General features: G+C 45.3%; 10 protein-coding genes and 1 long non-coding RNA gene across 35 annotated transcripts; 4 read left to right on the top strand and 7 right to left on the bottom strand.

Moving 5' to 3' along the window:
- Window positions 1-1,656: 1,656 nt before the first annotated feature.
- On the bottom strand, window positions 1,657-7,757 carry PSMC3 (proteasome 26S subunit, ATPase 3). The gene is made up of 12 exons (XM_058688940.1): window positions 7,477-7,757; window positions 7,137-7,220; window positions 6,435-6,560; window positions 5,804-5,908; window positions 5,628-5,690; window positions 5,225-5,362; window positions 4,516-4,659; window positions 4,246-4,394; window positions 3,335-3,431; window positions 2,971-3,116; window positions 2,023-2,104; window positions 1,657-1,843 (listed from the first exon to the last, which is right to left on the bottom strand). The coding sequence occupies exons 1-12, from the start codon at window positions 7,549-7,551 to the stop codon at window positions 1,733-1,735; spliced, it is 1,320 nt and encodes a 439-aa protein (XP_058544923.1). The 5' UTR covers window positions 7,552-7,757; the 3' UTR covers window positions 1,657-1,732.
- Window positions 7,758-9,137: 1,380 nt separating this feature from the next.
- Window positions 9,138-19,754, bottom strand: RAPSN (receptor associated protein of the synapse). 3 transcript variants are annotated; one of them, XM_058688942.1, is made up of 8 exons: window positions 19,355-19,754; window positions 18,509-18,832; window positions 12,711-12,869; window positions 12,101-12,199; window positions 11,902-12,024; window positions 11,342-11,395; window positions 9,904-10,103; window positions 9,138-9,448 (listed from the first exon to the last, which is right to left on the bottom strand). In XM_058688942.1, the coding sequence occupies exons 1-8, from the start codon at window positions 19,544-19,546 to the stop codon at window positions 9,376-9,378; spliced, it is 1,224 nt and encodes a 407-aa protein (XP_058544925.1). In that variant the 5' UTR covers window positions 19,547-19,754; the 3' UTR covers window positions 9,138-9,375. The 3 variants fall into 3 exon arrangements, with proteins under 3 accessions (XP_058544925.1, XP_058544924.1, XP_058544926.1); XM_058688941.1 differs by having other exon boundaries at window positions 18,509-18,847; window positions 19,355-19,753; XM_058688943.1 differs by lacking the exon at window positions 11,342-11,395 and having other exon boundaries at window positions 18,509-18,847.
- Window positions 19,755-33,509: 13,755 nt separating this feature from the next.
- CELF1 (CUGBP Elav-like family member 1) lies at window positions 33,510-109,233 on the bottom strand. 16 transcript variants are annotated; one of them, XM_058688949.1, is made up of 16 exons: window positions 109,075-109,233; window positions 70,349-70,384; window positions 65,299-65,450; window positions 61,568-61,654; window positions 55,665-55,852; window positions 53,636-53,718; window positions 53,211-53,259; window positions 49,561-49,695; window positions 48,941-49,020; window positions 48,457-48,618; window positions 45,934-46,009; window positions 44,305-44,433; window positions 43,859-43,969; window positions 43,009-43,194; window positions 40,463-40,606; window positions 33,510-40,071 (listed from the first exon to the last, which is right to left on the bottom strand). In XM_058688949.1, the coding sequence occupies exons 3-16, from the start codon at window positions 65,367-65,369 to the stop codon at window positions 39,944-39,946; spliced, it is 1,629 nt and encodes a 542-aa protein (XP_058544932.1). In that variant the 5' UTR covers window positions 65,370-65,450; window positions 70,349-70,384; window positions 109,075-109,233; the 3' UTR covers window positions 33,510-39,943. The 16 variants fall into 16 exon arrangements, with proteins under 16 accessions (XP_058544932.1, XP_058544939.1, XP_058544931.1 ...); XM_058688956.1 differs by lacking the exons at window positions 61,568-61,654; window positions 65,299-65,450 and adding an exon at window positions 66,726-66,797 and having other exon boundaries at window positions 109,075-109,231; XM_058688948.1 differs by lacking the exon at window positions 109,075-109,233 and having other exon boundaries at window positions 45,934-45,997; window positions 49,561-49,692; window positions 70,349-70,366.
- Window positions 102,341-106,963, bottom strand: LOC131487825 (uncharacterized). Its single transcript, XR_009249983.1, has 2 exons — window positions 104,203-106,963; window positions 102,341-103,959 (listed from the first exon to the last, which is right to left on the bottom strand). It is a non-coding gene; the product is annotated as an uncharacterized LOC131487825 (long non-coding RNA).
- Window positions 109,234-126,988: 17,755 nt separating the features above from the next.
- PTPMT1 (protein tyrosine phosphatase mitochondrial 1) lies at window positions 126,989-137,156 on the top strand. Its single transcript, XM_058688964.1, has 4 exons — window positions 126,989-127,598; window positions 127,699-127,779; window positions 135,061-135,252; window positions 136,817-137,156. The coding sequence occupies exons 1-4, from the start codon at window positions 127,209-127,211 to the stop codon at window positions 136,973-136,975; spliced, it is 822 nt and encodes a 273-aa protein (XP_058544947.1). The 5' UTR covers window positions 126,989-127,208; the 3' UTR covers window positions 136,976-137,156.
- Window positions 137,157-137,505: 349 nt separating this feature from the next.
- Window positions 137,506-142,923, bottom strand: KBTBD4 (kelch repeat and BTB domain containing 4). Of its 2 annotated transcripts, none has more exons than XM_058688961.1 (4): window positions 142,810-142,923; window positions 141,269-141,886; window positions 139,551-139,657; window positions 137,506-139,103 (listed from the first exon to the last, which is right to left on the bottom strand). In XM_058688961.1, exons 1-4 carry the CDS (start codon window positions 142,826-142,828, stop codon window positions 138,243-138,245), a joined length of 1,605 nt encoding a protein of 534 aa, XP_058544944.1. In that variant the 5' UTR covers window positions 142,829-142,923; the 3' UTR covers window positions 137,506-138,242. The 2 variants fall into 2 exon arrangements, with proteins under 2 accessions (XP_058544944.1, XP_058544945.1); XM_058688962.1 differs by lacking the exon at window positions 142,810-142,923 and adding an exon at window positions 142,348-142,530.
- On the top strand, window positions 142,923-148,030 carry NDUFS3 (NADH:ubiquinone oxidoreductase core subunit S3). Its single transcript, XM_058688966.1, has 7 exons — window positions 142,923-143,039; window positions 143,140-143,205; window positions 144,316-144,413; window positions 144,625-144,774; window positions 145,613-145,738; window positions 145,871-145,990; window positions 147,785-148,030. The coding sequence occupies exons 1-7, from the start codon at window positions 142,970-142,972 to the stop codon at window positions 147,950-147,952; spliced, it is 798 nt and encodes a 265-aa protein (XP_058544949.1). The 5' UTR covers window positions 142,923-142,969; the 3' UTR covers window positions 147,953-148,030.
- Window positions 148,031-148,951: 921 nt separating this feature from the next.
- FAM180B (family with sequence similarity 180 member B) lies at window positions 148,952-151,369 on the top strand. The gene is made up of 3 exons (XM_058688965.1): window positions 148,952-149,326; window positions 150,162-150,232; window positions 150,448-151,369. The coding sequence occupies exons 1-3, from the start codon at window positions 149,059-149,061 to the stop codon at window positions 150,841-150,843; spliced, it is 735 nt and encodes a 244-aa protein (XP_058544948.1). The 5' UTR covers window positions 148,952-149,058; the 3' UTR covers window positions 150,844-151,369.
- Window positions 151,370-151,836: 467 nt separating this feature from the next.
- On the bottom strand, window positions 151,837-156,015 carry C1QTNF4 (C1q and TNF related 4). Its single transcript, XM_058688963.1, has 2 exons — window positions 155,902-156,015; window positions 151,837-152,968 (listed from the first exon to the last, which is right to left on the bottom strand). The coding sequence occupies exon 2, from the start codon at window positions 152,961-152,963 to the stop codon at window positions 151,983-151,985; it is 981 nt and encodes a 326-aa protein (XP_058544946.1). The 5' UTR covers window positions 152,964-152,968; window positions 155,902-156,015; the 3' UTR covers window positions 151,837-151,982.
- Window positions 156,016-175,065: 19,050 nt separating this feature from the next.
- Window positions 175,066-194,629, bottom strand: MTCH2 (mitochondrial carrier 2). Of its 2 annotated transcripts, XM_058688984.1 has the most exons (13): window positions 194,439-194,628; window positions 192,036-192,120; window positions 191,773-191,879; window positions 186,238-186,264; window positions 185,751-185,813; window positions 183,591-183,648; window positions 183,265-183,316; window positions 182,734-182,793; window positions 180,281-180,374; window positions 179,191-179,238; window positions 178,463-178,530; window positions 177,103-177,178; window positions 175,066-175,271 (listed from the first exon to the last, which is right to left on the bottom strand). In XM_058688984.1, the coding sequence occupies exons 1-13, from the start codon at window positions 194,523-194,525 to the stop codon at window positions 175,185-175,187; spliced, it is 912 nt and encodes a 303-aa protein (XP_058544967.1). In that variant the 5' UTR covers window positions 194,526-194,628; the 3' UTR covers window positions 175,066-175,184. The 2 variants fall into 2 exon arrangements, with proteins under 2 accessions (XP_058544967.1, XP_058544968.1); XM_058688985.1 differs by lacking the exon at window positions 186,238-186,264 and having other exon boundaries at window positions 194,439-194,629.
- A 59-nt stretch (window positions 194,630-194,688) lies between these two features.
- On the top strand, window positions 194,689-203,170 carry LOC131487834 (uncharacterized). 6 transcript variants are annotated; one of them, XR_009249985.1, is made up of 3 exons: window positions 194,689-194,887; window positions 196,569-196,752; window positions 200,187-203,170. XR_009249985.1 is itself a non-coding variant. In XM_058688981.1 (3 exons), exons 1-3 carry the CDS (start codon window positions 196,254-196,256, stop codon window positions 200,898-200,900), a joined length of 909 nt encoding a protein of 302 aa, XP_058544964.1. In that variant the 5' UTR covers window positions 194,902-196,253; the 3' UTR covers window positions 200,901-203,170. The 6 variants fall into 6 exon arrangements, 4 of the variants coding, with proteins under 4 accessions (XP_058544964.1, XP_058544966.1, XP_058544962.1 ...); XR_009249986.1 differs by lacking the exon at window positions 194,689-194,887 and adding an exon at window positions 194,902-195,290; XM_058688981.1 differs by lacking the exon at window positions 194,689-194,887 and having other exon boundaries at window positions 194,902-196,752; window positions 200,187-200,263; window positions 200,568-203,170.
- Window positions 203,171-209,623: the final 6,453 nt, after the last annotated feature.

A 209,623-nucleotide genomic window follows, 5' to 3' on the forward strand; every position in this document is an offset into this window, starting at 1 on the left:
TGACCAGCCCCCGTCCTCTCCTCGGCAGCACTGGGGCTCCTACCTGCGGGTGGCAGGTGCACATTCAATCACTGCACTCAGCCTGCCCAGACAGGCAGCTGGGCCTCATTTATTTTTTTTATTTTTTTTAATGTTTTTTATTTATTTTTGGGACAGAGAGAGACAGAGCATGAACGGGGGAGGGGCAGAGAGAGAGGGAGACACAGAATCGGAAACAGGCTCCAGGCTCCGAGCCATCAGCCCAGAGCCTGACGTGGGGCTCGAACTCACGGACCGCGAGATCGTGACCTGGCTGAAGTCGGACGCTTAACCGACTGCGCCACCCAGGCGCCCCAGCTGGGCCTCATTTATAGATGAAGAAGCAGGTGGGGTGGGAGGGGGTTCCTGTGGGTTCACTACAGTGCCACAGGGTGAATGCCGTGACTGGCTAGAAGGGACAGAGAGTGCAGAAGCCAAGTGGCCAAATCCAGGACAGGGGACAGAAACCAGAAGCTCTCAGAGGCTGTACTGGGAGCACCTCAGGCCGGAGGCAGAAGTCAAGGGGATTGCCACCAGGAGCATCAGCACTCTAGAAGGCAGTGTGGAAGCCTTGGGATGCCAGGGTGAGGAAGCTAGCAGGAAGCCAAGCCCTTCAGATAGGCCAGCTCAGTCAGTAGCCCACTGTGGTAGGCCTCCCCCAACCCCCACCAGGGGAGAGTACAGGGAAAAGGTGCATGTAGGGGCTTTTGCTAGAGGGCAAGAGCTGACAAGAGTTCCGAGGGGCTCTTATTCGGAAAGGCATTCTGGGGCCCAGCAAAACTGCTAAGAGCAGAGAGGAAAGAAGGGCTTTGCTGTCCTGGGTTCCAATCCCAGCTATGCTACCACCTAAGAGCAACCCTGGCCCAGGTGTGTAAACACATCTATGAAAGGAGACTATCCCATTGGTGGATGCTAAGATAACTGCATCAAACCATGCACAAGACCTGCTCGGCACGGGACCCAGAACAAGCCCTCAGCGAACCACACCAAGCCAGCTACGATGTGGTGGAGCTGGAAGGTGAGTGAACAGGAGAGGACCAACGAGATCCTAAAGGAAACAGGACAGGGGCCTGATGGGGAGTGGGGCTGACGGCAGAACTGAGGACTGGGGGAGAACACACCAGAACCAGAGGTTAGGCCTAGAAGGACTCTCACTGCTCTTGCTCAAGGTTCATTTTTCAGCAAGAGAAAAATGGGCCAAAAGAGCTAATGGGAACATGTGGAGGAACAGGAGGCTCAGGGGCCAGGAAGCAGGGGAGGACTTTCAAGGAGAAACACCTAGAGCCTGGCTTTACCTGGGAGTAGGGATGAGAGCACCAAAATGTAAAAAATCTAAAAGGGGAAAGGCTGGCTTCTGTCAGGACCTTTGTCCTGGAGCTGCAAGGCACCAACCTCTAGAGCTGACAGGGGCCAGGGAATGGGAACAGGATCTGGAGGGACACAGTGGGGGGTGGGGGGGCCAGAAGACCCCACGCAGCAGGTGTAGCACGAGGCTATCCTTCCCGGAGGGCCTTGCCTCACAACTGGTGTGAGGCCCACGGCGGTCTCGGGTTTCCAGGCAGCAGCACGTGGGGAAGGAGCCTCGAGCACACGCTCCACCGTTCCACCCAGAGCCCGGGAAGGGAAAACAGACAGGTGCCCGGGACCTGAAGCCTTCCTTTATTATGAACTGTAACGAGCGTGAGACCAGGGAGCAGGTGCGGCAGGCATCCCCCTAGGCGTAGTACTGCAGGTTGGCTTTCTTCTTGGCCTGCACTTCCAGGATGCCCTCCATGTAGTCCTCATGGGTGAGCTCTGTGGCGCCCCTGCGCAGCGCGATCATGCCCTGCACCCAGGACACACAGGCTCTAAGGGTGCCTTCCCACACCCCTGGCCCGGCTCTGAGAGGCCTCAGCCCTCTGAGCCTCTTCCCCGCAGCGGTCTCCACCAGTCAAATGCCCCATCCTGTTCAGGGAAGGGGGCAAGAAGGCTCAAAGTAACCCACTCCCGCACCCCAGCACTCACCGCCTCCACACACACAGCCTTGCACTGGGCCCCATTGAAGTCATCCGTACAGCGGGCCAGCTCCTCATAGTTCACGTCAGGACTGGGTGTGGGGGTGGAGGAGAGATTCCACAGGACTGAATTACTTATGGCGAGGGGTGGGAGATGTCCTCCCACACTCCCCATCAGGCAGCAAGGCCCACTCGCCTGGTGACGTCGACAAGTCCCTTCCCCAATATGCCTTGTTCTCCTCTCAGTACAAGATACAGGAGGAAAGAGGGTAGGTCAAAGCAGAGACCAGGTTATTTCTGGGGGTCTAGCTTTCTAGAAATCTGAGATTTCTCAGTCCCTGAGATTCCAGGGACTGATTCAGCCTGCGGCAGGGGAGCAAGAGGTTGTAGAGACAAAGGATGGTCATCTCCCTCTCTTTCCAGTAGCATCAGCCCTGCATCAGCACAGCCATTTTTTAGTCTCAGGTGCCAGGAAGTGAATGGCAGGAAGTGAATGGCAGTGCCATTACCCCCAAGTACGAGAGAGGAAAACTCAGGCTTAGACAGATTGTAGCACCTACTAGAGGTCACACAGATCTAAATCCAAGTCCATCTGGCCCCTGGCTGAATTCCCTTGAGCTACTCTGTGCTGTGCTCAAGCTATTCTGAGCTGTGCTCGTCTGCTGGGACAGGAGAGTCAAGGAAACGGGAGGGCCTCAAGCCTGTGCACCTTCAGATCATGGGGGAGGAGGAGGCAGGGTGACTGTAAGGAGCAGAGCACCCAGAATCAGGGCCTGGACCCCAGCAAGATTCTATCTCAGGCTTCCGGGGAGAAATGGAAGCCAGCACGTGGAATAGTTGTGTGTGAACAGGGAGGGGAGAAGGGGCGGGTAGAGACCTGGGCACACTGTACGAAGGCCACAGAGACCGCTCTGTTGTTCCCCTCAGGTCTCAGCACCTTGCTCATGCCCTTGCTCACCTGACGTTCATCTTGCGAGAGTGGATCTGCATGATTCTGGCCCGGGCCTCCTCGTTGGGCATCGGGAATTCAATCTTTCGGTCCAGACGGCCTGAGCGGAGAAGTGCGGGGTCCAAGATGTCCACCCTGTTGGTGGCTGCAATTACCTAAGCAAGAGGAGAAGCATCAACTTGAACTGAGGAAGATGGGGCTCCCAGACAGACAACACTCAAGGCCATGACAGGCAGAGAGATAGCCCAGGGTCCAGATCACACATCAAGTGTGTTAAATCTCAATTCTAACTCTAGCTGCACTAGCTATGTGACTGCGAAGGTCCCCTGCCCTCTAAACCCTGTTTTCTTCCATCCATGATGACAATACCCACCTTTACTTGAGTGTTGGGCTGGAACCCGTCCAGTTGGTTCAGAAGCTCCAACATTGTCCTCTGTACCTCCCGGTCTCCAGCCTTCTCACTGTCAAAGCTGGGGCACACAAGAGGCCCGAGACACTGGTGAGGCCACAACTCGAGGAGAGCCTTCCCTTCCTCCACCCACTGGAAGCCTAACCCAACCATCCAGGACAGAGAAAGGTCTCACTCAACTGGGGGCCCCCAGCCCAGGACTGGTATAAGGAAGGTGTCAGACACTGGAGAGGCTCCTAGGATCAGCCAGGCTGAGAATAAACAGTGAGCGAAACTAGCCACTGCCTGGGCTATCCACCAATGAATGTGCCACTGCAAACTGGGCTTATAGCTCAGAAATACGGGATCCAGACTTGGAGCATAAGGGAAAACCCAGGCAGGCATCCTTGAGGAAGTATCCCTCAGGCTGAAAACACACCAGGGGAAAAGTACATTCCACAGAGGGAACAGTAAGTGCAAAATCTCTCTCAGCACAGAGCTGGAGCAGGCCTATAAACCCGAAGGATGCTGTGAAGAGGTGGGGGCGGAGGCAGGTCCAGGATGAGGTGGAGAGGAGCAGGGACAGCCACACAGGGGACTGGTTAAGTCCAGCATTTATCCCAAGGAGCAATGCAGGGCCCATGGAGGATTTTAAGTAGGATGTTTGTGTGAGGGATGGGGTACATGGGAGTGAAGCAAGCAGGTATGAAAGGACCATGCTGGCAGCCGTGAGGAGAATAGATAGTCAGGAGAAAAGCAGCAGGGAAGCCAGTTAGAAGAGAATTCAGGAAGCAAAACCACGAGAGGAGAGCTGCCACTGCTCCAGGGGAAGAATGGGACAGCAGGGGAAACAGGATTTAGAACAATCTCCTTGGAGGCACTCAGCATCCCCCTACCGCTTAGTGCCGATGGCATCCAGCTCATCAATGAAGATAATGGATGGAGCTTTCTCCTTAGCCAGGGCAAAGGCATCGCGGACCAGCTTGGCACCATCCCCAATGAACATCTGCACCAGCTGTGGGCCAGCCAGCTTCAGGAAGGTAGCCTGATGAGGCGGCACGGTGATCCATATCAGGCCAAAGACACCAAGAGAGGTCCCTCTTGAGTCCCTTTGGTAACGCTTTGGCTTCTGCCCCTTTCTTCCTCATCCCTCCCAAAGCACTCACCTTGGTCTGTGCAGCACAGGCCCGGGCCAGCAGGGTCTTCCCCGTACCTGGAGGTCCATACATCAACACCCCTTTTGGAGGCTGGATCCCCAAGTTCTCAAACTTCTCCTTGTGGTTCATTGGCAGGACAATGGCCTCCACCAGCTGCCAGGAAGAAGTCCTGGGTGAGGAGAGTGAAGCCCTGAGGGCTCCGAGCCTAACACTTAATGACTTCAACCCCAATCTGCAACCCTCCTACTCCTCCTATTCAGAGACATTGCTCTCTTCTTCCCTGCATCAAAAGGATGCAGAATCAGGGTGCCTGGGTGGCTCAGCTCAGTGGCCAACTCTTGAGATCAGGTCATGATCTCATGGTTTGTGAGTTCAAGTTTTTATATATATATAAATTAACTTAAAAAAATAGATGCAGAATGCTCACTCCCACCAGGGCTGGCTATGGTCGCTCCAGAAATAGCAGGATATGGTAGAAAGGCACTGGGACAAGAACCAGGAGCCTGAGTTCCAGTCCTGGCTCTGGCCCTAACCTTCCTGTGGCCCTCAACAAGTCATTTAATCTCTCTGGACCTCAGCCTCCTAAACTGTCATAGGGCACCCTCTTACCACCGTAGGATGGAAGATAGGAGGCACACTGGCACTAAGTGCTCTGATCAATGAATCAGAAAAACAAAAGGCTGGCGAGGCTACTAGTGGCAGCCGGTGCCTCCCTCACCTCCTGAATCTGCTTGTCCAGGCCCCCAATGTCACTGTATTGTTCTGTGGGCCTCTCATCCACCTCCATGGCTTTCACCCGTGAGTCATACTCTGTAGGCAGGGTCTCCAGGATCAGATACGAGTCTTTGTTCACACCCTAGGGACAGAGCACAAAGCCTTCAGATTTGTCCCAGCTCAAGGCCTAACTAACTGGCTGGGTGATAGGTGTCTGTAGAGTGAAAAGAAAAAACAGGACTAGGAAAGACAAGAACCGAAGAGCAGGCAGATAAAGCTCGGACTCTCTGGGCTGTTCTGCTGAGATTTAGGGCCAACACTGAACTGGGCCTGGGGCAGAGGCTCAGCTAGCCAGTGGGAGAAACCTCACTGGAAAAGCCCTGCCTGGGCTCAGGGACACCACTCACCACCAAGTCTCCAGGCTTTAGCTTTTCAGCATCCACCAACCCAATCACAGGCAGGAAGTATGTCTGTATGAAAAATTCCAGGTGCAGTCTGTTACTGCCCTCAAGAACACTCCCTAGTCCTGTCCCACATCCACTCCTCACCCTCCTCAGTTCTCCTAGCATTGAGCTGGCCTCACCTGTCGGGTAGAGGTTTTGATCACTGCACATTTACCCTTCCTCTGGGAATCCAGGTCAATATTGGCACCATCCTCCTCCTGGTCATTGGGATCAACATCTAGAAGCTAGGAAGGGAAAAAACTCAGGTCAAGAGGTCCTGCTCAGCCCTTGAACTCCCCAAAGCCCCGTGCTTCTGGGGCCAAGACAATCCACCCCACTCCTGAGACTAGCCGCAAGCCCAGCAAAGGTGTGGCTGATAAGCCAGGGGACTGGTAAGATCTGTTTAGGTTCTGCTTCTCTGCACACAGCTCTCTACCCCCTAGTAAAGAGGATACATGTGAGGCTTCTGAAGCCTTTTCAGGTTATATATATATATCATATATTATATCATATATATATCATATATCATACATATATCATATATATATCACATACACACACACACACACACACACGTGTGTGTGTGTGTGTGTGTGTGTGTGTGTAGAGCCCCGGAAGTGCACACTAGGGAGGGGGCCTCACGAGGTACAGCTCTAACATGCAAGTTAGGCCTCAAAACTTTCACCCACTTTTTCTCCAACGGCACCATCACAGGCTGCCTGCCTCCAAGCCCCGCTAACCCTTTCTCTTCCCCTCCACATACACACACACCTCGATGACGTTGGAGACAAGGTACGGCAGGGTCTTGTTCACTTTGATTTTCTCACTGTTCTCTTTGATCTTGTCCTTCATGGCCTGGAGTTCGTGGGTCACTCTCAATACTTCACTCTTCATGATCTGGGATGAGGGCAAGTGGAAGCAAAATGTTCAGCTGTGGCTCAGCTTATCCCTAGAACCCTGTAACTGGTGAAGCCCAGGCTGCCCAAGGGGACCTCCCGCACCCATTCAGTCAGCTCTAAGGCTCTCTGAAAGGTGAACCTGACTGTGTCCACATCCAGCAGAGGTCAAAACAGGCCAGTGTGGAAACTTCCTGAGGCAGTTGTAGCAGAGGAAAAAGAGCAGGGCCCTGAATCAAGCAAATACAGGTTTTAGCTTTTGCTGCTAATTAAGGGCTGGGTATTTCACCACAACAGAAACCTGTTTCCTCATCTGTAAACTGGGGACTTCCTAAGAGAAAGATTCTCAAGAGGAATAAAGACCTCGTTGGAAAGAGCATTCTGATGATTCCTCCTGTCAGACCTGCCCTCCCACCACCCTGACCCTCTTCGACTCCCTTCTAAGGCTTAGTTCTTCTTTCTTGATCCGCGGGCCCGAAGTCCTCCCGGCAAGGCCGATAACAAAGTGAAAGAAGCTGCTGGGATCTCTAGGGTCTGCCCTGCGGGGGCCTCGCTGCCCCTGGGGCTGTGAGCCCACCTTGATCTCACTGTCCAGCAGCCGTGTGCGCTGGATAATCTCTTCTGTGGACATCTTGAGCACCTCCTCCCCGATTCCATCTTGCTGTTAAAAAAAAAAAAAATTTTTTTTTTTTTTAAACTCAGGGCAAGGATTCCGCGTCCTCCGAGCCCACTCACAGCTTCAGCTTCCCAGCCCAGAAAACCAGAATGAAGGAGTCGAGACCCTGGCCCACATCCCAAGCGGCCCTGACCCCAGGACCAGGCTAGATCTTGACTCCCCCAGCCACTTCCTACCCTCCCGCCAAGGGCGTCTTCCCGCCGGCCCCAGCTCCGGGAGCCCCAACCCTCCCAGCGCGCACCTCAGCTTCATCCCACACGGTAGCCATCTTCTCCTGCCGAGTCACTGGACTCTCCAGTTCCGGCAGCAGATTCATGTTCTGAAAGGAGAAGACCGAAGATCGGACTGGACAGGAACTGCGGCGAGAGATTAATACTTTCTTTCTGAAGGCCTGCTTCTGACTAGTGGCGGGCCTCTCTCCCCAAGTCCTGACTCTTAACCGAATTAGCTCCGTCCTCCACGGCCAGAGCGAATCTGCTACTCCGATTCAAAAGACAAAACCCGGGCCGCAGGACGCGCCCCTCACTCCCCCTACTGCTCCAGGAACGTTACCGCCCTCGTCCTGTTTAAACCAGGAGCGAGAGGTGGGTGCGCTATTGGTCGGCGCGGGCAATGGGCGGGGCCTGGATATAAAACCGGAAGGGGAGGGAGCAATGAAAGGAGCCTGCAGGGTGTCTGGGAAATGTAGTGTTAATCTGGCCGGTAATTGAAAGGGCACGTTCGAAGGGGTGACTTGACCTCAGAATCTGGCGCAGCTAGGAATTAGGGGATTCGCGCGATGGCTCTGCCTCGCAAACCATAGACAACATAGGCTAGCCGTGTGCAACGAGCCAAAAAAAGGGCATAACCAGGGTCACCTGAGAGAATCATTAATCAGTTTTTTTTAAATTTTTTTTTTTCAATGTTTTTTATTTATTTTTGGGACAGAGAGAGACAGAGCATGAACGGGGGAGGGGCAGAGAGAGAGGGAGACACAGAATCGGAAACAGGCTCCAGGCTCCGAGCCATCAGCCCGGAGCCCGACGCGGGGCTCGAACTCACGGACCGCGAGATCGTGACCTGGCTGAAGTCGGACGCTTAACCGACTGCGCCACCCAGGCGCCCCTCATTAATCAGTTTTAAAGAGAAATCGCTGCTGCTTTTCTGAGCAGGTGCCACAGAACTGCCCACGTGGAAAGAGCTCAATTGACAACAGTCTCCACAATTAAAAACATTATGACTCAACGTCTGTAATCGTTTCTTGTCATTTCAAGGAGTAGGGCAGACCTCTGGATCTTATGAGACCCATTTGTTGTAGCTGGGTCCCTTGCTGTGGAGGATCTCTGCTTATTACCATGAGGTGAGACCCAGGGCACCGCTAAAATGTACTTCATGTAAGCGTATATTTTAAGTCAAACCATCACAAGTAACCCTATACAGTGAGAATCTGTGTAATGGTTTTCTTGGAAGCAGTTGAAGGCAGAAATTTCTTTAAATAACAGCATTTGCAGCTGCTTGCTCAGGCTGGCAAGCCACCTCTGCAAATAACAGCATTTCTTCCATCCTCTCAACAGCTCTGCCCCGTGGACAGATTGGCTTATTGTTCTCAACTTTATTTTGTTAAGTAAGCTCTATGTGGGCCCTGAACTCACAACCGGGAGATCAAGAGTTGCTGGCTCCATCGACTGAGCCAGCCAGGCACCCCTATCATTCTCCACTTTAGATAAATGTGTGGACGATCACAGAGGCTACGTGACTTGCTCAAGGTTGTTTGGTGAGTCAGTGTCAGCACAGGGGCTGCTGACCCCAAATCCACACTTGTCAGAGTTGCCTGACAGGAGTCAAGAAGACCAGTTGGAGAAGAAGAAGCTGTCCTGTCTGTGCTGGCCACAGCACACCCACAAAGAGTCAGAATCGCTGGGGTCAAGTACAAACAGTTTATTTTTCTATAAAGAGCAAAGTACAAAGAGTCAGGGAGGGCAGCTGAGCCTGGACGAGCAACAGTGGGCAGGCCCTGGGGCCTGACTGAGGTTGGAGGAGGCCCCGGCGGCTGCCCCAGGAGTAAAGAGGGTCCAAGGCATGGCCAGTCAGGGGACCCCCGCACGGTGGTGGAGAAGGAGCATGGGGAAGTGAGGCAGAAGCCCGAGACTGCTGGTGGGACTCACACAAAGCCAGGCTTCACGGATGAGCGGCGGCAGTTAGGGCAGCTGCGTGTCCCATTGTTCTGCAGGCACCTGGGGATGCGAAGGGCTCTGTCCACTCACTGAACCCATGCTTCCATCCTGGGCCTGGGCTCTCTCTCCTCCCCTCCCCTCTGTAGGATCTGGGAAGGTGTCTAGGCAGAGGGTAGGGCCCCCTGGATCCTGCTTGCTCCTGGCACTCTGTCCTGAGCCTTCCAGAAGGCCAGGAGTCAGGAGATCGGCATGGAGGCCGGTACCTGTGTAGCCCTGGGTGTCTGAATCTCATGGCCTTTGAGAGGCCTCTCTGAATTCTCTTTGGGGAGGATAATGGCCACCTCAAAGGGCTGCTGGGAGGATTCACTGAGTTAATACAGGGGAAGCACTTAGAACAGGCTTGGAATGCAGAAAGCACTATGTTCAGTGTCACTATCGTGGTTAGGCCAGCTGGGGCCCTAGCGTACCCCAAAGGGACCCTGGGTGCCCCCTGCCCACCGGCCAGGAGCCCTCACCTGAGATGGAAGATGTGGGAGCAGGGCAGGGCCTGCAGCCGGCTGTTCCTCTCGCCTATGGACTCGCCGCACAGGCCGCAGTAGAGCTCAGTCTCCTCCACGCACTCATGGAAGCGCACTACGTGCGCACGCAGCTCCCTCTGCAGCCCCTTGCTGCGATAGATGCTCTCGCTCAGGCAGTGCAGCTTGAGTTGGCTCAGCTGGGGCCGGCAGGGACGGGAGGGTGGGTGTAGGGGACAAGACCAAGTCACTACTGGAGAGCCTCCCTCCTTGTCCAGCCCCAGAGGCTGTCCCCGAGGGACCACCAGGCAGTCAGGACCCACAGGGTCCGGTCCTGGCTGCGTTCTGGCCTTCCTGATGGGCCTAGGAAAAAACGTCTTGCCCTCCCTGGGCCTTTGTTTCCCCTCATGCAGAATGAGCAGGTGGATGAAATAGGTGGTCCTCACCCCTAGAACTAGCTGGGAATCCAATGTTTTTGAAGCATTTTATTGACAAAATCTGCTGCAAGGACTCTGTAATAATTGATTTGCTGTCCTGTTTTTGTTAATTAAATATATACACCACCTCATCAGCATTTCTGGCCAACCTGAGATATGTGGGTAAAACTGGGTATAATCTAGCCAAAACCAAAGATATTTGGCATTTTAGTTGGGATGTACACCGGATCCCAGAGGATTTCACATCTTCTAGAAGACTTGAAGAAACACTGAGTCTATTTTCAACATTTAAAGGTTTGGATACAATTATTAAATTTGAGAGGCCACATGCACTATGGAAGGAACATGGGCTTTGGAGTTAAGACAAACCAGGTCCCAGGGCACCTGGGGGCTCAGTCAGTTGAGCGTCCGACTTCTGCTCAGGTCATGATCTCACGATTCGTGAGTTCAAGCTTCACACTGTGCTGATAGCACAGAGCCCACTTCAGATCATCTGTCCCCTTCTCTCTCTGCCCCTCCCCCGCTCGTGCCCTCTCAAAATACAGAAAACATTAAAACAAACAAACAAACAAACAAAAAAAACTGACCAGGTCCCAAGTGTGGGACCTGGAGCACCTCTCTGAGCCTCACTTTCCTCAGCTGTAAAATGGGGCTTGCAGTACCCACCTTGCAGGGAGACAGTGATGACTGGGATCAATACCCAGAAGAACCTGTGTGTGCCCAGTTCTCAGTGGATGGGGGGCCCACTGTTAGGGGTTTTAATGCCCATCAAGCTCTGAGGACTTCTGATCTCCTCTGAGCTATGGAATTCTTGCCCTGCCCTCTAAAGTGCTCTCTGTGTGGAAAAGAAACAGCCAGGGTCTGGGAACAGGTCGGGGCAACTCCTGGAGATCCAGAAGGGCTCAGGGCATGTGTGGGCTCTCAGGACAGCCCTCCCCACACACCCAAGATCCCACCTTGGGCTCTTGACTCCAGACCCAGAAGACAGAATCAGGTCTGACCTTGTTCCCCACTTCCTCGGCCAGGTCCTGGGCTTTCTCGATGGCATCCAGAGCCTGGAAGACACGGGGCCAGGGCCGCAGGCAGAGCTGTCTGACAGAGGCCGTGGCTCACAGGAAAGGGAGGGCTAGGGAGGGGTGGGCCTGGGGAGGGAGCTGGGCAGCTGCCCTGTGTGTGCATGTAGCAGAAGGAGGCTGGAGCACAGTCACAGAGCTCTATGGGCAAGTCACCTGCTGCCTCAGTTTACTCAGATACAGAATAGGAAGAACATTTCTGTCTCTTTGGGTGTCGTGAAATCATGAAAGCAGTTAAAGCATCCTGAATTCAAACCCAGTTCTGGCCCTTTGCTAGCTGTGGGTCTGGGCACCTCATGGGCCTTCTCTGAGTCGGGAAAATGACTTGGAATGTACCCCCCTCATGGGATTCGGGTGAGGCTGACGTCAGACAAAGTGTCCGAAAGAGTCCTGCCCAGAACCAGCCCCACAGATTTCTGGGTGACCCACCGGCTCCAAATAGGAGCAGTGGGGAAAGCCGGGAACGGTAGGAAGGAGATTGACCTCACCTTGTCCAGTGCCTTCCTGGCTATCCAGCATTTGGCCACACCCAGCAGCACCTGCACCTGCCCCAGGCGGTTTCCAATCTCAGTCATGATGCTCATGGCGGAGTCGTACCTGGGGAAGGCTGTCTGCACAGCCAGGTGGAGGGTGGAGTCGGACTGGGCCAGGCCTACAACCCCTCCCTCCGCTCTCCAGTGACCTCACCTCCAGGTCCCCACGGCTCCGGTGGATGTCAGCAAAGCAGAGCAGGCAGAGTGCCTGTAGTGGCCGGTCCCCATGCTGCAGTGCAATCTTCATAGACTCCTGTGAGGGAGGCTGGTCACTCAGGCCTGCTCATCTGCCCACCACTGGGGTGTCATCGCTCAGTGGGCCCCGCTGACAAGGGTGGCCAGGGATCGCCAACATCCTCAGAGCCCAGTACACCTAGCACCGTGCTGAGGCCCCGCGCTGAACCACGGAAGCCTCGCGACACCCAGGGGAGTGGACACTGAGGTTTAGAGAGCAGAAGTGATTTGATCAAGGCCACCCGGCTAGCAAGTGGCAATGCTAGGATTTGAACCCAGGTCAGTGGACCTCCAGAGACTGGCTCTCTTCCTACTTAAAGTGTCCCACAGAGGGTGTGTATGGGGTGGGCAGAGGGAAGGGCCTGGAAGGGAGTGAGGTTTGGGGATGGTGGAATAAACGCATCCTTCAGGGGCTCTTACAGAAGCAAGGCCAAGGGCAGATCTTGGGGCCCTCAGTGGGCTGATGTGGAAGGAGGACACCCTGGCCCACACCACCACCCTCCACCTGCCACCCTTCCCTCCTGCCCCACCTCACAACACTCCATGGCGCTACCCAGGTGGCCCAGCAGGCGATATGCCACGGCCATGTGGTACTGGCTCATGGCCCGGTACTTGAGGCTCCAGCCTTTGCCGTAGTCGTTAACGAGCTCTGCGGCCTTGCAGGGGAAGAACAGGGCTTTCTCGTAGTCCTGCGGGGGACACAGAGAGGAGGTGGGACAAGATGGGACACACCGAATGGCAGGAGCTGCCTCTAAGTCAAGGGCTCCAGGGTCTGGCTTCTCCAGGAATCAGGGGTACCCACAGGCCCCACTGGCGTTCAGTCATTCCTTTGAGAATCCAGGGATAGAGTGATCCCGGCAGGGGGAACAGCCGGTGCAAATGTGTGGGCTCCGTGAACTTTCATCTGGTTTGCTGACGGATCCCAAGAGCCTAGCACAGTTCTTGGCACTTAGTAGACACATCATGACTATTGTTGAGTGAAGGAATGAATGAGAAGGTACTCATTCTCCTCACTGGGTCCCAGTGGGGCCCCTTAGCTTCAGAGACACGTGGCAGGGAGAGTACCAGACACCCCACCCCTAGCATCTGCCCCCTGGTACCCAGAGCAGGTGCTCACCGAAAGCTCAGTGACCGATTGCCAGCGCAGTCTGCTCCGAAGAACAGACCACTGAGGCAAAGAAATCACTCCCTTGTCCTTTCTTGCTCCTCCAACCTCCAAATCAGGAGGTGATGCCAATGTCCTCAGGGAAAACAGAAGAAAGTCAAAAAGGACTCTCCCCTCTCCACCTTCTCCACCTAATCCGCGAGATCGACCACTCTCTGCCTCCCTCCTGCCACCGTGGAGGAGGGTTCCTGGCTCCCACAGATGTTAGTCCCTCCATGGAGCTCTGGAACAAATCCCCCGTCTCTTTCAACTCGATCATGCCCATCGGTGTACAAACGCATTCTGGTGTTTCTTACCTCATTAGAGAAAATAAATCAAAATCAAACAACCTTCTTTTGACCTCATGTCCCCCTTCAGCTACAGCCCCATTGCTCTGTTCTTTCTCATAGAAAATCTGTGTGATCTCTCGCTTAATATCTAACAAGCATCTCCCAGTTAATATGACTGAAAGAGAATTCTCGATAACCCCAATAAAAACCAGTTCCTCACAAAATTTGTTACATACTTTTTAGTTTTATTTAGTTAAGTAATCTTTATGCAACATGGGTCTGGAACTCAGGACCCCAAGGTCAAGAGTCACATGCTCCACCAACTGAGCCAGCCAAGTGCCCCTTGTTAGATACTTTTTAATGTGAAGCCATGTAAATGTTTTACAGCTTCAAATTTTTTTTATTTTTTTTTAAATCCTAAATAAAAGGGGGCAACTGGGTGGTTCAGTCAGTTGGCGTTGGACTCCTGATTTCGACTCAGGTCATGATCCTAGGATCGTGGGTTTGAGCCCCACATCGGGTTCTGTGCTTAACGTGGAGCCTGCTTAAGATTTCCTCTCTCTCTCCCTCTACCCCTCTCCCTCACTCACATTCTCTCTCTTAAAAAAAAAAGAAAGAAAAGGAAAAAGAAAATTTAAATAAATGACCCTAATTACGTATCATCATACTAATATTCTAATTAATTATAATGTTTAATTATACTATTATTATAATGATACTGCAATATAATATTAAATATAATTCTATAATATATTATTACATTATAATGTATTATATTAACATAACCACACAGAAAAAATTATTTCAGATGACCTTGGTATATATGTAGTTGGACCGTTCATCCACAGTAGAATATATGATAAAGACAAAAGAATAGCAAAGGAATCTTTTATTTATTTTTTAATTCTTTTAATGTTTTTATTTATTTTTGAGACAGAGAGAGACAGAGCATGAACGGGGGAGGGTCAGAGAGAGAGGAGACACAGAATCTAAAACAGGCCTCAGGCTCCCAGCTGTCAGCAGAGTCCGACATGGGGCTCAAACTCATGGACCGCGAAAACATGACCTGAACTGAAGTCGGACGCTTAACCGACTGAGCCACCCAGGCGCCCCAAACAGCAAAGAAATCTTAAACATCTTTCAGTTGTCTTTTTCTTTTAAGTAATATTGGTATTGTCTTTTGAAAGTACTTTGTGTATTTTGTATGTTAAAATACGTAATTATGTTGCTAAAAGTCAACACTTTCAGCCTAAGAGAAAAGAAAATCAAGATTAAAATAAATTACGGAAAATCCTGAAACATTAGATTTGAATTGCAAATATTAGCATAAACTTCAGTTGTCTTGGCAACTAAAAAGATTTAGAAGCCATGACAACCCAGTTGCAATGAGCACCTTGAGAACCCACGTTTGGTCTTTAATACAATTTCCCACTAAAAACAGCCCAGAGAAATGGCTAATTCCAGGTCTGGGGCAGCAAATATACAAAATGAGCCTGAGACAGCTTATTCTTCCAGAAAACAAGAACACTTTCAGTGTTTAAATGAAGTCTTGCCAAAAGGACACAGGAGCCATAGTGAAGGAATTCTGGTAACTAAAGTTAAGATAATTTGACCCTTGTAGGGGCACCTGGGTGGCTCAGTCGGTTAAGCGTCCGACTTCAGCTCAGGTCATGATCTCACAGTCCGTGAGTTCGAGCCCCGCGTCGGGCTCTGTGCTGACAGCTCGGAGCCTGGAGCCTGCTTCGGATTCTGTGTCCCCCTCCCCTCAGCTTCTCCCCTCAGCTCCTCCCCTGCTCACACTCTGTCTCTCTCTGTCTCAAAAAAAAAAAAAAAAAAAAAAAAAAAAAAGTTAAAAAAAAAAGATAATTTGACCATTGCAAAGAACAATACTGAAATTAACTGAAGACTATTGAATATTTTTTAAAATCCAGGATTTTATAATGATACTCCAAAAGAAGAAAGCAAAACAAATAAGTGATCTGATCCTTGAAGGCAGCTATGACAACAATTCCTTATTATGAAAGTGGTAATGAAAGGAAAGAGGAATGTACTTATTCCACCTTTCCTGTAGGAACTGTGTTTTGGAGGAGCCAATTAGCCCCACGCGAAGGGGGAGAGTTCGTCCTTCCCAAGAAATCCGGGCAGCAATTATAGAAGGAATGGTAAGAGCTTGGAAATCGCCATTTCATTGCAGTTGAAATAAGAGAAGTGATTCAGACAACAAACATCACTAGATGCTAAAACCGTTATGGGAAATGTTACTGCAGAACTGAATATTCACAGGGAGCCACAGTGTCAACACCCCAAGCTCACCTGCTGGTCACGAAAAGAGAAATGCGACCCCTCAAACAGAAGGATCAGGCTGTCGCCCCCTCTATCGGATTTGATACAACACGAGGTGAGCAGCAGGGCTTACACAGTCTTCTTACCAAAAACGTGTGACCTGACTCTTCCCAAGTCATTAAGTTCCAGTTCCCAGGGGGCAAAGGAGAGAAAAAAACCAAGTCAAAGGACTCCTTGCGGAAGCAATGGGACAGTGAGATGAAACGTGTTACAGGGCAATGGGTGCCTTCTTCGATAAAAATTATAAAGGGGCACCTGGGTGGCTCAGTCGGTTAAACATCTGACTTCAGCTCAGGTCATGATCTCCCGGATTGTGGGTTCGTGCCCTGCATCGTGCTCTGTGCTGACAGCTTGGAACCTGCTTCTCTCTCTCTCTCTCTCTCTCTGCCCCTCCCTCCCCACTCTGTCTCAAAAATAAATAAAACTTTTTTAAACATTTTAAATCATAGACAATAAAGGGGAGACATTTTCTGTTGGAAAAGACTTAAGGGACGTAATTCCTGCTGCACATGTGCCTTTTACTTGTGTTCCAATTTATAGAAGCTGAGGGTAAAGGCGTGTTTTCAGCATAAGCAGAGAAATTTATAATTGTGATTATGTAAGAAAGTGTCCTTATATAAGAAAATGTCTTTTTTTTTTTCTTTCAGGGATACATACTGAACTACTTTGGGGTAAAATACCACGATATCTCTAATTTCATATCATAACACTTCAGTTAAAATATGTAAGTCAACTATGGCAAAATATTAATAATTGTTAAATCTAAGTGGGTATATGCAGATTCATGATAGTATTCTATTTTCCTATATGGTTACTTTTCTTTGTAATAAAAAAGGTTTTAAGACACCTCGTCCCTCTCCCATCCTATCAAATCTCACTGAATGGATTCTTCAAAAAAATTTTTTTAAGTTTATTTATTTTGAGAGAGAGAGAGCGTGAGTATAAGCCAGGGAGGGGCAGAGAGAAGGAGAGACAGAATCCCAAGCAGGCCCCTAGCCATCAGTGTAGAGCCCCATGTGGGGCTCTAACCACTAACCCACAAGATCATGACCTGATCTGAGATCAAGAGTCTGATGCTTAACCCACTGCGCCACCCAGGTGGCCCTGAATGGATTCTTCATACACCTAGTTGCTGAAAACAAAATCCTCGGTGTTGTCCTGGCTGACTCTCATCTCCTCACACCCCACCTCCAGTTCATCAGCATTTACACACCCAGTTACCCCCAGATTTATTAAGCATCTACTGTATGCCAGGCATCAACGCCCCCCTCCCCCCGCCCCTGTGGGCCAAGAGCAGCCTGGATGCCTTGGGGTCCCAGGAGAACCAACACTGGACCAGAAAGAAGCCTGTGGTCACTGCCCCCATCAGTTCATTCGCAATCTGCCTTCTCCCCTCCCCACTCCTTACCTCTTGGACCTCACCACCTCCTACCTCCTTCTCACACACCTGCTGCCATCATGCTGGCCTCCATCAGCCCTGGAACATGCCAGCTATTTCCCTTTCCTGCCCTGCCCAGAGCAGGGTTTTGCTTTAGCTGTTGTCTCCTTTTTCATGCTTTTGCCAGATTTCTGCATGGCTCACCCTCTCGTCTGCTTCCAATCACCAGGCTGATGCCACCTCTATGAAGCCTTCCAATCACCCTATTTGAAGCTGCAACACTCCATCCTTGGCGCTTCCCACCCCCTTTTCCTTCTTTCCTTTCTCCTGAGCACTTTCTTCTACCCCTTCTTCTTCTTCTCCTCCTCCTCCTCCCCCTCCTCCTCTCCTCCTCCTCCTCCTCCTCCTCCTCCTCCTCCTCCTCCTCCTCCTCCTCCTCCTTCTTCTTCTTCTTCTTCTTCTTCTTCTTCTTCTTCTTCTTCTTCTTCTTCTTCATGTTTACATATTCATTTTGAGAGAGAGAAATAGAGAGAGAGAGAGAATCCCTAGCAGCCTCTGCACTGTCGGCACGGAGTCTACGTGGGGCTCCAGCCCACAAACTGAGAGATAAGACCTGAGCCAAAATCAAGGTTCGGATGCTTAACTGACTGAGCCACCCAGGCGCCCCTCTCCTAAGCACTTTCTAGCATGCTGTATGATTGACTTACTGATGGTGTTTATTTGTCATTTTCTAGAATGCAACCTTTACAAGGCCAGAGGCTTTGTTGTTGTTTTCCCTGCTTACATCCCAAGCCAACAGAGCCCGGCAATACATATTTGATGAATGAATTCTTACAACCATGCTGGAGGGTGGGCCCTATTCTCCCTCATTTTATAGCTGCACCTACCAAGGTTCAGAGAGGAAAGGTGCTGTGTCCAAGATCACACAGCAAAACACACGGCAGTGCGGCTTCCTGGCCTGTCCTCACACAGGAGCCTCCCATTTCCCAGGAAGGCAGACAGACCAAGGTTTGAATTCTGTCTCTGCCCTTCCTGGTGAGTCTTTACCATCCCTCTCAGACTCTCCTACGTGGGAGGACTCAGAGAGGTCCTGAATGGGGAGCGGGGCTTGTGCGAGGGTGTCAGGGGACCGGAGCCCTCTGCCGCCCTCCCTCCCCCTGGGCCCAGGCCCACCTTGACCTGGGCATAGAAGCTGCCCAGGCTGCAGCAGACACGGCACTCGAGCATGGCATCATCGTTGTTGTGGGCATAGCGCAGAGCCTTCTCGAAGCTCTCCAGGGCCTTCTGGAAGAGGCTGAGGCCCAGAAAGGCATTGCCCATGCTCAGGCTGACCTGGCCTCCGAGCTGGGCGCCTGCCCTGGTGCCAGGCAGGCCAAGGCAGGTCTTGCAATAGGAGACGGTCTTGTGAAACTCACACAGCTTCTCGTTGCTGCGCGCCAGGTTCAGGTAGCTCTCCAGAAGGAGGTCAGCATCCTCCAGCTCCCGAGCGGTGTCGATCTGCACCACAGCGAACTGCCAGGAGGGTGGGGGCAGGTGTCTTCCACTTGGACTCTGAGCCTCCGACCCAAACCTCCTCCCTGCCTCGCAGCCGAGGCCTAGGACCCAGCCCCCCGCTCGGACCCAGCCCGGCCTCAGACGAGTTCTCTGCTCCCCAGCCATAGGCGAGAAGTGTCAGCCCTGAAACCAAACTCAGATCCATAGCTTTCACCTTTCGGCCCGAGGCTACATGGGCCTCCCACTCCTGGCCCCAAACCTGGATCTCCACGTCCCCTGGGGTTCTGACTCAGAATCCAAAAGGGAAGTCTGGAGCCTTCTCAGACCTGGCCAGGAGATCCCCGAACTCTGAAGCTAAGAAGTTCGGTCTCCGTTTCAGACACCCAAATTCAAGGCCACAGGGCCCTAGATGGGACTCAGAGCCCCCCACGGGGCCGTGCTGCTAGCCCACGGGACGCGGGGGAGTCTGAGGAGGCGGGAGGGTCGGGAGCCGGGGGGGGGGGGGGGGGAGCCAGCCAGGCCCACCTTCAGCATCTCCTTGTAGCGGCCCATCTCCGAGTGCGCCGTGACCAGGCAGCCCAGCACGCGGAAGCGCCCCACGAGGTCCGCGCTCTTCTCCAGCACCTTCATCCACACGTGCAGCGCCTTCTCTGTCTGGTTGGACTGGTACAACTGGAGCCCCTTCTCGATCTGCTGCTTCGTCTGGTCCTGCCCCATCCTTCCAGAGCCCTGCCCGGCACACGGAGAGATCCTGGTGGCTGCGGGCTTCTAGGCACTCATGGCGGGGACCACGGTGCCAGCTGCCCACGGAGCCACGGGCAGGAAAGCAGCACCAGGCAGGAGGCGAGCAGGGCCTGGATGGAGAGCAGGCGCCACCCTGGGAACAAAGCTGGTGCGGCCCCTGATCGCAGCTGTCCCTGCCAGTTGGGGCCACGTGGCCGCTGAGGAATGTCAGCCACAATGTCATGCGGGCCTCTGCTGCACCCACCCCAAGCTGGGAGCTGGCTGCCCAGGGATGCAGGCACCCTGCTCCCTGGGCAGCCCCGTGGGTGTCTCTTCGGCACCTCTGAAACTGGCCCCAACTCGCCTGGCAGGACAGGCCCTCCCCGGAGGCTGGCCAAGGAGCTGCCTCCAGAGGTGGGCTGAGGAAGCAGGGATGAGTGAGGCGGTTGACCAGCCCCGAGCCCTGCCCCTCCCCATCGCAACCTTCCCCCTAGACCCACCGTCCCCCAGGATTTGTTTCTGTGATTCGCCGGGCACTGCACCGAGGCCTCTTACACACGCACATGCCCACACCGTCCCCAACACCCAGTGCTTAATCACAGTATGACCCGAGCCTTGTGATTCACCCCTGCGCCTCAGCTTCCTCGTGTCAAATGAGGATAATAATAGGCTAATAAACCCTAACTCACAGGGTTGTTAGGAGGCAGCATAGGGTAGTGGGGAATAGCGTGGACTCTGGAGTCAGGCTGATTCTGCCATTTATTAGCTGTGTGGGCCGTGTGACTTTGGGCAAGAGTACTGTTACCTACCTCGGTGGATTGTTAGAACTCAGTGTTGAAGAAGCTGTAGAAAAGCAAGAGGTCATCCCAAGCTGTGTCCACCTGCTCCATGGCGCACTACCCACCAGGGACAGGAGTTGACCCTTGAACATTTTTTTTTTTTTTATTAAAAAAAATTTTTTTTAACATTTATTTATTTTTGGGACAGAGAGAGACAGAGCATGAACGGGGGAGGGTCAGAGAGAGAGGGAGACACAGAATCTGAAACAGGCTCCAGGCTCTGAGCAGTCAGCACAGAGCCCGACGCAGGGCTCGAACTCACATACCGTGAGATCGTGACCTGAGCCGAAGTCGGACGCTTAACCGACTGAGCCACCCAGGCGCCCCGACCTTTGAACATTTAAAAAGTGTCCCAATTCCAATCCCCTTCCCAGTTTGGAAAGGTTCCTAATAATGTGCTTTAGTGCCAGACACTGTGGAGAAGGGCAACATCTTTTCTAAAATTTATTTTATTTTTTATTTTGAGAGAGAGAGAGCATGCAAGGGGGGAGAGGGGCAGAGGGAGAAAGAGAGAGAGAGAGAGAGAGAGAGAGAGAGAGAGAGAGAGAGAGAGAGAGAGAATCTTAAGCAGACTCCATGCTCAGCACAGAGCCTGATGTGGGGTTCGATCCCACGACCCTGGGATCATGACCTGAGAGGAAACCAAGAGTCAGACACTCAACCGAGCCACCCAAGCCACCTGCCCTTTTTTTTTAGATTAAAAAAATTTTTAATATAAGTTTAATGTTCTTTCTTAATTTTTTAAAATTTATTTTTGAGAGACAGAACGCGAGTTGGGGAGGGGCAGAGAGAGAGGGAGACACAGAATCCGAAACAGGCTCCAGGCTCTGAGCTGTCAGCACAGAGCCCGATGCGGGGCTCAAACCCATGAACCGCGAGATCATGACCTGAGCTGAAGTTGGACGCTTAACTGACTGAGCCACCCAGGCGCCCCTAAAAATTTTTGAATATAAGTTTACTTAAAGAAGTAGGTTCTCAGAGAGAGAGAGAGAGAGAGAGAGAGAGTACAAGCAGTAGAGGGAGAGAGAGAATCCCAAGCAGGCTCTGTGCCCAGTGTGGGGCCTGACACAGGGCTTGACCTGAGGACCCTGAGATCATGACCCAAGCTGAAACCAAGAGCCACCCTGGCACCTTATGTAGAGCTGTCTTATATAGACATCTATTTGGAGAGCAGAACGTCTTAAATAGAGAGCAGATGCTTGAAATATTGGGGGTCCTAGTATTGAGACACTCTAGGTGACAGGGCCCTGCCAATCCCACCAGCTTGTCTCCCCTGATTTTTCTCGTTCTTCTCTGCACACCAGGCTCTTTCTTGTCCCAGGGCAAAAATCTTTCTTTCAGGATGAACAGAGTTTTTAGTATATTCACAAATTTGTGCATTGATCACCATTAATTCCAGAATATTTTTACCACATCAAAAAGAAGCCCCATACTGATGAGAAGTCACTCTATCCCCCCCATTATGGCTGAATTGGTGCCCTCCCTGATCCATATGTTGAAGACTTACCCCTAGATGGGATGCACTTAGAGACACCATCTTTTTTTTTTCAAATTTTTTTTTAATGTTTATTAAGTTTGGAGTGAGAGAGTGTGAGTGGGGGAGGAGCAGAGACAGAGGGAGACACAGAATCTGAAGCAGGCTCCGGGCTCTGAGCTGTCAGCACAGAGCTCAATGTGGGGCTCGAACTCACAAACCGTGAGATCATGACCTGAGCTGAAGTCGGACACTTACCAACTGAGCCACCCAGGCGCCCCATAGACACCATCTTTAAAGAGGTAAAATGAAGTCATTAGGGAGGGCCCTAACCTAATATGACTAGTGTCATAAGAGAGAGATCAGGACACAGACACACACTGTAAGACCAAGTGAGGACATAGACAAAAGACAGCCATCTTACAAGTCAAGGAGAGAGGCCTCAGGAGGAACCCACCCTTTCAACACTTGATCTCTGACTTCTGGCTTCTAGAACTTTCAGAAAATAAATTCCTACTGTTTAAGCCACTCAGTCTATGGTACTTTGTTATGGCAGCCCGAGCAAATTAATACACCCCACAACCACTATCTACTGTCTTTTTAAAAAATTATTTTTATTATTTTTTAATTTTTAAAGTCTATTTAGTTTTGAGAGAGAGAGAGAGAGAGAGAGAGAGAGAACACAAGCAGGGGAGGGGCAGGGAGAGGGAGAGAGAGAATCCCAAGCAGGCTCCACACTGTGAGAGTAGAGCCCGATGCAGGGCTTGAACCCATGAACTGTGAGATCATGGCCTCAGCCAAAACCAAGAGTCAGATGCTTAACTGACAGAGCCACCCAGGCACCCCCACTATCTACTTTCTATGGAATTGTCTATTCTGGACATTTCATGTAAATGCAATCATAAAACAAGCCGCCTTTTGTGACTGGCTTCTTTCACAGAGCATCATGTTTTCAAGGTTCATCCATACTGTACTTTATTCCTTTTTACAGCTGAATAGTATCCATTGGATAGACATACCATTTTATTTAACCATTCATTAGTTGATGGATATTTGGGGGTTGTTGCACTTTTGGGCTGTAAAGAATAACCATGCTATGAACATTCATGGACAAATCTTCTCATTTTCTATTTAAAATTTTTTAAACTTTATTTATTTATTCTGAGAGACACAGTAAGTGGGAGGAGGAGTAGAGAGAAAATCCCAAGCAGGATCCACACTGTCAGCACAGAGCCCAATGCAGGGCTTGAACTCATGAATCATGAGACCATGACCTGACCTGAAATCAAAAGTCAGACAGTTGGGCACCTGGGTGGCTCAGTCGGTGAAGTGTCTGACTTCAGCCTAGGTCGTGGTCTCACCGTTCCCGAGTTTGAGCCCCATGTCGGGCTCTGTGCTGACAGCTCAGAGCCTGTTTCAGATTCTGTGTCTCCCTCTCTCTCTGCCTCTCCCCAACTCGCTCTCTGTCTCTATCTCTCAAAAATAAATAAACATTAAAAAAAAAAAAAAAGGGTTGGACGCTCAACTGACTGAGCCACCAACATACTCCCATGTTTTCCTTTTTTGTGGTGTTCAACTTCTGAGGAATTGCCAACCCGTTTGCCCCAGGGCCTTTGTACCTCTTGATTCCTTTCTTCCTCCTTACCGCAATATTCTGCCTAGTTACATTCTAGTTAGGGTGAATCAGCTTATTATGCTCTTGTGGAGAATCACATTCCATTCTGACACAAGACTTACCTCTATAATTTTATATTCATCAATAAGGTTATTTGCTTAACATCTGTTTCCCTACTCACATGTGTGGGCATGTCTCTGTCTCATCCACCGCTATCTCCAGGGCCAGGCCAGGCATGGCCACTCAATGAACATGCTGAATGAATGAATGGGAAAAGGGGGAGGAACAAAAGTCTAATTGTGAAATTCAAAGCAACCGCTGCAGGCTTCACAGCCAATCTGCCATGTCCTGCCTCATCCTGGGGAAACCGAGGTGTGGGCAGAGCTGGCTTCCTCTTTACTGTGAGGCACGTGGGTCCAGAGAGGGGCAATCTGGAGCAGGAGGGCTCACAGCCAGTTCAGGAGTCCATGCCCTAGGGTCACAGCGCAGCAGAGGGTGGAGAGGATGTAGGGAAAAGACCCATGGGGCCAGGCAAGGTCAGGGGCACTCCCCAGGGGGAAGTGCTCTTGAATCCCCACCACGGAACCTGGGAAAGGGGGAGAGAGGAAGTTTCGGTGGCCGGCCAGGGAGCCATTCGCACAGGAGTGTTGGCTGGGATCTTCCTCTCATCTGGGAAGGTGGGTCCTTGGTGAAAGTTAACCTCCAGAGGGGAAGGAAACTGGGCCCACAGGGAAAGTGAAAGACCTAGCAGATTCACTCCCGCTCAAAAGTCTAGACCTGAATTCATCTTGGTCTTTGGCAGGAAGGACATGGGCAGCCTACATCTGCCCCAAAGGAGTCTGGGTAACTTTTGGGTCCCTGGGAACTCACATGATCTCAGAACTTGAAAACTGGGCAGGAGAAAGTTTCCCTCTGTCCCCCAGTCAGCCCTTTACGGACTACTGCACAGTTATGTCAAGGTCATGCTCCTTTAGGGCAAAGGCTGTGGTTTGTCTTTGTACCCCTAGCACCTGCACAGCCCCTGGCAAAGTGAGACCAACGGAAGAACGACAACTAAAATTTCCTGAGCTAAACATTTCCTTCAGTTTACAGATGAGGAAACTGAGGCACCGAGAGGTAATTTGACCTGCCCAAGACCACACGGCTAGAGACAGAGCAGGGACTGGATCTGAGCAGTGTGACCCCAGCGGTCCCTCTTTTTTTAAAAAATTTTTTTTTAACGTTTTATTTATTTTTGAGACAGAGAGAGACAGAGCATGAACGGGGGAGGGGCAGAGAGAGAGAGAGACACAGAATCGGAAGCAGGCTCCAGGCTCTGAGCCATCAGCCCACAGCCCGACGCGGGGCTCGAACTCACGGACCGCGAGATCATGACCTGAGCCAAAGTCAGACGCTTAATCGACTGAGCCACCCAGGCGCCCCCCAGCGGTCCCTCTCTTAACCATGATACTGTCTCAGGAAGGAGGAGGGAGAGGGAGAAAAGTAAAGGGGAATTGGACACCCGTCTTCAGAAATCACAACAGAACAGAGGCTCTGGTCAGGGTGGCCAGAAGAAATGTATACAAAGGCGGCTCAGGAGAGGGTCAAGAGTCAAGCCTTGCTCACCAATGAACGGCAGTGAAGGCAGACAAATGGCCCCTGGAAGTCAAAAGGACAGATTGAAATGGTCCTTTCGGGGCCACTTAACCTCCCAGGGTGGTGTGGCACGGGGGCACGGAGGCTTCTACCAAGTGCCTTCTGTGTCAGGTACAAGCTACGTGCCTCACATGCTAGACCCCTGCTTTATAATCAAAAGTAGATGGGGTGCCTGGGTGGCTCGGTCGGTTGAGCGTCGGACTTTGGCTCAGGTCATGATCTCACGCTCCGTGAGTTCGAGCCCCACGTCGGGCTCTGTGCTGACAGCTCAGAGCCTGGAGCCTGCTTCCGATTCTGTGTCTCCCTCTCTCTCTGCCCCTCCCCTGTTCATGCTCTGTCTCTCTCTGCCTCAAAAATAAATAAACGTTAAAAAAAAAAATTATAATCAAAAGTAGAATCAGGGGTGCCTGGGTGGCTCAGTCAGTTAAGCTTCTGACTTCGGCTCAGGTCAGGATCTCACAGCTCTTGAGTTCAAGCCCCAGTCGGGCTCTGTATTGACAGCTCAGAGCCTGGAGACTGCTTCAGATTGTGTCTCCCTCTCTCTCTCTGTCCCTCCCACTCTCACACTCTGTCTCTGTCTCTCAAAAATAAATAAACATTAAAAAAAAATAGAATATTAAGTTTGGGGCTGAAGCAGGGGTCTCAATGTGGCATGCAAAGGCTGGAGACCTCTGAGTCGGTTGGCTACATTTGTTACCTCGGAGATTTTATATAAAACTCGGCATTTTCTGCTTCTCCTGGAGACAGGAGCTCAGACACCCTAGGTCCTGGTATTCTGCAGGTCAACCAGTCAGGTAGGCAGACCAGGAATGTCTCTTTCACCCACAGCCCCCACCTCGCTCCCACTGTTTTTGCCTTGACACTGAGGCCGGGTGTCTTCTGTCATCTTAGGTCGGCCTCCGTTCACTCACTTGCATTGCCTGCCTGGCCCCTGCTGCAGAAGCATGACAAATGTAACCAGAGGGGACAGTCTCAGGCCCCCTCTGCCGGGATTTGTGGGATCCTTGGGCAGTTTGTTCCTCTCGACACATTCATTTTCCTGGTTGTAAATTGGGGTATCATCTCTCTGGTAGTTTCTATGAAAACGAGTCATTGAACTAACACCCCTATAACGGGCCCACTGAACCTTCCTGGAATTGGCTTTTACTGTTTGTAAGAGTGGAAAAACTAGAAATAATCTATGTCCAGTAGGAAAGTGGTGAAGAAACCGTGAAATGCTCTGTAGCCTCTAAAACTGAAAGCTGTAGATGGTGGATGGAAGGGTGCCCGTGACATAGTAAACGAAAAAGTGCACGCTGCAGAACATTCTGTACATTATGACACGATCTCATTTTTATTGACGAAAATTATATATGTACATATTTTTTGTATATAGAGAGAAAATTTCTGGAAGCACACTTACCCCATCTGTTTAACAGTTATCAATGGGCTGTGGGATGGGGAAACGCTCACTTCTAACTTTTATATACTTAGGGTTTTTAGCAAGTTGAGCAAGTGTTTGCCAGGGGCGGCCCTGTGCCAATCTTTCATCTTCCCAGCTCTGCTGGGTGGGTGTCTTCACTTCCATTTGGCACATGAGGAATGTGAGGCTGAGACAATCAAGTCACTTACTTGCCCAAGGTCCCAGGACTAGTGGTCCGACCAGATTAAAAGATTCCTGAACAAATCTTTTCCCACCATACTCTAAAGCTTCTTCTATATAACTATTTAATTAAAAAAAAAAAAAAAAAACTAGAACCCTAAAATGATTTAAAAAAATTTTTTAACATTTATTTCCGAGAGACAGAGAGAGACAAAGCATGAGGCGAGGAGGGGCAGAGCGAGAGGGAGACACAGAATCCAAAGCAGTCTCCAGGCTCCGAGCTGTCAGCACAGAGCCCGATGAGGGGCTCGAACTCACGAACCTCGAGATTTGACCTGAGCCAAAGTCAGTCATTTAACTGACTGAGCCACCCAGGCGCCCCTGAAATGATTTTTTAAAAAGGTCATTGTGGGGGCACCTGGGTGGCTCAGTCAGTTGAGTGTCCAACTTTGGCTCAAGTCATGATCTTGCGGTTTGAGAGTTGGAGCCCCCCAGTGGGCTCACTGCTGTCAACGCAGAGCCTGCTTTGGATCCTCTGTCACCTTTCTCTGCCCGTCCCCCGCTCGTGCTCTCCCCAAAATAAATAAACATTTTTTAAAAATTAAAAAAAACTGAAAAGGTCATTGCGTCAGGCTCTGGGCACATTCAAGGATGACTGGGTTGGGGACAGTCTCAAGGCTAGAGGACCGCAGGTAGGTTCCCCTCTCTCGGAGTTCCCAGACTGCCGCGGGGGCTCTCCAGCAGCACAGGGCCAAGCAGGTGCTGGCACCAACTTCCTTGTGGGACAGGGCCTCTGGGGGCTGCCTTGGGAGTTGTATTAGCAGGGTCCCTGTAAAATGGCTCTAAGGGACTTGGCTGTCATTTGTTTCAAGGCCACTGAGGCCCTACGTTGAACCCAGGTACTGGCTGGGAGCGATGTATAAACAAGGTATGAAAGGAAAGGATCCCCTTTCTTCTGGAGTGGGTGGAAATTTCGAAATCAATCTCTAATGTAATTGGGGGCAGGGGGAGGACATCAAGAAGCTCTTGACCAAAATCAACTATCACCTTTTGGTATCTGTTCATCTATTCATTACATGTTTCCTGCATTACCTCTTACCTGCTAGCCCTTGGGGCTCCAAGGAGCCACTGAGCCATCCAGGTGCCCCTTGAGGTGGAACTTAAACAACGGTCCACCATAGACCCTCCCAAAGGAATATGCTCTACAGGGAGTTCGAAGTCAGGTTGACCTGGGTTAAAAACCTAACTTTCCTACTTAGAGCTATGTGACAATTGTAGCTTCTCTGTGCCTCAGTCTCCACCTTCCTATGCTGCCAGGTGCTGGGTGGAGGAGAACAGATACAATCCATAAATGGGAATTATTTTGTCATCTTTTTAAGATTTTTTTTTTAACGTTTATTCATTTTTGAAAGAGACAGAGAGAGTGTGTGTGCATGGTGGAGGGGCAGAGAGAGAGGGAGACACAGACTCCGAAGCGGGCTCCAGGCTCTGAGCTGTCAGTGCAGAGCCTGACGCGGGGCTCGAACCCGTTAACTGTGAGATCACGACCTGAGCAAAAGTTGGATGCTTAACCGACTGAGCCACTCAGGCACCTTGGGAGTTGTTCTGTCTTCTTAAAGGTAAAGTAATGCTGGGGCACCGGGTGGCTCAGTTGGTGAAGCGTCTGACTCCTGATTTCGACTCAGGTCACGATCTCAGTTTGTGAGTTTGAGCCCAGTGTGCTGATAATGCAGAGCCTGCTTGGCATTCTTTTCCCCTCCGTTCCGTACCCATTCCTGGTTCAAGCTCACACTATTCTCTTTCTCTTCTCTCTCTCTCTCTCTCTCTCTCTCTCTCTCTCTCTCTCTCTCTCTCTATATATATATATATATATATATATATATACATATATATATATATAAAGAAATGCAAAGTAACACCTAGAACAGTCCTGACCACTGTAACTAACTGCCGTGATGGAGATGTTCTAGGTCCCTCCACTGTCCAATGCAGGGGTCACTGGTCACATGTAGCTTCAGGGTGAAAGTGAGGAATGAAATTTATTTTAAACAGCTACCGTGGCTAGTGAGTAATCGAACTGGACAGTGTAGACAGGCCCAGAAGACAGCCAGATTCAGGGGGAGGCAGATGTACGGCAGGTAACAAGAGGAGCCAGGAGAGATGGAAGCGACAGGGGCTACAAACACGTGGCTGGACTGTGTGGAGAGCTCAGAAGGACCAGGAATGGCAGGAGCAGGTGGCTCCTAATGCTGAGTTGCTTTCAAGCAGGGGGAGGAAAGAACAGGCCTCGGGAGGTAGCCCAAGCGAAAGCCAGACACAGAAGGCACATATTCTATGACTGCGTTTATAGGACACATCTAGAATAAGCAAATCTATAGCGCAGAAAGATTAGTGGTTGTCAGGGACTGGGGACAAGGAGGAGGTGAGAAGGGGAGTGACTGCTAATGAGTATGGGGTTTCTTTTTGGGGTGGATGAACATGTTCTAAAATTAGGCTGTGGTGATGGTTGCACAACACTGAAATCCAAAGACCTGTCCGCGCTAAGTGGGTGGATTGTAGACTATGAGATTTCTATCTCCATCAAGCTATTTAAAAATACCAAAACCTCAGGAGGCCTCAGGTCAGTGGGACCGCCCCCCCCCCCGACTTGGGGGTGGAGGGGGTGTTGGTGGGGATGCAGGCACGGCTCAAGTCCTGGAGCCTCAACTGCAGGAGCATCAGGATGGCTCTTCTCAGTTGAACTGTGTTCCATTTCCCCTCCCAAGACTCTGACTTTGATTTAAAAAGCAAGAGCCATCCCTAGAGCTGAAGCCTTTACCGGGGAAGAGAAAGTCAATGTATGCAGAAGAAATTAAACACCAGATGGTGGGGGTTGGAAAGGACTCCTGAGAGAGAAGGAAAATATTTCAGAGAGGCAGAAGGTGCAAGAAAAAACCCTCTCTGATCCCTCCTGGAAGGGCAATGCCATCAGACATTAGTATGACATTCCCAGAGGTAAAGTCACAAACCTGGTCTCATTTCCTTCCTAATGCCTTTCTTCATCAGGGACTGAGACACTCAGGTGAGCACACTAGGTGAAGGACCTGGGAGCCTTAGGGCAGTGTGCTGGCTGAGAAAGCTGGTGCAGAGGCTGCCTCTGTGGGGAGCTGGGAACCAGGAGTGTGGCAACACCTAGGTCCGAGGATCCTATTAAAAAATAAAAGGTGTCTGCGTGTGAGTTTTAAAAAGGAATACAGTTTTAATTAAGATACAGCTATATGATTATAGAGGTGCACAAGCCTCAATATTACCTATTTATTTAAAGTTTATCGAGAAAGGGGCGGGGGGGGGGGTGGAGGCGCAGAGAGAGAGGGACAGAGAATCTTAAGCAGGCTCTGTACTGTCAGCGTGGAGCCCAACACAGAGTTCGATCCCATGAACCGTGCGTCATGACCTGAGCTGTAACCAAGAATTGGACACTTAACTGACTGAGCCACCCAGGCATCTCAAGCCTGAATATTCTTTTAAAGGTTAAAAATAGTACTTTTGGGGGCACCTGGGTAGCTCAGTCGGTTAAGCGTCCAACTTCAGCTCAGATCGTGATCTCAGCGTTTGTGAGTTTGGGCCCCGCATCAAGCTCTCTGCTGTCAGGGCAGAGCTCATTTTGGATCCTCCGTCTCCCTCTCTCTCTGCCCCTCCCCCGCTCACACTCTCACTCTAAAATAAACATTAAAAAAACGTTGAGGGGGGGGCGCCTGGGTGGCGCAGTCGGTTAAGCGTCCGACTTCAGCCAGGTCACGATCTCGCGGTCCGTGAGTTCGAGCCCCGCATCAGGCTCTGGGCTGATGGCTCGGAGCCTGGAGCCTGTTTCCGATTCTGTGTCTCCCTCTCTCTGACCCTCCCCCGTTCATGCTCTGTCTCTCTCTGTCCCAAAAATAAATAAAAAAAAAAAAAAAAAAAAAAAAACAAAAAACGTTGAGGGGCACCTGGGTGGCTGTTATGCGTCCAACTTGGGCTCAGGTCAGTGGGTTCCAGCCCCACAGTGGGCTTTCTGCCTTCAACACAGAGCCGGCTTCAGATCCTCTGTCCCAGTTTGTCTCCCTCTGCCCCTCCCCCACTCACATGTGTGCTCACACGCACTCTCTTTCAAAAAGGAATAAACATTTTAAAAAAAAGGTAAACAAAACTACCTTTGGCATATTCTGTTTTGTACATTTTCAAGAGAAACAATAGCCTAAGGACAATGTTAAATTGAAAGATGTTAAGTTGTACTTCACGTTCTATTTTTATATCAGGTTCTATCTCAGGAGAACAAGAGTCCTAAGGCAAAGATTTGAAAAGACAAGATCTGCCACCTTGATCTTGAGTGACAGAAAAATTTGAGCTAGATGGGAGAGAACTTCAGGTTCAATCACCCTCTCATTACAGAGGAAACCAGTTGGGAAGAGAGTCCTCAAAGGAAGCGCCTCTCTCTTGGCCCCATTTTCCAATGTGTGAAACGCCCTCTGTGAGAAGACACCTTACGGGCATACTGGTTATGTAGTTTAATGTGTATTTAAACACATAATATAGGGGCGCCTGGGTGGCTCAGTCGGTTAAGCGGCCGACTTCGGCTCAGGTCATGATCTTGCGGTCTGTGAGTTCGAGCCCCGCGTCGGGCTCTGTGCTGACCGCTCAGAGCCTGGAGCCTGTTTCGGATTCTGTGTCCCCCTCTCTCTGACCCTCCCCCGTTCATGCTCTGTCTCAAAAATAAATAAACGTTAAAAAAAATAAAAAAAAAAAAAAATAAACACATAATGTACATTAAAAACAGAATTAAAATATCAAACTTACACCAGGTGGTGATGGTTGTACAGGACTGTAAATGTACTGAATGCCACTGGATTATCTACTTATGAGTGGTTTAAGAACATCTGGTGTTATATATGTATATTTCATCACAACGAAACAAAACATTAGGTAGAGAACAGTTGCGGCAGGACTGGTGCAGAAAGTGCCCCAGTCCTCCAAGGAAGTGGTGCCTTGTCAAGCGTGCGGACCATCTATCTGGGAGCAGTGAGTTATTAGCAAATCCCTTCTACACCAAGATAGCTGCTCTAAGGGTGGGGGTGGGTGGGGGCCAGGTTGCAACGGTTCACCACCTGAGGGAACCACAAGAGTTGTAGGCCCCCCAGGTGCCCTCCACTGGAGTCTAGGGGGCAGCGTGCAAGCATGTGTGAGGAGAAGGCACAGCTTAACTAAGGCACATTTATTTGCTCTTCTGGAGTTATTTCTCCTCAGCAGTGGTTTAGAGAAAGGGTTCGGGAGGTGGGCAGACCTGGCTTGGTTCTCAGTGCACACCACCTTCTGGGAGACAACACAGTATCTTTTTACTGAAGCTTTTTTAATGTTCATTTTTGAGAGAAAGAGCAGACATGTGCACACAAGTGGGGAAGGGGCAGAGAGAGAGAGAGGGAGACAAAGGATCCTAAGCAGGCTCCACACTGACAGCAGAGAGCCTGATGTGGGGCTCGAACTCGCAAACTGTGAGATCGTGACCTGAGCTGAAGTCAAGACACTCAGGAGGCCTGAACCAATGTCTTTGAACCCCAGTTGACTCACCTACAAAACGAGAATGGGAACAGTAGCTCCCTCCCAGGGATGTTATAAAGATTGGAACATATAACATGTATCAAGAGTTTCCCATGGCACTTGGATTGTGGTAAACAGTCAATGAAGTTAGCTAGGATAATTACGGCAGAGTAATACAAAGTTTTCGCTTTTAAACTTATTTTTAATGAACACAAACGAGGAGAAAGCACTATTCCCAAATTTATTTGCGTTCACAACTCTTACTTCATCAAACATTTCATGGGCTAGTACTCAGTGTTAACTCCCACTGAGAAATGCTCCTCCAGATACACCTCACAGAGACTCTGATGAGGTTGGGGCCTGGCCCACCCACAGCCCCTGTGCTGGCTGCAGGCCTCTAGCCTCCCAGTCCAATGCTGAGCCTGCAGCCCTTGGATGTCTCAGGAGGCCCAGCTGTAGAGTCTCAGAGAGTGATCTAGAATTAGTAGCAAACTCAAGGAATCCTAGAGATGCCCTTCTGTGACCTTGTTCCGAGGTCAGAATGAAGGGGACAGGAGCTGAATCACTTTGTGGTGGAGCATTAAAGGCCCAGACAGTACGGGTCTCCTGTTCTGGGACTCGGTGCTGGTTGGCTGCCTCCCTGGTGCGCAGGAACTCCACAGCCCAGAGAGGGGATCTGCACTCATTGGTCTAGCCAATTCTGCAGCGTGGCAGCCGCTACTAGAAATGGAAGCAGCACAAAAAATGAAGATTTACACAAAAGTTTGAAGATGTTCCTGAGAGCTTGTTGGGAGGCTCTAGCAGGGGAGCACAGCTACCCGCATACCCTTGACCGAAGAACGGTCCTCCTCTATTGGGGAAGGCCGTCCTCTTCAATAGAGTGCGCAGCTTCGGGAGGGACGCACATGGAACGGTGAGGGAGGAAGGGGACACCCGCCTAGCCAGCCAGATCAGCCGCATCAACCCTGGCGATCAACGGGGTGACAGACGTCGCAGCCAGATCGCCCTCACATCCATGAAGATGCTCCTGTATCAGCAGGAATGTTGCGGAAGAATACAGAATAATGGAGAAGGTAGTTTTCTGGGGAGAAGTTATGTTCTTTCAGGAGCCTTTGGTGAGTTCAGTTCCATGAAACAGGCACATCAAAACAAAACCTTATCGGGGTACCCACCCATTCTTCAGGAACGTCACCATCCCCACCAGCCCCAAGGACCCCACTGACCACCCCAACAATCAATAATAACTCTGAAGACAACGTCAATTCTTCTCAAACAGTTTAATAGCAAATAAACAAAGGAAGGTACCACACTTGGCAGATACAAAATGACTTTTTGTCCGTGTGTCTGTGCAATTAAAACAGATTTAGGTTCCCCGTTGGGACAAAAGGAAAAACACACAAAAAAAGGAAGGAGATTCCTTTTAAACACATACTCCCTTGCTCCAAACTTGTAACAATTTTTTTTTTTCTTTTTTAATCCACTACACAAACTCTGTGATCAGGTCAGAAAAGCGACAAAGGCTCTTCTTGCCCCCCCTTTTTTTTTTTTAAACCATTAAAGTAAAATCCATAATTTTCTACATAGTACAACACAAGTTCACACAGAAAAGACATTTTCTTTTGCAAATCAAAACAGGAAAGAAAGGAAAGCTCAAACAAGGTAAAGGAAAAGCATTTCTACGGCTGAATCACGACTTTGAGTTGATTGAATCCCGTTGTTGCTGCAGAACAGACTGTGCGTTTGGTCATAGTGGCAATTTTTTTTCTCTTCACATTGTGAAATCACTTTACATTGTTTTCTAGTAGAAAAGGCAAAAAACTGTACAAAACCCCTAGTGTTAAATACAACGTTTGTACCAATAAAAAACTCACACAGGTTTGTCTCCAAAATGTAAAGTTTCTTTTTTTTTTTTCTTTTTAAATTATTCACAAAAAGCAGCTGGAAATCAGAAAGGCAGCTGCCGCTCCAGGGTCTCAAATCCATTAAAACCACCACAGAACAATTAAAACAATCAGAGAGAGAAAAGGAAAAGGAAACAACGTCCAACGTTTGGCATTTGGTTTTATCCACAGGTTTTCCCAGAGCTCCTCTTGGAATTGAAAGCAAAATGTATTGGCAAACACGGATTCTGAATACACAGGAAGGGGAGCCTCGGCGCCTTCTGCCAACAGAGGCGGCTCTGTGCAGTCAGACTGTGGGGTGCACGGCAGTCTCGCTCAGGCTGGGGTTCCTGGCCTCTTTCCATCCAATCACCCCTTCCAGGAAATTAAGCAGCCTACCATACACTGGGCCTCCATTTGGCCGCCCTCTCCTCCTAGTAAGAGTGGCCTCAAGCATAATACTAGGCAACCCGCCGGGTCCCACAGAAGAAACTCTGCCAGGACCCCTTCCTTCATCAACCCCTGCATGGATGACGCTAACAGTGCTTCTACCTTCCCCACCCCCCTCCCCCCCGTCCCTCGGCTACCCCTCTTCACCATTCCCTGGACAATCCTACTTCCCAGCTCTCCCACCCGCCAGCAGCTTAGGTCTGGGTGGAATCTATCACAAACTCCTCCCTCTGCAACCTCTTACCTCCACAGATCCATCCCGTGACCTCTAGTCTCCTCTGGCCTCTCCCTCCGCCATTCACATTCTTACTCAAGTCCCTAAGACCCTGAGGCTGGATGGTGCCACAAGAGAGGAGAGCAAGTTCCCCTCAGGGAACCAAGGAACTGGCTTGCCTGGCACCCAGGGACAGTAGCTATTTGGCTCTTCACCCAATTAAAACAAAAACAAAAACAAAAACAAAAACAACAAATCCCTGCCCTCACCCCCACCCCACTAAGCTAAGCAAGAGCAGAGCTGTGGTGAAGAGCCAGTGTGGGGTAGTTGGTGCCCAGGGCTGTAAACAGTGTGAAGACTGTAGTATTGTGCTTGTCACCTAGGAAAAGCGCTGGCAGGTATATTGCCACTTAGTGCATGGATGACCTCCTCCGAGTGGTTAAGAGCACCCTCCTTCTTCGGGGCTGAGGGACACTCACTACCCCTAATGCGCTGAACCTCTTGCCCACCCGCGGCCACCTTCTGGGTTCTATCTCTGCTCCTCGTGCCTGTCCAGGCCCCCTTCCCACCCATCTCTGAGCAGAGCAGCCAGCTTCCGCCCTCCCCCCCGCCCCCCCAATGCTGAGGCCTGGAGGCCACATGAGGTGACAGTCTAAGTGCACAGGCAAACGCTCTAAGGGCAATAGAGGAGAAAGTTGCCACTTCAAAATAAAACAATACAATCTTGAAAAAAATAATCAACCCCACAACAATTTAAAACAGCTTCTTTGAAACCCTTTTAAATCGGTCAGTTTTTGCACAAACTATAGAAAACAGAGAGGTGAAGGCGATATATACGAAGGTGTGAAGAAACAGCAGGAAACATGCAAAACTTGTTTTTTCTGGGCATAATCTTAGTAGGAAAGGAAAAAATTCAAAACAAAAAAAACACAAAAACAATACAAAAACAAAAAAAAAAATCAAAGCATCACATTTTGCTGTGGAGACTGTAGGAACAAGCATGGAGGCGGGCACAGCGGGGCTGAGGGGAAGGGGCCAGAGGGATTTGAAGGCTCCCTGCAGGGTCACTACAGGGAAGAACCACAAAAGAAAAAGAAAAAGGGCTGGCTGGGGCCCAAATTGCAGCCTGCGGTCAAAAAGGAAAGGGGTTCAGGTGTTTTCTGCAGTTGAGAACTCAGAAAAACAAAAAGAACACATGCGGTCTCCTCAAGCCCCACAAACTATATCAGCAAAATGTGCTCAGGAGCCTCAAAGGTTTTAGTGACATCTTTTATTTCATTGTTTACTTCAAAGTTGTCTTTAAAACTAAGCACACAGAGAAACAAAGCCTAGAAACGGACTGGCTGTGTGTTCACAGAAATACAAACACCACGCGGTATGTGCTAGTAGGGCTGCTCTGAAGACAGTTACAAAGAATTGGAATCACAAAATCAAGTGGTTATCTTATGAAGTTCTAGAAAAATAGATTTTTTTATATTCAAATGCAAGTTTAAATATTTCCCCTTCAGCAGTCGTTCTAGCAAAACCAATTTGGCAGCACAAAAGAAAAAAAAAGGAAAAGAAAAAAAGAAATAACAAAGAAAGAAACAAACATAATAAAAATACACGTCAGCATCAAAGGTCAACACAAGGTCAAAGGTGAGAGTTCAAGCATCAGAGAAGCTGAAGAGACAGGGATTTGGACGATGTACTTGACGCCACATCGACATGCTTTAGGCACAACGATGAACAAACGGCAGGAATCTAGAAAAAAAAACAAACCAGAAAGAGGGAGACCCACTGAGTTACACAGAGCAATACATCCAAACAGAGAGAGAGAGAAAAGGAACACTCACTGTGTACAGCCCTGAAATGAGGAGGCGGGCGGGCGGGGCGGGGGCTGGGTAATGACAGGGAACTTTTGCACATGCTAACAATGGACACAGGGAAAAGTCAAAAAGGACATGGAGGACACCAAGAAAACATCCAACTGCCAGAGACAGAAGGGAACCTAAGGCTTGGATTTCCCGAGGCGCCCCAACTCGTCCCAGGAAGAAGGTAAGGTCTCTCTGGTGGAGCAGAGGTGCAGCCTCCCCACTCCTCAAACCCAGGAGAAAACAGAAGACCATGGCTGGGGTGGGGGAACTCTCTAGGGGAGAGGGCCAGGATTTCTCCTCAATTCTACAGGGATGGCCTTTCGTTTCCAGAAATCCAAGCTTTTAGTTTCCACACAGGCCCTGGCCACTCATGTGGGACCCAGGAGACAGTGTCTGGCTGCATTCAAGGCAAATCAATTTCATGATAAAACCCAAGTAAGAAACAAAACTATAGCAGAAAACACATTTATGTAAGTGAAACCCCCACACAACAGAAAAGGATTGCTTAAGACTCGACTGCTAGTCTCCACTCTCCGAGCTGAACCCTTCCACACCGTGAGACTTATAGGGGAGCAGCTTCTTCACAAACCATCTTTGGCCTGGGGAGAGAACTGTGCTCAAGGGCAGTGCTACTGTGCTCACTCGCTGGGCAGGAGAGAAGAGAACAGAGAGAAGTGCCTGGTCTCACCAGCTGGCCGTGTGGCAGCCCAGGGCCCTGCTGCGGCACATGCTCCTTTTAGAAAAGAGAACTCACAAGTAGGTATGAAACCTCTGGGTCTGCTATCAAAGGTGGGCTGACTGCACCTTTGCCTTTCATATTATTCAAAAAGGCATTTCAGAAGGTCCCGGAGCCCAGGACAAATCCATGGACAAATAATTGTGAAATGGGGGAGGAGGGGGATGGGAGAGAAAGTAGGGAGGGAGTGGAGTTCTGGGCTTTGGAAAACCCCATAATGGCCAAGGAGGAAGACAGAACAGAAGGTCAGCTATCACAGCACCGGCAGCACCCTGGGGAGCACAGCTCTCTCCTCCGCCAATTCACAGCATTAACTCCTTCCCCTCTGGCAGATTATTAGCTGGGCTGCAAACGGGCCACAGAGAGTCAGTAGTTTCAATCATACACAGCACCCTGTGTGTACAACAATCACATTCTGGATTCTACAAAATCCTGGCCTTTTCCAGAGATATAATTTAGGTAATAAATATTCTCCACCCCGGAGCTGTATAAAACTTCTATAAAAATAGAAACGACATTCTTGGTTCCAGCCGGTTGGGATTCAGAACAGCGCCTCCCCAACCTAGCATTTTTTTCTTTTTTTCTTTTTTCTTTTTTATTTTTATTTTTTGCATTTATTTAAAAAATCCCATCATGACCCTGGAAGCCTTTGGAACAGTTTTATCCTTGAAACACAGGACACATTTCTCCCAGTGCACGGAATTCAAGTTTACGTGGTTCAGCTTAAGAAGTATGTTTCACGTTTCTTAGAGGACAACAGACCCAAGTTATCACTATGAGAAGGGAACAGCTGTCCCTGCTTCAATGGGATAATCCAACACCACCAAACTATCTGTACAACAGCAAGACGGTCAATCCCTGTCTGTGACCCAAAGGGACAGCATGACAAGGAGAGAGTCCCCATCTGACTTAATACCAAGGCAACCCCTTTAATCTCATCTCTGCTGTTAGGGGTCAGGACCGATGTTTGTGAGGCTTAAGATCCCAGGGACCCTGTCCCTGGCCTTGGCTAAGAGTCATATCCCAACAGGGCTACCTCTGCCCAGGTGCACATTCCCAACAGCGCGTCCTTTCTGGCTCTCCAGCCCCACAGCATTTCTTGGAGCAGAGGAAGGGCCCAAAGGCTGTGTGGGTCACAGGCAAGAGCCGCAGTGATGCCTGTGGGAGGCAGCAGGGAGCTAACTGTAAGCATGAGGACAAAAATGAACATGGTAATACTGAGGTAAATGAACACTAAATCCATATGGAGGCTGTAAACGTCCTGTTGTCTCCTCTGTCCCCAAGAGCAGAAGGGGCTGGAGTGGTTAGAAGAGGGGCCTGTCTTGGGGGGGCGGCAGAGGGAGGGCGGGAATACCACATCTGGGATCCCTCAACCACAGAGGCAAGCAAAGATTTCTCATCCTTTTATGGATAAGTGCTGGCCGCTGACAAATGCAGCACTCTGGCTTAAAGGTGCCTTCTGATTCAGGTACACCAAGAAGAAGGCTCCCCCCCCCCCCCGCCAATTCAATGGCTTTTGATCACTCTGCTCAGGAGAGGTGCCCCCTTCAAGCTAGATACTGTAAGTTCTTCTTAGATCTACCCTCATGAGAAAACTGTGGCTTGGGATGGAAGTGACACTCTGCTGTGGTCAACTACAAGGAAGGAAACCAGACAGTGTCTTGCCTAGAGACCTTGTTTAAAGGGACCTATTAGAAATGGGCCGTGGTCTAACAATGTGGTGTTGAAATAAACTAAAAACGATCTTTTTGACTGGCTGCTTCCCCTTAACAGCCATCAGCCAGCCGGAGCCAATCCAACACCATTGGGTGGCTGGAAAAGCCGGTAATGGGTGATGTCTCCCTGCATGTTGCCTATGTCAAGCTAATTTAACAAATGCTTTATTTCCACAGAACTGTCTTCCCCTTCTTGGGAAAGAGCAGCAGAAATTCTGCACAAGAATCTGAAAAACAGGTGGCAAGAACTCAGTAACTCCCCAGAAGATAGCTATGGAGGCACTTCAGCCTCCGGCTCCTGGGGCCATTGGGTGTGGGTCACTGTCCTCACCTCCAAAGCCAGCCTCGCCTCTGCCCTCCCCGCCCCCCGCCCCCAAGACTCTTGGGCACCAGTTCTCATTTCACCCACTCTCGCACTCAGGGAGATTCTGGGGTCAATTTTTGGTTTCACTCAGTCCTCTCTTGGGGTAGTGTGGGGAAAGGTCTGATCTTTTTTAATGCTTCTCCATTCCCCCTCCTCCCCCCAGGGCGGTTTGATGTTGGTCCTTCTCAACACACACTGGTTACAAACACAGCAAACTTTAAATAAAGAAAAAAACTCAGGATATGGCACCTAAACTCCAAAGTAAAACACTGGAAACCAAAGCACAAACTCGTCCTCTGTACGAAGCGAAACTCCCACAGAAGGCAGTAGCCGAGTCTTCGGGGCAAGCTGTGCCTGCGAGAGTGGCAGGGATCAGGGTCCAGGGCTGTCAACACACAGCCTTAGGGCTTCGAATCATTAAGGGTGCTCCTCCCCCACTTACCAGAAGACCCTCTCACTCCAGTCTCAGAGGGGAGCACGCTCAGTAGGGCTTGCTGTCATTCTTCGAACGTTTGAGCTGCACTTTAAGCCGCTTCATTCCAATCTGAAAGCCGTTCATGGACTGGATGGCAGCTTGAGCCGAAACAGGATTGTCGTAACTTACAAAACCTGTGTATCCAAGCAGAAACCTGGGTGAGGGACATGATGAGCCAAGAGATATCTTATGAGCATAGTCTCAAATCCCAAATTTCTCAGCAGGGACAAGAATTCTGGAAATTGTATCACATGAAACAAATTAGATTCCCGACAGTACCACTTGACTTCTACATGGCACTTTTAAGTTTTCTGACCAACTATTTCCATACATTATTTTTACTTCCGGAGCAACAGTATGGGTAGAAATCCATCATCCATAAACAGCAATAAAAAAATTGATCTGCCCAAGGTTGAGTTAAATGGTAACCCAATTCAAACCCTGCTCTTCCTGCTTTCAGACCCTTTTTGTTCTCAGTGGTAAAGGCACTTAACCCTCCCGACACCAAAAGAGAATCCAACATACCAAAACACTTGCTCAGGTTTGTCTGCTTGTCTATGAAAACCTTGGCAGACACGACATTCCCAAAGGGCATAAACATCTGCAGCAGGTCCTGATCTCCAAACTCCTGGGGCAGGTGGTAGATGAACAGGTTGGCTCCCTCTGGACCTTCAAAATACCCAGTGATCGAAAAGGCATCAGTGTTGGGGCCCCTGGGTGGCTCAGTTGGCTGAGGGTCCGACTCTTGGTTTTTGCTCAGGTCATGATCCCAGGGTCATGGGATCCGCTATCAGCACAGAGCCTGCCTGGGAATCTCTCTCTCCCTTTCTCTGCCCCTCTCCCACTCTTACTCGCATTCCCTCTTTCTCAAAAATACACATTTAGAAGGAAAAAAAAAAAAAAAAAAAAAAAAGGCCTTCGGTATCAGTGTCAAACTTACCCCCCACTGCTTCTCATTTCTACCTGCATTAAAACAGTCTGTGTCCCAACACACAAATTCATTTGGAGAACTACAGATTCTCCAAATACGAAACAGGAACTAAAGGGCAATCACTGAAACAGACTCCTTCCCACTAAGGGGTGTCAGGATTTGACCTTGTGGGAGGAGCAAGTGCTGAGACAATAAACTAGGCAGACTTGCGTGTGGTGCAATAAAACTGGAGACTAAAGGCTTGTACAGAAACACACAAAAAGAAGTAGAGAGAGATTATAAACATAACAGGTTTCCAAACTGTGCTAGAAAGTATCGGGACAGCAAAGAGAGATTGGCAGTTGTGAGGCAGGAGGTGGGGGCCGGGAATGACTAAGGGACATGAGGGAACTGCGGGGGTGGGGGGAGCAACGGAAACATTCTCCATCTGTAAAGGTGGTTACGTGACTGTATGCATTCATCAAAGCTCACAGAGCTGTATGCTCCCCAAAGGGTGAATTTTACCACATGTATAGTATACCTCAATAAAAAGAAATTACATTTTAAAAAGTGCCTATGATTGGAGCACCTGGGTAGCTCAGTCAGTTAGGCATCTGACTTCCATTCCGGTCACGATCTCACGGTTCATGAGTTGGAGCCCCGCATCAGGCTCTCAGCTGTCAGCACAGTGTCCACTTCGGATTCTCTGTCCCCCTCTTTGTCCGCCCTTTTCCCACGTGTGCACACTACGTGTGCACACTCTCTCTCCCTCTTAGGTGTCCAACTTTGGCTCAGGTCATGATCTCACGGCTTGTGGGTTTGAGCCTGCGTCGGGCTCTGTGCTGACAGCTCAGAGTCTGAAGCCTGCTTCAGATTCTGTATTTCTAATTTCTCTCTCTGTGCCACCCCTCTGCTCATGTTCTGTCTCTTTCTCTCTCAAAAACATAAAAAATAATTTTAAAAAAATTAACATTTAAAAAGAAAAAAGAAAAAAGGGATCTATGATTAACTCTGAGCTCAAAACCAGAATGTGCTTTCTTCTTCCAACCATTTACACTCAATGACTTTCTAACCAAAGGCAACTTATTATAACCGCAGTCCAGCCATTCTCCAGCCACCCAGCCTCCCTGCTGTCACCAAACACATTACAGAACACTACTGCATCAGGGCCTTTGCACTGATGACACAGAGGTGTTCCTCTGCCCGCATTACCCTTCTTCCTCTAGATGTATGCACTGCTAGCTTCCTTACTTCCTCAGGTCTCTGATTAAACAGCAAGTGAGAGACCTTCTCTGACCATTCTATACAAAATGCTGTGCCTCTGGTGCTCCCCATCCCTCTTTCCCATTCATCAGTCTTCAGAGCACCATATGGAACACCTCATGCTTTTCCTGCTTTATACTGTCCATCTCCACAGTTCTTCCAGTTCCCCCACTACCATATCCTAGGTACAGAAGCATCTTGATTCAGAGCAGGTGAGGATGCACCGTACCAGGAGTCCTTGCTGCCATGGCGAGAGAGGCTATGTGTCTTTTCCCCACATCAGTGCTTAAACCTTGCCAGCTTTGGGCTGCAGAAATCCAGTCAAGTATGAGCACAGAGGTGTCAGCAGGACTTTCTATTGATACAAACCACCTTCACGCCTCTTTCTGCCTAGAAAAGTCTCTCCTGAATTTAATCCCATTTATGTCACAGCACACACTTCCCAATCCATCAACCCACGGGCCATAATTTTCTGTCCCATCACCTTCAGTGCCTCGTTAATTAGGAAAAGCACAGATCAGAAAAGGAGGAAAATGCCAAGTAAGAGAGCTTAAAAGGGACACCTTGACAGAAGATATCCTCTGATAAATTTATAATCCACAAAGATGACTTCCTAACAAAGACAGATTGTCAAAATACTGTCACACGGTAAGGTCAGTATGCTTCTTCATCTAAAACCTGCAGCCAGATTACAGGAGGGCAAACACAGGTTCTCATGTGAGCCACATCCAGAGAACAGTCCCAAAGCAGAGCACACTTTACAGAACTTCTCAGTCTACCCTTGACACTGCCAAAGAAAAGCACTGATCTGACCACCTAAACGATCCTCCTGGCCTTTGCCCTGCCTTCAGCTCCGCCTGCAGGGAGAGCGACCCCCTTGTCGTCCTTCCGCACTCACCTTCCTTCTGGCTTCCAGCAGCACCGATACTCTGCTGTGTCAACAGGTTCTGGTTGTACAGAGTAGGGAGTGCCGCAGCAGCATATTGCTGGATTCCCGAGTAGGCCTGCGTCAGGGCCTCCATGGTGCTCCCGGTGCCGTTGGAAAGGCCACTGCTGCCCAGGCCACCATTTAAAGCAGCCATCCCTTGGTTGTGGGGAAGAGCAGGATTAACATATTGGGAAGACTTGACTGACGCCAAACACAACTCCAAGGTCTTCCCTTTTATCTCTCTCTCAGCTTCTCCCTGACTGGTCAGGTCTCAGGACACTCACCAGGCCTTACTGCCAATGGGAACATTAAAAAATGCCACATGCAGGTGTGGCTCTCCCCATTACATTCTTCCTACCTGTGTAAGACATGACAACACTTACACATGACCTGCTCCGCTCCATTTTCTCTCTGGCTTTCTGCTACTTTCTCACAAAGCTGGAATGCGGCAAAATAAGCATCCCATATTTGGAGGCTAAAAGGAGTGTGTGTGGTTTACGACAAGATGTGGGTAAACCCTATCATCAAAATAGTAGCGAATTCTATGTGCCTGACACTGTACTAAGCCATGAGCTCAGCATTTTACCTATGTTTTCATTTATTTCACAGCCCTCAAAGTATTCTATTCCCACTTCACAGCTGAGAAAATGACCTTAGAAAGGGGGTATAAGGAGCAGAGGTGGGATTTAACTCAGGTCTGACTTGAAATCCCATGATTATTCCTAACTTCACCGGGCCACCTTGTTCATTCCACTGGGGACCCTAAAATGTGCTACCTGAACAAAGAATGGCCTGATGGCATCCAGGGGCTGTCTCTCACCTGCCAAAGAGCTGACGTTGAGGCCTGCCGTTGCTCCAGCTAATGTCTGCAGGGCTCCAAGGGAGGCGATGGGGTTGACAGAGCTGCTGCTGCTGGAGCTCGGTGAGGACCCTGTGACCAGAAACCCAAGTGTTAAACTTGAGCCAACACGTGCTCCTCATGTCAACAGGAACCAAAGCACAAGAGTAATACTACTCAAGTATTCTCTTCATAAAGAGGTTTTCAGTTACTGATTCTGGTAACTGTCACTGTGGGACACAGAGTCAAATGACAGTTACAACAAACTCAAAACTGTGAGATTTCTCTTAAGTCACAAGATGACATTTGAAAATTAACTGTTCATAATCTTGACCCCTTTGGAAAGGGATGTTAACCACTCTCCAGAATGACAGACCCCTCTCTTGGGATTCTGCGCAAGGCACACTGGGTTCCAGTGACACGCTTACCTGAACTGGTGAGTACGCTGAGGGGGCTGCTGGATGTAGTGAGAGCATTGGTACCACTTGGTGTGTTCTGAGCTGCACTAGCTGCAGCAGCTAGGGCAGCCAAATTCTGTAACTGCATTGCATTTAACCCTGCAACATCCAAAGCAAGAGATCAGCCAGCAGATAAAGGTTCCTCGTAACCACTCCAGCAATGACCGCACACACTGGCGAAGGCTGGTCCCAAAAGGACCTCTTCTAGATAAACCTTACAAGTAATACTACAAGGCTCCAAAAAAGATTCAGATATCACTCGATTCATTAAGAAACTTGACATCATTTCCTCAGAGAAGAGATATCTAATCCAACAGCATGACACCCCAAGTGAACATTCACAACAGGGACCGGCAATTAGGAAACCAGGAGAGGGTTAGGTCTGTGGTCTACCATCACACCAGGTGTCCAAGAGAACAACAAATGACAAAACCTATGTCACAGAGCAGGACTGCATCTGAGCCCCTCGCTCCCACTTTATGGGGGATTTGCTCTTTCCAGCGGAGGTGGACAGGCAGAAAATGCAGCAGGATTCAGGTGGCCAAAGGAAGAATGACAGGAGGGGAATACATGTGAGAACAGCAATAGGAGAAAGACTAAGGGAAAACCACCACTTTAATAGCAGATTCCTCATCAGAAAGAAGAGAGAGAAAAACAATGCGGGGCGGGGGGGGGGGGGGGCGCCTCCAAGTAGAATCCAAGCAACAGTTAAAAGGAACAAGAAATCTGAACTGCACTGACAGTGTGTTGCAAACCATTTATTGGACCATGGAAAAGCAGATGGGAAGTGGTTTGCGGGGAGAGTTAGGAAGAATAAAAAACGAAACTACAACACAGATTTCCAAAAACTTAGCAACTTTCGAAAAACGTACCAAACTCCAGGTCCCTAAGACAAAGTGAACCACTATCAAAATTTCTCACACACTAAAATGCAGTTCATCTAAGACTACCCCTTTCTCCAATACACTTGCTGGGCCTTCACCCACTGCAGAAGGGTTAGGGGCAGAGGCTCTGGGACTGCTCCACTCCCTACCTCCACTAACTTGTCTGATGGCCCTACTTTTGTCTGTGGAGCCCCATTTTGTCATCAACTCAGATATTTGTCAATTAAGTTTTCTATGCATGTTAACAGCAACAAAAGGTAATTCACCTAAGAAGTTAACATGTATAAGACACAGAGGTAAATTAACTGCCTAGATTTCAGCAGTTTCTGGGTAAGTCATTTGCACGGATTTCTTCTTATCCACTAGAAAAGTCACGTTATTGTGGAAATAAAGAGTTCCTGCAATCTTCTCCTTATCAGAACGGCCTCAGATAGCCCACACATGCTAACACCTCTTTTTCCATCTTCCTCCTCAATAGAGACTTAAAGGGGTGGGAGTATCAGACAACCCCAAAGCAATCTTGCATCAGCAACTAACAGAGCCACCTTCTAGAGACAAGGTGGTTGAGTTCTGGGATGTGCATCTTGCGTTGGGTTTATGTTATGAGTGGGAAAACATTTGTTTTCTGTACAAACGGTGCAAAACTCTCAGACTGTTGTTAGCTGGGTCTGGTGGCCTGGTGGCTGCTGCTCCTCCACAGCAGCGTAACACTTACCTCCCATTGGGTGGAGGCTGCTCAGGGTGTTGAGGTTCCCAGAGGAGGCAGTCTGCTGAAGGAGCTGCAAATAAAGCTAGACATTACACCAAAAAACAGAACAAGAGTGAGAGTGAGGGCTGGTTCTGCATCTGGGATAACTCTACAGCACAGCAAAGCGAGAGTGCAGAGGCCCCCAGAGAGAAGAGAGTTGAAGACAAGAACCCAAGCCAACACAACAGAAACATGAGGCTTATGACAGCACAGGACAATACAACACAGCTAAAGCCCTGGCCCAGAAGATATTTACAGTCACTGAGTGCTGACCAAGCTCAAGTCCCTGGGCAACAGAACGCAGCACAGCAGAGGACAGAAGTCGAGCAGAGAACCAAGTTCAGCTATGCAATCCACTGCAATGAGAGTCTGCAGATGGAGGACTGCCACGTCTAGTTCCTCGCTCCTGAGTTCTTAGTTCACTCCGCACACATCTTATTTTGCAGACTGTTCCCATCTAGGCACCCAATTTCTACTTCACACTACTATTATTTTAAATATCAAATCTAAACCATTTCAGAGTATTTCTTGGAGTCATTCTTTAGTGGCCACAACGGAACACGAAAAGACCAATCTTTTGATGCTATATATCCATACAGACCCGTTTATCTCCTCCCCCACAAAACTGGTCTTCACTGTTACGGATGACCAAATGACTGACGAACGGACTGATCGTGATCAGTTCAGCGTATATTCTTTCAATTGCTGCCCCCTAACAAATACAACAAGAGGTTGTCCATGAGCTTATGGATCTCCATGATCTTACTATCTTTGCAAACAGCAACCTTTGACTAACAAACCGGCTGAAAACCTTTGCTCCATTCAAAGCCAATCACTTTTCCTCATGTACAACTGGTATCCTCGTTTCTGAATCCTTTATTCAACCTGTTGCCCATTTCCATGAACACCCGATCTGGTTCCTCAGTCATCATGAATCCCTTTAGTCCATATAGGTTTTAGGTTCTCAAACCTCCAGATATAGAATGAGAAAATGTACATACACACAATTTTTATCAGCTTCTCAATGGGGTCCACACCCCACAAAGATTAAGAACCACTGCTCTAGTCTAAACAGACTAGAGGTTCAAGTCCACCTATTCCAGAAAGAACCTCATAATTACTATTAATGTACTATCATTTATATACCCACATGTCCTCATTTTTGTCTTCTTAAATACCCTGGGCAATGTGCTCAACCCCAACTGGTGGGCTGTGCACTCTATACTTGGCACCTTCATTTCCTCCCTAAATGAGAACAGTTCTGAGGGCAGGGATCATGTCTAACTGAAACAAAAAGACCGCAGCTCTCAACAAATACCATCATGTGCTGCTGGATGCGGTGATGGCAATAAAAAGGAGACTCTACCCTAAGAAAGAGCTCCAAAACTCTCTAAGAAAGGCGAATGCATATAATGGAGATCATTTTAAACGCATTATCATTTTGGCAGAAGACTAAAATAAAATCTCCCTGAATTTCCTGAACTTACAAGCAATGTTCTAGCACTAAGAAACAACTTAATCTGATGAGATATACCAACCATCTATACTTTTTGACTTCAGAGAAATGCTAGCTGGAAAACTGGGATTTCTTCTAACATTTTAGAAATATGAAGACCAGGAGGCAGCAAATGAGCCAAAACTCAATACTGGGAGACAGAAATCATTGCCTTTGTTTCTGTATAGGACAACGTTTTAAAGGAGTAGAGTAAAAGTATATAATTATTCTTATGTGTATATTTTTGGGACTATCCATACGAATCTATTGGTTTCACCACTGATTTTCCTTCATTGACAGCTTCACAGATGAGATAGTTTTCAGTATTTCGTACTGCTATTCTTTTAAGATTTTAAAGCAGTGATAATCCCCTGTAACATATTTGTAGATCTAGTAAATCTAAACACCAAATTAGAGCCTTTGGACTACGTAAGTCAAACTCAAGAACAAGATGGAAAGAGTTAAAGGCCATCTGTCTATAATGTAGCGAACTCAAATATACACCTGTAATACTCATTTAATGATGTCTGTGCCAGTATCTTGCTCTCTCAGTCAGTGGAAAGAAACATTTACCATACTCTTCAGGAAAGACTCAATAAGCATTTAATTATGTTCTCTACATCTGGGAGAAAGAAATATGGAGATATTTGGTAGTTAAGATTCTCTTAGGATTTTCTTTTTAAAAAAATGAAGTGACGGGGACACTGGAGATATTTCTAAATCTTTGCATCAGGAAATCAGGATTTCACTTTAATAGTAATGGAAGTCTCAAATTATAACCAAAGTTGTGTTTATAAGACAGAGAGAGAGACAGAGAGAGAGACAGAGAGATACACTAACATAACTTGAAAGAATATCGCATTGCCTAAAGTTTTATGTAAAATTTTGATATGTTAAAGTCGTAAATGCCATTGTGTCTATTAGCTAGGGATGGCACAAGAAGAAAACAGCTGGGAGCTTGCACAGTCTGCAGAAAGCAAACCACAGAGACTCACTGCTAAATACTGGGGTCCAAGAGTATTTAGACCAGCAAGGTTTCCCCACACAGATGCTGCGCTGATTTGCTGCATCTGCTGCTGGAGCTGCTGGGCCATTCTCTTCTGTTCTTTGTCCTTCTGCGTATCAGCAAATTTTACCACCATGGGAGATGAGCAGCCCTATGAAGACACCAAAGCCAAAGGGTGAAAGTCCTCCTTCTACACGAAGGAAAAATCCTCCTTTGTAGTGACACACAAGATGCATTCTAATTTCATCCACTGCCACATGACTCTCTTCCTGACAGACACAAATGGCAAAAAGACAAATTTAAAAGGGCAACTTCTAATATGTTAATTTTTTAAAAAGCAATCATTTTTTTCACTTTAAGATGCTTAGCCTGCTTAACCTTTAGCGCAGTCAGATGCTGCAGAACTTTAATGGCCAACTGTCCTAGCACTCTCAGGCTAAGGAACTTTTCCCTTTCATTCATCTGCTCCCTACCTCCATGGTCTGTGCTTGGTGCATTGCCTTGATAGCCGTCTGTGCCATGGCTCTTGTTGTAAAAGTCACAAACGCACAACCTGGTAAGAGAAGTGTCAATAGCTTCATTCATTCATTTGCTTATTAAATATCCGATTGACATTTACTGAGCACCTGCTATGTGCCAAGTACTATGCTAGCAATAATAGTCAAGGTTCCTGCCTTCAGGGGTTAGAGATCTAGTAAAGGAGACAGATACATTGTAGCAGTGACTAAGTGCTTCAGTGAAAAAGTAGGGAAGCACAACAAGAAAGAAAGTGCTTGATAAAGGGATAAAGGAGAGAGAAATCCTAATCCTCTAGTTTCTCTGGATAAGAAAGTGTTTCCATTAAGGACCTGTCCAAGCACAAAAAGAGAAAATTTTAATACATGACACTGAAGTGCAGAATGTAGACTCCTTAGGGGGATGGGACAATTCTAAAGGAATCAGTTGGTAGACGGAACCTACATTTACAATATCAAGCCCAGCCACTCCATCATCACAGGGTCATGTTAGCTAGTGATCCCTGGTTTCCACTGGTCTAACTAAAAGAGACTCTAAATTTAAGACCAGTATCTTTAAAGGCTAAAAATGTACCCACCTCGGCTCAGGCCATCAGGTCCCCGTAATATCCGGCATTCTTCAATCTGTCCAAATGAAGAGAACATGACTCGGATGTCATTTTCAGTGCACTTCTTGGAAATCATACCAATAAACAGCTTCCTGTCTTCCACTGCTAAGAGAGTAAAACACAAAAGGCTTGAACATCATTACTACAAGAGGTAGTATGGCATAGGCCCTGGAGTCAGACCATCTATGTTTGGATCCTGGCTCTATGCCTTTATATCATATTACTTGGAATCTAAGATACACATTTTTTCATCATTTAGCAACTCATAATCAACTGAACCTTAAAATTGGAAACATTTAGATAAAATATAGTAATTTGCGAGCCTGTGAAGGTTACTTAACCATTCTGTGCCTGTCACTTCTGATTAAGAGGGATAACCGTGTTTTCTCTTAAAGGTAGCTGTAGGTATTAAATGCAAAGCACTCAGCATCTTGCCTAGCACTTAGTGATGTTTGCTCTTACTAGCAATTCTACTACACCAAAGAAGGACAAGTTTTTCACATTTAATTGATATGACAAGAGAAACAGAACACACCTTTTGGTGAGTGTAAATGTCCACTTTCCTTTTCTGATTATTCTCTTGAGGACTAAGTTCTCCTTCCTACTTGTCCATCTCCCCTTCCCCCACTCTTGTCGTAAGAAATTATATTCATCAAAGACATTCCAGTTTACTCTAAAATGTTCTTGTACTATTTACGTATCAACTCTCTCCATCTCATTTATTTACCATATTTATTTTAAAGAAAAAAAAAAACCAGACAATTTAGATGACAGATTACTTAGTGCACTGGACTACAATCTTACACCATACACAAAAATTAACTCAAAATGGATCAGACTTAAACGTATGACCTGAAACCATAAAACTCTGAGAAGAAAACATAGGCAGTAAGCTCCATAAAACCAATCTTAAAGATGATTTTTTGGATCTGACTGCCAAAACAAAGGCAACAAAAACAGAAATAAACAAGTGGGACTACATCAAACTAAAAAGCTTCTACAGAGCAAAGAAAATCATCAACAAAATGCAAAGGCAACCTACTGAATGGGAAAAATATTTGCAAATCATATATTTGATAAAGGGTTAATATCCAATATATAAATAACACCTACAACTCAGGAACAACAAAACACAGCACCCAGTTAAAAAAATGGGCAGAGGATCCGAACAGGTATTTTTCCAAAGAAGACATGCAGCAGATGGCCATCAGGTACATGAAAAGATGCTCAACATCACCAATCATCAACAAAATGCCAATCAAAGCAACAATGAAGTATCCCCTCCCACTTGTTAGAACGGCTATAATCAAAAAGACAAGAAATAACAGGAGTTGGTGAGGATGTGGAAAAGAGAGCCCTTGGTGCACTGCTGGTGGGAATGTAAACTGACTGCAGCCAATGTAAAAACCAACATGGTTCCTCAAAAATTTAAAAACACAGCTACCATATAAGCCAGTAATTCCACTTCTGGGTATTTATCTGAAGAAAACAAAAACACAAACTCAGAAAGCTGCATACTCCGGGCACCTGGCTGGCTAAGTCGGTGGAGCATGCGACTCTTGATCTTGGCATTGTGAGTTTCAGCCCTACAATGGGTGTAGAGATTATTTAAAAATAAAGCCTAATGGGCCGCCTGGGTGACTTGGTTAAGCGTCCGACTTCAGCTCAGGTCATGATCTCGCGGTTCATGAATTCAAGCCCCGTGTCGAGCTCTGTGCTGACAGCTCAGAGCCTGGAACCTGCTTCAGAATCTGACTCCCTCCTCTCTGCCCCTCCCCACTCATGCTCTGAAAATACACGTTAAAAAAAATTTTTTTAATAAATAAATAAATAAATAAATAAAGCCTAAAAAGAAAAATAGCTGCACACCCATGTTCACTGCAGCATTATTTATAATAGTCAAGACATGGAAACAACCTAAATGTCTATCAACAGATGAACAGATAAAGAAAATGTGGGATACACATACACACACACACACACACACACACACACACACACACACGCCCTGGATATTATTCAGCCATAAAAAAGAATGGAATCTTGCCATTTGTGGCGGCATGGATGGACCTTGAAGACTTTACGTTAAGTGAAATAAGTCAAACAGAGAAAGATACTGTATGATCTCACTTACATAAAATCTTAAAAACAAACAAAAAACTCCCTAAGTTCATAGATACAAAAAGCAAATTGGTGGTTGGAGGTTGGGCGTAAGGGAGTGGGCAAAAAAGGTAAAAAGGATCCACAGGTGGGGCACCTGGGTGGCTCAGTCAGTCAAGTGTCCAACTTCGGCTAGGGTCACAATCTCCTGGTTCATGGGTTCAAGCCCAGCGTTGGGCTCTGTGCTGACAGCAGGCAGCCTGGAGCCTGCTTCAGATTCTGTGTCTCCTTCTCTCTCTCTGACCCTCCCCCTCTCAGTTTCTCTGTCTCTCTCAAAAATAAATAACAAGACTTGAAAAAAAATTTTAAAGGATCAAAAGGTACAAACTTCCCATTATAAAATAATTTAGCCTGGTGACTACAGTTAATAGTAATGTAATGCACATTTGAAAGCTGCTTAGAAAGCAGACCTTAAAAATTCTCATCAAAACCTTTTAATTTTCTTTTTTTTAAATTTACATCCAAATTAGTTAGCATATAGTGCAACAATGATTTCAGTAGATTCCTTAGTGCCCTTTACCCATTTAGCCCATCCCCCCTCCCACAACCCTTCCAGCAACCCTCTGTTTGTTCTCCATATTTAAGAGTCTCTTATGTTTTGTCCCCCTCCCCGTTTTTATATTATTTTTGCTTCCCTTCCCTTATGTTCATCTGTCTTGTCTCTTAAAGTCCTCATGAGTGAAGTCATATATTTGTCTTTCTCTAATTTCACTTAGCATAATACCCTCCAGTTCCATCCACGTAGTTGCAAATGGCCAAGATTTCATTCTTTTTGATTGCCAAAGAATACTCCACTATATGTTTGTGTGTGTGTGTGTGTGTGTGTGTGTGTGTGTGTGTGTATGTATGTATGTACAACAAGCACATGACAGAAATTAGATACAAAATCCCAAATCCTGGGGTGCCTCGGTTATATATATATATATATATATATATACACACACACACACATACATATATATATACACTGCATCCATTGATGGACATTTGGCTCTTTCCATACTTTGACTATTATTGATAATGCTGCTATAAACATGGGGGTGCATGTGCCCCTTTGAAACAGCATACCTGTATCCCTTGGATAAATACCTAGTGGTGCAATTGTTGGGTTGTAGGGTAGTTCTAGTTTTAGTTTTTTGAGGAACCTCCATACTGTTTTCCAGAGTGGCTGCACCAGCTTGTATTCCCACATCAAAACTTTTTTTGTTACTATGTATGGTGACAGATACTAACTAGACTTACTATGGGTGATCATTTCTAATATATACAAATACTGAATCATTATGTTGCACACCTGAAACGAATGTTTTATGTCACTTAGACTTCAATAATGGTAATAATAATAATAATGATAATAATAATAAAAAGATTACTTAAAGCAAACACAACCAGATACCATCAGAATGAACACTAAACTGGCAGAAATCTTCTAAGGAGAAGGCTTTTACACACTTGCTTACCATTGTTCTTCTCACTGTCGGCAGGTTTCATCTGTATAGGATGATGCATCTAAAAAGGAAAACACACAGATACTATCACTGTACACACTGAAGGCATTCAGAAAGATAAGTGAGGACTCTAAAGGAAATACCAAAACCAGAGCCTTAAGAGTTCTCTCTATACTCACGTCTGCCTCAAGATCATTTTTTCCCAAAGTATCAAAATAGAGTATGAATCAAGAGGTTAAAATTCTTTTGGTTAAGAGAGAACTACATGACCTTCAGCCTATGTTCTTTGAAATATTCCCTTTATGTCCTCCTTTACATCAATTTCTGTGGCAGTTACTTTTTCCCCAAGATGGCTTTCAGTGTGGGCCTGACACCTATAAGTATGTTCCATGTGTTAAAACCACCACAGTTCCACTTCCTAGTAGGAGCTTTCTTACCCCTGGTAGGACCTTCATGTTGTGAAGAGCATTCTGCGCCTCTAATGCAGCTTTACGGGTGTAAAATGTAACAAAACAGCACCCTGCAATAAACAAGATTTCACAAAATCAAACCAGTCCTTTGAAAGCAGGTAATTCCTAGAGTACTCCCTCCTCCACAGACATACTGGAACTTCAAAGAGAAGACTGGGTATATTAAAATTAGCATCCCTCCCCCCAAAGAGAGAAAGGGGGGGAGGGAAAGAAGCAGAAAAAAACCCTACACTACTTTCTATTCATTTTCTATATTGTTATAGTCTTCTAGTTCTACTAAAATTCTTTAGCTGCTCCTATAAACTTCTCTGGGAAAGATAACTTCCCTTGTAAAGGTCACAGTACCATGCCATTCGACGTACCCTACTTGGAGCACCGGGGAGTGTGCTGGGCAAGACACTCAGAACAAATAAAAAAGGGGCCTTGCACTCACAGCTTGTAGTCTACCAGGAACTCATTCTTTCTCAGAATAAATCAATCCTTATAGTCAATTTCTACCATACGCCTCGAACATAATAACCATTTATTAAATTATAAAATGACTAAAGAGCAAGAAACTCTTAATACCTTTTTTGGACCCTTGGTCCTCATCAAATATAATTAAGATTCTAACAGCACATGGCACTAAGGAGATTTGTAGATTTTGTGATTTGTATCTTTATTAGGGATAGGAGGGGAGAGGTGTGTCTTATAAATATGGGCTCATCGTCCCATGAGATACCATATAGATTCCTTTCAAAATCACCCTGCAATTAAGATTTTAAAGTACTGCATGTTCTACTGCCAGTCGTTAATATAAAGGAACTATAATACTTTATATTTTTGGTTAACTATACACATGGAGAAAATAATTTATCTGCTTCTTGATCCTCTGCTCTTAAGCTGGCTTCAAACCTAACAATCCTGCTTGCTCACATCTGCACTGTAGAACAGCTTCCACAGAAAATTATTCTAACATCGGTCATTTGGAAAAGAATATTGTATGTGCATGTATAGGGCAAAGCTAATGCCTCTTCTACCATTGCTCCCATAAAGCTTCTACTCTGCTAGGTATTTCTGGAAGCAACGCAGTCTTTCTTCCATTCATTTGTAGGCTACAACAAACAGGTTACCTAAAAACAGGTCCTTCCTGGTTGCTAGGCCTTCCTATGAAGACTCTGCAACACTAACAGAAATTCATAGGTACAGTGTAGATAGTGCCTTCCTTTCTGCTTACTCTAGCCAAAACACCAAAGAAAACCTTATGTAGTTAGTTTACTTCAACTTTATTTTTGCCATCGCATCCCTAAGATCAAGAGACATTCACATTTAAAAAAAGAGAGGGGCGCCTGGGTGGCTCAGTTGGCTAAGCATCTGACTTCGGCTCAGGTCACGATCTAGCAGTTCACTGAATTCGAACCCCACATTGGGCTCTGCACTGACAATGCAAAGCCTGCTTCAGGTCCTGTCTCCCTCTCTGCCCCTCCCCTGCTCTGTCTCTCTCAAAAATAAACGTTAAAAGAGAGAGAGTGAGACAAAGATAGACTCTCACATGAGTTTGTCTCTTAAATTTAGAGCTCTCACAAAGGACCATCTATGATCCATCTATGATCCAATTATCCTCATGATATCAACTTAACTTTTTATTTTTAAGCCATTAAATGCGTTTGGGCTGGAAGATGTAACTATTCTAAAAGGAAAGCCCCTCTGGATGTGACCACAGGAACATTCCGGCAATGAGAGACAGCAAGCACATGACAGAAATTAGATATAAAATCCCAAGTCCTGGGGTGCCTGGGTGGCTCGGTCAGTTAAGCATCTGACTCTTGATTTCGGCTCAGGTCATGATCTCACAGTTTGTGGGATCAAGCCCTGTGTCAGACTCTGAACCGACAGCATGGAGCCTGCTTGGGATTCTCTCTCTCTCTGCCCTTCCCCTGCACATGCTCTCTCTCTCAAAATAAATAAAATTAAATAAACAACAACAACAAACAAAACACCAACCCAAAGCCCTTACCTTTGCTCTGAGGAGGGTTTTGGCTCCTATCCCTTAGGACATTGATTTCATAGACAGCACCATACTGTTCAAAGAGTTCCCTCAAGTCCTTCTCAGACCAGGTTCTTGGAACCTGGCCCACAAACATCTTGATAGCATCAAGATCTGGTTGGTCTGGGTGGTCCAGGGTGCCGTTCATTTTCTTTGAGCTGCATAAAACAAAATATAGCTTCTATTATGCATTCATGGTGCTTTCCAAGGGGATGTTCCTTTTCTTTAAAGATCTCAACTACTTCCTAAAAAAGTCGGGAGAAAGAATTCTACTTCTTTTCACTACAGTCATTCAATTTACCAGAGTTCTCTGGTCTTCCCCTTAGCCATGGCCATGCTTTCCATTAGATCCAAAATGAAGTCACCATTCTGATTAGGGCATTCTGGGTTTTAACGAAGTAATCAAATGTCACTCAATCCTTGTCTAGCCTGAGAATTCTTGTAAGAACCTAAGAGGCAAACTTCCTAAAGCAAGTTTTAGTGGTTTTGAAGCACAGTTAACAAAACTTTTAAAAATGTGCATAAAAATCACAATGGACTGTTGATTAGTGGGTAAGATGCAGGACTCCCCACGTATACAATGACAGGTGACAAGTCTTCTTTCAGCAGATGTTAGAACAAAGCACTTGATTTCCAAGGCCTAAGCTAAGAACAGAACAGAAAGAATGTCAGCCTTTGAATGTTGCTGTCTCAGTCCTCGTCCCAGTGCTCTTAAGTCATGCCTCCATGACCAAAACAAAGGTTCGCCTTTTAAACTTTCACAAATGATTGTTATATAGACGATGACAACACCATCCTAGGGTTTTTTGTTTCTGAGTTATCCAACTTACTACTAGTTCTCTAAGACTGTACCAGTTAATTCCCTTACCAAGTGAACCATTACAACATCCACAAACTCTCACAATCCTATCACATCAAACTTGTAACACTCCTGCTTTAATACCTTCATTTTAACCCTCCCACTGCCAAGAACCTAGAGGGATTCCTGGACTACAAATGTTTCCACTCAGAATGAATCAAAGTCCTTCTGGACCACTGTAGCTCAAGATTGTATCTTAGCATTTATCACAACCATTAACACCTTAAGTTCCAAACAGCCAGCATGGCTAACTTTTCTGTTAGTGCATGCTTAATCCAGAAATCACTTCATCATATTCAAATTTGCCACGTCCTCGGGGCGCCTGGGTGGTTCTATCGGTTAAGCGTCTGACTTCAGCTCAGGTCATGATCTCTCAGTTTTGTGAGTTCGAGCCCCACGTCGGGCTCTGTGCTGACAGCTCAGAGCCTGGAGCCTGCTTCCGATTCTGTGTCCGCCTGTCTCTTGGACCCTCCCTTGCTCATGCTCTGTCTCTGTCTCTCAATAATAAATAAATGTTTAAAAAAAAACAAACAACAAATTTGCCACGTCCTAATATCAACCCTAAATAAAACGCTAGTTTTCTTTAAAGGAAAAACAACAGTTTTTCTACCAGTGCTATCATCTGAACAATATTTGAAGATACTTGAGAATGCTGGATCTATGAAGGTGGTTTAACCTTTGTATTTTAATTCCTACATTTCTTATAACTGAACACCCACAGGAACTATTTACATATTGCCTTGGCTGAATCTAGTACTACATATCAAAAGCTGTAAGGCAAATGGCATATAGACCAACTCTTGTTACTATGTCTGGAAAGGTTTCCCCATGTTCTTTCAGGTAAATTTAGTCTGTTTCGTCAGGACTCAAACAGTACTGAATTTCCCCCTTCGTTATAGTATTTACCACCTTTCAGCATAATCTGCCTATATCTAGCTCTCCCAATTAGACTGAGAGTTCCTTGAAGGCAGAAACTGTTTTGTTTGTTATTCATTCTTACAGTCACACCTGGTATAGCACCTGGTTCAAAGTAAGTCCTCAGATGTGTGGGATGGGAGGAATTTCTTGTTCTCAACAATTCCCCTTTTAATTTAAGCAACTAATCCTGATAAAAATGAACACTGTGCACAAAGAGGGCTCACAAAGAGCAGCTGTTATCCCTGTGATTATTTGTCACCAGATCAATCTACCCCAAGTGTTTTGAAATGCATTATTTTATTGGTTTTCCTTTAGTTTGGAATTACTAAATTCAGGTTGTTGTAAAAATATAATGGGGCTCAGTCGGTTAAGCATCTGACTTTGGCTCAGGTCATGATCTTGCAGTTCATGGGTTCGAGCCCCATGTCCGGCTCTGTACCGACAGCTTAGAGCCTGGAGCCTGCTTTAGATTCTGTATCTTCCTCTCTCCCTAGCTCACACTCTGTCTCTCTCAAAAATAAACATATATATATTTATACAGATGAAACGTAGTCGCTTTTAGAAGGTAATCCCAATGTTCTAACAAACCACGCTATGATAAAAAAAAAAACAACCCAAAACTCTATGACTAATGAAACAATGGCTGTCGCTCCCAACAAACTGCTTCTAACAAGTTTAATTACCAGTTTTAATATCATTTTATTAAAATGTTGCTGGTCTTTAGTATTTCCATCCTAGGGAGGGTTAAAGGGTTAACACAGAACCCCCAAATGGTGCTCAGAATATGTTTTGATAAGAATGTTGACACTACTTTTGAAAAGAGGCAGGGGTTTATTGATTTGTAATTATATTGGAGGCAAACACTCTGTCCGTTCCTTCTGTATTTGTGTGCCATTTCTAAATTTTCTACATCACTGTTTAGTGCAAAAGAATCATCAATAATCAACATATATGAATTACGGTTTATTTAGAAGTTCAGTGGAGGGGGCGCCTAGGTGGCTCAATCGGTTAAGCGTCCGACTTCGGCTCAGGTCACGATCTCGCGGTCCATGAGTTCCAGCCCCGCGTCAGGCTCTGGGCTGATGGCTCAGAGCCTGGAGCCTGTTTCCGATTCTGTGTCTCCCTCTCTCTCTGCCCCTCCCCCGTTCATGCTCTGTCTCTGTCTCAAAAATAAATAAACGTTAAAAAAAAAAAAAAAGTTCAGTGGAGACTCAGCATTCTAGATGAATACGCTCCCTTTCTCTCTTTACTTTCCAAATCCTTCTCCATTTCTTCACATCCACCTACTCCATGAACCACCCTTTCCCTCCATATATACCAATTCATTAGCCAGAAGAATCTTCTGGACCAGTGCTATTCAAAGTGCCAAGGACCAAGGGAAATCTTCAAATTTAACCCTTTAGAAACTCCCTCCCCCAGACCCCCATTTGGAGAGAGACAGCAAGCAGGGAAGGGGCAGAGAGGAAAGAAAGAATCCCAAGCAGGTCCCTCACTGTCAGTGCAGAGCACGATGCAGGGCTCGAACTCATGGACTGTGAGATCATGACCTGAGCTGAAGTCAAGAGTCGGCCACTTAACCCACTGAGCCACCCAGGTGCCCCACCCTTTAGAAACTTTTATAGAAACTGAACTAGGTAACTTTATATATATTCAATCTAATAATAATTAAAAGATACAAAATGCAAGCTTATACCTTATTATCTTGTCTTCCTACTTGACTGTTTTTATTGTATTTTAGAAGTCAGGTCGTGACAGGCTTAGGACATGATTCTTCACCAGTCTGAGAAGAACTTCTAGAGCACAGCAAATTACCAGGCCATGTTGAAGATGCTGTGGACATCATGTATCCGGAATGTTGCACTGACTTATTCTTTCCTCTAATAAATCCTGGGCACTTATACAGTTATACAGGCCAGACACTATGTGAAATGTGGTATATATTGGTGAATAAGGAAAACATCATTATAAACTTTTATTGTGTCAGAGGAAATGAACAACAATGTTCTTCCATCCTCAATCTTCCTCACATATTTCCAGCATGCATGTTGTCCTTAGAAGTAACCACTGCACAAAAAAGTCACCTGGGAACAAGACTCTCAGTGTGATATGCCAAGGACCCCACGTCATCAAGGTGTGGCATTTACTCTACATATCACTAAAAACACTCTCAAATGTGTGCCTTACCTCCCCATTGATGGAGAGCTCCTCAGAGTCAGTGATCATGAATTACTGATATTTATTATGCCTACTCAAGAACCAATGAATTCAGCAGCCCCCTGGAGAAGTACCTATACTATCCCTGTCATTCTTAAGAAGCAAGTCTATGGAAATTCTTATTCTCTGTGAAATTACTGACCTGGGAGCAGGGTGGGAGAAAGGAAAAGCAGGGAATGAGGGAAGCAAGGAAGGAAGAAGAGAGATAAGGAGGCAGCAAGTGTTTTAGGGGAGAGGCATGGCACCAACCACCTTTTTTTACATTTCTGCTTCTAGCAGCAACTAGCAAATCATTAAAAATGAGAAAATGTGAAAAATCAGGACCAGAGGCTGCCTTGTCTACCTGGATTCTTGATGGAACATGCTATAGGAAAGTAAAAAAGAGAACCATTTTGGAAGAGAAACAGGAGAGACAAAACTAAGAGCTTCATTTTCAAAGCACACATTTGTTCCGAATTCTTAAACCCTCTCTTCTTTCTCTTATCTCCCTCTCAAAACTTCCTGGCCCCAGGCCCAGCTCAGGGGGGCAGAGTTAATGTCTTGTCCCACTTTTTCCCCATCCCCTGGCTCCACCTAACTATACCAGTGGGGTGAACCTTAACCCAACAAACTGATCTACCGGGTAGCCAGAAATCTAAGACCTATGCTTAAAACAGAAAGGCCTGGCCAATCAAGCTCCTTACGGCTTGGCTTTACCGAGCAAGACAACAGCCACTGGCCACATGTGGTTACTGCATAGGATAAGGAGAGGCAGAGAACATTTTTATCATCACAGAAAGCTCTATGGCACAGAACACTGCTCTACAGAACCTGGAACTGGTTAACAGAAACAGGCAGTGATGAAGTCAGAATTCGGGAAGTGCAAGCAGAGACCGCCTAAGGTGACAAGGTAAAAGGGCAGTGGCAAGAGATAAGAGAGGTCATGCTACAACATCGACATCGATGAAGCCTGAAAACATGATGCCAAGTGAAAGAAGCCAATCACAAAAGGCTACACATTGTGTGATTCCATTTATATGAAATTTCCAGGATAGACCAATCTATAAAGACAGAAAGGTTAGCAGTTGCCTAGGAATGGGAACTGGGGGTGCAGGAGGATGACTGCTAAAGGGTACCAGATTTCTTCTTGGGGTGATCAAAGTGTTCTGGAATTAGACAGCGGAGGCAGCTGTGCAACTTTGTGGACACAGTAAAAATCACTGAATTATGCATTTAAAAGGATAAATTTTATGGTATGTGAATTATATCTTAATTTGAGAGACAGAGATGGAGCAAGAAAACGGGATGGAAGGGAGAATGGCAAGGCAAAGCCATGCTGCAATCAAGCAGCAGCACGTGCAGCGAGGACAAGAGAACGTGTGTCCTGGGTCAGAAAGAAAGGATTTTCTAAGTCTTCCAGAAAGTTCCTAATTACATTACAGTCCAGCCCATGTGTGCCCTTACAAAAAAACCCTTTCACATATGCTAGCTCCAGTGGGTATCTGTTCTTTGCAGCCAAACAGGCTGGCAAATACTACCTTTACATCTGCTCAAAAATCAATTCCTTGGGTGGGAACAAAATGAGTAAAGGAGATTAATAAATACAGATCTCCAGTTAATTAAGTCATGGGGATGTAATGTACAGCATGGGAATATAATAAATAAAACTATTAACTTTGCAGGTGACAATAGACTTACTGTCATGACCATTTCACAACGTATACAAATGTCAAATCACTGTGCTGCATACCTGAAACTAATATAATACTGTATGTCAACTATACCTCAATAAATTAATAATTTCCAAAACCTTTCATTACTCATTTTTTTCCACTCAACCCTTCTCATTACCTGTTGGCCTCCATTTGTTCATTATACAAACAGAAAAATTTTGGATACTTACCAATCCCCAAGAGGCATAAATATTTGTTGCTTCCCAATCTTCAGCCACCACCCACCCCTACCAGGTCCCTCTGGCTCAGATACTGTGCTGTGGAAAACCGGCACAGAAGAACATCAGAATAAAAAGGACCCAGAAACACTGGCCTGAGTTACTTACCAACTGTTCTCTAGTGAGACAAAATTGCACGTATTCTGGAAGGAAGGAATTTCTTTTTGGATAAAGGGAGATCTTCCTGTTAGTTGGGATGTTAGGTATTAGAAAAAGCTCGTAATAAAGGTTAAGTCACCTTTCAACAACTAAACAGGCTAACGATGCTTGTGAAGGTTTTCAGCCTTCTTCCCTGAGAAATGGAGATAACACCTAGAGACCTTATTTCAGTAATTATCTTTAATTATTAAAAACAAACAAATCTCACAGGGCTTATCATTCATTCAACTGTATTTCCTAACCTCCTACTATGTGCCAGATACTACACACTCGAGGGGCTATAGAAGGGGACTGAGCAGTACCTGTCCTGAAGGTGATGGCACCAAACAAGTGGAAGAACACAACTATAAGGACCTACAAATATTTTCATGGATGCTTAAAAGTTCTGTGGGGGAAAAAAAAAATGGGTATGATGGTTTTATTGTATTTGGAGGGGGAGGGCAGGGACTTAAGCTGAATGGACAAAGGCGCTGGAAACAGTGCTGTATAGAATGGAGTGATGTGAAAATGGTAAGAATTCAGAAAAAAGAGAAGAAGGTAAGATAACATTAGGTAAAAAAAGGACTTGAGAAACTTAGGGGAGAGTACACATTTTAGAAGATTAGAAAAAAAGAGAGAAAACATTAGAAAATCACTGAGAATAAACAGATACATTGGAAAGATGCCCTGAAGGGCTTTTCTTGTGATACTAATAGGCTTGGACTTTATTCCAAGATTCTTTTTTTAAGGTTTATTTATTTTTGAAGGAGAGAGACAGAGTGAGAGCAGGGGAGGGGCAGAGAGAGAGGGAGACACAGAATCTGAAGCAGGCTCCAGGCTCTGAGCTGTCAGCACGGAGCACAACGTGGAGCCTGAACTCACAAACTGTGAGATCATGACCCGAGCTGAAGTCGGATGCTTAACCAACTGAGCCACCCAGGCCCCGCTATTACAAGATTTTTAAACAAGGAAGTGATCGGATTGATCTTTTAAAGACAACCGACAATACAGAGGATGAAATAAAAGTGGGGAAATAAAGAGATTTTTGCACAAACTAGCTTCTAAGATTAGGGCCCAGTCTCAGGCAATGCTGAAAAATTTGGGGGCAGAACCCACTAGAAATTGGAGATAACCTAATGAAAAAGATGAGGAAAAGAAGTTACTGATCCCTCTTAGGTTCTAGTACAGTCATTTTGGGAAAGTGTTTTTGCACGGGGAAGTTCAGGGGACATTTGGGGGGAAAATACAGAGATGTGAGAATCAGAAAAGCAATCGGTACCCCCTCAAGCCAAGGGAAAGCTAAAAGGGACTGAGCTACAACTCCTAGAGAACACCCATCTCCTAGGGTATAAGCAATGTAAGAGAAACCAGGGAAGCTGAAGAGTAGTCACAGCAGAATCAAGGACACTGTTAAAAGTAAGAATAGGAACTACAGTTCAGGTCCCCAGCCCTTCCACAGCTCCTCCAGCCATTCTTCTCTTTTGCAGGAAATTTTGAAATAGATATACATTGCTAGATCACATTACTGGGCAAAATCACTTGAGAGAGAAAACTACTGATGTCAAGTCTCCTGCTAAAGAGTACGAATTAAAAGAAGGGCTGAGAACCCAACAAAAATGTGGCAAACACACCATTCTCACGAACTTTCTTCTTCCCAAATCTGTGTTTTGGTATATGGTGCCCATGAGAATGGGCCCAAACACTTGCAATAATGAAAGAAGTCGATGGGTACCTGCTCAATGACACCTGAGGCAGCCTGGTCTAGGGGGCAAAAATAAAAAGATTATCATTAAACTTGATTTGAGGTCCAAAGCCGACACCAATTGTCCTCAGGCAAGTCAGTTACAGCCTCTCAACTGTTTCTCATCTGTAAACAGAGGCAATAGCCTGTGCCCAATTAACCTCCCAAAGCTTTTGAGAAGATGGAAGACTAAAACAAAGGCAAACATACTTGGGAAAACATGCTCCAACCGCGTGCTCCCTGATCACCTCTGACAGAATGACCTGTATCAGTCCATTAGCTCTCAAACTTCAGTGTGCATGAAAACCACATGGGGCATTGCTAAAATACAGATTCTGGGACCTTATTCTAACATCAGAATATCTGGGAATGGGTCCAGGAATCAGCATTTTCATGTTCTAGGTGACTTCCATGCAGTGTTCTGTGATCCAGACTTCAAGGGATACTGAATTAGTTTAACCTCTTGAAATATGAGAGAACAGGCTGAGGAAAAATACTGTATCTAAGGACTGAACAAAGGCGGTGGCAAAACAGAGAGAAACTGTTACAATGAATGATAATTTGAGCCACAAAGTCCTAGTTCTAGGGACATATATCTGGTATGTGGGAGTATTTTGGTAATATATATTAAGTCTTTATGATGGCATTGATTTCACCTGTTATCTACAGCTATAACAAAATTTTAGCAGTAAAGAGCTTGCATAAAAAGACAAACCTAAATTACCATTATTTTGGACACTACAGAGAAGGCATAACATCCATATCAAATGAGTGAGCCAGGTAACTTTGAGGTCCCCCAAACTATTCCACAGAGAACTGTTCAAAATCTGCTATCATCCACACCTGCTACAGATAATCCCAAGGTAGATGGATTTCCAACGGAGGGCTATACTGAAGGACTTAGACTACTGCCTGTTATCTAGGGAATATTCTACCATTTAATATTCTTGGCTTTGAATAACCTAAGGCTCATCCGCTTGAGGTTTCAAGATACTTTGAAACCTAGTTTAATTAACTGAAAACAAGAGTTAGAAATGTGTTCTTCACAAAGTTCAGAATTCAGGTTCCCTGAAGCTACAACTCAGGACCAGGTTAGTATTTTAGCTGTGTACAATAATAATGTCACTTACTGAACAGTATTTTAAACTGATTATAGATTTCTTGTTCCCATGTTGAAAATTTGGGCAAATTGCCAATCAAAATTGATACAGTTTTGCTGGGGAGGGGAGGGGAAGAGCACACATCTGACATCCCTGAAATCATGTGTTGTGTTGCATTTTCAGTTTGACTAGGAAAAAATCAGGGCCCAGGGATACAGTTTAGATGCCAATACAGCATTCTGCATACATTCCTAAATACACTCTAGTAACCTGTCTCCACTGTGACATGAGTCTAAGAATTTGATGTAAATAAATAACGTCCCAAAAGATTGTTTGAAATTGCATACCCAACACAAAGCAGTAAAGCTAAGGTTTAAAAAAAAAAAAAAAATGCGTTGGAATCTATCACATGGGGAAACACTACAGCTTGCTTGAAGGGACTGGAGCCAGCACATTTGAGTTGATGTTGCTGCTCATATATCAAATGTACCCTTTTGTACAGAACTTAGCTACAGCCCCAAGGAAATCAGTAGTAAGGAGACAGAATCAGAGTACAATAGAAAATAATAATACTGTGGACTTTGGCTTCCTCACCGAATTTTTTTCTTCCCTCTTTTAGGGAAAGGGACCAGTTTTACCAAATAACAAAGAAAACAGCCCAGTTCCTCTGCTTATGATAAAAATTAGACAACAAAAATACTTACACAGGACTGGAATTCAAAGAGCAATGATCCACCATCATTTCTGGAAGGAAATCCAACTTAAACGCAGCCATCACCTCACTCTCCCCTTCAGAAGCCAATGATATTAACTTGCTGCACTTGTCTGATCCACAAATACACACAGCTTTAGCTTCCTGGGCCCCACAAAAAACACAAAGTGGAAACAGGAGCTCAGGGAAACCAGCAATAAGTGCCACAGAAACAGGCAGGACTGGGGAGGGGAAAGGGAGTACTGGATTAAAAGGGGGATGTGAGCATGTGAAGGGAGGCTCAGCCCGGCACACAATGAAAGTGCTGATGCGCCAGGCTGGGTTTGTGTGATTTTCCCTGGCGAAGCAGTACTAAGTGCACTGTCAGATAAATAGAGTGTCAGATCCATGAAGATAGCAGTGGCTAACAGAGCAGAAGTAACACTAACTTGTTTCACATCTTCAAACTCCTTTCTGCAAATCAGGTTTTGAGGGGCCCCAAGGCCTGAAACTACCTGAAGCAAAAAAAGAAAAGAAAAAAGAAAAGAAAAGAAAAGAACGGAAAGGAAGGAAGAAAGAAAAAAAAGCTCACCTCATGTGGTCTGAAAATGTTTTTGGAAGGGAAAACTAGGCTGTTGGCCTTGGTTTAAACTTAGTTTTCCATGTGCCAAAGGCAGCAATGAGCACAGTGCTGGGTCCACACTAACCTCAGAATAGTCACATAAGTAGTGGTTCAGACCATCGGAAGCAGGCCAGAGGCAAGCTGGCTAAAGAAGTGGTCACCAAAAACTTAAACTGTTCACATACTACCACTTGCACTGGACCAACCTTGATTTCTTAATGGTGTGGAGAGCAGAGTGGTTACCTAATGGTTCCTCATCAGAATGAAGGACTTTTTAAAAATTCCTGCTTCAGTGATCCTCATTAGGTGGCACAGGGAAAATTTCTTTACCCTGAATCTTATTTTGCCAGAAAATTTAAAAAGTAAAAATGAAAATGGGATAGTAATATTCTGCCTTTTGATAGAGTACTAGGAAATCATGTCTTTTCTGTTGTTTGACCTTTCCAGAGAAACAAAAAACCAAAAACCATCAGAGTGATGATGAAAAAGAACAGGGACCCACCAGGAACAAACACTCAAATGTAAGGGAAGGACGGAGGAATGTAATCTTAGTCTCTTCTCCGTCCTCCTTTAAACTGATGTTAAAACCAAGATTAATAAACGCACACATAAAAATTCTATTATGGGTGAGCAGTGGAAACGGATATACTTAGCAGTCGAGGCAGATGTGGTGCTCCCGTTCTCAATTTAGCTTCCCATCCTCCAGACAACAAGTGGTGGCATTTCAATATTTAGGCAGTGACTCTAAAACTATGTCTCTGAAGGCTCCCAAGCTGCACAGGCCTTCTTTCCCATTTTTATCATTAGCATTGCCTTACCTCAAAGATTTCACTTCACTCAAGCTCAGTTCACAACACAGGGAATTTTGAAAAAAGGAAGTTATGTTCAGCCTGTAAAGAGGTAAACAAATGAACTCCTAAACGTATAGCGTTACTTAAAAACAAAAATAATGAAAGGCAACATGTCACTGTATGGGCCTAAATGTTCTAGCCTGGCTAACAGTGCCTGACCCCTATCTGCATCCAACCAAGGAACTGTGTCTTCTGTTCGAACATGCAAACATAACCATCCAAAAGTTAGAACTAGAATAGCAGCTAACTGCTTTTGTATTTTGTCAGAGACCCTGGCTCCTGTAGAGACACGAGCGGCAGGAGCTGTCTTCCATCCTGCTAAAGGAAGAAGCCAACCCAGACTGCAGTGAGAGGAGACTGCAACTGGCACATGGCACACGGGCTGCCAGGCGCTGACTGCCGGACAGGCAGGAGACAGTAACCCTAGCTGGGACTGGTTAAGTTACTGGTTAGGTTTGTCCTAGTTTCTCCTATGCACACTGGAGCTGATCACATGCTTCTTCCTACAGAAAGCTATCAGGACCAATAAGTAACTTTGTGAGGTCAGTCAACAACCCAAATTGGGTTCTTTTTAGTTCAAGGATTCTTTTAAAAAGGAAATCAACAAATTTTAAGATAATCTCACTGGTTACTGTTATGCTTTTATTATTCACTAAAAATATTACCTAATTCAATTTCTATTTTAATCAGAATCACATGCATAACAAGAGAGCATTTAATGTGGAAGAGTTTACTGAGCAGCCAGGCACTGCTCAGCATACTGTAAAGATGTGCCCTCCTTAAGTAATTTTTGTCAAGCCAAAGCTTGAAAATCACCGGTTTAGAGTAACATTTTAAAATCCATTTTATGATGTATAAGGCAAGGCTTCTTTAAGAACTTAAAAGATGGAAATATTATTACATGAAGGAGGACACTTCTCTTTAGGCAGGTCACAAGAGTCATCTCAGTATAATAAAATTCAACATGCTTGCGGGAAAAGAAAGCACAGAAATTAATCATAAGTCACAATTTTAGAAAAGGATTACAAAGTTAAATGATGATAAAAACAATTATTCAAATACAAAAATGCAGGTGTCAAGGGGAAATTAAAAAGAATTAGCAGTTATTCACAGAAAACTGCCTGTAAGTTGTTTTTAAATTTCTGATTCAGAAACACATTCCAAGCTTTTCCCCCAAAGGATGCATTAGAAATAAAGAGATGGCAGAACGGTTATAACCAATGGTCTGCTACAAGAGGTAACTTTCCCTCAGTCCCTTTTTACCGTGTGTCCTCTCATTATGAGTTTATACACTCAAGGTTTCCTCTTCTTTCCCTTGTGGTCTTAGTTTTCTTTGCTTTGAATATTCTCTACTTCTTTTCTAAGGGCAACAATTCAAAGCCCAATGATGTTAGGGTAGGGGCAATCAGCCTGCCATAACATTAAGAACCAAAATCATTAAAACTGATCAGTAGATAAGGGAAACCCTTTAAAGAACAGCACAGCCTGCATTTAGGACATTGGAGTGGAATAAACACTTTAAAAACTGGACTAGAAGTGCCAGAAATCACAGCAGTCGTTTCGTCAAAAGAGTGAAAGAGCAAAGAAAAGCATAGTTGAGCAAAAAGGCTCAGGTGGCACATGCGAACGTCAGGCTGTCTATCTTGACTGACATAACCAGGGAGGAGTTCAATGACAAGTGAAGGGATTTTATACTTCTAGCTCAATAATCTAAATGTGTTTTGAAGGGCAAAAATGTGAAGTCTGGTTATATGAGCACAGAGGAAATTAGAGCTTACTGCCAAATTATAAAAGAGAACCTATGTCATTAAAAATCACCATCAGTGTATATGAGAAAAGTGTAATAATCTACGAAAAAGTCATAACCTCAGACAGTTAAGTGGACTGGATATTTCCCCCCAAAGCTTCTGGTAGTTAGAGGATAGAAGGGTTGTAGAAAAGAAGTAAGCAACTGATACCACTTGAAAATAACCAACCACACTTAGAATTTTTAGCTTAAAACCTTTATGGGCTTGAATTTCACTTCAAAAATTGAATACTTCTAATACGATCAATTGGGAGCCTCCCAGAGCATCCAATCCAGTACTTTGCATAGGCAAAAATATACTGCTCTGCCCCTCCCCTGTGTGCACTCTCTTTCCCAAAAATAAACATTTAAAAATATTTTTTTTAATTAACATAAAAGGGGAGCCTGGGTGGCTCAGTCAGTTAAGTGGCCGACCTCACTTTGGCTCAAGTCATGATCTCACAGTTCATGGGTTCGAGCCCCTTGTCCAGCTCTGTGCTGACAGCTCAGAGCCTGGAGCCTGCTTCAGATTCTGTGTCTCCCTCTCTCTCTGCCCCTCCCCTGCTCTCGCTCTGGCTCTCTATCTCTCAAAAACAGATAAACATTTAAAAAAAAATTTTTTTTTTTTAATTATACTGACCAATTTATGTAATCATCTACTTGACATCTCACTTTGTGGGAGCTTTTTTGTAAAAATGTGGCAGTTAAGTATAATTTTTTTTAAATGTTTTTTGATAGGCAGCTCTTCCTGCCCATGGGTCCTGTCCCTGTGCTTTAATAAAATCACCTTTTTGCACAAAAGCCCAAAACCTCTGAGTTTCCAATAAAAGTCTAGACAATGAAAAAATTTCTGACCTTGGGATGGGGGAGTTTAAATGTTGTAAAACATTTTTTTTCTATATCAAATCTATAATCACTGTAAGGCAAAAAGCACCAAGTTTAGTCATTGTTGTATGCAAATTGGTTTGATATTAAAATGATCATTTATGGTATACTGAGAGGATACAAGGCTGACGGGGGGAAAACGAACACTTTTGAAATCTAAAAACTTTACTATTTCCTCTCTCTATCCTTAATCACTACTGCCTCCTCCCCCAATCAGTGTCAAAGATAATGACTAGCAGAAAGATCCTCTTCTGTGCTTAGTTTTGTTGGCAAAAGTATAAACTCAAAGCCTCCCTTGGAGTTTCTGAAACTAACCCTGACCTAATAAAACTGTCCTGTCAAATTGTGACCACCCTTCAAATCAGGTCGTATTTTCAGATCCCAAATTGGTTCTGGAATTTAGTGTAATTCTTAGTTTGTAACAATATACTATGTAACTTTAAACTTTATTTCAGCTCCAGTGGTGATTAAAAAATCAGTATGTTGAACAAATTCTGATTCCAGGTGGGTAGTATTTGTGTGGAATCCACTAAGTTCTGTCCTCATCCTTATTCTGGTTTACTCAGGGTCTTCCAGTTTGAACTGGAATGGGGAAAGAAAGTTAGCCGGGTAGCTGCTGTGTGTACAAACACACACACACACACACACACACACACACACACACGCGCGCACGCGCGCAACTAGGCAACAGCTAGTTCAAGTGGGAGATAAGCCTGCTTTGGGAAACAGCTAAGGAGAAAGTTGAGAAAGAGAAAGAAAATATTTCTAGCTTCCTAGGAATAGGAAATTACACCCCATAATATAGGAAAAAAGCCATCACCTTTCTGAATGCAACGTTTTCAAATCTGCACAACAGGCCTCATGCAAGAAGGTTAAAGAGATGACCATAGAGCACACTCATCCAGCAGTTAGCCCATACCTGTGGCTTTACACCTCTCTGGACTATGTCTTCACTCTAAAAAACCAAGGAAAGAAAAATAAGTGGACCATGCCTACACTTCTCATAATACCAGAAATGTAGTTTCTTTCCAAAGAAATGCCCCCCTTTGTCACCATGGCTGAGGATTTAAAAAAAAAAAGAAAAAGGGGGGGGCACCTGGGTGGCTCAGTCAGTTGGGCATCCGACTTCAGCTCAAGTCACGATCTCGCGATTCGCGAGTTTGAGCCCCGTGTCAGTCTCTGTGCTGACGGCTCGGAGCCTGCTTCAGATTCTGTGTCTCCCTCTCTCTCTGCCTTTCCCCTGTTCATATACTGTGTGTCTCTCTCTCTCTCAAAAATAAAATAATTTTAAAAATTAAAAGAAAAAAGATAAAACAACTCCTTCTCCCTCTCCCATTGTTAAAGTACACAATACCTTAAAATATAAATTGCACTTAACATCTCAAAGTTAATTTTAAAACACCATCAATTTAAAAGATGGGAAAGTAAAAGTACTAAAAGACTTAATACAGGTTTGTCCCTAAATATCACAACAAATAGCAAAACAATGACCAGAACTTATGAGGCTGAATTTCAGTACATTTAGGTCACAAAAAATCTCATTTTTAGCATCTGCTTTTGGATGAGAAACTATGAGAGAGCTAAAGGCTATATAATTCTTTTAGCAATTAAGGGTCATGTTATTAATGTGGAGAGACCACGCTATTTCCCCAAAGCAACCTTCCTGAATAGGCAGGTACCAGGCATAAAACTCTTCAAAGGCAACAAAGTTCCTGTCTGTATAAATGCATCTCAGTGGCCCTAGGGCGGTGGTGAACCACTGAAACCAAAAAAAATCAGAAGATGGGGAAGTTAATTGAAGCTAAAAGCAAACAGACGAACCACAAAACCGATTTGATTTATTTTTAAACATTATCGAACAATCTTGCAAGTAAAGCTGATTGATTCTATAAAGCTGCCCAAATTCCTACAAACTTTCATGTCCACCCCTGCCGGCTATACTTCTGTCTGGCCCTGGGTAAAGACAGAGAACTGCCAAAAGTCATCAAGGATGAAGTCTACTTTGGAAAGTAAGAATTCTGAAAGACAAAGTGAAAACCAGAACTATGAGACACTGCACTCTACCTACCCTTCCTAAAGACAAAGAGGTTCCTGGTCCAAATAGGTGCTTAAGTACTTAATTTGACTTTTCATATGGATCTAATTGGTTTCCAATTTTGCTAATGAAGTAGTGATGCCTCCAATCATTTTAAGGCAAAATCCGGATTAACAAAAAAACTTCTAAAAGCATTTTACTTGGACCTGCCTACATCATCAAAAATTATTAAGAGGAAAGGAACTTACAATACCTCACTTAATCCTGTATCATTATCATCATTTAAGGTGGGGACTACTCTAAGGATTTAGATGCTAAAATAATCTGCACAAGGGATTCTAACCCCAATGTGACCAGTATCTACAAGGTACAAACTTTTACTGAGACAGTGTGTCTTGAGAAGGCTCTGGAATAGCAGTTACTACCTTGGATGGTAGAGAACAGGTTGAAGTCCTACTTGTTCATTTTATTCTAGAAGAGGTAAAGGGCAAAGAAAAGACCAGAGAGTCACGTTTCCCAAAATGTCATATGAAACGTGCACGAACAGTTGAGAAACACTGCTGTTGTGTGAAGCTGTTAGACCAGACTCAGGCTGCATCCTAGCTGGGGAATCTCCAGAAGCAGAGAGCAAAAGAGAGGCCTGAGATTATTACAAAGGGCCAATGTATAAAAGAGTGAGAGACACACGTCTAGGTCCCAGAAAACAAAGCAGCCCTAAAAGGGTTAAGGAACACCCTAATTGCCTAGCCAAGAGAAAAAAGAAAAAAGAAAAAAAAAATTCTTTAAAGAAACAAACACATTAGTAGATATTAATCACCCTACTCCTAAGTCATCAAAGACTTCTTAAAGGAAAACTCAAACACCCAAAAAAGGATCAGCACTCTCTTCCTCCACACAGATCCTTGTCACTTGAAGAAAGACGGTGGGAAGCTTAATACACAAGAAGGTATATTCTTTAAAAGCTTTGCCTTCCCAGTTTTGCTTTTCCTACATATTGTTGCCTTGTCTGTCAGAAAACAAATGCTTTGGGGAGAGAGGAAAGCTGAATGGAACCTAAAAGCGTTAGGTTTGTTTTTCACATCTTTCATTTCTGTGGGGAACCAAACAAAATGCCTAAGCTCTGTGAGGAAGCCTGGACTGCATTTGTCCTGTACCTCCTTGGAGCTCCACAGAAGTCTGTTTAAGATAATCTCCACCTTTCTCAATCACCATAAGGGGAGGTATAAAGGCAGTTCCAAAGAGAGGTGAAAAAGAGTTAAGGGGGGAAAGGAACACCAATGGCAGGGTGGTGGGTGGTGGTGCACAAGGCAACAGAGGAAAGAAGGATGAAGAGCAAGCTAGCTTTGAGGAAAACAAGTCGTATTCACCTACTTGTGACATGTTAACATGTTCAAAACATGACTTCCTATGAAATTTTAAAACTGCACTTAGCAAGTCAGTGGTACAGGGAACTCTAAAAGGCAAACTACCTACCGCACAATTTCCCCAAGGAAGGATAAAATTATATTTGGTTTTGGAATATATCTTGGAATTCATACGATCTTGCCATGTTTTAAAGATGCAGTCACTGGGGCACCTAGCTGGCTCAGTCAGGACAGCATGGGACTCTTGATCTCGGGGTTGTGAGTTTGAGCCCCACGCTGGGTGTAGAGATTAATTAAACAAACAAACAAGCAAGCAAGCAAATAAAAAGATCCAAGAATGAACGAACACCATTACCTCTCTGGACTGATATAAAAGCACTCAGATCTCCTACATGCCTTCCTTAGGACAGGCAAGATCACGAACCCTTTTTTTTCTTTCTCAGAATTTTCTGTTGGCCTATAGAGCCTGTATGTTTAGTAAGTGACAAAACAGTGTCCTTCCCAGAAGGATGGCCACTGCCTCACTCACCATCAGCAACTCTTACAAGTATGCACAGAATAACAAACTCTAGATACAGGGGCTGGCAGCAGGCACAGTAATGCTCAATGACCTACATACGAAATGAACTCATGACCTTGGCCTCATTAGTATAACTCACCAACTCAACAATTGTTAGTAAATGCCCTTGATACCTTGAAAACTTTTTTCATAAAAGGCTGGGAACTAATGAAGAACTGAACAACTATTCAGATTAGAGACTTCCAAATGTTTTTAAAGGCATAAGTGTTTCTCCCCTAAACATAAAAGTGAAGCTATTCAGGTTGTAGACAGAGGTGGGTACGGTAGGCCCCACCTTTTGCCTTTCCTGTCCTCACGGTAACCCCAAATCTCCTGGAAAATATGAAAAAAGGCCTGGATAATTCAATATAATAGATAATTCACCAATTTTATTATCCAGTTTTGAGATGAATAGTTTTTTGAACAGATTTTTCTAGCTTTAGAATCTAAAAGATTACCAGAAATCAAGGAGCTTCCAATGCCATCAATGGTAATAAATATGTGCATCCTTGGGTTGACAAAATATAGTATTTAAGATTTGCAAACCTTGGGGCACCTGGCTGGCTCAGTCAGTAGAGCATGCAACTCTTGATCTCAGGGTCGTGACTTGGCACAGAGCTTACTTTAAAAAAAAAAAAAACCAAAAAAACAAAAAAAAAAAAACTGGGGGGGGGGCAGTAGAAGTAACTGTGAACCTCATTACCTAGAAGTAGTGAGAAATGTCCAGACATTTTATAAACTGGCAATGATTTTTTTTTTATTTTAAATGTTTTTATTTATTTTTACAAGAGAGAGAGTGAGTGAGAGGGGAAGGGTCAGAGAGAGAGAGGGAGACGGGATCTGAAGCAGGCTCCACGCTGACAGTAGAGAGCCTGATGCGGAGCTCGAAGTCACGAATCATGAGATCATGACCAAAGTCGGATGCTTAACTGACTGAGCCACCCAGGCACCCCTAAAGTAGCAATAATTTTAAGAGGTAACATTTTTTTGAGCCCTTACTGTATGCCATACAGTGTTTTGGGTGCTTTATATTTAATCCTCATACCCAGTCTATCTCCATTTACAGATGAGAAGACACACAAAGAAATGAAATAACTCTCAAGACCATGAGAATCCAGGCAATGAAGAAGTTGAAATATAAAGTCAGGCAGTTGGACCCCTGGGTGAAAGGCTGACTCAAGTTAAAATTGTCCACAATGAAGGGGCGCCTGGGTGGCGCAGTCGGTTAAGCGTCCGACTTCAGCCAGGTCACGATCTCGCGGTCCGTGAGTTCGAGCCCCGCGTCAGGCTCTGGGCTGATGGCTCGGAGCCTGGAGCCTGTTTCCGATTCTGTGTCTCCCTCTCTCTCTGCCCCTCCCCCGTTCATGCTCTGTCTCTCTCTGTCCCAAAAATAAATAAAAAACGTTGAAAAAAAAAATTTATAAAAAAAAAAAAAAAATTGTCCACAATGAAGATCATGCACACAGGCCACGGAAAAGACCTTAAATGAGGAGGACTATAAAGTTGAGTCTGACCATTTTTTAATGGCAAATCTTCTAAGTAGGTAAATATCCAAAATCTCAACTGTCACAAGAGAAATACAATTAAGTGAAAACTTCCTGCTGTTAATCAGCAGATGTGGGCAAGTTCATCAACATCTTGATGTGTCAGCTTCCTCACCTGTAAAATAAGAGGACTTAACTACATACCCCCATAGGAACCAAATGGATGCCCAGAATACAACCAAGCTACTGTACACACTTCTAACTGAAGAGGAAAGAGACCATAGGAATTACTAAGGAAAACTGAGCTCTTTTTAAAAATGTCTGTTACCTTTTAGACTGCTTTGCAATACTCTTGCTTCTTTCTTTTTCCTATTATATGGGTGGTTCAATAAAAAGTTTGGGTTTAGTGCACCAGTAAACTGCACATCTGTCTCACCCTCGTATCCTACAAAGTCAAGTAACCAGATAAAAAGATGAACTGAGAAACTTTCCTGGCTAGCCCACCTCATCATGATGCAAAACTCCACCAGGGACTGGTGCTAGAACCCAGTAGAGTTTGCCTGGTACTCCAATCTACCTGAATTCCTTAGGAACCTGTCGCAGGGAACAGTTGCCACCAGACTGTAATCCAGGATCCTGGACACCACAACTAACAGTAGATAGAATCTAACGTTAAATGAAATAAAATGTGTGAAAGCACGCAGCAACAAATAGGTGGCCCAAGACTGAATGCAGAGAAACCATTAACTGTATCTCTCATATGTAACCTGTAGGTGGTTAGGTGGATTAAATAGGTACGCTGAGGGGCGCCTGGGTGGCGCAGTCGGTTAAGCGTCCGACTTCAGCCAGGTCACGATCTCGCGGCCCGTGAGTTCGAGCCCCGCGTCGGGCTCTGAGCCGATGGCTCGGAGCCTGGAGCCTGTTTCCGATTCTGTGTCTCCCTCTCTCTCTGCCCCTCCCCTGTTCATGCTCTGTCTCTCTCTGTCCCAAAAATAAATAAAAAAACGTTGAAAAAAAAAAAAATTTTTAAATAGGTACGCTGAAGCGCACAATAAATTCCCTGCTAGCCCCTCATCCCCAGAGTATCACCTTCTATTGTAATAAACGTCTCTATGTTGAACAGTCCAGGCCCTGCACTACATCAGGCTTAGTTCTGACTTGTCTAGATTAGTAGGGATAAAACTTAACACTTTCTCTGTGGGATCTAGAAAAATCATTTTCCCCCTTGTAAACACTTGCTCTGTGGCTACCATTTCCATGATTTAGGCTTAAGTTTGGGGCTTCTGACTCTTTAGTGACTGAATCATCTATGTGTATTCCTTTTTCCTGATCCTGGTAGAGAAATTTATAAACAGATCTCAATCTCATCTCCTTCTCCACTGGCCAGTATGTGCTCTTTAGTGGTAACAATTTTTTCCAGCTTTAAAAAACTGTGGTCAAAAACACATAAAAGTTACCCTCTCAACCGGTTTTCAGGTGTACAGATGAGTATGTTAATATTATTGTGCAACATGGAAACAATTTTTTTTTTAACTTTCCTTTTTCATCAAGATTCTTAATCTGGGGCCCTCACATCTCTTCAAAATCCACGTATGGGCTATGGGGAAAGGTAGGTCTATGAACACTACCCTATGATATTTTTTTGTTAAACTGCATAAAAACAGACACAGGAGGCTCCCTGAAGAGAGAATCCACAGCTCTCCTCAGATGTCTAAGGGGCTCATGATTGTTAGAATATTCCCCTCTGACTCTCCTTGCTGCAAGGTGACAAAAAAGTTTGTCAAAGCCCAGATCTGATGTCATCTGCGTGATCCTGAATGCGTCACTTTTTTCTGGTCCTCAGTTTCCCGATCTGCAAAACTATATGACAGCACTAGATTAATCCAGATTATCACTAAATCATCTAAAAACAGAATTCTGGGGCACCTGGCTGGCTCAGTCAGTGGTCATGTGACTTGATCACAGGGTTGTGACTTCAAGGCTCACAATGGGTACAGAGGTTGCTTAAAGAATAAAATCTTTAAAAATAAAGTAAAATAAGGGGTCCCTGGGTGGCTCAGTGAGTTAAGCGTCCGACTTCGGCTCAGGTCATGATCTCACTGTTGTGTGAGTTTGAGCCCCACATCCAGCTCTGTGCTAGCAGCTCAGACAGAGCCTGGAACCTGCTTTGGATTGTGTGTCTCCCTCTCTGCCCCTCCACTCCTCATGCGCGCGCGCTCTCTCTCTCTCTCTCTCAAAAATAAACATTAAAAAATTTAATTAAAAAAAAAAGTAAAATAAAAACATAATTCTATTTTCTCCAAACTGATTTTACAAAGTAATCCAAATTCTAGTTTAGTCCCTACCACATGTGGGATACACCTGAGAAAAATTATGTGTAAACCTCATTTCTAAATTTTTGCTAATAAAATATTTCTTTTTTTTTTTTTTACGTTATTTTATTTTATTTTAGAGAGAGACAGAGTGCAAGCGGGGGAGGGGCAGAAGGGGGGGAGACAGAATCTGAAGCAGGCTCCAGGCTCTGAGCTGTCAGTGCAAGCCTGACGTGGGGCTTGAACTCACGAACTGCCGACCGACTGAGCCAGCCAAGTGCCCCAATGAAACAGATTTCGAATGCTACTAATTTGAGAACAAGTCATGAGTACTTCCTTTTCTATTTATATCCTCAGGATACCTGGAATAAAGATGACACATATCAGACCTTCAACTGTTGAAATGAATTCCCTGGTTTATCTGCTCTAATTTATAAATTTTTCACTAACATTTTTTTTTAAGTTTATTTACTTGAGACAGAGAATGAGTGAGAATCCCAAGCAGGATCCATGGTCAGACAGTGAGATGGACGCAGGGCTTGATCTTACGATGCTGAGATCACGACCTGAACCGAAATGAAGTCAGATGCTCAAACGACTGAGCCACCCAGCCACCCTTCCCCACTAACATTTTCTTCAACTGAGATATCTACACAGAAATATTTCAACTTTTTAGTAAGAAAACTGTCTTTTTGGGGGTGCCTGGGTGGCTCAGTCGGTTAAGCATCTGACTCTTTGTTTCGGCTCAGGCCATGATCTCACAGTTCTTGAGTTCGAGCCCCACATCAGGCTCTGCGCTGACAGCATGGAGCCTGCTTTGGATTCTCTGTCTCCCTCTCTCTCTGCCCCTCCCTCATGTGCTCGCTCTCTCTCAAAAACAAACATTTAAAAAGAAAATAAGAAGAGGAAAAAGAAAACTGTCTTTTTTTCCCCATTAAATTGTGGTATTTGGGTAAAAACGATATTGTGAGCAGTTCCTCCCTTTTTATAGAATATTTATTAAGTATTTATTCCCCCTTCATTTTTCTATTTCCTCAATTAAAATTTTTACCTATTTATTCACGTTTACATAAAACCACATTCTGGTTCATTCCCTACCAGGGTTTTTTCTATGCATACATACTCCAATACTTACAATTATTGTCAAATTACAGATCAGACTGTATATACTATTGTTTAATGTACTTTTTTCACTTAACAATTACAAACATTTTCTTGTGAACAACCCATATTTAAGAATCAAGAGTCAGAATTGGCCTGAAGACAGACTTTTGCCAATACCATCCTTACCTTTATTTCACAACCAATAAATATAAAACCTGTTTCATAAGGCCAACATAAGTATTAAATCTTCTGAAACTGCTACAAAAAATAAGTAGCACATTAAGGTTAACTGGGGGTGGGTGAGTCTGGTTCTTTGTTCTTCCTTTCCTTAATCTGCCCTCTCATCTCCTGTTTAGTAATCTTTCCAGATGACTATATACATATCAAAACAAGGCATAGCATTTTGGAGGTGGTCAAATGAGACACATAGGGAATGCAAAATACATTTTTAAAAATCTCTGTTCCTACGTGGTCTCAAAATGCCTACACACTCAAAGTAATTCTCAAATTCCCATTAAGAATTCCCCCTCTCTGTGTTGATAGCTCGGAGCCTGGAGCCTGCTCCGGATTCCATGTCTCCCCCTCTCTCTGTCCCTCCCATGCTCATGCTCTATCTCTCTCTGTCTCTCAATAATAAACGTTAAAAAAAAAAAAATTTTTTTTAAATTAAAAAAAAAAAAAAAAGAATTCCCCTTCTCTTCCCCATACAGCTCTCCACTGGGGGCTGGAGTGGGGTGTAGGAATCTCATTCTGTCTTTTCCTCCTCCTGTTTCCCTGGCAGCACTGTCAGTCCTGGGCAACAAATTGCTGGATGTAGCAGTAGCAATTTACATATGGTAGCCAAGCTAACATGCAGCTTTCTTTGGGCAGAATTGCTAACTCTTCTATGTATCTTTCTAGTTTGAACCCAACGTTCCAGGCATATCAATGTTAAATATTTGCCTACTGGCCTCTATCTTCAGACACACAGAACCATGTACACAGAAGTCAGAGGAAGCAAAAATTCCCCATTGTGCGGAGAAGTAGGGGCTCTACAGACAAAGACGGGGCCAAGCTATAATCCAGCAGCTAATCCAAATCCAAGGGTTCAGTCATTCCACTTTCCCATAATATTCATGTATCACTTGCTCAAATTTGGCATGTTCTAAGACCACCAGTTCCGCCTTAGTTTCCCTGCCCTGCCATAAGGCCAAATCTGTCTCATCTAGTGAGTCACTACTGCTCCTCTCTCCAAATGCATTTTGATTTCAGCCCACTTGTGCAGCTCATCAGGGCTGCACCATATGTTAGTACCATGTAGGCAGAATGTGACTAATTTTTTTCTAAAACACTGTCAGAGTTACTTTTAAAATTACCTTATAATCTTGATGTCTCTTAAGACTCATTTCTATAATACATAACCTTCTGGAAATGACTATACACTTATTTTTCTGGGTGTTCAAAGGAGATTCTTCAGCATTTTCACTCCCATTTTTCAGACAAGGTAACTAAAGTGAAAAGAACGGATTAAGTGACCCACGTTCCACCACCAGCCAGTAAGGCTTGTACTTTCTAGTCATAGCACTCCACTTGTAAAATAAAGACAGTTATTAAAATGTGTTTTTTGGAGGGGTGGGGGATTCAAAATATTACTTTCTTTTAATTGTCTGAGGTGATTATTAAACCTTAGCTATAACAACTACTTGCAACTAATTCTGATGACTAAATGGTTTCATGATCCATCTGAGTGGGGGTTTTTTTTATAAAGGTTTACTTATTTATTTTTGAGAGAGAGAGCGCACACACGTCCGCAGGGGAGGGGCAGAGAGAGGGAGAGACAAAGAATCACAAGCAGGCTCTGCACCAACTCACCATGAGATCATGACCTGAGCAGAAACCAAAAGTCAGACATCCAACCAACTGAGCCACCCAGGAGCCCCTCGAGTTGTGTTATGAGAGGACTGAATGAGCCACAGGACCATAAATGTTTTTCTAATTGGTAGAAATTAGAAAATAGTAGAAATTGCCTACTCTGGGCAATCTGCCTCTTCAACAATAATGGCTGCTGGGTTTGATAACTAAGCTTATCTTGAGGTTTCTTAAATTTTCCATTTCAGGTCACGTTATGTTCATTCAAGTAACTCTTTGGGGTGGTAGTTTAAGATCTTTTTTAAAGTTTATTTATTTATTTTTGAGAAAGACGGCGTGTGCATGGGGCAGAGAGAGGGCGAAAACAGAGAATCCCAAGCAGGCTCAGCACTGTGAGCGCAAAGCCCTACGCGAGGCTCGAACTCAAACCGTGAGATCATGACCTCAACCAAAATCAAGAGCTGGACACTTAACCAACTGAGCCACCTAGGCGCCCTAACATTAAGATCTTTCTGTCCACCAGTAACATTCTTCAGTGGATAATATCACTTGTAAAACATAAAATAGGTTCTCAAGAGTATCTTCCCAATATTGAAAACTGCATATGCCCTTTGAATCCAGCAATTCCAGTTCTAGAAATATAGCCTTCAAATATACTTTTACCTGGTGTACACCAAGTATGCAAAGGGGCATTAATGAGAATACTGTTTATAACACCAAAAACTGGAAGTATACAGGCCCATCAGTTGGGTGCTACTTAAATAAATTATAGTACAGCAATGTGACAGAACACTACAACTATTAAAGAAACTAAGGCAGTTCCAATATACTACACTAAGAACTTATCAAGAAAATATATTACACAAGGTTTATATATGAACAACATGGCTCTGAAAGGATAAAGAAGAAACTGTTAACAAGGCTGCAGAGGTGAATACTGGCTGAATTGTTCAAAAATGGATATGTTAGGGGCGCCTGGGTGGCGCAGTCGGTTAAGCGTCCGACTTCAGCCAGGTCACGATCTCGCGGTCCGTGAGTTCGAGCCCCGCGTCAGGCTCTGGGCTGATGGCTCGGAGCCTGGAGCCTGTTTCCGATTCTGTGTCTCCCTCTCTCTCTGCCCCTCCCCCGTTCATGCTCTGTCTCTCTCTGTCCCAAAAATAAATAAAAAACGTTGAAAAAAAAAATGGATATGTTACCTATCTAAAGGAAAAATTTTCTTAATGTTTATTTATTGAGAGTGCTCGCAATGCACGCGCGCGCGCGCACACACACACACACACACACACACACACGGGAGGGGCAAAGACAGAGGGAAACAGAATCTTAAGCAGGCCCTGTGCTGTCAGCCTAGAGCCCAACACAGGGCTCAATCCCATGAACCAAACCATGAGATCTCGACCTGAGCTGAAATCAAGAGTCGGATTCTCAAACAAGAGCCCCCCCAGGCGCCTATACAGAAAAAAAATTTTTTTTTAATTTTTTTAAACGTTTGTTTTTGGGGGGGGGGGGGGGGAGTGGAGGGCAGAGAGAGATAAGGAGACACCAAATCTGAAGCAGGCTCCAGGCCCTGAGCTGTCAGCACAGAGCCTGATGCGGGGCTCGAACTCACAAATTGTGAGATCATGACCTGAGCTAAAGTTGGGCACTTAACCACCCAGGCACCCCCAGAAAAAATTTTTTAAGAAAACTCTTGAAACTATGAGAGACAAAGTGAAGAAAAATCCCAACTCATGATCTATTCCAAAACGAGCAGTTTGTTTTGCATTTGTTCCTGCTTTGCCTGAAACTTTTGTGTGGAAACAGCCATTGTCCAGGTGAAGCAGCACAGCTACCACATGTGAGTTGAGTAATTACCATTACACCATCTGAAATAATCCCAGCAACTCAACTGATGTTCATGTAGCTTGGACTGCAAATCTTATGGCTGGCCTATTTACAAAGTTTGGAGCTATTTTCAATCACTCAGCTGTATATCTATGTGTACATTTTCTTCAATCAACCTTTCCTGCCAGGCAGAGTGCAACATTAGCTGGCTTCCAGTAAGGAAGGCAAGGGACAGGGTGAGATAATATGTCAAAACAAGTTCTATAAATACAGCTTTTGGCCTAGTATCTCAAAAAGGAATCAAAACAGCTTCAAGCTTAAATAGAAAAATCCTATAGTCCTGCAGTATCTTACTTGTAGGCTCTAGAGAACAGAAGAGGCCAGGGATCTGGAATCTTGTTTCTCACACCGTATCTTGTCTCTCTCCCTAACCTCTGAGGGAAGTTATGATCGAATTGCAGGTATCATTCCAAAGTCAGCCTCTCCCCTTATCTTACCCCCACACTACCCAACACATCAGTATCATTTCACTGAGCTCGCTCCACTTCTTAGGCAGACATGCCCAATACACAGGACATACAACAGCGCCTAGCATCTAACTTCTACCATCTCCAAAACCCTTGACCAAGCAGCCAAGAACCCTGCCTGTACCATCTGCCCCAACCTCACCCCAAACACATGGGCACTGAAGCAGGATGCTGCCATATGGTCTTGTCTCAGGAAGTTTATCTTGTTTTGTTGAATAGCAGGAAACTTTATTCAATCTTTCTGTTCTTAATATCATAATCCTACAAAACCAGAAACAACTTTTCTGCGGAGATGCTTCCTGAAATAGGTTATATGCCAAAAAGTACAAAACTTACACCTTTGCTTCAGCCAATCAGGGAGTATGTTTGGCATAGCTAGATTCATCCCAAAGAATACACAGTCCTAGGGTAAATTCTCAATACGTTCTTAATGTTGTCACTTTTGTAAAAAGTGACTTCAATTATCATGTTTTCATCACTCTTGAACTGTGTTCTAAAGTGTTTCTCACATTTAAATACCCATTCATATGATCTCCTTCGCCTCCTTCAAATCACTACTTAAACAAACAAACCCACCACACCACTCTTTCATAAAATTAAACTTTGTAAACTTGTTTACAAAAACAAGCTCTCTTTAAAATGGGAGCTCTATCAATCAAAAACGCATGTAGGAAACATCCACTATATACCCAGAACTAGAGAGGTAACAAAAAAAGCCTAATCCCTATCCTTAATGAGTTTATAATCTTGTTCAGAAGACATGACTTACACACAAAAAAAGAACAAGAAACAAAAAGCATAGAACAGCATACATCCAAGGGAAAGCATATATGGCAAGGGAAAAAATCTGCCATCAATTTGAGAGAGACTAAAACATCTATCTCAGGACAGCTGATTCCTAATTTCCCTGTCTAAATCAAATTTATGTGCTATTTAATCACACTGTCTAGGATAGAGTAACATTTTTACTACCTTCCACTAAAATTACCCAGCCTACCAATAATTCTCACATCATCATTCCTTTTGAACAAACCTCCCTATTTTCCTATTACACTCACAAATCAGTTAATGGATGAGGCAAAACTTGCCAGGCCCCCACCTCCCACTTTCCCATCCTCACCATGAGGAGGCATCTCCTGATGATGTTTAGTACAGGGAACAAGAGTTAAAGAAACTAAAGTTAATTCTGCTTCTGATATCTTCAGTAAACAGGCACTAGCAGAGATAAACTAGTAATTCTGGGGATACTCCATGAACTTGCTATCTGCCTTACAGCTCTTTATCATCAATAAGTGAATTATTGACAGTGAGCTGCAAAATCAAAGCCATAATCATGTTCATAAGGAAATTCGAAAATTAAACTGAGTTAGACTGATTCATAATCCAATAATCCCATATAATATTCTATATGTTAACAAAATTAATAGACAAGTATTTACTGTAAACCTTGTAACGTGTCCTACACTCAGACACTGTAGTCACCCCACCACTTTCTAATCCCAGTTTTGCTGCTTGCTAGCCAGTTACCTTGGGACAAATTGTTTAACTTCTTTACACCTGTTTCCTCACCTGGGAAATGGCTATAGTAACAGTATCTATCTTACAGGGTGCTTGTTAGAATTAGAGAATTTATATACATAAAGCATTCAGAACAATCCCTGGCACACACAGAGTGCTCAATAAACGTCTGCTATCATTATTATTCCAGGCACTAGGGTTGGTGCCTATGGTGAGAAAGGAGAAGTCCCCAAAAGTTTTACTCTTTGACAAGATGATTTTATCTCTTCAAATTGGGAGTGCCTAAGATTCTACAGAAATAGGTCTTATTAAAAGGGGTGGGGGGATAGATAAGAAGGCAATGACTAGCTGACTGATCTTCAACTTCCAACTGGGCCTGTGAGCATCCAGTATAAGTGTAACCTCCATTAGGAAATACTGAACCACTTGTTCTAAGAGCATTTATTTATTTATTTGTAAACACTTATTTATTACCCCCATCATACCAAAAAACATTTTGTGGAAACTTTCAAAATGCATACAATGAAAAAAATAAATAAAATGAGATCAGGGAAATTATATATATATATATATATATTTTTTTTTTTTTTTTTTAAATATCAAAAACAAAGGGAAAGCTGGAATCGTGATGTGCTAGCCCGTGTCCTTTACTGAGGTTGGGCTGTAAAATCAAAGAGCTGCCACTGATTTTAATCTCCAATGACAGCCCCTACAGAGGGTGTATAGTGATTCATACTATAAATGAGAAAACATTAGTAGGATGGTAAAATGAGATGGGCACTAAGAGTTGCCAAGAAGGGGAGGGTGAATCCAATTTAAAGCCACTCAACAGAATTTCAGAAACTCATTAAGTATGCAGGACCCACAAAAGACAGCTCCAGGTCCCAAACTCTAAACAAACACATATACCCAAAGCCAACAATGGACAAATCACTGAACTGATTCCTCAGTGATTCAAAGCCAGAATACATCAGCAAATGGTCACACATATTCTGCAACCATACCACAGAGCCACAGGAAGAAGTTGCCTCAGTGAACTGTGTTTCTCCAGCATTTAAAGTCCTTTTCTCTCTTCATTGTCCACAGTAACAAGTATATGCAGAGAACAGTCTCATCCTTACTCAGCTGACAAGTTCTATTCCCAACTCTGCATGCTTATGACTCATGGGGGGAGGGGGGAAGGGAGTAAAAGCAAAATGTAAAACAAAGAAACAAAACTTGAATTTAGACTTAAACTGATCAAGAGTGAGGAATTCACTTCTGCCTAATTAGAATATCTCAAACAAACCAAGAAAACAATCCTTTAAAAATAGCATAACAAACCCAATACTCTTTGGAAATAGCCTGAAATCTGTCTACATGTCACATCCTCTACACTTCCTTAAATAGACATGACACCAAAAAACATTACAAGCCCTCTGTAAAGCCAAACTTTACAAAGCACTCTGAATCAGTGCAACATAGCATAGGACGCTGTAAAGCCCAAAACAACAGGGCATTTCCCACAGCTCCTTTCCCAGCAAAGGGCCAAGAGACTGAGCTCTTACTACACCCTCTTTCAAAAAGATGTGTACAAAATCATTTCTTAAGGAGGTGGTCGTGTCTCAGTCTTTTCTACTCAAATTTTGTATCAGGAAATTTGCATGCCAGACAAGGAATTCATTTCCACCTCTAAGAACTGATCTTTGAAACTGGTAAAAAACAAAGGGGGAAAAACACTATTACTTTAAAAAGATAAGTTTCTAAAAGAACCCAAAGACCATTTCTGACACTGTATTTACCAGTTTGGCCTTCCTCTCGGAAAACAAATTTTCTTCAATAATACAAATCTTGTCTCCTTGCCCCATCCCCAAGACTCTGAAACATTCTCTACCATTTATAAATGACAAAACAGAAAAGACAAACGGATCACCTCTTTCACTTGAAAACCTCAGTCCTCCACAGTAATGTACACAGACAGACAGATGGACGCACGTAAGAACACAAACTGCGAGCCCTGCTCAGGCCTGAGCCAATATGGGCGCACAGGGCAGCCACGCCGCCTAGCTAGTGGGCTGCTCCTGCTGCTGCTGTACAAATATAGAAAGCTGAAAGTGGAACAGCAGCTTCAGCAGAATAGATTCTGCTCCGTGCTCAGAGAGGGAGGAGCAGGGACCTGCACAGCTTTACCCATACATGGTTGCTGAAAGGGGGCCATCAGTGAAAACCCAATTATCTCACACACATGCATTCTGTTCACATGCTCCAGACAAAAACCAGAAACACACAGGCTGGTGCTTGAAGAAAGGTTTGAGATTCTATTTCAGTCAAGGAACTTCCCAATAATCTCAGTCACTTACACCAAGAATCCCCCAGCCATGGGAAATAGAAAAGACAGTGTGAAAACTTTACTAGGTCAGAGTCTTACCAGATCAGCAGTAGCTGTGAGGCTTAATTTATCATTTAAATTATGGAATTTAACACAGTAAAAAAGGTTATTTCCATTTGTGTGAATGATCCCAACCTTCACTGCTCCTGTGCTATTTCCAGAATCAAGATCTCATTCCAGCTCTCAGGTTATGTTTTGGGGTCTCTCCTTTTTTTGGGGGACAGGGGGTGTTACAAGTTAAAATAAATTCTGATGGTGATTTTAAAAATATAATTTCCCAGGATGCTGGCTTATGTAATCAGAAGCCATATTTTATATTCCAAAAATTACTCTGCTTGGAACAATTCATTCAGATTCATTCAATGTGAAGTGTATGAAAAGCTCAATTTCTGGCCAGAGTGAACTCTCACAGGATAAAAAACGCATGGTTGACTGGTTGAAATGATCCCATACGTTAACTCCTAATCAATCAACCAAGTATTTACCATGCACTGTCTAGATTCAGTATTACAGGGGATGCAGCACAAACATAAACTGTACTATCAATGACTCCAATACTTAAACTCTAGTTCTTAGGTAAGATTAATACATGAGGTAATTGGGGCACCTGGGTGGCGCAGTCGGTTAAGCGTCCGACTTCAGCCAGGTCACGATCTCGCGGTCCGTGAGTTCGAGCCCCGCGTCAGGCTCTGGGCCGATGGCTCAGAGCCTGGAGCCTGCTTCCGATTCTGTGTCTCCCTCTCTCTCTGCCCCTCCCCCGTTCATGCTCTGTCTCTCTCTGTCCCAAAAATAAATAAAAAACGTTGAAAAAAAAAAAATTAAAAAAAAAATACATGAGGTAATAAAGGTTGATAGCATCTGACTAGTGCTAAACTGTGGAGTAGCAACTATAAACACTATACAAATTAAGAGAAAGACTGAAGACAGACACACCTAGATCTTCTCCCACAGGTCCCACCTACTAGCACTCAAAGGGCATTATCTTTAAATGTAAGTCTACAATATTTGAACTAGGTGATTTCTAAGGTCCCTCCATTTCTGAAATTCTTTAAGTCTGTAATTTAAAAATATAAAGTTAAGGGGCGCCTGGCTGGCTCCGTTGGTTAAGGCTCCGGCTCTCGATTTCAGCTCAAGTCATGATCTCATGGTTTGTGGGATCGAGCCCTGGGTTGGGTTCTATGCTGACAGCACAGAGCTTGCTTGGGATTCTCCCCCTCTCTGCCGCTCTCCTGCGCACACATGCGCATGTGGGTTCTCTCTCTCCCAAAATAAGTAAACTTTAAAAAAAGTGAAAAGAAATGTATAGTTTTTTGCCAACTTCAGAGAAAATATATTCTAAAAAAAAAGAAAAATAAATTCAGACCATAACTCAGCATCCACTCTAACATCTCTCACAACACACTTTCAGGAACATACCTCAGAAATCCCTGCCTAGCCTTTTGAGGAAATTTTACACCACCATTAAAAGGATGGGAAAAAAGAGGTGCCTGGGTGGCTCAGTCAGTTAAGCATCTAACTTCAGCTCAGGTCATCATCTCATGATTCGTGGGTTCAAGCCCCGTGTCAGGCTCTTTGCTGACAGCTCAGAGCCTGGAGACTGCTTCAGATTCTGTGTCTCCCTCTCTCTCTGCTCCTCCCCCCACTTGCGCTCTCTTTCTCTCCCTCAAAAATAAACATTTAAAAAAAATTTTTAAATAAACAAAAGGGGGGAGAAAACACAAAACACCTGCCACAGGAAAACAGTATGGTGGAGACTAGAAATGTTGGTGCTGACACATTCTGAGATTTTTTATTACAAAACACTACCAGTCATCCAACCATGAAGGAGAATTCCAGAGAACAGAGCCCTGACCAGTTCCTTCCCATCACTGAATTGTCTGGTATGTATGTGCGCATTAGCCTAAGCTTATGGGGCATAAATAAACAAATACGCTAGGTAGCTTCCCCCACCCTCCAGCAACACACTGTCCTTGAAACTAAAGAAACTCTTCAAATTCTTAAGACATAATAACATATCCACCATAATTACTTGCTCCAATATATTTTATTAGGAAATTAACGTTTTGGAATTTTGAATTCTCTTTGCCCATTGTATGTAATACAGTAATGATGAGCAAAGAATGCTAAATGACAGCAAACTTGATCTTGCAAACTTGATCTCTCAATCCCACTACCTAGATCTCCTAGTGCAAGGCAGAGCCTTGTCCACACCGTCTAATATACTGACAAAGAAAACACAGGATTCCAGCAGTAGAGGCACCTTCATGTCCGACAAAACACAGATATGCAAATGTTCAACATTTTATTAAAAACCTGTTAATTGTATATAGTGGCTTATATATTTAGTTTTTCTGAGCAGCTTGTTATAGCAACTTTGATTTCCCAAAGAGTAACTGGTTATGGATTAATATGCTATTTTTTGGGTAAGACCACAGCTTTAATGATCTATTACAGACTTTACCAAGGTTCCTCTTGTGAAGGCAACTAAGTAAAAATAAAGAACACAATTCAAAGGACCACAACTATATATACCAAGCAGTGATTAAAAGTACCACCTCAAAATCAAAATGGCTATAAACAGCTACAGTATGGCCTTGGGCTGGTCATTTCTTTCTCATTTCCCGTTTCCTCAAAAATGGGACTGGACCAGAACAGGAGTCCCTATCTACGGTCCACAGACCTACAGAATTCCATAAACTCCCTTATGTTATGTGTAAATTTTACACATATATGCAAAATGCATTCATACACAGCTGACCCTTGAACATGGGTGTGACCATGCACGGGTCCACTTACTTGCAACTTTTTTTGATAAATACAGTACAGTACTTTAAATGTACTTTCTCTTCCTTATGATGTTCTTAACATTTTCTTTAGTTTATTAAGAATTCAGTATATGATACATGTAACATACAAAATGTGTTGACTGTTTTATCAGTAAAGCTTCCTGGTCAACAGTAGGCTATTAGTAAAGTTTGGGGGGCATCAAAAGTTATAAGTGGATTTTCTACTAATCTCCACACTGTTCAACTATACTTATTTATTTCTATTTATAGGAAAATAGGTCCATAACTTTTACCAGATTTACAAAGGGGGGTCCATGATCCAAAATAGATTTAGATTAAGACTAAACAATATACAGTTTGTTCTCCATTCTAACACCCTTTTATCTCCTCTTGTACTTCCTGGTCCAAAAAGGGAGTCCTCATGACTAAACCCAGTCAAGAATAAACAAGTTATCATGGCCAAGAAATTACTCAAAATAACATATTCCAGGGCGCCTGGGTGGCTCAGTTGGCTAAGTGACCCTTGATATTCGGCTCAGGTCGTGATTTCACAGTTCATGGAATTGAGACCCATGCTGGGATCTGCACCGACAGGGGAGATACTTCTTGGGATTCTCTCTCCCTCTCTGCCCTCCCCATCTGACCCCCGTGCTCTCTCTCAAAATAAATAAACTTAAAAAAAAAAAAAAAAGGTCTAGAGGTGCCTGGGTGGCTCAGTCAGTTAAGCATCGAACTCTTGATTTTGGCTCAGATCATGAACTCACGGTTCCTGAGTTCAAGCCCTGCACGGGGCTCTGCACTGACAGTGCGGAGTCTGCTTGAGATTCTCTCTCTACCCCTCTCCGTTGCTCATGCTCTCTCAAAATAAATAAATTTAAAAAAAAAAGTCTAAGATAAAATGTATTCCAAATAAAACTGAACCTGAATTGTTTTTAGATGATAGGCTAACATTACAATGCTTAAAAGAAAAAAAAAAAAAAGTTTCCAAGCAAATTTTAGCACTATAGCTCATCTCAGGAGGCTTACGTGAAAACAGAACTCTTTAGGTGTGTTAGGGATATCCCATATAGTTCCTCTCTTACCAGGTGCACTTTTTTTTTAAAAAGTAAAGCTTCCAGTTTCCCACTTCTTATTTTTTTTAATGTTTATTATTTTTGAGAGACAGAGAAAAAGTGAGCACATGCAGGGGAGGGGCAGAGAGCAAAAGGGAGACAGAGGATCAGAAGCAGGCTCCACACTGACAGCAGAGAGCCCCACGCAGGGCTCAAACCCACAAACTCTGAAATCATAACCTAAGCCAAAGACAGAGGCTTAGTCGACTGAGCCACCCAGCACTCCCCAATTTCCTACTTCTAATTCTATCCCTATAGCAAAGAAATAGGAGGTAGGTAGAGAGAAAAAACTACAACATGGAAGACTGATGTGAAGAATAGTCAAAGAAGCAAGAGGCAATATATGAGAATGGCCACTGCCTAATACTATATACCTATACTGTAAAAAGTATATCAGACAAAAGAAAAAACTAGCCTCTCTCTAAGACAATAAAAGTATGTGTTTGTTACTGAACAATTTAAGCCTAAAATTTTTAGGTTCTCATGGCAACCTAAGTGATCACACTGCACATACTGTATATAAAGCACATATTTAGAGAGTTAACTAGTAAACTCAAAATGTGACATATGTGCAATGTGGGCGACAACATTATTCTGGGAACTTTAACTTTAAAATCTTCCAACTTTTATTCTGCAGCCCCAAAGATGATATAATAGAGTCAACTATGCAGAAGGCACAAGCTCAAGGAAGAGGTACAAAGAACATAAATAGAAGCAAAGAGATAAAAGACAAGAAAATTCAGGCTATCGGAAAAAGTTTCTGAACATGACTCTCCCCTACTGTGAATCAACCTGTAAAGGGAGGCTTAAAAAACAAGACTGCTAGTGAGGACATATATCAAGATAGCATTTGGGACACTCTTTCATGTGGGCCCAGACAAAAGAGGACATGGTCACAGACCAGACAGACCGCTTGGTAAATGTGGCACTGACTGAAAGGTCCCCTGGAGAGACTGGGGTTTTCTTTCTCTCTCTTTTCTAGGAGCTCACGGAGTATGGCTGTTTAGAATTAAGAAGTAATTATCAGAGCCAAAATGATGGCTGTGGGGCATGGGAACTGGGGGAGAGGGACCAGACTTTAAGAAGAGGGTAGGGGGGAAACGACAATCTTTTGTGTCACATCATGTCTCATTTTGGTTCCCGAGAACCAAATAAAGCTGTAACATCCAGTTTTCTCATCTATTAAATGACCTGTGAGGGTTACCTCCATCTATCTGCCAACAGAAACTTCATTATGACCCATGCATTTGTTTTGAAAGACTTGAAGATGTCGTGAATGACTTGAAAGTCATGAATGCTACTTTAAAACCACATTTCCATGCCACTTGTTAAGTCTAAAATTACTCCCACTTTTCGATCAGAAAACCGGTAAGCAGTTTAGGAAAGGTACACCAAAAAATATATCAGGGCAGTTATTTTTCTAACTCTCTCAAAGCTAAGAACTTCTAGAACAAGATACTGAATTTACATTACTGGTTCAATGATTAAAAATTACATTACTACATGAAAAAGAATGGCTACAAAAATAAGTTATTTCATTACTGTCATGAGACTAGGCCTCGAGAAGCAAGAAAAATGCAGGAAAATGGCACAGCATTTGGAGTGTAGACTGGCAGTCCAACCATGTCCTACCACATAATAGCTCGATGCCTCAAATAAGTTACCCTCCTCACTAAGGTTCCTAACACCTCAAGTTGCCTTGTCTACCAAATGTAAGCATGCACCATTTCTCTCTTCTTCCACCCCACTCCTGTATCTGTCTGTCTCTCCCTCCTCCCTTCCCCCATCAATGTGAGGTCTAACAGTTTCTTTCATTACACTATAATTTGGCATATTTTCTAGTCAAAAACTTTGCACAATGACTTTTACACAAAAATTCACTGGTCAAATTGAGAGCCAGAACAACTAAGTAATAAATGTTTTACAGTGAAAAGGAAAAGGGCACTGGGGATAAAACTAGGATTAGAGATTTCTTTCAGAGTCAGGCCACACCTGCTAATGACTAAAATATATGATTACCTTAATTACCTTGGCTGCACAACAAGTGCTGGTGGTCATGAAACTCCAGAATATTAAAAACTCAGCCACATTTTCATTATAGCATTCTCTACTGTGTTGAAGTCAAGACAGCAAAAGACTGCCAACAGCATTTTCACTTTAATTTTCTGGTAAGACAAAAAGGAAAATTAATCTTGGAGCCAAATTCTCCATTTTTAGGTATGGTAAATTCTTCGAGGAAAAAATATCTGTGTTATGAAAAACTGAAAACATTTCTGTATATCTTAGAAAATATGCATATGTGCTTTTCTTAAAAGGTATAAAAAAATCTCAAGCTAATAATCTTTTTTGGGAGGGATGTGCAAAAGGGGACAGGGACAGGACCCATGGGCAGGAAGAGCTGCCTAATAATCTTTTTTTTTTTTTTTTTTTTTAAGTAAGCTCTGCACCCAACATGGTGCTTGAACTCGTGACCCCGAGATCAAGAGTCACATGCTCCACCAAATGAGCCAGCCAGGCACCCCTCAAGCTAAAATCTTAACTGTTTACCTACTACTACCTTTTAAGCAATTGTGAAAGAAGAAAGATAAAATAAAAGCTGAAGCGCTTTCTGACAGAGGCATTTGATGACTGGCATACTAAGCAACAGGGCATCCAAAAAACAAACCAAGTAAGTCATTTTTTGGTATATATAATTAGTAATTGCCTAAATAGGGGCACCTGGGTGGACTTTTGATATTGGGTCAGATTATTATTTTACATAAATGAACCTACTCTATACAAAAGTATTCATAAATGCACCACAAAAAATATTAAACATCTTGCCTATGTGGGTTTGATTTTGTTTTTAAAACTTTGAGGCCTCTTTGATACTCCAGCTTATAATCAATTTCATCTTATTAATAAGCACATTATAAAGTATTTAAACTGAATATAACATTTATCATCTTTTCCCTCCCACCATTAAAGGGCCAGATTGTTCCAAATATGGCATTACCTTTTCAAAGTTCTAGGGTTTAGGTAAGACATAATTCTTTTAAAGAATTCTCTCTTGTCATGACTGACAAGCATGACTTAAATGGAGATAAAGAGGCTAATGAAAAACATGTGAGTCTGATGGTCAACTGCTATTTTATTAGAGGAGAAAAACAAAGCATACCACTTTAAAATGGGAAATCCACATACAACGATCTCTTTGAACTCAGGCAGTGGAGCTCCTGCTAACTAGATAGATAACCCCCACCTGAGGGAAGAGGCAGAGGCCACCTGCCCAAGATGCTGCAGAAGGGACTCCTTTGCTAGGTAGAAAGTTTCTCCGCATAACCTCTAAGGTCCTTCCCTAACTTCAGAAACTTGCAACTTCATTTATGAAAAACAGAGGCATGGTAAATGCAAGGTATGAGTGGAGACAGAACAGTATGCTGAAAAATTAGAAAGCCTGGGCTGGAATCCTGTTTCCGCTTCTATGTGAACCAAAGTAAAGCACTTCAACTTCTCTCGTTTGCAAAATGAAAGGATTAGAGAAGAAAAATCTCTGAAGATTCTAACCTTCTGAGCCTATGGCTTCTTCCTATGCCTGCCTCGGCCACCCACCACCTTCCCACTGCTGCACCTTACCATAATTAGGCAGCTTTTTAAAACATCTAATTAATGTAACACAGAAAGTAAAACCTTTAACTTTCTATTTCTGGCTTGTTTCAAATATGCAACAGCATTTTATCAAGGAGTAGTTAATGCCACACAGTTCTTGATATACTGGCTTTTCTCTGAACTCTAGTGACAGCTACACAGTGACAAGTTGTAAGCAAGGAGGCTGTTACCATGGGGACCCACTAGGATTCCTGGGGGTGGATCCAGCGGGCTTTTTTCTTTTTTTTTCTTTTTTGGTCAAAGCATTTTTTGATGTTCTGGATCTGGCAATTCAGAAAGCCTGATTCCATTTTTCTTTAGCAAGCTACCTTCAAGAAATATTACCATATAGTATACAATGCTGAAGAAATATTAGATACTGTTTCAGAGACTCTGTCTTGCAAAAGAAGGAAATATATTCTAGTCTTCATCTTTCCCCTATACATAAAAACAAATACAGGGGCATCTGGGTGGCTCAGTTAAGCACCACACTCTTGGTTTCAGCTAAGGTCATGATCTCACAGTTCAGCAGTTCGAGCCCCACCTCAGGCTCTGCCCTAACAGTACAGAGCCTGCTTGGGATTCTGTCTCCCCATCTCTCCCTGCCCCTCCCCTGCTCACGCTCGCTCTCTCTCAAAAATAAAATAAACATTAAAAAAAATTTTAATGTGTCAGACACACAAAATAAAATGGACTATAAAGTCAAACTGGACCAGAACAGAGAAGTGTACATTTAAATTCCAAGTCTGCCTCCAAAATTGCTGTGTGTGGACAAAGGAGATGTAGTTCGGGGAGATGAGCTGCTACTCCCAGCTAAATGTGTTGCCACTCAGTTTCCCCTGAGACCTGTTCTGTTAGAAGATACCTTAAGAAAACAGGTCGTTTACAAACCTGATCTGTGGATCTGGTTTGTTCACAGGAGAAGATGGAACAGCCAGAATTCAAAAGAAAACATTTTTCTAAATTGCACGCTTCCTGGAACAGAGTGAAGCTTTGTCTGGATCTTACTGAGGCAAGAGCAAAGTTATACCAGACAAATGAACTTTAATAAATAAAAATAGCACTTGATTTCAGTAAAGAAGTTTGCAGGCTTTTTTTTTTTTTTGCACTTGTAAATGTATCAAGAGGCTATTAAACAGAAATAGAACATGATAAAAACAATAAATATATAATAAACATGGTGTCTTTCCATTATTATTTCCCATAAATCTCAAAGGGGAAATACAGGAGAACAAGCCCAGAGTACAGTTTTGTCACATGAGTTTAATGCCAGCCTAAAGACTTTAAAAAAGACTCAGACCACAGGACATGAGAGGAAGCAAACTCCTGGGTGTTTTATTCGTTTTCACTACTGGTTTACAATCTCCTTGATTTTATTTTTAAATGCATGTCTTGGCCCAGAAAAGCAAGAGAGCACAGGCTGCCAACAGTATCAGATTCTCTTTTTCTAATTCTCTGGAGCTACAGAAAACAGAGCCAGAATCAGGGTTGTCTAGGAGCCTTCTGATTTTGTCCAGGCAATATACAATATGAGGTTTCAAGATCACAGAGGTACACAAAGTCTTTTGTAGTACAAATTTTAGCCAACTTAATGTCTTTTTTGTTTTTAAGTTTATTTATTTTAAGAGCAAGAGAGCATGCATGCGGGAGGGGCAGAGACAGGGAGGGAAAGAGAATCCCAAGCAGGCTCTGCCCCACCAGCATAGAGCCTGACTCAGGGCTTGATCCCAGAAACTGTGGAATCACGACCTGAGCCAAAATCAAGTCAGACACCCAACTGACAGAGCCACTCAGGCATCCCCAAGTTAATGCCGTTCAATGGAAGGCTGCTTACAATTTTTTTTCCCCATAAAACTCCTTTGAGTACTGATCATCTTCAAAAGACAATTATTTGAAAAAACAAGAAATTCTCAGAATTTCAGTTTTAAAAGATTTTCTTCCTATTCCTCAGCCCTGATCTCAAAACGTAAAATTTAAGTGCCATTCGACCAGACATGCAGTACTCTAAAAATATCAAGTCTCTATTTTGTGCAAGGACCCAATACCACTGAGCACTATGGACAGTAAGACTTCCGATATGCAGAACATTCAGCTCAATATCATAGTGCACTCCATGAAAGTGCAACACTGGTTATGTACATACTCACAACAATCAGGCTAGCCTCCAATAGGAAATAACGTCTTCCAGTTTTTCCTACTCTGCAAATCCATTCCCTCCTGGTTGTATGAAAATCCATGTTTCAAAGCCGGGTCTAGTCTCTTTTTAATTCCTGCTCATTACTATTACGGGGAAATGTTACATTTTTCCAGAAAAAAGGTTTTCAACTTAAATACCAAATGATCACAGGAAGAAAAAAAACTGGAAGCATTAAACTATCTTTCTCAGAGCTTCCCTCTCTCCCTCATTAACATTTCTCAAAGAGAAAAACACCACTGTGATGCTCCTATTACAGATCATTCATGAAGTTACTAACTGAGCCCAGACGAGACAGACTCCATCAACTGGGCACACAGCCACTCACCATTACCCTTTGTTTAAAGTCTTAACTGCCATTCAACTCACATTATTGTATTCCACTCAAGTCCATCAACTTTCCTTCAAGAGGAAACAATCAAGAACTAAAACAAATGTGTTACTTAACTAGAAAAGAAGAATGAACTTAATCCATACACCTCACAAAAAATTCTTCTAAAATGATGGCCCACCATTAAGTTTCCTATCTGAAATAACAATATTATTTTGTTATGATCAGTCATATATGCTGCAAAGAATAATCTAAGCAAATAAACATTACATAAACTAAACAAATAATCATTAAAAACATGTAAAAACAAAACCTCAATCTTAATTTGGCAAAGCACCAGAGACAAGTACTCTCTACACACCAAAAGTGACAATATAGAGGAATGTCTATACTACAGAGGAGCCAAGACCTCAAAGGAGCCTAAAGGGGGAGCTACCTGCTGCGTGGGGGAAAGGGGCAATCTTCCAAAAAGCCATGATCCTAGGCCTGACTTCTAAAATACAAAAATATTTAAGAAATATTAAAGCTTGTACTCTTCTCAAACGTTTCAGTAATTAAGAGAAACCTTCAAACTAGCCTAAGTACAAAACGGAATTAACTGAAAGGATACTGGAGTATTTAAAAGAACTCAAAGGCAGAAAGTACAACAGAGCCACACCTGGAAAAGCTTTATCCATAGGTTTCTATTCTGCATGTGGATGGCCACCTCTCTCCCCAGAGATGCATTTCTCACCTATACTTCTTTCAGGATGAATCTACTTAATTATCCCTCCCTACAGACTGGCCTTCACAGTTTCCTGATGTATCATGAGCCTAAACTTGACTGTGAATGTGATTTTATATGTTTCAAGTTCTCTGAATTCAGGTGATATGTGTGTTCCCTAAAGACTTAAATCTGTTACAATCTCAAATTCTTAGGAGAAACTGATTTGCCCAGCTTGGGTTAGGTGTCCACCTCTGGTCCAATAAGCTGTTACAAGAAGGGGTAGGTCACAGAGTATAATTAGTATAGGGACTGTGTGCCTGACTCCTCAAAAGTTATAGAATACATGGGGCGCCTGGCTGGCTTAGTCCATACAGCATGTGACTCTTGATCTCAGGGTTGTGAGTTCAAGCTCCACCTTGGGGCCTAGAGCTTGCTTAAAGGAAAGAAAAAAAATTTTTTTAAGTTATATAATACACTCAGCCATAAAGCAGTCTCCATGCTCAAAAAAGCTTAAAATCTTGCTGAAATGAGAAAATGTGTCTAATGAAACACTAAATTATATCCTATAATACAGTACTGGAATGGATGAACAGTAAAGGCTTCATAAGAAAGGTTAGCTATGTACTAAATGACAAATAGAAATTGAACCATGAGCAGGAAAGGGCTGACAAACAAAAAAATGCAATGCACATTCCTCTCGTCCTAGCCTTCTAAGAAAGAGAAACCTAAGGAATAGTCCTTTACCACATAAACAGCTTCCAGTGAAACATCGTTGTTGAAAATCTGCTGTAAGGTTTAAAATGGCTATATGATCACAAAACAGTACTGCTTCAATAGGCGGTAATAACCAGCTAGCTGATAATGTCAGTTACACAATGTTAAGTTGTTCATCACCACCACCCTGACTTCCTTTCATTCCCCAGACCCCTAAGACTCTTGCTCAGACAACAGCATTCAGAATCAGGCAGGCAGCCAAAAGGACAGCACAGGTGTTTCTCACTAGTACTATCCCACCCAATCTAGTATGGTAAAGCGGGCAGTATCACACAAAGTCATGCAGGATAGAAACATTAGCCAAGCCATGTGATTGGGGGGGGGAGGGGGAGGGAATTAGAGCAGAAAAGAGGCATGTTTTCCACACACAAAAGCTACAAGCACAAAGAAACTGGGAAAAGCCTGCAGTAAATGATCTGTGCAAAACAGAAACCAGCAAAAACTTAACAGATGTCCACATAATATTGGGTTAAAAAAGGGTCTACTCATTGTAGACTCTTAGTTACCCCACATTATCACCAAAATATCACATTCCCAGTCTCTGCAAGAGCTTGCTTCAATCTCACAGGAAACAAAAAAGGTAAAAGAACAATGAGAAAGTGGTGACAGTTTCTAAGTTAATGATTCTTTTGCTGAAGAGTAGCAAGGTTATGTAAATGGAAACTACTGACCTTCCAAAATTAAAAGTATGACACTATAAAATTAAACAGCTTTGAAACCAAAAAATTGCATTTTGTATAATCCCCAAACTAAAGACATTTCCCAACTCGAAAATAAAGTTTCAGTGGAGTTTCAACATAGGGGAAAAAAGTGATATTCAACTCCATTTTGTCAAAGCTGAACATAGCTGTTTAAACACTTGGCAGTCCATGGAGGTCAGAAAGTTAGTTAACAGTTCCTTCTAAAGCCACACTCTGCACCTATGAACATACCCCAAAAGTGGCATATTAAAATTAAGTGAGATCGATCGATCAGACCTCACTGCAGTCTCTAAACTGAAACTCACCATTTTTCTTTATACTTGCTTGCCATTACTTTCTAAGTGGAGAAAAAGAGAAATCAAAATGTTACAATCCAAAAGCGGTTCTGAAAATGAGTCTACTTCCTGCGAAATGGGGAGAAGGTCAGCTGATAGAGGGTCACATTAGAATTTCACAAAGCTCTAAGAGCTAAAATGCTTTCTAACATATTAGATGCTTGAAATGCCAATACACAGTACTCTCACACAGTCTCCCCTAACTAGGCTTTCTCATCCCTTCAGGGGAAAAAAAAGTCCAATTTTAAGTACTTTTCATATTTATAAAATTCATGTTCTCTGTATAAAAATCTTAAAAACAATCAGGGGCAGGGGTGCTTGGGTGGCTCAGTCGGTTAAGTGTCTGACTTGGGCTCAGGTCATGATCTTCCGGTTTGTAAGTTCAAGCCCCGCAAGAGGCTCTGTGCTGACAGGTCAGACCCTGGAGCCTGCTTCAGATTCTGTCTCTCTCTCTCTCTCTCTACTCCTCCCCTGCTCATTCTCTGTCTCTCAAAACTAAAAAAATAAAAATAAAATAAACGTTAAAAAAAAAATCGCAGGCACCTGGATGGCTCAGTTGGTGGAGCATGTGACTCTTGATCTTGTGGTTGGGAGTTCAAGCCCCCACATCAGGCACAGATCTTACTTTAAAATTTTTTGTTTTAAACGACAGTAAGTATGAAGGAAAAAAACACACCCATGTCTCAATGCCTAAATTTTGATGTTTATCCCTCTGGCCTATGAGATAAAATTTTTAGAAGAATTAAAGAGTTCCTTAGCAGAAAAAAATATGTTAAGTCAACATGAATTTTAAGACGGATATAAAACATTCTTGAAACATGTTACAGTTCTGGAATTCGAAGAAATTTAAATAAAAAGATATATGCTCATTACCTCCATAACATAGAGATTAAAAAATAACTATAGAGGGGTGGTGCCTGGGTGGCTCAGTGGGTTAAGCATCCGACTTCAGATCAGGTCATATCTCGTGATTTGTGAGTTTGAGCCCTGCATCAGGCTTTGTGCTGACAGCTCAGAGCCTGAAGCCTGCTTCAGACTCTCTTGTCTCCCTCTCTGCCCCTCGCTCGCACTCTCTCTCTCTCTCTCTCTCAAAAATAAACATTAAAAAAATAAACAAAAAAACAACTATAGAACAGTTCTGCTGATTAATTCTACAAGGAAACCTCTATTTAAGGACATTTGAACAGCCAATTTCATGACAAGGACAAAGTTACAATTACAAAGAACTCCTCACAGAAAACTGTCTTTAGCAAATTACAAAGCTCAGATAAGGATTCTTGCTACAACACAGTTCACAAAGCAAACAGCTAACCTGATTATGATTAACTCTTTCATCTACATTACAACTCTAAGAATCAGAGCCTGTTCTCTCTCCCTCCATACCTAAAACCAGTTACCTAATTAGAAAGAGACCCAGGTGATCCTATTACAAATCCAGTAATAAACTCATTTGTATTTTTCAGTTTTCTATGAACATAGAAGACTCCTATCAACAGACTCTCATATGAAATACAGACAGTGAAGATGAATCTAGGAAACCACATTACCCAAGTATTCCACAGGGAACAATGAGCTAAAAGGTTCTATGGGTAAGGATGCCCTGTGTAGCAAAACATTTCAGATGCACAAATCAGGACTTAAGGAAACAATCTTATCCCTTAAGTCACTACAGACAAAGGAAAATGTGAAACAAATAAACGCAAAAGGAGAAACAAAATGAACACGAACTTACTTAATGCTTGTTTATGTATGGCACTGCCAGGCATTTTAACTGTGATGATTTGGCTAAACTGGGTTACCAACTCATAAGTATACGCCCATTTTTACAGATGAAAAAAGGAAGTAACATTATCAACACTTTACCAGGCACTGCTCAATGCCTAGCATTAATAACCTCAATTCTTACATTACCATTCCAAGGTGGTATCAGTCTCCATTTTAAAGACAGGAAAACAGGGGCAACTGGGTGGCTTAGTCGGTTACGCATCTGACTCTTGATTTTGGCTGAGGTCATGATCTCAGTTTGTGGGATAGAGCCCAACGTCAGACTCTGCACTGACAGTGCAGAGCCTGCTTGGGATTCTCTCCCCTCTCTCTCTGCCCCTCTCCCACCACGCACACACATGTACTCCCTCTCAAAATAAACATGTTTTAATGAAAAATAAATTTGGGGGCACCTGGGTGGTTCAGTCGGTCAAGTGTCTGACTTCGGCTCAGGTCATGATCTTGGCGGTCCATGAATTTGAGCCCCACATTGAGCTCTGTGATGATAGCTCAGAGCCTGGAGCCTGCTTTGAATTCTGTGTCTCCCTCCCTCTCTACCCCTGCCCCACTTGCACTCTGTCTCTCTCTCAAAAATAAACATTAAAAAAAATTTTTTTAAATAAATAAATGAAAACAGGACCAGAAATGTTAAAGGTGACACAGTGATGGTACCAATTTTTAAACTCATTGACTGGAGCAGCCACACCTATCCCTCCCAGGCTATGCTTATAAATCCCATTCAAATCACATCATTCTTTCAAGCCACAAGTTTTCATTTTAAAAACCAGAAAATCAAAGAATCAACTCTCAATTATGGGAAGAGTAATTCTCCAGGTTTTAACAAGTTTCTTGTTTCTATTTTACTTGCTCTTTGACCATTTCAGCATGCCATAGCACCTCTATGAAGGAATGTGCAGGTAAATGCAGGACTATATTAACACCAAGCAACCTTGGGCTGTTAGAAGTCCCATTCAGAAACACTACATTGAATTTAATTTCTGGTTCAAAGCATATTTCTGAAACACTTAAACCTTCATTTATTAAACTTTCATTCATATAAAGTTTTTTTTTTTTTTTTTACTAAAAATAACCAAGAATCAAGAAATAGTTTTAACGAAAGAATGGTTTCATGTTGTTTGAAGAAAAAGTATGAATGTCTTCCCTGACACTAAAGTCCCACGTGTTAAGTACTATAAGGACCGTAATATCTCTTTAGGAGAACAGTTTACTGAAAAAAACTTCCAGTTCATCCCATACTTCAAGGACGAATATTAAATCCCCGTTATTTTTTTTTTATTTTTTTTTTTTAACGTTTATTTATTTTTGAGACAGAGAAAGACAGAGTATGAATGGCAGAGGGTCAGAGAGAGGGAGACACAGAATCTGAAACAGGCTCCCGGCTCTGAGCTGTCAGCACAGAGCCCGACGCGGGGCTCGAACTCACGAACCGCGAGATCATGACCTGAGCCGAAGTCGGCCACTTAACCGACTGAGCCACCCAGGCGCCCCTTAAATCCCCGTTATTACCAGAGAGGAGAAAAATGCAGTGGGAGGCTAGGTCCAAAAAGCAAAGAGAAGAAAAGTAGGCAAGCAGATCAAAATTAGTTACGAACCTCCACAAAAAGCAAGCAGTTCATCTTTTTTTTTTTTTTTAAATGTTTACTTATTTTTGGAAAGAAAGAGCGTGAGCAGGGGAAGGGGCAGAAAGAGAGGGAGACACAGAATCTGAAGCAGGTTCCATGCTCTGGGCTGTCACACAGAGCCCCACACGGGGCTCAAACCCAGGAAACGTGAGATCATGACCTGAGCCAAAGTCGGACACTTAACCAACTGAGCCACCAGGCGCCTTTTTTAAAAAATTTTTTTAACGTTTATTTATTTTTGGAGAGAGAGACAGACAGAAGTACAAGTTCATCTTGAGAAGAAACCCTGGGGCACCTGGGTGGCTATGCCTCAGTCAGTGGAGCATCCAAATCTTGGTTTCAGCTGAGGTCATGATCTCAGTTTGTGGGTTCAAGCCCCCTGCTGGGTGGACTCTGGGCTGACAGTACGAAACATGCTTCAGATTCATTCTCTCTCCCTCTCTCTTTTTCTCTCCTTCTCCCTCTGCCCCTCCTCCTCCTTTCAAAATAAACTTAAATTATTTTAGGGATATCTGGTGCCTCAGTCGGTTAACCATCCAACTTCAGCTCAGGTCATGATTTCGTGGTTTGTGAGTTCGAGCGCCGTATCGGGCTCTGTGCTGACAGTTCAGAGCCTGGAGCCTGCTTCGGATTCTGTGTCTCCGTCTCTCTGTCCCTCCCTTTCCCTCACTCTCAAAAATAAATTTTTAAAAATTGTTTTTAATTAAAAAAAAAAGAGAGAAAAGAAAGTCTTTCATACATGAGAATATCCTGAATAGCTTTGTTTGTACTGAAACAAACCAGAAAGTCTATGATTAACTTCAAAATGCTCTTTCCCCAAAAGTGTTATTTTTTCTAACTAGGCCATTAAATACCATACTTATAAAAAAAACTTCTCTATACAATACAGAATACCTGGAGATCAATCCACACCTCTAACAAAATCACTACATACTTATAAAGCAAAGGCAAAAATCTGCCTATTCTTTATTCTTGTTCCCTTCATGTGACACTTTTTCTGTACAAAACAGAATATTCCAAAAACACTGTACATTCAAAGATCAGAAATTATAATTAGACAAGAAATTATAAATGATGCTATTTACTATGGTTTGGGTTACCATTATGCACTTTTACGCACAATCATGTTTGAATTTTCAAGAAATTTGTGCTTGTCAGTGGACATCCCCTGTGACTGCAACCCACATGAAGAGCATGAATTCTAATCAATTCAATAGCCTTTATGGAGCTTCAAAAGAGGGTGAAATATCAAGATGAAAAAAACATCCCTGACCTCAAAAAAGAATGACAACCTGATACATGCTGCAACATGGATGAACCTTGAAAATATCATGCTAACTGAAATAAACCAGACACTAAAGGGCAAATATTCTATGATTCCAGTTATGCAAAGTACCTAAAATAGGCAAATTCATAGAGACAGAAGGCAGACTAGAGGTTACCAGTGGCTAGGAGGAAAAGGGAATGGGGAATTATTGCTTAATGGTTACGGAATTTTTATTTGGGATAAAGAAAACATTTTAGAAATAGTGATGACTGAGTAACACTGTGAATGTACTCAATGCCACTAAACTGTACTCATAAAAAAAAGTTAAAATGACCTAAATCTAAAACCTAAAACTGTAGGGGCACCTGGGTGGCTGAGTCGGTTGAGTGCCCGACTTCGGCTCAGGTCATGATCTCACAGTTCGTGAGTTCGAGCCCCGCGTCGGGCTCTGAGCTGACAGCTCAGAGCCTGGAGCCTGCTTCCGATTCTGCGTCTCCCTCTCTCTGCCCCTTCCCCACTCATGCTCTGTCTCTCTCTGTCTCTCAAAAATGAATAAACATTAAAAAAAAATTTTTTTTTTTAAATAAAACCTAAAACTGTAACAACCTAAAACTATAAAACTCCTAGAAGAAAGAATAGGGGAAAACTTCATGGCATTAGACTTGGCAGTGTTCTTGGATAAGACACCAAAAGCATAAGCAACAAAAGCGAAAAACAGACAAAAGACAAAATCAACAGTGAAAAGACATGGGCAAAAGTGTTTGCAAATCATCTATCTGATAAAGGATCAATATTCACAATATACAAACAACGACAGCTCAACAACAAAAAAAAATCATGTTAACTGATTTAAAACGAGCAAAGGACTTGGATAGACATTTCTGCAAAGATGATATACAAATGGCCAACAAGCATATGAAAAGGTGTTCAATTAACATCATTAATCAGAGAAATGCAAATCAAAACCACAATGAAATAATGTATATAAATGTCCAATCACCATATTGTACATGGGAAACTAAAATAATATTGTACATCAACTACACTTCAATTTAAAAAAAAAATCAGCTTACACTCCATTAGGATGGCTACTATTTAAACACACAAACAACAACAAATGTTAGCAAGGATGTGGAGATACTAGAACGCTTGTGCACTGTTGGTAGGACTGTAAAATAGTACAATCACTATGGCAAACAGTATGGAAGTTCCTCAAAAAATTGAAAATAGAACCACAATATGATCCAGCAGTCCCAATTCTGGCTATTATCTTGGTAATTACAAGAATTTAAAGAAGGGTCTCAAAGAGATATGTGCACGCCCATGTTCATAGCAACACTAGTTACAATGGCCAAAAGGTGGGAAACTCATGTCCATCAACAGATGAATAAACAAAATGGGGTATATACATAAAACAGAGTATTAAGCAGCCTTTTTTCAAAGTAATCTCTATACTCAATATGGGGCTCAAACCCATGGCCAAGATCAAGAGTCACATGTTCCACCAAATGAGCCAGCCAGCCACGTGCCCCAGTATTACTTAGCATTTAAAAGGAAGGAAATCCTGTCACATGGTACAACATGGATGAACCTTAACGATATTATGGTAAGTGCAATAAGCCAGTCACTTCACTTATATGAGGTATCCAAAAGCAGAAAATACACTTCACTTATATGACGTATCCAAAAGCAGAAAATAGATTGGTGGTTACCAGAGGCTGAGGGGAGGAAGAAAAGGAGAGTTGATTTTAATGGGTATAAAGTTTCAGATATCCAAGATGAAAAAGTTCTGGAGATATATTTCCCATCAATGGGAATGCACTTCCACAGAACTACACATTCAAATATAGTTAAAATGGTAAATTTTGTGTGGGTTTTTTTTTAACATTAAAAAAATGCTAATACGTTAAAATGGCAAATTTTTGTTATATTTATCTTACCACAATTTTTAAAAATAACGTAATAGACCGAAACCACTGAACTGTATGGTATGTGAATTATATCTCAATAAAGCTGTTTAAAAAGAAAAAGCTGACGGGGTGCCTGGGTGGCTCAGTCAGTTGAGCGTCCGACTTCGGCTCAGGTCATGATCTTGCAGTTCGTGAGTTCAAGCCCCACATCGGGCTCTGTGCTGACAGCTCAGAGCCTGGAGCCTGTTTCAGATTCTGTGTCTCCCCACCCCCCTCTCTCTCTCTCTGACCCTTCCCGCTCATGCTGTCTCTCAAAAATGAATAAACGTTCAAAAAAAAAAATTAAGAAAAAAAAAAAAAGAAGAAAAAGCTTAGGAAATAGCTCACTCAAATCGTATCATTCCATGGTTTAAAAACAGCAATTTGTTGGAAGTACCCTGAGCCTTCAGCAGAGAGACTATGCTCTGACTTCCTCCAACTTGTTCAATGGGGCCTCCAAGTGACAGGCCTTCTCTCCCTTTACAAGGCACACGCCACCATCACCTTCTAACCTCCCCCATCTTCCTTATTAGCTCCAGCCTCACAGGAAAATTAAGTTAAAGAAGTTGCAGTGATAGTCACACAAAGGAGGACAGAATTCAGGATTCGCCTTGACATTTAGCAGCAGAGAACAAATCTTTATTTAAAAAAAAAAAAATTGGGGAGCACCTGGATAGCTCAGTCAGTTAAATGTCCAACTCCAGCTCAGGCCATGATCTCATGGTTTGTGGGTTCAAGCTTCGTGCAGGCCTTTGCACTGACAGTGCTGACGGAACGTGCTTGGGATTCTCTCTCTGCCCTTGTCTCACTCTCTCTCAAAACAAGTAAGTAAATAAACTTTAAAAAAAATAAATGGGGGTGGGTGCCTGGGTGGCTCAGTTTGGTTAAACATCCAACTTGATTTCAGCTCAGATCATGATCTCACGATTGGTGAGACAGAGGTGGAGCCCTGTGTTGGGGCTCAGCACTGACAGCACAGAGCCTGCTTAAGATTCTCTCTCTCTCTCTCTCTCTCTCTCTCTCTCTCTCTCTCTGCTCCTCCCCAGCTCATGCATGCACACCTCTCTCTCAAAATAAATAAACTTAAAAAAACAAAACTATTTATTTTACACAGTAGCCATACAATAGATGTTAGGTCTCTGCGCTTCCTTTTCTTCTCTTCTTCCAGCCCAGCATATGTTTAAAAAGCAACTCTTCTGTGCCTGTGCTGGGTATCCACTGGCCTCACATGTGCTGGAGCTATTAAATTCACAGCACCATTTAAAAGGTGTTTATTAACCGTAACTATCATATATTATTAAATCTTAAAAACACATCACAAAACTGTGAGCAGGATAAACTTATTCTGGTAAAATAATAAACAGTTCTGTAGTACATAAAAAAGATAAGATAAAGACCAAGGACTAACAATCACCTCTGAGTGATGGGACTAAGGGTGAGTTTCTTCATTTCTTGCTTTTCTGTATTTTTTATAATGAATCTGTAGCTTCTGTAATAAAAAAATTAAGTGGAAATCTTTAGAAAAATAAACATTCTAGCTCAAAATCTCACCGTCTCTTACACCACAGGCGCCTTCACACGTTACTGCACTGAAGCTGAGTTAGCACCCTAGGAGACAGACACGATTTTCTCCCTTTTGCAGATGAGAATAAACTGAGGCTCAGGACAGTTAAGGGACTTGTTAAAGATTGTACAAGCTAGCAACTAACAAAAGTAAGGTTTCCCAGGCCTTTTAACTTCCAGCTCAGGGGCCTTCCCATTCTGGCACATCTTAAAGGGCAATGTGCATTATTGCTCATGATATTGTTGTTGTTGCTTTTAACCTATGTTCAGACTATTTTAAGAATACTCACTATGTAACTTTGGCCAAGTAAGTCACTTAACCTTTGGTGGCCTCAGTCTCCTCATCTGAAAAGCCAAAGAGATGGAAAAGACATTTTATCTCTAACAACCCCACATGCTAATAGATTTTAGGTCGAGATACCATCTTTGAATCAGAAAACCCCATGGACAAGAATGAATGATTGGAGACAAGTTGAGACCTATGCTCTGGGCCAGGAGCCATTCTTCATGGAAACAGGTAGTGGACAGTCAAGAGGAAATAAGCCACTGGGGGAACCACAAACTTCCTGGTTAAAGCAACAGCTGAAAGCTCCAGCTTTGCTTTACTAACAGCAATGCTTCAATCTTGGCTATTTCACGACCAGACACCACATACTGGAAGTAAAGCTAGGACAATATAAAAACTGCAATGGGGAGTGGGGGGCTCTGGCAATACTTTATGCATGCTACGGTAACTTCATGATTTTCCGAGGAGACTCATTAATATTAAAGGAGAAAGAACCCTGGGTGCTTCCAAGTGGAGACTCCTTCTTCCTCACCAAGCACGTTAAGGAGAAACTGAACTTGCAGGGCACTCTCAGAGACACCACACTTGAGGAAAAGAGCCGACCCAACACTTGTGGAAAAGGTGAAAGAATGCATTTAAAGTCTCTCCAATCTACAGAGAATCAAAGACAGCTCAAAGACCTTTAAAAGATGAAGTTCCTGTAAAGGATTCGCTGAGCATGTAACCTCTTACACTGCAGACATTATAAAACACTGCCGCTATTTAGAACTGTTACACAGCCCTTTTACTCGAGAGTAATAAAAGTACAGCATTAAAACTCTGCTGGAGAGAAAAAGATTCCATTTTGCTGAAACAGGCTCCAACCAAAATCTCACCACCTTCCCCTCACCTAGAAGGATGAACCTGAACCAACAAGAAGCTCCTTAGAGCCTGTGCTATATAGTCTTAAAAATTAAAACAACATCCTGCCCCGAAGATCGCGACCAAGATACCACCACCGGCTCTAAATCCAAAGCCAGCTCCCCGGGGAAAAAAGCTCTTCAATGTGCTCTCCGCGCTCCCGGGTGCGAGATTCCAGCCCAGCTACTAGGCCACGACTGGGTGAGCACCTGATGTGGGGGGAGGGCGAGCCAAGGCCCTAGCGGATCTGGGGCGGGGAACGGGGGGCTCTCGAAGCTCTTAAGGAGAACAGGCTGCCTCCCCAAAGGCAGGGGTCCTGGCCCTCTCCAGGGGTGGGCACCAAAAACACGTGGGGCGACAGGAGCAGGGAAGGGGTGTCCCGGGCAGACAGCCTGGCTCTGGCTCGGCGGCCGGAAAAAAGAGGACGGAGCTATCCCTGGGCGGGGGACGAAGCCCTCGGGGCCCGAAGGGTGAAGGCAAAGGGCGCGGGGAAGAGGAGACAAGGCCACGAGGAGGGCGGGTCTCCCTGGGCGCGGGGGCACGCGCCGGACAAGCGCGGCCGGACCCGGGGAGCGGAGGACCCCGACACGCGGGAAGAAATCGCCGACCTGCCCTGAGGCGCGGGGAACCAGAGCGGCCGCGCCCGAAGGGCCCTGTGACCCGCGGCCGCCAAGACCGGACCCGCCCCGCGGCGCCTCCCTCCTGCCTCTTTTCCCTCCCTCCCTCCCACTCGCGGCCCGTTAACCCGCGGCGGCCGCACTCACCAGCGGCTGCACCTGAGCCCGCCGCTGCCTCAGCTGCTGCCTGCGCCTCCGCAGCCGCCGCCGCCGCCTCGCTGCTGAGGCCGAGTCCCAGGGGAGCCTCCGCGTCCCGCCGCCGCTGCCGCTGCCGCCAGAGCAGAACACCCCAAAATGGCGGCACTTCCGGCACCTACCACCGGCGGGGAGGGCAGAGGAGGAGGGGGAGGGCAGTGAGAGGGAACGTACCACCGCGGTGCCGCCCGCAGAGCAGATCCGAGCGGAGCGCGGCGCAAGGGCTGGCAGAGCTAGTGGCGCTGCAGCGCCCCCTCGGGCTGGGGAGTGGAGAAGCAGGCGCGCCGAAGCCCCCCGGGCTGCGGGCGGAACCCTCAGCCCGGCGATCTGCCGGGACGCTTCTCTTTGTCTCAGAGCCCTACCGAAGGGAAGGGTGGGAAGACCTGGCCCGAGAATCTGAAGTTCTCGGCTCTGCGCACCATGCCCACCGGAGTTCTGGATGACCTGGTGGGCGAGGACCTCAGCTTGGCACTGAATATGCGCATAATAAAATAGGTGATGAATGAATGAGTGAATGGAATGGTGTTTGGCCAGCGTCGGACACATAACACACCCTCCTTCTGCTCCAGCAGACAAGCAACAGGATCCAGGCCTCCTTCCTTCCTTGCTGAGGTGTGGAATGTAAGTGTGTTGCGAGCTTTCAGAGTTCGAGGAGTGCTTTCTAGCAGGATGAACCGCGGTGTGACGGCACGACTTGGCAAAAACCCCTGCAGTGTCAGGAAGCTCATAAGGGTCCTTATTAGGAGACTGATTGCCCATGGGGCACCTGGGTGGCTAGGTCAGTTAAGCGTCCCCTGGTTGATTTCGGCTCAGGTCATGATCTCACAGTCATGAGATGGAGCCCGGTAGTGCTGAGCCTGGAGCCTGCTGAAGATTCTCTCCTCTCTGTCCCTCCTCTGCTCATGGGCGCTCGCTCTCGCTCTCTCGCTCTCTCTCTCTCCCTCTCTCTCCCAAAATAAATAAATAAACTTTAAAAATTTAAATTAAATTGTTTAAAAATTACACACATACAGGGGCACCTGGGTGGCTCAGTCCGTTAAGCATTCAACTCCTGATCTCAGCTTTTTTTTTAAAAGTTTTTTAATTTTACTTATTTTGAGAGAGAAAGCAGGCGTCAGGGAGGGCAGAGAGAGGGAGAGAAAGAGACTCCCAAGCAGGCTCTGCACTGTCAGTTGGAACCCACAAAACTGTGAGATCATGATCTGAGCCAAAGCTGGTCGCTAAACTGTCAGCTCAGGTCTTGATTTCAGGGCTGTGAGTTCAAGCCCAGTGTTGGGCTCCACACTAGGCGTGAGGCCCACTTAAAAAAAAAAAAAATTACACACACACACACACACACACACACACACACACACTGAAGACAGTAAAAATAAAATACACCCACATACACCCATCCTTCCAATCCCCCTTTTCTGCTTTGTCTTTATCCAAAGCACTAATCACTTGGGGCGCCTGGGTGGCTCAGTCGGTTAAGCGTCCGACTTCGGCTCAGGTCACGATCTCGCGGTCCGTGAGTTCCAGCCCCGCGTCAGGCTCTGGGCTGATGGCTCAGAGCCTGGAGCCTGCTTCCGATTCTGTGTCTCCCTCTCTCTCTGCCCCTCCCCCGTTCATGCTCTGTCTCTCTCTGTCTCAAAAATAAATAAACTTAAAAAAAAAAAAAAAGCACTAATCACTATCTAACATAGTATATTTTATACTTCATATTTTACTTATTTTATTTGTAGTCTTCTCCAACCAGAAGGTGAATTCTACAGAGATGGGGATTCTGTCTGTTTTATATCCTCAGGGCCTAGAATAATGGTGCTTAATAAATATTGATTTTCTTAATTTGACTTACATATATGTTGAAATTATTACCATAATAAGTTTAGTTAATACCCATCATCTCCTATAGATTAAAAAAAAAAGTTTTCTTCCTTGTGACGAGAATTCTTACAATCTACTCTTTTAACAACTTTCCCATATACCATACCACAGTGTTAACTATGGTCATCCTGTTGTACATTACATCAGTAGTACTTATCTTCTAACTAAAAGTTTGTACCTTTTGACCATCTACACCCAAATTCCCCTCCCCCATCAATAAATACTGCTTAATTCATGAATAAGCATATCTAGGTGCTGGATATGAAAAAAGAGAATGAATTGTTTAAGCTTCAGAAGCTACCTGGAACCTGCCCATGAGTTAAATCAAAGTAGGGATCACACCCATTTTCTTATTCTTACCTCTCTAGGATCTTGTTTGGTTTTGTTTTTCAATAGGTATTTTGTGAAGGGCAACCAGAAACTTTTCCCTATTTTATCTTGACTTACTCCCATTGACAGAGAGGAAGTACTACTCATTGCAGGGTACTGGTGTAACCTTTGCATCTAGTTACCAAGGAAGGCCATATCCTATCAGCCCAAGGTGGTAGGTGGGTGGGGAGGGGGCATGACAGTTACATGAAAAACACAAATAGGGGGTGCCTGGATGGCTCAGTTGGAAGATCATGAGACTCCTGATCTCAGGGTTGTGAGTTAAAGTCCAACATTGGGGGTAGAGATTACTTAAATGAATAAACTTAAAAACAACCATACATAGGCTCTTATAACTTAAAAGGGTTTCACAGCACAGACAAAATATAGGACAGTCCAAACACAAAAAGCTTGAGATGCAAACATGTATGAAAACCTTCCTATTTTATTTAAAGATTTTATTTTTTTAAAGATCTAATTAGTTTTATTAAATGATTCACAAATCCAGCATCATTCCATCTAGCAAATAGAGGGGTGCTCCTTATGCCACATTCTTATCCATTCATCTATTGATGGGCACTTAACTTGTTTCCATATCTTGGCTAGTGTGAATAATGCTGCAATAAACACAAAAGTGCATATCTGTCCCATATGCTCTTTTCTTTATTTTTTTAATTTAAATTCCAGTTAGTTACCATACAGTGTAGTATTGGTTTCAGGAGTAGAACCCAGTGATTCATTGCTTCCATATAACACCCAGTGCTCATCCCAACAAACACTCTCCTTTTTTTTTTTTTTTTAAATTTTTTTTTCAATTTTTTTAATTTATTTTTGGGACAGAGAGACACAGAGCATGAACGGGGGAGGGGCAGAGAGAGAGGGAGACACAGAATTGGAAACAGGCTCCAGGCTCCGAGCTGTCAGCACAGAGCCCGACGCGGGGCTCGAACTCACAGACGCGAGATCGTGACCTGGCTGAAGTCGGCCACTTAACCGACTGTGCCACCCAGGCGCCCCGCAACAAACACTCTCCTTAATGCCCATCACCCATTGACTCATCCCCTCACCCAACACCCCTCCAGCAACTCTCAGTCTGTTCTCTGTATTTCAGAGTCTCTTATAGTTTGCCTCCCTCTCTGTTTTTTCTCTTATTTTTCCTTCCCTTCCCCTATGTTCATCTCTTGTGTTTCTTAAATTCCACATGTGAGTGAAATCATAAATTTGTCTATGACTGACTTGTTTCGCTTAGCATAATACCCTCTAGTTCAATCCATGTTGTTGCAAATGGCAAGGCTTCATTCTTTTTGATCATCGAGTAATACTCCATTGTATACGTAGACCACCGTCTTCTTTATCCATTCATCTGTCGATGGACATTTGGGCTCTTTCCATAATTTGACTACTGTTGATAGCACTGCTATAGATATTGGGGTGTGTGTGCCCCTTTGCGTCAGCATTTTTGTATCCTTTGAATAAATACCTAGTAGTGCAACTGCTGGGTTGTAGGATACTTCTATTTTAAAGATTTTATTTTTAAGCAATCTCTATATCCATTAAGGGGCCCAAACTCACAACCCTGAGTTCAAGACTCGCAGGCTCCACTGACTGAGTCAATCAGGAGCCCCTATTTCATGTTTTGACTTCCAAATTGATTAACATTTGTTTAAAAATGAATGAATGAATGAATGAATGAATGAATGAATGAAAAATACAGGCATCTGGGTGGCTCAATTGGTGGAGCATCTGACTCAATTTCAATTCAGGTCACAATCTCATGGTCATGAGAGCAAGCCCCAGGGACTCCAAGATGGGCTCGGAACCTGCTTAAGATTCTGTTTCTCCTACACACTCTGGGTTGACAGAGGGAGGTGGGGGGGAAGATGGGCTAAATGGGCAATGGGTACTAAGGAGGGCACTTGTGATGAGCACTGGGTGTTGTATGTAAGTGATGAATCACTGAATTCTACTCCTGAAACCAATACTGCACTGTATGTTAACAAAATTTTAAAAAGAGAGAAAGAAAGAAAGAAAGAAAGAAAGAAAGAAAGAAAGAAAGAAAGAAAGAAAGAAAGAAAGAAAGAAAGAAAGAAAGAAAGAAAGAAAATTAAGTAAAATACAGTGGACAGCAAAAAAAAAAGAAAAAATATTCTCTCTCTCTCCCTCTCTCTTTGCTCCTCCCCTGCACTCACACGCACACACTGTCTGTCATAAAGGAAGGAAGGAAGGAAGGAAGGAAGGAAGGAAGGAAGGAAGGAAGGGAGGGAGGGAGGGAGGGAGGGAGGGAGGGAGGGAGGGAGGGAGGAAGGCACCTGGGTGACTCAGTTGGTTCAGCTGCTGACTCTGAATTTCAGCTCTGGTATAATCTCACGGTTTGTGATTTCTAGCCAGGTATTGGGCTCTGTGCTAACAGCATGCTTGGGATCCTCTCTCTCTCTTTCTCTCTGCCCCTCCCCTGCTTGAGCTCTCTCTCTCAAAATAAATAAATAAACTTTAAAAAATTGGGGCGCCTGGGTGGCTCAGTCTGTTAAGCGTCCGATTTGGGCTCAGGTCATAATATCGCCCGGTTTGTTAGTTCAAACCCCGCATCAGGCTCCCTAGTGTCAGCACAGAGCCGGCTTGGGAACCTCTGCCCCCTTCTCTCTTTGCCCCTCCCCACTGTATTTCAAAAATTAAAAAAAAAAATTAATGATTATTTATTTTGGGGGCACCTGGATGGCTTAGTCGGTCAAGCATCTGACTCTTGATTTTGGCTCAGGTCATGATCTTATGGTTATGAGATAGAGTCATGCATTGGGCTCCACTCTCTCTCTAAATATTAATTAATTAATTAATTAATTAATAATTAATTAATTAAAACAACATGGGTTTTTTTCCTCTCAGAATGGGAAATAAATTAAATAATTAAATTTAAAAGATTGATGGAGGTTGCCTAGGTGTAGCTCAGTCAGTTAAGCATCCAACTCTTGGTTTCAGCTCAGGTCTTGATCTCACGGGTTTGTGAGTTCAAGCCCCAAGTCGGGCTCTGCGCTGGCAGCCTGCTTGGGATTCTGTCTCTCCGTTTTTCCCCCAGTTCCTCCCCTGCTCATGTGCGCATGCTCTCTCTCTCTCTCAAAATAAATTTTAAATAAATCAATCAATAAATAGAAATAAAGGATTGATGCAGTTGTGAGAAATAGGCAGTCTTGGTGTATACACACACACAGCCATATCGGAGGATAATTTAATGATAATCATTAAAATGAAAAACATTCACATCTATATAAAATTCTTTTGTTTAATGTTTATTTATTTATTTTGAGAGAGGCAAAGACTGCGATTGGGAGGGGGCAGAGAGGAAGAGAGAGAATCCCAAGCAGCCTCTCCTCTGTCAGCGCAGAGTCCCATGGGGTGGGGGGCTCTATCTTACAAACTGTGAGAACATGACCTGAGCCAAAATCAAGAGCCTACCTCCTAACTGACTGAGCCACCCAGGCACCCCATTTCTATAAAATTCTTGAAAATGATAATTAATCTATAGCAGATCGGTGGTTGCCAAGGAACAGGGTGAGGGAGTTAAGAGGTGTGGGGAGAAGGGGTTACAAAGGGGCATGAGAACACTTGGGGGGGGGCATGGATACGTTCTATTATCTTCACTGTGGGAATGGTTTCACAAGTACATATATATATCAAAATGTATTAAAGTGTATACTTCATTAAAAAAAAAAAAAAGATTTGGGGGCGCCTGGGTGGCTCAGTCGGTTAGGCGGCCGACTTCGGCTCAGGTCATGATCTTGCGGTCAGTGAGTTCTAGCCCCACGTCGGGCTCTGTGCTGACAGCTCAGAGCCTGGAGCCTGCTTCATATTCTGTGTCTCCCTCTCTCTGACCCTCCCCTGTTCATGCTCTGTCTCTTCCTGTCTCAAAAATAAATAAACGTTTAAAAAAAAAAAAAAGATTTGATTTTTTAAGTAATGTCTATACCCAGCATGGCGCTCGAACTCACAACACCAAGATCAAGAGTCACGTGTTCCACCAACTGAACCAGCCAGTCACCCCTCAAGTGTATACTTTAAGTATGTGTAGTGTAGCATATGTCAGTTATACTCAACAAAACTAGAAAACATATCCTATGACCCTCTTAAAAAGATGCACACATCGGGGCACCTGGGTGGTTCAGTCAGTTAAGTGGTCGACTCCATTTCAGCTCAGGTCATGATCTCATGGTTCCTGAGTTTGAGCCCCACATGAGGCTCTGGACCAACAGTGGGGAGCCTGCCTGGGATTCTCTCTCTCCCTCTCTTTGTGCCCTCCCCTCCTCTCTCACTCTTTCTCTCTCAAAATAAATAAACTTAAAAATTCTTTTTGAAAATCTTAAAAAAAAAAGATGTACATGTCCTTTATTTTTTTTTAATATTTTTTAACGTTTATTTATTTTTGAATCAGAGAGAGACAGAGCATGAATGGGGAAGGGTCACAGAGAGAGGGAGACACAGAATCTGAAACAGGCTCCAGGCTCTGAGCTGTCAGCACAGAGCCCGAAGTGGAGCTCAAACTCATGGACAGAGAGATCATGACCTGAGTCAAAGTCAGATGCTTAACCAACTGAGCCACCCAGGGGCCCCGCACATATCCTGTAATATAGAAATACAATAGGGGCCCCTGGGTGACTCAGTTGGTTAAGTGTCCAACTTCGGCTCAGGTCATGATCTCATGGTTCATGAGTTCAAGCCCCGTGTCAGGCTCTGTGCTGACAGCTCACAGCCTGGAGCCTGTTTCGGATTCTGTGTCTCAGGTGGAAGCTGCAGACACCGCCGTCAGAAGGAACATCCAAAAGAGCTACCAACCACTGAGTAATCGGAATGAGAGGATAAGATCGATGTCTCGCAGCGCCTGGGTGGCTCAGTTGGTTAAGCGTCCAACTTTGCCTGGGGTCATGGTCTCGCGGTTCATGAGTTCCAGTCCCACATCGGGCTCTCTGCTGTCAGTACAGAACCCACTTCGGATCCTCTGTCTCCCTCTCTCTCTGCCCCTCCCCTGCTCTCTCTCTCAAAAATAAATAAATAGGGGCGCCTGGGTGGCGCAGTCGGTTAAGCGTCCGACTTCAGCCAGGTCACGATCTCGCGGTCCGTGAGTTCGAGCCCCGCGTCGGGCTCTGGGCTGATGGCTCGGAGCCTGGAGCCTGTTTCCGATTCTGTGTCTCCCTCTCTCTCTGCCCCTCCCCCGTTCATGCTCTGTCTCTCTCTGTCCCAAAAATAAATTAAAAACGTTGAAAAAAAAAATTTTTTTTTTAAATAAATAAATAAACATTAAAATGTTAAACAAAATATATATTGAAAAGAAAAACAAAAACCAGCCCTTAGGGGCCATCAACAAGCACTCGCACTGGAAGTCCACTGAAACTCAGAAAGAACTGAAGGGCCTGACCCAATAGTGGAGCCACTGGAGATGTTTCAGGGCAACAGTTGGGCAAGGGCCTCAACCCGGTTTTAGGCAGTGAGACCCCGGCATCACAGGGATCACATGAGCTCCATGTTGCTGGTAGACACTTTGCAAGATGAGCTGAAGCTTTGTAAGGAAACAGCCAAAAAACAGATGGGGGAGTTCCAGGCCTTAAAAATAGAGTTGAAGGTGAAAGAATAAGAGAGGGCCTGGTTCCTAGACGAGTGGGCTTTCTGTAACAGTCAAGTAGATGATTTTACAACAGCCCTTGAGGAGATGGAGCAGCTATTAGAAAGGTGAGAAAAAGCAAGTGACCAGATGGCTCCCTCTTAGGGATAAAGTCTCAGAGGAAGCCACTTAGAACATCTGCTTGTTGGCCATGATCTAGGATTCACCATCCCCAGAAAGAAAACAGTTTCTGCAGTAGGATTCAGGACAGCTTATGCTGGAATGAAGGTTCCTCTTTTTTTTTTTTTTTTAAATGTTTATTTACTTTTGAGAGAGAGAGAGAGAGAGAGAGAGACAAACCATCAAACCATGCATGGGCAAGGGGCAGAGAGAGGGGGAGACACAGAATCTGAAGCGGGCTCTAGGCTCTGAACTGTCAGCACAGAGCCTGACATGGGGCTCGAACCCACGAACTGTGAGATCATGACCTGAGTTGAAGTTGGATGCTTAACCAATTGAGCCACCCAGGTGCCCCTGAACGTTCTTCGTTTAAGCAAGTATCCCGAATTCTGATTGGTCAGCTATCCTGAATCTCACATGCATGGCCTACAGGAGAGGGGCCAAGAAGCTTGGGTCAACATCCTAGACAACAAAATGGCAACAAAGTCAGCAACAGCCAGGGGATCCAGAAGGTCACATTCAAGTATTGGGAAGAAAACCTTAATTGTACAGTGGAGCACTGGTGCTCTACAGGAAGACACCACTGGGGAGCCTGAGTGGCTCTGTTGGTTGACTGGCCCCCTCTTGATTTTGACTCACGTCATGATCCCAGGGTCATGGGATCAAGCTTCTCGTCAAGCTCCATGCTAAGCATGGAGCCTGCTTGAGTAAGATTCTCTCTCTGTCCCTCTACCCTTCTTCCCCCCTTGAGCTCTCTCTCTCTCTCTCTCAAATTAAAAAAAATAATAAAAGAAAAGAATAAAAGTTACGGGAGACATCACTGAGGAGCCATACAGTCCTCTTCTAACTTGGGACACGTTCTGTCTCATCCTGGGTGGGCTCTATACCTCATTGTAAATTTATGAACTCGAAGTTACTTGAAATGACTAAATAAATGGAATGAAGATATAGACAGCAGTAACATCTACCTGAAACAATGCGTGTTAGAGCTTTTAATTTAAATCATTTCTATCTATCAATCTATCTTATATTTATATGTATATAATATATATAATGCTAGTTTTTAAAAGTTTTTTTTTAAGTTTTTATTTATTCATTTAAGGAATCTCTACACCCAACATGAGGCTCAAACACACATGTTCTTCCAACTGAGCCAGCCAGGCACCCATAAAATGCTAATTTATTTATTTACTTATTTAATTTTTTTAATGTTTATTTATTTTTGAGAAAGAGAGATAGAGTCTGAGCGGGGAAGGGGCAGAGAGCGTGGGAGACATAGAATCTAGAGCAGGCTCCAGCCTGTCAGCGCAGAGCCCAATGTGGGGCTCTAACTCACAAGATGAGAGATCATGACCTGAGCCGAAGTCAGACACTCAACTGACTGTGCCACCCAGGCACCACTAAAATGCTGTTTTTAAATATTCTGGGGGTGCCTGGGTGGCTCAGTCAGTTGAACATCTGACTTTGGCTCAGGTCATGATCTCGTAGTTTGCGGGTTCGAGCCCCGCATCGGGCTCTGTGCTGACAGCTCAGAGCGTGGAGGCTGCTTTGGATTCTGTGTCTCCCCTCTCTCTGCCCCTCCCCTGCTGACTCTCTCGCTCTCTCTCTCAAAAATAAAATAAAAACATAAATTAAAAAAATTAAAGTAAATATTCTGTAACTATTCAGATTATAACAGTGAGAAATGAAAAAAGAAATGATGGTTCAATTAAATATTGGTATATCAAAAGCTATCAGAAAAAAAAATATATAGGGGCACCTCGCTGGGTCAGTCCAGTGGAGCATGTGACTCTAGAGATCTCTGGGTTGTGAATTTGAGTCCTAGGTTGGGTGTAGGGATTACTTAAAAATAAAATCTTAAAAAATATATACATATACATATACATATACATATATGTATAGAGAAAGAGAGAAAGAGGGAGAGAGAGAGAGAGGGAGAGACTGACATGGAAAGATGTTAAAAATACACAATTAAGGGGTGCCTGGGTGGCTCAGTCAGTTGAGCGTCTGACTTCGGCTCAGGTCATGATCTCACAGCTCGTGAGTTCGAGCCCCACGTTGGGCTCTGTGCTAACAGCTCAGAGCCTGTGGCCTGCTCCGGATTCTGTGTCTCCCTCTCTCTCTGCCCCTAACCCACTCGCATTCTGTTTCTGTCTCTCTCAAAAATAAATAAACATTAAAAAAAAATTTTTAAAAACACACAATTAAGGGACACCTGGGTGGCTCAGACCGTTAAGCATCTGACTCTTGATCTCCACTCAGGTCATGGCCTTGAGGTTCATGAGTTTGAGCCCTGCATCAGGGGCTCTTTCTTTCTCTCTCTCTCAAATATAAATAAATCTTTAAAAAAAAAAGACACAATTAAGTGCTAAGAAGCAAGTTACAAAATTCCCGTTTATCTTGGTTTTTTTTATGTTTATTTATTTTTGATGGGGGGAAGGGGCAGAAGGAGGAGGCAACAGAGGATCTGAAGCAGAGAGCCCGATTCTGGGCTAGAACTTAGGAACTGTGAGAGCCAAAGTCAGATGCTTAACCAACTGAGCTACCCAGGTGCCCCTGAATTATGTTTTAAAGAAATACACATGTATATTCAATTATTCCATGTTGTTAACAACTAAGGGAAGGGAGGTTTCCAGTAGGAGATAAATATGGGGAGATGTGGGCCTGGGAAGAAGTAGTGAGAGACGGAAACTCCTGATGGCATTTGAATCCCCTGGTGTCTGTTGCTATGTGCTCACTTGCCCTTTCTGAGGTTTGTTATATGACTCAGTAGATCATCTGTGTTCCCAAATTAGGTAAGAGTTGGGCATCAAGGGGTGTCTGGCTGGCTCAGTCAGAGGAACACGCAACTCTTCATTTCAGAGTTATGAGTTCGAGCCCCAAATGGGGTATAGATATTACTTAAAAATAAATCTTGGGTGCCTAGGTAGCTCATTCAGTTAAGCATCCAACTTCAGCTCGGGTTGTGAGCTCCCAGTCTGCGAGTTCAAGCGCCATGTTGGGCTCTGTGCTGACAGCTCAGATCCTGGAGCCTGTTTCGGATTCTGTGTCTCCCTCTCTCTCTGCCCCTCCCTGGCTTGTGCTCGGTCTCTCTCTCAAAAATAAACATAAAAAAAAATCTTAAAAAAATTATTTTTATGTTTATTTATTTCAGAGAGAGAGAGAGAGAGAGAGAGAGAGAGAGAGAGAGAGAGAGAGACAGAGCATGGCCAGAGGTGGGGCAGAAAGGGAGGGAGATACAGAATCCAAAGCAGGCTCCGGGCTCTGAACTGTCAACACAGACCTCACCCAGGGCTCGAACCCACAAACCTAAAGATCATGACCTGAGCCAAAGTCAAGGGCCCAACCGACTGAGCCACCCAGGAGCCCCACCCCACCAAAAAGTTAAACCTTAACAAAAAATAGTACTACTTACGACCAGCACTGAGTATTGCATTGTATAGAATTGTTTAATCATTATATTGTACACTTGAAACCAATAGAACACTCTATGTTGATCTCTGCCCACCCCCCTTGCTCCTGCTTTCTCCTATGAGCACGCACACTCTCTCGCTCTCTCAAAATAAATAAATAAACTTGAAAAAAGATAGAGAGGAGGAAAAAAAAGTAGAATGGTGGTTGCCAGAGGCTGGAGGGAGGGTGGTATGAGGAGTTCTTTATTTTTTTAATTAATTAAATTACTTTTTAAGTAATCTCTGTGTCCAATGTGGGTCTTGAACTCAAGACCCCAAGATCAAGAGTCAGATGCTCTAAGGACTGAGCCAGCCAGGCGCCCCATGGGGAGTTGCTTTATAGGTACAGAGTTTCAGTCTGGGAAGAAAAAAGTTTTGGAGATGGACTTCAGTGATGGTTGCACAACAATGTCAATGTACTTGATGCCAATTAACGGCCTAGTTAAAAATGGTTTTGGGGCGCCGGGGTGGCTCGGTTGGTTAGGCATCCAACTTTAGCTTACGGTTCATGGGTTCAGGCCCCCTGTCGGGCTCTGTGCTGACAGCTCAGAGCCTGGAGCCTGCTTCAGATTCTGTGTCTCCCTCTCTCTCTGCCCCTCCCCGGCTCGTGCTCTGTCTCTCTCAAAAATGAATAAACATTAAAACAAATTTTTAAATGGTTAGAATTGCATATTTTATAGCACGTATATTTTGATATAATTTTTAAAAAGATTTGAAGGGAGTCTGGGTGGCTCAGTCGGTTGAGCATCCAACTCTCAATTTCAGCTCAGGTCATGATCCCAGGGTTGTGGAATCAAGCCCCTCATGGGGCTCTGTGCTGAGCATGGAGTCTGCTTAAGATTCTATCTCTCCGCTCTGCCCCCTCCCCTGCTCACACTTGCACTCTCTCTCTCTCTCTCAAATAAGAGATTTGGTCTTCACATTACAACTGACTAATGCACGCATATTAGCTAGGATAAGTCGAACTACTGTAACAATTAGACCTCAAGTAAATAGCCGAAACAAAATAGAAGCTTATTTCTCTCTCCCTCAACAGATTAGAGAAGATGTTCGCAGTGGGAGGATGGAGAGAAGTAGCTTCTTCTCGAAGTAATTATTTAGGGACCCAGATTGATGGAGACTCTGCTATGTATAACTCATTCCTGCTGAGATGATTCCAGTCTTCCTCATTACTACTCCAGCCCAGAAGAGGAGAAAAAGAGTGTGGAGGAGACTCGTGGAGGAGTTATGGACCAGGCCCTGTTGGTCCTGAAGCTGGCACACATCACTTCCTCTCACACTCCATTGGAGGTAACTGAGTCCTGTATTACTTTTTACCTCAAGGCACACTGAGCACATGACAGCTCAGATATTCCGAGAGTTGGATATAAAGAATTTTGCTGGACGGTTAGCCTCTAAAAAGAAAAAACAAGAATCACGAGGGGAATATGCATCTAACTGAAATAGTAATTATCTCCAGAGGTAAGATTACAGGAAACTCTCACTTTTCATATATAATTTTGAAGTGCTTGCATTTTTTATAACGAACATATGTTACTATTATGATCAGAAACTATAAAGCAAAACCAGGGTACAGGGAATGACAATAAAATGTTTGCATAAAAGCTGAAACCCAAAAACAAAAAACATACAAAAAACACACTAAACTCCTTGTTTATTTAACAAAAACTTTCTTTAATGTTTTATTTATTTTTGAGAAAGAGACAGACAGAGGGTGAGCGGGGGAGGGGCAGAGAGAGAGGAAGACACAGAATCCGAAGCAGGCTCCAGGTTCCGAGCTGTCAGCACAGAGCTGGACACAGGGCTTAAACTCACACACCGAGAAATCATGACCCGAGCCAAAGTTGGATGCTTAACCAACTGAGCCCCCTAGGTGCCCCTCGTGTGATTGAACCTTTAATGAAAAAGTCATAAAAGACTAGTTGCTATATTACCAATTTTATTAAGCATACATTTCCATGTAACAATATATGTATTGTTTTTACATACATACATCTTTAGTTTTTATTATGAAATATTTTTAAAAAGTAAGCAGAAGGGCATAATGAGTCCCCATAGAACATCACTTGGATTAAACAATGATTTATATTTTGCCATATTTGTCTAATCTGCTTTTCTTCTTGGCACAGTACTTTGATGCAAATCCCACATATGTCATGTATGTCTACATACCTTACTAAGCATGTAATAAATAAATTTATAGGCATTTTCTTACACAGCAACAATGCCATGACCACATTAATAAAATTAGCAATAATTCTTTGGTATTATCTCCATCCATAATCAAAGGTCTCCAATTATTTCAAAAACAAGACTTTTTTTTTTTAAGTTTTATTTTTATTTAAGTAATCTCTACACCTGGGGCTCCTGGGTTCAGTGGGTTGAGCGTCCAACTTTGGCTCAGGTTATGATCTCGTGTTCTGTGAGTTCGAGCCCCACATTGGTGGGGGATGCAAAGCGTGCTTTGGATCCTCTGTTCTCTCTCTGCCCCTCCCCTGCTTGCTCTCTTTCTCTCAAAAATAAACATTTTTTTTGTAAAAAGAAAAAAAAGGAAAAGATTAAAAAAAATTAAGTAATCTATACACCCAATGTGGGGCTCAAACTCACCAGCAAGAGTCACATGCTGTTCTGAGCCAGCTAGGAGCCCCCCAAAACATGTCTTTTAATAGCTGATTCATTTCAGTTAGGATCCAGACTGTCCATACTTACTTTTGGTTAACACATCTCTAGGATTCCTGATCTGAGGCAGTGGACCTCCCATTCTCCACCCCCCCCCCCCAACCCCCATGCTTTTGCCTTGCAGAAACAGAATCGACTGTCCCTGTAGAATATCTATACTCTGGATTTGTCTGTTGTTCCATGTGATGACATTAACTCATCCTTCTATCACTTACCTTTGCTGTAAATTAAAGTTAGCTCCTTATAACACTATATGTTAACTAAACTGGAATTAAAATTTTTTTTAAAAAAGATTTTGGTTTCACTGCACGAAAAATATGACCAAAGTGTGTGTACGTATGATTAAACTACAAAATATAAAATAGTATGTAAATGTACACAAAAAAATGAATCAGTTAGAAAAACTTCTTACATAGACTTGTGTATAAAAATAAAAGATATTCGGGGCGCCTGGGTGGCTCAGTTGGTTGAGTGTCCGACTTCAGCTCAGGTCATGATCTCGCAGTTCGTGGGTTCGTGCCCCACATCGGGCTCTGTGCTGACAGCTCGGAGCCTGGAGCCTGCTTCTGATTCTGTGTCTCCCTCTCTCTCTGCCCCTCCCCCACTCACACTCTGTCTCTCTCTCCTTCAAAAATAAATAAACATTAAAAAAAAAAAAGATATTCAATCTCTTAAGTAGTTAGTGAAATTAAAATAAAAATAAAGAGCTGTCATTAAAAAAAAAGAGGGGTGCCTGGGTGACTCAGTCAGCTAAAGCATCTGATTCTTGATTTCAGTTGGAGCCCCACATGGGGCTCTGTGCTGACAGCACGGAGCCTGCTTGGGATTTTCTCTCTCTCCCTCTCTGTCTGTTCCTCCCACGCACATGCTCACTCTCTCTCTCTCAAAATAAATGAATAAACTTTTAAAATATATTAGAAAAAGAAAAAGAAAGTTAGCTCTTCAGGCCTGCTTAAATTCAGGTTCGAATGAGTTGAGGTTGAGGCTGTGGACTTCTGGAGGCATCTGATGTCAGGTTGTCCTGCTTTCAGCAATGCAGGGATCAATCAGTGATCGGTTCCCGTGGCAAGAGCCTGATCCCTCCAGGTAAAGTTTCCGATCAGCATTTCATCTAATGCTTTTTGTCCACTGACGACCATTGACTGGATCAATTATCTGACGAGGGATTTCAAAATGCTGAGTTTCTATCATTCCTCCCACATTTATTTATTTAAGTTTATTTATTTTGAGAGAGAGAGAGCGCGCGTGTGAGAGAGTGCGTGCAAATGCAGGAGGGGCAGAGAGAGAGGGAGAGAGAATCCTGAGCAGGCTGGCACTGCTCTGGGCTGCTGGCTAGGGGCTTGCTTGGGATCCTCTCTCTCTCTCTCTCTTTTTCTCTCTGTCTCTCTGTCACTCTCTCTCAAAATAAATAAAAACTTAAAAAAAAACAATTTAAAATCTTAAAAAAAAAATAGAACAGATTGTTGGGTGATAATGTGATAAAACAAAGTGTTAATTGTTGAATTTAGATGGTGGTTATATGGGTTTTTCCTGCTCAATTTATTCCTTTTTCAGTTTTTAATTTATCATGAGACGGTTCATCACAAAATGTTGGAAAATATATGTATCTAAGAATCTATATTTCTGAAGAGTGAGCTTGGGGGTAAGGATGGAGCTTTTTAGGCTATGTACTTCATATAAAGCAAAAATTGTAAATGATCCTTTGAAATAGTAATTCCACTTTAGGAGCCTATCCTAATAATTTTTTTAAGTTAATTTGAGAGAGAGAGAGCGAGAGCAAGAGAGCAAGCAGGGGAGGGGGAGAGAGATAGGGAGACAATCTCAAGCAGGCTCCACACTGTGTGCAGAACCTGATGCAGGGCTCAAACCCATGAAATGCAAGATTACAATCTAAGCTGAAATCAAGAGTCAGACACTAAACCAGTGTTGAGTGGCCACCCAGGCACCCTGCTAATATAGTAATTCTAAATATGGAAAATATAGAAATATAGAAAAAAATTTCATGCTGGAATTATAAAAAACATTTGGAAATATCCTGAATGTCCAGTAATAGAATGATCACATGGTATAGTAATTAGGTTCATTTTAAATGGTAAAGACAGTGTAATAACACAGCAAACGCTTATGGCACATTTCATGAAAAAAACTGTGATACAAAATTTTATCAACATGATTACAATGATTTTTTTTAAAGGTGTTCCTAATTATTTTTAAGGTTTATTCATTTTTTTGAGAGAGAGACAGAGTGCGAATGGGGAAGGGGCAGAGAGAGAAGGAGACAGAATCTGAAGCAGGCTCCAGGCTCAGAGCTGTCAGCACAGAGCCCGACACGGGACTGGAATCCACAACCATGAGATCATGACCTGAGGAGAAGTTGGACTCTTAACCAACTGAGCTATGCAGGAGCCCAATGATTTTTTTTTTTTAAATGGTATACACACACCCCATAGTGTTATCATATGACCAACAATTCCACTCTTAGGTAGATATCCAAGAGAAATGAAAATGTCTTTTTATGTCCACACAAAAACTTGTATATGAAAGTTCACAGCAGCATTATTCAAAATGGCCAAAAAGTGGAAACAGTCAAATATCTTTCAACTGGTAAATGAGGAAACAAAATGTGGTATATCCATACAATGGAATATTACCCAGCAATAAATACAGCACTGAACCTGCTACAGCACAGATGAATCGTGAAAACAGTACACTGAGAGAAGTCAGACACAAAGGACACATATTGTAGGAGTCCATTTATTTGAGATGTCCAGAACAGGCAAATCTATAAGAGTAAATTAGTAGTTACCTAGGGCTGGGGGGAGGGGAATATGGGATTTTTTGGGTATTAAGGAATATGTTCTAAAATTGGTTGTGGTGAGGATTGCACAACTCTCCGAATATATTAAAAACCAGGGAACTCTACACTTTAAATGGGTGAATTGTATATGAATTATATCTCAGTAAAGTTGTTACAAAAAAGGTTTTTCTAGTGGTACCCATAGGAAATTGGAAGAAAACATGTATTTGAGGTGGTGGAATTATAGGTAATTAGAATAAATTCGACTTCTTTGTATTTTCCAGTTGTTATGAGTATGTATTATTTTTTATTTTTTATTTCTTAAGTAAACTCTATCCCTAAGGTGGAGCTCCAATTCAGACTCCGAGATCAAGAGTCTCACGCTTCACCGGCTGAGCCAGCCAGGCATCCTGAATATGTGTGTATTACTTTTACAAGTTGAAAAGAAACGTTTTTAAAAAGCACCAGATGCACATTCCATTTAAATGTAAATAGCCAGCATTAGACCCATTCCTCTTACCTCTCTGTAGGTTGCAGTTTTTACATACAAGCTTATCACAGTATTTTCTTAATATATCTTCGTAATTTGTTGCAGATATTATATTTATATATTTTTTTCTTTATATACATACACGCACACACTGCGGTTTGGGCAGGAGGGAGCAACGAGTTGTGGCCGATCGGGAGGGTGGGGAATGGGGGGGAGGGCCATATCAACCCAGGTGCCCTGCCAGCCCTCTCCTCCAAAGTAGCTCCCCTGCCTAACAGCCCAAAGCCCCTTTTTCCACTCTCCCCTTCCACCATACCCACAGGCCCCCACCACAGGGTCTCTTCCGGGTCTGGTCTCACCCTTACCTGGGGTCGCAGCGCCTTCCCTCTGGCCCGGGATTCGGAAAAGTGGCCAGGACCCGCCCTTCCTCCTCCCGGGGCGGTCGCACACGCAGGGGGGCAGAGCTCCCCTCGCCTAGGGTCCCAACTCCCTCCCTCGCGAAGGCGGCGGGGGGCGGGCGGGCACCGGCTACGGGCATGGGTCCCTGCTTCACCAGCGGTAGAGTCGCAGGCCGCGAGTCCAGGACGCGCCCTCCCACGGCCGGGGTCCCACTAGCCCGCCAGGAAATCCTGGTCCCTCCCCCAGGCCGGCGGCCCCTCCTCCGGAGCCATGGAGCCGGGCCCGGGGGCCCCGGGCTCTCCCGCGGAACATCCGGAGGCCAGGCCCGAAGTCTCCGAGTCCGAGGCGGCCGCGCAGACCGCGTCGCCTTCGCGGGAGGCGGCGGACGACCTTCCGCCCTCGTCGCCCTCGGGGCTCTCCTCGCGGCCGCCGACCGCGAGCCTGGGCGCGGGCAGGCCGCCGCTTTGCCAGGCCGGGTGGGGCGGGATGGCGGCCGGCACATTTCTGGAGGCCGGCCTGGCCCGGGTGCTCTTCTACCCGACGCTGCTGTACACCCTGTTCCGCGGTAAGGTGCCTGGCCGAGCGCGCCGCGACTGGTACCACCGCATCGACCCCACGGTGCTGCTGGGCGCGCTGCCGCTGCGGAGCATGACGCGCCGGGTGAGCCGGGAAGGGAGGCCCGGCCGAGCCGGGCCTGGGAGCCGGCGAGCGCCGCCCGCGCCTCGGCGGCCCTCTCTGAGCCCTGTCTTTGCCTCGGCAGCTGGTACAGGACGAGAACGTGCGCGGGGTGATCACCATGAACGAGGAGTACGAGACGCGGTTCCTGTGTAACTCCTCAAAGGTGAGGGGCCAGGAGCGGGGGCTCGGGCAGCGGCGTCCGCCAGCCTACACCGCCACCCTGGGTCTAGGAGAGCGGGAGGAGGTTGGGGGAGAGGGAGCTGCGGGTGTTCGTACCCGTGAGACACGTGCCCCAGGCTTTTTCGCCGCTTCAGGAGGGGGGTCTGGTCCTCTAAGCTTTAATGACTGCGGCTGGAGGTAGAAACTAATTATGAAAAAGAAACTGATATGAAAGGCATTTAAAAGTCGAATTGAGGGGCGCCTGGGTGTTCAGTCGGGTAAGTGCCAACCCCACCCCCCCCCACCCCCGCCTTGGGCTCAGGTCTTGATCCCCTGTTAGTGAGTTGGAGCATTGAGAAGTGAGATGATTATTTTCAGAAATAATCAAATAAAATCTTTGCCGTCTAGTTAACAGTAGGCTTACAACCTATTGGAAATACCCCCGCCCTCTTAAATAAATCTCCTTACAGCTTGCTGTCCACTGATAGACCCCTGAAACATGCGGAACATGACCTTCCTCGAACTCATGGCTGCCTTAGTGTTTTTATTACCTAGGTTTACTAAAAGTCAAGTAAGCTTCTGTTATCTCAGCTGCAATTTGTTGGCAAAAAGACACTTAAAATGGTTAATTTTCACTGGAGACTAAAGTTTCTAAAAGTTAAAATTCTGCTAAATGCAGTTAATGCTGATGGAAATAAAGAAAGCAACTTTGTATGTAAAAGTAGATATGTTAAAAAAAAAAAAAAAGAAAAAAAAAGGAGTGGCGCCTGGGTGGCTCAGTCTGTTAAGCGTCCGGCTTTGGCTCAGGGCATGGTCTCCTGGTTTGTGAGTTCGAGCCCCGGGGCGGGCTCTGTGCTGATAGCTCAGAGCCTGGAGCCTGCTTCGGATTCTGTGTCTCCCCCTCTCTCTGCCCCTCCCCTGCTCGTGATTTGTGTCTGTCTCTCAATAATAAATAAATGTTAAAAAAAAAAAAAAAAAAGAAATCCATTTTTATTGGAGGTGAAAAGAAAAAAAAAAAATTTTGTCCTGAATCAGATTAGTAGTTTGGAGAGGAATGGCTTTGGACAAAATCTAAATGCAAAGGAAAGTTGTAGAAGGTTTGTGAAGGGAAATCTTTGGAAAGGAATATTACGTGGTCAGGACAGACTAAAGTTAAAATGAATGGATTTTAAAAGTACACTGGTGGAAAATTTAAATTGCCTCTCCTCTGATCCAAAAGTTGGGGAGGGGCACCTGGGTGGCTCAGTCATTTAAACATCCGACTTCAAATTGGGCTCAGGTCATGATCTCACAGCTAGTGAGTGTGAGCCCTAAATCGGGCTCTGTGCTGACAGCCTGAAGCCTGCTTCAGATTCTGTGTCTCCCTTTCTCTCTCTGCCTCTCCCCACTCATGCTCTGTCTCTCTCTCAAAAATAAAAATAAACAGGGGCGCCTGGGTGGCGCAGTCGGTTAAGCGTCCGACTTCAGCCAGGTCACGATCTCGCGGTCCGTGAGTTCGAGCCCCGCGTCAGGCTCTGGGCTGATGGCTCAGAGCCTGGAGCCTGTTTCCGATTCTGCGTCTCCCTCTCTCTCTGCCCCTCCCCCGTTCATGCTCTGTCTCTCTCTGTCCCAAAAATAAATTAAAAACGTTGAAAAAAAAAAAAATTTAAAAAAAAAAATAAAAATAAACATAATAAAAGCTGGGGAAATGGTGGCAATACCCTCGCTGCGGGCTTCCAAATGCTCCACATTTATGTTATTTCTGCAAGGCATATGAGGTATGGAGGATTATAACATACAAAGGGCTTTTACTGGGATACATGGGAGCCATTTTGCTACACTTAGCCCAGTGTGTGCTGACTTGTACTTAAAAACATGCACTTCTAGGGGCGCCTGGGTGGCTCAGTCGGTTAAGTGTCTGACTTCTGCTCAGGTCATGATCTCACCACCATTTGAGTTCGAGCCCTGGAGCCTGCTTTGGATTCTGTATCTCCCTCTCTCTCTGTCCCTCCCCCGCTCATGCTCTGTCTCTCTCTCTCAAAGACAAACATTAAAAACAACAACAACAAAAGAAAAACACATGCACTTCTGTTCCCTGCTGCCCACCTTACCCAGGCCCTCCCTGTAACAGGCGGGCCTCCCCTACGAGAAGCTAGAGTGCCAGAAGGAGAAACACGGAGACACCACCATGATAAGATCACAAGTACCTTTTTCATTGCAAGGTTTAACACAGGTAAAAGAATAGGTAAATTTTCTGATGATCTGGATAAAATATAGAGGCTTTTCAGAATATTAGGAATGTTTTTTTTGAGTTGGCCTGGAAAGAAATAATGCTCTTGTTGAATCAGACTCTTAATGAGATAGAGAAGCGTTCTGTTTTGGAAGCAGCTGAGAGATATGGGGATGATTGACTCCTTAATTATCATGGGACTGGAAGTCCTATAGGGAGCTCCCAGTTCCCTACTGGGGTTCAGGCAGTTCCTCCCCAAGATCCTAATTGGGACTATGATAATCCCATTGCAGAATAGTATCGTTGCCACTTCCAAGAAATCAAAGGAGGTCGAAGGTTAAAATCTTAAATCATGCTAAATTAGCCACTATTTTACAGACACAGGATGAAAGCCTGGTGGCCTTCCTGAAAAGGTTAAAGTTAAATATACAGCTATCTCCCCTGTTACCCCCCCCCCCCCCAAGCTCAGATGATTCTAAAGGACAAATTTGTCACTCATTCGGCTTCCCAAGGTCCTGGCACCAGTGCCATTTATGTGGCTATTTAGGGCACTGGAAACAAGAATGTCCTCAGAGGGGCAATGGAAGTTGAAACCCCCATAAGCCATGCCCCTGGTGTGGAGTCAGTCACTGGAAAATCTGAATGCCCTCGGGGACCTAAAAGGCTCAAATAACCAGTGCCCCTGAAAAGAACTGATCTCGCCCGAGGTTCTTCATGGTTGGCTCCCCTGAACCAACTTTATTGGAAACCCAGAGCCTCAGGTAACTCTGGAAATAGAAGGAAAGCCAGTTGATTTCCTTCTTGACACTGGAGCCACCTTTTCTGTCCTTTCCATTCCCGGCCAACCATCCAAATGCAGAGTAACGATTAGAGGTGTCTCCAGAAAACTTAAGACTAACTTTTTCTCTCAGCCTCTGGGGTGTATACAAGGAGACTTTTTTTTTTTTTTCCACATTCTTTGTTTTTATAATGCCAGAGAGCCCCACTCCCTTGCTAGAAAAAGACATTATGACTGAATTAGGGACTATAGTGCTACTCCCTCCAGGACGGATAAACAGTTGCCAAAACTTATAGTAATCTGGATATCAAAGATCAGTCTTTCCTTGAGGTAAAATTACGCCTTATGGAGTTGTTCCTATGGAAACTTGATGGGCAAAGGAAGATTTTGAGGACTGAGAACCAAAAACCAGTTCAAAAGCTTAATTATTCTAAGCAACAATATCACAAGATCCAAATAAATATGGAAGAGGGCGGAAAACTTATAGTTGGAAAAAAAAAAAATTGACCAGACGGTTCAGGGACTTTTTGGATGGCTACAGTACATCTTTACATCCCATGGTGTGACTTCCTTCCTAGGAGGCATTGCGTTTGGAATATTAATGCTTGTTGATCTAATATTCTTTTTGTATGTCATTTGTAGAAGTCGTTGCACATATGCCAGAAAAATAAGAAAATTTTGCTAACCTAAGACGTTCCAAATACCCTCTCATTATTTTGGACCTCTGGATTGACCTCTGAACCTGCCCTGACTGCCATACCCTTTCAGCAGGAAGCAGTTAAGATCAGTCATCATCCCAATTCCTAATGGGAATTAGGAGTCACATGTTCAAAGTTGGGAATATGATATGAAAAGATGGGATTCAGTAGGCAGAGAGGGAAAGGTTAGGACCTGAGGTCCCTGGGTGGAAACACACACACACACACACACACACACACACACACACACACACACATATTTTGGAACAATGCTGGGAGTGCAGCCGCAGCAAACCCTCTGGGGGCAGGGGAGGAAGATTCCTCTTAAGAAACAAATGTCTGTGCCTTGTGCCCCAAATAACCTAAAAATGAAAACAGAATCTACATAGAAAAGAAGAGGAGGGATTGTGAGAAATTAAGTGAGAGGATTTATTTTCAGAAATACCAAATATAAGCTGAGTTGTCTAGTTAACAATAGGTTTAGACCCTATTGGAAATATATACGAACCCCTCACCCCAGCACAATGGAGTCCCAAATCTCCTTTGGGAGACCTTTCACTTCCTGGTTCTTCTTCCCCTCTCCTTCTGCCGGCTTATTTTTCGCAGGCTTTGCAATGAGCACGTGCCAAAGAACTGAGGTCTCTGCATCACCTCAAGGAATGTACATTTGTTCCAATCAGATTACTTTTTGGCCTTACGTGGGCATAGGCGACTTCCAGGTAAGGCTGTAATCTCTGTAGTACTTAGCCAATGAGGAATCAGGGGAATGACTTCATGCTAGGAGATAAATTGCCTGCTGCAACTGCCCCGAGTGTGCCTGTCCATCAGGCACCTGCTCTTGTAAGAATGTTGATTAAACCCTGGCCTCACTGTGCTCTGAGTCTCCGCGTCCCTTCTTTGAATGGGCCAGTAGGCTTATTTCTCACAAGGCCTGCATAGGGCTCTGCACTGATGGTGAGAGTTGGTTTGGGATTCTCTCACTCTTGAAATAAATAAGTGTATATATATATATATATATATATATATATATATATATATATATATCTGTGTGTGTGTGTGTGTGTGTATATATATGTGTGTAGAATTGACAAAGTCTGACTACTCCTTTGTACACAAAGGTATTTTTAATTTCAGTAACTCAAGTCAGTAACCAAACCGAAAGGCAACTTCTCTATGGCTTGCTGATTTCATTCATTCAACACTCACTCAGCACTAAGGTCAGGCATTGTCTTAGGCATTTAAGATGAAGGCCCTATAAACTCTAAGAAGAAAAGCCACCTCCAGCCCCCAAGAGAAATTTATAAAACAACCCATTGAAAAAGTGTATGATTCATTTGGCATTGATGGAATTTTTACTCATATGTTAACGATGTATGGAACTCCAGAGAATTGTCGTAAAAGAGTGCAGACCTAAAACATAATTTTCATTGAGTTTGAAAGCTTGTTTGTGGAACTAAGGTTATTAGACATTGTGCTGTCTTTATATAAAGATGTTGCCCTGTCTTTATAGTGTTTGCCATCTATTAGCACTTTTTTTGTCCTTCTTGTTTATTGTACTGATACAGCCTAATGAAGATGCTGTTATTTCAACTGGTAGGTTTTTTTTGTAACCTTAAAAATGGACTCACATTTAAGATACATTGATTAGTGATGGCATACTTTTTTAAAAAGTTTATTGAGAGAGCGCGGGAGGGGCAGAGAGAGAGAGGGAAAGAGAGAATCCCAAGCGGGATCCACACTGTGAGTGCAGAGCCCATCGCAGGGCTCAACTCACAAACTGTGAGATCATGACCTGAGCGGAAATCAAGAGCCCCTGACACTTAACTGACTGAGCTACCTAAGCACCCTGATGACATACGTTTTTAAGAAATGGACAACAGCTCCTTGGATTTCCTAAAGTACTTTGCTACAAGGCCTCAGGAATTATTAGCCAAAATGGTAAATGTTCCTTAGTGTGATCATTCCTGTGGAACAAGAGTCACAAAGAGTACTTGGTCTCTGGCTGTGAGGCATTGACACTTGTATGATGCAGCTATATTATCCAACTAGCCTAGAGAAAAAAAATGTCCAAGGCAGTGGTTCTCACATTTTAATAAGCCTAAATATTATCTGGAAGTCTTGTTAAAATAGCAGATTCCTATGTACAACCCCTGAGAAATTATGACTTGGGAACTTTAGGGTGGGGTCCAGGAATGTGAATATTTAGCAAGCTCCCTAGGTATATCTGGTATAATTGATACAAAGTCACATGCTGCAAAATTGCTGTTTTGTGTTAATTTCATACGCAGTATAAAATATTGACCTTCACTCAGTCATAAAGTCTTTGGTTCCAGCTAGACAGATTAATAACCATAAGCTGGAGCCTATCAGGACTCTTTTTTTTTTTAAGATTTTATTTTTAAGTAATCTCTATGCCCAAGATGGGGCTAGAGATCAAGAGTCATATGCTCTACTGAGTCACATGCTTAACCTAGAGATCAAGAGTCACATGCTGTACTGAGCCAGCCAGATGCCCCCCTATCTGGAGTCTCAAGGTAAAAATTCAAATAAATAAATAGTCTGATAATGCCAGAGGGCTTATTTCCCCTATTGCTTATTCTTTTCTTCTTCTGAAGTGATAATACTGCACTAATAAAGGTAGGTGCATTGTTTTAATTTTAAAATGGTAACTCTATTTTCTACCATGCAATCTCAAAAAAAAAAAAAAAAAAAAAAGGTAAAGTAAAAAGGACACTTATAGATAAAGAAATAGAAAGCTCTTGCAAAATATAGTACCCCAATCCTGCAGCTGCGTCACTACACGGGTGCCAAGATTATCCATAAAGTTACACAACTTTTGTAGATGAATTTTAATACAGCTAATATTTTGCAGCTGAAGATAAAATACCCAACGTGTACTTTAAGAACATTTTAGAGGTCTGGGTGGCTTACTCGGTTAAGCATCCAACTCTTTTTTTTTTTTTTTTTTCTTTAATGTTTATTTTTGAGAGAGAGTGTGTGTGTGAGCAGGGAAGGGGCAGAGAGAGGGAGACACAGAATCCGAAGCAGGCTCCAGGCTCCGAGCTGTCAGCACAGGGCCCAATATGGGGCTCGAACCCACAAACTGTGAGGTCGTGACCTGAGCCGAAGTTGGACACTTAACCAACTGAGCCACCCAGGCGCCCCAGCATCCAACTCTTGATTTCGGCTCAGGTCATGATCTCATGGTTTTGTGAGTTCCAGCCCTGTGTTGGGCTCTGTTCACTGACCACTGACTGAATGGAGCCTGCTTGGGATTCTCCCTCTCTCCCTTTCTCTCTGCCCCTCCCCTGCTCACACTCTGTCTCAAATAAACTTAAAAAAAATTTTTTTTTAATATTAGACATAATTCTAAATCAGCAGCACAGCTGTTGTTTGATCAAAGACCAACCATGCAGGTCAGCCATTTTAAAGGCATTTCTGTAAGAAGTTTCTTGTTTAAAAAAAAGTGAACAGTGTATTCACACTGTAGTAAACTCTGAAGCTTCCTTGTTGTTTTGCTACTTCTTAGGAGCCCATATTCATAGCACTCATGTCAGATTTCTTTCATTCTCTTTTTTATGCTGGCGGACCTGGTTCCAGGAGTGGAAGAATGTAGGAGTTGAGCAGCTGCGACTCAGCACAGTAGACATGACTGGAGTCCCAACCTTGGCTGACCTCCAGAAAGGAGTCCAGTTTGCTCTCAAGTATCAGTCGCTGGGCCAGTGTGTCTACGTGCATTGTAAGGCTGGGCGTTCCAGAAGTGCTACTATGGTCGCAGCGTATCTGATTCAGGTAGGAAAGGTCTTTCTGGACTGGTCCATTTACAGCAGATTTCTAGAACTTCAGTAGCATGGTCTATTGGCAGGCCTTCCTAGAAGGAGCCATGTCCCCAGTTACAGGCTGTTGGGAGATGGAAAGCACCTGGATTTTGCGGATAGGCTGACCTCTGGCGTTGCTACCTACCAGATGTGTGACCTTAGGCAAAAGTGTCTTCCCCCCTCTGATGCTCAGTTTCCTCAAACTAAATTTGTTCTGAGGTTTGAACGAGAAAGTATGTCAAGCACTGACCTACAGCAGGCACTCAAAAAATGAAGCGCAAAGGATGTTAACACCAGTAAAAGGCTAAAGCACTTTTTATAAATAGCACTCAGGAAATCCAGTACTTTAGGTAGTAGTGCTGATCACTTATAGCCCTATAGTACTCAAGATTTCTTAAAGTATTTCAGAATAAAGTTCTAGACATTTGTGTCTAGAAACAGAGGCTCCAATGGAATTTTGCCTATCACCTTATGACTGGTAGGTGTGATACTTTCAAGAGTATTTACAAGCAAATACTCTTTAGTCCATTACTACCTGTTATACACCCCCCAACTTGACTCATTTTTGTTACCTATCTGGCCCCTGTAGAGCATTTATTAAGTTATGTGGATAGTTTAAGGAAAAAGGAAATGTACATGTAATAGGCATCGCTCTGAGTTACTGTGGACTGGTAAGTACATGATTTAACAGTATTAAAACTTTGATCATTAGGACTCCATTTACTGGAAATGGGTTCTCAGGAGGATATTTTGGGCTGAATGAGAATTGACTCAGAGGGCTTGAAATCTGTAGATTCTTTGTTCTGTTGAGTTCTAAACCAATATGTATCCTTAGAACACAAAGATAACCCTCCTGGTAAATCTAAAAAGTGCTGTTTTCCCAGCCACGGTGACAAGTTACATAAAAACATCTACCATGTACTCTCTCCAGGAAACTTATAACCAACAGCCCAGCTCCCAGAGGACATCTGATAGGCCTATGCCGGCTTGAAATAGGATCTCAGCTTTGCATGTTCAACCTTCTTTTTTCAGGGTTTGGCAGAGCAAGAATTAGGTAGAAAGACTGACTTGACCTCCCAGCCCATTGCAAGTATTGTGGGACTAGTTGGCTGAGGGAATAAAAGTGCCCCCCACCCCCGCCATTTATAATATATGGGGCATGTTTTTTTAAAAATTTTTTTTTTTTTCAACGTTTTTTTTAATTTATTTTTGGGACAGAGAGAGACAGAGCATGAACGGGGGAGGGGCAGAGAGAGAGGGAGACACAGAATCGGAAACAGGCTCCAGGCTCCGAGCTGTCAGCACAGAGCCCGACGCGGGGCTCGAACTCACGGACCGCGAGATCGTGACCTGGCTGAAGTCGGCCGCTTAACCGACTGCGCCACCCAGGCGCCCCAGTGGGGCATGTTTTTTAACTCCCCTCAAAATGGAGTTTTTAAAATAATGAAATTCTAAGGGCCTTTAGCATCTGTTATTAGGTCAAGAACACCTTAACACCTCCTCCTTTCTTTCTCTGATTTCCCAATCCTGTACTTCAGGTGTACAACTGGAGTCCAGAGGAGGCTGTAAGAGCCATCACCAAGATCCGGTCACACATCCACATCAGATCTGGCCAGTTGGAAGTTCTTAAAGAGTTCCACAAGGAGATTACTGCAGGGGCAGCAAAGAAGGAGACTTACCACACATCACAGACGTGAAATACACAGATTAGAAAGAACTCAAGACGACCCTGCTTGCTACAGAATCAAATAGTGTAACAGGACCAAGGGGGCTTAAGCCCAGACTTGACAAAGCAGGAATGTGCTAACTAATGGATAATTTCACTCCCTTTGTCTTGTTTCACTTTCCTGAAGTAACACTGTTGTGTGCTAAGAGAGAGATTTAGTGTGGCTTCAATTCACTGGCTAAGGGGATATGGAATGAGGGTTTTTGTTTTCTTGAATAGGGTCAAAGAACTCGATTGTGTATCTAACACTGTGCCTAATGATACTTAGCCCAACTTAAAGACATTTAAACACTAGGAAGGAGAGGAGAAATACTCAGCTCAGGCTCTTTGCCACTGTCAGACCCCAATTCACTGGCTCCCCAGGGCTCTGTTCCCTTTTGGAGCAATGATTCTGGATGTAGAAAAGGAAGTATGGGATCCAAGCAGCTTAGAAATGTGTGGGTATGCAATCAATTTTCCCTAGGGAAGTTACTCCTTCAGAATTCAAAACAGACACACATATCCCTTCAAAAACTTTTATTTGTATGAACAGTTCCTAGCTCTTAGTTTATCTTAGAGCTTTTAAAAGAGTAGAGACCTTATATATTTAAGTTTGAAAAAAGTTTCTGCTATTAATCAGAAATAATCCTTTCTACTTCTTTCTGGCTTACCCCTTGGAGTAAGCCAAAAATAAAACCATATTGTACGTTTCCTGACAGAGAGATGAGAAAACAACAGACACAAGTCCTGAATTCTAGAGTTGATGCTTGCTGGTGAAGGACACCTTCAGCTTAGAGCATTCTCCCAACCAAAGCCTGAAGGAAAACTCTAACACCTAATTCTTTGTGGAAAAATTACCAATTACCCACTTTGCAGGCTATAGAAAAAAGGAAGATGGGGCACATTTCCTTCTGTCCTGGATCAGAGGTGCTTAAGTTACTTAACACTGATCAGGTAAAGAGGGGAGGCTGTGCCTATGATCTGAGAAAAGTCTTGTTCTATGAGGCACAGGATTACCAGGGGACGGCAGAGGACAGGCTTGTCTACTCTCCGTTCAAGCAGCCAGCTCAACAGCAGCAGTCTAAAAAGCCCCAAATGGAACACCCCTATGGGTTCAGGAGGGACTGAGGGGCTGCCCTTTCTAACATGTGCCAAAAAAATAACATAGTACTCTGATAGGGGCCGCAGAGACTTCGAGTTTGGATGGATAGGTGCTGGAAAAGGGGAGGGCAAAAGTCAGCTGCTTTTCCCCTAAAGCCTTAGGCCAACACAAACTGCAAATTAGTAAGCAGCACCTTAATGCCTCTGGTGACAGTTATAGCTGAAGTGGCAGGGTCAAGCTTGTAGGTGTTGGCATCCCCCTTTTTATATCGGTCCCGGAAAACATAGATACTCCCATTACAGCTGGCGATCTTCCAGAGGGATGGGGCAGAGCTCCAGGCCTCAGGAAGGCAAAGCCGGGTAAAGCTGTCTAGGAGGGGATTGTAGCACACCAGGGAGTCCCCTTCAGCCACGATGAACACCAGATCCTTATGCACAGCTGCGTGCATGCGGCCTGCGAAGGGCAGAACATAGGGCTTCACGTGGCATTTGTCTGTCTCTGTGTCAAAGCACTGGATGAGTCGGGAAGGTTTGGTAAAGAAGTCCAGGTCATTCTCCTCCCCCCCTAGTAAGTAGATGATCCCGTTAAGGTTGGCACCAGCAGCCCCTGACACAGCCACCTCTAGCTGGGTTGTCTCTGTCCAGACGTTATCACCTACCCGATAATAGATAACTGCATTGGAGAGAGTATCCTGCAGTGTCTTGCCACCCAATGAATATATGGCATCTTTCCCAGGCACAGACACCAGGGTGTGCTGGAGCCGGTCCCGGGGCAAAGGTGCACACCATTCCCAGTCCACAGTGGCATTGTTGCACTTCCACATGCGCCGTGGGATGGACCCTCCCACCACGTATAAGTCTCCACCATGCTTGCAGGCTGCAGTGATCTGGTGGCACAAGCTGTTTTGGCCACTTACACTGATGGAGTCATCTTCCGCACAGTGTAAGGACACAGCCAACGAGTGGGTACGAGATGACTCTTTCCCGATCAGGTAAATGTGCACATTCTCCCCGATCTCCTATTGGCAAAATTAAAATTATAGATGACATCTATCAGTTCTAGGCTAAGACTCAGCTGAGACACAGATCTAAAGGTTCTGGACCACACACTTGTGTCTTGCTCTAACCCGCTACTTCCCTCTGGTTATTGTATGCCATCCTGACTCTCACCTTTCAGTCATTATATGCTGGGGCAGAGAATCTGTTGCTCTCATCCTGAGCTGGTGGTTTAGGAAAAAGGTGCTTAGGATTAATGCAATGGTGAAAGTAGTTCTCTCAAGGAACTATGGAGCTCAGAGGCTGAGCTATGGTTTCTAGGCTCATGCACACATCCTCCTCCCCAGTTCTTAACTTTGAGCCAGAGATGACTTAATCACCATCACCAGGTATCAAAGAGGCCAGATCAGTAGATGGCTGGAATGTATAGGTATTATGGTGTCCCAACCCTAAAGCGAAATCTGCCTTACCTTCAAGCTAGTCCTGAGTGACTCTGCAAAAGCCTCTCTTTCTTCTTTATTAAAATTGATCCAGGCTTCTATTGCCTCTGTTGGGTTCTGAGAACATGGAACTCCATCTGTGAGAGCCAGAGGAAAGGCATGGTCAATGGCAATCCAACAATCCAAAAGGGAAATTTAGAGCCAGTGGCTTTAAAGATACAAACCACTTTGTTATACTACCACCATGTATGTATGTGCGTGTGTATAAGAAGTTAACCTACATTGCATTATTTCTTTTAATCAGAATGGACGACTTGATATGCTCATATTTGCCATGGAAGCAGTCTACAGGCTGCAGAGCTCACACCTGCTAAAGTATAGCATACCTCACTAGCAGGGCCAGGATTGTTTACCTACAATTGCCGCATCACTTAAAAAGTTTCTTTTTTTAATTTTATTTTTTAATGTTTATTTTTGAGAGGGAGAGAGACAGAGCACAAACGGGAGGTGCAGAGAGAGAGGGAGACACACAGCATCTGAAGCAGGCTCCAGGTTCTGAGCTGTCAGCATAGAGCCTGATGCAGGGCTCGAACTCACAGACTGCGAGATCATGACCTGAGCTGAAGTCAGATGCTTAACTGGCTGAGCCACCCAGGTGCCCCTCACTTAAAAAGTTTCTTATGTAAGGGCACCTGGATGGCTCAGTCAGTTAAGCCTCCGACTCTTGGTTTTGGCTCAGGTCATGATCTCAGTTTCTGGGATCAAGCCCTGGGTTGGACTCTGTGCTGTTAATGTGGAGCCTGCTTGGGATTCTCTCTCTCTCTCATTCTCTCTCAATAAACTTTAAAAAAATAAGTTTTTTAAAAATAATTTTAAGTTTATTTTATTTATTTATTTATTTACCCATGAACCTCGAGATCACAACCTAAGCCAAAACTCAGAGTCAGATTCTTAACCAACTGAGCCATCCCCCCACCACCAAAGTAAGCTTCGTTTTTAAAAAGTTCCTTATGTAAATACCTTGACCCATCAATTTACTTAGATAACTAGTCCCACAAGTACGTGCAAAGTACAGGATAGATGAGAACAATTATACACAAAAGATACCAGAGTATAAATACAAACAGCTCCTCACTACATTTTGGGGGTGAGCCCTGCTTTTTTTCTAATTCAACACTTGTATATAGACCCTTGAAAAACATGGGTTTGAACTATGTGGGTCCACTTATATGCGGGTTTTATTCAATAAATACAGTACAATATTGTAAATGTACTTTCCCTTCCTTATGATTTTCCCAATAACGTTTTCTTTTCTCTAGCCTTATTGTAAGAACACAATACATACAGTACATGACACGTACAACATACAAAATATGTGTTAACGGTTTTTGTTATTGATAATGCTTCTGGTCGACAGAAGGCTATTTGTAAAGTTTTGGGGGAGTCAAAAGTTACACATGGAATTTTGACTGCGCAGAGGTTGGCAGTCCTAATCCCCACGTCGTTCAGGGGTTAACTGTGTACTGCACAGTACTATTATATTTTCCAGGTTTCCTCCCCTAAAAGGGATTGCCTGTGACAACAGCGAACTCGCAGCTGAATCTCTCAGAAGGCATCTAAATTCCTACCAGGAATAATAACGTAAATTAACACCAGAAAGCCTGAAGGCTCCTTTCTCCTGAACTAGAATGTCCACTAAACAGCATATGCAAGTAGCTGAGTATGACGGGCCCCATCCCTCAACTTACCCGAGATGATATCAGTGAGCAGATGGTGGGGCAGGTGGAGAAATTCCTCTGTGCTCTGCAGCTGGGCCAGGTGGGCCTTGGCACAGTGTTTAGCGGCAGTGTACAGCTCAGGATCGCTGTGCCTGTCTGCCAGCCACATCACCTGAAGGCAGTTCCCCACCTGCACGGTGCGGGCCAAGAACCGAGAACATTCCTCAAAGAGAGACGTCAGCTGATACATGTCTGACACCTCATAAATTTCCTGCAGCTCTTCAGCTCGAAGTTTCACAGTCCCGTGGTAGATATAATCAACCAGGAGCTGGAAGACAGACTCACTGACATCCTGCAGTACAATTACCCGGTTGTGAGCCTCCTTCAGGTTGGAAGTGAACATGGACCGGAAAAAGCAGCTCTGAGCTGAGAGGACCAGCCGGTGGAGCTGAAACTCCCGGCCTTCCACCGAAATGGTGACATCAGCAAAGAGCTCTTCCTCCAGACACAGTTTCATGATGCCCTGAGCCACACGGCCTGAGTGTGATCGATCTTTGAAAGTGTAGTTCACAAAGTAGTTTTCATCCATGGATGCTCCAGGCTCCTCTGGTGATTCCATGGCAGCCAACTTCTCTCTCTGCCAGCTGTCTGCAAAGCAATACCACCCTGAGTAATGGGGAATTCACAGTCTATGAATCCAACTGTTCAATTTATGGAGGGAGAAGGTAAAAGTGAGAGCAAAGTGGGCCAAGATTGGCCTTAGTCCTGGCCCTAATGACATCTCAGAAGCTCTCCTTCAACCGAAGCTGGGTTCATTTTCCTGCAGTGACACTCCATTCCTAATGAAATCAATAAAACGTCCTACTCTGGGTGTTTCCGTATAAAAACAATATTCCTTTCCATGATGTAATAAAAACCTGGCTATTTAGGTCAACACATGAGAGCAAGCGACTGGAGGAAATCTATGATATTAAAAGCCGGGCAAAAAGCCTTACTAACCAAATGACTATTGGGCATAAAACTAGTGAGGCTCTGGGCAGGAGAACCCAATAGACCCCAGCGACCTTCTAGTCGAGGCCCCTCTTCCCCCACGTGCATGGAGTCCAGACCTTCCAATATGAGGCTTGGCCTGGGACATCTGTTAGCTCCACATTTTCTCTTTTCTGAGCTTCTCCCCCCTCACGCCCTGATGACTTCCCAAGACTCCGTTCCAGAACTAGAGACGAAGCCCCGCCGTCCCAGCAAGGGGGACTAGTAGGCCTAACGCCAAGTACTGTGTCCCCGCTTCACCTGGAGTCGCCTGGGAAACGGTCGCTAGGGAAACCACTCTTCTCTCCTCCTTCCCCTATCCCCTCCACGCCCCCTCCCGGCCACGCCCGCCGGCCCTCGTCAAAAGCTTAGCTCAGGGAGCGGGGGAGGGGTGTGGAATGTGGAACCCAGACCCCTGCCCCTTCCCCTCCCCTCACCCCTCCGGTTCATTAGGGTCCTCGCCTTCTCTACAGTCTCTACCACACCAAACTCGGGCTACGTTCACCTCACGGCTTCCCCACCTGCCCGCCTCGGTTTCTCACCTGTTTTCCCTCCTTTCATTCCGAAGCCCGGAACCCGGAACCTCTGCTTCTAGCCCCGCGTCCGCCCGGAAGAAAATCAGATGCATGCTTCCGCTTCCGGTCCGTGCCCTTGGGGTTCCGTGTCCTGTGGGTCTTGGATGCCTGGTCTGTAACCTGGAACATGGCCGCGACGGCGGCTGCTGCGAGGGGCTGGTGGCGGGGTCTCGTAGGGTCCGTGGCGTTGGCCAGGGGTAAGCAGGGGGCAGCTGGCTGAGGCCCTGGGCGGGAGCGGAGGCGCGCCTGGCGCAGGGAGCCTATCAGGCCTCACTCTGCGCTTATTTTTCCGTACAGTGGCCGGGCGACCCTCGGTGCTGTTGCTGCCGGTGAGGAGGGAAAGCGTCGCGGCAGACACGCGCCGTATGTGTGGGCCGGGCCCTTCTCGGGACTACAGGCGGGGGACCCTTCATTCTTTTGGATATTTGCCCTTGTCCTGGGATGCCCTTCCCTGCGTCCTTTGGCAGATCTCTGTGGAGACCTGACTGCAGTGGTCCTCTTGCAAGCAGAATCGAACTCTTCGCTGTGCCCTTTTAGCTCCCTGTTACGGCCTTGATTGACCCCTGTCCATTTCCATGATTCCTTTTCTCTCCGATTAAACTGTCAGCTCTTTGAGATCAGGAAACAACGTTTGGGTCTCAGAGCCATTATGATAGTAATTCACATTAATTGAGTGCTTCTTGTGTGCCAAGCACCTTGCTAAGCGATTTAGCGAGGGATCTTAGTCCTTAGGACAGTCTTAACGAGGTAGATAGCATTGTGCTCTTCTTACTATACATTAGGAAACAATGCAGAGAAGTAACTTACCCAGAGTCACAGCACTAGCGAGTGACAGAGCAGGCCTGTCTGCTGCCAGAGTCAGACAACACTTAACCATGATGTGTGCAGTCTATGATGTGTGGGTACTCATGGTTTAGAGTTGCATGCATGCGTGTATGGAGATATATTACAATCAACATAAGTAGACTGGGAGTCAAGAGACCTGGTATTTCCCCCTTTCTGGCCCTCAGTTACCTCAATGGCGGGGGGAAAGGGTTTTGACTAATCTGTGAGGGCTCTTCAGCCCTGCAGCTCTTAGCTTTAGAGCCTGCTGTGAGCCAGGTGATAAGGAGATACAGAAAAGCAGAAATTCTCGTTCCCACCCTTAAAGAGTTCCTGGTCTGGTAAAAGAATTGAGACACACTGCTTAACAAAAATGCAGGCATTGTGAAGGAAGAACTAGGTTGTAGCTTTGAGAAGAGGCAAACACCCCAAACGCAGTAGTAATAAGGAGAGTCTTTGTGGACTCTGTAGGTGACATTTTCCCTAAGTTTTCATCAATTCCTATTCCCTGGAACCCTCCACTCTCACCTTCCTCAGGATTCTGCAGGGAGCCCTGCTGGGAGACAATACCCCTTACAGACCCAGGAGACTGAATGTAGGCATGGCTGCTGCCTTCTCCATTCCTTTGTTAAATATGCCTTCTCCTTCCAGCCACTGTCCGACCACGGAATGATGTGGCCCACAAGCAGCTCTCAGCTTTTGGAGAGTATGTGGCTGAAATCCTGCCCAAGTATGTCCAACAAGTTCAGGTAATATTCACTATTGTTGTTTGGTCATGGGTCAAGAAAGAACCATGTTCTCAGGGCATGTAGGAGTAGGCAGCCTGGTATCAAAGAAACCAAAGACTCTTCTACCCCACTTGGACTGCTTTCTCTGCCCTCAACCAGGAGACTCCTGCTAAAGTTAACTGCTCTCTCAATAGCTCTTTTTCCCCTCACCTTTCCCTTTCCACGTCTGCAGGTGTCTTGCTTCAATGAGTTAGAGATCTGTATCCATCCTGATGGAGTCATCCCAGTGCTGACTTTCCTCAGGGATCACACCAATGCACAGTTCAAATCCTTGGCTGACTTGACAGCAGTGGACATCCCCACCCGGCAAAACCGTTTTGAGGTCAGGAGATTTGAGAAGGTTTGGGGAGTAAAGGAAAGAAAAGGGACAGACAAGTTTTAGGATGACAGCTACCAACGGGAACCATAGTCCTCCTCAGTTTCGGTTTGGGTCAAACAATACAACACAGCAGTTAAACTGGGGCCTCGGATTAGGCAGACCTCAAGTTTGAATTCTAGCTCTGCCACTAACAGGCTATGTGACTTCAGGCATTTTGTTTAGTTTTTGTAAGCTTTAGATTTCTTATGTGCAAAATATATGTGAAACTGTCCTTACTTTATACAGAGTGGCTGTGAGGATGAAATGAGATCGTACAGGTAGATTGCCAGCATGGAGCAAGTTCTCCATATATTTAGCTGTTGATATTTACTGATCATCTACTATTGGCCAGATCCTGGGATCAAGGGAGAAGTAGCACCCAACACCTGCCCTCAAGGAGTCCCCCACGCTCTAGTGAGGGTGAAGGACACATAAAGAGCTTACCGTAATAACATATAATGCATGGGATGTTAGATGTTATGAGACTGCAAGAGGAGCTCTCAGAGTCCTGTATGGGAGGCTTCTTTAAAGGGAGAGAGAATGTGCTGAATCTTAAAGGATGACCAAGAGATCAGGAATTAGCTTGCTAAGGATTGGGGCCAGGAGTAGCATGAGCAAAGACAGGCATGCTGACATCCTAAGGTATAGCATAGCTTAGGCCTTTGGAAGTAGTTGTAAATATAAGAATCTTGAGGATTTTGAGCTTCAGGATAGAAGGCAGGTTCACAGGTAGAACCCTTACCCACCTCGTGCCTCAGACCCTGTGGCCATCTTGGTCTTCCAGCTCCTCTGTTCTCTCTAGATTGTTTACAACCTGCTCTCTCTGCGCTTCAACTCCCGGATCCGTGTGAAGACCTATACAGATGAGCTGACACCCATTGAGTCCACTGTTCCTGTGTATAAGGCAGCTAACTGGTATGAGAGGGAGGTGAGTTTCTGGACATAGTGGATCCTGCCTCTGGGCCAGAGTTGCAGAATTAGTTGAAATAACTGCATGCAGTGCATCCTCACCCGTGTGTTGGCTGATGGACTGAGTTGCCTGAGGGCCTTTTTTTTCTAGATCTGGGACATGTTTGGAGTTTTTTTTGCTAACCATCCTGATCTAAGGAGGATCCTGACAGACTATGGCTTTGAGGGACATCCTTTCCGGAAAGACTTTCCCCTATCTGGCTACGTTGAGGTAGGAGGAACCTTGAACTAGGGCAAATGGCCTCAGGGAAAGACTGGCAGGGAACCTGGGGTGTGCTGAGCATGGCAGGAAATAATGGTCTGTGAATTGTGGTGATTTAAGAGCATAGGCTCTGTATCAAATCCTAGTCCCAGTTTTGTAATCTGGGGTCTGTTACTTAATTTATCTATGACAGTTTTCTCATCTACAAAACAGGAACAGTAGTACTTAACTAATAAGATTTACAGTGAGCTAGGGGTGCCTGGGTGGCTCAGCCGTGTGGCATCCAGCTTGGGCTCAGGTCATGATCTTGCAGTTTGTGAGCCTGAGCCCCTGCTTCAGGTGAGCTCAAGCCCTGCTTTGAGCTCCACTGTCTCTCTCTCTCTCTCTCTCTCTCTCTCTCTCTCTGCACCTCGTGGTATTCTCTCTCTCCCTGTTTCTGCCCCTCACTCAAGTGTGCTCTCTCTCTCTCAAAAATAAATGAATAAATTTAAAAAATAATAATAATAAATAAAAATCTACTTAAGAGATTTACATTGAGCTAAATGATGTTAAAGCCTAGTGTATTGTAATTACTCAATTGACATTAGCCATTATCATAATGATCATTTTAATGACCAAGGCAACCTTGAGGACACACTTTGTCCACAGGTCTGAAAGTGGAGGATCATTTTACCCTGCCCTGGATCTCTGAGAAGGCAGCTGACAGGGAAGACACTAAATGTTTAGCCCCTGAGGATGGTTAAAGGCAGGACTAGTAACATGTGACTACAAGGGCCTTACGAAGAATTTCAGTGCTTTGCTTTACCACCCTTGTGCTACAGGTTGTTTATGAGCAGGAAGATGGTCCATTGCATACAAACATATGTGTCATTTTGTAGAAAAGTAACTTTTTTAGAAATGCTGAGATAGTGGCAATCCCCCCTTCTGTACCGACATATGCCTGCTTTCTTCATGTTTTGCATGGTCCCATTTCCCTCTCAAGCTACTTCTGGTCAGGACTCCTTCCCTCTCATTTTCACTGTCTGGCCTCCCTTACCTGGTTTGCCTCTTCACCTGTTTGTCTTTACTTTATCCAGCTGATCCTCCAGACAAGAAAAGCCATGCCAGCAATGCCTGGGTCGCTCAGTCGGTTGAGTGTCCAACTTCAGCTCAGGTCACAATCTTACGGTTCATGGGTTTAGCCCTGCATCAGGCTCTGTGCTGACAGCTCAGAGCCTGGATCCTGCTTCAGATTCTGTTTCTCCTTCCTCTCTGCCCCTCCCCCACTCATTCTCTCTCTCTCTCTCTCTCGCTCTCGCTCTCTCTCGAAAATGAATAAACAACAACAACAACAACAAAAAACAGAAAAGAAAAGCTATGCCAGATTTATTGCCTTGCATCTTTATAGTGATAGTGCCAAAGCCACATGGTCTGAACTTGAGTGCTTCCCAATTTAGGTTTACTCTTTTCAGCCACAGACTTGCTCCCTAATCCCCAACAAATGCTTATAAGCATTTCCTTATAAGAGTGGATGGGTGAGCAAAGTCAGTTGTGCTGCAAAAGCAGCTCAGAGCTTACGATGTGGGGATGGTGAGCAGGGGAGCCTGACTGGGTGATTGCAGGCCGTTTTGGATTGTGGTTGGGATGGGACTTGATTGGTAATACAGACATGCCTGGAGACTTGTTGACAGAGGCTGGGGTAGCAGTCAAGGACAGGGAAGTAAAGAGACTGGTGAAGTCCCCCATAGCCTTGGGAAAGTAGGCTCCTTAGCAGCTCTGAACAAGGTCTTCCTCAGTGCTTAAGCCTGCTTTTCTCTTCTGCAGTTACGCTATGACGATGAGGTGAAGCGGGTGGTGGCTGAGCCAGTGGAGTTGGCCCAGGAGTTCCGCAAGTTTGACCTGAACAGCCCTTGGGAGGCTTTCCCTGCCTATCGGCAGCCCCCTGAAAGTCTCAAGCTCGAAGCTGGGGACAAGAAACCTGAAACCAAGTAGCTCCAGGGAAGGCATGTGGATACTGGAAAACGCCTTAATCTATACTAAGCGTCCCTGTAAATAAAATCCTTAGACTAACCACTTCTTGTGTGCTTTTGGGTAGACGTGAAGCTTGACTCGGGAAAGGGAAGATTCAGCAGGGGTTTTTCCCTCTCCCTTAAAGAGACTCTGCCAAACCAGGAATCTCTTTTAATGGGACTGAATAGTGCAGTTGCAGTCATGGTGACCTGCAAGCCTGGATGTACTTCTGAGGGAGGGTTCTGGAGCTGAAATGGAAAGTTCTCATGGTCCACAGGGCTTAGGATGGGTGTGGCATGGCATTTCCTAAAAACTGGAGGGCCCTTAACAACTAGAGGAGAAAACCCCTTGTTACAGCCGACTGTCTGGTGGCAGCTGATGGATGGAGGGGCCTGGGTGGAACCAGGGAACCCCCCCCCCCATCTCATCTAAGCATCCACAGGGTTCCATAAGCCATGACTCATTTTTGAGTCTTGAGCCATGAAACCTCCTTGCAATCTAACGGCCTATCATGTTTGGGCTAAGGTAATCTTCCTAGACTCTAGCCAGAACTGAGAATGTTGTAAGCAAGCAAAAGAGGTCCCAGGACTGGTGCAGAATGTACTCGGAAGCTGCAGCTCTATCTTCCAGGGGACAGGACTCCCTACCCCAGCCAGCCTGGGGCCTGTTTGGCTGGTGGCTGAGCACCTAAGTTGGAAGTGCTCGACTCTGCCTGTCCATGAGACCACCCAAACAGCTCACCATGCCATTGGAGGACCAATGCAGTTGCAGGACCAAGCTTTGCAGCTGATGCTTTTGGCTGCTGAGGGGCTCCCTGGAGGCTGGGCTGGGCCTGACTGGGTGTTGAAGCCTGAGTTCAGCTGCAGGATGTTTTGGGGGTGAGGACAGATAGTAAGGTAGCGTTACTGCTGGGCTCTTTCCTACCTCTTGGGGGGTGGGGGGAAGGGTGGGGCAAGCTGGAGCTGTTTGCTACCAAGCTCCGTTTTCTATTAACTAAGCATCCCGCCCATCTGGGCAGGAACAGGCTGAGGGCTTGACAAGCAGGGAGCCAGGCTTCTACTGCCAACAACTTAAGATTCCACTTTTCCATGGGATGGAAAGGTCCTGGGAAGTCAGAGCCAGCCCCTCCCTGTTTAGCATTGAAGGCTGACACACAAAATAGGAAACGCCTGAGCCGCCTGCAGTGGAAAGTTGGAGCTGCGGTGTGTGGCAGGCGGATGCAGGAGCAGAGAGCAGCTGGGGAGAGAAAGACTCAAAGGACGTGGTGGGGCACAGCTAGGACGATGCAGTTCCTGGATTGGCTAATAGTAGCCACTTGCCTTCTCCCTGGGGTAACTGCAACCCAGCACTATCCAGGTACCTGGGCTTTAGGGTGGGGTGGATGGGAACCAAGGAAGGCTGTCAGCTGACAGCAGTTAAATTTGGTTCTATCTGAACCTAGCAGGGCCTAGAAACTGTGGGCAAGGTGGGTACCAGACTGACCTGTGCAGCACGTGGTAATGGTCTGGGCCCCAACCCCAGAATCAGAAAGGTCCAAGTGAAATGAAGGGAGGTAGTCCTAGGTGCCCTCAGTGCCAGCCCTGGACAGAGCTGGGCAGTGGCCTTATTCTAGGTGTGCAAAGCAGGACCTCTGGACCTGCCCTGGGCTTGGGACAATCATTCTAAGGGCTGGGCAGCAGACCAGAGTGAAATGAAGGAAGCTGCAGCAGACAACCCGCCTTGGCCTGGCTTCCCTGGCCTCCACATGAGCACTACTGAGGAGCAAGGAAGGAGCAGGTTCCTCCAAAAGGGGTCCTCGACCTTTGGGGAGAGTCACTGACACTATTTTAGATCACACTGTCCCAGATGATTACAGGGAGGGGAAGTGGGAAGTGAAGTGTCTTGTGACCCAATGGTCTGGAGCTCTTTGCCAAGGGAACTGCAGAAGTTCAAGGAGGAGTCCTGGACACTTGCCGAGGTGGTATCTGGGTTTGGGATGATGATTTTGGGATCACAAGACTTATGCCTGGGAGGGAGGATGTCAATGTGCATGTGTCTGTAAGGAAAGGAGGACATGGGGTGGCACTCCTACTCTTTTGTAGATAGAAGAACCTCTTGGCATCCCTACCAAGGAGCTAAAGGGGCACTTCTGGGAGGCTGGGGTGTTCAGGGTGGAGCTTGGCAGGGGCCTGACTCTTTTCTGCTGCCCCAGGGCAGCCCATGAACAGAGCCAGCGTGGGAGGTGGCCTGCAGGAGCCAGAGGCCCCGGAAGTGATGTTTGAGGTCTTTCCTCCAGCCTGGGATATGGGGGTGGGAATGTCCAGAGGTCCCTAAGCTCAGGGTTGGGAAGGGGGATGTCTTAAGCTGGGCCTGCTGGGGGAGGGGGGCCACCCAGCATGGGTCCTACTGCCTGCTTATGCCCCCCTAGCCCACTCTTGCTCCCTGCCCTGCCCCCACCCCCAGGCCCCAGCCCACCCCTTACACGGCTCCCCTTACAGCTGCTTTGGGCTGGGCTGGAGCTGGATGTCATAGGGCAGCTGCACATCCAGGACGAGGAACTGGCGTCCACACGCCCAGGCCGCCGACTCAGGCTCCTCCTGCAGCACCACGTGCCCAGTGACTTGGAGGGTGCTAAGCAGCGGCTGCAGCAGTTCCAGGACCTGCGGAAAGGGCCTCCTCTTAGCCCTTGGGACTTTGAACACCTGCTCCTCACAAGCCTGTCCTGTGTCTACCGGCTCCATAAGGCTAGTGAGGCTGAGGAAAGAGGTCGCTGGGCCCAGGTCTTCGCCCTGCTGGCACAGGAAACACTCTGGGACCTATGCAAGGGTTTCTGCCCCCAGGGGCAGCCCCCTTCTCTGGGACCCTGGGCCTTGATCCTTGACCCCTTTCCCTGACCCTCCCCAACTCCCACCCCAAGCCAGACCCACCCTGGGCAGTGTTCTTTCCACTGTGTTCAGGTCTCTGGCCTTGGATTGTACCCTGGAACCCACTTTACCCCCTTCCCCATTTTCTTCCCTGAGCCCTGGCAGGCTAAGAGCCTGGGTCTCAGGCAGCAGGCACAGACTCGCGGGTGTGTGTGTGTGTGTGTGTGTGTGTGTGTGTGTGTTGGGGTCAGGGTTTTTTAAGTCCAACCAGTGCTCGGAGTCCCTGAGCCCCAAGTTCCCCATTTGGACTAGCCATAGACTAGACATCTTTAGTCCTGTCTGTTGGAGGAGGAGAGGAGGAAAGCAGGTGGAGAAACATTACCTTTTCTGGAGGGGGCGGGTGGAGACAGGGAAGCGGATATTTTTTGGTCCATCTCAACAAGGCTCAAATGAACACCTCGAGTGGGGAGTGAGGCTGTGAGGGCAGAGACAAGCTGAGGCTGGCTAGTGTAGTCCTGATCCTGTGTAGCTATTCCATTAAATGTTCTGTTCTGGCCTCCTGGAGCCTGTGTCCTTCTATGCCAGAGTAAGTTGTTTAACCCTTGTCCTGGGCAAAACACCCTCCCTGTCCTGGGAAGGGAGGTGTTGGGGCAACCAGGTATCAACTCATTCCTCACACGCCCTGCTAGAAGAAGGAATGTTCTGTTTCCTTGAATCCCATCCTCCCAGAAAGTTAGCAGGGTGTGGCCCCTTGTCACAAGAAGGAACCAGCCAGACCCTAAGAATGACGTCGTAGATCAGTGGGAAGGAGTTACAAGGATTTGAAGGGGAGGCCCGCAAGGGGTCGGGTGAATAGGGTTCAGTTTAATCAAATTCCCATCTCCTCGCCCTCCCAGCGCCTGACCAAACCCTGCCTTCTGCCCTCCGACTCCCACCCCCCGGTTTGCAGTAGTCAGTGCCTTCCCGTCCCGCCAGCCCGAGACGACAGCGTCGCAGACAAGACAGAGCGCAGGACCCCGGGCAGACAGGCGCCGACGCAGGCCCACTTTATTGGCAGAGTCAGCCACACTGGGCGGGCCGTCATGCTCACGCCGGCGGGGCTTTCAGGCCACGGCCCAGCTCGGCATACACGCCCCGGGCCGCCCCTGGGCTCCTCTCCTGGTCGGGGTTCAGAGCTGCGGCGGCCCGAGGCCCGGCGGGCCGGCGGGGGCGAGGTCGGGGTACACCAGGAAGCCGGAGAAGGTGATGTACTTGCCGTGGTTGCTGTAGGCGCCGTAGCCGTCGTGGTCGTGGCTGAGCAGCCAGACGGCGTCGCCGCGCCGCAGCGCCAGCATCACGCTCTGGCTCTGCATCTCGCGGCGCCGCGACGCGCCGTCGTCGTAAATCATGGCCTGCACCTCGTCGCGATTCTTCATCAGCTTCACGGACAGCGTTTTGCGCGGCAGCTTGCCCAACGTGAAGGAGAAGAAGTAGGCGCCCGGCAGGCGGCAGCGGAACACGCCGGCCGCCGCGTCGAAGTCGCCGCCGATGTTGACGAGCTCCGTGTCGAAGGCGAGAGGCCGGTGCCGCGGCCCCGGGCCGGCGTCCGAGCCCACCAGGCTGCGCGTGCGCGCCGCCGAGAAGGCAGAGCGCGGCTCGGGGGGCGCGGGCGGCCCGCGCGCAGGCGCGTCGGCGTCGGCGTCGGCGTACACCAGGTAGCCGCTGAAGGTGGCGCCGGGGGCTCCGAGAGCGTACTGCGGGGCGCCGTGCAGCCGCAGCCACACCGTGTCGCCGTAGTCGAGCTGCAGCATGGCGCTCTGGCTGGCGGCGCGCCGCGCTCCTGGCCGCCGCTGCTCGTCGAAGGCCAGCGCCTGCACCTCGTCGCGGTTGCGCACCAGCATCACCGACAGGCTCTTGTGCGGGGCCTTGCCAGCCGTGAAGGAGAAGAAGTAGGCGCCGGGCACGCGGCAGCGAAACTGGCCAGTGGCCGCGTCGAAGTCGCCGCCTATGTTCACGTACACCTTGTCGAAGGTCACCGCCATCTCCGATGTGCCCTCCAGGGGGGTGGTGCGTGCCGCCGAGAAGGCAGAGCGCAGCTCCGTCGAGCCCGGAGCCGGCTCCAGGGCCCAGCAAGCGGCAGGGCCCAGCAGGCCCAGCAGGAGTAGCAGCATGGTGCCTGGGAAGGGGGGCGGGCAAAAGGGGGAGGAGGGTGGGCGGTTTTGCGGGGGGCGCCTCCAAATGCCCAGAGTTCCGAGACTGGGAGACGAGTTATCTTCACAGCCCTGCCCTTGACCTTGACTCACAACTAGGACTCGGTTTCCTACAGACTTGGACTAGATCAGCGGTTCTCAAACTTCGGCCGGCCTCAGGGTCCGGTAAAGAGCTTGTTAGAACACACATTGTTGGGCCCCCACCCCCAAATTTTCATTCACTAGGTTTCGGATGAGGCTTGAGAATTTGCATTTCTAACAAGTTCCTGGCAAGGCAGATGCCACTGGTCCAGGGACCACACTTTGGGAATAACCATTAAATTAGGCCAGTGAGTCTCCTTTATTATTATTATTATTATTATTATTATTATTATTATTATTATTTTGTAAGCACTAAACTGAACCCCTTTCTCAAGTGAAAGCTCACACACTTGTACCACAGGTCCAAGCAGAAATGCTTTAAGGGCCTATAGTCCTGTCAGCTGGGTTTACCCCCTCCCCACCTTAGCAACACAGTGGACCGTCAGGGGGTCTCTGAGTTTCCTTCAGCCTGGTTTGCTGCATTTTCTGTGGCTATACTATGGACCTCAGCCTGCCCCTCACTCAGGCACTAGCTCTCTGTACTGATGTCCTCCCTGGTGGCCACTGTTTCAACCCCCATCTGGGCAGGACAGGACATAGCTGCTCATTGACCCCTTTCCTGGCCTCTGACCCACTCAAGGGTCAGCTCCCACTCTGGACTCCCCAGGGGCCCTTCTTGCAGCAAAGAGGCCAGAACAGTTGGGCTTTGACATAGGTCCCTCCCCCCAAGAAAGCAGAGGAAGAGACAGTGACTCTTCTTCTGGGCTTGAGGGCTGGTCACTGAGGGGAAGGTGAGAACGAGGGGCTGCTGTGAATAGAGCAACAGTTCCAGCAAGGTTTTGGCAGGATTGTGAGCTCAGGAGCTTTGTTTTTCAGCAGCCGTGGAGTGAAGGACTGGACTCCGTTCCTGGCTCTACTGCTTAAATGCTGTGAAACCTAAGGCAAGTTCCTTAATTTCTCTGGGATTGGCCTTCTTTATGTAAATGGGGAGGAGACCTGCCTCACAATCTTACTGAGGATGCTCTGAGATAGCAGGTGTGAACATAGTTTGCGAAGGGCATTGTTGGCCAGGTGTGCAGATGCTTCTGTTCTCGGCCTTGAAAAAAGTACTCTGATCAAGTTCTGGACATAAGGAATTAGGGACTCAGTAACTCCTCTCTCTGGGAGCTTGTGAAGGCAACACTTAACTCCACCATGCTTCTTAGTAGGGCATAGGCTCTGGGGCTTGAATACCCAAAAGCCCTGAAGTGGAGACAAAGCAGGAAAGAAAGTGAGCTGGCAACAGCCTAGGATTTGGGCTTCCATGGGAGGTGCCCTGGGAGTGTGTGTGAGACCCTGGGGCTTGCTGAGAAGGGTTGCCAGGTGCAGTTGCACCCTACACAACAACGCCGTTCACCTTAGGGTACGTGGGCACTGGAATCTAGCCCACATTCTACTTGCCCAATGGTGGCAGAGCTGCTGCACCTGGGGAAGGAAAAGTGTGCCTCTTTCTAATTTTCATAATAAAGACCCCAAGTCCCTAACCTAGCTGAACATTCCAGAGTACATGCCTTTCTTACAAAGGCAGCCCATGGGCTAGCCAATACCCTTGATGAAGGCAGGGAAGAGGGAGGGGACCCGTCTACGGTGGTGAAGATTGCACCTCATGAGTATTCCCTTTTACAAAGTTCTCTGGACACATCTGGTCTCACAGCAACCCTGCAAGGCAGGGGACCCTCTCCCATTTTATAGATGAGAAAGTCAAGGCCCAAACAAGGGGAAGCATTTTGGCCCAAAGTTACCATGCCCACTGAGGCAACCTTGAGCCAAGGTCTTTTGGTTCCAAATTCAGTATGCTTTTCTCTCCACCATCTTTTCCTCCTAGACATATGTATTTCCAGCCAACCTGTCCTTAGCCTCAGTTACCCTTTTTGCAAAAAGAGGAGGAGAGGTAAGTGAAATGAATCTTGGGATCCAGGGCAAAGGAGAAAGAAAGCAAAAAGCAAATAAAACCAACGAGACAAGCAGAAACTCTAGCGTTTTGCCTTCTGGGAGTATGGGAACATCACTACTCTTCCTGACCCTGCTCCTCCCCTAGCGGGTCCTACCCCAGGAGCACCTGCCCACCCTGCCTTCAACAATCTCCCTGCAGAGTCTGGTGCACCCCACGAGGGTCAGAGGGTGTTCCTGTGTGTGAACAGTACCCAGCGTCTGCCCATTTCTCACCCACCACTGCCCACTTCCCAGGTTCCCTAGGTCCCCATCCCTCTTTAAAACCCCTTCCCTGCGCAGGTCAGAGGTGGGAGGGTGTCAGGTGGGCCTCAGAGCTCCAGGAAAGGAAATGGCTGATCCTGGCTCTGCCCAGGTGAGGCTCAAAATAATCATCTTCAAAGAGAAAAAACTGGGACACACAGAGCTGGGGCAGACCCAGAGCCCCGGAACCGACGGGGGAGGTGCCGCGATGTCGAGCTAAGGGGATCTCAGAGCCCCGCTCCCCGCCAAACCCCACTCCCCAATGACCCCCTCCCTCAAGCCCCGCCAGAACCTCCTCCCACCTTGAAAGCCCCTCATGTTCCCCAAAAGATAAGTCCCCCTTTTACAGAAGCAATTAATCCTTTCTCCTGAAAAAATAAATCTCTCAGGAAGGGGTACCCCAGACCTCCCCCCATCCCATCCTTCCTTCATCCATCCCTTCGGAGTGAAAGCCCTTGAGCCTCTTTGATGAAAAGGCTCCCAGGTCCTCCTTTCAGCAAAAAAGGACCCGACTCCCCCGCGCCTTCGCCCACCCCCGCTTCCATACGGGAGAAACCTCGGCTCCCCGCCCGGGAGCTGCCCTCACCTGGCTGGGGGCGGCGTTCGGGTCGGGTTCGCTCCGAGCCCGCGATCCGGCTCCGGGCTCCGGGCTCCGGGCGGGCGCCGGGGCTGCGCACTGACCGCCCGCGCTGCGGCGGGGCCGGGCTTGGCGGGGGCGGCGGCGGCGGCGGCTGCGGCTGCGGGGCGCTGGGACCCCGGGACCCCGGAACCCCGGGGCGGGCGCGGGGCAGCGAGACGCTGGGGAAAAAGGACGGCTGAAGAGCGAACCGAGCAGACCGCCGGGAGGAGTGGCAGGGGAGCGGCGGGAAGGGGGAGAGGGGAGGAGAAGGGAGAGGGAGGGGCGCGCCGAGGAAGGGGGGCCGCGTAGGGCCTAGGGGCACCGCACGGAGGAGGCCCCTGCGCAGGCTGTGCAGAGCCCTGGGCGCTTCCTCATCCGTGACCTCCCTAGAGCTTCACCCTCTGGCTCCACAGAACACGCATCATCAACCCAAGTTAGCAGATGGGGAAACTGAGGCCTGAGGCAGAGGCCAAACTGGGGGTGGCCCAGGGCACTCTTCAGGCGAGCCTCCTCTCTGGTTTGAGGAGAGGGGACTGCAGCAGGACACCGACTAGACAAGCCCCTGGGCTGCAAGGACAGTAGAAGGTGAGATTTGGGCTGGGACAGATGTCCAGACTGAGTGACACTGGAGGAGGGGGGTCTGAGGAAGAGCAGGATAAAATGGGTCAATGTCACCAGTAAAGAAAGGGCTTAAAGTGACCTCGTTTTTCTTCCTTACCTCCGAATCTCAAAATTCCCATTGCTGCTTAGGAAGCAAGGAGGAAGACCAAGCCCCCAGACACCAAAGGGTCAGCCTGGACCCCCTGGGGAGGGGATGCAAAGGAAGGGATCCTTGGGGCAGAACTGGGTTTTGGCTGAGCGGGCTGCTTCCAGGGCGCCTGCAAGAAGGGAGAAGGTTGAGAAAGGCACTGGGAGGGCTCAAAAGGGCCTGTCTGCAGAGGGCCAGCCTGCCTAGCTGGGGCCAGGGTCGCAGAATCTAGTGGGACATCAGGGCTGGGAGCAGGTGTCTTCCCGCACCTCAGCACTTATCAGAGGCCCCCAAAGTCCTCCGTTCTGGGCTTTGATCCCTGCAGCCCTCTTGGACCCCCTCATCGGGGCTGCTGATCTCCACAACAGCTGTGGAGCTGTCCCCCACCCGGCACTCAGTAGGTGTTGACTGAGTGGATGGCTTTAGAAGAGGCCGCATTCTCAGATGCCAGGAGCGGATGCCCTCCACCTGCACCTGGTTGACACAGAAGGCCTGTGCTCTAGTCCCTGCTCTGCCACAGACCCTGTGTGTGGACCCAGAGAAGCCTAGTGCCCTGTGAAGCCCTCTGTCCTCTGGACCTTTCCTTCTGGAACTCTCAAAACTTGTGTGACCCCAGTTAGTCTGATGCAGGTTAGTCCTCACGAAGGCATTGATAATGATAATGGGCTTATTAAGTTTTCGTCAGGGTGTTAGGTGAATGATGAATGAATACGTGCCTCAATGGAAAGAAATGAATGGAGACATTTTGGACTGAGCCCTGGGGGTATTTGGGGCCTGGGGTAAAGCACCTGTCTAGTCCCCATTAGATCATGACTGTCCCCTTCACCAGTTTGAAAAGCTTGGGTCACAGGCCTATGGGAGGGCACGAGGCAGGGTGAGTTAACATCCCCCAGGGAACCCTAAACCAAGCAGGGTCCAGGGGATAAACACTCCAGGTTTCAATCCCTCCGTAGGACAATTCCCAATTGCCAGACATATTCCAGTCTCAGAGAGACTCTAGCATGAAATTGAAGTTGCCCATGTGAAAAACCTACTCATCTCTGTATGCTTTATTTCCTTTCCTCCCTTCCTTGTCTCACTGCCCCACTCCTTCACCCTGCTTCTTGGGATCACCTTTTGAACTACTTGCACCCAAATCTTTGTCTCAAGGTGTGTTTTGGGGGGAACCCAAACTAAGACAATGAACAATAACTGGGTCTTAAACTGTGGCAAGTGCTTTTTCACATCCATTACTTTAATTTTCTTAACATCTCCTGAAGTACATACCATTTACAAATGAGGAATGAAGAGGTTATATGTGGGGGCAAGATTCAAATCCAGGTCTGTTTAGCTCTAAGACCAGGTCCTTAACTACTATGTTCAGCAGCCTCCCTAATTCTCTGATCCTCTTTGGGTCTTACATTTTCATCTGTAAAACAAGGGATGGGCTCTTGAGTTTGAAGGGAGACAAGGTACTCAGTTTCTTCTGAAGCTAGGCATGGTCAAGGAGGTGTAATCAGAAGCTGTTGGGAGAGAAAGTGCTTGAAAGGGATGGACTCAGCTCAGAGGCCCTTTATTTTGCCCTCCCTTTTCTCTTCCCCCTTTTTGGAATGTATACACGAAGGCTGGAGCCCCAGTTGCCATCTTGGGCCAGGAGACACAATGAAGTGTTCTAAGGTGCGGTCTTAGGTAGGTGCTCAGGAAGAAGCTGAGATGAAAAACACCTAGAGACCCTACTCTCTAGGAGCTAATCATTTAGTGGCAGCGGCTGGATGTGGATTGAAAGAATCATGGTGGAAAGAGATCAGCTCCAAGAGGGAGCTACAAAGTGTTACAAGAGCTCAGAGAGGGAGAAATTCCACTGGAGGATTAAGGAAGATGTCCCAGAGGAGGCTCTCTCTCTTTCTCTTTCTTTTCTTTTTTCTTTTCTTTCTTTCCTCTCTCTCTCTCTCTCTCCCTCTTTTTAAAAATTTTAAGTAAGCTCTACACCCAAAATGGAGCTTGAACTCAGAACCCTGAGATCAAGAGTCACATGCTTCACCAACTGAGCCAGCCAGGTGCCCTATAAAGAAGGCGATTTCTTTTTCTTTCTTCTTTCTTTCTTTCGTATTTGAGAGAGAGAGAGCACAAGCAGGGGAGGGGCAGAGAGAGAGGAAGAGAGAGAGAATTCCAAGCTGTCAGTGAGGAGCCCGATGCAGGGCTCAAAGGAACTCACGAACCATGAGATCATGACCTGAGTGAAATCAAGGCTGCTGAGCCACCTAGGCGCCCTGAGAAGGCGATTTCTAGATAATGGCAAGGATTTGACAGTGAGATGGAAGAGTGAGGGGTGGGATCCAATCAAAGGTAAGAATAGGAACAAAGGTGTGGAGGTGACATAGACAGGGCTTGGGGAGGAGACCTCGCATGGCTCAGCTCAGGAGGGAAGGGGTTGTGAGTGGAAGCTATGGCAGGTGAGCTGTGTGGGCTTAAATGCCGAGCTAAGAAGCTCGGGCTATCCTGCAGCAGAGGGGACAGTACTCAGAGCCGTAAAGATTACTCTGGCTGAAAGACAGGAGACCGAACCAGGGAGACCTGCAAGAAAACACTCCAAATGTGCAGATGAATCTAAACTATACGGGGCTAGTCAGAAAGGAAAAGCAAGGGAGGACAAGGATGGGAGAGAGAGTGAGACTCAGCGACAGAGAGAGAGCACCCGCACCAGCTCACAATTTAATTAGCTTCCTGGTTTGCTGGTGGATTACAGGGGAGTTAGCAGAGCTCAGAGACTAGGGACCTTGCTGGGAGTTGAGGGGAAGTTAATGAGAAAGACAACAACACGCCCCAGGGAGAAATGATAGAGGAGGAATTGTTAGCCCCGCAGAGAAGCCGGCGGGAGAAACAGATGTCAGGGCGCAGAGTCTCCGCCCTGTTCAGAGATTTCAACCCACTAGGGGGATAGAACTTAGCGCTCCTGGGTAGGGCTTCCGGCTCCAAAGCCCAGGGTTCCAGGAGTTCCTGAGTGCCTGGGAAATGAGCCCAGCCGGGGAGAGCTGGGACTGGCTGTGAGGATCAGGTTCCCAACTCTGCCTTGGCCTTTTCCCAGAGGGGGAACTGAACCCCCAGCCTCCTTTTGCAGATAGACAGGTTGAGGCCCTGGATGGGGAGGTGACCTGCTCCTGGCCGGATGTGACAATGGCATTTCCCAAAGACAGCTGTGACAGTATCTCCCACCCACCCCCCCATGCTCTTTTCATTCTGTGACCTTGCCACTCCCAAGAGGAGGACTTGGGTTGGTCATAAAGGGTGGTGCTGCCTCTGCCTGGTGCTGAGGCTCTATCTTGAAACTATCATGATGTGAGAAAGCCCAGGCTCCGTGGAAAGGCCACATGTAGATGTGGTGGCCAACAGCCCCCCCCCAGGACCACCTCCCAGATTTGCAAGGTCCAGTGCAAAATAAAAATGCTGCGCCTCTTGTTCAAAAATTGATAATTTATTTTTTCGGGGGGGGGGTATCTGGGTGGCTAAGTCGGTTGAGCATCTAACTTCGGCTCAGGTCATATCTCACGGTTCGTGAGTTCAAGCCCTGGGTTGGGCTCTGAGCTGACAGCTCAGAGCCTGGAGCCGACTTCAGATTCTGTGTCTCCCTCGCTCTCTGCCCCTCCCCCATGCTCTCTCTCTCTCTCTCTCTCTCAAAAAATGAATAAACATTAAAAAAGATTAAAGTATTTTTTTAAGTTTATTTACTCTGAGAGAGAGCGAGCATGGAGGAGGGGCAGAGAGAGAGGGAAAGAGGGCGGGGGGGGGGTGGGGGGCGAGAATCCCAAGCAGGCTCCTCACTGTCAGTGTGGAGCCCGACTTGGGGCTTTAACTCAGGAACTGTGAGATCATGACCTGAGCCGAAATCAAGAGTGAGACACTTAATTGACTGAGCCACCGAGGGGCGCCCCCCCAAAATTAAGAATTTAAATGGTGACAATAGAGCATTCAACCGGGCATTGAGCGCTTGGAAGGCTGCATCCCAAGAAGCTGGCCCTGACCCTAGCGGGGGTTCCAGCATCGCCTGCTCACGGTCTGAGGGAGCCTTCAAGACGACTCTGTGCCCAGCCACCCTGCCTGCAACTATGTGCCAGGCTGACAGGGGGTAGAAAGGATTGTTTGGAGCTGTAACTTTTGGGTTACTGTAGCAGCAGATAGAATACTGGGGGCTGAAACTGGGATGAAGACGTGGGACAGTTCTCCCCAAACCTAGGCTCATTCTCTGAGCTGCTGGCGCGAGTTCTCTTTGGTCCATGTTGATAGAGAAAACCGGAGGTACAAATAACTCCCGACCGTTGGAGACCCAAATCCCGTACGTTTGGCCATGGAGCGCTGTATGTTGACATTGTGACACATCCTTGGGGGTGAATGTCAGCTTTTCAATTGGAAAAGGCTGGGACAAGACCCACTCTTCCATGAGCTAAAACAGTGGTGGCAGTGGCCTTGGCAGGAGACAACAGTTAGGTCTCCGTGACTCGCAGGAGCCTCAGGGAGTGACAGGTGCTGGGAAGGAGAGGAGGCAGAGAAGGAAAGGAAAGGTATGTCCTGCCAAGGTGGGGAAGGGAGAGTATCCCTGTGGCCCCATGGCACGTCGATCCCTGTTTCTGACAATAGTGTCCTTTGAGGACAGGCATTGCATTCTGATTCTGACTGGGGGGTGTGCGCGCGCGTGTGTGCGTGTTTCGTGGCGGCAGCGGTGCGGGTGGGGTTTGAATCACTTTGCTTGTGTCTTCCAGTGCAGTGGCAGCCAGTGGCCGGTCAGGAGGGTCCTGGGTGATTGCTGGGGAGAGCTGGGGACATGAACATTGCCCACAGCCCAGCTGAGTGACAGTTGGAGGAGGAGGGAAGGGGCAGGGAGAGACATGAGTGACACGGAGCAATTTATCATTGCCACCTGTTTTTTAAAGAGTAGCCAGAGTAAAAAAACACCGATAAAGTGCAGTGGGAGCACTAGGAAAACAAACTAATTCCAAGTGGAGGGATTCAGCAAGAGATAATGAATGAAGTGGCACCTAAAGAAGTCATGAAGTCTGCACTAGACCTTGACGGGTCCAAGAGATGGGAAAAGCATCCTGGAGAAAGGACAGGGAGCAGGGGAATCCCCCAGGAGGCGATACAGTTATGGTAAAGAGCAGTGACTGGCATTGGACGGCTTGGGTTTGAATCCCAGCTCCATTACTAATGGTGTGACCTCAAGTTCCCCCACTTGTGAGATTTGGACAAGAAAAGTATCTGTACCTCATTGTCTTGTCGACGGCATTGAAGGACATACTCAATGTAAAGCACATATGAGTATTACATACTCAGTGTAAATACATTCAGCACAGAGCCCGGCCTGTTGTAAGCACTCAGTATGTGCTATCACTACTGCCTGGTGTGTTTGAAAAATGAAGAATAGGGGCGCCTGGGTGGCTCAGTCGGTTGAGCGGCCGACTTCAGCTCAGGTCACGATCTCGCGGTCCGTGAGTTCGAGCCCCGCGTCGGGCTCTGGGCTGATGGCTCGGAGCCTGGAGCCTGCTTCCGATTCTGTGTCTCCCTCTCTCTCTGCTCCTCCCCCGTTCATGCTCTGTCTCTCTCTGTCTCAAAAATAAATAAAAAACGTTAAAAAAAATTAAAAAAAAAAAGAAGAATAATCTTGGTGTGGCTTGTAGTACGGACTCCAGGGATGTTGCCAGGAGGCAGGTCCAGAAAAATGGGTTTTGAGTTTGATCATGAAGGATTTTAAGTGCCAGGCTAAGCTGTCTAGACTTTATTCTGGTAGCCAGTGGATCTCAATCCTGTCTGACCTAATTTCTTTTATTGCAAGTATTTTGTAATGCCTCCTTTCCTACGTTGAAATGAAATTCATAGAGAATGAAGTCTATTGGCACATAATTTCAAAAAAAATCAAGGTAACGCTCCAAGTGTGATATAAAGGAGAAAAAACAATTTTAATAAAATGTTTTTCAATAACGCAAATACTTTCACATTGCCACACTAGAATAAATACCAAATAGATGGACGTTCATTCTTCTAGCATAGAATCTTCCGTAGAATCACCACGAGTGCAACAACTACAAACACAGTCGGATACAAAGGTGTCCAGAGCCCCCAGTACCACCATTATGTCTAAAACAGTGAAGGATTCTTGGTGAAACTTCCGACAAAACAAATTACAACCCTTCCTCAATTTACACGGCAGTTATATTCCTTGAAAATCCAGTGTACGTTAAAGTTATGCAAAAAGCTTGTTTTGTATGTAGAAACAGTGTGTGTGTGTGTGTGTGTGTGTGTGTGTGTGTGTGCGTGTGTGTTGTAAGGAATGAGAGCTCATGTTTCACTTTATCAACTGTCCTGAACATGATAGGACGTCTACCATTCCTGGCTACTGCTCACGAGATGCCAGGAGTGTCCCTCAATCATTGTGACAATCAAAAATGCCCTCCTACATTTCCTAACCACCCTCACCTCCTGCTTTGGGCAATATGGGATTAGGAAGGGGCATGCTCTCTCCTCTTGGATTTATGTAACCTTTTGTGAGAAGACGATGCTTAGAGCTACTGCCACCATCTCACAACCATGTGGGGGAAAGTGTGGGACAAAAGCTAATACACTGGGGATGACAGAATGGACAGAGATGTCAAGTATCATGGTACTTGATGATATCACCGAGCCACTGACTTAACACATTCTGGATTCACTCTATCTATGGACCTCTCCTTATGGGAGAGGAGAAATCCACTTTTTGGTTGAGCCGTTGTGAGTTGAATCCTCTGTTTCTTTCTTTTTTTTTTTAAATGGGTATTTATTTTTCAGACAGGGAGGGCACAAGTGGGGGAGGGGAAGAAAGAGACAGAGACAGAGGATTCGAAGAGGTGGGCTCTGTGCTGACAGCAGAGAGCCCGATGTGGGGCTCAAACTCATGAACTGTGAGATCGTGACCTGAGCCGAAGTGGGACACTTGACCGACTGAGCCACCCAAGTGCGCTGAATCCTGTTTCTTGCAGTTAAAAGTATTCTAGCCTTTACAAGTTAGTTCCCCCTCTCTGAGTCTTCTTCACAGTCTAGGGCCTGTGAGTCTCTGAAGGGAAAATAAGAGGGTGTGGGGACTAGAATGAAGGGGTTGGGAAGGAGTTGGAAGAGTCTACCTCTTGCACCGGTTATCTGGGAGGAGAGTGAAGGAGGAGTGGACTCAGTCTGGGTAAGATGATGAGTGGTTCCACGTCGGGCATTTAGATCACACAGGATTTTGTGGATGGAAAATTAGACTTACATAGTATCATCAGTTCGGTAAAAATACAATTACGTAGGAAAAGATCAGATGAATAAACACCAAAATATTTAGTTATTTATGGTAGGCTCAGTGATGTTTATTTTTCCGTATATTTTTTCTATCTCCCAAACTTTTTACAACATTTATTGATTTCATTTGAAATGTAATTTAAAATATCAATAAACTACAATGTGGTTCTCTCAAATGTATCAAAAGATGTAGATCAGTGGAATGGAATGTAAAATCCAGTATTAGATTCAAATACATACTGGAATTAGAATATTATAGAAGTGGGATTTTAAGTTTGTTTGTCTATTTATTTTTAATAGTGTCTACACCCAATGTGGGGCTCGAACTCACAACCCCAAGATCAAGAGTCACATGCTTTTCTGACCGAGCCAACCAGGCACCCCTAAAAGTGGGATTTTAAGTCAGAGAAGAAAAGACACAGGATCAATAAATTGTATGTAAACAATGTGTAGCCATTTGGAAAAAAGGGAAGTTGGACCCATACATCACGTCTTATACCAAAACAAGTAACAAATGGATCACATATTCAAATGTAAAAATGAAACCAAAAACGGACTGACTGAAAGAAATCAAGTGATAACTTTTTTAAATTTCAGAGTGAAGAACTTTTTTAAAAATAATTTTTAAAAAATGCTTATTTTTGAGAGAGAGAGAGTACAAGCTGGGGAGGGGCAGAGAGAGAGGGGGACAGAAGATCTGAAACAGGCTCTGTGCTGACAGCACAGAGCTTGATGTGGGGCTCGAACTCACTAACAGTGAGATCACGACCTAAGCTGAAGCCGGAGGCTCAACCGACTGAGTCACCCACGTGCCCCCAGAGTGAAGAACTTTGAAGTATGACACAAAATCCAGAAGTCATAAAAAATATTAATGGATCCATTTTCCTACAGCTCAGAAGAGAAACATATTTACATGACAAAACTGCCAGAAACAAAATCAAAAGACAAACTACAAGAAGGAAAACATATTTGTAACTCATATCACAAAGAGCAAATGTCTTTAGTATATAAAGAGTTCTGAGGAAAAGACAACTCAGTGGGAAAGTGGTAAAAAATATAGTAAATAAAAAAGAAAATACAAGTAACTATTAGAATAAAAAAATCACAGTAAGATGCCACTATTTTTTCGACCCTCTCAGGTTGTCAAAGAACAGCAAGGTTTATAACACAACTATTGGTCTGGAGGTGGAAAAACACATTCATACACTGCTAGTGGGAGCGTCAACTGGAGCAGTTCTGGGCAACTGGACAATACCTACAAAATTTAAAAGTATACATGCTCTTTGACTCAGTGGTTCCACTTCTCGAAAGCTGTTTCTCGGATACTTGCCCGCACGTTTGCAATGACACGTTCTTCACTGTAGTATTGTTTGTAATTGCAGAGTTACCGGAAATAACATACATGTCCCGCAACAGAGGACCCACTGAATAAATTCTGATATACCTCCACACAATAGAATACTATGCGCCCTTTACAGAAGAATGACGAATCATTTCATATATGGGATGTAAAACAATGTCTAAGATTTACTGTTAAGAAAAAAAAAAAAAGCAACAAAAAACAAAGTGCACAGTATACAGTATGCGATCACTTAGGTGAAAAAAAAAAGGGGATGCATTTGCATCGACTACCTCTCAGGGGATCTACTGTAAACCATTAACAGGAGGCGGAGTCCTCCTGGGGAGGGAGGCATGGTTATAAGGAGGGAGAGTTACTTTTCGGTCTCATCCTTTTGCACCTAAAATAAGAAGGGGTGGGGAGAAACCACTGTCTGTTCTGGTAGCTGCTCCATTCCTACTGGTTTCTGTTCCAACAGACATTGGCTGGAAGCCCTCAGCCTTTTCCACGGGCACCAGCGTCAAGTCAAAATTCCTTCACTCTGTACTTGTGCAGCCGATTAAAAACTAAAAGAAAATCTAAATGCAGGTCTTTCCAAGACTGGAAAATGCCACGCTGCTGGCTTTGAGGATGGATGAAGAAGCCACAAGCCAAGGAACACAGCAGCCTTGAGAAGCTTGGCACGGCGGTGGCATAATACGGCCCTAGAGCCTCCAGGGGAAATGCAGCCTTGCCGACCCCTCCATCTGAACCCTGTTAAGACCCGTCGCCAGACTTGTGGCCTGCAGAACTAGAAGACAATGCAGCTGTACTGTTTTGAGCTAAAACAAATAGATAAAAGAAACGCACGTGTTTCCACTGCTTGTTAATTCATCCCGTTGGTTTCAGCCCCCCCTTTTCGAGGTATTTTAGAATCTTGATTCTGACATCCAAATGTTAACTTTCCCTCCCAATAGCAGTGCCATCTGCTAATATGGTGAGTGTAGCAGGCACGGAAAACTACTGAGCCGACCAAACGCACAGTCAGAAGCAGGGAACTCTAAGATTTCTCCCCAGGTGTGCATCAAGCGAGTAACCAACTGGGGGGAAAGGGAGGGGTACAGGGATTAACGGGCTATAAATCCCCCTGACTGGGCCATCTCTGAGATCACGGTTTCCCTAGCTGTCTCCTCAGTCGGGAAACATCTGATGTCTAAGTGGAAACAAGGCACACCACATACAGGGAATTTTCCTAGTGGCCATCCAAATAAATAATAGATTATTGTTGGTGTTGTCATCTACCATATCTTGCTCTTAGCGAAGGCACCAATTCTTTTTCTAGGTGTTCTCAAGCCCACGGTTTAATATTACATTCTAGAAAAAATCCGGGGGGACTTCTCCTCAAATATACCTACCTCGAGTTTCCAGAATCTACCTTTTCCTCTTTTCTCAATGTCAGCACATCTGCAACCTTCAGGCACTGTGGCCTCTTTCTTTTTCTCCCCCGCGTTCTGACCTCCCTTGGCAAGGGTTCCAGGATCTTACCTGCAAAGGCTTTTCAATGCTCTGGGACTTGCAGCTCATTTTAAATGGCGAGGTGCTTAGGCTTTTCTCTTACTACCTTCTATTTGGAGTTTTGATGTCCTTTAAATTATATTTTGCTTTACTCGACCCAATTTAGTAATGCTTTTCCCCAGGGGAGAATGAAGCAAATCGGGGCTGAGTGTTTTGCTTTCTGACTGCTAACCTGACACCTTCAGCCCCAAGTGGAACCCTATGTAATAAATTCTCTCTTTATTCCTCTCGCTCTGAACATAACCAAAGGCATCCTTTATTGTCTGCACCTTTTCCAAGTCTCAATTTGTCCAGGACTTCCCTTCCTTCCTTCCACCTCTTACACCCTCCCTTTTGATGTTTGGGTCTGTCAGAGAGCTTTCTATAGAGCCAAGTCAGTCTCCTCAGCTCACCGCCTTTTACTGTGCAAGGAGGTCCGCAGAGGCCTCGTCCTAATTTTCCATTTTAGAGCCTTTTATCCCTCTCATGCCACATGCCCACTGCAGTCTCTAAACGTGGGATCGTAACTTTTCTCCAACCTTTCCAACTGATTTTCTAAGACGATTCATCCATTCATGCCATGCCCTACGCTGCCCTTCCTTCTCCAACCAACTTTCTCCTGCGGTCCCTGGGACACCAGCTGCACCAGGCAATTCACTCCCTTGGTTGGAAAAGTGAGCACGGGGGTGGGGGGCGGGCAGCTCCCTGGTAGCTTTCTCTTCCCGCTGAGAGGAAAGCGTACGGATGCACGTAAGCATTTCTCAGCTGCTCAGCTAGTAGCTGTGCGGGGCTGAGGCTGCCAGAGCAGGGGCTCTCCCAGCCCGGTGCCATCCTGCCCTCTGAGCACGGCCGGGCAGTCAGGAGTGAACTCCTCCGGGGACAGGGCTCCCAAGCGCTCATCTGTCAGTCTCACTCAAAGGCCCCTCGTGACTGGTCTCCCCCAGATTGGCAGTGAGCTGCAGAGTCAACTGCACAGGATCTGGAGTCAAACGTATCTGGGTCTAAATTCTAGCGCAGTTCCTTACTAGCAAGCTGTTCGAAACTGAGCTCCGCTTTTGCACGCCTCAACAAATGGTATTATCTGGCTGACGGGGTGACTGAAATAATCTGTGTACATCCCGGTGCACAGCTTTCACATCTACCCCTGTGCTCATCTCAGGTTCATGGGTTTTCAGAGGTGCATATACACCCTTGGTGGACTGTTTCCCTTTCTATTTCAAACTGTTTCCTTTGGTCAGGCTGTGGTGTCTTTACTTGGAGAACCTTCCTTGGATGCGCCATGCTCCTCGAGCTCAAAGGACATAGTTCCAGTGGGGGTGGACCCTGGATCCTGACCCCTGCAGGCTGGGCCTGTGACCCAGGTCTGGCCAGCAGAGTGGTGGAGTACTCCAGACAGACTGAGTGGTTTACAGATTGACCTGTGTTTTGAGCCAAAGTCCTCCAGGGGATTTTTACTGGGGCTTCCCTAGATGTTCGCTTGTTCTCTGGAACTACGAGCTCTAAGAAATCACATGAGCAGAGCTGTCATCTGGCTTCTTGCTGCGATGCCGAGGGAGCCTGTGTGGGAAACCAGGCAGACGGGCCGGTGGGCCGAAGGGATGAGAATGGGAACCCTGATGCCCGTGTTTCACCGCTGGATTAACCACTGGCCACTTGTGACGTGGGCCAATAAATGCCTTTTCTTAATGAAGCCAGTTTGCTGGGCTTCTGAGTATGCAAGCATGACCTACGCCATTGACCCTTTCACTTGTAGAGTCACGAGTTCCCTCTCATCAGGTCTCATGTTTGACTCCTCATTTAAGTCTGCTCCCCTGTATTTATGCAGACAAAATTAGCATATACACGGCACACTTAGAAATTCCTCAGACTTGCAGACCCAGGTCTGAATCCTGGCTTTGTCATTTACCAGTTTGGAGTAGGCGACATAACCCTTCTGAGCTTCACTTTCCGCAGGAAAACGGGGATTACCTGGGGATTTTTGCTTACGTGGGTGTTTTGCGGGCGTGGGCTAATACACGGGCAGGACATGTAAACAGACCACCGAAACAATCCTATTAGGTGGTAGGTGAGTTCTCAATACCTTTTACTCTGCCCGCCGGTCTACAGATCCTGAATTCACTTGTGTTTCCCACACTTCTTCCCACATCACATCTCTTAGCCACCAAGGTCATCAGGTTTATCGAGGACAGGAACTCGCAGGCTTTGGGAAGAGATGGGAGAGGAGGAGGTGGAGGGGAATTTCAAAGTTCGAATGGAGGAGAGGTGGAATCAGGCTTGTTTAAAATGTTGGCGACTGCAGAAGTTGACACCCACTTGCTACTTATAAATATCCCTGTCTCTCAGCTTGGCTCCGCCTGCACGAAGCTTCAGTGGAAGATAACAGAGAGCAGCTGCTGCTAGGCAAACATGTGCGGCGCAGGGGAGGTGGCAGGAGGAAAACTGGGACTGGCTCGTGCTCAGGGTGGAATGATCTAAGGATGCGAGGGGAAGTCTTGAGCAGCTGGGTCAAAAAGGGCATTTTATCCGTCGCTGGAGGCCCGTGGAGGCAGAGAGACGCCGTGGGGTCCGCCATCCCCCCGCCCCGGGGCGCGCTGTGGAGCCCCAGCTTTATCTGGTTAGTGCCTCCTGGCCCGCGCTGGCGGCAGGAAGACAAGATAGAAGGCTGCTGCCCAGCAGAGACGTACACCCGGGCGCTGGGGTTGCGGGGATGACAAAGTCAAAAGGCATTTCTGGGAATCCAGCTGGGACTTCTCAGAAGTAGGGGGAGAGGCAGAGAGGACTCGAAGTCTTCTCCAGGATTTTCCAGTCTGGGAAACAGGGCGACCACGAAGGGTCGAGTCAAGTTCGAGAATGCAAGCACCACCAGGGCAGGCTTGGGGAGAGGGGCTCAGATGTATCTCCGTCTGAGGTTCCCGAAGGACGTCCATTCATTCAACCCTTACTGCATCCCACGTCAGAGTCCATTCTGGGTGTTCATTTCGTGGCAGAAACACAGCTTAGAGGAAAGGGTAGGGCTGACAGAGACGCAATGTCCCTTGCCCTCAACTCTAGGTTCTGCTGACCCTGTCCCTATCGTCTGTACTTGTAAAGCACCCCCCCTTTTAATCTTTTAAATAACAACAGCTCCCCAAACCAAATGTACCCTATCAGGCACCGCGCTACATTTAACACTCCAATAAGAAAAGTAGTATTCTCATTTTAGAGACGAGGAGCCCGAGGCTTAAAACCATCAAGCGACTTGCCCAAGTCCGCACGACTAAGTGACAAGGCTGGAAATTGCTCCCAGGATCCTCAATGTCCTTAAAAAAACCACCTCAGACGCCACTCCTTCGTGAAGTCCTCCCCGAGTCCCCCCGACAGGCTGTGAGCGTGTCCTCCCGTGGATCCCACGGGGCTTGGCTTCGGCTTCTGCTGGCACGCAGGCTGCTCTGTGCAAGCCACACGGCGGGCGTGGAGATTCGGGGAGGGCCCTTGCAGCACACCAGGCTTTGCTGCTCCACACATGGTTCCGTTTAATCCTCCCAACATCCCTAGCTTTTATGTCCTTGTCATACTGCACCCCTCCCTCACTGCCCAGCAAGTGCCATGGGACGGGATTTGTCACACGCTTTCGGTTCCCCGCTGCCCCCAGCACAGGACCGACTACGTGCGGGCTGTGCACTTGGTAACTGAGCGCTGCACTTGCAGACTCTAAACGTGGGCCTCCTGGGGGAGGAAAGGCATGAGATGGAGCTTTCCAGTGGGAGGTGAGCAGTCTGAAGTGAGGTGCGGCTCTGTTCTTTCCATTTTCACCCTCCTTATTCGTTTTCAGCCAAAGCACATTCTCTCCAGTCTTTTGACGCCAGGAGGGCAGGGCCGCAGACTGGATAGGAAGCAAGTAGGTACAATTCTCTCTTGTCCCTATCTAACCTCTGGCTCCTTCTGCTGCTCTGGAAACAAACTGCAGTACCTAATAGGTTTTCCATGAAAATGTAGCGTTACTGGAAGAGTCCGTTCTGGCTGCCTTAGCAAGACGGGAGCTGGCGCTGGAGACTTTCTCACCCGTTGCCATGCTGCAGGCTTTCGGAGGGACAAGGTTCATTCCATCATCCACTGTCCCTCTCAGGAAGGTGGGGTGTCTTGACCAGCACCCCGGGTTCACATTTCTCTCCCTCTTTTCCTTGCTGCTCTCTAAGCTGTCTGCTCTCCCACCGCATTTAGGTGTAAGGCACTGATCTGCATCTATTTGAAAGCATCCTTTTTCAGGGTTGCAGTGAGGTGGTTCCAGAACAATTGTGGTTTTAATGCAAAATCTGCCTCACTGGACCCAGCCAGGACAGTCAGGGCCTGGACCTCAGAGGAACCCACTTATGAGACCAAGGGAAAATGGGCTTTTCAAGACTCTGGCTCCTGGCCACACAGTCCCAGCAGACTAGCAGGGCATGTTGGGGAGGCTTCACACATGCATTGCTAGGGGCCCTCCTCCAGACATCGTTTTAGGCAGCAAACGTGAGGAAGCTGCTGGATATGCACAAAGGTATTTGGAAGGAAAACACTCAGTTACCTTATAAAATTAATCGCCATTACCATCAAAGATATTTTCCAGGAAAGAAGGTATTTTTTGGTTGGTGACAAAAGAATCTTTCATTCACAACTTTCCCTCTAGGGCAAAAGCCAGAATGCAAGATTCTGGATCATTCAAGTCTAAAGAGACAGGAAGATGAGAGATCAACAGGGGAAGAAAAAAAATTAATGAGAAGTTACATGTGACATCTTTAGGTAAGCCTAAAGGTGATGAAAAACATGTATCTTTGTATCTAAAAAACAAAAAACTCCAAAGACCTAAATCACTATGGCACTTAGGGAGGCAGCCTGAGTGAACCCATTCAATATGCTGGGATATTCTAGAAGAATCCATCAGAGGAGCTGACACGTAAATCACTCTCCAGAAATGTTATTCTCCAAAGATAGTAGGAGGCCACATACATGGACTGATGGTACTCCTAGGAATGCTGACTGTGCGGTAACTCAGCTTTCCATCTACATAAACTTTTGTAATGGTTGGGAAAGTAATGGCGATCATTTCTATTTTTGGTTGTTTCTCATATTTGTCATTCTGCAGAGGCAAGACCTTTCTACACTTCACTCTGTGGGAGGCATGTTCTTTGGTTTTCTCAGCATTTCATAGCCTTCGTGAAGCAGAAAACATAGCTTGGACTTAAAGACTCAGATCTGAATCTAACTCAGAATTACCTATGTAATTTTGAGTGAGTTACTAATTTTATTTCTAAATTTTCTCATTTTCTTTTTTTAAACGTTTATTATTTATTTTTGAGACAGAGAGAGACAGAGCATGGATGGGGGAGGGTCAGAGAGAGAGGGAGACAGAATCCAAAACGGGCTCCAGGCTCTGAGCCGTCAGCACAGAGCCCGACGCGGGGCTCGAACTCACGGACCGCGAGATCGTGACCTGAGCTGAAGTCGGACGCTTAACCGACTGAGCCACCCAGGCCCCCCTCATTTTATTTCTAAAGCGGGGATACTTATTCTACCAAAGATTCTGAGAATGAAAACTTACATGACAGGCCTGACAGTCACGACTTCCCAATACTCGTTCTCTCTTCTTGCTCCCTTAACCTGCCACAGGACCTCAAACTGACCAACTGCGTGTACTGCTAGGTGAAAGGCTAGTTTTTCTATAAAGCCCAGCAAGACTGATGTTTTAGTGGGCCTGCTTTAAGGGGCTAAAGAGGATTTTTCTTTTTCTTCACATATTTTCAGATCAGAGAGAAGTAATGCCACTGCTCTGTAAGCCTTGAACTTAGAAGTAAGTAACAGATGCAGTTTCCATTTTGTCAGACTAGTCTGTACTGTAATTACAAGCCCTGGGGCAGGGGAGTTTGAAGGCAGACCTCATCTGGTTGGGAGGACTGAGAGACTGAGAGACTTCACAGAGAGATGGCACCGGGATGGAATCTCACCATACGGGGAAAATCTCAATGAGGAGAGGGAAAGGAAGGTATTCCTAGAGTAAAAAATTAGAGGCAATGCCGAGGTTATGCTTAGGTATCAGTAAGAAGTTGGAATGGAGAGCTACGGTTAGTTTCTTTCACCTTAAGGTTGCTCTTATACTCTGCAGTTTATACAGCCACTCCAAAAGTTGCAGAAAATCCCAGATTCTTTGCTTCAATGACCATCACACCCCCTGGGGGAATATTTCCTGGGAACTTAGCTCAGCACTTGCCAAGCCAAACCACTTGCCCAGTTTCACAGGTGCAGCTTACTAGATGATCTTTATCTAGGTTTGTACTATTTACACGTATGAGTCAGTTCATTATTTCTTGCAGGCGTATCTTACGAATACCTACACGCATTTAACCCCTGAATAAACTCTATAGATGTTTCATTATGTTAACAGCTTATATAATATTATGGAGGACCACTGGTATAGTACCCTTATTGTAGCTATACCTTGGATGCAGTTAGACTAACTGATGGGACAGCACTTTGAGCAATCCCAGGCTTTCCTAAAATTTTTCACGGCCCAACTTGCATAGGCAAAACCGAAGTCTTGGCGCCCTCTGGTGGCAGACTGGTTCTTAGAGTCCAATAAGCTTCTCGACTAGAAACAGGCAGGTATTATGAGCACAGAAGCCACAGGATAGTAAACATGGCACATTTTCCTAGATCATCTTTACTGAAGATTTTTTGGGGAGGGGGGAGTGGGTAATGCAAAAACATTTTCATATTAAAACAAATGCATATAATATTGAATAGAATATAAAATTTACATTACTTCTTGCAACAAAGTAAGAGACATCAAAGACATTTCAAGGTAGGCTACTCATGAACTTCAGGCTGTATTCCTAAACCCTGAGGGAGGGAGGACACCCCTACGTGCTCACACTAATATTATGGATGCTCCTCTTTTGATAGAGAAGTCTGAGGAGCAGCAAATTAAGTGCTTGCTCATTTGGCAACATCCAGTGGATTACTTAAGTAGTGAAACCATATGCTTTCTCATTTTTTAGAGCATTTTAACCTGCTTTAAAAAGGCCTGAGTAAATAGGAGCTTTATGCTTGAGTTGAAATTATTTCCTTCTAAAGTGATTTTTTTCCTCCTATAAATGTTAACATGCTTAACTGAGGGTATGACATGCGAGATGGTCAACATCCTAAGAACCCTGCGGACTTAAGTCTGCGTTATCAGATAAGGAGTTATAAGTACACTTTCCAAGGGCATCATTAGGAATGAAAAGTAAACTACTCACCTTCGGCAACAACAAAAAAGAAACAAAATTAAAGACTGAAGAAAATATTATAAGATTATAATCACATAGAAAAATTATATACAATGAAAATAATTTAGGGACTTCGGGAAAGACCTCTAAGAAAGGGGGCTACTGAAAAAAAGGGGGGGCTACTGCTGCTGTATTTGCTTTTCATATTTTATATGATAAGAATTTCTTTGGAGGGGGGAAAGAAGCCATTATGCTTCCTTTCCAAATCTTGTTTGTTCTCTGTAATTTTCCCTTTTTTTGTTGTTGGCAACAATTTATTACTTTGCAATAAGAAACTGAAGGAGTGGATACCCCTGTAGAGATTTTCCAAGGTAATTTAGCAATGGTCTTTTTTTTGAAGAATGAGAGGGTGAATCAAATGTGCTTAGAAGCAGATAATGAGAGGCAGATTCTGGTGGATGCTGAGGTTTTAGGGTCTGCTAAAGAAAAGGTATTCATAACCTCCCACATAGTTTACCTTATTAAATTTCTTAAGTTTTTTTTTTTTTTAATTTTTTTTTCAACGTTTTTTATTTATTTTTGGGACAGAGAGAGACAGAGCATGAACGGGGGAGGGGCAGAGAGAGAGGGAGACACAGAATCAGAAGCAGGCTCCAGGCCCCGAGCCATCAGCCCAGAGCCTGACGCGGGGCTCGAACTCACGGATCGCGAGATCGTGACCTGGCTGAAGTCGGACGCTTAACCGACTGCGCCACCCAGGCGCCCCTAAATTTCTTAAGTTTTTATAGAACTATTTCTTTCTTGAGAATGTACTCTACATTTTAAAAGCCTTAAAATTAAGACTCAAGTCACATGACCACCTGCCTATACCTTTAGGAAAATGCAACTTTTGTTTTCTAAGTAAGGAATCTGAGGCACAAACATCCCATTTCAGAATAGTAACTAAGGGGAACTCTCAGTGGTAAATTACGTAGTGCTGGGAAAAAGAACAAAAAAGGCAGACACCAAACACCTCCATTTTCCCAAGATTGATTATTAAAAAAGCGCGCCACACTGTATAGAAATCAATGTTCTCTCCCATAATTCTGTGCATCTGGGACTATAGAAATGTCACTGTCCCTGCCCCACATCTTCAAATTAACATTCTCAGGTCACAACAATAAGTCTTCCCAAAGGGGACCTTCCGGAAAAACAAGCTATTTCCTCGGCTCATATTTCCCTGGAAAAAAAAATAAAATAAAAACAAATAAAGTCTAGTGTGAACATGAGGTCAGCCAGTCCAAATCAGCAGAGAGATCCAACTGGACACGTTTCTGGAGACGTGACTACAATGGCCAGGAAAGACTGGGCTATCACTGTACAGAGCAGCAACGTGCACTCTGACTCAAGCCGAGCTTTCGTGGAACTAACTTACAGTTTTGCCATGCGGGTAAGGCAAGAATTTCTGACTTATTTCAACAGAATTCCCAGTTTGGATTCTGGCTCTGCCACTTGCCGGCTGGGTTATCAAATGAGTCAGTACATATAAAGTGCGGAGACAGTCCTACCACTCGCCAAGTGCTAGATTTTATTTACTTTTTAATGGAATGGTCAGGTCTCTATGAAGTACTTCTAAAATGTTACAATTAAAGTAATAACCTTAGGAGCTTAAGTGACTAGACTCAAGTTAGACTGGCTGCACACAGATCCCGGTCTCACAAATACAGAGTCTATAACCTTGGGTTATATAATTAGTGTTATTTAATGGTTCAAAGTCCCAGTTTCTTCAGATGGGAAGTGGGATGATAAAGAATGGTACCTATGCATCCTCCTCATATGGTTATTTTGAGAGTTGCACGAGCTGATACAGGCTCTCAGCACGATGCCTGATATATAGCAAATACCCCATCAAGATTGCTGCTCTTGTCCTAAGCACTTATGGGACTGACTGCTCCCTCGACAAGGTGTCTGATACCCTAATACATTTTCTATCTGCTTTCTTCCGACAGCAGGGGGTTAGTTAGAAAGCAGGGAAAGAAAGGCCATCTTTCCTTTAAATGGGGACCACGATAAGAGACTGCCCAATAGAGAGTGTAAGACTCAGAACGGAATCCAGAACGTTCATGTTAGGTGTGTATGGCAATCATTTGTGTTCTAGCCTGGATTCATACAGGGCTTGCTGGGCTTGCACACTGGGCAAAAAGGCAGCTACAGTAGCACTTAAGCCTTTTTCATTCATAGTTTAGGCTGAGCTCTGTGAACAAAGGCCTTTCTCACACGCATTACAAGTGCCATAACAAAATGCAACAAAGAGCTTCCTCATACGCTATCTTCTACAATCCTCTAAAAAGTGCTTCCCGCTTAAAAACAGCTTTAAACTGATGGCCATTAGAAGTGATCCCGTGTTACATTCAGCACACAGCCACCCATTCTGGTTCCTAACCTAATAAAGCTTTGGCCAGACTGATTGAGACCTGTGGTTGCAGATGACACACCTCACAATAACAAACCCAGAAACTGGAGTCTGGACAAAATCATTCTCTAAAAACACTCCAGAAGTAAGAGGCCAGCTCCATCAACATCACTGTGACAAATAATGTCGTAAAACAAACAGCTTCTTGTTTCTCAGTTTCCTCTCTACTGCAGGAAAACACCTGAATATGTAAGGAGATTGTGGGAAGTTACAAGAAAAAAGATGAGGTTGGAAAAAAATAATCTGAAATCGAGGCCATCATCTTAACCACCAGGATAACTGTCTACCTGGACCCTACTTGTAATTTGAATGTGATCACTCAAATGGCTTCCAGGTCACATCCAGAGATTCTCAATTCCTCATTACCCCTCCTGATGTCTTCTCAGCAGCACATTTTAGGACTATGCTGGAGCGATACATGGAACACTGGAAAGGGTGCATTAATTGGTAGTTAAAGGGTAAGCTACAAAAATTAACCTGGGATTCCAGAGACGTTATTTAAGAAAACAAACAAAAACAAAATAAAAGAAAATAGAGAGGAGGGGTGATGAGGAAGGGGGGGCGGAATGGAAGGAGAGAGAGAGTAAGACACTAGTACCTCCTTCTGCAGCATGCACCAGCAATCTATCCAGGAAGTATATATTGGGGAGTAAGGAGGGCATCCACCAGCAAGCCTGAAACAGGAAAAAAAAAAAAAAAAAAAAGATTAGCTATTCAAATTAACATTTACAAAGCGTTCTCTCAAGAGTTCAATAAATCTTTGTCAAAATACTCTTACCTAGAAAGTTCCCCAAGAGACAATTTTAGCTCTAATGAAACAAATATTCAGAGAGGGAAAAAAGAGCAAGCATCCCAAAAGGATTTTCCTCCCTCATATTTAGGTTTTGAAACAGCAAGTAAACAGAAATGTCAACCAATTAGGCATTTTCTAAAACATCTGAGTTTTTAATTTGTGAACAAATATAATTCTAGAACACAGCAATTATAAGCAGGGCAAGGAGACTTAAAAGCTAAGTGATGTTCAACAGAGCCTAAATATGGCAACGAATCTAAACAGTGGTGACTACGTGCTTTACTCAGATATAACCCGTAATCTCTTCCTCCCTAAAAATCTGTCAGGGACAGTAATACCCTCAACTCATTCTTTTACTACGCTCTGGGTTAAGATGTGGCAGGTGCCCTACTGGGCACAAAACAACCAGAATGTGACATGACAGGAAGTATGATAACTATGCTCGAATCTCCACACAGCTATCTATTTGATACCTTGTTTGAAAACAGTGACACGTCTAACGGCATATGGCGCCAGGCACTGCACTGGGACTGTCCTGACTTAAAGAAAGAGGCAAAACTCCTGCCCAATGCGGTCGTTACTCGGTGTCCAGAAGCTGGAAATCGGTGGTGTCCACCACCGTACCCCCATCCACCTTCCCAACCAACGCAGTGAAAGGTTAAAAAACTTCCCATGAAAAAAAAGAAAGAAACTTTCTATGGACCAAATCTCCTACTTTTCTTTCTTTAAAACTTCCTTTTTCCATGAAGTCCCTAGGAAAGAAACTTACTTTCTCCATGAAGCCCCTACAAGCTGCCACTCAACCCCTGACATAACCTTTGTAAGTTTCATTAAAAGGAAGATAAAGACTTCAAATAAAGGAAAGATATGGAAATAGAGTCATTTGATCACAATCCCACCTTTTCAGAAGAGGACCTAAACTACAGGGAAGGGAATATTATCTGTAAGTACTTGAGAGATATTCTAACAGAGGATATGAGACGGCTGCTTATAATAAAACATACATTGATGCCACCGCTGGCACATGGGGCATACAGGGAAAAGATTTAGGAAACCTAGTAACGGCATCAACTGTACTTTTCCTCCCCAAATTTCTCCCTGGACTGCTCTGCCGGGCAGACATACAGGCAGCCAACTACTAGAATAAGAAATGCAGGGCACTTACCCACAGTTGTTGACAGCCATAAGATTAGAGACAAGCACAAAGGGATAGGTCAACATACTGGCAAAAAACTGTGAAGTGGTAAAAAGACAGCTAAGTTATTAGGTCATTCTGAATCTTTATTCTCTTCCTTCCTCTCCCTTAAAGCCCTAGCGCCACTGTGGGCAACACTCCACCACTAGCTTTGCTTTCTCAGTAGCTCACATTTTTGAGCCTGGAGATGCTTCCTCCTCTTAACATACCGATACATCCAACACTTTAACAAAAGGCCAGAAGGCATCTCGTACCGTGACAGAGTCCTCCTTCAAATAAAACTGAATTACATTATTTAAGAGAAAAAGTAAATGCAATCAAATACAATGAAGCATTTCAAAACACCCCTGAAGAAAGTAAGAAAACATGAGGTCCTTCCAAAAATGATGGAAGTTACTTCAGAAGTCAACTACTGGAAAACTCCACAGACTCAAGAGGGTGAAGTTGTCCGGTACAGGATCAGGGGGGTGCCGCGAGCAGCAGGCCTGAGACTTGGGGGCACGGTGGCATAGACCAAACTATGTGGGCTTGTTAATGACGCTCTTGTGACAAGGGGACCCTGGGTCATTCTCACCTCTGAGAAACATTAATGAACTTGAGAGACATTCCTGTGAGACATCTGTGATGACACGACCCAGATGAAATTGAAAAGAAAACAAAACACAACTAGAAGGTTAAGGGGGTTTTAAAAAACTCACTCCTGTGACAGCTTGGGAATAACTCTTCATTTCACTCATGGTGGAAACCTAAAACAGGAATAAAGCCTTTTCAGAATAAGAAAATTAAGATGATGCTAACAGCTAACTGTCCCCACTCATAATATATTCGATCTCTAAATTTTTAGTTTCTTTGACAGCCTAAAAATTAATTTTGAGATGAAAACATAAAATACTGATTGTGACCATAAAAAGGCAGTGAACTAAATCATCAACTTGATTCAACATTAAGAGACAAATTTGCATTAGACTACGATGGCTTAGGAACAAATGTGATAGACCCAGGATTTAAAAAAAAAAAAGAAAAAAAAAGTAACCTTTTCTGATGTCCTAGAAATCCAATCCCTGGAAACTACATTTGTGGTACACCTGAGGGACAAGTTACTACCTCTACATACACCCAGCTGTGCACCAGATGCTGCAGAGACAAGTCTCCGTACTCTAGAAGTGGACAGCGTGGATTCAGTCCTCCCTCTGTGTGTGTTCTATTTCCCACTATGCTATGGGGCTGCCAGTGCACAAAGAGGCCCGCAGCTTCCAGGAAAGGCTAATTCTCAAAACTTCCCAGGCTGAGGTTTCTAAAAAGCCCAAACCAGGAGTCCCATTAACACTTCAGATTAGATGAAACACCATTAATATGCTATAAAACTGTCCTGCTTTGCACTGCCCTCCAAAATTATGTACCAATACAGATGTGATCTCCTTGCAGCACACAGACAGGGCTAGATTTCTTAGGCTGACTCAGCCATACCCTAAGGACTTTTTAGGTGCATCTTTTCATGGTAAATAGCATAGGTCACTCCATCAGCCTTTGAAAAGTTGACTGATAATGTTTAGCTATATAATGATGAGTCTGGCACGTAATAAAGTGCCACCTTACTTTATTTTTTTTTTTTTTTTTTTTTTAAGCAGGCTCCATGCCAAATGTGAGGCTTGAACTCAAAACCCCAAGTCACATGCTGTACAGACTAAGCCAGCCAGGTGACCCACCACCTTACTTTAAAGCTACCCAAGCTGCCCAGTGAAAACAATAAAGTCAGCACCAGCACATCTCATCAAGATCACAACCTACCCCACTGTCCAGTGCATAGGTATTGACGAGGTAGGCCAGTGAGTTACAGAGCCACAAAGAAATGATGTCACCTAGGAGGCGAGGAATAAGACCCCTACATGAAAAACAATAAAAATAAGAGCCAAAAAATGTGATCAGTAAAAAGATAATCCACTCAATACAAACACTTCTCAAAGACAGATTTTAAAGTCTTCTAGAGAACTGAAAAGACACTGACCGCCAGAATCTAGTCCTAACTAGTTCATTCTACGTAATGTAACTATACTATAGGCTAATCTCTAATGACTTTCCCATTTTCCCTTTTTTTTTTTTTTTAAAGGAGGCTCCACGCTGGGCATGGAGCCCAACACAGGGCTTGAACTCACAACCCTGAGATCAAGACCTGAGCTGAGATCAAGACTGAGACACTTAATGGACTGAGCCACCCAAGCAACCCAATTTCCGTTTTTCAAATGCAGACCAGCTATACATCCTGGAGCTCTGGCCAATGGTTCATCTTACTATCAATAACTATAAGCAAGAGGGGACAAAAATGTGCCTGCTTCAGAGAAGAGACTTAAATATAGTTTTGGCTTGGGAATGCAAGCTGCTGCAGCCACTCTGGAAAACAGTATGGAGGTTCCTCAAGAAACTAAAAATAGAACTACCCTACGACCCAGCAACTGCACTACTAGGTATTTATCCAAAGAATACAGGTGTGCTGTTTCGAAGGGACACATGCACCCTAATGTTTATAGCAGCACTAACAACAATAGCCAAAGTACGGAAAGAGCCCAAATGTCCATCGATGGATGAATGGATAAAGATGATGCGGGATATATATACAATGGAGTATTACTCGGCAATCAAAAAGAATGAAATCTTGCCATTTGCAACTATGTGGATGGAACTGGAGGGTATTATGCTAAGTGAAATTAGTCAGTCAGAGAAAGACAAAAATCATATGAGTTCACTCATATGAGGACTTTAAGAGACAAAACAGATGAACAGAAGGGAAGGGAAACAAAAATAATATAAAAACAGGGAGGGGGACAAAACAGAAGAGACTCCTAAATATGGAGAACAAACTGAGAGTTACTGGAGGGGTTGTGGGAGGGGGCACTAAGGAATCTACTCCTGAAATCATTGGTGCACTATATGCTAACTAATTTGGATATAATTAAAAAAAAAAAAGAATGTATGGGCGCCTGGGTGGCTCAGTCGGTTAAGCGTCTGACTTCAGCTCAGGTCACGATCTTGTGGTCCATGAGTTTGAGCCCCGCATCGGGCTCTGTGCTGACAGTTCAGAGCCTGGAGCCTGCTTCAGATTCTGTGTCTCCCTCTCCCTCTGACCCTCCCGCTTCATGCTGTCTCTCTCTGTCTCAAAAATAAATAAACGTTAAAAAAAAATAATAAAAAAGAATGCATAATAAGTGATTAGGAATAAAAAACATGTAAATCATAATAAATGAATAATAATTTTAAAAATACATATAATTTTGGCTAAGGTATTTGATACTTCAATTTGACAGGGCCAAAAATGGCTACAAAATCACAAAACAAAACAAGAATGGCCCAGAGATAGATGAGGGATATCAAAAAACACATTCCCAGGGCCTGGGTGACCTAGGTGAGGCAGTATGCAATTGCAGGACGAACATTACCCCACAGACTGAAGACCGGGGTTCAAATGCCACTTCCACTACCTATCAGCTACGTGACCGGCAGCAAATGAAATTCCCAGAGCATCAACTTTTTTTCACCTCTATAATGAGAATAATAGTAACTACCCTGCCTATCTCCCAGGCGATTTGTTTGGTTTTACTTTTTTTTTTTTTCTTTAAAGTAGGCTCCGTGCCCAACGTGGGGCTTGGAACTCACAACCTTGAACTCAAGAGTCGTGTGCTCCACCACCTGAGGCAGTCAGGCGCCCCTCTCCCAGACTAGGACGCTCAAATAAAATCAGTGACATGGAAAGCCTCTGAAAATGAAAAAGGACCATTTACAGTTTCTGTTGTTAACAGAAGAATGACAGTAGTAGTCTAAGTTCTTCTAAAGGAAATTCAAGGGAACGGATATAGCCTTGCAAAAACATGTTACTCACAGGATAAGGAAGATACATGTTAGGTAATTCTCCCATTTTTCAAAAATTATGTTTCCCTAGTTTATCAACTGTACATCATTAGGAACTTATTATAAAGGTACAAACTTGGAATAAATTTATTTGTTAAAACAAAATGAAAAAATCCCCCAAACAAAAAACAAAACCCTCTAATTTCCAGTGTTTTAGATGTCTGGAAGTAAAAGTTTGGGATCTTTACAAGAGAATTTAAGTCAGAGGGACCTTAATAGAGTTTAACATGAAGTAAACCCAGAGAGTACATTTTCTCCAGGGATTAAACAGTCATGTCCTTATTTTCATTAAAGCTTTCCATTCCCACAAATAATCACACACAAATCAACAATTTACTCACGCAAAAAATCCTAGGATGCCTTCTTCACGATAGATGGTTACTATGGAGTCATAAAGTCCACTAACGTACAGAAGATGGAAAGGCAAAAATACATGAAGATTATTTTGGAGCTACTAAAGAAAACGTTCAATTATCACTTTTGACAAGGTCAAATTTATATCCCACCCCCTTTTCTGCCACCCTCACTCTGTAAAGACAGTTGAACTTGGGACAGGTGTGGAGATATTACTACCTAGTTACATGGAGTCAGGGTGAATTTTGGCTTTAGTGTCTCTGCAACTTACTCTGAGATCTTGGGTAGCTTCTTAAACGTGCCCAGGCCATTTTCTTCTATTTTCCCTTTTCTGTGTGTGTGCATATCAAATGATATATCAACTTGATCAAAATGATATATCTTGTCTCCCTCTCTCTCTCTGTTCCTCCCCTGCTCGCACTTTGTCTCTCTCTCTCTCAAAAATAAAGATTAAAAAAAAAAAAAATGTAAAGCACTTCAACTGATCTCCTTGAATCCTTGGAAATAAAAACACTTACCAGTACTTGGATTCTCTGCCGATGAACTGTACCATAGATCTCAGAGTGATCACTGCAGAACACAGAGAAAAGATTTTTAAAACTACGTCGACATAAATTTTGATAGCCCTGAAAAAGAAAAAAAGTTTTTTCCACCTAAAGACACTTTGCTCTCTGGGTAAACTGGATAAGTGCCAAAGCAAGTAAGCAAACAAAAAACAAAAAACACACAGGCAAGGCACTTAAGTGAACTCCCACATCAATCTGTCTAAGCAATTGGAGAGGAGAGATCATGCTCTAAAAAGTCAGGTCACAAATCAGATTTCAGTTACCAAGTGCAAACATACCGTGGAAGGGATGTGTGATGAGGGTAGCAGCAGAACGAGCCATCATCTCTCGAGTTGTCTAGAAACAATCAACACACACTTCTGAGATCTAAATAAATGACATTCAAATTCCTGTGAGAAGTAATGTGGGCAACAGGGCCCTCCTGCCCTGAACGTGATACTGTAACACACTGTCATCATCTCAGACCGCTCAGTCGTGGATTTCAACGTTCTGTTGGGGTTACTTCTCAAAACTGATGTGCAAAGCAGATTTCGGTTATCTTCTCGATTTTACAGATTGGGGGACAAAAAAAAGGCAAAAAGACAGGGAGGGTCACTAGCAAACGGTAACCAAGCTGGAAGAAAACTGTGAGGCCTGTGTTTTAGATTTTGAAGTCACTTTCTCACTGTGAGTGATTTCACACTCTGAAATCTACATTATTCAAATGTCAGGCTCTAGTTAATCTGTACCAACACAACAACTCTGATTTGTTTTTCCACCACAACCATGTAACTGCAATATCTCAGAAATGCTATTTATCCTAGTTTATCTTTCTTGTCCAGGACTCTGCAAAGAAGTAGCAAAGAAAATTAAATTACAATACTTGGAGGTAGGTTGTAAATACACCAGGTCATTCGTTTATGCATTTAAACATTATCTTCAGTTATTTAGTTAAGACAGCCCTCATGGTATGGTAGTCCTGAGAAGAGCCTGTGGGACAGGATGGGCCAACTGAAGTTAAGAAAATACAAAATGTATATTAATACATGTTCCTCTATTTTTTAATAAAAGTAGAAACTTTATGGAAACAAAGTTGATTCATCTGATAGCTACACTTGTAGTAAGATTTGCTTTGGAATATATATTTTATTTATTATTTAAAACTAATTTCTTCCATTTATTTGAAAGAGAGAGATCATGTACATGTGGGAGTAGAGGAGAGGCAGAGGGAGGGAGAGTGGGGGGGTGGTGAGAGGGGTGGAAAGGGAGAGAGGGAGAGGGAGAGAGACAGAGAGAGAGGGAGGGAGAGAATGAATCCCAAGCAGGCTTCATGCTCAGCACAGAGCCTGACATGGGGCTCAATCCCTGGGATCCCTGGGATCATGATCTGAGCTGAAATCAAGAGATGGAAGTTCAACTGACAGAGCCACCCAGGTGCCCCTGGAATATATATTTTAGAAAGCAGCATTTGGGGCACCTGGGTGGCTCAGTCAGTTAAGCGTCTGACTTCAGCTCAGGTCATGATCTCGCGATTCGTGGGTTTGAGTCCCACGTTGGGCTCTGTGCTGACAGCTCAGAGCCTGGAGCCTGCTTTAGATTCTGTGTCTCCCTCTCTATCTGCCCCTCCTCTGCTCTCGCTCTGTCTCTCAAAAATAAATAAACGTTAAAAAAAATTTTTTTTAAAAAGAAAGCAGCATTTACGAGAAAATTGCAACCTCACTAAAAACAATTAGACAATGTGAAGACTAAGAAATCAAAGAGTACTTTTGAAAGCCATAAATATTAAGTCAGGTATGAAACAAACTCCTAAGGTAGGAGATGGGAAGAGGAAAATGGGTGTGAGGAACAATCCCCTAAGTCAGAATAACATTGTAAAAACTTTTACAGATAGAGGGGCATCTGGGGGCTCAGTCCATTGAGGACTTTGGCTCAGGTCATGATCTCATGGCTTGTGAGTTTAAGCCCCACATCAGGCTCTATGCTGACAGCTCAGAGCCTGGAGCCTGCTTCAGATTCTGTCTCTGTCTCTCTCTCTGCCTCCCCCCCCCACCCCCCCGCCCCCGTTCACTCTCTCTCTCTCTCAAATGTAAATAAACATTAAAAAAAAAAAAATGCTTTTCCAGAGAGATGGATAATATCCAATTCACAAAGGACCTGGCCACTAATTTAACACTGTGCCAGATGTTTACAACTCCATTAGAAAACTTTCAGGGAAAACCTCTTCAATTTTAAAGATGAGATGACCACAAAATTAGTTTCCTTCAAAGGCATGCAATCCAAATAGCTTTTTTTTTTCTTTTTTATGATATCTATATAGAAAAGCCCAAATTAAATTGAAGGTCTGATTTCATTTGGAACAAACGCTGAACACACAGGCCTGATGATCCTAATTCCACAAAATGCCACACTGCATACACTGTGATTTTGGGAAATAGCACAGGACATAATTTGTCTCTTACCTCTTTGATAACTTGGTCGAAGGAAGGTGTGACTTCTTTTTGTACATTCCCAGGGCCTAAATCCTGGAAATCAATACGAAAGACAGATATCTTGAAGGTTTTCTTTCTTTCTCTTACTTTCTTTCTCTTTCTTTCTTTCTTTTTCTTTCTTTCCTTCCTTCCTTCTTTCTCTCTTTCTTTCTTTCTCTCTTTCTGTTTCTAATTTTTTTAAAGATTTTTTTTTAAGTAGTCTCTACATACCACACGGGGCTTCAACCTACAGCCTCAAGGTTAAGAGTTACATGTTCCACCAAATGAGCCAGCTAGGTGCCCCTATCTTGATGGTTTTAAATAAAACTGTTCCAACACCTGGCCACTCTGTACACCAACGCTCACTGAGATGAAAGGAAAACTGACTGCTTGTCCCTTCTCCTAAAGAGGACCAAAGAGCAATAATAACCTGCAAGGGAAATGGACCACCCATGCATACAAATAGGCTCCAACATACCTCAACCTTGTCACATTCCTGGTAATGCTACAAAGGAAAGGAAAAGAAAAGAAAGGATGATTAGGGCTGTCACAGTGTCATTGAGAGAGGACATAAAATGAAAGTAAAACAGTTTCTGGGCTTTTTTTGCTGTTGAATATCTCCAATAATTTCTATTTCTATTATCAGTTGGAAGTAAGTGTCTCTAAGATATCTTATTACTAAGTTTAACATATTGGCCAGCTAGAGGAACAGGCAAATGCTCATGAAAACTCTCATCTAAGAGAAGAAATGGGTGCCTGGATGGCTCAGTCAGTTAATCATCTGACTCTTAATCTCAGCTCAGGTCTTGATCTCAGGGTTGTGAGTTCAAGCCTCAGTGTGGGGCCTACTCAAAAAAAATTTTTTTTTTTTTTTTTATTTTTTTTCAACATTTTTTATTTTATTTTTGGGACAGAGAGAGACAGAGCATGAACGGGGGAGGGGCAGAGAGAGAGGGAGACACAGAATCGGAAACAGGCTCCAGGCTCCGAGCCATCAGCCCAGAGCCTGACGCGGGGCTCGAACTCACGGACCGCGAGATCGTGACCTGGCTGAAGTCGGACGCTTAACCGACTGCGCCACCCAGGCGCCCCAAAAAAATTTTTTTTAAATAAATAAGTAAGTAAGTAAATAAATAGATAGATAAATGAAACAGGACAACAAACCAAAACAGAAACCCAAGGGCATTATTTACTAAACATACACGTTTAGCAGAAATAAACTGGTATAAACATACCCTAGGCCTAAGGTTATGGAAAAAGCCTCATGGCTTTTTCATGAAAAAGCAGAACCAATACCAAACAACCCAATTAAAAAATGGGCAGAGAATATGAATATACATTGTTCCACACAAGATATACAGATGGCCAACAGGCAAATGAAAAGATTCTCAACATCACTCATCAGCAGGGAAATGCAAACCAAAATCACAATGAGATACCACCTCACATCAGTTATATTGGCTGTCAACAAAGAGAAATAACAGGTGTTAGAGATGATGTGGAGAAAAATGACCTGATTCTGTTGGTGGGAACATCAACTAAGGCAGCCACTGTGGACAACAGTATGGACACTCCTCAAAAAGTTAAGAATAGAACTATCGGGGGTGCCTGGCCGGCTCAGTTGGTAGAGGATGAGACTCTTGATCTCAGGGTTGTGAGTTCAAGCCCCATGTTAGGGATAGAGATTAGTTAATAAAAAAAACTTTTTTAAAGAACTACCATAGAAATCCAGCTATTTTACTTCTGGATTATCTGAAGAAGATGAACACTAAATTGAAAAGATATACGCACCCTGACGTTTATAGCAGCATTATTTACAGTAGCCAAGATATAAAAACCTAAATGGCCATCGATGGATGAATGGATAAGGAAATTGTGGTATATGTACATAATAGAGTATATTGCTCAGCCATAAAAAAGAATGAATCTTGTCATTTGAGACATGGATGGACCTTCAGGGTACTAAGTTAAGTGAAATAAGTCAGAAAGAGAAAGACAAAAACTGCATTTCACTCACATGTGGAATTTAAACAAACAAACCAAACCAATTCATAGACACGAAGAACAGGTTACCAGAAGGGAAGGGGGATGGAAGATGAGTGAAATGGGCAAATGGGGTCAAATGTATGGTGATGGATGGTAACCAGACGATCACTCTGTAATGAACACAGATGTCGAATTATAATTTTGTACACCTGAAACATACGTTTTGTACCAATTTTATCTCACTTAAAAAAAAAGAAAGTAGTACCAATATCAAATTAGGGCAAGGCTCTTTTCTTCACTGCACAAAAGAACAGAGAATTGGTGCCAAGTCTGAAGAGCTAAAATCGCTTCACTTTTCCTTTTGTATCTGACTGTTTCTAAAACAGGCAAGAGAAGATTTTGTTCTCTTTTAGAGAACTTGAACACTGCCAAGGCTCAGACTAGATTGGAAGAGGAAATATTATTTGTGGGATACTTCAGAAATAGAAGATGGGCTAGGTGAAATAAAAGAACCAGACAATTGAGTCACTAGTTATACCAGATTAAAAAAACAGACAATACTTCCTATTAAAAAAAGATTTAAAAGAAAAATCAGAAGAAAGGGAGTAAATGTTAAGATTAAGCAATATGATGTTTTCAGGTCAAATTCCAAGTCTTTAGTTAAGAGTAATTCTAATGGTTTCAGGCGTATTTTAAAATTCTCACTCATGGGGCACCTGGGTGGCTCAGTCGGTTAAGCGTCTGACTTCGGCTCAGGTCATGATCTCACGGTTCGTGGGTTCAAGCCCCGCATTGGGCTCTGTGCTGACAGCTCAGAGCCTGGAGCCTGTTTCAGATTCTGTGTCTCCCTCTCTCTCTGCCTCTCCCCTGTTCATACTCTGTCTCTGTCTCAAAAATAAATAAACATTAAAAAAAATAAATTAAAAAAAATAAATAAATAAAATAAAATTCTCACTCATTTCTAGGGGCGCCTGGGTGGTTCAGTCAGTTATGTGTCCGACTTCGGCTCAGGTCATGATCTCACGGTTTGTGAGTTCAAGCCCTGCGTCCGGCTCTCTGCTGTCAGGGAAGAGCCCACTTGGGATTCTCTGTCCCCTTCTCTCTGCCCTTCCTCTGCTCTTTCTCAAAAATAAAGAAACTTAAAATAAAAATTTCCTCCTGTCCTTTCTATACTATTCTGAACAGAATTTAATTTCATTCTGGTTCAAATATACAGAACTCTTTCTTATAAAAGGCCCAGTTTCACCAACCCTGAACTGGTCTCTCTTCCTGATTGTATGGAGCTGCTTTTGATACTAAGTGTAGTACCAATCCCCTGTTATATTTCATTTGGCTACATGTGAAACATACATTCAGGGTACCTGATTACCGGGAGTTTATTACTTTCTGGAACATACAGGACCTTGTTCTCAAGTAGTACTTTCACTTTTGCTCTAAGTCTACACATGAAGCCCACTAGAGGACAGCTGTCTTTCCATATGTAAATCTCACTTGGGTAAAGGCAATACTTTCACTGAGCCCGGGGGAGGGTGTGGCTGGGAATGAAACACTAGTAATCAATCCACCAAAAATACCTGCCCATTAGGACTCCATTACTCTCACCCACGGGCTACCCACACTTTTCCACATTCAGCCCACAGGCATGACAACAAGAATAAGTATAAGGTGGAGCGCCTGGCTGGCTCAGTGGGTAGACCATGTAACTCTTCATCTTGGGGTCATGAGTTCAAGCCCCACAATGGGAGTGGAGCTTACTTAAAAACATAACAAAAGAATAAGTGTAAAGAATAATAAAGTGGCTAAAGGGTGAAACAGCTTCCATGTGAGGAATCTACTGAAAACCTTTCCAACTCAAAAATCAATGAAGGGTGAAGAGAATTTAAAATTGAAGCCAATTAGCATTCATACATGAAATTTAAGGAACAAAACAAATGGGTGCACCTGGGTGGCTCAGTTGGTTAAGCATCCGACTGTAGCTCAGGTCACAAACTCATGGTTCACGAGTTCAAGCCCCACACTGGGTTCTGTGCTAACAGCTCAGAGCCTGGAGCCTGCTTCGCCTGTGTCTCCCTCTCTCTCTCTCTCTCTCTCTCTCTCTGCCCCTCCCCTGCTCGTACTGTCTCTCTCTCTCAAAAATAAATAAAACATTAAAAAAAAATGATCATGGGGGGAAAAAAAAGAGGCAAACCAGGAAACAGACTCTTTACAGAGAACACACTGATAGATACTAGAGGGGAGGTGGGCGGGGTGGGGGATGGGTGAAATAGGTGATGGGGACTAAGGGGGGGCACTTGTGATAAGCAGAGGGCAATTTAAGGAAGTGTTGAATCACTACACCGTACACCCAAAACTAATATTACACTGTATGTTAACTAATTGGAATTTAAATAAAAACTTTAAAAAAAATGAAATCGAAGCCAATTAGATCACGAAACTAACAAAATCAAGACATGGTCATCAGATGATAAAACATTAGAACTGGGGTAATGTGAAAGCCTACAAAAGTAAATGAAGGATTGTGCCCAGTACTATTTAAAAAGCAGTTAGTGGGGCGTCTGGGTGGCTCAGCTGGTTAAGTGTCAGACTTCAGATCTCTGGCTTTCTTAAAATCAAATGCTTCAGATACAGATAGCCAAAGTTCCACCTCTCACCTCTTCCCCTACTTCCCCAAAATTTCTACAGCCCTGCAGTTGACATGGACCTTGGTGGTTAAAAAAATTTTTTTTTAATTTATTTAACATTAACACATTTGCAGAAACAGTGCACAAAATATAAATGATGGAATAAATAATCACATGACAAATATCCACATAGCCATGATCCAGGTCAAGGAAAATCATTTCCATTACCCCCAAATGTCATGCATGGTCCCTTTTCCCTTCCCTCTTCCCACAAATAACCACTATCCTGACTTTTATGTTTATCTTGCTAAGTTTTTTAAGAAAATAAGTTTGTGGGGCACTTGGCTGGCTCAACAGGTAGAGCATGCGACTCCTGATCTCAGGGTTGTGAGTTTAAGACCCACATTGGGCACACAGCTTACTTTAAAATATAAATCAATAAAAAAACCTTTTAAACATAAATACATAAAAAATAAGTTTGTAACAGAAAACATTTTACTAGGGGTAATGATAAGAAAAAAATAACTTCAGAAAAAAATATGTATGTTTTATTCAGCCTCCTTCCTCCTTCAAAGAAATCAAATGAGCTATGCAGGAGATCGAATAATTGCATTCATTTTCTTCTCAGAATGACGGATTCACAGGACGAAGGTTGTGTAGATCAAAGTCAAATGCTTCATTTTATACAAATTCCCCTTGCGTCCCAGGAAAGAATTAAGAATGGGTATTTGGGGGCACCTGCGTGGCTCAGTCGGTTAAGTGTCTGACTCATGACACTGGCTCAGGTCATGATCTCACAGTTTGTGAGATGGATCCCTGCGTTGGCTCAGCTGACAGCTCCAAGCCTGCTTGCCTGCTTGGGATTCATATTCTCTCTCTCTCTCTCTCACTCTCTCTCGGCTGACAGCTCTGAGCCTGCTTGGGATTCTCTCTCTCTCTCTCTCTCTCTCTCTCTCTCTCTCCCTCCCTCCCTCCCTCCCCCACTTGTGCATACATTCTCTCTTTCTCAAAAATAAATAAATTTTTAAAAAGAAAAAAAAAATGGATATTTGAAGAAAATGTTTTCAAGAGGAAGAAAGATCACGGTCATAAATATATCTTTAAAACTGCTCTTGGGGCACCTGGGTGGCTCAGTCAGTTGAGCATCCAACTTCAGTTCACGTCATGATCTCCTTGTTCTTGAGTTCAAGCCCTGCATTGGGCTCACTGCTGTCAGCCTGTCAGCACAGAGCCTGCTTTGGATCCTCTACCCGCCTCTCTCTGTCCCTCCCTCAGTTGTGTTCTCCCCCCAAAAGTAAACAATTACTAAAAAAAACAAAAAGCAAAAATAACCCTGCTTTTGGTCAGTAGAACAAACTGCATAAAAGGTAATCTAAATCTTTGGGAAGATGAACTGATGTTCTTACCTGTAAAACTTTACCATGGACCACGGTCCCAAGGACTCCTGAGCACAGTCTTGGAGTTAAGCCTGTGAACAACCCACGCTTCCCGTCAATGCTGGCGATGTGCTGAGCTAAGAACACAAGTCAGAGATTTAAATTCCAGCTGAAAGAAATAGTTACATAGAAATTTCATGTCAACAGGCTTTCTATATCTTCTTTCCATACCTCCTGCCTACCTATCATCATCCTCAATGTCCTCCAATTCCAAATAAATCAAAAACACTTACCATAACAAAACAGACCAGGAAGCTGACATACTTGCCGCCCAAAAATATTTCGTCCTATTGTTGGAGGAAGAGGCTCATATCCCACCTTTAAAAACAATAGGATGTATCAATACTAAGCAATATTCCCCAAAATACCTTGGTTGTAAAGTTATAATTTTTAACCTCAGTTAAAATACAGCATATGTTTTCCGAGGCAATGATGAAGTATCATCCTTGTCAGTTTCTTATTCCCTCAACTGATAACACTAGTTTCAATGAACTCCAAGCTTCCTTTTGTTTGGTTCAAATTCCACAAAGTAAGCCATGTAGCTGAGCTGGACTAGTATCAAATTGAAAACAGAGTAAGGGAACTTTTGTGTTAGGAAAGCTACAGTTTACTGAGGCTCAAAAATATTTTCTAAAGAAAATCTAACACATTTTAAATAAAGTAATCTCCATGCCCAACGTGGGGCTTAAACTCACAACTGGGAGATCAAGAGTTGCATGCTATACCAACTAAGCCAGCTATGCTCTCCAAACACATTTTTTATATTTGGACAAAACAGAAGACTAAGCCAGTATCCACTATGGATTTGGCTATCAAGATGAAACACTCAAAAGGCAAATGCAGATACGGTTGGATAAGTCATGTGGGAAATGATTATAAGCTAAATCCATGTTAAACAAGCTGATTGTCGTTAATAATCTAATGAAGACCATTTTAGAGTTAATGATTATCATTTTATTTCTACAATATATTCAGCATTCTTAGTGCTAAAGAGAAAGTTGAGAGAATGAATGCCATAGGACTTGGTTTTGACTCGTTATTGCCGTGATTCTTAACCTGTTCAATTAACTCCTGACTGAGCTCCCTCAAAGTGCTACCATACAACTATTTTTAAAACAGTATTCGGGGGGCACCTGGGTGGCTCAGTCAGCTAAGCATCTGACTTCAGCTCAGGTCATGATCTCGTGGTTCACAGGTTCCAGCCTCGCATCAGACTCTATGCTGACGGTGCAGAGTCTGCTTGGGATTCTCCCTCTCTCTCTCTCTCTCCCTCTCTCCCTGCTCCTTTCCCACTGTCTCTCAAAATAAATAAATAAACTAAAAAAATAAATAAATAAAGCTGAGTATTTGGAAATTTCACCAAAACCCTTAAAGACACTTGGCAACACACAGAAGTTAAGTAATCAGGGCTGAGGATATTAAAATTTTTGAGACAAGAGCTCTAGACGTCACTAAAAAAACACTGTCTCCTGAAGAAGTACTGAGCTCATAGCAGATTTACTGCAAAATGTCATCTCAAGACACTATTTAGCTACAAATGTGCCAATTCTGTTTTAGATGTCATAGCACATTTCAATCAAAATCTTTGTTCTTAGTTAAAATAATTTACTTTATAATAGCCTTTTACGTACGGAATCTGAATCCACATGGGTCAGCCAAGCAACACATAATACGGAGTAGCATCAACTCAATAGTAAGAAATGTGGCCCTCCTTAGGGTCTTGCATGTTTCTGACAGAAAGGCAGATGGCAAGGACAGGGGTTCTAATCACTGCTCCCTTCCTTGGAATAATGCATGACATAATTATGTCAACTCTCAACAAGAGTTTAAAAAAATGAATGACATGCCCATCACAGAGAATTCTAGAAAGGCAACTGAAAACACTATCAAATAGTGTACCATCAGTTAAAACCTGGGTTACTTGCCTGCGAATGTAAAATGTCACTTAAGGATTATTTCACAGTAGATTAGCAACTAACATATATGCTTCAACTCTTTCATCTGAACTATTCCAAGCTCAGACAGATGTGGTTTCCACTGTCATGAGTCACAAGGGCTGCTCTTGGGAGAGCGCTCAGTGAGCTCAGTGAATCCTCTCACTTCTGAATGAGCTCCTTGTGTTTACCTGGGTATCTGGTGCTAAATCTCAGAAGAGTAACAGTAGCAAAGAAAAAAGAAGAAAAAAAACGCTAATCAAGTGTTGGCTCCCCTTTAATATCAAATTTGTCTTTAATATATTTAATGTCTTGCGTTCGGGCCGGGGGAGGAGGTGAATGCTAATTTCAGAGGGGTATGCAGGGAGGGTTGGGAAGCTCTTGGTGGCAACTGGCCAGTATCAACCTCAGGGATGAAAAAACAAAGTTCACCGGGCAGTGCAGGACGGCAGTTGGCTATGGGGAAAGGATCGGGCCTCCCCGCCTTCCCCAGGAAGGAAGCGAGACCTGGGGAAGGCCCATGGGCAGTGGAAGAGGCGCGGGCAGTGGAAGCTGTCCCTGCGGGGAAGGAAGGGACAGCAGGGAAAAAGCAGCATCTCAGGGGACTGAAGGCCGGGAAGGCTGGAGCCGATCGCCAAGCGCGGAGGGCAGCGGCGACTAAACAAGGCGCCGGGCGGGGAAAGGGATGGCGACGACTCATACCTGGATGAGCACCTTCACGTACATGAGCGGCTGGGACAGGATGGTGAGGCCGGAGCCCAGGAGCACCTGACTGGCTGCGTCCGCCATGATGGCACCCGCGGACGGACAGACAGACCAAGCCACCAAGCGACCGAGCCGCTCCCGTATCACGTGCCAGGGCCGCCGGCTTCACTGGCCCGCCCGCGGCGCGCGCACACACGCACGCACCGGCGCGCGCCTCTCCGACCAGTCCCCGCCCACCGCCCCGCCCGGAGAAACGGCAGGCGCTCGCGAGCCAGCGCAGGGGTCGGGGCGGGGCTTACAGGCCAGGGGCGCATGCGTTTTGTAGTGGGATCCGCGCCCTCCACTAAGGAAGGCAGTTTCTTTTGCGCTTGCGCAGGCTGGGAGCCTCGGAAGGAGAAGAATGGGCGTGGCAGTGGGGCGTCAGTGACCCTGACGGCAAAGGCAAGGTCAGAGGAATAAAAGAATTGGAGAGTTCTCTGTTATGCTTTGCCTGGACAGTTGTACTTTGGGCTGAAAGAGCGGTCCTAGGCTGGCCGACTCCATTTTGTTCTGTGTCCTCCATCTTGAGTGACTATGTCCCCGACATGGCCCCCTTTTCTGGGAAAACCCGCAGAAAGAAATTCCTGCTCACTCGCTAAAACCCCCTCCCCTTGAGTAACTTCCCGCTCACCCGTCCAAACTTCCCATACAAACCATGCCCGGCAACCTGCACAACGGGACTCTGATCCTTCCCCAGCCAATCAGCTAAGGCCACGACCATCACCCCACCAACTGCCCCTAGACCCCTATAAACCTTTGTGCTTTTGAAACTCACTCTCTCTCTGGCATCTCACCGCTGCGTTGGTGCAGGTAGGAGATTGAGCTCGAGCTAGCTCAAATGAAGGTTCCTTGCTTTTGCATCAGACTCGGCTCCCTGGTGGTCTTTGGGGATCGTGAATTCTGGGCATAACATTTGGGAGCTCCTCCGGGATCCCCAAGACTCCTGAGGGACCCCCCCCCCCAACCCAGAGAGCCTGACTGGCCACGGTTAGTGTCTGTCCGTTCCCTGTCTCTTCTGTGTGAGCTCATTTCTGAAATTCTGGTAGTGCCTGGCGTGTTCTAAATGGACGCACTGGAGGACCACCGGCCGGGAGTTTCGGAAGACGTTCCAATCCTCCCTTCTGGAGGGATGTGGATTCCCCTCAAAGGTCTGAGATGAGGCGGGTCGCTCCCGCTGGTCGGCGTGAGGCCATTGTCTAGCTTTCAGTTTTGCTTCCACGGAGTTGGAAGACTGTTTCTAGGGGCCCTCTGTCTGTTTCTGTGTTTCTCAGTTTTGTTCTGTGGACTTACTAGATGGATGTTATGGGACAGACTCAGACTACTCCTCTAAGTATTATGATTGATCACTTTAAGGATGTCAGCCAAAAAGCTAACAACCTCAGTGTGGAAGTCCAAAAGGGTTGGTGGCAGGTTTTTTGTTCTAGCGAGTGGCCAGCTTTCAATGTCAGATGGCCGCCAGAGGGCACGTTTAACCTCCCTACCGTCCACCGAGTCAGGGGTATCATCTCTCGGCCTAAGACGGCCATCCTGATCAGCTCCCTTACATTATCACTTGGCAGGACCTTGTAGAAGACCCACCCTCTTGTCTTAAGCCCTTCCTAGCCCCACACCCTCCAGAGCCAAAACCCATTCTTGCTTTGCAGGGGACAGAGAAGAAGGAGAACAAGAAAAGTCTTACCCAGCCTTCAGCACCCCTCTACCCTGTCCTATGGGGGGAGGGGGGGGGGGACTAAAAAAGAATTATTTTTTCCTTCCCCGTATAACCCCCCTAGGATGCCGGAAGAACACCATCCTCCCCCTCTGGGGGAGGCAGACGCTGTTCACAGAGCGGGAGGCGGAAACGCTCCAGTGGGAAGCCCGCCCTTTACCAGACAAAGGGCTCAGAGGGAGCAGCCTGCCTCCGCCGCTGACTCCACTATTCTGCCCCTGCGAGCCACCGGACCCCCAGACGCGAAGGGGAATCAGCCCTATCACTATTGGCCTTTCACCACTAGTGACCTCTACAATTGGAAAGCTCAGAATCCTAAGTTTTCCGAGAAACCGGCAGGGCTTATTGATTTATTAGACTCTGTTCTTTTTATCTATCAGCCCACGTGGGATGATTGCCAGCAGCTTTTGCAGGTCCTGTTCACAACTGAGGAAACAGAAAGAATCCTCAATGAGGCCCGAAAACTAGTTTCGGGCACAGACGGGAATCCCACCACCGACCAGGCTCAGATAGATGCCTCCTTCTCCTTAACTCGGCCCAAGTGGGATTTCAACACGGCAGAAGGTAAGGAGAGGCTCCGGGTCTACCGCCAGACTCTAATGGGGGGGGGGGGGGGGCAGGTCTCCGAATGGCTGCTAGGAAGCCAACCAATTTGGCCAAGGTAGGAAATGTGCAACAGGAAAAAGATGAATCTCCGGCTGCCTTTTTAGAACGGATCATGGAGGCATTCCGTACTTATACTCCCATGGATCCAGAGGCTCCAGAAAGCAAGGCAGCTGTTATCATGGCCTTTGTAAACCAATCGGCCATAGACATTAGAAAAAATTACAGAAAATAGATAGACTAGGAGAAAAAAAGTCTGCAGGACTTACTGGTAGTAGCCGAAAAGGTATATAATAACCGGGAGCCTCCTGAGGACAAGCAGGCTCGCGCCATGGCGGCTGCCAGCAGTAAGCAGACTCGAGACCTGGCCCAAATACTACTAGCTACCACTGCTGACTCCCCCGAGGAACGAGACCTCCATCTCCAGCAGCTGGCGGACGACTCAAGAGGAGGTAAAGGAACCACCAAGGCGGGGAAGCAGAGGCTGCAGAAGGATCAGTGCGCATACTGCAAGGAGATAGGGCATTGGGCCCGAGATTGTCTGAAAAGGGCCGGCGGGAAAGGAAGCAAGACTGATCGAGTAAAAGTCCTAGAGCTAGATGAACTGAGTGATTAGGGGAGTCGGGGTTCAGACCCTCTCCCCGAGCCCAGGGTAACTCTTAAAGTGGAGGGGACCCCTGTTGACTTCCTTGTCGACACCGGAGCACAACATTCGGTCCTCCGCACCCCACAAGGAAAACTAGCCAGCAAGAAGTCCTGGGTACAAGGGGCAACTGGTATGAGCCAGTATTCATGGACTACCCGAAGAACGGTAGATTTGGGGACGGGTCAGGTATCCCACTCCTTTATGGTAATACCAGAATGCCCCTACCCGCTGTTAGGACGGGACTTACTGACCAAGATTGGAGCTCAGATAACTTTCAGACAAGGGGGGCCTCAGGTCACTGATGGCAAGGGCCACCCCATCCAGGTCCTGACCATAAAACTAGAGGATGAATACAGCTTCCACCAGGAGGTGCTCCCGAGAGAGGATAATATAGACAGATGGCTACAAGAATTCCCCTCAGTTTGGGCAGAGATGGGGGGGTGGGGTGGGGGAATAGGACTAGCCACCCACAGGACCCTGGTCCTGGTAGAGCTCAAGCCAGGAGAAGGTCCCGTAAGGATCAAACAATACCCCATGTCTCAGGAGGCCCAGAAGGGGATCCAGCCACACATCCAGAGACTATGAAGCCTAAGGGTACTAGTTCCTTGCCAGTCTGCCTGGAACACCCCCCTACTGCCGGTCAAAAAGCCTCACACAAATGACTATCAACCGGTACAAGACCTCTGGGAAGTAAATAAGAGGGTCACGGACATACACCCAACTGTTCCCAGCCCACATACTCTCTTGAGCTCCTTGGCACCCTCCAGGGTCTGGTATACTGTATTAGATTTAAAGGACGCCTTCTTCAGTCTGCCGCTGGCACCCCAAAGCCAACCCTTGTTCGCCTTCAAGTGGCATGATCCAGAGGAGGGCTACAGTGGGCAACTCACCTGGACCTGGCTGCCTCAGGGGTTCAAAAATTCTCCCGCCATCTTCGACGAGGCACTACACGAGGACCTGGGTGAGTACAGAAAGGAGCACCCTGGCCTCACCCTCCTGCTGTATGTAGATGACATCCTGATTGCTGCCGACACGGCCGAGGACTGCGAGCAAGGGACCCAGGACCTGCTGGACTGGGCATCTGCGAAAAAGGCTCAGATATGCAGGGAGAGGGTAAGTTACCTGGGATACATCCTGGAGGGCGGACAGCGGCGGTTATCAGATGCCAGAAAAGAATCTGTCCTGAAGATCCCTACTCCCACCTCCCGAAGGGAAGTAAGGGAATTCCTAGGATCGGCCAGCTACTGCCGCCTCTGGATCCCGGGTTTTGCTGAGATCGCCAGGCCCCTATATGAAGCTACCAAAGAGGGAAAAACATTTGAATCGACTGAAAAAGAGGAAACTGCCTTTAATTAGTTGAAAAAGGCCCTCCTAGATGCCCCAGCCCTGGGCCTGCCAGACATTATGAAGCCCTTCCACCTCTTTGTAGACGAACACAAGGGAATAGAAAAAGGGGTTCTAACTCAAGCCTTAGGCCCCTGGAACCGCCCGGTGGCTTACCTGTCCAAGAAGCTAGACCCAGTGGCTGCCGGCTGGCTGCCATGCCTAAGAATTATTGCGGCGACAGCACTCCTTGTCAAGGACGCAGACAAACTGACCCTAGGACAGCAGATCTGGATCATGACCCCACACGCCATTGAAGGGGTCCTGAAACAGCCTCCTGATAGATGGATGAGCAACACACGTGTGACTCATTACCAGAGCCTCCTACTCAACCCTCCACGGGTGCGGTTCCACCCCAGTGCGGCCCTCAATCCTGCAACTCTGCTGCCCGACCCTGACCTAGATGCTCCACTACATGATTGTGCAGGGATCCTGGAGCAAGTACATGGATTCCGGACGGACCTGACCGACCGGGCCCCTCCCTGATGCCGAGGCTACTTGGTTCACTGATGGCAGCAGCTTTGTGCGGGACGGACACAGGTATGTGGGTGCCGCGGTAGTCACTGAAACGGACACCATATGGGCGGAGGCTCTACCCTCCGGAACGTCAGCCCAGCAAGCAGAGCTCGTCGCCCTCACCAAGGCACTGACACTGGGAGCTGGAAAACGGCTTAACATCTACACACACAACCGTTATGTGTTTGCCACAGCTCATATTCATGGGGCAATTTATCAGGAGAGGGGGTTACTAACGGCAGAAGGACAGACTATAAAAAATAAGCAGGAGATATTTGACCTGCTTACAGCCTTATGGCTTCCTGCCAAGCTGGCCATTATCCACTGCCAAGGGCACCAGAAAACTGATAACCCGGTAGCTAGAGGTAATCGAAAGGCTGACCAGGAAGCCAAGGCAGTAGGCCTTACTTCAGTTCCCACCATGACCATACAACTACTGGACCCGGGAGAACCAGTTTTACCAGACCAGCCCAAATACTCCCAGGAGGAGTTACAGCGGATCAAGAAACTCCCCATGGCCCAGGAGATAAAGGGATGGTGGTATACACCTACAAGGAGCTCGTGCTGCCAGACCCGCTCGGAGTCTCAGTATCAGAGCACATGCATCGGTCTACTCACACGGGGGCCCGAAAATTAAAAGACTTAATCCGACATGCTGGAATCAAGATTCACCAACAGGACACCAAAATAGAGCAAGTTGTATGTGCCTGCAAGACCTGCCAACTCACCAACTCGAGAGCCACATCAAATAAAAAAGGAAGCAGGCTCAGAGGCACCACACCGGGAGCACAATGGGAGGTCGACTTCAATGAAGTTAAACTAGGAAAGTATGGTTATAAATATCTTTTAGTATTTACAGACACCTTCTCTGGCTGTGTGGAGGCATACCCAACCAAGCATGAAATGGGGCCAGCTTTTATCTTGCAGGTAAAGCAGGCAGTAGCCAAGGCTGTGGGGGGAAATTACATTGTGCTTATAGGCCCCAGAGCTCAGGATAGGTAGAAAGAATGAATACAGCCCTAAAAGAGACCCTTACCAAATTAACCATGGAGACTGGCGAGGACTGGGTGACTCTCCTACCGTACGCCCTTTACCGGGTTAGGAACACTCCTTACACCCTGGGTTTTACTCCCTACGAGATCACGTTTGGCAGGCCACCCCCTATTATTCCCAACCTTTGAGCTGAACTTCTTGCTGAGTTTAAAGATCAAGAACTTTTTCTTTCCTTGAGAGGGCTCCAGAAGGCGCACGAGGACATTTGGCCGCGCCTCCGTGCCATCTACGAGGCCGGCCCAACCCTGACACCTCACCAGTACAGGTCGGGAGACTGGGTCTACGTCAAGAGGCACCGGCAAGAGACCCTCGAGCCGCGCTGGAAGGGACCCTACATCGTGGTGCTGACAACCCCCACCGCTCTCAAAGTAGACGGTATCGCGACCTGGGTCCATCACACCCACGTTCGGCCAGCAGAGCCCCCCCCCCCCCCCCCACGATCCGGAAGGACTTCGTCACGCAATGGGCCGTCAATCGGGATCAACACAACCTGCTCAAGCTCAAGCTATAGCGCATTTGACCCACCTGATATTGGTAACTCTGTTAACTCTGCTTGTCATTGCTCATGCTGCTGGGAGTCCCCACGCCCCCCAAAACATTACCTGGCAGATCGTAGACACCAGCTCAGGGACAATACTTAATCAGACATCCCAGACCCACCCTAGAGACACATGGTTCCCGGAATTACGAGTAGACTTAGAAAGCCTGTTTCCCCCTTATACCGGCCACCCCAGGGTTGATACCACAGGGTTCAGGCGACAAGACTTTCACTTCTATGTCTGTCCCGGTGGAAAAGACCATGGGGACACTTGTGGGGATGCGGCAGACTACTTCTGCGCCTCTTGGTCATGTGTCACCACTGGACACATCTGGTGGACCCCACCACGCACCGGAGATCTCATCGTGGTAACACGGCCCAGTGGCCCCCGACCACCATATGTCTCGGGCCATGGTAATCCTGTGTCAATATCTTTCACAGAACAAGGAAAAAATGCAACAGGGTGGGAAGCTGGAAAAACCTGGGGGGTCAGGCTTTATGACAAGGTCAGACTTGGGCCTAGAGATAAAGGAATGTTATTTACCCTCCGAATGCAAGCAACCCCCCTTGCCCAGCAGTCGCCCACAGGGGTAGGACCCAACCAAGTACTAGTTCCCCGACCTGCCCCCGCCCGGACGGCCACGCCCAGAAACACCCAGGCTCTGGCCACACAGCCCTCCACATCCCCTGTCCCTACCGGAGCGTCACCCACATCTCCTGCCCCGGGTCACAACTTACTATCTGATACAGACCCCCTATGGAGCACGGAGCATACTAGGTACTAAACACTAGGCCTGACCCGACCAAGTCCTGTTGGCTCTGTCTAGGTGTCCAGCCCCCATATTACGAAGATATTGCCATTAAAGGCAATTTTACAACAGCCTCCAACTCTAGCTCCTGCAGATGGCAGCAGGCTACTGCAAGACTAACCCTCCAGGCGGTAACAGGACAGGGCACTTGCATAGGCCACGTGCCTCCCGGGCAGTCACATCTCTGTAATGAAACCCTAACAGTCCCGAGGGAGACAGTGTATCTACTTCCCCCCAAAAATGCATGGTGGGCCTGTTCCACCGACCTCACTCCCTGCGTCCACTCCCAAGTCCTTAACTCCTCGAAGGAAGGCTTCTGCATACTCCTGCACTTGATCCCCAAGCTAGTGTACCATTCAGGGGAAAAAAATTCTTAACAGGTTAGGCTCTACTAACCCCCGAAGTAAAAGAGAGCCTATTACAACCCTAACTCTGGCTGCGCTCTTGGGACTGGGATTAGTGGGGGCAGGGACTGGAATATCCTCACTCGTCATCCAGGACAAAAACTACGGAACCCTAAGGGCAGCCACTGACTTAGACATAGAAAGAATTGAGAAATCAATTTCTCATTTACAGGAATCCCTTACTTCTTTATCAGAAGTAGTACTCCAAAACAGAAGGGGATTAGACTTATTATTCATGCAGCAAGGAGGACTATGTGCAGCCCTAGGGGAAGAATGTTGCTTCTATGTTGCTCACTCAGGGGTCGTAAAAGAATCTATGGCCCTCATAAGGGAAGGGCTGCAAAAATGAAAGTTAGAGAGAGAACAATCTCAGTCCTGGTACGAGTCTTTGTTAAACTGGTCTCCCTGGTTAACTACCCTCATCTCGGCCCTTGCTGGACCCCTCGCCATCCTGCTCCTACTAGTAACCCTCGGACCCTGTATCATCAACAGGCTGGTCCAGTTTGTCAGGGACCGCGTGGGAGCCGTCCAACTAATAGTCCTCCGTGCTCAGTACAAGCCCCTAGTAACAGAAGAAGACAAAACAGAAATGCAGCCGGTCCCATGATTGGGTCCATAAGCTACATGACAAGGGGGGAATGAAATAGCGAACCTAGGCCGGCCAACTCCATTTTGTCCTGTGTCCTCCATCTTGAGTGACTGTCCCCGACATGGCCCCCTTTTCTGGGAAAACCCGCAGAAAGAAATTCCCGCTCACCCGCTAAAACGACCTCCCCTTGAGTAACTTCCCACTCACCTGTTCAAACTTCCCGTTCAAACCATACCCGGCAACCTGCGCAACAGGACTCTGATCCTTCCCCAGCTAATCGGCTAAGGCCACGACCATCACCCCACCAACTGCCCGTAGACCCCTATAAGCCTTTGTGCTTTTGAAATTCGCTCTCTCTCCGGCATCTCACCGCTGCGTCGGTGCAGGTAGGAGATTGAGCTCGAGATAGCTCGAATAAAGGCTCCTTGCTTTTGCATCGGACTCGGCTCCTTGGTGGTCTTTGGGGATCACGAATTCTGGGCATAACAGGGCATCTGCAATATGAGGTACAAAGGGTATTCAAACCCATAAACAGCCTAATGGCCAACAAAAACTAGTTAAGTTTGATATCAAACAACGAATCCATCAGCAGTTTGCCTCTTGATGCATTCATTTAATGTTACCTCCTCAGAAATGGCTTCGCTGACCTCTATTTAAATTTACCCACCCCTTATTTCCTACCACATTGTCCTGTAGCACTTATTGTCTGAAATTGTCTTCCACTAGAATGCAAGCTCCGGGAGTTCAGTAATTGGGACAGCCTTTGTTCACTGTTTCATATTCAGCGCCTGGCACATACTAGGTGCTCAGTAAATATTGCATGAATGAACACATACTTCAGTGCCTAGGAGGCTACAGGCTATTAAAGGAAAAAGGCATTGTCCTTAACCCTTCATCCCCTAGCTCACATGTTCTGTATCAAACAACACAGAGCATGGCTCAGAATGAAGTACCTGGAGAAGACTTGCATTTGGGTCCTGGCTCTCCTTTGTATCTAAATGATTCAGAAAACTTTTTGTCTTTTGTTATTCAGTTTCTGTATCAAAATCTAAGGATGACACTACTACCTACCTCTCAGGGTTATTACTGAATGGTAAGTGGAATTGTTTTTTTTTTTTTTTTTTTTAATTTTTTTTTTCAACATTTTTAATTTATTTTTGGGACAGAGAGAGACAGAGCATGAACGGGGGAGGGGCAGAGAGAGAGGGAGACACAGAATCGGAAACAGGCTCCAGGCTCCAAGCCATCAGCCCAGAGCCTGACGCGGGGCTCGAACTCACGGACCGTGAGATCGTGACCTGGCTGAAGTCGGACGCTTAACCGACTGCGCCACCCAGGCGCCCATGGTAAGTGGAATTGTACACAGGATAAGATTTTTTTTTAGCTGTATATTGAAATAGTTTTAATTATTACTGTCCTGTACTCAGCATGGTGCTAGGTGATACTGGGGGCAGCTTACACAACCAGAAGGAGCATGATCTTTGAGGTCCAACGGACTGGGTCCAAATTCTGTTTCTACCAGTGCGTGATCTTAGGTCACAGGAACTCTCTGAATCTTAGACAAATGAGCAATGTAATGTCTCCTCCACACAGTTATGAGGATTGGATGAAATAATACGCCTACCCAGCTTGGCACGCAGAAATATGTCAAGTTGTAGGTTTTAGAGTTATAAGAAGCTTACAAGTTGCTTCTAACCAAGTCCAGAAATTATTTAGATGTCAATACAATTTATATCTAACAATTGTGTCTAACGAGGCAATATCTAACCTTAGAGACCATCTACCAAAAGAATTCTTTGTGGATTTGTGTGCCGGCGGTGCTAACAAAATATCCACCGTCCCTGCCCCCACTGACGGCTGTGGGCACAGAGAGGTAAAGAACCTTTTGCAAGGATGGGTGGGTGGGGATGCAGGGTGCTTTACCATTTTCTCCAATGGTGCAGGGCAGAAGCTACCCATGAAATTTGGGGAGAATCTGCAGAAATGGAACGGAAGCCAGTAGCATAGATAAGGGAAGTGCAAAAGGTATAGGGCTGTTGTATACAGCTGCCCAAGCTCCATACTGAACGACTCACAAGACTATGATATAAATGAGTCGTGTTCCCTGATAGAGTTCAATATGGTGAGTTCTAGCTGGTGACCCATATTCCTGTGGTGAGAGGAATATGAATCAAAAGGGGCAAACTAATTTGTCCCTTGAGGGGAAGGGAAACAGGACCAGAACATCAGTGTCACTGAGGTCAAGAGAAAGGTTTGGAAGAGGAAGGATGGTCAGTAATGTCAAAAGCCATTTCTACCCATGTATGACCTCAGGTCACAGGACAAGAGATCAATAATAATAACGAACCCCAGTGAAAGATGAGTGAATTTGCCAGTTAAAAGACTCCTGGGCTGGGAGGCAGTCTAACCTGGGAGAGAGATTAAAGGTCCTATAACTTCTTTCCTATTTTCTGATTCCCATTCTGCCACTTGCAGTTGACAACTGTGAGCAAATCACTTAACCTCTTTGTGCTAAAGTTGTGATGAATAAGCACTCTTTCACGGGCTCACTTGTGAAGATTTCAGAAACAAGCTGGCATTCTCTATTCTCCCTTCTTTATTTTTCTTCCTAGCCTTTATCACCTTCTAGAGTACTATATAATTTTTAAATTTGTTCCCCTGCCCCCAACATTCTAGAATTATGTCCAAGAGGGCAGGGATTTTTGTCTTTTTGTTGTTCACTTCAGTATCCTCAGTGCCTAGAACAATACCAAGCACATACTAGGCACTCAATATATATTTGTTGTATTTCAGGTCCTTTCCAGGTCCATCCTGCTCATTGTTCCTCTGAGTTCCTTCATGTTCCTCAGCTAATTATAGATGGGATTATGTATCTCACAGTTTTCCTCATGTATGTTTTATTTTATTTTGAGAGAGAGAGAGAGAGAGAGAGCACAAGTGAGCAAGGGGCAGAGAGAGAGAGAGAGAAAGAATCCCAGGAAGGGCAGAAAGAGAGAAGCGGGGCTCACCCAAAGCAGGGTTTGTGTTCACCCAAAGCAGGGCATGAGCTCACCCAATGTGGGACTCGAACTCACGAACCATGAGATCATGACCTGAGCTGAAGTCAGATGCTTCACGACTGAGCCACCCAGATGTCCCTTCATGAAGGTTTTTAAATTGCCTTATCTCAACTGAAATACTCATCTGGTATCTTAATTAGGACTTTCTGTGTGCAAGTAATATAAAATCCTACCCAATCTGCTTTGGGATGGTGGGATGGTGGGCATGTGGGGGAGAAAGGGAACGTATTGACTCTTACAAGTAGATGGCTTCAGGCATGGCTGCATCCAGGAGTTTAGGGAATGTTACCTGGACTGAGCTTTTTTTTAATCTCTCAGATATGCTTTCTTCTTTATTGGTTTTTAAAAATGTTTTCCTTTTTTATTTTGAGAGAGAGAGAGCAAGTGGAGGAGGGACAGAGAGAAATGGAGAGAGGATCCCAAGCAGGCTCTGAGTTGACAACGTGTAGCCTGACTCAGGGCTTGGGCTTACAACCGTGAGATCATGAGCTGAGCCGAGATCAAGAGTCAGAGGCTTAACTGACTGAGCCACCCAGGTGCCCCTAGCTTTTTTTTAGGGAGAGCACGAGAAAGTAAGTGCGAGCAGGGGAGAGGGATGGGGCAGTAGAGAGAGAGAGACAGAGAGACAGAGAGACAGAGAGAGGGAGAATCTTAAGCAGACTCCACCGCTCAGTACAAAGCCTGATGCAGGGCTCGATTCTACCATCCTGGGATCATGACCTGAGCCAGAATCAGAACTGGCTGAGCCACCCAGGTGCCCCCCTTTTAGCATCTTTAGAGATGGTCAGTCATATGGTTTTTAGTTTTGACCTAGTAACACGGTGTTGGTTTGCAACCACCTTGGGGGCATCCCAGGTGAACTCTAACATCACCCCCCATATTCTGAGGGCAGAGAGAGACCAAAGAAAGACCACTCCAGGCTGGTGACAGCCATTCAACGAGGGAACTTACATATGAAGCTTGTCTTGGGTGGCTGTAAGACGATCTACACACTTGCCCACAAAATTTTAAAAGGTTCTGTAATGTGATAAGAAGGACACTTCTCTGTGGTATTCTTTCCAGAAGCCCATTACTCCAGTCAAATCACGAGGAACACATCAGACCAATTGAGGACCATTCTACCAAATACCTAACTGGGACCCCTCAAAACTGTCAAAGTCATGAAAAATAAGGAAAGACTGGGAAACAGTAACAGACAAGAGGAGGCTAAGGAGGCATGACGACAAAATGCTATATGATGTTCTGGATTGGATCCGGGAAAGAAAAAGGACTTTAAAGAAAAAACGGTGAAGTCTGAAGAAAGTCTGGAGTTTAATAGTAATGTACTGATGTCTTCTTGATTTTGACAAATGGGCCATGGTAACGGGAGTTGATAACATTACGAGAAACAACCTGAGTGAGGGTAGGTGGGAACTCTATCTTTGTGGCTTTTTTTAAAATATTTTATTTTTAAGTAATCTCTATAAAAATTGTTCCAAAATAAAAACAATTTTTATTGAAAAAATTTGTTTAAATGTTTATTTATTTTTGAGAGAGACAGAGAGACAGAGCATGAGCAGGGTGGGGAGGGGTTGAGAGAGAGGGAGACACAGAATCGGAAACAGGCTCCAGGCTCTGAGCTGTCAGCACAGAGCCCGGTGTGGGGCTCGAACTCACAAACTGTGAGATCATGACCTGAGCTGAAGTCAGACGCTTAACCGACTGAACCACCCAGACGCCCTAAAACAATTTTTAACGTATAGAAAAGTCACAGGGGTGCCTGGCTGGCTCAGTGAGTACAGTGTGTGACTCTCGATCTTGGGGTTGTGAGTTCAAGCACCACATTGACTATAGACAGAGTGACCATCGAGAGGCAGAGAGACATCATGTGCCCTCTGATGTGATGCTTGAGAAGGACATGTTACTTATGTAGTATTCTGGTCAGAAATGCATCCCCTGAATCTGATCATGAAGAAACATAAGGCAAGGCCAAAATAATGAACATTCTACCAGAAAGAAGGCTCTAGACTCTGGCATCAGAATGCCCGGGTTTGGGGGCACCTGGCTGGCTCCGTTGGAAGAGCATGTGATTCTTGACCTCAGGGTCGAGAGTTTGAGCCCCTCATTGCGTGTGGAGTTTACTTAAATAAAAACTTAAAAAAGAAAAGAATGCCTGGGTTCAAATGCTGGCTCCACTGGCTTTACGACCATAGGAAAGCTACCTTCTGAAAGACTCCATTTCCTCATCTGTAAATGGGAACACTAGCAAGACCCACCTTATAGGGTAGTTGGGCGGACTGGATGGGAAAACGCACACAACGTACGAACAGACTGCCCCCCACACAGTGGGAGCGAGCATTGCTCCTGTCCACCCTGGCTTCCTTCCCTTTGTTCGTAGAGAAAGAAGTGCCCAGCTCTGGGTTTAAGGCTAATTTTCAATTCCATCTCCTCCAGTGTCTTCTCAAACTTTCTGCATTGCTTTATCCCTTCTTCCATAGGTCTCCCTCTTTACCAGCAACTTCCCCATAGCCTAAAAACATACCAAGCCTCTACCGGCCTTAAAGAAAACATAAAACCTTCAACCGTTCCTTACCATCTCCACTGCCCCCCTTCTGAAGCTCTTCCCTCCCTTTGTAAAAACCACCTTTGGTTAGAGGCCTGCTGTGTGTCATGAACTTTACCCTACATGGAAGGTAGCCATCCTGTCCTATTTCACAGAGGAGAAAACTTGGGCTCAGGGAGGATTTAAACCTAGATCTGCCTCAGACTGGGACTGTCCGATTAGGCAGTCACAAACCACAGGTGGCGCTTGAAATGGGGCTGGTCCAAACTGAGGTGTGCGGTTGGTGTAAGTCCATACTAGATTTCAAAGACTTTGCCCAAGGAAAAAACACTGTAAAAGATCTCGTTGATATTCTTTTTATTTTATTTTATTTAAAAAAAATTTTTTTTCAACGTTTTTTATTTATTTTTGGGACAGAGAGAGACAGAGCATGAACGGGGGAGGGGCAGAGAGAGAGGGAGACACAGAATCGGAAACAGGCTCCAGGCTCCGAGCCATCAGCCCAGAGCCTGACGCGGGGCTCGAACTCACGGACCACGAGATCGTGACCTGGCTGAAGTCGGACGCTTCACCGACTGCGCCACCCAGGCGCCCCTATCTCGTTGATATTCTTATACCGATTACGTGTTGAAATAATTTTTTGGATATTTCAGGTGAAATAAACTATATTATTAAAATTAATTTTACCTGTTTCTTTTTACTTTTCCGAGGTAGCTACTAAAATATTGGAATTATGTGGTTGGAATTATATTTCCATTGGGCAAGCACTGTTCTAGAATATTCATCTCATCATGAAATATATGGCCTTTTGTCTTCTGCAACACCACTTATCTTAGCTCCCTGAATGTATCCCGGGTACTGGGGCGTCTCCCTCTACATACCCTGCCTGGATGATCTCCGCCTGCTCTTAGTATCTGCATGCCATGCTGATGCTGGGAAAGGCTTCTCCTAGATTCGACAGTCTCCCTCCATCGCCACTGCACCTCAAAGGGAACATGGCCAAAGTGAAGTTACTCCGTTTTCTTTTTCTTAAACCAGAGCCTCCCTCTATATCCTCTGTCTTGCTAAACAGTCACACCCTTGTTGTTACCATGCTTATAAGTCCCTCCCCTTCCCCTCCGAGTCCAGAGACCACACCCTGTGGCCTCTACCTCCTAAGTAAATCCAAAACCCTCTCTCCATAAACATTCTAAGAACTTCAGGTTATCATAGTTCTCCTAAATGATTCAGTCTGGCCTCCCGGCCTCTAGTCTTCAGGATCCTGATCTTCCTTTGATAGAGGGGCTGGGGTGA

Source organism: Neofelis nebulosa, chromosome 10 (assembly GCF_028018385.1).
Source record: "Neofelis nebulosa isolate mNeoNeb1 chromosome 10, mNeoNeb1.pri, whole genome shotgun sequence".
NCBI classification, from domain to species: domain Eukaryota; kingdom Metazoa; phylum Chordata; class Mammalia; order Carnivora; family Felidae; genus Neofelis; species Neofelis nebulosa.

Coding starts and splice junctions, on each gene's coding strand:
- C1QTNF4 (XM_058688963.1), bottom strand. CDS start 152,963: ATGCTGCTACTCCTGCTGGGCCTGCTGGGCCCTGCCGCTTGCTGGGCC.
- CELF1 (XM_058688949.1), bottom strand. CDS start 65,369: ATGGCTGCGTTTAAGTTGGATTTCCTTCCAGAAATGATGGTGGATCAT. Junction 49,021..49,560: donor ACCTGATGGCCTGAGCCGAG/GTGGGTACATTT, acceptor TTCTCTTACCAG/GTTGTGCGTTTGTGACTTTT. Junction 43,195..43,858: donor CAACGTCAGCTCTTTGGCAG/GTGAGAGACAGC, acceptor CCCACAACCAAG/GGATGGCTGCTTTAAATGGT.
- LOC131487834 (XM_058688979.1), top strand. CDS start 196,254: ATGCCGGAAGAACACCATCCTCCCCCTCTGGGGGAGGCAGACGCTGTT. Junction 196,753..200,569: donor GGATTTCAACACGGCAGAAG/GTAAGGAGAGGC, acceptor TTTCCTTGAGAG/GGCTCCAGAAGGCGCACGAG.
- NDUFS3 (XM_058688966.1), top strand. CDS start 142,970: ATGGCCGCGACGGCGGCTGCTGCGAGGGGCTGGTGGCGGGGTCTCGTA. Junction 143,040..143,139: donor GTCCGTGGCGTTGGCCAGGG/GTAAGCAGGGGG, acceptor TTTTCCGTACAG/TGGCCGGGCGACCCTCGGTG. Junction 145,991..147,784: donor CCCTATCTGGCTACGTTGAG/GTAGGAGGAACC, acceptor TCTCTTCTGCAG/TTACGCTATGACGATGAGGT.
- RAPSN (XM_058688941.1), bottom strand. CDS start 19,546: ATGGGGCAGGACCAGACGAAGCAGCAGATCGAGAAGGGGCTCCAGTTG. Junction 12,870..18,508: donor GCTTCTATGCCCAGGTCAAG/GTGGGCCTGGGC, acceptor TGTCCCCCGCAG/GACTACGAGAAAGCCCTGTT. Junction 10,104..11,341: donor CCGAGGAAGTGGGGAACAAG/GTCAGACCTGAT, acceptor TGCCGGCCCCAG/CTGAGCCAACTCAAGCTGCA.
- KBTBD4 (XM_058688961.1), bottom strand. Junction 139,658..141,268: donor GCTCACTGATATCATCTCGG/GTAAGTTGAGGG, acceptor TGGCTCTCACAG/ATGGAGTTCCATGTTCTCAG. Junction 139,104..139,550: donor CACTCAGGACTAGCTTGAAG/GTAAGGCAGATT, acceptor TTTTGCCAATAG/GAGATCGGGGAGAATGTGCA.
- PTPMT1 (XM_058688964.1), top strand. CDS start 127,209: ATGGAGCCGGGCCCGGGGGCCCCGGGCTCTCCCGCGGAACATCCGGAG. Junction 127,599..127,698: donor TGCGGAGCATGACGCGCCGG/GTGAGCCGGGAA, acceptor TTGCCTCGGCAG/CTGGTACAGGACGAGAACGT. Junction 135,253..136,816: donor TCGCAGCGTATCTGATTCAG/GTAGGAAAGGTC, acceptor CCTGTACTTCAG/GTGTACAACTGGAGTCCAGA.
- PSMC3 (XM_058688940.1), bottom strand. CDS start 7,551: ATGAATCTGCTGCCGGAACTGGAGAGTCCAGTGACTCGGCAGGAGAAG. Junction 4,395..4,515: donor CCTGTGCTGCACAGACCAAG/GTGAGTGCTTTG, acceptor CCGCCTCATCAG/GCTACCTTCCTGAAGCTGGC. Junction 3,117..3,334: donor AGCCCAACACTCAAGTAAAG/GTGGGTATTGTC, acceptor CCTCTTGCTTAG/GTAATTGCAGCCACCAACAG.
- MTCH2 (XM_058688984.1), bottom strand. CDS start 194,525: ATGGCGGACGCAGCCAGTCAGGTGCTCCTGGGCTCCGGCCTCACCATC. Junction 183,649..185,750: donor TCGACCAAGTTATCAAAGAG/GTAAGAGACAAA, acceptor GATTGTTTCTAG/ACAACTCGAGAGATGATGGC. Junction 180,375..182,733: donor GGCATCCTAGGATTTTTTGC/GTGAGTAAATTG, acceptor TTTTTCATGTAG/GGGTCTTATTCCTCGCCTCC.
- FAM180B (XM_058688965.1), top strand. CDS start 149,059: ATGGGATGGAAAGGTCCTGGGAAGTCAGAGCCAGCCCCTCCCTGTTTA. Junction 149,327..150,161: donor TGCAACCCAGCACTATCCAG/GTACCTGGGCTT, acceptor CTGCTGCCCCAG/GGCAGCCCATGAACAGAGCC. Junction 150,233..150,447: donor CCCCGGAAGTGATGTTTGAG/GTCTTTCCTCCA, acceptor CTCCCCTTACAG/CTGCTTTGGGCTGGGCTGGA.